The sequence below is a fragment of the Desmodus rotundus genome, chromosome 3, assembly GCF_022682495.2.
Source record: "Desmodus rotundus isolate HL8 chromosome 3, HLdesRot8A.1, whole genome shotgun sequence".
Lineage (NCBI taxonomy): Eukaryota > Metazoa > Chordata > Mammalia > Chiroptera > Phyllostomidae > Desmodus > Desmodus rotundus.
The window spans coordinates 62,631,327-62,883,273 of NC_071389.1; the positions used below are offsets into that span (position 1 = coordinate 62,631,327).

Here is a 251,947-nt window from a genome sequence, read left to right on the forward strand (position 1 = left end):
AACATTAGAGAATTTTAATACAAATGGAAAATCAAATAAATAGAGATGCAGGAAAACAAATGTCAGTTTCAGGCACCACTTGAACTGCTGTCAACTAAATATTAATGAGAAATAAAGTTACAATACTTTTAAAATTGTGAACAATTATTAATACTACAATTTTAGAATTCCTTATAATTTTCAAAGCATGTTCACACTCCTACTTAGAATTATAACTAAAATTGAGAGATGACTTGACCAAATTGATATTCATTTGGCCACTGATTAACAAGATTTAATTGTTTTTACTAGGTGCCAGATGCTAGCTAAGCAATGGAGTGGCGTAACACAAGTATTAATATTTCCTGCCAGTATCTAATTATTATTTTAGGAAAAATGCCTAAGTTGCAAATTATTGTAGCATTGGCATGAACAGTTCTGTGTTTTAAGAACTTGAATTTTTTCGTGGCATTTGGTGGAATAATTCACATCTTGGCATTTGTTGTGAAGTAATAATGAGATACAGACAAGGAATTGTGCATGATGATACTCACTACAGAAAAATTTATAACAGAAAACATGGAAACAGCATAACTATCCAACAATGGAGCAATAATTAATGTATTATAGTGTATTCAGAGATAACAGAATAGTAAGTCCCATTGGTAGTGTGTGAGAATTCTTATTTTACCCCCTCTGTTTAATAGTAGGAATTACCTCATTAAAATCATTGTAGGAAAAAAAGATTAGTTTATTTACATTTTTATATTATTTACATTATTTTATTTACATTTCTTTGCTAATAAATCTGAACATCTTATAAAAGTGTTTATTGGCCATTAGTAATTCTTCTCTTATGAATCGTCTGTGTTTTATCCTTTAGCTTTTTCATCTGATGGACATTCATACTGTATTAATTTGTAAGAGCCCTTTGTACATTGGGTAGGAGAAAGAAAGTACACAAACCTTTGTGTCTATTACACTCCCAAGAGTTATACTTGGTGTTTTATGGTGTTTTCTTACCTTCCCCCTGTCTATTTTCCACCTATCATCTATGCTACTTATTCTCTGTACCTTTCCCCGCCTCTCCCCCTCCCACTCCCCTATTGACAACCCTCCATGTGATCTCCATCTCTATGGTTCTGTTCCTGTTCTAGTTGTTTGCCTAATTTGCTCTTGGTTTTGTTTTAGGCGTGGTTGTTAATAACTGAGTTTGCTGTCATTCTTACTGTTCACATTTTTGATCTTCTTTTTCTTAGGTAACTCCCTTTAACATTTCATATAATAAGGGCTTGGTGATGATGAACTCCTTTAACTTGACCTTATCTGAGAAGCACTTTATCTGCCCTTCCATTCTAAATGATACTTTTGCTGGGTAGAGTAATCTTGGATGTAGGTCCTTGCCTTTCATGACTTGGAATGCTTCCTTCCAGCCCCTTCTTGCCTGTAAGATTTCTTTTGAGAAATCAGCTGATAGTCTTATGGGCACTCCTTTGTAGGTAATTCTCTTTTTCTCTTGCTGCTTTTCAGACTCTCCTTGTCTTTAATCTTGAGTAACTTATGATGTGTCTTGGTGTGTTTCTTCTTGGATCCAACTTCTTTGGGACTCTCTGCTTCCTGGACTTGCATGTCTAGTTCCGTTGCCAGATTGTGGAAGTTTTCCTTCATTATTTGTTCAAATAAGTTTTCAATTTCTCACTCTTCCTGTTCTCTTTCTGGCACCCCTATGATTCAGATGTTGGAACATTTAAAGTTGCCCCAGAGGTTCATAAGCCTCTCCTCATTTTTTTGAATTCTTGTTTCTTCATTCTGTTCCAGTTGGATGTTTATTTCTTCCTTTTGTTCCAAATCTTTGATTTGAGTCCATTTCCTTCCCTTTACTGTTGGTTCCCTGTATATTTTCCTTTATTTCACTTTGCGTAGCCTTTATTTCTTCCTTCATTTTGTGACCATACTCAACCATTTCTGTGAGCATCCTGATCACCAGTGTTTTGAACTCTGCATCTGATTGGTTGGCTATCTTCTTGTTGCTTAGTTCTTTTTCTGGAGTTTTGACCTGTTATTTCATTTGGACCACATTTCTTTGTCTTAGCACACCTGTTATATTGTAAGGGGCAGAGCCTTAGGTATTTGCCAGGGTTAGGGCAACCTACTTCACTGAGTAGTGGCACTGTATGTGGGGGAGGGATCAGAGAGGGAGCAATACTGCTTGCTCAGCTCATGCCCCACTTTCCTGTCACTTCCCTCACTTCCCACAGATTGTGCCCTTTCAGGTGCTGACTCCCAATTGGGTAGTTTTATGTATGTTCTAGGACCCTGTGGGCCTCCCCAATGAATTTTCCTGTGAGATTGGGAGTTTCTGCCCTGCTACAACCCCCGCAGGTTTTTACAACCAGAGGTTTTGAGGTTTTATTTCCCCACGCTGGAACCCTGGGTTGTGTGGTCCATCTTGTTCCCCAGTTGCTCCTCCTGGCTTATCCGCACGCAAATGTGGGAAATCCCGTCCACCAGCCATGCCTATCTCTGCACATCCTACCAGTCTGGATGTATGTTTCTTCTTAACTCCTTGATTGTTAGACTTCCACACAGTTTGATTTTCTGGCAATTCTGGTTGTTATCCTCCATTTGGTCGTGTGAGGAAGCGAAGTGTTTCTATCTACGCCCCCATCTAGGCCAGAATCCCTCCTGAAATTACTATATTTTGCTATTTTAAGAAAAATACTATGAAGCAGTTGGGTCATTGGGAAGTAAGACCCTGCAGATGAAACAAAGGTCCTGGGTGTGAGGAGACCATACAAAACAGAGCCCCATTCCTGATCAGAGGATAAAACGTCTTGGAGAGACTGAGCTCTGTTCATAGGCTGGTCTGCATAGTACACAACTTGCCTCTTTGAATGATCTTTTGAGACCTGGGTATCCTTTGAAGAAACAGCTTTCAAGTCACTGTCTGAGAGGAATCACTATTACACGATCCCTTGTCAACTACCTCCATCCCCTTTTATAGCACCCTGCCTTGGTACACACCGTGGGAGATTAGGGGAAGCAAGTTCTTGGTGTCTCCTCTATGTCATCTCAGAAATAAAGCCCTATCCTAAAGCTTCTTATTGGGTGCGCTAATTTTGATCATCTCATGTGAGTTGGCCCTGGGAGAACATCTTTTCAAATGTCAGTTTGTGCTTAATAGCTATGACTTTAAATTGTATATTTAAAACCTCACAGAAATTGTAATGCCATCTTTGCATATACTTGAAACAATATTAAGTACATCAAGACATGGCATATCTTAAGAAAGTATATAAATAAGCCATTATTTAAAATTAATATCCAGAATATCTTCCTTTATTACATCTATACATATATAGCAACACAATGTAAAACAATGATATACATTATTTAAAACCATGTATTTGGCTCATAATTAGCATAGACTTATAATAAATTCATTTGGATGGTAGCTACAAAAACACAAAGAATGATTCTGGCTTCTTTTGTGTATGTATAAAAAATATTCTAAAAACCAATATAACTTAAACAGAAATCAATCCAGAGCAATGTGAAAATTATGCAGCAAAAAAAGAATGCTAACATCCATCTTGTTTTAAGTTTTAATTGGATAATAAATTATGTTTAAAAAATCTTTACATAAAAATTCTAATACCACCATCCACAAATCATAAACTATTACAACAGATAGTATACATTTTTTACCTAATAATTTTTTAGACTCACAGTAAAAATCTATTGCTTATAGAAAATAAATTCGACAATTTATCCAAACATTGTTACATAAGAAGTTTTAAGAAACTGTAAATAATTCTTAATACTTTCGTTTTGATTCTCTGACTTTTCAAGACAATGCTGTATTTCTTTCAAACATACTTCCTGATGTTGTGCTTTCTAAATAAAAAAAGAAATAAAGATAATCAATAATGACATTCATATTAAAGAATAATCATAATATAAAGTTTGGATATAGAATACTTGGTTACATGATTTTAATTTTTTAAGAGTCCTAGCATCAGATGTGTTTATTAAAACCCAGAATAACTAAAGCACACATGTGGTTGATATTTACTGTGATGTAATTTGTTGTAAGAAACATTCACTTATGCTCAAATTATTACATATTTAATATGATTAACTTAATGGGTTTTATTTAAAACTGTTGTAATTAATTTCCCTCACATTTTAACATAACATTTTAATACTAGTTTTTGCCATTTTTATCTGCCTAAGAATCCCTATTTTATACCATTAAAATTGCTTTTGCTGTTTTAAAAATGGACAGAATTCTAGTTTTTATACTATAAATATTTTGCTTTTAGAAGCACTAATATAAAGAACTCATAATTATAGGTGTTTTTTTATTTGAAGAAAAATTTAAAACCTAATAAATATATATTTTAAATACTCAGTTCATATAAGCGTCCAAGTAGATCTGTGCTACTTGGAAATATTTTAGACGGACAGGCTGCAACTAATACTTAGCTTCCAACCAACATGTAGGCACCTTGAGAAGAAAAACCTTTTATCTCCCACCCATCGGGCACTCAACAACACTGGACACCTTCTGACACGGAGCAATGCTCAGTGCTCCTCAGGTGAAGGAGGGAGGAACGAAGCAATGTGCTAGGCGGGGCTACACAAAGTCACAGAATGAATACAGTGAATCTTTGTGGACCATCCATTTGACTCAATATTTTGGGGGGAAAATACTAATACAAACACGCAGATTGTTAGGTAGAATATAAAATGTGCACCATTCCAGGATAACATGTAAGACTCCGATCTCATTTCAGGCTTCAGGAAGGGTGGCCTGAGTCTGTGCATCCACTCTGCCCCCTGGAACACCTGGGCAGAGAGTCTAAAGAGGCCTGCTTCTGTGGGCGGGGCGCTGTGGGAGACCCCAGGCACATCCACTAGGAGACAGGCTCTCAGGGGGTCCGATTCAACTGCAGCTGACGAGTATATACAAAAATAAACACTGAACTGCGCCCTTGAAGGGACAGGATACGTAAACTCATTTTTCATCAATGTCTAAACCTATGCTTAGAATTCTAGATTTTCACTACTGTAAAAATTATCAGGTTTAATAAAACATCAAATGCAGCATCAAATGGTACTGGGAGCATTATGGCAAAGCCCATCTCAGCTTAGTGTACTCATTTTATTTTTTTCAGAAGCCTTAACTACACAAAAAATATCACATATATTTACAATATCATCAACTCTGATGGTGAGTAAAAAAACAAGCTTAGAAATAAAGAGAAGGCCTGTGCTAAATTCAAAGTGATAAAATTAAACTAATATCGCATGTCAAAAAATGATTCAACTTCTGAACCTTTCAGATTTTCAATTTTTCACACACTTGGGAATGAAAAATTAATTTTCATGGAGTCTCCAGCTCCTGGAAAAAATACAATACCATTATTTTATATGTCATTGTTAAGTAGAGAGTTTTCAAGTAATTTAGTCATGATTAGTGCTAGCTTTCATAGTATCGTATGCCAGTTGGCTACTTCATGAACATTTAGGAAAGGACATTAGGAGACTAATTAAACACAGCCAATTTGGTACTTTCATTTCACGGCTGTGTGGACCAAAGCATCCATCTCATGTGTGGATATAACAATAGTGAATATTTACTTAATGCCAACATAACTTTCTAAAATATAATATTCATTATTCGAGGCAAGTATCAAACTCTAACTCAATAATTGCTTAAATCGTATCTATCTTAAAAAGGAAAAATTCATACAGACAAAAATAAGTAGATCATATCTGTAACTTTCATTAAGTAGCTGTTGTGCAAAAGTAATATGTAGGGAAAGGGCCTGATGAGACTTTGGGGGAAATGTAATAGAAGCTACCAAGAATGAGGATAATAATTCTTTGGCATAATCCTGACATTTATAATTTTTGTGATTTATATTATTTGTTATTTGTAATAGTATCAGTAAAGAAATAGCCCTGATTTCCCTTGCTTTGTACTTGAACTGTTTAAGTAAACTAACAAGGTAAGAATGTTAAATGTTAATTTATTTTTTATAAAAATACATAAGCCATACTAATACTTACACTGTTTATTTTGCAAACAAGTTGATTTTGTTCTTCAATTTTCTTTCTAAGCTCGGTTTCCAGATCTAGTATTTTAATTTGTAAAGCCCTCTCTCTAGATGACATTTTCTCTACTTCTTCAGAAACCTGTAATTTTCATTAAAAGAGTAAAGTAACTAAAAGTACTTTCTTTAAAGTATAATTTAAAGCCCTGACATAGTTATCCTATACCTCAATTTTCCAAACAGATATTAACTGGATGCCAATTTAATTAGGAAATGTTTAAGTTGTTCTATCATAAGGAAGCACATGTAGGATAAGCATCTGCAAAATGACCTAGGGTAGAAGAGGGGTATGCATTTGCACTGCTCTGTGCTTCGGGAGGTGTTTTCTCCAGCACGACATTTTTATATCTTACTGAGACCACTTTCCGTTTTACAGTATTCATATTCCTCATGGTGTCTAGAGCGGTGCTGGAACACAGACTGTTCTCATTCAGTGCTGGTCATAGACTTGGATGGATCAGGCCAGGTGATATCTGTACTTCAGACACACACACAAGAGACTGATTTTTCATTCATTTACTTTCAAAGTGGTCTCAATTTGAGTTCTCATTTATCTCTGACTCTTTATTTAGTAGAAAGTCTAGCTTACCTGTGTTCATCCAAGGATTCAGATACATGGGAGCTATGTTGGGCTGGGGCCCAAACAATGAGAGTGGAGGTAGGAACTAGTTCAGGAACAAGGAGCTAGTGGGAAGGACTGTCCTCTAATCTAACTCCTATGAATTCAATTCTAGGCTATTATAAAGTGATTTACAAAGACGTCCTGTGCACAAATTCTAAGGGTGATTGTGAGTGTGGCATGCTGGCAGAATCTGAAGATGTGGAAGAAAGAGCCCTCAGAACAAACGTCCCCACCCTTGACCATGTCCCTCAGTGTGGACGATGGTGAAAGTGTGGTGACAGCATTCCTCACAGGGCAGGAACTGGAGATCGCCCCTCCGTCTACTGCGGCAGGAGAGAACAGAAAGGACACACACATCTCTGGGGACTCTGAACACTTTCGAGCAGGAACCTGAAAGCATCTAGCATTTCCAAAGCCCACTTAGGCTGAACCCCAGATAAAGTCACTTCTTATTTGCCTCCCAAAGGTTGGTGGTACTGAGAAATCTGGATTATAATTCTACCACTGGCAGTAAATTTTACTATTTAGCTTTTATTCAATGATGTGTCTTTCAGTATCAACTTAAATTGGTTTCCCAGAGTTAAAAAATATATATATGACACTTGCAATATAAGAGCCACATATCAAAGATATCAAATTTTACCTGACACATGTGGAATTGCCACTAATAGGCTGTGGAAAGACCATGGGTGGAGGAGAGTGTAAAGGGAATGATTCAGAATTTGGTATTGGACATGTTAAGTTTGAGATGTCACTGTTAAGTGAAGATGTCAAATAAGTATGCATGAGGCTAGAATTCAGGGGACAGAAAAGTCAGGGGTGGGGATATCCATCTGAGAGCCAGCAGGGAACAGATGATCTTGTTTTAGCATCATTCAGGCCTATGAGGAAACTCATCATCCCCATTTTATGAATTAAGAAACTAAAGTTTAGGGAAGTACCTTGTGCCAGGTCAGGGTATAATGTACCAGAGGTAATTCAAATACAGTTCCTGCGGGACACCAAAGCCCACCTCATGTCCTTTCAAGATCACATTTGCAAATCATATCGTAAATTCACCTCTTCTTCAACATCTTCCCGAATCATTTCTCCTCACCCCCGGGTTGAACGACCTTGCACCCTGCCTCTCCTGTAGCACCTACGTGCTGGATGACACCGGCTTGCTCACCTTACCTCCCTCCTGGGCCACGTGTGCCCTGACAGCTGAGGCCAGGTCTTATTCATCTTTGCATCTCAAGGACTAGTAGAGACACACAGTAAGATATTTATTAAATGCTTACCAAATGGATTTAACTGGAATTTAGTTCTTATATGTATGTATTTATGCAATAATTTTTCCCAAAAGGGAGTTGAGCATTATAACTCACTGGATCCTAGTTGAAGCCATAGTGTTCAATAATTTTCACATTAGCTTTGGTTTTATTTTTTTTAAAGGGAAGTGGAGGGAGAATACTCCTTCAAAGTGTTTTCCATCCCTACCCTTTACCCTGCCACATCATCATTATCTGGTAAAGCAACTCTGGACCAGTAATATATCTGTTTAACTGGAAAAGGCAAAAGTAGGTAAAAAACAAAAATGTAATTGCTCCCTTTACCCTGTCATCAGGATAAAAACAATAACTATAGGTCTGGCAAGATGAGACATTGTCTGTTTAAAAAAAGGACTCTTTGGTAAACTAATTAAAAAGTTTCTAAATAAAGGCCCTCTGTACCTTTTGTCTCCCTCCCTCTAGAGCAGCTTCCAGCTGTCTAGCCAATGCTGTATATTCTGCAGACTTCTGCTTAAACCGGCGATTGCTGTGCTGAAGACATTCTTCTTGGTTCTCCAGCTTCTTCTCAAGCTCTTTATTTTCTGCATCCATCTGTTCTAATTTTCTTTTTACAAAAACATATATTTTAAAATTACAGTGTGTAGAAATGAATGTAAGTAACACCAATTCTAAGTCAATTTAATGCTTACTGTTTAAGGTTTTCACATTTCAACTGAATAAGATAATTTTCTTCTTCCAGAGAAAGCTTTGTCAGAAGATTGTGATTTCCATCAAACTGAATGAGAAAGAATTTTTTCTTAGTTATTTTCGTTATAATCAATTTCTGAAGAAATGTGTAAGTTTTAGAACAATCAGAAAAAACAAGAAGGTAGCCCTGGCTGATATGGCTCAGTGGGTTGGAGCACCATCCCGTGACCGAAAGCTACGGGTTCCATATCCAGTCAGGGCACATTCGTGGGTTGAGGGTTTGATTCCCAGTCCCAGCACCTACGATCCCTGGTCTGGGTGAATATGAGAGGCAACCAACTGATGTTTCTCTCTCACATTGATGTTTCTCTTTCTCTCTCTTCTCTCTCTCTCTCTCCCTTCCCCCTTCCTCTTTCTCTAAAAGCAATGAAAAAAAAATGACCTTGGATGAGGATAAAAACATTTAAAAAAAAACAAGAAGGTATAAATATTATTATTACTCCCATACATAGAGAAATATTACCAAGGGCACCAATACGCCAAGAAATATTGAATTGTTAAAATATAAGTTAAAAAACTATGGTTCCTCATGGAAAATCATCTACTACAAATTTTTCTGAAAGATAGCAATTAAAAGACATGAAAAATGTTTTATTGCAAAAGGACATTAAGTGTGAAGATTTTTAAAACTATAGAATATTTAGGGTTACTCTTATAGTTTTTGATTCACCTAAATAGTGATTAATAATAGAATATCTGTGAAGTTGTAACTATGATTAAAAAACATATTTGTGAAAGCAAATTAAATTAACAAGGAAATCAACAAAAGCTACACTTGCCTATGCCTAGAGAGAATGTGCTTCCCATTGCTTTCAAAGCTATATTTAAATAGTTTCAGAAGCAATGAAATTTCTCATAATTTCAATTAGTAACTTAGGTTACCTATGTAATTTGACATTTTCCTAGAAATCTCTTCTCAAGAATTTAAATTCAGCAAAGTTTTGTTTGCATGTTTTTTAAAACAGGATGTATTTCCAAATTAAAATCCAAACTACATTTGGAAAATAGGAAATCATTTCTAAAAATGATTTGCAAATAAAGAAAAATAGTTGCTACCATCCTTGGACATGCTTCTTTGACAAAAAAAAAAAAGTAATTGATTAAAACATACATTTATTAAGTGCTTCCCATGTGCTGCGCACTGACCTAGAAGATGGGTACATGGTAGCTAACAGGCATCTGTGACTCCTGCTCCAATGAATTAAAGAAGTTTATGTCCAAAAAATTGGAAATAATCCAAATAAAGTTGATGTACAATTCTAATTAAAATAAATTACAATCATTTAGCTTATTCTGACATCAAAAAATATATATGTAAACATGGCATTGCTCCTCCTCTTACGCTATTACAATGTCCTCAACTGTCTAAATATAGATTTGTATGAGTAAACTGAATTAGCAATTCTGGTTACCATTTTTTTACTATAAAATACTAAAAGAATAGCTTGCAAAATAATGTTATAGTATCTGCATAAAACTGGTATCTTATCAACTGATTTAGATGGGAGTAGAATAAATCAACCCCTGACACGAGTGCCCTCAACTGGTGAAATCACTGGTAAGCGTTTCCTTAACACATCAGCAAAAGCGAGAAGGACGGCTGGACACCTGGCCCTGCAGCTCCCTAACGGTGTGGGCCTGGTCTGCACATTTCCCCTTGTAGAGCTGCAGCCTCTCCTGACACTCCTGAAGCCTCCGTTCGGCCGCCGTCAAGGAATCGCGGGTGCGCTCTAACTCCTTCAGATGAGGCTCCATCTGGCCTCTCATCTGAGTTGTAGCATTAGGGAAATAAGGGTAAGGATCAGCATTAATGTTTTACTATCTTAAATACTAGATATGCTTATAATACATATTTTAGATATAATGATTTGAAACAAAAAGATTCCACTAAATATGAATAAATATTAGGCTAGTCTCTGCTAAATAAGAACATAAAACTCAAAGGGGGGCTATACTTTAATTAGTTTTCAAAGAGTCTGTTGAATAAATGAATATAGTAATATTAGCTTGCAGGGAGAATATTTAACCTACTTAGGAAAAGACACTTTTGATTCCTGTCATTTATATCCCAGCGTAGATATTACTAATACAGCTGGTATGGTATTTTCCACTATCCAGCCATCAGTCTGAAGTAACTGTCACTTTTTGTCATTCAACCTGTAACTCAGATATTTCAATTAAAGCAGCCTTGCTGCACTCATCTTAGTTCAAACAAATGGAGTTTACTGTATATTATTTCAAGAGAGCTGATATTATCGGTCCTCAGTAGACTATTTAATTATTAATGTTATTACAAAGTAAATGTCTCTAATTTTATCTATGTTGATTTCTCTGGCTGCTGCAGTTCCTCAGTATGGCACTTATGTAGAGATGTGACAAGAAGCGGCCCTAGATATGCTTGTACTATTCCTTCAGAAAAAATAAGCAGACACATGGCATCAAGGATGTCCACAGGGAGGAAAAGCAGGAGCCAGCCTCTTTCCCTGACAGGAACCACTTAGGGCCGCTATGCGACATCTGGCAGGCCTAACGCAAAAGATACAACTAGGACAAAGCGCACCTCCCCAAACATCCAAGAATCCCTGAGAAAATGAGGGGACTTAAAATAGTGGGAAAATAAACAGAATACTTTCACTTAAAAAAAATGACTTTTCTGGATTAATACCAGTAGGAAACCACTGTGACCTCACAGTACCTGAAAAACTCAGGCTCCTGCTCCATCTGCCTTTCAAAAAGGTTTTTAAAATAGGCTTTTATTTACAGTGCTGCCTAGCAAAAGAGAAGACATTTGCATTGGTAGGTCTCATGAGAAAAAGAGAGCAAGAGACATGCAATGATTTCTTCTCTAGTTCGCTAACAGTAATTCTAAGAAAGTAGTAAGTCACACGTTGATGCGTTATCGATCTATCTCTGTTTAACAGGCAGAATGCCTGCTCTGGCTGACCCCTTCACATTGGTGCCTCACTTGAACTTCTCAGTCCCAATACACTGAGAAAACCCAGAGCCAGCAGCCACCTTATTACACGCAGTTGGAACTGAACTGAACCTCCCATGACCTCTCCAGCCAGGAGCTAGAGTCCTATGTCTTTCACTGCTTCCTTACCAAACATGAAAAGACCCAAAAAGGGATGAGGTTTCATTTAAGAACTTAAAAATATTCACAAAAACATCATAACCTGCCAAACTGGACTTCCTCTCATTCTGTTGCAATAGAGTGAAAAAAAGGAAATGATGGGTTTTTTAAATATTATTTTTCTTCCAACAAAGCATTTAGAAGAGAATATTTACTTTGCTCTTTTGGACACAAAAGACCTACAACCAGAAAAACAAGGTGAGATTAAAAATGAGCGGTATTCAAATTTACATACTTATGGTTGATGAAGCTCAGTGATAACCATTTTTCTGAGCTATGTAAGTCGGCTCTTGAGTAAGAAAAATTAAATGTTTATGCTATTTTCCAAATATTAAAGAAAAAGTGAAAAAACAGTCATACAAACAAACACCATTTCAAGCCTGGAAGAAACATTATTTCCTCAGTAAACAAACTCCTACAAAGATTGAGAACAGATAATTCCTAGTCATTATAGACAAACTAAAATGACTATAATGAAAGATATTTGTATAATATTCATAAAGTATAAAATATAAATCAAATATTATTTAAAATGGCAAACTTACCTTCTCTAATTTTTTATTTTTGTTTTTTGTTATTAGGTTATTTTCACTTAACAAATTTTCACATCTGCTTTTCACCATTTCAGCTGCTTCTTGCAACTTTTGTATCTGAAAATAGAATATATTATTAGAGTAATGTATTATTTTATTGTTAGGATATAACAATAAATAAAAAGCTAAATATTTGAATTTTCAATTTTGAACACATCATTATTTCCCTCTCAATACCTCAGCCAGTTTATCCGATGTTACTCCTTCCTTACATATGGGAATCACTCAATGCTGTCCTCTAACCCACAATCCTTTTATGACTTAACTCTCTTTTCCCATCAATACTCATAGACTCTTCCCTTGAGCTCCGAATGTTAAAAAGATCTTCATGTGCAGGTCAGTGTCACAGAGAATCAGCCTGTGGTTCAAACTAGCTTCCAAACCAATTATTTTACCCTCCAAATCAAAATCTGCTCCAAAGATATCGAACTATACTATATACAAGGCCCAGAGCCTAGAATACGGTAGCTCACCCAAAACATTCCTGCTGAGGGACTAAACCCAAACAACCAGCTGGGAGACCCAGGTGACGTTCTCAGTACAGTGAGCCACAGACCACCACCGCCTCCATTCCCACCCCCGGCCTGGACGACTCACTGGACAGCTCGACTCCATTTTCCCATCTAAGCTACCCACATGCAGCCTCTTCTGACGCACCTGCAACTGTGCTCCCCTTAAGCTTTTACCTTTAGTTCGGTACTCTTCAACTCAATGCAATTGTTCGCTTCTAGTGAGATCTAACTCTTTACTGAGCAGTTCGTTACCCATCATTCATAGACCTGCATAAATCCCATCTTTCTCACCAAGCTTTTTCTTAAATACTACATCTCCAAAACATAAGTTTTTCTATAAATTATCATTGAATACATGTTCTGTTCCATATATATTATCATATGTTCTTTCTAGATATTTCTTGGGAGTAAATCTGATTTATACTTTATTTATTGGGAAAAGGGGAGTATTGGGCTTTAATGGCCCTAGAAAGAAGTCGTTATTCTAAATCAATACCATTAAATATACAGGATGACAAAAAATATAAATAAGATTAACAAGATTATACACAGGTTTATATTACATCTATGTAATTAATTTTAGATGTACTTTTAGGACTATCCAACACATACATAAGCAATGTTTGAATCAGGAATCAGCAGAATCATCTATTTATAAAAGCTTAAGACCTTAAGAAACATTTAGGACATAACATGTTCTATCACAAATAATAGCTTCACCTTTCTTCAGTTCTGTGTATTTAGATCTTAAACAAATACAGTGTTTTAAATTGTCTACCAAATTTAACAAACATTAAAATAAATGCAGTGGTCACCTGAGTTTTATACACTTCAATAAGTGTTTTCTGTTGTTTTTCTACTTCTTGCAGTTCTAAGAGTTCCTTTTCAACAGAAACAACCTCATCCTTCAAAGTAGCAAGTGTCGTCTAGCAAGGAACATATGAATAGATATTACAAATCATTAAAATTCATTTGTACTCCAATGCTATAGGATTATAAAAACATAACTCATTTACCAACAAAGTTAATAATTATTTTTGATTACATGTAATTATCTAAAAAATTTAAGTATTTCAAAAATTAGTAATACTTACAAACAACTTTAAATGGCTTATATAAGTAAGAAATAGTTTTAAAACTTTTAAAATTTAGTGACAAAAAAATGACTTGGAAAATAGACCAGGTTCCTAGTTGGGAAGACGCAAACCAGTTTTTCCCAAATCAATAAAAGTTAATGCAATTTCAACCAAAAGTATAACAGTTGGGGTGGGGGGGTGACAAAATTAACTTAAAATTCATATGGAAAAATAAATAGGAAAGACTAATAAAATTTTGAAAGGAATACTAAGTGGAGAATGTCACTTATTAGATATTTAAATGTATGAAGAACTAAAATTAAGACACTCATATAAGAATACAGAGGTCGACAGAATAGAAAATGAAAAGTAATTAAAATTATATTTAGTATTTGGCAAAGGTTGGATTTTTAAGTCAATGGGGAAAATATGGGTCAGTAAACAATGGCAGTAACACATCGTTTAACTATTAGAAAAAAATAGATTAATTGCCTATACCCAACACTATTTTCATATTTATTAAAAATAAAAAACAGCTATAAAAATTTTCACAGAAAATATTATTGGATATATAGATAGCAAAAACCCCACTAAGCATAAAATCAACAGAAGATACCAAGAACTGTAAGGATCTGAGATTTTACCCTCTAAGTTTACAAGTTAGCTTAGCACAGTTTCATGGATGCCCGCCCAACAGCAGGCACGAGACTTCCAGGTCAGGGACACAGGGCTTTATTACTCCCAGCAACAGCATAGCCAGATATCAGCATTTGTGTTCATCTCTAAGCCCCAGTTCCCACAGGGCAACACAAGGAGGCTGCCAGACAACACCTGTACATACAGTGGACTGCATGACAGAGGAGCAATGCTGAGTTTAGGGAACTCAAATCTCTTATAACAGGCAGTCATCAAGCCTACCCTTTGGTAGAAGGAAACACTGCTATGTTCCAGGCATTTGGAAGCAAGCACTGCTATCTTTCTCTATATATACATCCTTGAAAAGACAGTCTGGGTCCACAGGCAGTCAGTGCCTCTGCTTGCAAGATGTGCAGAAATAGAGAGACTCCCAACAGAAGCCTTGAGGATAAAAATAATATATATGTATACACACATAAATATACATACAATATACACATATGTGTATACATATCCAAAATTTCATAGCTCCCTCAAAAGGTGTAAGAGGCAAGCAAAATTTGAAAAAAAGTAACAAATTATGATAAAAGATAATATCCTTAATATATGGAGTTCTTACATGCTAATTAGGAAAAAGGACATAAAAGATAATGAGTAGGTAACTCAAAAAAGCAGAAATATGTATCATCAATGAATACACAAAAAAATGGTTTTTACTCATTAAAAAAAATGCTCTAGAGATTGGATATTCTTCTAGTAGTGAAAAAAAGACAAAAATTCTCTCCTTCATGGAGCTTACATATTGTATGTATAGAGAGACAAAAATGAGGGGCAGATGGGACCAAAACAAAAACAACGAAGACTAAGAAGTGAAACAGGTCATACATGAGAGCAAGAGAGGAATGAAAAGTCGGGGATGGGCCAGGAGGCCTCCTGAGGAAGGGACTGTTGAACAGCAACAGGAAGTGTGGCTCTAAGGGAAGAAGAGTCCTGCTGAGAAAGGCGATGGCGGGCAACGTCCTGACCAGTCAGGGAGAAACAGCAAGAAGGCCACGTGGCAGAAGGGAAAAAACAAAAGGGAGCATGGGAGATGAGGTGAGAGAAGTAGTGCAAAGCCAGATGGTGTCACGCCCTGTAGATGTTTACTCTATCAGCCAAGATATCACTGGAGGGTTCTGAGTGACATGGTTACATTTTTATAGAAACTACTTTACTGCTACACTGAATGCTTGCTGCAAGGTCAAGGACAGAAGCAAAGAGTTAGCAAGTCAGTGTAATGAGCAGATGATGGTGGCCTGAACCAGGATAATGGCACGGGTGCTGGTGAGAAGTGGTCCAAGCCTGGGTATATTTGAAGTAGATTTGCTGACAGACTGGAAGCAGATGTGAGAGGAAGGAGTCAAGGATGATGCCAAGTAATAGAAAAGGTGACTGCTGTTAAATGGCATGAGGATAGTGTAGGAGAAACTATTCTGAGGAGTGCAGGAGGTCTATTTTGGACAAAACTTTGCAATACTAATTAAATATCCTACTGGCAATTTCAAGTACACAGTAGAATACATGTATGGAATTCGGGGACAAAGCCCAGGCTAGAGATGTAAATGTGTAGATACTCTAAGATGTAGATACTATCAAAAGGCCCAACAGTAGATGAGAATACCTATCAAATCTGAAGAGATTTGTTTTAAATTGCCTAATACTGGAAAAATACAGGAACCCATTTATGGTGTATAATTTAGAACTATATAACACCAACATTAAAAATGGGCTTCCCTTTGACCATGTAATTGCACTCTAGAAATTTATCTGAAGAAAACAGATATGCAAAAAGATTCAAAGAAATTACCCACATTTTTAATTAAAAAAAAGAAAAAAAAATGGAAGTAGTTCAAAATCCCAAAAGTCACATATATGCTAATATAGTAACTTTAGTTATCTATGTTGTGAGCTTACAGGTGATTTTTATTTTTTTCTCATTTTGTGCTTTTCTGATTTTCCAACATTCTATAATAAATAAATAGAATTTTCTAACACTCCAAATAAAATGTTGTTCTTTTCAATAGAGGAGGTCACTGAGCCTTGGAAGCAGTATCAGCTAGCTTCTTTTTTATTTGAAACTTGAAAATCTAAAATGATTCTGAAGTCATTAAAAGTAACAAAACATGACATCTTGGCAATTTTACATTATAAATAAAATATGCCAAACATACCTCAATTTTTTTCTTAAACAAAATCCAGAAAATAATGAATTAAAAGTACATGTTTCTGAGTTATTAACAGAAGAGATAAACTTTAACAATGATTTTATACCTATATAATTTAAAATTAATTCTATTACCATGTAATTAAAAACTAGATTTATAATTAATGAAAAAATCCTTCTAATCCTTTTCCCCTGAAAGATATCGAGGAAATTAAGAAAATAAACACAAAAAATAAAATTCCCTTTTCCTAGATGAAACATTTAAACCATTTATTCAATAAATATTCATTGAGAAATAAGTATATGCCACACCTTCCCTGGGCATCTTCTGCATACAAACATGGGAACTTATAAGGAGGGCTTCATCCTAAATGAGAAGGTTTAGGGAGGGGGAGTAGATTTTGAACTGACCTTTAAAGGAAAGGTAGAATTTAGATACTGAGAAAAATAGCATTCCAAACTGTAAGGCCAGTAAAGCTATAGGAATCGACACAGAACAACATGAACAAATGGCATGAAATGAGTATTCGCATTTGGTTACAGCTCCGGATAACAGTATACTACATTCTCTCATCTCCCTTGCAGCTGTATGAGGTCATATGCCTAAATAAGTAGAAGAGCCTAGTGGTACGAAACTTTCAGCAAGTCTCTCTAAAGGAAAAGGGTTGGAAAATGAAAAGGAGATGATCCATCCTTTTTCCTTCTTTCATCTTGATGCTTGAAACTTGGCTACAATGGCTGGAGCTCCAGCTGCCTTTTTCAATCATGAGGATAAGCTTCACAACCTAAAAATAGCAGAGTAGAGAACTAAAGATAGAGGCTAGGTTATCTGATGCTGTATCAGATTTGAACTGCCAACTCTGGCTTTGTTTTACATCAACAGCTTCTTTTCTGTTTTCTATTTACTGTCCTCCAAAATTAACATTATGAAACTGAGAATGATGCCATTGCTTTTAGTCAGGTCTCATCTGGCTACGTGCATCTCTGATTGAGAACTCAAATTGTTCTCAGGAAATATTAAAGCTTCTTCCCCATCTTTTTTCTGGTATGCGTACAAACCAATCACCCCTTGGATTTGATTACGTTGGAACATTCTTTCTGGTTATGAAGCGGCCAAGAACATACTTTCTGGTTTCATACAGACCATGGCTATGGTTATATCCTATCATACCTAGAAATGATACCTAGAAATAATCTTATGCATTAAAAGTAATTTTGGATTGTTCACTTAGTTAAAATTGGAAAGTAAATACATTTTTTTAGGTTGAGACAAAGAAACAGTTATTCAACTCCTTAAATCTTATTTAATACTGTTGAAAACATGTATCTTTGTACATAACTTTAAAATTTAATCCTATATACAAATGTGTGTGTATATGTGCATGTGTGTGTGTGGAAGTTACCTATTATAATGACACTTTAATACTCTGAGAAACATAACGGACAAAACGATACAACAGCATTGTATTAAACACACTGTTATTCCAAACTACTTGTACTAAGAGGACTAAGTTGTCATTACACAGCACACACACACACACACAGTACCTTTAATTTTGTATTCTCAAGATTCAGGGTTTCACTTTCATGTTCAATTGACTGGAGTTTTCTAAGAATCTCTTCATATGAATTTTTTCCATTGTCCTCCATTTTCTTCAGGTCTTCCAAAAGATTATTGATTTGCCTTTATTAAATAAATGATATATTTTGTAAGGTTATTGAAATTTTCATTCAAATAATAAATACATCGTAAGTGTGTTTCTGAAGTTATTTTGGTAGATACACTGTTTCAGAAGTTAATGGAATTCATAGAACAAGGGAGCTAGGAAGCCATCATCTATATAAAGTACCTGCCTAAGTAACCTTGATTAGAAATAACGACCTATTGATAATGCCAATGAAAAATTACCCAATATTCTTCGCTATTCAATAAAACATTTAAACCATCATCCATAGATATGTCTGTCTGTCTCTCATTCACACACATACAATTTGGGGGCAAGGTTAAATAAAAGGATCAAGTGAGGCATTAATTAATCTTTAAAAGCAAATTATATGTGCTAGTTTTCAATGATAATACTGAAGAAAATATACAGAAAATACAACATTTAAAAGCAAATATTCAGAGTTCATTGTTTATCAATACTATATTTCAAAACATAAAATATATGTATTTTTATAACTGATTTTCTTTGTTATACACTTAAAGCATTTTAAGGAATAATAATTTTGGGGATTTTGAAAGCATTTATGCTTTTCTTATAAACTGTAGTATGATATATTCTTACTTACACATCCTTGTTTAGTAGAGAAATACTACTTCCACTTTAAGACAAAGTTAGTGTTAACATTTACTGCAAATAATAGATGACATATAGTCAAATACCAACTATTAACTTACAAGTTCAAAATTTCAAAATGTGAACACCAATGTACTTTTAATGGGTAATCATTTTTGTTGTATTTTTAGAGTAAGAAAAGTTTACAGAACTGTAAATAGAAAAATATCAAATCATACTGACAACACCTTTACCACATATAATCCAGAAGAAACAAAATACAAACCACTCAAAGGAAAGAACTGAAAACACTTATTACAGAGTAAAAGATTCTAAACTTTTTCTTACTTTTTCATTGTCTCAATCTGAACTTCCAATTCAGTTTTTTCTATTACAATTTTCTCATAATGACTTTTCCAGGCATTGGAAGCTGAAATTGCTTCAGACAACTTGGCTTCCTAAAAAATACATAAAGTACTCATCTTGTAATTTAATAACATTTTGGTTTTATTCAGGCCCCTAATCACAAATATGTTATAAACAAGGAAACATCCTATGAAGCATGAAACTTTTGTTGTAGAAAATTTCAGTGCACAACTCTGAATATAGCAAGATTTTAAAGCAAACTTCAGTAATACCTTTATGTTACTATTATTTTATGAGTACATAGTGGCAGTTCCAACTTAAAACCTTGAGGCTGTTAATGTAATTATTTTCAAACATTTCCTAATCAATGAAGATAATTCCCCACTGACTGAACTTTTCATTTTTCATTCTACATATAGAAGATACTAACAACCACATAAGCATTAGAAGAGGAAGAAGCCCCCTGGTGTACATGGAAACTACCTGCAATTCCATTAACTCCACAGCATTTAATAATGCAACCTTATTTTATAATGATGTCTACCTGCTTTGTAGAGGTCACCCCCACTGGCCTTCAAACACTGTTACTGTTAGCAAAGAGATGAAAATGGTCGTGGTGGCTTATGGACTTTGAATGTGAGCTTCTAAGGTAGAGATTGTTGTTTGTTTTGTTCATTGCTAGGGCCTTGAATATTGCCTTGCATAGAACAGACTGTTAATAAATGTGAAATGAATCTACTCTTTACAAATCCACCTAGTGAGCTGTGTAGCCATTGTCTCCTTCTGCATTCTACAGAAAAACAAATTCACTGGCATGACAACAGTGCCAATAATCATTAATCAGAAGACCCAGAAGTACTGTAGTCCCTCCTTATTCGCAGGGGTTCAATTCGAAGACTCTGAGTAGATGCCTGCAAACACAAACGGTACTGAACCCTATACATACTATGTTTATTGCTATACATACATACCTATGATAAAGTTTAACTTACAAATTAGGCACAGTAAGAGATAAACAACAATAATTAATAATAAGAGAATAATTTTAACAATATACTGTAATAAAAGTTACGTGACTACCCTGACTGGTGTGGCTGAGCGGGTTGGGCATCGCCCTGTGGACTGAAAGGTCGCTGGATCGATCTCCAGTGAGGGCACATGGCTGGGTTGTTGGTCAGGCCCACAATTGGGGACCTGCAAGAGGAACTGATCCATGTTTCTCTTGCACATTGATGTTTCTTTCCCTTTCTTTCCCGTTCCCTTTCCCTCTCTTTAAAAATAAGTAAATAAATCTTTTTTTAAAAAAGTTATTTGACTGTGGTATCTCTCTTTGGTTCTCTCTCAAAATATCTTACTGTACTATACTCATGCTCCCTTCTGGCGATGATGTGAGATGTAAAGTGCCTTACTAAGTCGAGAACTTTCACCTTTTCATTTAAGGAAAGAACTTTATGGCTTCTCTTTGACATACCTGAATTGCCAGCATCACTACTCCTGCATTCTGGGGCCATGACAAAGTGCTTGAACACAAGCACTGCGACACCGTGCCAATCAATGTGATAACCGAGGGCTAAACAAATGACTACACGTCAGGGAGCTTAGACGGTGTGGATATGCTGGACAAGGGATGATTCGTAACCCAGGAGAGGCAGAGCAGGATGGTGCAAGATTTCAGAACAGGTGCAATTTAAAACTTATGAATTGGACATAACAGGCGCGCCAAGACAAAAAAAAAAAAAGGCCCAAATGAAAGAACAGATCAAAGCTCCAGAAAAAATACAACTAAGCAATGAAGAGATAGCCACCCTATCAGATGCACAGTTCAAAACACTGGTAATCAGGAAGCTCACAGAATTGGTTAAATTTGGTCACAAATTAGATGAAAAAATGAAGGCTATGCTAAGAGAAACAAAGGAAAATGTACAGGGAACCAATAGTGATGGGAAGGAAACTGGAACTCAAATCAATGGTGTGGACCAGAAGGAAGAAAGAAACATCCAACCAGAACAGAATGAAGAAACATGAATTTTAAAAAATGAGGAGAGTCTTGGAACCTGTGGGACAACTTTAAACATTTCAACATCTGAATCAGGGGTGCCAGAAGGAGAAGAGGAAGAACAAAAAATTGAAAACTTATTTGAACAAATAATGAAGGAAAACTTCCACAATCTGGCAAAGGAAATAGACTTCCAGGAAGTCCAGGAAACTCAGAGAGTCCCAAAGAAGTTGGATTAAAGGAGGAACACAATAAAGCACATCATAATTACATTACTCAAGATTAAAGATAAGGAGAGAATCTTCAAAGCAGCAAGAGAAAAGGAGACAGTTACCTACAAAGGAGTTCCCATAAGACTGTCAGCTGATTTCTCAAAAGAAACCTTGCAGGCAAGAAGGCTGGAAAGAAGTATTCTAAGTCATGAAAGGCAAGGACCTATACCCAAGATTACTGTATCCAGCAAAGCTTTCATTTAGAATGGAAGGGCAGATTAAGTGCTTCTCAGATAAGGTCAAGTTCAAGGAGTTCATCATCACCAAGCCCTTATTATATGAAATGTTAAAGGGACTTATCTAAGAAAAAGAAGATAAAAAAATATGAACAGTAAGAATGACAGCAAACTCACAGTTATTAACAATCACATCTAAAACAAAAACAAAAGCAAACTAAGCAAACAATTAGAACAGGAACAGAACTACAGAAATGGAGATCACATGGAGGGTTACCAACAGGGGAGTGGGAAGGGGAGAGAGGGGGGAAAGGTACAGAGAATAAGAAGCATAAATGGTAGGTAGAAAATAGACAGGGGGAGGGTAAGGACAGTATAGGAAATGTAGAAGCCAAAGAACTTATACATATGATCCATGGACATGAACTATAGTGGGGAAATGTGGGAGGGAGGGGGTGTGCAGGATTGAGTGGAGTGAAGGGGGGGAAATGGGACAACTGTAATAGCATAATCAATAAATATATTTAAAAAATGAAAAAAAATTATGAATTGTTTATTTCTGGAATTCCCATTTAATATTTATAGACCAGACCACAGTTGACTGAGGGTAATAAACTGTGGAAAGTGAATCCACAGATACGGGGGGACTACTGAAGGAATGGTAACCGTGAAGATTTATTGGGTGCTTCCTCCTTTCCTTCCACCATTCATCTAGTCACTGAACAAATACTTACGGATATCCTACACACAAGACATTTTGTTATTTATATTTTTACATTTACATTTTTGCTATATTGAAGACTAGTATTTTATTTTCAAAGTCTATGTAAAATATATTTTAATTAAAAATATATGTACTACAATGTTTAAGTTGGGTAATTATGTTATAAATTAAGATATTTAGAAATTTTACCTATGAAATAAATGCTATGAAGAAAATTTAAGACATGATATAATTAATTTTTGTGGAACGACTTCAAAAGAAGTGATTAAGGAAAGCACCTCTGAAGAGATGTCAGTTGAAAAGATACCTGGATGATTAAAAGGTAACCACGTAGTGTGAGCCAGAGAAGAACATTACAGCCAAAGGCAACAGCAAACAAAGTCGTGAAACAGCAACATGCATTAGAGGGAGAGAAAGGAGGCCAGTGTTGCAAATGGTAGTTTGGCCACAAACTGTGTTTTGACACATATTTTCTCATTTTTTCTTCTTTCTTCTCCCTACAATCATATGAGATTGGCAGTATTATTACCCCCTATTTTAGAGATAAGAAAAGTCAGCTCAGAGAGGTTAAGTACCTTACTCAGAGTCACCAGGTTAACAAATGGAGGAACCTTCCTATACTATACCTGGGGCCTGGCCTGGCTGATGTGACACTATTTAAATGGGTGAGTCCCAATGATGTTAATGACTTGATTAGTTTTTATCACTCGGGAACATTTTCAGGCATTCAACTAAGTCTACAACCTTCTAGATTTTGAACCTAGCCCTCAATTCTTTTTCTAGTTAAATTCGTCTGAATGTAGGTAGGTTAGACATTAGTCTTAAAATGTTAACACTAGAGCTTATAAAACATTAAGTTGTTTTGTTTACATAAGTGTTTGTGCAAGTCTTCATTTCTAAAGACCTCTAATAATTCTGTAAGTCTTAACGTAAGGTTCTAAGAGGTGGAGTACCAGTGAAACATTAAAAAGGAAATACTTTATTAATTGGTATTTGAATAAATGTAATCATCCATTAGAAACAACAAAGCACTAAGTCTGTTTTCAACTTTGTACTACACACACAGACAACTTTCACATGGTGTATTTACGTCAGCGAATGGTTTTAAATGCATTACAGAGCCTAAACGAATTACTGAGTAAAGTCATATGGCCCAGTAACATAAATCGGCACTCCCCAAACCGGTGGTCCTCAGAACCAGGTCCAAGAGCTGTTTTGTGGGTAAGAGAAGAGGTCTGTGGTTAAGTGAGTGGAGGGAAACTCTGAGTCCAGTGCCCTTCATTACACCACTTTACTTTTACTGAAGGCTCCTCGGGGCCTCTAGCGCGCTAATGTGCACTGCAGATTTCCAAAGGGGAGTGTGCATGAAACGTTCCCGTACACATAGCATATCCCTGCAGTGGAGCTCCCGAGGAAACGCTGAGATAATTCAATATGTAAATTTGACATTTTATGTAATCTTTCAAAATAAAGACTAGAGCAAAAAACTATGAGTAGAGTTTTTCTAGTGTCAGCAATATTAAGAGAAGCATCATGACATTAACTACATAAATTACATAAATAAAATAGTTCAGGAAGAAAAATTGTATGTACTGACCTGATCTTGAATCTGGGAAGTGAGGTTTTCAATGCCTCCGGTAAAATGTTCAAACCTTTGTTTGTAAACTTTAGATGCCTTTTTCAGGGCAATAGTTTTCTGCCTACTCGATTCTTTCATTGCTACAGTCTCATGCTTATTCTTTTTCAATTGCAAGTTCCATTGGTATATCTTGTTCTCTAAGCTCTAAAAAAAAATTAGTAGCAATTAAACTATTTTAGAATTCCAACGTTTATGTAAACATCGCAAAAATATGTAAATAACCTTCTATACGAGGTTAGAGGATTCATCATATGGTTAATAAAAAACAAAACAGTGAAGAAAGGTGATTTCACCAATGTTTATCTGTAACCAGTTATAGAATGCAAATTTAAAATATATAAGTCTAGATAAAACTAATGCTGCTCTTATTATAGATACCAATATGGTGATTATGGTACAAGCATAACTTCCTTGAAACTGCGGTACTTAACTTCATATCTAGACGACGACACATGGTACTAATTACTTCAAATCAAAAAACAATTGTGCTGGAGACAATTCAAACAATAGGTACACAAAGCTCAAAGGAATTAGTAACTTACCAAAAATATGATAACAAATTTATAGATCATGAAGGGCATGGATAAGATAAACATCCATGTATTTACCAAAATGCTAATTTAGGGGAATCAAGGGGCATGTCTTGGCACTTAGAAGAGTCCATCACGGACAGTAAAGGCACTGCTTTACACGGGGAGCAGTGACTTTGTGTGAGTCACTACTCTAAGACCGAACAAGGTCACGTAAAGAAATGACCACTAGATCCCTAAGAGTCAGGTAAAGACATGTTTGAAGGTATGTTTCCGTCCACAGAGTTTAACGGTGTTAAATAGCACGACTGTTTCCTGGACGTGTCTCCTGAGGACATAAGGAGACACAGAAAATTAGGCTCGGTTGATGACAGATATGATTTAGTGTGACTACTCTCACATTTTTTCTAATTATTTTAAGCATTTGTATTTAAAGTATTTGAGTATTAAATATCTAAGAATGTAAAGACATAAGATTTTAATGCTTTTACATTTTTTGCAAGTTGTGTAATACTGAAAAGAATGCAAAATTATTACAGAATTTAGGTTTTAATCTTCCATTCACTGGACAATCATTTTAATTTGAAAAAAATCAAAGAAGTCACGGTAGAAAATGGGGGCTCTATTACTTAACTCTGATAAACAATTTCTGCTTCACAACTTCTACTAAAGCTGATATTTTTACTGTTGTTCAGTTACAGTCATCCCGCCCTTTTCCCCACTGCTCTCCCTCACCCTGGCCCCCCCCCCCAGTCAATCCCCTCACTGTCCTGCCCACGAGTTCTCCATGCACGTTCCCTTGCTTGCCCCTTCCCCTCTTCTCCGTTATCACCAACCCCCGCCCCCCAAACAAGATTTAAAAACTTGATTTCTTTCCAAAGTGATTAGGTAGACTAAAAGAAGAAAAAGATTCTTAAATTGTATTTAAAAATCTATCTTAAACTAAAATATCCAAGAAATGCTTTAGTAAGTCGTTGGGGAAAAACAATTAAGAGCACTGCAGCCAGGCTCCTTCAGAGCAGCACGGACCCAAGAAACACAGCCGTCATTCCCCGCGAGACCACAGGGTGTCATCGTCACACCGTGAATAATTGCTGTACCTTTAAAAATCCTTTTAAACACTAAAGGCAAAGTACATTTTTTTTTTTAAAGATTCCAGTCAAAACTTTCTCACTAGATTGCCAATCCTACACTTAAACACTATTATGGAGTATACTGAAACTATCAAATTATTTTTATAGTTTCAGAATAAATAACCCCTCACAGTCTTCTGCCTAATGAATAGACATATTTAAAGTCAACTGCTTCCTTTTTCACATTCCCAATACATACTGAATATTATAAAAATAACTATTCTCTGTCTTGTAAAATGTGAAAATATTCTAACACTAATTGCTATATTATAAAAATCTAGGAAAAAATGGGTTTAAAGTATCTTTGGGGTAGTTCTCAGAGAATTATAATGGAATAATGTTTATTTTTAAAAGAACCAATATAATGAATTGATTCAGCAATACTAAAAAACTGAGATTAATGTTGCCAAACTGAGTTCCTTGTGTTTTTACTCAAAAATAACAACTTGTTAAACCTAAATTGAAGGATTAAATTCTGTTCCGAAATTACTTAATTCCTTAAATTCCAAAAGTGTGTGTGTAAGGTGGAGTGTAGAAAAAACAGTAACCTAATGAAACTTCTTTTAATAATTTCTAAACAGTTGAATTTTTTAAAGTAATTTGAACTCAACACATCAATATTATACATGAGACTGTCATCGCAAAATCTTGGTATTTTAACCTTATATTCTTTCCTCAAATTATCAGAAACAGAAAAAGTAACTGTTAACTTTTTTAAAAAATCACTGAATATGAGAAAACAATTTCAAAAATTTCCCCAGCTGCTATTTGAGAACATAGAAGCTGTGTAAGATAAATTGTAGTAGATAATTATTTCAGATATTAAATCACACGTATTCTCTTGTACTGACCATGACGAGCAATGAAATAGCAGCTATAGCTCACACGCAATCCCCCAGGACACCGATACAAAGGACACAGGGAGTCTATGGGGGAAAGTGCCTACGAGCTCGTGTAGGGGGACAGAGGACAAAATTTACACCCCCTGTAAGCCTGTTAGAGTCCCTTTGAAGAGCAAAAGCTCACTGGAAGAAAAACACCCCCCAAGTGCACTCATTCGGGAGGGCAAAAGCAAACAAATCTAGCACAGACGGCCTCATCGTGGTAGGGCTTGTCTTTGTACACTTCTCATAACACTGCTTGTTTTCCTTTGGCAAAACTAGTGACGGCAAATCCAAGGATCTAGTATCATATCACAGCAACTGCAAATTCTTACCCCAAGTGGCTGTGAGGCTTACTAAAGAATATTTAAACACTCAGTTTAAACCAAAAATTTCACCTTATTTATACTGCTCAGTATATATATATATCAAGGAGATTACTTGATTATCTAAACGCCGAACCTAGGATAACTGATTTTAAAGTTATTACCATTAGCCCTGGCTGGTGTGGCTCAGTGGAATGGGCAAGGGCTATGAACCAAAGGGTTGCCAGTTCAATTCCCAGTCAGGGCACATGCCTGGGTTGTGGGCCAGGTCCCCAGTGGGGGCCATGTGAGAGGCAACCATGCATTGATGTTTCTCTCCCTCTCTATGTCTCTCCCTTCCCCTCTCTCTAAAAATAAATAAAACCTTAAAAAAAATAACGTTATTACCATTAGTAACAAACACAAAAATAATAAACATTTATTTAATATTTAACTAAATATGTGTGAGTATGTACATTTTTGCATAGATGGACAAAAACTGACTGGGATACTATATGTCAAAATGTATTTTTGAGTTATTTTAATTTTCTCTTTAATATTATACAAATTATCTACAATAAACATAAATTAACTATATAATCGGAAAGGTTTTCCAAGAAACTCAAGCTCTACAAATCTTTCCTAGAGTGGTACTAAAAAGAGATAGATTTTTATATTAGGATTTGGAGGCAAATCTTCAGACAGCCCAGAAATCTTAAGTTTCAGATCTGCCTCAAACCCGAATTTCCCATGGCAATACTTAACGTGAATTCTTTCAAAAACCACCAAATTCCAGAATTAAGGAAAGGCTTTATAGTAGATCCTTAACTTATCACAAACTACAAAAATGGATGAGTATTTATAACCTTTATATATTCTTTTAGTTTATCATTCTCCTCTTCCTTTTTATGGATTTGGAGTTGTAGGCGTTCATGCACTACTTCAACTGATTGTGCAAAACGGTTGGCTTTCAAAGCATTTGCCTAAAACAGAGGAAACAAAAATAAAATGTGTTATTTGATATATTACCTGCATTCAGACATGATCTGAACAGCTGATAAAAAGCAAAATGACACTTCACGTAAACAGTGACACCCGTCTCACCAGGGCAACTGTGTTCTACATAAAGCTATTTGGAACGTTTTCTCCTCCCTCCTTTTATTTAACGGCTCCTGATAATCATCTCTTTTTAAAAATTCCTATCTATGTTCCTACGTAAAATTATGGGTATATCTAAAATGCTGCACCGTACAAATTTACACATAGTTCCTACACATAGTGATTTAAACCAAGTACCCTGACAGAAACACCATCAAAATCTAAATTAAAAAAAAATTGTTTTAAATTAAGATGTGCTATTTGTTACATTATTTGTATATTTGCAAAATATACAAATAATCTAAATTTTGGGGGGGGTCTATTTCTGAGGACATGGGAGCCAGGGTGGAAAGGAGTCAATATTAAGCAAATAGATGAATTCAGCTCAAAATCTGCTTACCTTTTCATTCTGAAACAAACAAGAAAGTTCTTGGATATAGGCCTCCTTTTCAAGCACCTTCTTCTTAAGATCCTTCGGCAGATACGATGTTAGAGTTAGGAACATCATAAACAATGTTGGCTAATTTTACAGCCAAGCAGCATACAAACAAAAAGGTCAGAAGAATAGATACAAAGTGTAAAAAGACTTACAGTATTTTCACTCTCATTATCAGTTAGCTTCTCTAACATGCCGGATAAATCTGTGTCATCGATCTGTGAAAAAATATTGCTACCAGTCAGTGTTCATAACTATATTTCTCTCTATAAAAAAGTAGAAAGTGAAATAAGCATCAATTAAAAAAGGGAAAAGGACTGATGGACATGAACAACTGTGTGGTGATTACTGGGGGGCAGGGGCATAATGGGACTAAATAGTAATGGGAAAAAAATACGATACAGATTAAATTAAAAGATAAATACACTTTAAAAGAGAAATAAGCATCAATTTAATACGAATAACTACACTGCACAGTTCAGATTTTTTAAAATGTTAATAGCAGAAGGATTTTTGCCTAAGTGTTCCAAATCATGTTTTGTCCACAATTCATAAAATTAGTTAATTCACATAATGCCGCAGAAAGTACAAGCCAATGACATAAAAATCACAAAAATCTTGTATTCAGAGAAAGCTCACGGTGCTGTTAGTGAATAGGTAAAAATCATAAACAACCTAATTCTACCAATAAGAATTATTTTTAATCATGGCAAATCAGTAACAGAATTTACATAGACAGAACACAGAAGAATGTTTATTCATTTGAGTGATATACTCCTGTTTGAGGATGTGGAAAAGCTACGGTTTCTTTCACCTAGAAGCACATATGCATGTGCATGTAACGCAAAATCGTATTCACAGTTCAGAGAGGCCCTGGACCTTCGTGAAGCCCTCCAGATGCTCTATAAGGTCTCACAGTAGAACTGCCTGGCATCCGTGTTTTCATTTTTCTGGGTACACACAACTCACAAACGAGTGTTCACAGCAGCTTTATCCATGACAGCCAAACAGGAGAGGCAACCCAAATGGCCATCAAATGCGGAATGGGCAAATAAAAGTGGTATACCATACATAAATACACTCATAAATAAAATATTATTTAGCAATAACAAGGAATGAAGCACTGAGACATACTAAAACATGGATGAAACTTGAAAACATTGTTAAATGAAAGAAAGCAGTTAGGAACAACCACATACTAGATGACTCCATTTATAGAACATGTCCAGAATCAACAAATCCATACAGACAGAAAGTACACGAATAGGCTGAGGGGTGGGCGGGGATGGGAGGTGAACTGCTAAAGGGCATGGAGTTTTTTTGTAGCAATGAAATGCTCTAGAATTGATTGTGGTGACAGCTACACAATTCTGTGGATATACTAAAAATCACTGAATCGTACACTTGAATGGGAGAATTGGATGGTATGTGAATTACATCACCACAAAATTGTTACCAAAAAGAGAATACATGGATGTATAAATATAATGTATACAAGAGCTTAGATTCTATGAGTATTTTATTTTAATTGGCTGAAATGACAACATTATAATAAATAATTGAAGTTTTTGAAGTTTTTTCTATCAAAAACTTCTATAAATAATGATTTATAGAAATTATTATTTCTATAAAAATACATTGCTCTCATGTAGAACTATTTATGAAATATTAAAAGTAGGGGTTAGTTTAATGATTGCCATTTCAAAAAATTCAAGAATTATTTCCATTTTAAATATACCAATATTTTAACTTCTACAGTTTGAAAAATAATATAGCCTTCAACTGAGAAATACCGCTATTAAATTGGTGGTTAATATTCCTTACTTGTTGGTATTCTGGCTTTCTAAGAAGATGTTCTAAAGCTTGTTTTACGCGTTTAAATGTATCTAATTCTTTTGTTAGTATTTCCTTCTGCTTAAAAATCTTCTTCAAATTGGATGGAGAAAGATCAGCCTGACAAAATATAAAAACCGCAGACATATTTAAGACATAGCATTAACACACTCTAAAATATAATGTTATTTATTATCACAGAGTACTTTTTCCTGTGACAAAATCATTCTTTTGTACATAGTAATAGTAAACGCTGCCAAGTTTGTTAATAGTAATAGAATCTGTTACATGGTACATTAAAGTAAAATGAAATCAAAATAAGAGATTAAACCCTAAAGTATTTCAAACATTTATTTTAATAAAACTAATAGAATGCAATCTATTTTTTTGTCATTACCTCAAACTTTAGTACACTGAAATTTTAGATTTCTACTCCACAAAACATTATAGAAAATAGGTATATTTCATCTTTCAGAATATTTTGGTTTTACTACTCTTGAGAAAAGCTGACTCACTAATTCAACTCCAGGTAAGTCAAGCACCAAGGTACACAGTTTCTAGCTGAGCCTCTTATCAAGTGCATGCCTGACACTATCTCTGAGGGAAAGAACTGGAATAAAGAACACCAATAAGCCTGCATTTTTTAATATCAAATACCAGCACGTGCGCATAACTACGTTAAGATATGAAACCTGTTAGTGCAATCTGAGCATTATGCAAGCTGTTCATTTTATTAGATGTTTGCAAGTCAAGTACTCACATTTTCAAAACGAGTTTCTTCAACGGTGTCCTTAAATAATGGTAAGAGTAATTCCACAGAAAAGGTTGCCAACTCAGCTTCCTTAAATGTTGCTTCCAACTCAGTCTTTTCATTTAGGACACCCTGCTTTACACTAATTAGATATGCAGAAACAAAATTTAAGTTAAATCTGTCAAATAAACCAGTTGTATTTTCATGAATATATATAGCACACCTTTAACTAAATATTACAGTTGCCTAAAATGCTCTGCGAAATGTAACTGTAAATTGTCACTGAAAATGTAATGCATTTTTCTATACTACCATATTTTTTCTACATTTACTATAAACAGAAAGACAATTTTTAAAATGGTAGAATATATACAACACAGAGACTACAAACGGCAAGGCTTTCCCTGTGCCATTTGATAATTATTCAACACGTCTTTTCTAGGTGGTAAAGCAATTCGTGGGAGTGTTTGTCTTTTTTTCTTCCCTTCCTTCTCCCTTACTCCAAACCCAAAAGACTGGTCTTTCTAAATCTTATTCCCAAACCCTTTCTTAAAAGTTACTGCTCTTCACAAAATATTCCCCCAGAAGAATGAATAAGCTAAAGAAAAGGATAACAAAAAACTACATCTCTCCGGATATCTAAAAATCCTTCATATTTGGCTTTATAACAATTATCATTTAGAACACTGATAATATTTGCCTTCTTTATTATGTTTTACCTAGACACTACTGTGTATCATTCTAAGACACGTTTTTTTGGGGGGGACACATTTTTGCATCCTGAAATCAGGTGCTTCTCACAATCTTCCTCCACGGCTCAGGAGGAAGCCTGAGCTGTCTGTCCTGCACACGCCCCGGCTTGTAGAAGGAGTGCCCGATGCTTTGCCGAATATCCCAGAGATGGGGTGCAACACTCATTTAACCCCTAGGAAGGGAGGGTCATGGAGAGAGGCTGAAGGAGCTGGTGAGGAGGAATGTTTAGTAACATTCCAGAAGCAAGACTCCAATACAGGCTTGCTGTATATTGTAATTAAGAGCCCAACAACAAGAAATTTTATTTCAGTTAAAGATGCTCCTAAAAAAAATGCCAATTGCCAATATTCTTAATAGCAAGGATAACTTGAGTCAAAAAGTGACTCAGAAGAGTTGGACTTGAGTAGAGAGAAGTTTTGAGAATACCTGAACTCATTTATTATACTTATATTTTATTTTTATATAGGCACATATTTGGAATAAAAATCTGTGTACAATTAATGAGGTTTTTTAATGTTTATAAATAAAATTCCAGTCTGTCTTTAATTGGCAGCTCTTTTCTTTCTTTATGGAATATATATAATGGCTCATCAGCACTTAAAGGCATACTAGAGGCTCTGTCAAAAAGTAGATTGTGTTCTTAGGCACCACTGGCTTAAAGTGATGGGCCTATGAAGATGCTGGCTGTGAATGACAACTGCCCATTATTAAAAACAATAAAAATTAAAAAAAAAAACAAAAAACCATGGGCAGAAAGTCAAGAATGATTATATATGAGCAAACATCTTCATTTTTAACAAAGTAAACTAGAAGTTGGACTATACCATCCATAGTAACAATAACTGCATTTTAAGATTGTCATTTGGGGGAGCAATGAGTCATATAAATAACAAGAATATTCCCCATTCTAAAAAAAGCAAAACATGGCAGGTATTTGTTAAACAGCAATATACCAAGTGACAGAGAATTGGTACTCATTAACTATATATCCAATATTCTATCATTTATATCTTCATTTACCTTAGTTAAAACACTATACAAGTTCTTAATAGGTAAGGTTTTCATTTTCAATTGCTTTCCTTGAGAATCAAAAAAACTAGCCAAATTCTGCTAAATAAGTATATTGTAATCAGATTAAATCAATACATTAATTACTAGACTTGAAGGAGATAGTCTTGAAAAAATGCTGTATTTGATTCAAATAATTTACAATATGGACAAAACATGAAACCCTGAAATCAGAAACTTAGACATCCCCTATTGTTGAGAATACCAGCTGAGACGACTTTCACTGGCATGCCGTGGTACGTGTTCTCTCTCTGATCTACTTTTAAAATGGGAAAACAATTCTTCTGAATGACTTCCATCATTTGCAGGCTCCTCCATAAATCTGGGCGATGAATGACAGGTGGCTTTCACAACAACCTCTCTACACAAGCTGAAAGTCAGGAAATATTTTAGTTATTAAACTTATCATTTCATTAGATTCTTTTTTTATGTCATTACCCTATAATAAAAATCTAAAGATGTATAAACAAGTAATATTTCACAAACTGAAACTCGTAACTGCTACTCATTGTGATACTAATTCAAAACAGTATCCAAACTGCATAGCACATTCAACAGTTGCCAGTTTCCATACACAGTCTCCAAAAGGCCCACTATTTTCTGTATAACCACAGAATATAGAAACCTTTATTAATCTATTTCTTCACGTATTATAATAATATCTTAATCCAGCCAAACTAGAAAATGGACATAAAACACCTGGGTTCACTATAGTGCTCAGTTTCATTAGGTCCGTCCAACAGGAAAGGTATGTTATTTGTGCCTAGAACAGTAGAAATTTAACATACTTTTAAAAGTATTTGACAATAATAGCTACAAAGAAGATAAGTCATTCCTTTAAAATAGACCTTTCGAAATTAGATTTGTTTACTCCCATTTTCCAGCTCTATCTAGGATATTCTTTGGTGACAGTGAGTAGAGAGATGGCATTACTTCTAAGTTTTACTAATCTAATTGCTTTCACTCAAATTTGGAGGTGTCATTTTAAATGTGAATATTTACAAATTTCTTTAAAACTGTTCTAGTTTAAGTAATGCACACTTCAGCAGTCATTAAGGCTGTGTTTTCACAACTCTGATATGTAGTAGTGTGTATTCCTGACTTCATTTTATGTTTATACAAAATCAAATGTTGCATTTAAGATTTTCTGCATTTTTTCAGAGATAGTTACCTCTTTGGCATTTATTTTTATATATCTGGGTTATGAAATACATATATTCAAGAATTTTCATAATTTTGGGTAAATGTAAAATAATAGGTTGAAAGTTATCCACAATATTTAATTAGTGATGCAAAAACCTTCCAAAGTATCTGTAAAAATGTACCTATTTTTATCTGAAGATTCTATGTACCCCACAGGCAAATATTTAGGACGTAGGCCAAAGAAAAGCATGCTCATATTTTGGAAATGCCAGCAACTCGTGTCCAAATGAAACTGCTGACTAATGTACAGATAGTCTAAAATGATCTGATAGAATGCTGCATTCATGCCACAGTCGTTATTAGGGAATAACAATACTTGAGCTATCTACAGTCTAGAAGAATTAAAAATATACAGATACACAAAATCAAGGAGACCAAACCTAAGGGCGAAGAAGAATATGCTCTGGATGAATCACTGCAATCAAGGGAATTATCATCTACGGATCTGTTCGGTTGCAATAGCTTCCCCACTCCGAGAGGAATTGGAATTTATCTTTCAGCCATTCACTTGTTTGAACATTTGTTTCTCTGCATGCTGGAATCTCACGAAAGAATGTCTTATTTATATTTGAATCCTTGCACCTACAAGCCTTGTCAAAGTCGAGTAATAACTGAAGGAGAGGACTTAAGACACAGAGCAGTTAATGATCAGGATGACTACAGACTGTTCTTACTCATCCACACTTTGATTCATCTTTTGGGGGGATCATTAAAAGAAAAATGGTTTCCATCTTTGGAATGAAATTTCAAAAACCAATGTGAGTGCATAGGGAGCTTCAATTTGCAGGGAATATTTTATGAGATAAGATTCGGTCTGGTAGCAAAGTTGTAAAGACATTCTTACTTAGCCTTGTTGTCTCCTGACAGCTACTCACATAATATTCCTAAAAAACTTATCACGAGATAAAATCATACAACCTCTTTCTTCTTCACCACTTATAAAAGTAACTGTGTCTTATCTTAAAGGATAAACAAATAAAAGTAATACAATGTAAAAATAGATTTTAGAATCACTTTGGCCCAACATTCTAAAAGGTTATCTTTATTACTGATTCCTCAAAATGTGAAATAGAGACCTGTATAAATGGAAGTCTCAAAAATTTCCAGAGAAATAGTCAACAATCAATTCTTACAATCTAGAAATATTTTCCAGGATAGAAATTGTCCAGAGGTTCCAAGACACTCCACCACTCTCGTGTTGTGACAATACGATAATCGAAAACACATGGGCAGATGACAATGCAGTAATTTTCTTTAGCATAGAAAGTCCTACCTTATAAAATCATTTTATGGACCAAATGTATTCTTGTATGGAAAAGCAGATGTTTCAAAAGAAAATGTTTTCAATTATGAAGTATATACTGCCAATTGACCAATGTATAAACAATACTTTCGTACAACTTGCTAGTGGTGAAACAAAGACATATTCTGGCACACATATTTAATGATCAAATCCCTCAAGATTAGCGATTCTAAAATATTTTTAATGTTTAGAAGATTAAATTTCCTATACAGAGATGACTTTACCAGTCCCCTACCAAAAGGCATGTACTTGAAGCTTTTTCCAAGAGTGGTCATGGGTTCATGCTGATCCGGCTACACACACTGAACCATGTTCCATTTTGGCCAACGACAAGCATTAGAGGGATGGCTGCTCAGGGACCGCGATGCTGGCCATGGTCAGAGAAAAGAATGATCACGGTCCATGACCTTCCCTAGCACCTAGATTGTTTTAAATAAACTAACCAGCTGCAGACAAATATGTATTTAAAACCAATCTCTTTGATGACAAAAGTGTATTAATCTTGCAGGTTTCAATTATTTGCTGCCTAACATTAACTCTTGGAAAATTAGCTTCCATTGGCTTCAAGGAAAAGCACAAATCTTTTACAGAAAAAATCCACTATGAAATATTCAGCAAGGAACACAAAATAGATACAAGAATCCTGCTCTTCTCTCTCACTATTCTAGACACTAGTCAAAAGATTACTAGCGAAGTAATTGTATGGCTTTTTAGACTCCATAATAAAGAAATGTATAGGAAATTTGAAAATAAGCAAAGAGTAATAACTAACAAAAGGTAGAAAATTGATCTTATTAGTAAAAGCTACTGTAAATGAAAAAAAAACCATTTTCCGATACAATTTAACTTAGATACAGTCATGCAGCACTTAATGATGGAGATATGTTCTAAGAAATGCACTGTTAGGCAATTTCATCATTGTACAAACCTCACAGAATGTACTCACACAAGCCTAGGTGGTGTAGCCCATTGCTCCCAGGCTACAAGCCTGTACAGCATGTAACTGCACAAAAGAACACGAAACTGTATCAAGCACAAAGAAATGATGCAATCTGAGAACACGGCACACAGATGTACGAGACTGCTGCTGGCATGACACAGCGCGCTCTTTTACAGCAAACATTTTTTTGTAAGTAGAAAGAGTACACTCTAAAATAAAAATAAAAAGTGTGGTACAGTGAATACATGATCCAGTAACACAGTCGTTTATTATCATTATGTCATTATCAAGTATTATGTGCTGTAGATAATTGTATGAGTTATACTTTTATGTGGCTGGCAGCACCGGAGGTTTGTTGCGACAGCATCACCACAGACACGTGAGTAAAGTGTTGTGCTCTGACGTTGGGATGGCTATGACATCACTAGGTGACAGAAACTTTTCAATTCCATTATAATCCTATGGGATCAGCATCATTTATGCAGTCCAATGTTGACTGAAATGTCATTATTTGGAGCATGACCGTAAATAACTAGCTAAATCCTCTATCCAATGAATAAAGTAATTTAAACATAAAAGGGTTGCAGATTAGATAAAACGGAAAAAAGCTGACAGCAAGAGTGACTGATTTGTAAACACTGGATTCGTACTTCATGCCCCAGTCTCTCTTCCTTCCCAAAGTATTTCCCTGACTGCTCCCGACCATCAAGAATCCTAAACATCCAGTAGTATTTTCAGCATCACACAGCTTAGAATTTAATTGGTCCACAGCGCTCATATTTTTGTTGTCTTTTAACTTGCCACGAAGTCTGCAGGAGCAAATATCATACCCATCATCCTCTGCCCTCAAAAATGACCACACACAGTGAAGGGCATAGGTTAGGTTCCAATATATGGTTGGTGATCAAATAATTTGTTATTCAAACTGAGACACTTTTGAAAAGAAAAGGACCCCATATAAAGCCCGATTATCTAGAAGATTGGCCCGAAGTTGTTCAGAATATTGTCTAATCCCAAGCAAAGTAAGCACCCTTTACCAGATAAACTTACGGCATTTTCCATCCCTTCGACATGAGGACAATTGTCCTTTATTAATGGAGCACTGACTGACCTCATACACATCATCTCACAAAAATCCTTACCAGGTTGCTATTAATATTAATATTCAAAAGCTACAGATGAAAAAAAAAATAAGTTTTAGAAAAGTTAAATAGCTTGACCAAGATTATAAGTAAGGAAGTGGTAGAACTCAATTTTGAACTAAAAGCCATAAAATACTGAAATGTAAATAAATATAGTAATCTACACAGCAGAAAATAACATACAAATTTGCCTTAATCCAGTCAGGTTTCAACCACACTATTATAAATTCGGTTTATATTTAAAAATAAAAAATGTTCTGTACAAGTAAATAATGAGTAAGATTGAACTCTTTGAAGGTAGAGACTACAAGTCTGAAGAGAATACAGGCAATGAGGGAACCACTAAAACCCAGTGTGCTAAAGGCTGTGACAGGGAACTCATGAGGTACCATGAGAGTGTATAGGAGGATACCTAACACCAACTGACAAGATCCTGGAAGACTTCCTGGAGGAGGTGGAACCTCGGTCAAGTCCTGCAGAACAAGTTTAAGCTTGGCCAAACAGAAGAGCAAAAGGCATTCTAGGTAGAGGGTAACGTACCAGGAAGAGCAAGGAATCATGAGGGAACGTGAATTGCAAAGATGAGACTGGACAGGCTGAAAACACCCAGAGTTTGGTATCTGTATGCCAAACTCAAGAGCTTGAATATTTTCCTACAGGTGAAGACAAACCATTAAATAATTTTAAGTGGGAGAATGACAGATTAGAAGTGCATCTTTAAAGACAAATCAAGTGATATTTTGGGGCATGGACTAGGCATATGAAAGGGAGGAAAACAGAAGCAGTGCAACTAGTTATTAGGATCTCAAAGAGATGACATGTCAACATTGTTTCCTATAAAAATCTTGAAGAAATCAAAGTTGTTTCCACTGGTGATAAAAAAAAAAAAAAAAAAAAAAAAACATGAAGAACACTGAAAGAATCAGAATTAGAATGCCAGACTGGCAAGAGATCAGTACAGAAAGAAGTGATCAAATGTAACACCTCATTTACCCATGACCATCTGAATCAATTGCTCCACATACAAGTTCCAGAAAATGATAGCTTATCCCTTTAAGTACCAAAATTAAGTTAGACCAGATTGAAGAAAATCTTTTAAAAGTATTATTCCTTCCCTTTCAAACACAGCACAAGTAGACTGAATATAAATAAAACCATTCCTTGATGACCCAGATGCAGCATATTAAATGGAAAGAATATTGAGCGAGACTCATCAGTTTTTAGTTCTTATGAGTCACCTGACATGGGCAACCCTTAGCCACAATGGGCCTTGGTTTACAAAACGAGGCTACTCTTTGCCAGCCAAAGCTGTGGTGGGGTTCAAACAAGATGAAGTAGAAGCACAGACAGGCAAGGGTTTTTTGTTTGTTTGTTTTAGGGCCTCATTGGTTCACTCTGTTGGGGCTGCTCTCCCATTAGGTCTTTCCTTTAAATTTTTTCATCCTTTTTAAAAATAATCATCCTGAGTCAACTGCCATTCCTGAAATTACTTGCAGGCCTGAATTATCTGTATAGAACCAATTTTTTAAAACAGTTTTTGAGACCTATTCTTTGCAGAATTATTACAAATCATCTTCAATGTAGTCATAAATTGACTACTATTGAAAATACTAGTAAAGTACTACTAAATCAGAACCCAGGAAAAACAATTACTAACTTACACAAGTATTGTGCCCAGCAGGTGGGTGTTATGCCAACTTCATTGCTATACCCAGCTTCCTGGGTCTCATTCATTTGTACAGACCAAGCACAATGATCAATAGTAATATAAACAGCTATCTTCTCATACCTTTGGAAGTTTGGGATATAAAACAATACCATTAATACACACCAACTGCAAAAGCAGAGGAAAAGGAGAAACAAAAAAATGGACACCTGTTAGAGTCACAAACTTGGCATTTTTATTGTAAGCAGAAAGGAATCAAACTAATTTTAAAAGTAAACAGGGTTCATGTGGTTTGTTCCTTTAACCCTAACTAACCCGGTGGTGCTTAGAACTACTCCAGGTATCTCATTCATTCAAAAACACCTGAAATGTTACTATGCATGAGGTTACAAGGAAACTGTCCCCTCAATAGACTTCATTCTCAACACCAGCCACCATGTGGTTTCTCAGTAAACAAGCAGCACCATTTACTGACCACGGACACTTAAAAGCTGGCACTGACTTCCTTAATCTCTTTTATTAACCACTACTCCAAAGTGGCTATTATTGTCCTCATTTTACAGAAGAGGAAACTGAAGCAAGGACTGTTAAATGACCTGCCCAATGCCACACACCTGAAAGGGTTTCCTATAGACTGGAACCTAGGATCCTGGAGAAGGAATTATTTCCTGAGGCTTCCAGAAGAGTTCCTCACTTTTGGAGCCCCAGGGCCTACTACGGTCTGCTGTATTATACAATGGGCGCTTATAGGCCAGCCGAGTGAGTAAAGCCAGTATTTCGTAGAGAAATACTGTCAGCCAGGCCGGCACGGTCAGGGCTTCGTTGAGAAGCCCACCCAGGCTAATAACTGCTCTGACGCCCCAGGGACTACGCCCTTCCTAGCAGCATCTAAGCCTCGCAGACGTTTCCCAGCCCAGGCAGCCAGTCTCGGGGGAGTGGAGGGTGTGGGCACAAAGGGGGCGGGATGCGGTCGCGCCCAGGATAAACTCGAGCGTCTTTCCTTTCCTGGACCCACCACCGCCATCGCACCCAGGTCCCAAAGGCAGCCCCCGTAAACGCCCCAGCCGTCTTCTAAACCCAAACTTCCCTCTTCCCAAAACGCGCCTACGCCCCCACGGCTGCGTCAGCACGTCGCCGTGACGTTAGTCCGTTGCCGCTCCGCAAAGAGCGGGGTTCGAGGGGGCCGGAAAAGCCGGCGCTCCGCGAACGTTAGTGAAGCCTCGGCCGGCGTACCTGTGGTCTGCAGCCCTGGGTCAGCTAGGAGGGAGCGGGCCGCAGCGGGCCGTGCAGTGGACGAAAGCTAGAAGGAAGGCCAGGGACCTGAGGCGGAAGCAGGCGAATTCCTGGAACTGCCTGCGGGGGAAGAGTGCCCGCTGGGGGGCAAAGGAACCAAAGCGAAGCTAGTAACCAGCAAGTAGCTTCTCTGGCAACCGCCGCCCCGCCCCTTCCGTCTGGCACAGCTGGTGTAGCCAATTGGCTAGGCTCGGAAAACCGGCGTGGGGAGGTGTTGCTATTGGCGGGAGTAAGGGGCGGGGCCTGGGCCTGGCTATCTCAACCTTGCTGCTCTAGTTAAACTTTTTCTCCATGCCTTTTGTTTTGCAGAAGAACTTGTAGTTACCAAAAATCTTACCTGAGCTCAAACAGAAGTGGAAATAAGGCTGATAGATTGCAAATGTTCTGACGCTTGGCCTGGAAGTGCCCTGCTTTTGCCTTTTTTTAAAAAAAAATATGTATTTATTGGTGAGAGAAAGAAACATGGATTTGTCGTTCCACTTAGTTATGCACTCATTGGTCGACTCTTGTATGTTCCATGACTGAGGGTCAAACCTGCAACACCCGGTATCAGGAAAACTGCTCTAACCCAGCCACCTGGCCAGGGCTGCTTTTGTCTTTTAAAGGGGAAAGTTTAAAAAGCCAAGGCACCCACTACTGGAACCACTACTGATTTTAAATGTATGAAATTGTTAACTGGAATCGTTTCCTGTGTCTGTATTTTCTTTGGTTAAATGAGAGAGCCAGAGGGTTATCTCCAATATATCTTTCAGGTCTCATTTATTTGTATTTGTGGTAGAGCCAGCTGGTATGGTTTATATCTCCACAACAAGCGAGGCCAGATTTTATTTGGAAAAGTATAAAACTTTATCCATCACCTCAAAGTCCATGTTAAGGATTGTACACCATCATATTCACAGATAGAAAACTATCCACTGAGCAATATAACTACGGTATACCTAATTATTGGTTTTACTAAAAAATATTTTCCGTGGATGATTTCAGCAATGCTTTCTTCCACCAGTGTGATTGTCTAGTCAAAGGTGAATGAGAATTAAAAGTTCATTCATAATAAACACAACTGTTTCACATATGCAAATAATAAAAAGCACTAGGGACTGGAGATTTAAGTATCTACGCTGTCACTAATGGATCATGACCTCTGGCAAGTCAACTAACATTTTCACAAAAAGAAAAAAGAGAGTTGAAGTTGGGGAAAGATACATAGTTCCAAGGGCTTTTCCAACATTAACCTAGCATCCTAGCTAACCTTGCTAACTTGTCATAATTAGCAAAAATAATTGTAAAAATAAGATTGATCTCATGAAATATACTTATTTTAAATAGGTATTACATGTAACCACCTTTATAAGATATTTAAGAGGAGACATTCAAGAGCAAACATACACAAAATCTCAAAATGATTAGGAGAGATTATCAAATTGACTATTCTAACTGAATTGTCCAGGTAAAGTAAACATGGGATCCCTCATCCTCTAGATCTAGTCTGTTCCTGAAATCTGGTTCCACGGTCAATTTTCAGGAAGATCTCTTATTCTATTGTTATTTAAATGGAAAATAATTCATTCTAGCCCATCTAAATAACCCCAATCAAGAGACCTAGCGGGTTCTTCTTTCCTCACTTGGAATCCAGGAACCATATATGAAATCCAATTATCCTGCTGTGGAGCAAACCGCAGCTGGATCCCAGCTGTTTAAGTCACCGTCTGAGGTGCCATTAACTTTCAAGATACAGCCATGTTTCCTTCAAGCGCAGCCGTGTGAGTGACCCTAGCCAACACCACGATCCAAAGGGATGAAAAGAGAAACAACTTCCACTTTGAAGGGATAAATTAATATGGCCATACCACTGAACCAAGAAAATTCAGAGGTAGCAGAACCCTAAAATTTTCATAGGGTTTATCTCCCATTCTTGGAATTGCATATGTTCTTGCCAATGTGTTCTGGTTTCTTTTAACAAACTTGGTGGTGTGAAACAAATTTTATTCATGATTCTGTGGGTCATAAGTTCAGGAAGGGTTCAGGTAGGTGGATTTTCCCTGCTCCATGTGGCAATAGCTGGGGTCTCTCATCAAGATGCAACTGCTTGCAGAAGATACCACTGCTGTATCCTTATATTTTAAATTCAATATTTTATTCTCTGGACATAAGCATTTCTTTGGCTGACCAAGAAAAAATGAGGCATAAGTATGAAATTTCCTTCTTTAAATATATTATTTTTTGGCTCTGGTTAAAAGGTTTATTAGAGGCTTTAGGAATAAATGTAAGGGATTTAAGTCTCATGGCATAAAGATGCTCTGTGGTCATAAAGAGTATAGACACTCCTTCATTCTTCTATCATTTGGAAATCTAATGTAACTAGAAATTAATTTAAGAGTTAGTTAACCTTTTAAAGAAACCTCAGAAAACGGTGGACTCAAAGTGTCAAATATGAAGAAAAAATATTCTTAAGATACACTGGTACTTTGGAGACAGAAGATCAAAAAGGCAGGGATACAAATATAAAATTGGTATAGTTTTATTATGGTCTAGTATTCATTCTAAGAAAATCTTCAGAAAGATAAAAGGTGAGCTTTGTTGTTTGCTTTTTAAAATTTTATTTTAGGCTAGTCTGTGTTGCAGCATTGTTCAAAAGGTCTTTTCTCCCCTCCGTTATCTAAGCTAAGCACGATCCTTTTGTATAAAAGATAAAATCACCTGGTCAACGTTTTACCTCGGAGGTGAAAGTAATATTAATTTGTTCATCAAAATATCATATAGTTTATATATTAATCCACTTTATATACATGTTTCCAAACATTGGTACTTTTTGGAAATGCCAATGCTATTTCCTGAAGTGCTTTTACCAGTGGTAGCATTTTGGGAAGTAACGGGATACCTAATTAATGATGGCTGATGGAACTGGATTGTCATTCCAGTTCGTCACATAGTGAGAAGTCTGGAGTTAGGCACTCCCCACATTGGCTCAGCTGTCACCGGTGTCATCAGGGACACACGCTCGTCACCCTTTCAGCCCTACTACCTTCGCTTTCTGACTGCCCTCCTCACCTTCCACAACCGCCGCAGAGACTCCCTCAGCCTCTGGCACTCTTTTTAATTTTTCAGGAAGTTAATTTATTATTATTTTTTAATTTTATTGTTATTCAATTACAGTTGTATGCCTTTTCTCCCCATCCCTCCACCCCACCCCAGCTGAACCCACCTCCCTCCCCCACCTCCACCCTCCCCCCTGGTTTTGCCCATGTGTCCTTTCATAAAGGATCCCAACAGCACCACCTCCTCCTCCATCATCTGCCTTCTGCTTGCAGACTACTCCTTAGGTGACTGGCTGGAGTCAGGGTCACGTAGTCATGTCCCAGTACAAGGGAGGCTGGGAAAAATAAGCATCAGACATTTCTGAGCCCTGTCCTAAAACAGGTTCTGCCAGCACGAGAGAGAAAGAGGCTGAGTACTGGGAAGGAAACTAACAGTGCCCAAGCAGGTGCCGCACACACGGGGAAAAGGCCATAATTAATAAGGATTAATATTTATTAAACTCTTACTCTGACCTAGATGCTGTTTCAATCACTACATGAGCTATTTAAACTTTATGCCAGTTTTACAGATAGGCATGGAGATATTTAATAACTTACCAAAGGGGTTTGCAGAGCTGTGATTTCAATCAGGCTGGCCAACTTCAAAGCCCAATCACTTCACCATTTAACTGCTGCTTGTACCTGAATATTATAATACAGGATTAAAGCCGAATACCATTAAAATGTATATTATTCAAAGCAGAAGTGGCAGGAAATTTTAACATAGTCTTAGATTCTGATATTTTACAATTTTATGTGGAGATAAAACATGTATGTGATAGAAAGACATTTAGGATAAATCACGACACAAAAAATAAAATCATTTGTTTATTCTTGGCCGAAAAAACAAAATGCTCCCTAAAAAGATTTTTAATTGTCAGTTCTTCATGATTATTGCTTTTTAAAATACTCTCAGTATTTTTAGAGTACGTACATTTAATCTTGGCTAAAATGTGTCATCCATTGTATAATTTTTGTGTTTAAAATTATTGTATTTTAGTAACCAATTCTAGCATTATATTAAAGAATTGATTGATATTTTTTTCTTTTTCCTACCTATGTGACCCTAAAGAATCCCTACTCAAAAACATCCCATTACTTTCTAATACAGGAAAAATACAAACAGCTGTGTAGTAAAAAAATATATTCTAATAATATTTTTTAAGAATTGCTCCCTAGCCTATTTGGGGGAGAATAGAAAAAAAGGCAGAGGAGAAAGTACTCACATGGGAGACACAAAAAGAACTGGTGAGTAATAAGGTCTAAAGAAAGGAGATCAAAGATGGTCTCAATTTAAGCAGGGCTTTCATCGGAATTTTCGAGTAAGCCACAGCCAAATCTCTTAAAATAATCACAATAGGAGGTTATTCAAGAAAACTGGAATCAAAGTAGATGCTAGAAGCTATGGGATTTGGGAAAAACTTGAAACCTTAGCTATGCCCAGCTAGTTAAATGGAAATTGCAACTTTAGGGAACAGGAACAACATCACAAGAAAAAGAACAGTAGAAGAATAAATATTCTGACTTTGAATTTAGAGGAGAAGACAGAGATGAGCTGGAGTGGCTTTTGAAGCCATCCAGGAAGACGAGTGCCTAAGCCAGAATAGTGTTAAAGAACTCTTATTGGCCAGAATCCTTCCTGGAGAGAACATTTTATAAATGTTTGAGGCTGTGGGGTGGGAAACCGCCTAATCCTCCCACCTTCCTGGTTTAAGGTGGTGCCAGGAATTAGAGGAGCTGGGCGCTGCCTCTGTTTGTGACCAGGCGGGTTTTGGTGGTAGAGGCTGGCTGGTTGGATTTTCTCTTGAAAGTAAGGAAAAGGGAGAAAGAAAGAGATGACCTTTATAACCTACAGATCTCATATTATTTTGATGACATTATTTCTCATTTTATCTTTCTGTTGTCAGCATTATACTAGGCACCTTTGGACAGGCAAAGAAGTATTTATTGATTCCTCTCTTATTAAGCTTATGAGCTGAAGAGTTTTTCTTTCATCTCCACAGCAAAATTATTTAGTGGAGAGGGGAAGGAAACTCCTGGAAAGCTGATGAAGGCTAAATGAAGACAATCCAAACTGTTGTCTGAGCTCTGTACCTCTCCACTGTCTCACCTGCATTCAGCAATAAGCCCCTCACGGGCCCCTGCTCCCACCCCTGGTCTCCTCACAAAAAAAAGAAAAGGTGGGGGACTGAAAGATGGATCATGTCACTCCACTGTGCATGTGACAGGACCTTGATGTCATAGCTCCCTCCAGTCCCAGGACCCTCTCCCCTCTCTGTAGCAGCTCTCAGCGTTGCCTCCTGTGCCGACCCCACTCCAGGCACCCTCCAGCCTCAGGCCCTTCGCACTTGCTCTTCCCTCTTCCTGCACCATTTCTCTCGCAGATGTACTCACACTTCCTTCCCTTACACCAGATACTCTTGTCTCTGAGGCCTATCCCGACCACCAGATATAAAACTCCACTCTCTCATTTCCTCCTTCCCGTTACATGCTTTCTTACTCTCCATAACACTTTCACTAGACATTGTCATATCTGTTTGATTCTTTCTCCCTCCTCTGGGATGTTCACTCCATCAGGACAAAGACATGGCCCATTTCATTCATGCTTATATCCGGCACTTAGAACAGTGCCTGGTATCAAGTAGAAACACAGTTTTACATTTTTAACAGCTTTCTTTAGGTATATTTGACACAATCTAATTTTTGAATGAATAAATGAATAAAAAAGAGAAATAAAGGTTAAGGAAGCAGTCCTCTGTTTGGATTATGTGCATCCTTGGGAATTACTTACTTGAGGCTACATATTGGAGGTCATTAAAACAGTCTTATCATGACTCACATGTAATTAATAAGAAAATAGACTGAATTTGAATCAGTGGTTTTAATAATAGTGATTGTGGCTTTTGAGAATTTAAACCCTACATATCTATGTCACTGTTTTTTAAACTCTGTACTCTGTCGTCGTTTCTTTGCAAAGAATAGACAATGGTGTCACCATAAAATGATAATTCATGCAATATTTTTTTCCGGAGATCTGAAGAAAGTACAGGCCTGCCCCATAAGATAAAAAATATATATTAAAAACTGCTAAGACTGCCACTCTCTGGTATAAGGGCTGCAATCACCAGGCAAACCCCTGGATATCCCCTGGTGGCGCTTCTGATACAGACACTATTCCAACGGTGTGGATCAAGGACCAGCAGCCTCCGCAGCACCTGGAGCTTGGTAAACCTGCAGAATATGGGCCTCCCCTTTAACCTACAGAGTTGAAATCTATATTTGAATAGATGATTCTTAGGTACATTTTGTCTGGAGATCCAGAGCCCCAGGTACCTGAGCCCCAAGAACAGAAGGGGGAGCCCTAATACCCCGATTGCCAGATCTTTCACTGGGGTGCAGTTGCTTTCTGTTTTTTTCCTGGGCCAGTGAGGTTAAATGGAGTATTCCAAGTAGCAGAGGAGAGGAAGGAAACCAGAAGATCTGTTGCCCTTGGCAGGGAGGGGGTGTTTTGGGGGGCAGCAGGGAATTCTGGCAGAGCTCTGGAGCCTCAGAGACATATTGTTGTAGAATTAGAGCAGGAGGAAAAGAGAAGGGGAGACTAGGGAGAACAAAGTAAAAATGCTGTGCTTCTGCTTTCCTTTGTTGTTCTCTGGGTCTCTCTGGTTATTTTTCATCTCTTTAAAAAATTTCCCATACAGTTCTGCCTTCTCTTTCTTTTCTTCTCTGGAAAGTAACAATAGTGATAATGGTAACATCTTACACGCACCTGCTGCTATATACTATCAGGTGCATAACAGATGAGATTTTATAGAAGGCAGTTTTATGCCCATTTTGCAAATGAGGAATGTTCCATATTTTCTTTATTGTTTATCATTAAAAGTAGTTCTTGTTTTCCATTTATTGTGGCAAATTTTGGAGGGTATTTTTCATGCATTGATACAAAGTCATCCGCAGGATTATTGTCACAGTGAGGTGAGAAGGAGGCTTAATAGCAAACACGTGGAGGTAAAAGGCTGCATGGGGAGAATTCAGAAATTAGAAATGAAGTGTAAGAGCTCCATGCTCTGGCATTGTGATGACTCAGCAAACACAGAAGACTTCCCAGACTCTCCTGGACCTTCTACTTCACTCCTTTGCTTTGAAAATGAGTACAGTGGTCCTGCCTTACCCACAGGGACCCCCAGTGGATGTCTAAAACTGCAAAATAGTACTGAACTCTAAATATACCATGTTTTTGTCTATATATAGATGCCTATGATAAAGTTTAATTCATAAATTAGGCACAGTAAGAGATTAACAATGACTAATAATAAATCAGAACAATTATAAAACTATACGATAATAAAAGTTATGTGAATGTGGTCTCTCAAAACACCTTATTGTGCTGTACTCACCTTTTCAATGAAAAGAAGCACTGTATGGCTTCTCTTTGGCATATCCAACTTGCCAGCATCACTCCTCTGGCCATTTGGAGGCCACAATTAAGTAAAATACACATTACCTGAACACACAGTGATACCGTAACAGTCAATTTGAAACCAGGATGGCTTCCTAGTGCCTAAATCATAGGTCATGTATATAGCGTGAATATGCTGAACAAAGGAATGATTTGGGGCCTGCGTAGGGTGGATGGGAACGCCATGAGTTTTTTTCACACTACCCAGAACAGCGCACAATTTAAAACATATTAATGGATTATTTCTGCAATTTTCCATCTAACATTTTCAGACCAAGGTTTACCCCAGGTGACTGAAACCATTTAAAGTGAAGCCGTGGATGAGGGGAGACTACTGTGTAACTTTGAAGAAAATAGGTAAGGAAAGTGGGAAATGTGCCATCTCGGTCCCTGGCAAACGTTTGTTTTGTTTAAATTCCTAGTCCTAAGAATTTGTCTCACTTCTATTTCTATTTATTTCAAAAACTAAAGTGGCCCATAAGTCTCGTAGCCCAGCTACACAGTAGGCTTTGCTCTCTTCTTCTGAGTGAAACTGCCACAAGTGTTGACACGAATGCCTTCATTTCGAGGCATTCGAAAGGTAAAAATCCAGAGCTTTTTTGGACTCCTCAAGGCGGCAAATCTTCTGACTTCTCTGTCACCAATTGCATTTTTTATTCACTTTCATTGTGGGTCTCCAAAGCAGAGTCTATAAAAAAAATACACAGAGCCCTGACTAGTGTGGCTCAGTGGATTGAGTGCCAGCCTGCGAACCAAAGGGTCACTGGTTCAATTCCCAGTCAGGGCACATGCCTGGGTTTCGGGCCAGGTCCCCAGTAGAGGGCATACGAGAGGCAACCACACATTGATGTTTCTCTCCCTCCCTTACCCTCTCTCTAAAAAAATTAATAAATAAAATCTTTTTTTAAAAAATACACAGAGAAGCCTTTGAGGACAGGTTGGACTGTACAGACAAGGAACAAAGATGTCCTTTAGATTCTTTAGTTACTGAAATTGAATAACTTTCATTCTCTTGAAAGCAGATAAAAGCAGAACAGATTCCTGTAGTGTGTATACAACATTGAAGTAAATTCTTGAACATTGTAGTCCCATTTTTTTTCACTTCAGGCATATTTCATTTCTTAGCTATCATAAAATCTATAGACATGAGAAGCGGTATTTTTTAATGAAAGGATAAGTGGTTCTTTCTGTTCTCAAAGTCACACTTTATCAGAAGTGGACACTATTCAGGAATGACTTGAAGTCATCTAGTCAAGTCGGTTTTCTCCTGGAGTGTCAGCCTGGCCAAAGCAGAAGGCAGTAAGAAGAGATTTTCAACAGGCCCATGGCTGACAGCAGAAAAAAACAGTTCTGAAGGTAGGTCAGAACAGAGGTGGGGGGCACAGGCTTTCTGGACTGACTGTGACTCTCCCAAGACATGGTCAGAGAATAGGTCTTGTAAGGGGCAGGTGATGAAAGTGGAATCCACTCAAGTGGCCAGACCTGGGCATTGGGTTCCAGAACCAAGGAAGCAAGAAGCAGAGAGACAGAAATGAATGGCATGCCTGGACTCTCAGCTCAGGGCAGGCAGAGCCTGAGTGGTTTGTTCAGGTTTCAACCCAGATGAAGTGGAACAAGATTGTTCACTTACTTGTGCTCTTTATGAAACTGCATGCTCTCTGTAGCCAACACTCTCTACCCGCACATTCTAGGGGAGTTGTTGTAACTGTCGATAAGAATACGTGAAGGGAGAGCCTGATGGGAGCCCTTAGAGACCCCGCGCTGGTGAACTACTGACACAAGTATGCACGGTGGCAAGAAGAAACTCTTCCCTGCTTCTTGGAGAAAAGCTACTCTCACAGTGCGACTTAGAGCTGAATTTTTAAACGTATTTCTTTGCTGATGGAAATAATGTTTTCTTCAAATCACAAGAGATTGCCATAAGCAAATAAAATGCCAAGGAAAGTTGAAAATAAAGTGCTTTGTTCCACTCACTGAGTCACAGTTACAGGCACAGCCTTTGGAGCTGCCACAGCTCTGCATTTCTGTTCGGTAGACACAGTGCGAGCAAGCAGAAAAAACCCACAGCTGGGAAGGGGCCCCAGAAGACAAGAGAGCTAAACCCACTCCTGGCAGCCAAGTGATGACCAGCGACATTCCATTCTCCCCCACACCCAGCAGAGCACCGGTGACAACCATGCCGTCTGTCAAGAGGGAAACTGTTCTAGAACAAGAGATACCTTCTAGATGGGCTACAATCAAAGTGGGGGCGGGGGGAGTGTTGTCCTACTATAATTTGTGGCTCCTTCAGAAGCTGGCTTTAATTTACTTTTCCTCACTCCGTGTATTCATCCAGCAACTATTTACTGAGAGTTTACTGAGCTAGGGGCAGAGCAGGTGGGATCCGCTCTCTCACATGCCCTTCAGTAGGGAGCAGACCGCCAATTGCACAATATAGGTGTGACCTTGTAACCCCATGCTTCAAAGGAGAGGGATCTGATGCTAGGAAAGCGTGAAAGAGATGATTTGACAGTTAGGGAGCTCAGCTCAGGCTTCAATCCAGAACTTGAATTTGAAGGGAAAGCAGGTGAGAGGCAGTGAGAGACAGCAAGAGAAAAAGACCCCTCAATACCCGTCAATGTTACATCTCTTAAACATTTCACTTCTGGTTTCCTGAGCACATGATATAGCAACAACCAATGGAACTTAAAGTCAGTTGGTCTCACTCTTGGACTGTGACGACACTTGTGCGACCTCGAGTGAGTTACTTAGATTTTTCTGAGCCTTAGTTGTGTCACCCATGAAATAGGCATGCTGAAGCCCATCAAAAAATAAATGTTACTTTCTGCCCCCTTGGCTAACTATCAAAATCTAAGACTCAGTGTTTTCACTGAAAAACAGAAGTAAAAAACTATACCTGCCTCAGGGGACTGACAGTTAAATAGGCTCATTTGTAAACTCTAAAGCATCGTGTAATTGTCAGGTATTATTAATCACTCATAAAATATTTGAGGAGCCTACCCCATGCAAGATTCTGGGACAGGTGCTGGAGAAATGGAAGGTTGACAGAGGCAGAGTTTCACCCTCAGGAGAGAGTTGCTGAAAGAGAAATTCATTCTTTTCCCGGCTCCAGGAAAAAAAAAAAGAAAGAAAGAAAGGGGCAGCAAGGGCAGAGGGAAAGGCCTCTGTGGTCCGCCCCGGCATCCAAGCTCCTGGCACTTGGCCCTCCCTGGGGGATATCTGACACCTTCCCCCCAGCCATTAGCCAAGAGCTTGCCCAGACTATCTGACCCAAGGGCCCTAAGGGCAGGGCTGCAGGGTGGATTTTTAAATCTTCAAAATAACCAGACCAGTGAATCTTACAACAAACAATGACTTACAAAAAAATATGACTTGAGTGAACGAGTCGCGCTGACTGATGGAGAAGGCTGTCAAGGATAAGGAGAGTATAATCACCATAGACTTCTGTGTTTCTCCTGAAAGTAGATCGAACAATCCAGATTCTCTGGTTTCCAGCCCAGCCACCCAGGCCTCTCTCTTTCAAACTCCTTTTGTCTTATTTCCCTCTTCCTTTTGAGAAATATAAAATGAGTATGAGGCAGAAGATTCATTGCCCAACCATGGTTCAGGAGAAAGCTGAGCCACAGAATAGGTAAGTGTGGCATTGCCGAGAGAAAAAGGACTTGTAGTGGCAGGCCTCAGATAGATCCACCCCCGATTTTGCAAAGAAGACACCTCCTTCATCACAAGTTCTAGGACCTCCCAAGTTCGGGAATTAACTATCTGCTTCGCCTTGCCGGCCTGGCACAATGCACCTAGCAGGACCAGTGTGAGTAAACCAGAGGCTTCCCTATAACATGAGCTACAGGGACAATGCGGGAACTGTTTGCAGCCTGAAGATTGTGACCCTCCTGGTGGCCCTAAGTCCAGAACTCCTATTCGTGGGAGCCGAAGTGCAGCTCCAAGACAATGGGTATGATGGATTACTCGTGGCAATCAATCCTCAGGTATCCGAAGATCAGAACCTCATCCCAAACATTAAGGTGAGTGGCAAATAGGAGGTCAAAATTATTATCCTATTAGATCAAGCCTGTCCGATTTTTAAAAAGAGCAGTGTTTCCTAAAGATCGCACCAAAAATTACAATTATGGCCAAGCCAGTGTGTTCACCTAATGCTGTGTCGTCTCAGTTCACAGACTGTTGGTCTCGTCCTCTTTTGTTTTTTGCTGTTGATTACTACTAATGTTAGTGTTTTCGTTTTCCTACGTGACTGTTTTGGGGGGTAGCAACTAGAAAAATAATGCATTGTGGCAACAAAGACCAGGCGTTTGGCTGACGGATAGGCATGATTGTGCTTATGAAAATCGTGTTGTTGGATTCCATCCCAAGGGTGAGAAATCTCAGAGAGAGTGAGAACCTTTCTTTCTACCTGACTGTTCTCTGATTGACTATGTTCACCCAATAATAAGGAAGGTTCACAGCTCTATTACTTAGGCGCCTCCTTTTGGTGATGCTCTTGTGAAATTAGTAGCATTACAAGGTGTGGTCCTGAACGTGCCCCCAGGTGCAGCATGAAAAGGATTTGTTTGGTAAAAGCTTAAAAGCCTTTCACAAAATTGGAAAAATTATACAGGCAAGCCCAGACACATAGTTAGTGTCCTAAACTCTCTTCCAAATAACCATCTAAGTTTATTTATTTTGTTCCTCAGTTTTCTGACATTCTGATGCTGTGTCTAAAAGAAATGGGTTCCTTCAACATCCTTGCATTATTTTTTATTACTACTCTATTCAAGTGTAACCAGAAAACTCAAACATAAAGGATTTGCAATGATAAAATAAGCTTTTCTTTTATTTGGTTATAGGAAATGATAACTGAAGCTTCTTTTTACCTATTCAATGCTACTAAGAGAAGAGTGTTTTTCAGAAATATAAAGATTTTAATACCTGCCACATGGAAAGCTAATAATTACAGCAAAGTAAAACAAGAATCATATGAAAAGGTAAGAATTTGGAGTTTTACCAAATAAGCTTAAATCAAGGGGGAAAAAAAGAAACAACCAAAATATACTGTGTTCAAACCTTAAAAGTGAGAACTTAAGCAAAAATAAATCATATATTAACATGCAAATAATATTATTGGAAAGACTTATTCACAAAATATATAGAGATATAATAAAGAAGTACAAACTATGCACAAAAAAATAAACAAAATACCATTGCCCAGGTTGCCTCTAGAAGATTCTTTCTTTGTAAATTACAGGGTCTTTCCTGAAATTTCTGGTTAAAGACCAAAAACTAGTTTTATCTACTGAGTATGAGCTATAAAGGGAACAATTCCAATCATGACTATTTTTATGTCCCATCCTGTCAGGGCAGTAAACACGCGTGTCCAGACAGAAACGTAAGCCACCCACACATATAAAAATATGACTGTCTTCTCCTGCCAGAGTGTAAATCAGTAACATTTCACCTTACCCCGAGCATAGGACGACTTTCGAGGAGTATGGTGAGAAGAAGGAAGGCAAGGCAGTGAGTGGGTCAGGGTGGCAACTGCTCCCCCTGCCTGTCCTAGCAATGCAGTGGGAGGGTGCAGCCTCCGGTCTCACTCACCTGTGGGAGCAGGGCAGGCGGAGAGCACAAAACTGGAATCTGCAGTGCCTCCGTCTCGGAGAGAGTTTCAGCTGTCGTCTGCTGCTCCAGCAGATGTTTTAACATTAGTAAAGGAATCCCCTTCACATACAGTCTAGGTGCTTTTCAAATTTTTGCTTTTGCACTGTTTCCCCAGGCACATGAGAACTCACAAGAGCCCTTTAATAAAGAATCTCAGTTCCCTATAGCCCTTTGGGCCGCTTGGACATCAGCCCCATTGGTTTTCCAAGCCAGACACGTTGGGGGCTTGTCTCTCCAGGGCAGGTCCCAGGGGTTGGGGTGTTTCGTGTGGAGCTCTTCTCCTGCAGGAAAGCGCCAGCCTGGTGAGATCCCTCCCTATCGTGTGTCACTGCGTTGGAGGTGCATGCGGTTTGGGGGGCAAGAGCTTGTCTCTGCCTCTGCTCCCTGTCTCAGTGTGTCCTCTGATCTTTTCTTCACGGAGGAGCAGTTTGTCTAGTTTACAGATCCTCTCAGCAGGAAATGGTCCATATGTAGCTATAGGTTCTGTGTGTCCAACTCGACGGGAGGAGGTGAGTTCAGCATCTTCCTGTGCCACCACCTTGGACTCCCCCCGCCACCGAAGGTGGCACAACTCAGTGTGATTTGAGAAAATTTTAATCTGGGAATTAGGAGGTCCACTGGAAGCAATGAAGCTCTATGGAAATTTACTACACTCTTAAAATGGAGGTGTTTTTTTATTTAAAATGTCAAATGTTTGAAATTTAGTTGTGAGTGCATTTTGAACTCCACCTACAAGGCATTTCTTTTTTTAAAAATCTCTTTTTAAATGTGAATATAATTTATACAGTAAAATGTACAGATCTTAAGTATATAGCCCAAAGTAATTTAACATGTATATGTTTATGTCATCAGCATCACAGTTGAGATATAGAGTATTACAAGGTATTTATTTTAATTTAGGCAAATGTCATAGTGACTGACTGGTATGGGACACGTGGAGGTGATCCATACACCCTACAATACAGAGGGTGTGGAAAAGAGGGAAAACACATTTATTTCTCACCTGACTTTCTACTAAATGATGACTTAACCACTGGCTATGGATCACGAGGTAAGTGTGATCAATCAAAAACTTGACATTTGCCAGTACTGTTTACAATATCCTGTACTTAGTGAAGAAGAGGATCAGAGAACCTGAAATTTGCCAAAGACTTAACACATGGACAGAAAGATAGGCCACGTGCCCAGGAAGAGATGAGGAGCAAAGCGAGCCAGAAAGAGTCAAGAATCAGATTAATGACCCAGACAGTGAGTTCGGTATGAATTCAGTGAAAGGAGAAAACATTTCAAGCTAAGGATGATCAGAATATGCCCCATGAAGCAAAGGAGCTTCAAAGTTGAATGGCATTTTGATAAAAAGGGAAAGAGGGAAAAAACAGTGGAAATAGTATGAATAAATATATGCCAACAGAAGAATCCAGAGTGAATTTGAGAGATGTGAGTGATAGACCCCATTAATGGGGCAGAGTGACGGCGGGTAGTGAAGCAGTGGGAGAAAATGCCGAAATACACACAAGGGTAAGCGATGGAGAGCTTCGAATGCCCAAACAAGCAAGTCACTGTTGAAGGTGTATAAGCACAGGAACGCCACCAGTAAAGCAGGGTTTTAAGATGATGAACCAGGCTGCGTGGATAACCGGGCTTCCTCAGATCAAAGAGAGAGAAACTGAAACTTTCTATGTTCCAGATGCTGTGCTGTTTACTTTTCAAATGTTATCTTGTTTACTCCTAACAACTCTAAGTGATGAGAGATATTCCAGAAAGGAAAAAGAGAAATAGAGGTCTGAACTGCTGTAGAATGAAGGACAAGGGGGATGTGTATGGGCGGCATTAAGGAAGACCAAGTTCTTGGCAGAAATAGAAGGAACCAACTTAAAGGGGAAATCTGCAACAAGCACGGCCGGCCGAGGCAAATTGATTGTGAGGAGCAGTGAACTATGCTGGTGGAAAAGCTCAGCCTGTGGTTGACTGTGAGTGGCTGCAGTTTGGGAGAGTAGTCAGGGTCTTAGGTTTGAAAACTGGCATTTAGTGGGTAATATCTGACTGAGAAACTGTAGTGAGAAAAAAGCAGCTGGTGGAGGACTAACCATCTCATTCCTAATGTTTTTGTTTTTGATGTTAACATACAGTAGTATCTTTCAAATGATGTTTTCATGAATACCCTCATGAAATATAGATTGTGTTATTCTCTGTATAGTTAGCAGAGATTGGAGCAACACACGCTATAAAATACATTTTACAAGACACTTAAAAAACTTTGTAAGAGTTCTTCCTCATAACTATAAGGTGCTGATAATCTCTGCATAAACACGTAACTTCATCAGGCTCTGGCCAGATAGCTCAGTTGGTTAGAGTGTTGCCCCAATACACCAAGGTGGTGGGTTCGATCCCCAGTCTGGGCACATACAAGAGACAACCAATGAATGCATGGATGGTGGAACAACAAGTCAATGTTTCTCTTTCTTTCTCGTTCCCTTCCTCTCTCCTCTCTCCCTCTAAAATCAATCAATAAATTTTTTTTAAAAAGCAAATAACTTCATCAGCACTTCTAAATTCCATGAGTAGGCACAACCTTTCCCTAAACAGTTTCAGCTTGAGCTGTTGCCCTCCCTTCCTTTGTCCCAAACATTGCACAACATACCCCAGCCTGAGTCAACTTAGCAAACGCTTCCTGGGTTTCCATAACTTTAAAAAAGTCAGGAAAAACAGTGCACTTTGGGAGGGGAGTTAATCTAGAAAGCAGCAAGGAGGAAGAAGTCAGTTTTGATCTGAACATTGAAGGAAATGCAATATTTAGAAAAGTAAAAAAAAAGTTATAAAGGATTTGACGCCAAGGGTGAGGGTTTCCATGAGCTAAGAGTTGGAGATAAATACAGATGTGAAGAGTCGGGATAAAATCAAAAAGAAAGGACCATCCAAGTTAGAGAGGAAGTTCTATGATTTTTTTCTTTCTGCCTCCCTGGCCCCAAGGTTTCAATCATTGTCCTGGATAATAGAGTTAACTACCAAAAAAATAAATAAATAAAAATAAATAAAAAGGCATGCTTGGATAACTCAGGCTGAAGAATAGGAAATTTTATTTGCTTATCTGGTGTCTAAGTTTGTCTGGGCTGCAATAACAGAATGTCATACACTAGGTGGCTTGTAAACAGCAGAAATTTATTTCCCAGTTCTGGAGACTGGAAGTCCAAGTTCAAGGGACTGGCAGATTTGGTGTCTGGTGAGGCCCACTTCCTCCTTTATAAACAGCCATCTTCTCATTGTGTCCTCGCCTGGCAGAAAGAGGGAAGGAGCTCTCTGGAGTCTCTTTTATAAAGTCACTAATCACGTGATGCAGGCTCCACTATCATGACCTAATCACCCCAAAGGCCCCACCTCCTAATACCTTCACATGCGGGGGTAGGATTTCAATATGTGAATTTTACAGATATATTAACAGTCAGTTCATTGCATTTAAATGTGCTTCTCTCCTTCTTCCCCAAATCTTGACGTTATAGACCTATATGAAGCTAACTAGAAGCCTGTTAGGCAGCTTCACTGAGAAAATGGAACTCCTCACTAGTTTCAAATAGATGTGCAAAAAGTAAATCACTGGTTTGCATTTATCGGGCTAAACATACTTCCACTCTGCCTCTTATGATGATAGGGGTTAATGTAGAAGGTGATGAAAATGGGGTGAGGAAGAGGAAAGGAGGAGGAGGGAATTGTACTTCAACCCTTCAGAACGAGCATATATAGTCAAGTAATGTTCCATCGTTACTGATTAGCAAGATCCATCGCTGAGAGTTTGGAAACACAAAACAAAAGCTCTCTGTTCCACAGGCAGAGTGTTTGTCCATGAATGGGCCCATCTCCGCTGGGGTGTGTTTGATGAATATAACAATGAGAAACCTTTCTACATCAATGGGCAAAATCAAATTAAAGTAACAAGGTTAGTCAATTTCTCATGCTAAAACTTCAGTTTATTTTTTTACTCCAAAATTAAGTTTATAATGGCAGCAAAACTCCATTGACAATTTTTAGTTTTATAACATTATTGCATTTTTAAATGCTTATGTTCAAATATCAAAAAGTTATTCTTAGGTACCTCGCTCCTACCACTCTCTTTACCTTGCACCTTCTCCTTCCCTCCAGATAACCATGTTTATTAGTTTCTTGTTTATTTTTTCAGAATTTCTGTAGGGAAATTTTTTAAATGCATGTTTTTCCTCACTCTTTTTAAAATAATTGTATATGGTGTTTCATTGTGTGGATGTAACAAGATTTTTCAATCATTCCCCTATTGTACAAGTGGGTCGTTCCCAATCTTTTACTACCAATAAGACTACAGGTGATAATGCTATATATATATATGCCATTCCTCATGTATGCAGGCAGACCTGTGTTCCTATTAAGTAACTTCTAAGAATTACTGAGCCAAAGGGTATTCTCAGCTATAATTTTGGTAGATATTAACTTATTCCTCTCCTAAAAGTTGTGTTGGTTTTCACTCCCCTCAACAATTTGAGGTTACCTAATTTAGAAAGGAATCCTTTTCAATAACATCATTACGTGGTCATTCTCTTCTTCCTCTGATGTCCAGTGGCAATGATGAGCTGAAAGGAGCACTGACTTAGGGTACCACCTCTCATGTTCTTCCTTGTATCTCCAAAAGTTCAAGTTGATCTCCTGGTAACTTTTGCTTTGACTTTGTTTAGTTGGTTAAGCCCTTGGCAATACAGAACCTCTCATCAAGAAAAAAACTTCTTTAAAATAAAGTGAAGTCCATTTCTAAATTAATGAACTTAATAGTTTTTAAAATGGTTTATGTGTTTCTAGCAAGCTACAATCTTTGCAACTAATTATTATATGAGCTAGTAAAGAAAAACACACAAGTATTTCTAAAATAGATCTAATTTTTCTTTCTATTTTCAGATGTTCATCTGACATCACAGGCATGTTTGTGTGTGAAAAAGGCCCTTGCCCCCAAGAAAACTGTATTATTAGCAAGCTCTTCAAAGAAGGATGCATGTTTATATACAATAGAACTCAAAATACAACGACATCAATAATGTTCATGCAAAGTTTATCTTCTGTAAGTATGGCCTTGGAATGATAAACTCCTACAAGAGTCCATCTCTTCCCGAGATAGACTGACATGTTAAGTCTTTAAACAAAAACAAAAGATTCACTATGTTTTAGAGCTTGGGGGATCTTACAGTTCATCTAGTTTTTACTTTACAGATTAAAAAATAACTAGGGCCCCAAAGATGATTACCAAGAGTAGATTCCTTAGGAAAAGTGATTATTTGCTTTCCAGAGAAGGTGATTTAAGGAGAGCCTTATAAATCTCAAAATACATTGCTCATATGGTAGTGTTCCTGTACGTTTTCATAGGAAAGTGTACTGGGTTAATGAGTGATACAACACGATTGATTCTCTCATTTGAGGTAGCAGACCATTCTTATTTTAATTGCACTTTCTAATTCTCTTTCCCTTGTTTTGCATAGTCTAGAACTTAAAAAGAAAAGTCAGGTGCTACCAAGGGAAACCAACCAATCCTTACATTTGCAGGTTCAGAAACTCAACCTTGTCATCATTCCACACTAATTGGCAAGAGACTGGTGTATAAATCCAGAGCCCCATTTTTAAGAATATGAAGTAAAAAGAGTACTCTGCCATGGGGACCTAATACTTGCCTCCTTAGGTCAGTTCACTTTGTCTCTGAAAGAAGCAGCATGGAAGAGTCAAGTTCTCACAAGAAGCCTGCTCTGAGAGCATGCAGTCAGAAAGGAGGGAGTTAGGTGATACAGAGGCTTAGCGGCGTCAGCCTCCATGACCAGATGGATCTATTCATCTTCACAAAAACCTGAAGGTCAAGTCTGTGAGTCATCTCTGCTCCGTGGAGCTTAAAGCACTGTGGATGCAGGCCTCTGTGAAGTTTGCTCCACAGCTGACAAACTCCCCTTGGATTGACACCTTCTTTTTTTGATAACTTTTTTCTTCCGACTGCTTTCAGTCATGACTAGGAGACATTCCATAAATTTGAAGTGATGTTTCTTATTTCTTGTCTGATCCATTGTGTTTCTAATTTATAGCTTTAATATCTGGAGCCAACCCGTTGTGTATTTCATCACATTGATTGTGATTAGGCACCATCCTTGTGATCCTTTGCAAGACCTACTTATTAATACCCATTCAAATAAGCTTTACAATCTCCTAACCATAGTCATAACACACAAAGGAGTTAAAAACAAGTAACAAAGAAACCCAGTTCTACTCCTGTCTCCACACCCTACCATGAGACTTACGTCCTTAAGCAATTATTAACCCCTTGAAGCTTCAGTTTTCTCTTCTATGAAATCACAGATAGGACTAAGAGATTCTTCTAGTTCTAAGCTCATGGCTCTGTTAACAGGAATATCCATTCCTTGTATGAATATATCCATTGGGAAAATATGCTAACACATTGCTTTAAAATACAAGCCATAACATTAAGAGGGGTTTTGATACAGGTTTAATATTATTAAATGGATTTTGTCTGTATTTCCAAGTAAGGAAAAAGATCAGGAAGTAGATTTAAGTTGGTTTCCTCCTTATCCTGTTCTTAAAGAGATTAATATTTGAACTAGATCAATATACATTGACTGATTAATAAAGGCACAGTGGTCATTAAATATAATTTCAAGAAATAAGCTGACCAAGATAGCATCTCCTAGGGTGTTTTCTTTAACATGATATCAGCTAAGGAAAGCGGGAGACTGTTTTGTTTTGTTAAGATTAAGATGTACATATAGAGTTTGCTCTCTGTTATCCAAGTGCAAATATACTTTGATAGAGCTTGATCTCAGTACCACAAGGGTGGCAGTGTTTCAAGCAAAGGGTGCCAAAGGTTATGTGTAAATCTAATGTCATTCTTGAAGGAAGGAAGGACATGGCTCTTGCACTCCTTATTTCTGATATTTCAGCTCACCTTTCCTTTTACCATCAGTTGCTTGAGCAAGAACAGTATGTCTGGCATGACAAAGAGCCTTTATTTCCTGATAGGCTTTGTTCTTTTTCCAGGTGGTTGAATTCTGTAATGCAAGTACCCACAACCAAGAAGCTCCAAACCTACAGAACCAAATGTGCAGCCTCAGAAGTACGTGGGATGTAATCTCAGACTCCACTGACTTTAATCACAGCTTCCCCAGGAACGGGACTGAGCTTCCGCCTCCCCCCACATTCTCCCTTGTACAGGCTGGGGATAAAGTGGTCTGTTTGGTGCTGGATGTGTCCAGCAAGATGGCAGAGGTAACATTTTCAAGAACAATGGTTGTAAAATACTCATCATTTTTTCAATCAGTTTTTAGTTCTTTCTGTTTTCAGAGACTAAGGGCAGAGGAAGGAGAGGCCAAAGGTTTGGAATAGTCATGAATATCATCTTGTCTTAGGGACAAAAGGAACAAATTCAGAATGTGGCCCAAAAATTGAGATAATGCAGATAAATGAAATACACAGATAATTCCTAATCCTCATTGTTATTACTAATTGCAACATTTTCCAACCAAGATTCTATTCCAAAACTCATACATAACAAAATCTCCTCTCTGGCTGCATTCCACTCACTAGTAAAGATCCTTGGTAGAGGCAAGAGACAGAATTTGCAGCGAATGTGCATATCAATTATGTGTATATTGTCCATGTCACTGTGGACAGAAAACCACATCTGAGTCATCTGGCAATCCAGAAAACTTCAGAAACCCACTCCCCAAAGCTCCAAAACTCTCAGATAGCGGTTGAAGTCTTAATCTCTGAAACCAAGCAGATATGCTGTCAGCCCTAGTTCCTTCACTTACTGTCTGTATAATCAAGAGCACAATAACTTTTCTGAAGCCCAGTTTTCTCATCTATAAAACAGGGATACCTATTAACACCCACTTTCAGCATTGTGACAGAACCAGCTCATGCAAGCTCACAAGAGTCAATTGCTAAATTTCCAGGAAATCTGTGAGCCAATTGTTAAACATAGCCATTACTGAACTATGTAGACTCATAACTAAATAAATATGTTAAAATATTTTAAAATCCTCAAAACTCATCACTTCCTCATTACTTTTCTACTATTTTTTTACTGGTTTCTGTGTCAGCAAATTACAGCCCAATGGGCCATGTTTGCTCCCCTACCCGTTTTTTCCCTAGCCCATAAAGAATGAGTTTACTTTTATAATGGTTTAGGAAAAAATCAAGAAAATAATATTTCTTTACACTTACTCACAGATGAAGTCCCCAACCTAAGATGCCCATTATTATGACAGAGGGTAGTGCCAGGGTATGCACTTCTTACTGCTGCTCTCCACCATAATTCTCTCTGTAATGTTTCCTCTTACCCAAACTGAATTTTAAACTAAGAAGCTACAAACCTAGTATCAAATGGTGCTATAGATATTTGAATTCTGCGTTGGAAAGAAATAGTGAGGATATGTGTTCTTAGAGAGTGGTAATTATGAACAACTTGTTGGGGACAGAATTCCAAACCACTCCCAGAAAAGCATTCATTTTTGAGCCTGCAGTTAATCAACTAATATTCTAGCATTGTGTAGCTCTTTACAACTTAAAAAATTACAATTCAAAATCCTAAAGAATTAGCCGAGATGTTTGCTTATTAGGTTTCTTAGTCATACCTTTGTCTACCAACCAAATGTTGTTACCTTTTTTCCTCTTTGGGACATAGGCTGACAGACTCCTTCGACTGCAGCAAGCAGCAGAATTTTACTTGATGCAGATTGTTGAAATCCATACCTTTGTGGGCATTGTCAGTTTCGACAGCAAAGGAGAGATCAGAGCCCAGCTACACCGGATTAACAACGATGATGACCGCAAGCTGCTGGTTTCATATCTGCCTGTCACTGTGTCAACTGAAGCAGAAACCAGCTTCTGCTCAGGGCTTAAGAGGGGATTTGAGGTACAGTACCTCAAGCCTTGGATCATCATCACTTTCCTTTCCCTCCCTTTTAACCTGAGTTGCTTCTGATGTGGGGCAATCTGTTACATTGTGGTCATAAACAGCCTCAACTATAGGAGAGTAATAATGGATTATCTTTAAGGTCAGGAACCAGATCTTACTCACTACTGTATGCCCTGTAGCTAACACAGTACCTGCCAGGTAATCGTTGCTTGTTGAAGGTATAAGGAAATAAATGACAACAATGGCCCGGGCTGGGAAACTTCAGTGTCACCTGGACCCTTTCTGAAACTGTCCCTTCAATTCTGAAACGATTCCAGCTGTGGCCAATGTTACCCTTGCGTTTTCCAGTCAAAATCAGCATGTCTGGCTCCTGCCTAGAGTCATAGCAGACCTCAAGCATATGAGACTCAAGGCCAGAAGTATATTTCGGGAATGAAAGACTTCATCTAAATTAACATAACTTTGGATTCAATATCTGGGATGCAGCCATCAGTCAAATATCTGGTAGCAAGCAAAACACATCAGATGCCATTGCTGCTGCCTATAGGGAAGCGTTGCTCAACCTTGGCTGCCCACTGAAACCGCCTGGGGTTTAAAAAATTCTCATGCTGAGGCCTCATGCCCAGACAGCCTGTTAATTGATCAGGGGTGTGGCCTGGCCACCAACAGTTTTAAAGTTTCCCATCGGATTCTAAAGTGTAACCACAGTTGAGAACCACAGTTCTAGGGCCCGTACTGGCCACTCACTGGGTTGCTGAGGCCAGATCTCACACAGCGGGGCTCCCTCATATGCTCCGTGAGGGACTCTGTTCCAAACTAGTGGCATATCATGGTGATTGGAACAGAAGGGGTCCCTGTCCACAAGCAAACAGGCAACGGCACGCGGGGCAACAAGTGTCGTCCTGGGGTGGGATGAAGTTGGAATGAAGATGCAAATGGAGCGCAGGGCGCTACAGAGGCTCAGAGAGGCATGTGCCCCACTGCTGGGGAATCTAAGAGTGAATTTTTCTGCTCAGTAAGACAATCTAAATTAGATTTCCTTCCGAATGACTGATACTCCGTGTTCAGGTGGCTGAGAACCTGAACGGAAAAGCCCATGGCTCCGTGATGATACTAGCGACCGGCGGCAAGGATGAGCGTATCAGCAATTGCTTACACACTGCGCTCAGCAGTGGTTCAACCATTCACACCATTGCCCTGGGTTCATCTGCGGACAAAAACCTGGAAGAATTGTCACGTCTTACAGGTAAATAAATTTTTAAAACGTATATTTTAGAGCATTTCTTTTCAATTGGAATATTCAAAGCACAACAGTGAAACCAGGTTATGTCAACAGAATAGATGGCTAAGTTGAAAAAAATAGAAACTGTTTTTCTTAAGGAAAAAAAAACATAAAAAACCGTTGCTATAGTTTGCGTAAATATTGCTGAATATTTTTTACATTTTACTTAGTGGGTGAAAATTATCCACATCCAATGAAAGTATTAGTTTTTAATAATTTCTTTGTTAAACCAGCCTGAGCATATATCATCACGAAGCTGAAAATGTGTTTAAGTTTAAATGCACTAACTTCTATGATAAGGACACATACAATATTGTAAGCTACCTATCTTTTTTTTTTGTTCTAAATGAGGCACAGAATAATTTTATCTTATATTCTTCATATTCAATAAAAATGGGTATGCTGACTGGAAAACGGAAAATTCGGTTTTACTGAATTATTTTTGAAAATAACGTTTTCAGAATGTAAATATAAATATATAGCAATGTAGATCTCAGTTAGCCTAGACTATCCGTTCCTGGATAACTACAAGACTAGTGGATACATAGTCATTGAGTTTGTGCACGGGTGGAATAGCGTTCTAGGCCCTGACATCGCAGCTGTAAATAGAGGAGACAAAACCGCCCCCCCCCACCGTGTGCTGCCCACTGTGGTGGCAAGGGCGCCCAGCAGAGCACATCAAGCACGGCTCCCATTTCCCCCAAACTAACCCTTCTATGCAGAGAAAGTTTGGTGGAAAAGGCCTAGACTTTATTTTTGTATTCTTTTATTCATCTTAATAATTAACATCCAAATCCTGTATTTCAGGAGGTTTAAAGTTCTTTGCTCCAGATAAATCAAACTCCAATAGCATGATTGATGCTTTTGGTAGAATCTTGTCTGGAACTGGAGACATTTTGCAACAACGTATTCAGGTCAGAGTTTCCTCAATGTTATACTTACAGTTGGAGTTGGGGTGGGGAGGGGAGGAAGCAAGGAAAATATGTGAATTGTGTTAACTTCCTCATTCACCTTATTTGAATAGGTAATGACCCTTCTGGCAGTGACAGAGCCAGGCTTCATTTTCACCTGAGTCTGTGATTCCCAGCCCCAGGAGTCATTTTCTGTAAACGCTACTTCAGCTTTTCAAGGTTTATAAGCAGAGCTCTCTCCTTCCTCATGGCTCAGAAGTGGGCTGGGTGGGGGTGCAGTGGGGGTAAGGCCCAGAAGAAAAATAAGAAACTGTGTATTTAAGTTTAGTTCCATAGTAACTTTCCATAAATCGGAATCCATTTTACTTTATCCAAAAGCTTCTTCAAAGCACCTCTTGCATATAAAAAGTATCAACTATTCCATTAAATTCTAAAAATTCCTAAATAGCTCTTTAAAAACCACAATTTACTTGATTTTGTTCACAAAAGCTTCTTCTAATCAAGTCATTTTTTAAAAAGGGCCAAAATTTTTCTTCTAAGTAGTTCAAAGATATTTTGAACATAACTGAACAAAATTTCATTTGCTGTTTCCTCACAGATGGTAAGTGAGCCTGCCAAGTTAATGGCTTCAGGTGAGCAACGAAGTCAGCAAATTAGTCTTAGGAAATTTTTAACACAAAGATTATATGTACACAGCAAAGCTAATAATCATAATTCCATGATTAGAAGTGAGAAAAGGTGAATTATGAATGACAAATACATTGCAGATTAGACCAGCCCCAGCTTTCTGAGCGATCTTTCTACCTTGTGATTTCCTCTTTAATTATGTAAAATAAAAGTAACACAATATGATTTGTATTATTTAAGTTAACCTTATGTTCCCAAACTTGGCCACCTCTCCCCGCTTGGTTTTACACCATTAGCCCACTGGCGGGGGGCGGGGGAGGGGGGGGGGCAGAAACTACATCTAAACCCGGACCAGAGCTCAGGCCCCGGCGCGCAACGCGGTGCAGTGGCCAGCGGTTCACACACCCTCGTTCGACTGACTTTGGAAAATAGTCCACAATCTCTTTGCTGTCACCACCAGCAAAATGTTAAGTGCTTTCCAAGTCTCAGAAATTTTACAAAGTCTTACTCATGTATTCATTTAATAAATACAATTTTTCAAAATTCTTTACAGACTTGCATCCATTGTGACGACACCAGGACTAAATGCTGTTGAAGTGACACTCGTATTAACTCTAGCAAAATATTTTATAGCTGCTGTACTTACATAATACACTGTGTTTGCTTGGGCAATGTACTTCTGTATGAAACATGATTTGTATAAGTATAATACGTCAGAATTAAATGATTTTGATTTTTGACAATTCATTTTTATTTGTCACCAAAGAAAAACATGGAATGATTATGCATCCACTAGACACTTGCAGGTATGTATATGTGTGTATATTCTCTTGAGCAGCTGGAAAGCACGGGTGAGGATGTGAAGCCGCACCAGCAACTGGCAAACACCGTGACTGTGGACAACGGTGTGGGCGATGACACTACCTTTCTAGTCGCGTGGCAGACCAGCGCTGCCCCTGAGATTGCACTGTTGGATCCCAGCGGAAGAAAATACCACACGCATGACTTCGTCATCAACGAAGCTCTGAGGACTGCTCGCCTCTGCATTCCAGGGACTGCCAAGGCAGGTGTCTGGCTTGTTCCTAACGGCAGCGTTTAGTCAAGTGGATGACTTTCAGCCAAATTCCATAATTAAATGCATTGTGTGAAGGAAATCCTATTCTGACATGTCAAAGCTTGACTTTAAATTTATGACAGCATTTGGTGAGTGTTAAAAATTTAAGGGGAACAACTAACATATGTTCATCACTGTGACAGTGAAAGTCAGTATTTATGTAGTAAAAATTATTTTTGCTCACATCCTTCTTTACAAAATCCATATGACATACTTGCCTATACACTTAGAAAAATCCTCTGCTTAGAACTTATAATATGAATACATGCAATACATATGTTTTTGAGCACCTGCTACGTGCCGAGTCTTGTTTTAGCTGCTTTATAATAACTGCCACGATAAGAAGAAGAAGAAGGTGGTACTCAGAGAATATAGAAGGGGCATGCTGGGAAGTGGGGGTGGGCAGGAGAATGATCGCTGGAAGTAAAAATATAAAAATGGAGATACGAAGGATAAAGGGGTAAAGGTGTGAATGACACACGGAGCAGAGTGAACAACACATAGAAAGACTCGGAGGAAAAGAATATGGCTCTTCAGAGACTGCAGGTAATTCAATATGGATGAAGTACTGAGTAGCAAGTTAGGTGGAGATTAGGGGAAGAAAGTGGAGGGAGTGATCAGGCTGGACAGATACACAGGAGCCACGTCAGCAAGGGCTTCGTAGGGAAGTAAAGGGAGTAGGAGTGAGAACCCTAAAGGGAAAGGGAAGCACTGGAGGCTCTAAGCAGGGGTGGATCGAGCAGACCCACACTTGCACTGACTGCATGCAGCCCCTCCTGGCGCTGGTGGCCCTCCCTCCCCCAGACTATGCAGACAGCCTCTGCTCAGCCTCCCTGCCTCTGGGCTCGCATCCTTCCCACCTGCTTGCCGTCTCTATCAGGTGCTCTTTCTGAAGGACAAATCGGATGCGTTTTGGTGGTCTCCGGATAAAATCCATGCGGTTACTCTTACTCTGGCTTCTGCCCAAGCCCATCTCTTAACCGCTCGCCCAAACAACCCGTGCTCTGCTCCTACTTAACTTTTCTCCAAACTCATCATGTTCTTTACACACCTGTTCACAAGGGCCAGAAGCACTTTACCTTCTTCTTGCTGCCTTTGCCTAAGCCCTTAGTCTGGATTAGGTGCCCTACATGAAAGCACTTACTGCACCAAAGAGAAGTTTCTGCTGTAGAGGTTCCTGCCATGTGTCTGTTACAAATGTTATGGTTACAATAGAGATAGACAGATGGTAGATAGATGATAGATAGATAGATGATAGATAGATAGATAGAGATAGAGATAGATAGATGATCTTGATGCTTGAATTATGACTTCACTAGAAAATGGTAAAGAACATGCATCCCAACCAAGAAGGCTGGGTAAGGTATGGTAGCCTCTTACTTTCCACACCAAGCCACAGCCTAACCCATTATTTTTCTCTCTTCTTCCTCCTGCTCAACTGTGTTCCTCCTGTTACTTCCAGGGTTTAAGAAGGAGCAGCAGGAAAGGGGGGGGGAAGAGTATTTATATACAGTTAAATCAAAACAAATTTCTGCTACATTGTAATTTAAGTTTTTTTTTTCTTTTAGACATTAATTTGCAGGTTTCCCCCCATGCAGTCTAGATAGGCAGAAGAGAATGACATTTAGCAATATTTCTATAAATTACTCAGCATAGACATTGTAGAATCCTGACCAATTAAAAAAAGAGTGTACCTTTTCTTCATCCCTAAAAGTGTATGTGGGTTTTGTTGCTTGAGATTCCTGAGTATGTGGAGGGTTTGGGGGAAGTGGAGGAAAGGTAGGATGCTGTTGCCTTTAGTAAAGTGTCTTCCAGTAGATCATAATTATGGGATTGCGCTGTATTCTTCTTTGTTATATAGAAGGAATATAAACATTGAGTCTTCTTTTGGATTAAGGGTCTCAGATTAATATTGGCACAGTACTTAGAAGCTCTGAAACACTTATAATCATCTTCTAAAATATGACTCAAGATGTGTCCTTCCCCACAAATAAGTTCAGGGCATAATTCCCTAAAGAGGTACCTAACAATGTAAGTGGGTTCTGCTGTGAGAGCCACATAAATACTGAATTTGGCTATCCCTTAAGCAATATTACTATTCCTGACACTCTTTTGTAGTTATTTTAGAAAATACAACATAAACAAAACAAGAATAAAAAACCCTAGGAGCTTAGATTTATGCTTTAAAGTTCAGGGTTTATCTTCATACTTGACAAAACAGAAGACCTTTGTTTTGCAGCCTGGGCTCTGGACTTACACGCTGAACAATACCCACCATTCCCTCCAAGCCTTGAAAGTGACAGTGACCTCTCGAGCCTCCCATCCAGCCCAGCCTCCTGCTACTGTGGAAGCCTTTGCAGAAACAGACAGCAAGTCTTTTCCCCATCCCGTGATGGTTTATGCGCATGTGAGAAAGGGGCTTTATCCCATTCTCAACGCTACGGTAACCGCTACTGTTGAGCCAGAGGCTGAAGATCCTGTTACACTGAAACTTTTTGATGATGGAGCAGGTAAAAAGCAATGTCATGTCATTGTTCATGTTCCGTTGTGATGCTGCAGTATCAATATTCAGCTTATCTTTAATATTCTTTCAACTTAACTTTTTTCATCCAATCTTATGAGATTCTGAAATTCACATAGAAACACTGATACACAAAGTAGCTACAGGTCACATCGGACAGCAGACCTCAAAATCTGTATCAGCAGCCCCAAGTTCTGATCTACTAATAACAGCATGTGCCTTCCCTCTGTCGTTTCAAAAATACAATTTTTCAGAGTCTTACATTTGGCAACCCATTAGTAATTTACCATGGCAATTTTGTATGACATTTACAAAACAGAAGGATTTTAGTTCAAGGCTACCTCAGAGGGATACCAGAGAAGTCCCCTTGTTTTTTCTATTGGGATGGATCCAAATGAACTTCCATACTCTTGATTGCTTATCTATACCCACAGCTTTTCCTTTCTTGTACACAGTCCAAAAATGCACTTTGCAGAATGTTCCCACTTCCCCCAAGCCTGCAGGCTGGCCTCGAGGAGAGCAGATAAAGTTATCTTAGGGAAGATCACGTGGATAGACTCAATAGGCTTTAATATTTATTACCTGGAATGATTTTATTTTGATATCTAAATTTATACTCTAATGAAAGAAACAATGAAAAAGATTGTTTAGGCATTAAAGTATAAATTTAGATTTTTCCCCAATATTTAGCACACTTGTATTGTCTAATATTTTTATATTAAAACTGGTATTTATCTGCTAAATAAAGTTAATGAATAAACCATGGCATAGGGAAATTTTCCATTATTATTTCTCAACAAAGGTCGACCTTATTCATCATGAAATCACTAAATACCAAGATTTGATTTCTTTCTAGTACATAAAAGCATTCTCTAAACCTACTATGATCATAGGTTGCTTAGCACTTTTTATTTTAACTAAATATACTCCTACTTTTGTATGTTAAGGAGCAGCCCTGCCTCTGCCACAGGGACTAGGACACTTGGTTTAGTGGAGATACGATGCTGGAGTCAGGGCTGGAGGTGTGGCAGGAGATCAGGGCAAGCTGCCTGCCCGCTGAGGCCAGCTGCGCTTGCACAGTGAAGGGGATCTACACTTGGGCCAAGCTGTACCTCTCTGCTGCCCAGAGTCTAGGTCTTCCTGCCATTCAGGAGCAAGGCACCATGGGTGGAACCAGAGACTGTCAAACTTCAAGTCAGTGAGCCCCTTCTAATCTAGAACAATAGTTCCATGTATGCTTTAATAAAAAAAATTAAATGATTTCACACTTTTCAAAGTCAACTACAAAGATTTTTTTTCATGAGGGGTGTTTTTTTTCTTATCAGGGCTTCAGGGTATTCATAAACCCCTTCAAATTATGTGAAAACAAATATATGTGCATGTATATTTATTTCCCAGGAACAGATCACTTCTATATCAAAAGTGACTATAAACAAGCTTAAGGATGTGCTTGGTTTCTGTGGGAAACTAGTATTAATTTCAATTATGGGAAGGAGAGCTCTGAAGGTCATTATTAAATGCTTTCTTAACACCGAAGCAGGTACAACTCATTCACTTTTAGAAAATAATTTTTTGCATAGGTTAAGGAACCACAGGGAGAAATTTTGGAGCCATTAGATCTTTAAACACCTGATAATATCCAAAATAGTTATGGCCATCATATCATATGCTAAATTGAGAAAAATAAGAGGAGTGAATCTTATTTTTTAGTGATTTAATTGAATATTAATAATCAACTCTGATGACATGTTGACACTGAGTTTTGTTTTGTTTTTATATATACACACAGGTGCTGATGTTATAAAAAATGATGGAATTTACTCGAGGTATTTTTTCTCCTTTGCTGTAAATGGTAGATATAGCTTGAAAGTGCATGTCAATCACTCTCCCAGCATAAGCACCCTAGGCCACTCGATTCCAGGGAGTCATGCTATGTATGTACCAGGTTATATAGCAAATGGTAAGAATCATTAGCACTGTGATTTGAATAACATCATTTAATGTGTGTATAATACAGTTGTGTGTGTATGTGTGTATTCGAGAGAGAGGGGAAGTGAGTGTGTGTGTGTGTGTGCATATTCAAGAGAGAGGCGAATTCTATCCCTCTCTTTTCAGGTGAAAGAGGGGGATGGAATTTCAAACCTCTTTATATTTAAGTCAAGGCATAAGTTGTTGACTATCTCTTCACTCTCCAAAGGTACATGGTAGTAGATTACAATAAGGCAACAGTAATCCCCACAGATTTCTCCTACCTTCATTTCAGTCATTATTTTGACCTCTTTCATGTGATTATTTCATCAGAATTACTAATAGATAAGGAGATTTATTGAGCTTTCACAGTTCCAGCTCCTGCATTTCCTCTGCAGAGGTTTAAGCAAGAGAAAGAGACACAGACTTTCCATTGCTAACACACTTGTTAGCAGTTGAAAGAGGGAAGCAAGTAACCCAAATAATCCACACAAGAAATGAGTGTCTGAGAAAACAGGAGTTTGGATATTACAGTCAACTGAGTGCTTCCTGGAGACGTTATACCTTCCTTCAAAATAAAAGTGCCAAATAAATAGAAGATACACATCTTTTCAACACTATTATTGTAGTTCCTGATAGGAAACAGTGGTAAAAGTATAACAAACAGGAATATGGTACAGTTTTTTATAAAATAATCTCAAAAACATGTCTAAGCATTCTCATTCACAAAACTACGGAATGTTTATGAGTACTTCTCATGTATTTTAGCAGCTATAGCTATTTTTCTCTAAATATAATACTTCATTTCTAAGTAGATATTCCCTCTTTCATTTGTAAATCAAAGATTTTTGAAGGCCTACTAGGTGACAGGCTTCGTCCTAGGAACTTGGGTTACCAGGTAGGTAGAATAAGACTTAATTCCACTCAAGGTGCCTGCAGGTTACTGAATGGTCTGAGTGTCCTTTTAAAATGCATGAGTTTAAAGAATGAAAATACCAGCATCTTGTGCACAGTGAGATTAGAAAAGTAATATTCAACTGTGCTTTTCTCTGTGTATTTCATATGGGCCCTTAATAGCTTAGAGAGAAAAAGTTGGGTTTCCCTAGGCATGCCTGCTGTATGTGACATTCACCCTATGAACCAATTTTCAGGTGATAACCTTGACCACACACTTCACTGAAAAAATGGGAGCTGCTCTGTTTTCACCACCAGATCTCCAGACACTGTCGCACTTCCTCCTCACCTCTCCTCCCCAAAGGCTGATATCCCCACTGAATCTGCTCTGAACCCCATCTGGCCTGCCCATGCTGGGGCCTTCGGAGCTCTGCCTGTGTGTTCCTGCCCCGCTGCCCCCTCTGAGCAGCACTCAAGCATGATTTACTACTTTCCATGTTAAAACACTAATTGTCGGTCCCTCCACAGCTACTGTCCACGTTTCTAGTCCCTGTTGTCTGGTTCCTTGAAATTAATCTAAACCTGCAGACTGGACTTTCTCACCTTCAATTTACTGCTTTGCTCACTACAATCTGATTTCCGTCCAAATCACTCTTCCATCCAAATCTCTCCACTGGGATTGCTCTGGCCCAGTCGCCAATGACCCCCCTACTGTTAAATTCAAAGGACACATTTCAGTCCTCATTTTACCTGACTTGAGCAGTATCTGGCACAACCGATTGATTTCTCCTTTATCATTTCCTGGTTTCTATGACACAGCACTCTCCTGACTACCTCTTATTCTCTGGAATTTTTTGTTGGGCTCTTTTCCAGCATCTCCTTCCTTATTGTTGCCAATTCTCAGAGCTCAGTCTAACCTTCTCACTCTCCCATTTGGAGCCGCACTGCCTGGGTTGGAAACCTAGCCCCGCCCCCCCACCCCTGTTTACTTACTGTGTGACTTTGGGCAAGTTACTTGGCTTCTGTGTACTCTAGTTTCATCATCTGTAAAAATGGGGGCAATAAATTGCACCATCCTCATAGCATTGCTGGGAAAATTAAATATTTGATATACCTGAGATACTTAGAAAAGTGCCTGTCACTTAGTAAGCCAGGCACTCAAAATATGCAATTTATCGTTATAGTTGAAATTCTTATTAGATAACCTCATTAATCCGTGTAGCTATAGCAATGTGACTATATGACTATATGACTATAACTTACAAATCTGTAACTTCAAAATTTTTAAATTCATGTAAAGTCTCAATAGAAGATTAAGATCCATATCTAACAGGATACTTGACATTTCAATTACATGTTGTACAGGAATCACAAACCTTGTAAAACTTACATTTTTAGTCTCCTTCACTTTAGCCTGCTTCTCTCCCAAGTTGTTCATTTTAAAAACCCAGGAGCTGTTTCGCTGTTGTTGTTCACCAGTTTTCCCTTTTGCTATATTCAAATCCACCATCAGCTTTTGCTGATTTCATTTCCAAAATACAGCTCAAGCTGTCTACTTCTCACCTCCTCTCCACTGTTCTCACCCAACCCAAGATGCCATTTCTTTTTATTTTAGAAAGAGGGAGAGAGAGAGAAAATTTTTATTCCACTTGTTTATGCATGCATCGGTTGCTGCTTGTATGTGCCCTGAAAGGGGGTCAAAAATCTGCAGCCTTGATGTATCAGAACTGTGCTCCAATAGAACAAGCACCCGGCCAGGGCACCAAGCCACCAACTTTTGTCCGGACTTTTGGCAATGGCTGTCTCAGTGGCCTCTTCACTTGCTGTGTTTGAATTCATTTTCCACCAAGAATGGCCAAAGTGACCAGGAAAAGGGCAAATGTCATTGTGTAACTGCCCTTCCCCCCACAGCATGTAAGATTAAACTTTAAAACCACTAAAGTGGCCCATAAGGTCTTACATAAACTTCTCTCCTGTCTCATCTCAAACTACTGCACTCCTCACTTTAATTAAGTTTATCCAACTTGGAAAACTCTTCCGCACCTCAGAGTTTTATACAACCTCTTCCCTCTGTCTAGGATATTCTTACCTCCACTCTTTACCTGGGTGACACATGCTCATACTTTAGGAAACTTTTAAACATAGCTTCCTTGATAACACTCCACATTATGTACCTCTGCTATTTTCCTTCATAGCACCCTGCCTTTTTTCCTTCTAACACTTATCACAATTTGTAAATATATGTTTATTGATATGACTATCAATTCCATGAGATACTGTTTTGTCCATGATTACTGGCACAGGATATGCCTGCAAAATACTGAATGAATGAAGGAATTGTGGAATAAATAACTCAGTTATTCTAAAAACATAGTAAAAAAATGTTTTAAAATATCTCTCAATAATTTGTCAAGAACAAGGTATTCAGGAGGTTGTAATTTGTTGCTGAGGCTATTCTCTTCTTGGCTGTCCCAGGTAACATCCAGATGAATGCCCCAAGAAGATCCAAAGGCAGGAGCGAGGAGGAGCAAAAGTGGGGCTTTAGCCGAATAAGCTCGGGGGGCTCCTTTTCCGTGCTGGGAGTTCCAGCTGGCCCCTATCCCGATGTTTTTCCACCATGCAAAATCATTGACCTGGAGGCTGTAACAGTGGGAGAGGAGGTGACTTTATCTTGGACAGCACCTGGAGAAGACTTTGATCAGGGCCAGGGTAGGTTTCTTGGTTTTATTACCTACTTTTCTACAAGGAGGCATTACTAATAATTGCATCAGGTGTTAATTTAATAAAAACAACTTTGGGAGTTTATAACTGACAAAGTGTCAGAAGGTCATCATGAAAAGCTTTGCATTGTTGGTAAGACTTTGTAGCATTGGGTCTAGGAATGAGAGAGTGCCAGCTGCCCCAGGACTGAAGAGGCCCTGGTAAACTGACCAGCGCTAATCAAACAGAAACATTGACTGGAGACCTGAATACCACATGGAACGGTGGTCTTATCAGCAGAAATAGATTCTGTATTACAGAGCACAGACTTCCAAATACTGGAGGTAATTAGTTTTCTGAAAATTGGATACTATTTGTTCAGATTAAGAAGACGGGTTTAAGGCAATAATTTCCATAAGTCATCATGTTAACCTTCATGCCTTTTCCTCTCCCACTCCTGGCCATCATTTTTGTTAGGGAGGCTGGGACCAGTTCCCTGGCATGGGGCTTCCTTACCTTTGCTTGAGTGATCACTGATGAAGTTCCCTTTTAACTTTCCAGCATTCAGGCTTCCACCTACCTCATCTTTTCATGTCTACAGCAATTCAACAAAATAACTTTTCCCAAGGAATAATCTTTCCAACTACTTTGCCATTACCAAAACAAAACAAAACAAAAAAATGTTATCATTGATTACACATTAAAGGGTTTATTTCCTTTTTTAAAAGTATATTTTATTGATTATGCTATTACAGTTGTCCCATTTTTTCTCCCCTTAATCCCCCACCCTGCGTGTCCCTCCCACCAGCATTTCCCCACCTTTAGCTCCTGTCCATGGGTTGTACATATAAGTTCTTTGGTTTCTCCATTTCATATACTATTCTCAACCTCCCCTGGCTATTTTCTACCATTTCTGCTTCTTATTCCCTGTACCTTTTCTCCCATTCTCCCCCCTTCACATCCCCACTGATAACCCTCCATGTGATCTCCATTTCTGTGATTCTTTTTCTGTTCTAGCTGTTTGCTTAGTTTTGGGGGTTTTTTTAGGTTCAGTTGTTGATAGTTGTAAGTTTGTTGTAATTTTACTGTTCTTATTTTTGATCTTCTATTTTTTAGATAAGTCCCTTTAACATTTCATATAATAAGGGCTTGGTGATGATGAACTCCTTTAACTTGACCTTATCTGGGAAGCACTTTATCTGTCCTTCCATTCTAAATGAAAGCTTTGCTGGATAGAGTAATCTTGGTTGTAGGTCCTTGCCTTTCATGACTTGGAATACTTCTTTCCAGCCTCTTCTTGCCTTCAAGGTTTCTTTTGAGAAATCAGCTGACAGTCTTATGGGAACTCCTTTGTAGGTAACTGTCTCCTTTTCTCTTGCTGCTTTTAACATTCTCTCCTTATCTTTAATCTTGGATAATATAATTATGATGTGGCTTGGTGTGTTCCTCCTTGGGTCCAACTTCTTTGGGACTCTCTGGGCTTCCTGGATTTCCTGAAAGTCTATTTCCTTTGCCAGATTGAGGAAGTTCTCCCTCATTACGTTTTCAAATAAATTTTCAATTTCTTGCTCTTCCTGTTCTCCTTCTGGCACCCCTATGATTCAGATGTTGGAATGTTTCGAGTTGTTCTGGACGTTCTTAAGCCTCTCCTCCTTTTTTTGAATTCTTGTTTCTTCATTATGTTCTGGTTGAATGTTTATTTCTTCCTTCTGCTCCAAATCATTGATTTGAGTCCCAGTTTCCTTCCCTTCACTGTTGGTTCCCTTTATTTCACTTTTCATGGCCTTCTGTTTTTTCTCTATTTTGTGACCATAGTCAGCCATTTCTGTGAGCATCCTGATTACCGGTGTTTTGATCTCTGTATCTGATAGGTTAGATATCTCTCTGTCACTTACTTGTTTTTCTGGAGTTTTGAACTATTGTTTCATTTGGGCCATATTTCCTTGTCTCGGCAGACCTGTTACATTGTAAGGGGTGGAGTCTTAGGTGTTCATCAGGATGGAGCAACCCACTTCTCTGCATTGTGGCACTGTATGTGGGGGAGAGGTCAGAGAGGGAACAATGCCACTTACTTGGATCTCGGCTACCTTTCAGTCACTTCCCCCATTACCTACAAGCAAATTGGGCCCTCCTGGTTCTGGTTCCCGGGTTGGAGGGCTTTTGTATGTTCTAGAACCCTGTGGGCCTCTCCAATGAACTCTGCTGTGAGGCTGGGAGTTTCTCCCACCACCACACCCCCACAGATTTTAGGTTTTGAGGCTTTATTTCCCTGCACTAGAATCCTGGGTTGCAAGGTCCTTCTCACTCCCCAGTTGTTACCCCCAGGTTTTCTGCACACAAATGTGGGACCACCACCTGCCACCTTGTCACATATCCTCTCCACCTCAGCTGCCTATCTCAGCCCCTCTTATGAGTCTGGATCAATGTTTCTTCTTTAACTTCTTGGTTGTCAAATTTCCATACAGTTTGATTTTCTGGCAGTTCTGGTTACTTTTTGTTTTTAAATTTATTGTTGTCCTTCTTTTGATAGTGTCAGGAGGCAAAGTGTATCTACCTATGCCTCTATCTTAGCCAGAAGTCTCCACAGTTCTTTTTATAGCTTCTTAAATACAATGATAATTGTGATAGGAGTTGTTCAAAGAAATAAAACACAGAAGAGGAGGAAGGAACTCTACCATGTGCCAAGAATTGGGTACATAAAACTAAGCTCTGTTTTCTGAACTTGAAGTCTGGTAGGGGTGCAAATATATAGATGACTAACTGGATGAAGGGCGTATCAGATGACTAGGGGCGGGAGAAGAGCATTATGGAGGAGGAGTATTATGTACAGTGATATGTTGGTAAATGCTCAACAAGTGGTCTCCTATCCTCCCCAAAAGTCCTGATTTATAGTGTTTGCCAATTTCTGTGGTGTAAATGCCCCCAAAATGGCTGATGTCAAGCTGTCAGTGTAACATCACTCAGTGAAGAATGGGGAGGAGATGTGCATAGCTGGCCTTTGAGCGTCAGTTCAAGCCTGCTCTAGCTCACTGCTGGATTTATGTGCAAGGGCAGTGAGTCACGAAGCAGAACGGTGTCTGGGGCACTCCAGGCTGCTGGAGCTCAAAGACCCAGAGGTGGAGGAAGGTGGAATGGGAACAGGGCTGAGCCTGGAGAGGAGGGAGAAAAGACCATGGAGAGGGCTTTGGCCGAAAGGCTAGAGCTGCACTGATCTGGCACTGACACACTGCCGCTGAGCGCTTAACATGTGGCTGCTCCAAACTGAGATGTGCTCTGGGTGTAAACTGGGCACTGGCCCTCAAAGACTTAGCAAAAAATACATATATATAAATATATATATTATTTATATTTTTATTACAAATATTTTATGTTGACATATTAAAATGATAATATTTTGGATATATTGGGTTAACCATATATTTACAATTAACCATATCTGTTTCTTTTTACTTTGTAAAATGTGACTATAAGAAAATTCCAAACTACATATGTGACTGGCATTATATTTCTGTGAGGTCTGATTAGGCCAGAGAATATGGACAGTATTTAGCAGGCTACAGAGAGTCTTAGAAGAGTCTTAAACAGATGCGGTCTGCTGCCCATAAGCTCCATCCAGTGCTGTGTGGGCTTTGCTGAGGCCAGGCGGGAGGGGAAGCGTGGCGGGCTCCAGCCAGAGTGATGTGGGACTGAATGAAGGCAGGGGAAGTGGGGATGAGGAAGAGGAGAGCAGGCTGTTGGGGTAATGTAGCCAACTGGATGTGGGAGGTGAAGAAAGGGTGGAACCAAGGATGACGCTCAGGTTTCTGGCTTGGGCAGCTGTCTGCATGAGAGCAGTAATAACAGATGAAAGTACCAGAGGGACCGAGGTTGCTCGGGAGAAGGGAATGAGTTCAGTTTTGGATGTGATGAGTCTGAGGTGAAAGGGAACTTGCCAAAGTCCAACAGGCCACTGGGTTCAGGGGTCTGGAATCCTGTTGGCACCATCTTAAGAATATATCCCGTTCAATCTCCTACCACCTATGCTGCCACCACCCTAAACCAAGCCACTATGATTAATATCTTGCCTGGATTATTGCCATAGCCTCCTAGCTGGTCTCTTTGCTGATGCATTTTCCCGCTTTTTCTCAAGTCTCTACCAACAGCCAGAGAAATCATGTTAAAAGCCACATCAGAACATGGCATGTATCCCTCTCAATCTTCTGGTAAATTCCATGGCACCCAAAGTTCATGCCTCTCTGTACACCGACCTAAGGCCCCATGTGACCTGACCTTGCAGCCCTCCAAGCCCCCACTACCTCTCCCTCAGCGCCTGCTCTAACCACACTGGGCTCCTGGCTGGTCCTAGAACTCACCAGGAAGCTGCCTGCCTTGGGGAGCCTTTGCACCTGGTACTCTTCCCTTGAATTTCTGAGGGGCTATCTCCCTCATCTTCTTCAGATCTTTACCCAGCCCTCCCCTTCTCTTTGAAGACTTCTGCTCACCTGGTATAAAATGACACCCTCACTCTCCCCTGTTCTTACTTTTTTCGTTAGCTCTTAACACTATTAATCATGCTGTAAATGTTACTTACGGTATTTATCATGCTTAATGTCTGTCTTCCTCATTAGAGTATAAGCTCTATAAGGCAAAAATAGTGTCTGTTTTCTTCTCTGCTGCGTCCCCTGCACCTGGAATCGCTCCTGGCACATAGTAGACACTGGGCTAATATTTGATGAATGAGGGAATAAACTAGTCTATTAATGGGGTGAGTACCTGAGTCCTAGACACAGACCTGCTTTTGGAACCCCAGCTCTGCCACTCGTCATTGTGACCTGGGGCTGGTTATTTAACTTCTCTGAGTACAAATGTTCTCATCTGTGGAATGGAGAAATTAATATCACCTCCTATGAAAGATTGTTATGAGAATGCATTTAGTCAAGAAGTATTTACGGAACCCCTCCCATGCACCAGGCTCTGTGTTTAATGGGGATTAAATAAGATAATGAACAGAAGACCTTTATGTTGTAAGCTTTCATAAACATTAGCATTTACTGAGTAATAACAGGAAGAGGGGGAGGAGCATTAGGCAGTCAGGACGGAGGGCTGCGTGAGGAAGATCTGGGAGAGGCCGGCTGGCCCAGGGAGAGTGAGCAGAGTGGGAGTGAGGGGAGGAGACCGCTGGTCCTGCTGAGTTCACAGGGACGAAACCCAAGTTCAGCTGGGAAGCAAGCTGGACTTTCAGTCTGGATAGGGGGTGGAAGGGGAATTCTGGTGTCATCACCAGTACACCGGTGCCAGAATCCTAAAGAACTGCAGACACAGACTCTCCCCAAAGGCATGAGTCACTCCTCCCAGGAGGAATGACACTGTGTGGGCCCTGCAAGGAGCTGGGGCTGTGAGAAAAACACAGTAATGTGTCAGGGTCCCACCTACTGCAGACTGAACTAGGCTTGTACTCTAGAGTCCTGTGCCTCCCTCCTTGAAAATCCCATGAAAGAGCCAGAGCCTCAGTCTGGTCACCAGTGGACAATGGCTCTTTGTCACCAGTCAGTAGGTGAGAGCTCTGATGGGGGCAAAGTCTGAGGGGGTCTCTGCCTGTGGGGGTCTCAGATGGCATGGCGATGAGCGTCAAGGCACTAGGGAGTCACAGAGCATGGAGAGCTGGAGGTCCTGCCCTTTCCCGTCGGACCTGGTGTGACTCTGGCCCTTGCTGCCCTGGGTGTGCCTTGTCCCAGTCTTTGTGGTTGATTTTTCTGGAAGACTTCCCAGGTTGCTTCTCAGCTCTGTGACTGGAAGTTTGAAAGATACCCTCACCCCCAAGCCCAAGACAGCAATTATTTCAAAGACAGGACCCCTCCAGCTCTTCAGTGACCAGGAGTTGATTCTCTCAGAAGTCTTTGTGGTGCTACAATGTCCCCAAAGTGATGTAGGGGACTCCACTGCTTTAGAGAACAGATCAGGCCAAGAAGCCAAACCTTCTCCAGTAGTCACTCACTTTTCACCCAAGTAAAATACAAGCCACAACTGCCAAGCTTACTGCACACCTCCCCACTCCGCCCCTCAAAAATGCAATAGTCAAGCTGCAGTTTGCCTGGGTTGATGATCAACCAGTGTGGACCATGGAGGCAACCACTTCAAAGACTTTTTATTTAGAACTAATCATGGACTCAAAAGAAGATGCAAAGACAGTACAAAGAGGTCCTCTGTGCCCTTCAGCCAGCTTCCCCCAGTGGTAACACTGGCGTGTCTACAGAACGATGTCAGAGCCCAAGGGGAGCGACATTAGCACAAAGCCCAGGCCTCATTCAGATTTCACTCCTTTTGCATGTGAGTCTGTGCCGTCTTACCACGTGTGTAAATTGGTGTAACACCCAGCACAATCAAGACACAGAACTGTTCTGTCACCAAAAAGATAGCCCTTGTTTTACACCCCACCCCTAGCCCCTGGCTGCTGTGGAGTCTGGGGTGTTCTAGATGCATTCTAGATGAGCCTGTTGGCAGGTATGTAACTTGCATGTGTCTTCTACGCATCTATGGCATGTCTTTCCATCCTCCTCACAGGGTCTTTTGTAGCATAAAAGGTTTTAGTTTTGATGAAGTACAACTTACCAATTGTTTCTTGTATGGATTGTGCTTTTAGTGTCATTCTTAAGAACTCTTTGCCTTGCCCTACAGCCTAAAGATTTTCCGTTTTATTCTAAAAAACTATCCTTCCTCCATTGAGTATCTTTGCTCCTTTGTCAAAAATCAGTTGCTGTATTTGCTTATGTGGATTTATTTGTGGTTTCACTGTTTTGTGTAATACTACACCATTTTATGTGTGTGTATATGTATACATATATATGTGTGCCATGTGTATATACACATATATACCCACACACGTGTATATATATGAAATGTTAATCCATAAACAGTGTGTTTTTCCATTTATTTACATCTTCCTTGATTTCTTTTTATCAGCATTTTGTAGTTTTCAGTAGACAGGTCCTGTACATGGTTTCCACATGGCCACTGATAATATATAGAAATACAACTGATTTTTTAATGTTGATTTTGTATCCTGTGACCTAGCTAATCTATTAGCTCTGGAGGTTTTTTGTTTTCTTGCTTGTTTTTTTGTTTGTTCACTTTGGACTTGGGGGAGAAGTGTTTTGCTTTTTTGATTTCTTGGGACTTTCAACATAAGTCATTGTGTCATCTGCAAACAAGGATAGTCTTATTTGTTCCTTTCCAATATGTACACCATCATTGGTGGATTATCAACTGTGAGAACCAACCAGGCAAAAAATGTATTTAATCCCAAATATTTTGTTTTCCTGCTCACTTCTAGATTACTTCCCCATGTCTGCTGTGTTCAGGGAACATAGACTCACTCTTACAGTAGATAAAGCAACTATTATTAGGAAAACATCTGGAAATAATAAGATAACACATTGCAAAGCCAAAGAGGGAAGATTTGGGGACTTTCACATCATGCCCACTCGATGAGCAAGAGTCATTAAAGGGTGACTCTGGGTACCATTTGTTCCCTTAGGTGAGGGTCACTCAGGCCTCAGGGCTGACCTTTTCAAAGCTCACCCAAGGAAATGAGCAACTCTTCTCCCAGTTCTGGCCAAGGTCATGGCCTCCTGAAAGCAGGCTGGGGGCAGGGACTGACCCCTGGGTCTGAGGAGATGATGGAAAGTTGAGGAGGGTCTCCCCTCACCCAGGATCCAGATGGGGGTTCAGCGTGCCTGTGAGAGACACCACGGTCTCCTTTGCCTCTGAGTTGAGGCGTGGCTTCTATAGGGTCCGGTGGGACGTGATTTTTGGTTGATTGGAGAGAAGGTAAACAAAATATGCTCTTGTTCCTTGTGGTCATGAGTCTGGGCGGTACAGGAACTGTGTGTCCTTGACACCCCGGAGGCATCTGTGGAGTTGTACAAGCAGTGCTGTGTGGACAAAGGGATTCCGCACAATGAGATCTCTATTTACCCAAACTACTTAGAGTTTTCTCATCTATTTATTTTTCTGATGAAGTGTTGGGCAATTCGTGGCTGGGATACACTGAAATATTATACAGTGTGTGATTCTTAATCAACACACTTGTTAAAGGCGGATGTGGTTAAAGGGGTGAAAACAAAGGGAGTGCAGTTCTCCCGACGCATGCGTGCCTTTGGAGAACCTGACCGAGTCTAAAAGAGTTGATATCTTCATCTGCCTTCTGGGGAGCAAGAGATGAAATACATTTATTAAAGCTAATATCTTGAAAATAGTAAATTGAAAGAAAATGTAAAGGCAAAATACAGTTACTGTTTCTGTGGTCTATACCACGCCTTAATACCACAACTTAATACAGTGGTACCTCGGTACTCATCATTAATTCGTTCAGGAACTCATGACGAGTGCTGAAACCAATGAGTACTGAACGATGAAGCATTTTCTCTCGTGGGGCGGCAGTGTGACTCATTCAAGTTCTAGCAAGTGCGACAAGTCCCAAGCAAGCGCAGAGTGCTGAAACATTTTTTTCTCATCAAAATGCAATGAGTATAGTGGTTGACAAGTTCTGAAGCCCACAAGTACCAAGGTATGACTGTTCTTTTATAGCAGTGTTATTAACAACACTGTTTTAACAGCTTCAAAAATGACCCCACTCATGAAGTAGCCAGGGAAACGTGCCCATCACCTGGAGTTTTGCAAGCGTTTTCATACATCACGTAGGGGGAAGAAAGATGTTAGTCATTCTGAAGAGATTTACATTATCTGTTCACAAAGGGGATGGGAGAACGTGATGCGGGGCTAGTCCTGAAACAGGAGCAGCAGAGCTTGTTATAATATCAAAACCTCAGACTACAATGAGGGGGGAATGGCTGCATGTGTATTAAGCTGTTGTGGCCACTCAGCCTTAACTGATTTCATGACTCAGCAATGGCAAAATGGAGCGATTAGCCATGAGCAGAGCAACTAGTCAGAAGGTATCTGTTTAAATCACAAACATGTGCTTTTATCGCCTCTTTTTTTTTCCAGAAATTATTGTCTAGGAAGGTGTTATCCACACTCTATGGCCAGAATTAGAAACAATGGGAGTATGTCTTTGTCTTTACAATTATTAAAAAATGTAACTATGTATTTTTTTTAAAACCTTGTTAGCAATGAGTGAGCATTTCACATATGTACAAACATATCAGTGTACACCTAGGTACTGGGTCTTTACCATACATAAAATCCTAGAAAAGATGACCAATTACATAGAATGAACAAAACAATACCAGATCACCATTATGTTTAGGAATGTACAACTGACTCTTGAACAACACAGGTTTGTGCTGGGTGGGTTTTTTTCCAATAAATACAGTCAGCATTTCATATCGCAGATTTCACATCCATAGATGCAACCAGTTATGGATAGAAAACCGTACTTTTTGCATTCCCAACTGAGATTTTCCAACCTCAGATTCCCAGCCGCTGATTGCAAATACTGTTTTTTGATCCAAGGTTGGTTGAAACTGTGGATGCGTAGGGCTGACTATAGCTGAGGTTAGGGCGAGTCAACAAAAATATATGGATTTCGGACTATGTGATGGTCAGAGCCCCTGCCCCCCACATTGTTCAAAGGTCACATGTATAGGGACTAGGCATTACAGAAGTGGGTTATTTCCTTGGATTTTGACTAAAAGTCTGAGGTAAAATTACTTAAAACCAAGTACCAAGCATAATCGGTATTGCTGCTATAAAGCTAATTTCCTTTGTGTTTTCTCCAGAAATTAAAGTAAACATATATTACTTCTTAGCCAACTATTATGTGCCCAGCACACTAAGTATTACATATGTAATTTAAGATGGTCATTGTACTCCAAGAATGTACAATCCTGTATTGAGAAAAAAATGGTCAAAAGGCCATTTTACATATAACCCAGTACCATTTTTGTGGTTCAGACTTTGATATGTAAAAAATGTAGAGACCAGTGTGGGTGGCAGAAGAGAGGCCAGGTTCTAATGCCAGGAGCCTGGGCAGAGCCTTTGGGCTGGGGCCAGATCACAAAAAGCACTACTCTCGGACATCCTTCCCTGCCCCATCATCCCTACCTTCCCAACAGCCTTGCTTTCATAATGCTTCCTCTGACATCATCATCTTCTTACACAACCATTGTTCAAAATATCTTCAAAAATTCTTTTTCTTTCCTTCCTGAGTAATATATTATGTGTATTATATTATAGTACATATACTAAATTGATATATCAGTGGATTTCAAAGATTGTTGAGATTATTTTTAATTCTTCTATCTTTTTTTTCCTGAGTGCCTCTTTTGAATGATTTTCATGAACCTGTTTTCAAGTTTCCTGATTCTTTCTTCTGTTACGTCTAAGCCAATCTTAATTGTCTCAAATGAATTTTTTCACTGTAGTTTTTTTCAATGGTAGGATTTCCATTCGCCTCTTTTTAAAAGTTTCCCCGTCTCTTCTCAAATTTTCCATCTCGTCATTCACTACATCCAGTTTTCCTGTAGGCCGATAACGTTGCCATGCTAGTTGTTTTCAAGTCCTTGTCTACTGATTTCAAATCTCAGTCATTTGTGACCATTATCTTTGCTGATGTTTTTCTTGATGATACATCACATTTTCTGCTGCTTTGCATAGCTAGTAATTTTTTGTTATATATTGGACATGTGGCACCAAATTGTAGGCCCTGGAATCTGTTTTATATTTCTGTAGGGTTTTGCAATTTTTCTAGTGGATACCTTAGATCACCTTCACTTTGAGGAGGCTTGATTTTACTTTTGACTAGGGTTTGTCTATTTCAGTTTCTGTCTTTCTCCTAGAGCATATCCCTTAATTCTGGAACACAATCTTTATTCCTACACTGCGGATTTTCTAATGTTCTAGCGAACATCAAAGTATTTATCAAGTTCCTCTAACTTGGCAAGACTCATACTCCAAACTCTGTGTCTCCCCTGTGGTGAGCATTAGTATAAAATTTTGCTCAGTTTTCAGCCTTCTAGCTGTTTCTTTTCCCCTGAGCCCTTGATGTTTCACACACATGTATAACTTAGAGGTCTTCAAATGATTTGAGAGCTCGTTAATACACATACTTTGGGCTTGTCCTTCTCCGGCTCTTCCCCTTTTCAACTAGTCTGGCAATCCCACCCTTGGCCCTCTGACTTCTCAGATCAATAAGACAGTGGATTTTTGTGTCAGAGTCAGTGACAGGTACCAAAGTGGAAAGTGCCCTCAGAGGAAAAGCTCTATGAAAATAAATCATTTCCAGTCTGGTGCTCTGCTTTTAAAGGTTCTCTCTCTTCTGGTTTCTGTCTGTTTTTTATCTGAGTCCAGTGCTTCAATAGTTGTTGTTTTTTTTTTTCTTCTTCTTCTTCCTTCAGAGTTTATACCTGTTACTTGCTGGAGAGTTAGTTCAATAGAAGCCACTCAGCTATTACCAGAATTAAGCTTTGCATTTGATTTAAGTTGCAAATATTTTTGTCACTTAATATTTATGTTTATATTTTGCTTAGGAGGGTTTTTTTCCCCATGCAGAATTTTTTCCTTTATATATTCGAATTTATCAATTTTTTGTTTATGACTTGTAAATTTTGAGTCTTAATTAGAAGAGCCTTTCCCACTTCAATATTATACTGGAATTCATCCATTGTCTCATACTAAATACTCAATATTTTTATTTTCTACATCAAACTTTTTGATCACTTTCAATTTTATCATGAAAAAAAAACCAAGTTTACAGTATGGATCATATTTTTTCCCAGCTTTTTACCCAGTCGTCACAGCACCATTATCAAGAAATCTTCATTTCTCACTATTAATGAATTTTGTTTCTATTATATACTACATTCCTGAATGTATGTTGACCTATTTTTTGTATGTCTATTCATGCATCAGCACTGCAGTTTTTTAGTTATCAAAGAGTTACAGTGTTTTTATATCTGATAAGGTTGGCCTTCTACACTGCTATTTTTTAGACTTTATATGGCCAACCTTGATCACTTAGTTTCCATTTAAACTTTACCATAAGCTTGCAGAAAATACAGCCACTTTTAAGAGAATCACATAAAATTTATAAAATTAGAGGAAAATATCTTTATTATGCTAATCTTACTATTCAGAAAACATAATGTTTTTCCTCTTGTTTAGATTTTAATATGAGTTCTTAGTACGTTAAAGTTTTGTTCATGTACATATTTCTTATGTTCATTCCTAGATATTTTGACTTTTTGCTATATTCTCATTAGTCATTAGTAATAAATTAGGAAACCTATTCAAAGTGACTTAACTTTCCCATTCGTATTTCTAATTTCAGCCAACAGCTATGAAATAAGAATGAGTAAAAGTCTACAGAATATCCAAGATGATTTTAACAATGCCATTTTAGTGAATACATCAAAGCTAAGTCCTCAACAAGCTGGCACCAAGGAGATATTTACATTTTCACCGAAGCTTTTCATAAACGGACCTGAACATCCACTTGACAGAGAGACGCAAGGAAGCCACAGGGTATATGTGGGAATACGAACCACGGACAAGAGTTCCCTAGAATCTGCAGTATCTAACATTGCCCAGGCATCACTGTTTGCTCCCCACAATTCTGCTCCAGTACTTGCCAGAGATCGTCTTATATTGAAAGGAACTTTAACAGCAATGACTTTGATAGGAATCATTTGTGTCACTATAGTTGTAACACATTGCATTTTAAACAAGAAGAAAGCAAGCAGATAGAAGTGAGAATGGAACAAAATTACTATGAACAAATGCAAAGAGGACCTTCCTTAGATATAATACCCATGCCTTTTGCACTTTACAAAAACATACCAATAAAAAAAATTCACATCAAAACTGTTAAAGAGTGCTTCGAATTTTTGCATAATAAAGATCGTATTTTTACATAATAGACAAAAATTCTTTTACAACACAAATTTTGAAGGGAAATTAGAAAATTCTGAAGCTCAGGCAATGGACAAAATTATAAAAATTATTCTCCAAGGTAATGCCTTTAAAGGAAAAACGACAAGGTCAATGTCGAATCAAAGAGTCAAGAAAAGCTTTCTGTATTGAAGAGAACAAATAGCCCCAAGTAGAGAAGAGGAGGTTAGGTCTGAATCGTATAACTGTCTCTATGAAGCAATTGTTTAATTACTTTGATTAATTTTTCATTCTCTTTATCTGTTCAGAACAGATTGTTATGACTAAAGATCAATCTACATTTTTACATATGATGCCTCTATGGTAAAATTCCTTACCTCTAGCCATTTGGCGAACTATATTACAGATCAAACCCCACTGCTAATGCTCAAAGAGATCTTTGTTCACTGTTAGAGTTAACCTTAAAATGTGGGTATTATCCTTTTCCCCTGGCACCGATTTTGTAACAGAAGGATACTGAATTTATTGTTTATAAGTTTCTACTCTCAACAAAGCAGCTTTCCAAGTTATTGTCTTGGGTGTAATTCAGTGTAAATGGTTATAACTCTCATAAAGCTTCAAGTAAGAAATAAAAGACATAGTTCTAAACTAATTTTAAAACATACATAGGCTGTACAGGTTTATTCAATTTCAATCCAAGAAGAGGTCACAGGGTAAAGAGTGACCTTTGGAAATGATTAGCTGATCTGTTTTTTTGTTTAATTAAGACTCTCGGAATCCTTTCTTGATCAAGGGTTATTTATCTACAGGGGTTGGGAGCAAATTGAGAGAGGGAAGCATAGGTCATAAGAAAATAAAAATCATCTTTCACCTAATTTTACTTCTCTTATTTTAGAAAAAGATTATTGAGCAATAGAATTATTTGTTTTGTATATTAAGGGACTGAAAACTGTTGGGTAAATAGAAACAATAATCTGGCTTAGATTTGTTTTACAATCAGGACCAAATAAAAGTGAAAATTAGATTAAATGCTGGGGAAAAGAGGAAATTGTGGCAAATTGGGACAATAAGAAAAAGCAACAGAGAGGGTGAAGACTTAAGTGAAAGTGTCAGAGAAGCACTGGGGAGAGAAACACCAATAAACCCCTCTACTGAGGCTGCCTCCTTGCCGTCCCTACTGCATCCCAGGTCTGGCCTGTGTCATTCTAAGTCCCATCGTACTACATTTTTGCAGAGGGTGCTTTTAAGTGCCCCGCTGACATTCAGTCTGTTGTCCCCCTAATGCCGTGACACCTGCCAACCTGGGAGTTGCTTCTATAGCTTCAATAGGCTGGTAAAATCCTGAGACCGAGTGTGGTAGGTTTTAAGTCCTCAAATGTTTTCCTCATTTTACAGATAGGAAAGTGGAGGCTTGAGTGAGTAACCGAAAGCACTATGCTGCTTAATGGCAGAGCTACAGAGGAGCACAGCCAGGTTCTCATACTACTCCTTCATGCCCATGTTTTTAAGAAAGTGTGAGAAGATGCTGGGGATTATACCTATAAATATTTAACTCTTTCAAAACCAATGAGCAGGAGAACAGGTTTGGCTTTAAGGAGCTAGGTTGGTTTGTTTTCTTTCCCATCTTGTAGGTGCAGAAATGAAAAAAAATGTACTTAAGTGTACAGATTAGTGAATTGGAAGAGGCAAAACTAAGATAAAAAATGCTAAGTAACAAACTGAAGTCTCCTATAGCGGGCGGGGCAGGGAGGGCAGTGGCAGCAAGTGCAGAGGGTGAACAACATTCAGTGGTTGTGAGGGGCTGACGCGTTACAGAACAAAATCAATATGAGGTAAATGTGGAAAGATACTGATTCAGAGGGGAAAGTTAAATTTCAATAGAAGGGAGATGGAGGCAGGAGACAGGAGCGTTGGGGAATGAGTTCGACAGCCTAGGTGCCAAGCAGATTGCAGTTTACGTGTGTGCTCTGGAGGCTCCCAAAGTGCCTTTCCATCTGCGCGTTAGTACCAGAGAGTCACAAAAAATGCCTTATTTGCTTCAGGGTTTGCGTTCTGCTATGATGTAATTATTCCTGGAAGAATCGATCCCTAAATAATAGCATTCATTTAAAACAATGTGACATATCCAACTGCACGAATGGCAGAGCTGCTCATATCAAACTAATCCTTCTGCTGAGAGCAGTTATAATTCCAGAAAAAAATATAAACACACTCTTGGAAGGCACTGGACACCAACAAAAGTAGGTAGAAACTGAAGGAGATACAGCCCTTGAAAAAAGGCAAGCAATCTAGGTGAGAGCCACATTTAATCAGCTTTGCCCCCTAAAGGCTTCCCCAGTTTTCTTGGAGCATCTGGACAAGCGCAAGCAGAATACAGCAGTCTCACTGGGTTGGCAAGTCAGAACTAGGAGTTCTGGGAATCCCAGAAAGCACTTGGAAATCCCAGAAAGGAAGCAACTGCTACAGGGAAATTTCCCAAATCTGTATCTGCTCAATCCTTGGGTGAGTCCTAAGTTGAGAAGGAATTGAATGGAAAACAAGAGATTGGACACTAAAATTGCTGAGCAGAGATTTCAGCAATTGCCCACTTCTGGGGACCAAAAGTTTAAGGTGTAATCCCACTTAAATTGGAGAGCTTGATCAACACCTTGTGTTTCTATAGCATTGAAACTCCAGGAGGGTCATATTAGGGGAAAGAACTATTGTCCCAGTCTAAGACTTATGTCCTAGAACCAAGGGCAGAGCTGAAATAGATGTGCTCTGACAAGGCCTAAAACCACATCTCCACAGAATCAAGATGATTCATCAGTAATTTAACTACGGCTATCGTAGAACTCAGAGGAGGGTACATAATGCAATCTCCATAACATGCCATCTAGTGTATAATAAAAATTTAATAGATGTGCCAACAAGTGGGAAATTATTTAAAAGAATAAAAATTTAAGAGAATAAAAATATGTCAATAGAAGGAGGTTCAAAAATTATCCAGATTTGGAACTTGCAGGTGAGTTTACAATAATTATTATATATGATAAATTACAGGAAAAGGTAAGTCATGAATTGAAGAGAAAATTCAGAAATGATGTGGAAACTCTTTAAAAAGAAACAAATGCAAATCTTAAAATCAAAAAATAGAATATATTTTTAAAACTTGTAATGAATTAACAGCAGACTGATACTCCAGAAGAAAAGATCAAGTGACCTGAAGACAAGGAACTAGAAAGCATCCAAAGCGAAGCATTCATTTTTGAAAATGGAAAAGCCAAAATGACCTGTAGGCTATTGTCAGGCAGTCTAATGTAATGTAAATGAATCCCAGAGGTAAAGGGACACTGGGCATAAAAATATTGAATTGAAACGTTCAAAATTGATTGAAATATCAACCTACAAGTCTAAAAGACTCAGCAAACCTAAGATATGACCTACACAAAGAAAGTGACACCTAGGTGTGTCGTAGGAATAGTGACTGACTGCTCGTCAAAAACAGTTGAGGCCAGAAGACAACGAAGTGACATTTTAGAGGCTAAAACAACCTGTCAACACAGAATTCTCTGTTGAGCAAAAGTATCTTTAAAAATGAAAGCAGATAAATAAAAGTGAAAATTTTCACCAGCAAGAAATTACTAAGGGAATTTCTTTAAGGCAAAGGAAAATCTTGTCTGGTGGAAATATAGTTCTACAGTAGGAAAGGAAAATCACTGGAAATGGTAAGTGGTAGGTAAATATAATAAATTGTTGATTTTTTTACTCAATTCCTTTCAAACACAATTACTGTTTAAAGCAAAAATAAAAACAATGTACTGCAGTATTAATACTATAAAGAAGTAGGATATATGACAATGACAATAAGAACAGAATGGATGGAAATATGCCAAATGGAATTATATTGTTGAAAGGTACTTAAATGTAAGTATTATATAAAATAATATAATAGTAATTCAATACTAGGATAAACTCAGGGTGTATACTGCAGTCCCTTTGGCACTTCTTAATAATAGGGAAGAGTATTAAAAAAGTTAATTAATGTGATAAAATGGAACATTACCCTCAAAACTACATAATTAACACAAAGGAGACAAGACAAGAGCAATAAAGAACAAAAAATACAGGGGAATAACAGAAATCAAATAGCAAGATAGTAGACTAAATCCAGCTAAATTAATAATTATATTAAATATAAATGGATTAAACACTTCAACTAAAAAAGTGATTTTCAGACTTAATATAAAAAGCAAGGCTCAACCATATGGAATTTACTATAGATGCATTTTAAATATAAACACATATAAGTTGAAGGTGAAGAAAAGAAAATTGCATATCATGCAAACACTAAGCATAAGAAAGCAGTATTAGTGTATTTCTATAAAACAAAATAGACCCTGAGAAAGGAGAGGCAAAGAGGGCCATTCCATAATGATAAAAATAATAAATTTATCAAAAACATAACAATCCTCAATGTGCATATACCTACTAATAGAGTTTTAAAATGTCAGAAACAAAAAAAGTCTAAAACTAAAGAGAAATAGACAAAGAGAACAACCGAAGTTGGAGATTGAACTCTCCCATTGTCAGTAATTGTAGAACATCTAGACAGCAAAACTCAGCAGGAATGGAAAATATTTTAACAACATTATCAACCAATTTGACCTTGACATTTATAAAACACTCCATCCAACTAGTGCAGAATACACATCCCTTTTAAGTACTCATGTATCATTTACCAGATTGGATCAGATGCATAAAACACGTCCCCGAATATACAGTCTAGAAACAGACCTGCATGCTTGTGCTCAGTAGGATCTCCACAAAGGCATGTGCAAGTCAGTAGGGAAAGACAACTCAGTGGGTAAAAGAGTTCTTTTTAATAAATAATGTTGGAAAAACAAGACATATACTTGGGAAAACAATTTTACTATAAAATATGAATTCATGGTAGATCGTAAATATAAATATGAATTAAGATATAAACTTCTGTCCTGGCTGGTGTAGCTCAGTGGATTGAGCATGGGCCTGCGAGCCAAAGAGTCACCAGTTCGATTCCCAGTCAGGACACATGCCTGGGTTGCAGGCCAGGTCCCCAGTAGGGGGCATGGGAGAGGCAACTACACATTGATGTTTCTCTTCCTCTCTTTCTACCTCCCTTCCCCTCTCTCTAACAATAAATAAATAAATAAAATCTGTAAAGATATAAACTTCTTTTTTACTTTTTTAAATAGCTTGTTTTCATTGTATTTTTCCATTACCATTTATCCCCCTTATACCCTCTTCCTCCTCTACCCACTGCCTCCCCACTGCAATCACTACACTGTTGTCTGTGCTCTAAAGAATATCAAATAGTATATTCACAGCTATAGTGTAGAAATTTTTCTTAGAAAAGAGGAAATACTAAGCATTAAAAAAATTGGACCGCAGTAAAACTAAATATTTGTGCTCATCAAAGGACAATATTAGTAAATGAAAAAAGCAAGTTACAGAGTGAGAGAAAATATTCACAACATATAAATCTGACAAAGAAGTCATATCCAGAATATATTAAAATATTATAAATCAGTAATAAAAAGACAAAGAGCCCAATAAAAATGGGCAAAAGATATAAAAATCAGAATAGCACTTATCCTACAGCAACAGTGTGCAAGTTGACTAGAAGGGGCTTTCTGGGTGAGTGAAAATGTTGTATGTACCGACTGGGGTGGTTGTTACATGAGTGTATATATTTGTCAGAATCAATTTATTTCTGTGCACTTCATAGGTGCGTTTTATTGTACATAAATTTCACCCCAAGAGGAACTTAATATGAATGAATTTATTGTATCCTTATCCATTAGCAAGATTTATACCAATGGTTCTCAGCCTGGATGATTTTCTCCTCCAAGGGGACATTTGGCAATGTCTGTAGACATTTTTGATGATCACATCTGGGGGCCTTATCTAGTGGGTACAGGCCGGGGATGCTGATAAACATCTCACAATGCACAGTACAGCCCCAACAAAGAATTACTTGGCCAAATATGTCAATAGTGCCAAGACAGAGAAATATTGCTTTATAAAGAGGAAGAGAAAGGGGTCACTCTTAAGGATATTTGATACATGAAATTAAGAAAAAGTGTCCTTAATGAGGGGGACAGGTGTCACAAAACTGAGTCTGATTTAAATGAAGATGAGAAGACAAGAAAGAAGAGAAAAGATATTTTAAATAAAATGAAGATGGTCCATGTTAGAGGACTGAAATCTTAAGGCTGCTAGGAATTCCAACTGATAAAGAAATAAAGAAGGGGAATGGATATAAAGTCGGGTGGATGCTGCATTATGTGTCAAGACCTGTGTTGTGATCTGTGAATGTAAAATACAGGGAGACAGGGAGTACAAGCAGAGGGGAGGTACAGATCATAGAGTGCTTGATGGTAGAGAAGCAATCAAGGACACAGAAACAGATGTTCATATCCATGAAGGTAAGTAGAGCAATTAGAGCTTGTTCCCAAAGATCAAAAGGAACACCTCCCTCTAGAAATAAATCCCTCCTGTACTTAAAATGCCTATCTCTTAGCCGTGAGAGTGTTCCTGGGATGGGCGGGGAGTGACCCAGATAGTGACCAATTTTATTTCCCACTCCCTTTCAGCTACAGGCTGCTGAGTCTTATCAGAATGTTGCTTTCTGGGAACAATTACCTGAAAGCAGTTGCCTCAATTGCACAAGGATAAAGCTATCCAGCACAGTTGGCAATTGCTTTCTATCTCCCTGACTCTGTGAAGTGGAAGCAATATAAGTGAGCAAACATCCAAAAGGAACATTTCTTAAAAGTGACATGACCTTACTTTACACCGATAAGGAAAGAAGCAAGAGCCTGAAGAAGAGAAAAAGAAGAGAGTGAAATGGAAAAGGAAAGAAAAAAAAGATTAGAAATTAAGAGTAGAAAAGATAGGACTACCACTCTGATGTTAATATGTTAGGATTTCAAAATGATGGTCTTTAGTCCAATATTTTTATTTTTATGTATAAATTGATTTCAATTATAAAAGTAATACATTCTATTATAAAAAGTACATATGTTTAAGTAAGATGTAATAAATAAAATAGGTATGAAATAAATAAGCTCACTTATTATTTTACTAATGGACATTTGGTAATTCAGTTTCTTGCTATTATAAAGAAAGCTTTGAGAGACAAATTATATTACCCTTGTACACATAACTGTACGCACTTGTGTGTTTGTCCCTTGTATATGTAATCTTGTGCACCCGTGTGAGTATATCTGTAGGGCAAATTCCTAGGAGTGGAATTGTCCTGTTAAAAGATACACATCCTTAAATCTTGATAAATGTTTTCCTCCAAAACATCTGTACCAACTTCTCTCCCATCAGTAATATATAAATACTCGATTCCTTGTGCACTTAAACAAGAGTGAACTGGGGGGTAGAAGCAGGAGTCGTGTTGAGGTGCTGCATGGCAAATAGCTTAAAATTGACTCTTAAACATCAGTGTCTTTAAACTATAACGTGGTCATTCTTACCTGATGCCAGCTAATGGAAAGTCCCAGCTTCTCCATCTTTGTGGCTTCTCTCCTATCTCTCCCACCAAGGCTGAGGTTTGTGTAAGTGGGAGGAAACTGAAAGTGGAGAAACATTTTGTTTACTGAATGATTTCTATATGTCAGGCACTGTGTTAGCTGAGTTGTATTTGTTCTGTTTTAATTTTTCAGTCTTCAGGATTCCAGTATGCCATAGCTAATATCCTTAAAGGTAGATTTGATATGAGTGGTATTATAGAGATAGAAAAAGCATTTTGTAATAATAACTGTAAAAGAATCCTAAATTTACATGCACCAGAAACAAAGCTTGAAAATATATAAGGCAGCTTCCAGTCAAGATGGTGACATAGGCAGACATGGCCAGCCTCTTCACTCAACCACATTAAATTACAACTGAAATATAGAGCAACCATCACTCAGGAATGTCAGAAGTCGAATTAGATGGAAGTCTGACAACTACAAGATCAAGTTGAATGGAAGCCTGACAACTACAGAGTTAAAAAAACCACATCCATCCAGACTGGTAGGAGGGGCACGGACACAGAACAGGCTGGCCCCACACCCATGTGGATAAAAACTCAGGAGGGATATCTTGGGAGCAATGAGTCCCAGACCCACACCAGGCCCCACAGCCCTGGGTTCCAGTGTCAGTAAGATAAGTCCCCACAACTTCTGGCTGTGAAAACCAGCAAGGACTGAGCCAGAGGGGGAGGCTGCTGGACCCCTAAGCAGTTCCTCTTGGAGAACCCACACATGGACTGACCTACACAGACTCACTCCCTCTGAGCTCCAGCGTGGAAGTGGTAGCTTAAAGGGCATCAGTGATATAGTGGTATACAGGGAGAGACTGAAGTGTCTGGCATCAAGGAGAGCATAGGCCATTGTCCCTTTGCTGAGCCATCTCCCCAGAGTCAGTAGACTGCCATAAATGAGACTCCATCAACTTGGTGAACACTGTGTGACCCACCTTAAAGATCCACACAGGCTCTACCCCACCCAATTTATAGGCCCACCCTAGCTGCTATTCCACAAGAATAGCTGGTCTTGGATCCTAAATCCTATCAAACAAACAACACCTGGCTTCAGTAAGCCCTAGTGGCAGCCAGATTAGAGTCAAGCTTGGCTTTACCTGGGTATCTCCAAGCCCAGCACAAGTAGCAGCCACTTCAGATTGCTTTACAGCTCAGGCAGGGTGCCCCAGGACTGACCTTGGCCTGCACCATCTGGGAAACCACAGGGCCAACGCACCCAGTAGAAAGCTACAGACCATGTTGGAGCACCACCACCCTGCTCCAGCACAGCTGATCCTCCATAGAGGGTGGAGGTTTGTGGTGAGTGGTGACAGCCAGTCCTTATAGCTAACAGGCCTGGGTAAATCCCTCCCATTGATTTTCTGATAGCAACCAACACTCAACTACAAGAGGAGGGTGTACTCAGACCACACAAAGGACTCACCTCCAGTAACCAGCTTGGGTGATAGGGGAAGCTGTGCCACTAAACCCTAAAGACACCTACTACATTAGGCCACACTACCAAGATGCAAAGTCAGTGCAACTCTACCTAATACACAGAAACAAACACAGGGAGGCTGCCAAAATGAGGAAACAAAGAAGCATGGCCCAAATGAAAGAACAGATCATAACTCAAGAAAAAGAGCTAAACAAAGTGGAGATAAGCTATCTATTAGATACAGAGTTCAAAACACTGGCTATAAGAATGCTCAAGGAACTTAGTGAGGACCTCAGCTGCTAAAAAAGATCCAGTCAGAAAAAAAGGACATGCTAATTGAAATTAAGAAAAATTTACAGGGAAACAACAGTAGAATGGATGAAGCCAAGAATCAAATCAATGATTTGGAACATAAGGAAACAAAAAACAACTGCACAGAAAAAGAAGAAAATAGAATGCAAAAAATATGAGGATAGTATAAACAGCTTCTGGGACAATTTCAAGAGGTCCAATATTCACATCATGGGGTGCCACAAGGAAAAGAGAAAGAGCAAGAAATTGGAAATCTATCTGAAAAAAATAGTGAAAGAAAACTTGTCTAATTTGGTGAAGGAAATAGACATGTAAGGCCAGGAAGCGCAGAGAATCCCAATTATGATGGATGCAAAGAGGACCACTCCAAGACACATCATTATTAAAAGGCCACAGGTTAAAGATAAAGAGAGATCCTTAAGAGCAAGAGAAAAGTTATTTACCAGGTGGTTGCCACATGGGAGGGGGTAGGGGGAGAAAGGGTGAAGAGGTGAGGGGATTAAGAAGTACAAACAGGTAGTTACAGAATAGCCATGGGGATGTAAAGTACAATATGGGAAATGGAGTAGCCAAAGAACTTACATGCATGACCCATGGACATGAACAATGGTGGGGGGATTGCCTGAGGGAGTGGGGGGTGCTGGGTGGAGAGGGGCAAAGGATGAAAAATCAGGACAAGTGTAATAGCATAATCAATAAAATATAATTTAAAATAAAAAGAAAATATGTAATTCAAAACTTGATAGAACTATAAAAAAGGGACAAATTCACAATCATAATTGGAGATTTTAACACACCTCTCTCAGTAACTGAAAGAACAAGCAGACAAGAAATTTGCAAGAATGGAGATTTGCATCATATGATTAACCTACTTGCTTAACACATATAGAACACTATTCCTGCCAACTACAGAATACACAATTTTCTCAAAAGCACATGGAATACTTTACCAAAATAAACTGTAAGTTGAGGCAAAAAAAAAAGTCTCAACAAATTTCCAAGGATTTAAATCTTAAAGTATGCTTTCTGAATGTAGGGTAATTAAACTAGAAATCAATAATAGATTAACTAGAGAATCCCCAAATGTCTCAAAATTAAGCAACACACTTCTATATAGCCCAGATGCAACAAAAAAGGGAGAAAGAAAGAAAGAAAGAAAGAAAGAAAGAAAGAAAGAAAGAAAGAAAGAAAGAAAGGAAGAAAGAAAGAAAGAAGAAAGAAAGTCAGAAAATATTTGGAACTAAATGACAATTAAAATATGGTATATCAAAACTTGCATGGTGGGAAGATGGCGGCAACATAGGTGGGAGCGGAATCCACTTCCCCTCAGCGCCAGGGAAATACCTAGCTGATCTGAGGAGCAGAGCGAACAGCCAACAGTACTCCAGCATATACGAAGATTAGAGACCAAAGATAGAGGACATTGAAAGATTTGACGGTAAGAAGAGTGCTCAAGGACAATAAGGTCCCCAGGAACCGGGACCGCGCGGTACAAGGGCTGCAGAGGCGCCAGCCCTGGCGCAGGGGCTGCTGCAGGAGTCCTGGGAGAGGGCCAGGCTGCGCTGTGAGCAGCCAGGTGCTTGATTGGACCAGGGGGGCTTGAAAAGGAGGAATTTCTCAAAAAGAAAAAGAAAATAGAGACACTCAGGGGCTAGTTAGAGAACTCTCGGTGGTGGCCGAGGCCCCTGGCGCCCCTCCCCCCTCCGCCCCTGGACTGTGAACGCCTAACGCGGGATAAGCGGCACCGGCGCTCACCTGAGGTCCGGTCACGCGCGGTCGTGCGCGCGCAGATCAGCGAACGGGGCCCATACATGAAACCCCGGAGGGGCGCCCACACCTGAAACCTCCAAGATCTTTTGGAGCAGAGACTAGCTGCTCCACCCACAGACCCAAAACCTCGGAACCGAGTACCGCGTGATTCGGTCCCAGGGCGGCCCCGCCCACCCGAGAGTCTCAAGCCCCGGGCGGCTGGATCGGCCCCCAAGCGTAGAGCCTCTGCGCGCTCACCAAGCGTAGGGCCGGCTGGATGCGCACTTCCCAAGCACAAAGGGGCTGGCGAGAGTCGTAACACCAAGGCGGCTGAACCAGCAGCTTGCAGCGCGCCAGCCTCCCTAGCCTGGGCAGCTCGAGTGGTCGGCCGGCTGCGCGCTCAGAGCCCAAATATCGTCACAAACCCGAAGCGGCTGGATTCCCCTGCTGCGCGCGCACGCGTCCAGAGCCAAAGCGGCTGGAGCGGCCACTTGAGAGTCCCAAGAACAAAGCTGCTGGATTGGCTGATCAACGGCCTGATTGCCTGCCAGGGACCACACCTACAAAACAGTGAAGAGTGTGACCCAGGAAGGAAGAAAAGTGAAACCAATCCTTCCAACCACCCCCTCCCGTTGCACAGACAGGACAACAGCAGAAATAACCTGAACGGTTTAAAGCCAACAGAAGATTTTTTTTTTCCCCCTTTTTTTTTTTTTTCCTTTTCCTTTCCCCCTGAACTCCTTCTTCCTCTCTCTCTCTTTTTTTTCTTTCATTCCTTCTTCCTCCCATCCTCTACCATTTTTATGTCTTCTTCCTGCCTTCTTTTATCTATTTCTATGTTTTAATTTTTGTTAAAATTCCTTCTTATCTTGCCTCCGATCTTTCTTTTATCCTTCTTCCCTCCTTCCTTCCTTTCCTCCTTTCCTATTTCCTTTTTCCCTCCTTCCCATCTTTGGTTTTTGTTTGTTTGTTTGTTTGTTTGTTTTTTCCTTTTCTTTCTCCCCCCCTTTCTATTTTTCCCACAGGTGCGACAACAAAACCTGGAGTGCTGAAAAGACTAGAGTTAGACCGTGTTAAACACATAAACGTCAGCTCAAGACCAGTGAGCACAGGAGAGTAAGGAGACAGCACCACCGAATCCCATTGGCATTCTACCATAGAAGTTCATATCATAAACCCAGGGATTCAGAACAAAGCAATTTAAGAAGCAGAGGCCAACAAGAAGAGCCTCACAAACAATGGGAAGACAAAGAAACAATTCCCAAATGAAAGGAAAGGAGGAAGTCTCAGAAAGAATACTAACCGAAAAAGAGGCAAGTCAACTATCAGATACTGAGTTCAAAGCAATGGTCATCAGGAAGCTCACTGAGCTCTCTGAGCTCAAAGAGAACTACCAGAAACTACAAGGAAACTACAATGAACTCACTGCAAACTATATCAACATGAAAAAGGAAATAGAAAATATCAACAAGAGCCAAGAGGAAATGAAGAATACAATTTCTGAATTGAAGAACACAGTAGAAGGAATTAAAAGCAGACTTGATGAAGCAGAGGATCGGATCAGCGAGCTGGAGGATAAAGTAGAAAAAAACACCCAGAAGGAGCAAGAAAAGGAAAAGAGGCTCAGAAAGAATGAAGAGCCAATAAGGGAAATGCAGGACAACATGAAACGTAACAATATCCGTATAATAGGAATACCAGAAGGAGAAGAAGAAGAGCAAGGGATAGAAAACCTGTTTGAAAAAGTAATGATGGAAAATTTCCCTAATCTGAGGAGAGAAAAAGTCACCCAAATCCAGGAATCACAGAGAGTCCCAAACAAGAGGAACCCAAAGAGACCCACTGCAAGACACATCATAATTAAAATGGCAAATTTCCAAGACAAAGAGAGGATCTTAAAGGCAGCAAGGGAGAAAAAGGAAGTAACATACAAGGGAGCCCCAATAAGGTTAGCAACTGACTTCTCAATGGAAACGCTCCAAGCCAGAAGAGAATGGCAAAAAATATTCCAAGTAATGAGAACCAGAGGCCTCCAACCAAGACTACTTTACCCAGCAAGGCTCTCAATCAAGATAGAAGACCAAATAAAGAGCTTCCCAGACAAAAGAAGTCTAAAAGAATACAGCTCCACCAAACCAGCTCTGCAAGAGATGCTAAAGGGACTGCTTTAAGGAAAGGAAGGAAAAGAGAAAGACAGAGGAACACAGGTAGGAAATAATGGCAATGAATAACTACCTATCGATAATAACCTTAAATGTAAATGGATTAAATGCTCCAATCAAAAGACATAGAACAGCTGAATGGATAAGAAAACATGACCCACACATATGCTGCCTACAAGAAACCCATCTCAGGACAAAAGACTTACACAGACTGAAAGTGAAGGGCTGGAAACAAATTTTCCAAGCAAACGGACAGGAAAAAAAAGCAGGGGTAGCAATACTCATATCAGACAAAATAGACTTCCAAAGAAGGGCCATAAAGAGAGACCCAGAAGGTCACTTCATAATACTCAAAGGAAGAATCCACCAAGAAGACATAAACATTATAAATATATATGCACCCAACATAGGAGCACCCAAATACATAAAGAAAATCTTGGAGGATTTCAAGAAAGATATTGACAGCAACACAATTATAGTAGGGGATTTTAACACCCCACTATCAAAAATGGACAGGTCTTCCAAACAAAAGATTAACAAAGATATTGTGTCACTTAACAATACCCTAGAGGAAATGGACTTAACTGATATATACAGAGCTTTTCATCCCAAAGAAGCAAAATACACATTCTTTTCAAGTGTCCATGGAACTTTTTCAAAGATAGACCACATGATAGGACACAAAGCAACCCTCAACAAATTCAAGAAAATTGAAATCATATCAAGCATCTTCTCTGACCACAAGGGTCTGAAACTAGAAACCAACCCCAAGGGTAAAAACCCAAAACACTCAAAATCATGGAGACTGAATAGCATGCTATTAAACAATGAATGGGTCAAGAACGAGATTAGGGAAGAAATCAAAAACTTCCTGGAAACAAATGAAAACGAACTCACAACAACCCAAAACCTATGGGACACAGCAAAGGCAGTCCTGAGAGGGAAGTTCATAGCAATACAGGCCTACCTTAAGAAGTTAGAAACAGTTCACACAAACAACCTAACCCTACGCCTACAAGAACTGGAGGAACAACAACAAAGACAGCCCAGAGCAAGCAGAAGGAAGGAAATAACCAAGATCAGAGCAGAACTAAATGACATAGAGACTAAAAGCACAATTGTAAGGATCAATGAATCCAGAAGCTGGTTCTTTGAAAAGATAAACAAAATCGACAAGCCTTTAAGTAGGCTTATCAAGAAGAAAAGAGAAAGGATCCAAATAAACAGAATTAGAAATGAAAGTGGAGAGATTACAACTGATACCACAGAAATACAAAGGATCGTAAGAAATTACTATGAAGACCTATATGCTAAGAAATTTGAAAACCTAGATGAAATGGACACATTTCTAGAAAAATATAATCTTCCAAAACTGACTGAAGAAGAAGCAGAAAACCTGAACAGACCAATATCAGCAAAGGAAATTGAAGCAGTCATCAAGAAACTCCCATCACACAAAAGCCCTGGTCCAGATGGTTTCACAGGAGATTTCTACAAAGCATTTAAGGAAGAACTAACCCCTATCCTTCACAGACTATTTGAAAAAATCCAAACTGATGGAAGACTCCCAAACTCTTTTTATGAAGCCAACATCATCCTAATCCCAAAACCAGATAAAGACACAATGAAGAAAGAAAACTTCAGGCCAATATCGCTGATGAACATAGACGCTAAAATTCTCAACAAAATATTAGCAAACCGCATCCAGCAATATATTAAAAAGATCATCCACCATGACCAAGTGGGATTCATCCCAGGGATGCAAGGAGGGTACAATATTCGCAAATCAATAAACATAATACATCACATCAACAACAGCAAAGACAAAAATCACATGATCATATCAATAGATGCGGAAAAAGCATTCGATAAGATACAGCACCCATTTCTGATAAAAACACTCAGCAAAGTGGGAATAAAGGGAGCAGTCCTCAACATAATTAAGGCCATATATGAGAGACCTACAGCCAACATCACATTCAATGGACAAAAACTTAGAGCTTTCCCACTAAGATCAGGAACAAGACAAGGATGCCCTCTCTCACCACTCCTATTCAACATAGTATTGGAAGTCCTAGCCACAGCAATCAGACAAGAAAAAGCAATAAAAGGCATCCAAATTGGAAAGGAGGAAATGAAACTGTCACTGTTTGCAGACGACATGATAGTGTACATGGAAAACCCTATAGACTCCACTCAAAAACTACTCGACCTAATAAATGAATTTGGCAAAATAGCTGGATACAGAGTCAATACCCAGAAATCAAAGGCATTCCTGTACACCAACAATGAAACTGCAGAAACACAAATCAGGAAAAAAATCCCATTCGATATAGCAACAAGAAAAATAAAGTACCTAGGAATAAACCTAACCAAGGAGGTAAAAGACCTGTACTCAGAAAACTACACAACACTGAAGAAAGAAATTAAGGAAGATACAAACAAATGGAAGCATGTACCATGTTCATGGATTGGAAGAATTAACATCATCAAAATGGCCATACTACCCAAAGCAATTTATAGATTCAATGCAATCCCTATTAGAGTACCCATGACATATTTCACAGATATAGAACAAACATTGCAGAAATTCATATGGAACCATAAACGACCTCGAATAGCAGCAGCAATTTTGAGAAAGAAGGACAAAGCAAGAGGTATCACAATACCTGATATCAAACTGTATTACAAGGCCACGGTAATCAAAACAGCCTGGTACTGGCATAAAAACAGGCTCATAGACCAATGGAACAGAATAGAGAGCCCAGAAATAAACTCAAATCTATACGATCAATTAATATTTGACAAAGGAGGCAGGAGCATAAAATGGAGCAAAAACAGTCTCTTCAACAGATGGTGTTGGGAGATCTGGACAGCTACGTGCAAAAAAATGAAACTCGATCACCAACTTACGCCATACACGAAAATAAACTCAAGATGGATAAAAGACTTAAATATAAGCCGTAACACCATAAAAGTACTTGAGGAAAACATTGGCAGGAAAATCTCAGACATTCCACGCAGCAACATCCTCACAGACACATCCCCTAAAGCAAGGGACATAAAGGAAAGAATAAACAAATGGGACCTCATCAAAATAAAAAGCTTCTGCATGGCTAAAGAAAACAGCACCAAATTACAAAGAGAACCAACAATATGGGAAAGCATATTTGCCAATGATACCTCAGACAAGGGCCTGATCTCCAAAATATATAAAGAACTCACACGACTCCACTCCAGGAAGACAAACAACCCAATTAAAAAATGGGCAAAGGACTTGAACAGACACTTCTCCAAGGAAGACATACAGAAGGCCCAGAGACATATGAAAAGATGCTCAGCATCACTAGCCATCAGAGAGATGCAAATTAAAACCACAATGAGGTATCATCTCACACCAGTCAGAATGGCCAACATAAACAAATCCACAAACAAATGTTGGAGAGGATGCGGAGAAAAGGGAACCCTCGTGCACTGTTGGTGGGAATGCAGACTGGTGAGGCCACTGTGGAAAACAATATGGAATTTCCTCAGAAAACTAAAAATGGAACTGCCCTTTGACCCAGTAATTCCGCTGCTGGGATTATACCCTAAGAACACTGAAACACCAATCCAAAAGAATCTGTGCACCCCAATGTTCATAGCAGCACAATTTACAATAGCCAAGTACTGGAAGCAACCTAAGTGCCCATCAGCAAACGAGTGGATCCAAAAACTATGGTATATTTACACAATGGAATTCTACGCAGCAGAGATAAAGAAGGAGCTTATACCCTTTGCAACAGCATGGATGAAACTGGAGAGCATTATGCTAAGTGAAATAAGCCAGGAAGTGAGGGACAAATACCATATGATCTCACCTTTAACTGGAACATAAGCAATAGAAGGAAAAAGCAAACAAAATATAACCAGAGACATTGAAGTTAAGAACAATGTAACAATAGCCAGGGCGGGCGTGGGGGGTGGGGGCGGGGACAGTGGGTAGAGGGGATTACAGGAACTACTATAAAGGACACATGAACAAATCCAAGGGGGAGGGTGGAGAGGGGGGAGGGAAGTGGGTTCACCTGGGGTGGGGTGAAGGGATGGGGGAAAAGGCATACAACTGTAATTAAATAACAATAAATAAATTGAAAAAAAAAAAACAAAAAAAACTTGCATGGTAAAGCTAGAGCAATGGTCAGGAGGAAATTTGAGGAAGAAGTGTTAACAGTTTTAACTGTTCAGAAGATAGAAAAGGAGGAACCACTTCCCAACTCATATCTGGCAAGGACATTATAAGAAAGCAAAAGTAAGACCAAACTCTCATGAACATAGGTGCAAAAATCCTAAACAAAAGATTATCGGATTTTAAAAAATACTACATGATGAGGTAGATTTTATTCTAGGAATGAAAGGCTGACTTAGTAATGTAAGTCACTACAATACCAGGATAAAGAAAAAAAAATTACACAATCATCTTAAGAGATATGAAAAAAAACATTTGATAAAATTCAATACCTATTCATGATATTTTTTAAAAAATCAAACCTATTAGCAAATTAGGAATAGAAGACTTTCTTGATCTGATAAAAAGTATCTACAAAATATCTCCTGATAATAGCATATTTAATGGTGAAATATTGAATGCTTTTCCACCTGGGATTGAAAACAACAACAAAAAAAGATATTTTCTCCATCTGTATTCAACATTCATAGGAAGTCATAGCCATGTAATAAGGGAAGAAAACAAAATAGAAGATATAAGATTGGAAAAGAAGAAATAAACAAGTTATCCACAAATTACATAATTATAAACATAAAAAATCCAAGAGAATCTACAAAGTACATACTAGAAATAAGTGAATTTAACAAGTTCCCTGAATATAAGGTCAATACATAAAATCTAATATATTTCTATGTACCAGCTATAAAAAATTGGAAAATGAAATTTTATAAAAATACCATTTATGATAGCACCAAAAACACCCCTACAAATAAATCTAAAAAAAGATGCACAAGACCTCTACCATGAAAACTATAAAACATGGTTGAGATCAATTCAATAAAACTTCAAATGAAGAGATAGGCCCCATCCATAGAGTAAAAGACTCAATATTATAGAGGTGTCAATTCTCCCCAAACGGATTCAATGCAATGTTATCCAACCCTGTAGACTTTTTTTGAGAGGAGGGAGAATTTACAAGAAGTTCTAAATTTTATATTGAAATGAAAAAGATCAAAAATAGCCAAAATTTTAGATCCGTTTGGATTTAAAGGATTAAACAAATCTGGAGTGTTTGTGTTGCCAGATATCAAGACTTGCAGGGCAGTGGCTATTGACACGGTAAGACCCCAAGGAAAGGGTAGCGACGTAGACCAATAGAGCAGAGCGGGGACTCCAGAAACAGGCTTGGAGCTTTGTAGTCACAGTGTTTGCAACAAAAGCACAACTGCAGTTCAGCGGGGGGATGTGTTGTCCCTTAATAAATGACCTGGCCCTATTTCTATCCATAAAGGAAAACAAAACAAAGCAAAAATTTTGACTCTTACACAATACACACAAAAAGTAATTTGAGATAGATCACAGACCTAAAAGCGAAAGGTAAAACAATAAAGGTTCTAGTACAGAACACTGTACAGTATCTTTACGAACGTGGGAAAGCTGTCTGAAATATAACCGCAAAAAGACATTACCCATAAAAGAAAAGAGTACATTGAACTCCATTAAAATTAAGAACTTCTGTTCATTCAAGGGCACCATTAAGGCAAACTACAAACTCTGCAAAGATATTTGCAATACATATACCCAACAAAGAACTCAATACTCAGAATGTATAAAAACTACTATAAATCAATAAGATAAAGACATCCTGATTAAAAATTGCACAAAAAGACTTGAACAGGAACTTCACAACAGTGGATATAAAAATGAAATAAGTATATGAAAAGTGTTTAACATTAGTCATAAGGGAAAATGCAAATTAAAACCACAGTATAACACTCACCCTCCAGAGCAGCTAAAATGATAAAGACTGGCTCTACCATGCACTGGTAGAAACACGGAGCAACCAGTACAACCCCTCCGAAAAGTGTTTGGCAGATCAACTGAAGCTAGGCATGTATATAGCACGTATATAGCATTTCCTCTCGGTACCTACCCCACTGAAGTCAATGCCTGCACCTATGGCAGTCTTATTGACAATAGCCTGAGGAGGGAATAATGCACACGTTCATACACAGGAGTTAGTAAATACATTGTGGTATATTTTTACAATGAAATACAATGGAAGAAGAACATACTACTGCTACATAAAACAACATGGCTAAACTTCATACAAAAACAGTTACATGAAAGTAGCCAGACCCAAAAGGACATGCTATATATTTCTGTTTATATGAAGTCCAAAAACAAGTAAAATTAATCTACGTGGCAATGGAGGTCAGCACAGTGATTACCAGTTAGGAGTTTTCACTTGAAGGGAGCAGAAGAGAAACCTGGGATGCTGGAAACATTCCATGTCTTTGGTGAAAGTTGGCCTCTCAGGGTGATAACTCCCTGTTCTTCGAGTTTTTTGTGCATTCTGGCCCACGCGAGCTGCCTCTGATAAAGCCAGACCCCAGGTACCATGGTGCAATGCTTTATGTGAGCCAAAGCCTCCGTGAATCTGCTCAGGCTGGACGTGGGCACCAGAGATTGTTGTGCTGCCACCACAGCCTGCCCACTGGAGGCCATGCTAAACTAGGCCCTCTCCCTGACAAAAAAAAGACAAGCTCTTGGTGCTATGACGTGAGGCGACTGTGGCAGCAGCAACGGCCCTCCACTGAGCAAGCAGCAAAGGCCCAGCAGGGAAGGCCAGGCAAAGCTGGGGAGGCACCTGAACGGGGCCTGTTGTACCAGGTGACTCCTGTTAGCTCCACTGCAGCAGCTACAATCCAACAAGGGTTTAGAGCCCTCAGAAATAAAGGGTTGAGTCCCAGCAAAAGGCAAACAAACAACACAGACCAGCCAAAACGCAGGCTAAAAGAGGGAAATGGTGATGAAGGAGGAGGTAATATATAATGACCTGAGACATGCTGTAGCAGCAGGCCCTACGATTTATTTCAATAACTCTTGCTTTAGGTGTCTCAGGAGATTGCAGTTGGTCACCACTTGGAAAAAGATTCTATGAATGGTTGGACTACTTTCAGGAAAAAAGTGAGACAACTTGTGCTCACACGCACACACAAAAAAAGCAGCAAACTCTACATTACAATATTGGAGCTGGGTATGATGAAAGGGCAAGAGTGGACCTGAGCAGTTTAAGCAATGAGTTGTGTTGAACTCATCTCATTGAACCTTCCCAGGCTTGGCTTCCTCTAATCCACCAGACCCTCGGTCACTTGCTCCGCTTCGGTCACTACACACTCTTTGCACACTTGAATTGTTCCACTACCACAGATCAACCAGGCACCACTTGGAATCCTTGGCTCCTCGTGCACCACAGTGCACGGGATCTCTCTTTACCAGAATTGTTTGAAGGGGCTGGGTGACACAGCCAGGAAATTTAAAGGAGTCAATCACCAGCAGGAGATGAGAAGGAGGTAAACACTTTCCCTTCCTCTCTTTAATGGATTGTCCCAGGGCATGGTTTCTTTGCATAGGCTGTTTGGAGACATCCCAGATGGCAGGGCAGCTGCACAGCAGGTTCACCTGCTGGGTATCCTCATTGTACCACAGTAGCCAGCTTAGAAACACTCATCTTTCACTGCTTCCCAACCTTCCCTTACTCATTTCCCCTTCCCCTCTTTCTCACTGCTCTGGGATTAAACTCTCAAATCATTAACACATAAGCTTGCCTTATGCTTTCTGTGGAACGCAGGAAAGATACATGTGTTTGGGGATTTGAAATATTTTAGAATCTAAAAATGTTAATCAGCCCTTGCTGGTGTGGCTCAGTGAATTGAACGCAAGCCTGTGAACCAAAGGGTCTCTGGTTCGATTCCAAGTCAGGGCACATGCCTGGGCTGCGGGCCAAGTCAGGCCCTCGGTAGGGGTCATGTGAGAGACAGCCACACATTGATGTTTCTCGCTCTCTCTCCTTCTCTTCCCCTCTCTCTAAAAATAAATAAATAAAATTTATTTTAAAAAATAAAAAAATAAAATTTATTTTAAAAAATAAAAATAAAAATGTTATATGTATAATAAATGCATACATTTAGTCACTAAGAATTAAATATGTTATTTTTATACAAAAGCATACTTGGATCATCTGGACAACCACTTTGAGTATATCCTTTCTATTAAATGCTTCATTTTTGATGTGTAAATATTACACTTAAGCAATAAGTATTAACTATTAGCAGTAAGTACACATTTCATTTTTGTGAGCCAATGTCAAAGAAAAGTGGCAGACAAGTTGAAATTTGTGCTTAGCACCATGTGAAGGCCAAGTAAAGCCATGAGGTGATTTCAAGCAATTTGAATACTACGGGAAAGTGGCAAACCTTTTTCAGTTTTTATCGGAGGTTTGGCAAACTTAAAAGAATCTATGCAGTAGCTGGCGGCCCATAATTCATGTTCTGAGAAACATTTCATTTCAGTAAAATAATGTAATGTTGTTCATTTGAATTTTATTGAGCAATAGAGGTGTGATGAGGAAACCCAAAAAAGAGTTTGCTTAGCACAGTGAGATACAAGCTTTTATCTATTATCTCCAATATAAAATATTCAATAGTATCTATGTTTCTGCTAATGCTTTTGGTGCAAGCGGATTGTCTAAGGAAGAGCCAAGAAGTGTTGAGGTTATGTCAGGATCAATGAGGATGAAAATAATGAGCACCTTGTGGGATAATTGGGTATAAGATTTGTACCTAACAAGTGCTGACTGAATACACACAATAGCCAGGCCTCCCCTGGGCAGGCAGGTGATGGAGGGTGGCCTCGTATGGGCCAGCCCCAGGTTGGGCAATCATTTGTAAGAAGTAAATATCTTTCAGAGTCCAAGCCTCATGACACCTGTAAGTCCTTGCATAGAACCGGGTGTGGGTTTCCTGCCCTCTTAGCTAGCATCTGGCAAAGGTGAAGGCACGGCTGGTGATACTTTCAAATTAAATATTTAATGTACACAGAACTTAAGACTAAGATAGTTATTGTTCCTCGTATTGGAGACAAATGAAAAAGCGAAACAATTGGTCAAGGGACTAAAGTCCTATGATAAACCACCTCTGATAACCTGGAGAAACACATGTCTCTATAGTCATATAAATAGGGGTAACGGAAGATGCCACCAAAACCAAGATTTTCCAAAGAGACTAACCACGGGCACAGTAATGGGGCCGTTTAAGAGTTCTGTTTTCATCTTGGTCCTTCACCTTCTGGAAGGGGCCCTGAGTAATTCACTCATTCAGCTGAATAACAATGGCTATGAAGGCATTGTTATTGCAATTGACCCTGATGTGCCAGAAGATGAAACACTCATTCAAGAAATAAAGGTAAGGTTGAAATGGTAATTTTTCATGCTTTAAAAAGATTAAGCAAAAAATTAAGAATAATGTTGTGATAGGGTGAACATGAGCTCTGTAACCCCAGCTGTGTGGTATTGGCAAGTTGTTTTTATGTCTCAGCCTCAGTTTGTAAACCGGAAATAGGAACAGTCAACCATTAGGGTTCTTTTGGGGGATGAGATAGTAAACGCAATGTACTTAACTAAGAGTTCCATACATTGTTGGTGCTTAATAAATGATGTCTACATTTATTGACTGTGGGTGATCCCACTTAAAATCATTCAGTTCTGTACTAAGGCAGAGCCAGGTATATTTGGTAGATGTTGTGAAATGCACAGAGAATAATTCCGTTGCCTGATTTTACCACTGGCTCATGTCAGATTCTCCTTTTTATTCTCCTAATTGTAACCCTCTTCTCTGTGATCCTAATATAGAAGCCCAGGATGCTAACCTCTAACTTAAGAGTAACCCTGACCCTTCAGTGGAAGGAAACCCTGTATTTTACTAGCCGCAAAGCAAGGGATCCTTTCAGGTTGCCGAGTGGCCTCACCTTACTTGTTACTTCTGTGAGGGAAGGACAAACTAGAGAAGACGACGCTTCCTGTCCTGGGCAGAGGTGTCTAACTGTTGTAAGGTGGAGATGTCAGGTACAACAGCAAATAGCTAAGAATAAGGGGGGAAAGCCTTACATTGACCACCCTGGAATTTGGCTGTAGCACATCCAGTGGCAGCATTGTGTAATGAGGAAGAGCATTGGTGTGTAAAATGGGGCAATAACAAATACCTTCCTCATAGAATTGTGTGAGGATTAAGTTTGCCAATGCATGCACATAAGGGAAGCTTGGTGAAGGCTATATGGGAACTCTATCATTTGGGCATGTTTTTTATGTCTAAACTTATCTTAAAATATTTAAAAAAACTTAAAAAGTGCGTGCATAGTGTCTGGTACCTAGCAAGAGCTCAATTAATGGTAGGCGTAATCATCCGTCACCAGTCCCCCTGTTACTCCTTCTCGATGGAAAGAGTTCATTCTTTTTAACCACGCCAAAGTTCGTGAAGGCGAGATCAAAAGTTAATGGTGTTGCCCTGGAGAGTGTGGCTCAGTTGGTTGGAGTGTCATCTCTAAACTGAAAGGTCGAAGTGTCAATTCCGGGTCAAGTCACATGCAGGTTCAGCCCCAGTTGCAGGTTCGGTCCTGGTTGGGGCGCATAGGAGAGGCAACTGATCAATGTTTCTCTCTCACATCAATGTCTCTCCCTCTCTCTCTCTAGAATTAATAAGCATGTCCTCTGGTGAGGATAAAAAAAAAAGTTAATAGTGCAGGAGTCCCAGTGGTTGCCCCCAGTGTTCCTTGCTCTAAGCAGAACCAGGCCCAAAAAGATGGAGTTTGGAGAGCGAACCATCTCTATCACCAAGAGGAGTCCGGGGCTGGAGAACTGCGGTAGTTGCTGGGGGCTGGGTGGGAGTTTATCTGTTTCACCCAAAGACTGTCATTTATTACTGCCATTGGTGAAAGGGAAATTCATTCCTTTTGCAATCTGTCAATAATCAGATACCTTGGGTAAGCTTTTGATTGCCTCTAACCTTAGAAATGGCATCAGCAAAAATGAAAGTGCTACCTGGAGCAACAGACAAGGAAAGTGTGGTGCGGGCAGGAGAATGTAGCCAATACGTTTCTGTCTCTGGTTGGAGAGAGGGGAACCTGCCAGAAGAACTAAATTCCTGATCTCTAATGGCAACACTCATTCATATTTACATGGTGCTTTCGAGTTTTCAGAGTGCTTTTACCTAACTCTTTGGGAGGTTTCCTCCTGAGAAATGTCCTTCTTACTACTATTATTAAATTGGCTTCTATGAGTCCTAAATGCATTGGGTGTGAGATAAGTTGGTTCTCACACATTGTAAAGTCTATGACTATCTAACCACTATGCTGTACAGATGAAACTACTGCAAAATAATATTGAATGTAAACTGTAACTGAAAAAGAAAACAAAATAAAAGAGTTAAGGGTAATAGTGTGTGCAGAGTACCTAACTAAGTAGTTAATAAACATGAGTTCCTCCTTACTGATGTTCTGGACCTGCAGAGTTAAGGACCTTTACTGTGGGCTTCTCTGCCTTTCCTGGCCATCCCTCACTCCATTTTCTGAGGAGAGACTCCCCCGCTGGTGCCCTTGCGGGGACAGAAGCCTTTACATCAGCTCTTAAATACTTGCTTCTGTTCAGGGCATTATGCTAAGTGAAATAAGCCAGTCAGAGAAAGATAAATACGAAATGACTTCACTTCTGTGTGGAATCTAATGAACAAAGTAAGCAACAAAATAGAAAAAGACTCGTAGATACAGAGAACAGACTGAGAGCTGTCAGAGGGGAGGGGGCTGAGAAGCTGGGTGATGTAGGTGAAGGGATTAAGAGAAAAAAAACCTCATAGACATGGACAACAGTATGGTGATTACCAGAGGTAAGGGAGGTGGGGGTAGAACTGTACGCTTGAAACTTACATAATTCTATTGACCAATATCACCACAATACATTCAATTAAAAGAATAGTAGCTTCTGCATGACGGTCCCCAATGCTTCTCTACCTACAAGTTGCATTCGCTGCACCTGCCATGTCACTATGTTGTAGAAACAGAGAGAACACACTCCATAAAGTGAGGAAGTGAGAGTAAGGATGAAGTTCTCTCTCTCTCTCTCTATCAGACACAGACACGTATACACAAAAAAGATACACAGTGGGAGCAGTGTATCTTGGAGGCCTCCTCAACGCCTGCAAGTCTAAGAACCTCCTGTCTTGGCACTTCCGGACAGTTTGCCACTCATCACAGCCGTTTCATTCATTCATGCATTCATGCATTCATTTGTCAATTCATCCAACAAATATTTACAAAGCATCTATGTGATGCCAGCAACCAGAAATCTAGTGGTGAACTACATACCATCCCATCATTAAGGAATTTCCAGCTGATCCTATAAGCTGTCATCCTTGACCTCTCCAGGCCTCAAAAATTTAAATGTCTATTTGGATATGAGGTTGCCTTCTCAAAATCGGGAACAGGTGCAAAAGCAAAGATCCCCTATTAATGTTTCTGTTAAGACATGGAAGACAAGAGCATTTCATGCCAGTTATTTTTCTTCCTGGGAGACACTGAAAATTCATTTCAGTAGCCAAACTGTATTATACTATTCTAACATAGAAAGCTTTATACCTGCTTTTTAACTTTCCTGGTGATCTTGATTCAGTGTTTTTACTTTAAAAATACAACAATGTTAAATCATCCAGTGGTTGGAAGAAAGAGATGCAAATCATCATTAAGAACTTTTTTTAAAACTAGCAAGGCAACTACTATTACTATTTGAAAGGAGGGAACCTGCAGTTCAGAGAGACCAAGTAAATTCCCCAAGTTTATCCCATTAGGAAGAGGCAGAGAGGGATTCACCCCTGCATCAACACGCAAGTACTGCTTCCCCACGTAAAGATGAACCGGCTCTGCTCCTCAGGCCAACCCCACTAGGCACTGGAGTCTAGGCACTCTGTCTGCTCCCGGGAGAAATTCCCTCCTGCAATGGTCCCTTTTTTCTCTTGCAATATCAGAGATTTTGTTTTCCCATCAGCATGTGCATAGGCTATAAGAGATCCCATTTAAAATAACACACACACACACAAAACAAAATTCCCTTGCCCTGAAAAGCCCCTTCCGCTACGACATCCTGTCTCCATCCCCTTGAATTTACAGAAAAACTTGTTGAGCTGTTGTCTATATTCACTGCCTCTACTTCCTCACCTCCCACTCTCCTGAGTTCACTCATATGGAGCTGTTGGATCACCCAAGTTGCCAAATACTATGGTCAGTTCTTATACTTACCTTTCTTTTTTTAAAATTAAATTTATTGGGATGACACTGGTTAATAAGATCATCTAGGTTTCAAGTGTACATTTTTCTATGATACTTCATCTGTATGTTGCATTGTGCGCCCACCACCCAAAGTCAAATCATCTTCCATCACCATATATTTGGCTCCCTTCACCCTTCCTTCCCCACTTCCTTCTTTCTGGTAACCACCATATTGTTATCTGTGTCTATGAGTTTTTGTTTGTTTTTCATTTCTTGGTTGCTCAGCATTTGACATTGATGATCACTCTCTTCTTGAAACACCTCACTCCATGCTTTCTGATTTCCTCCCCGTGCACCAGCTGCTCCTTCTGAGTCTCCTTGGCTGACTCCTCCTGTTCTTGCCACTGAATGCTGGTGGCTCCCAGGTCTCAATCTTTTCCTTGGTCTACACTTAATTTTTTTTAAGATTTTATTTATTTTTAGAGAAAGGGAAAGGGAGGGAGAAAGAAAGGGAGAGGAACATCCATGTGCCAGAGAAATATTGAATAGGTGCCTCTCACACAGGGGGCCTGGCCTGCCACCCAGGCATGTGCCCTGACTGGGAATCTAACCTACAACCTTTTAGTTTGCAGGTTGATGCCCAACCCACTGAGCCACACCTGTCAGAGCTATACTCACTTTTTAGGGCAGTTTTTTAGTCTTAACAGACTTAATGCCCCTTTTAACAATAAATATCTTATAATGCCCTTTCTACTATTTTTATAATGCATCTCAGGAGCATTTATAATTTAACCCTACAGCTCTTTCATTTTAGAGAAATAAGGTTGAGTGTGTTTTGAAAATAAATTATATAACTTTGCCACTTCCTTATACTTTACACTTAGTATTACACTAAAAATAATTACTTACTATCATAACACTTAGCTCCAAAATTACCGCAGTCATATTCATTTTAATTTGATTTTTCTCTCCAGTATTAGTTGGTGTGAAACCTTGATACTTACACTCTCTAATTCTCAGGTTCTTCCTTAAAGGTTTATTGATCCTCAAAGGATCAGATATGATGATACCAATAAATAACATTTCATAAGCATTTGTGCTAAGTAAGCATGCTTCCAAGTGTTTTCTTGACTTCATTTGATTCTCATCTTAGGAGCTAGTCCCCATATTATTTTCCACTTTATAAATGGGATGACTAAGGGTCAGGAGGCCTCAGGGAAACTGCCAGGTAACCCACAATAAGTGCTGGAGCCAGGATTAGTGTCAGACTCTGAAGTCTGCATTGTCCATCATTACACTGTGACACAGACCATGTGGTAAGTGCTCAAAAAAGGTTAGCTACTATTATTTTTAAAATTGTTTATTTATTTATTTTAGAGAGGGGAAGGGAATGAGAAAGAGAGGAAGAGAAACATCAATGTGTGGTTGCCTCTTGCATTCCCCCTACTGGGGACCTGGCCCACAACCCAGGCATGTGCTCTAGACTGGGAGTCGAACTGGCGACCCTTTGATTTGCAGTACGGCACTCAATCCACTGAACCACACCAGCCAGGGCTATTTAGAAAAGGTATTTCTACATCTCCATTCCGAATTTTATAAGTGACCGGTCTTTACTAACTAGTTTTTTTCTAATGTGAAATACAGATATAAATTTAAATGACTGGTAATGTATTCTAGTCATAATTGTGCTTGCTATTTATGTTTTCTTTTCCCCCAGGACATGGTGACACAGGCGTCTCCATATCTGTTTGAAGCTACAGGGAAAAGATTCTATTTCAAAAGTGTTACCATTTTGATTCCTGAAAAATGGAAGACAAAACCGGAGTATGCGAGACCAAAACTCGAGACCTATAAAAACGTGAGAATATCAAACACTGTTTTCAAATTCAATCTCCTTCTCTGATTTAGATAGTTTTCATCAGAGTATTCTAGAACTAAATGAAATTGTTTCAAAATAATCCAGTGTGAATAAGATCAATTCATTTGCTGAAATTTTGTAATGATAAAATCTTTTTCTTAAATTGCAGGCTGATGTTCTAGTTGTTAAACCTAATCCTCCAGGTAACGATGAACCCTATACTGAGCAGATGGGAAACTGTGGCGACAAGGGGGAAAGGATTTATTTCACTCCTGATTTCATAGTAGGAAAAAAGTTGCCTCAATATGGACCACAAGGTATGGGTAGACATGGAACATTCTGCTGTGTTTCTAATCACTTAATAATTTTATATTCAAAGTAGATCAAAATAGCATCATCTTTCTGAATAAGGAAGGACCTATAAACCAAATAAACTGATAGCATACATTTTCACTTAAAATAGGGTTCAGAATAGTACATTCTCGGTTAGAAATTTAATTTTTCATATTCTGTGTAAATGTGTAAGTATACTGTTTTTCATTTTTTTTTAATTATTAGTATCATAAAATAGCTGTAATATAGTTTGTTGAAGTACTATTAGGTTTCTATGGATCTGTTAAAGGGACTGCTGAAGAAATTAAACGCCCTGCCTGCAATTCATATAGTAGCCACCAGATGGTGCAGTCATAGTGTTCTCAGACCTTTCCACGCAAATTGTTAATGGGGATTGTTAACACAGAGATTCTGATTTAGAATCTGCATTTTTAACAAGCTCCTAACTGATGCTGGTGATGCTACTTGACTATCCCAGGTGATACTACTTGAATATGGACCACACTTTGAGTAGCAAAATGAATTTCCTTGCAGTTCAGATCTCAAAAAATAGTAACTAAAGAAAAAAATCTAATTTTCTTTCACAAAAGAAATTCTTTGCCCTGGCTGGTATAGCTCAGTGGATTGAGTGCCAGCCTGCAAACTAAAGGGTCGCTGGTTGATTCCCAGTCCAGAGCACATGCCTGGGTTGAGGGCCAGGTCCTCAGTGGAGGGTGTGTGAGAGGCAACCACACATTGATGTCTCTCTCCCTCTCTCTTTCTCTCCCTTCCTCTCTCTCTAAAAATAAAAGAAATAAAGTCTTTTAAAAAAATAATAAAGAAACTCTTTATCATTCCTATATGAGCTATACAGAACAGTCTTCAGAGAAAATATTAAAAGAAGAAATGGAGTATATATAATATGTATTTTCTAAGTATAATGAAATGTAATTAGTACCAGCTAATTGGGTTAATAACTAGTATAAGGTATCTCTATTATCTTGAAGATATTAAAACCAGCTGGGTTTTTTCACTTAAACAAAGGAGCCTTGGCACCTGCACGCCCTACCCCACCTTCCCTGGAGCAGTTACAGACTTTATCAGAATAAAGGGCCAGACAGAGCTCTTTGTGCTTCTACAACACCCTGATTCTCCTCCATAACAGGAACAGAAAATGCCCGACGTGTGGCTCAATAAATATGTGTTGGATTGATTTACCCAACTGCCCCATCTCACTCCTGAGCCCACTCCAGCCATCCGAGTCACCACATGTGACATCATTCCTTTACGATGCCTCCTTTCTGTGCTGTGGCTCCCCTTCTGCTCCCTCACAATCTCCCCTTCCCTTTCAGAGGCCATCTGTTGTTCCCCGGCACCTACAGAATGAAGTCCAGACCCTCTGTGTGAGACACTGGTGTCTCCTCAGTTGTACCCCTCGCCTAACCCTCCAAATTCAGCCCATCTGAGCTGTACATAAGTCACTAATTCATCTGAATTGAACAAATAGTCACTGAGTGCCTATGAAGGTCTAGGCACTATGTGCCCAGACATGACAACGAAGAAGTCGTGGTGCCTGTCCTCATGGAGACAAGTGTTTGGTGTGGGAGACTGGCGAGTAAGCAGCCATTACAATATAACATAAGTGCCTCAATAGAATGTAACGGAATCGTAAAGGAGGGTTACCTGGCCTAGTCTGGGGATGTTGGAGAAGGCTTCTAGGTGGATACAAGCTTGATTTTGAAAGAAGAGAAGCAATGACCCAGTCAGAGATAGGGAAGGAGTATCCCAAACACAGGAAAAACACACAAAAAGGACAAGAGATGAGAAAGACCCTGGTGTGGTTCTGGAAAGTAAAAGGAGTTCAGAAATTCACTGTGATTATAGTTTTGGAAGTAGGTGGAGAACAGCAAGAAACGTGGCTGCGGAGAGAAGCAGGGCCTGGACCATCAGGGATCTTGCACACCACATTCAGGGGCTGGACTGGACCCTGCATACCACAGGGCAGCCATTGAAGACTGGAGACATGGAGGGCAGCATGGATTGCAGTGAATCAGGAGTACGTGGCAATAAGACTGGAAAGATGAGAATTGCGCAGAGGTGGAATAGGCAGGCCATGAGGTTTAATCAGTTATGAGCCACTGGGGATGCTGCCCCGGCTGCCCTATCACTGTCCCCAGCTCCCACAGCAGCAGACACCGACCTCCGAGTCACTGCACTTGCAACACTAGGGGTTTTAATTATCTGTGTGGGTCATCCCCTGGACCGTATGCCACAGGAAGACAGGGCACTTGTTTCACCTCTGTATAAATCACTTCCTGCCACGTGCTATGTGCCTAGTTAGCACTAGCAAGCCAAAATAAGTAGTTACATTTTTCAGAAATGTTCAGTTGGCATATTAGATTTATCTTTCTAAAAAAATCAAAGCTTTACAAAATTAACATAGTGAAGCAAAATACAAGTTCAGAAGAATTACTTTCTCCCAGTGTGAGAAGGTAATTTTACCATTTTTACTCTAACCAAGTGCTAATATGTTTTCTCACAGGAAGGGTCTTTGTCCATGAATGGGCTCATCTACGATGGGGAGTATTTAATGAGTACAATAATGACCAGAAATTCTACTTATCTCAGGGAAAAAAGGAAGCAGTAAGGTATGGATATTTTGACCTCACTTTCCCAAACTATTTTAAATCACCACCGATTTTTTTCTTGGTCACTTTTTAAATGTCAGTCTTTTGCCTTGTTCTCTTTCATGCTCTCTTAATGCCTCCTGTTTCCGATTTCCACAAAACTACCACTTTTGCTCAGCTTACAGGCGCTTCAATTAGACAAATTCTCTACTTTGCAGCTACAAATCATTTGCCTCTTCTCGTGTGTGTGTGTGTGTGTGTGTGCAACCTCTGAGACCTACAGGTGCTATGTTCAGTGACTCCATCTTCCTGTATCAGAATCAGTAAGATAAACAAACTAATGAGGCTTTTCTAATGCCTTGAGGGCAAAATGTGTGGACTTTGTCAGTATGAATGGGTCTCAGAGGGATTGTGGAATTTACCTGAAAGACCCTCTGAATATTAAAACAAAACAGAAAACTTCTCCCAATTTGAATTAAATTCTGTGTGATGTCAGTAGGAAGCAAACTGAACACTTGGAAATCACTCAGGCTGTCATAGTTTTATGGGTGAGTTCTTGCAACCAACAGTTTCAGTGACTATAAACTGCTTGAGTATAAACACAAAAGATAGGGAACTTCCCAATTCATTTTAAAGGGCTAGCACAATTCAGATACTAAAACCTGACAGATGGCATGAAGAAGAGTTCTGTAGATACAGCTTTCTAAAAAGATTTTAAATAAAAGGACAGCAAGTTACATCTGGCCGAATTAAGGGAATAACAAACACACTAATGTCAAGTAAGACATCTTCCAGAAATCCCAAAAGGCTGTGATGGTAGGTAAGTAATTCATGGAGTATATTGAGTCAAGAAGAAAAGTAGATAATTATTCCAATAGATTTGCAAAAGGAACTTGAAAATCTTGTACACTTATGCCTGAGTTAGAAAACAAGAACCTTTTATAGGTGAGATCATAGGGTATTTGTCTTTCACTGCCTGGCTTATTTCACTTAGCATAATATTCTCCAGTTCCATCCGTGCATTGCAAAGGGTAGAAGTTCTCCTGCGTATTATTACTCCATTGTGTAAATGTACCACAGTTTTTGATCCTTTCATTTACTGATGGGCACTTAGGCTGTTTCCATCACTTGGTTCTTGTAAATTGTGCTGCTATGAACATTGGCGTGCATAGGTTCTTTTGAATTGGTGATTTGGGATTTAATTTTTAAAAATTAAAAGAAAAGAAAACCTGTTTTTAAAGACTAGGAGTTGGTACAACACCCCTCTCCACTTCTGCTTCCAGGTCTGCTTGCCTGATGGCCCTTTAAGACGTGCTCAGTTTTGGCTTGATTACTCTTTATTTGATGCTTATCTCCAAGGGGAGCTGCACTGGGCCTAGAGCTCAGCCTTGGCTTCCCATCCCTCCCACAGCGACATTACTGCTCTCCACTTTTCCCTTTCTCACTACATTCAAACTCTGTCAACTTGGACCACTTCCATTATATTCCGCTCATTGTTGTATCAGACACAAATACACACTAAATGCCTCCCAGAGCCATGCAGACATAGTGTACCAGACCCTTTAGCTGTTCCCTCTGCTCTATATAGTCCACAAGCCAGGGTCCCTTCCCTGATCTGATCATATGTTGGATTGACCTGTCAAATCTCAACCAATGGATGCCATTCCACACCTGGCATTTACCTTTCCCACTTCCCTTTTCCAAGCTTCTGTATAGCTGGACACTGCATATTCCCTCAAGAGAAAAGCTGATTAATACACATTCCTTTCTAGAGATATTCTAGAAATATCTGCATATACAGCAAGTTCTTCCTTCCACAGATAACATTAGCAAATGTGACTAATTACCATATCCTCTTAAAAAGAAGTTTTATTATAACATATTCATAATTTACTAATTATCTTCCAATTAAAATTTTTTGAAGGTCTAGATACAATCAAATAATGATAGTATTGCCCACAATACAAGGTTATTTCCTTAACGTGATACAGAACCTTAATTGAAAACCAAGAGCCTACATCATATTTAATAGGAAAATACTAGATACATTACCAGGAGTAACATAAGGATGGCCACTATTAGCACAGTTATCCAACCTTGTTTAGAACGGGGTAGCCAATGCTGCCTGGCTTGAAACATGAAACTGGGCAGGTTAAAAAAAGAAGAGGCAACTAGAAAGGAAGAGAAAAAAAATTGCTTTTATTCAGATGATATGTGATCCACTTTAAAAACTCAAGGGAGCCCTGGCTGGTGTGGCTCAGTGGATTGAGTGCCAGCCTGCACAAGCAAACAGTCGCCGGTTTGATTCCCAGTTGCAGGCCAGGTCCCTGGTGGGGGGCACCCGAGTGGCAACCACACGTTGTTTCTCTCCCTTTCTTTCTCCTTCCCTTTCCTCTGTCTAAAAATAAATAAGTAAAACCTTAAAAAAAAACTCCAAGAGAATAAATAGGAATTAAAATTGACAGGAGAAGTCAATAAGGTGACCAGATACAAAATGAATATTCAAATTGCCTTACCAAATATTAACAATAACTAGTTTAACAATATAATGGCAAGAATACTCCATTCAAGAAAGCAATTAAAAGTATAATGAAGTGTAAAACCTTCAGAAAAATGGATGTCATATTTGAAGGAAACTATAAAATCCTTCTAAAGGATTTAAAAGAAAATCAATATAAACTGAGCAATTTTCAATTCATGAAAGATTTCAATTCAACCCAAATATATATATTTTTCATAAAACTCCAGTCAAAAGTACATTCATTTTTACCTCACTTTTTAAATTTCAGAATTAATTGAATAGATAGTAGCTATGAATATTTTTGAAAAAGAATAGTAATAAAATTTTACTTACTGAATTTTAAATATACGCAATGTATCTATATTAATTAAAACAATGTCAACTGACAGACACATATATAATAATTTACTATTTATATAATCACTTACTATTTAATACAGCTAGAATTACAGATTCATGAAGAAAAAAGGATTTCTTAAGATATCAAGATAATTTTTAGCTCTGTGGGGAAAAATATTAACAGATATTCTTCCAGTTGGATAGACTCATTAAATATAAAAATCAAAATCATAATGACAACTAGAAGAATATTAATAAGAATCACATTCCTATATGGAGGCCTTTCTATGCATTCAAGAATTGTAAAAAGATATAACTAAAATAATAATAAAAATTTGGCTATAGATTAATTTAATATTCTGTTGCATACAAATCAAATATAAACTAAATAAAAAGGGAAAAAATAGAAAAATTTATTTGCAAAAATTTAAAAAACAGGCTTTTTAAAAGCTTGTAATACATGAACTTTTGAAAACCAGCAGGAAAACCACAACATCATAACAGAGAAATAGACACAGGAGAAAAACAAATACTTCACAAAGGAAGAAATAAAAATGGCCAATAAACAGAAAAGCTCAGACGCACTAGTCATCACAGCGGTACAACTCTGCCCAAGGTGAGGGCCACCGATTGCCAGGCGAGGTGGTGTCAGTGGGTCAGGGTTCCCAACGAAGGCTGTCAGAGACGGCACAGGCACAGCCCTGGGAGGCAATTTGGTGACACAAATCAAATCTCTAAAAATGTTCCTACTTCTTGATCCAGTAATTTTACATTCAAAAATCCCTTTTAAGGGAAATGATAGAATAAGCTCTATCAGCAATCTATAAAATATTCAAACTTTTGGATCTGATCATTTAGTGTGGGACCAATCACGCAGCAAACTTGGAAACAGTCAAAATGGTATGTGAAATTTTTATTAATTCACTGATTTTTAAATAAATAAACTTATTTATTTATTTTTTTTTAGAGAGGGGAAGGGAGGGAGAGGGGAAAAGAAGCGTTGATGGGACTCTGTTGTGGACACTCAATCCACTGAGCCCCGCCAGCCAGGTCTGAAGTTTTATTTTTAGTACTGACAAGTTGGAGACAAATCAAATTAAATAAATTAAGCTAAATTTATTTTATAGTATGAGAACATGTAGTTATTAAAATCACATTTTGAAAGAACATATAAATTATAATGGTGTGTTAAAATTGTAATTATGTCAACATACTAAGTTTCTTAAAAGCACGATGTAAAGTGTTATCTGCCGTGTTGTGCTGCTCCGTAGGGAAGGAAATGCTTCAACATGTCGATGGTAGTTTATTTCTCATTGTGGGACATGCTTGCTTTCTCTTCTTCATACCTTTTTGTAATTTTCCAAGTTCTCTACAGTGTTCATATATTGTCTATATACTAAAAAATAATATGTCAGGAAAAAGCATTCCATTTACAATAGCAACAACACTCAAGCATATAATATAAAGAAAAATCTAAAATACCTATGAACATACAAGAACTATGTAAAAACTGTGTGATGGAAACTAATCAGGAAAAAATGCAGGAAATGTCAGCAAATCTTTTGTGGGAAACAAACGAGGTCTCCCGGTTTTCCAGGAGTGAGGGGCTAGATTAGGAGGTGCCTCGGGACTTTGATCCCTGATCATTCTAACAGCAACCATAAACGACTTGGCTTTTCTGCTGCATAGAAACAAATTCTTATACCATTTTGGGGACCCCTCAGATACTTTCTGGCAAACAGAAATGACTCTGATGAGAATTAAATAATTTTTTCTATTTAAGGATGTATTTGTTTCTAGAACTATGAGAGGAATTCATTCATGGACCAGGTCGTCTGGAGAACTCGACCAGAGTCTAGCCCCTTGAAATGATTACGTTACTTAAACATCCAACCTCAATATATTTTCAGATGTTCAGCAGCTATTACTGGTAAAGCTGAAATAAATAAGTGTCAAGGAGGGAGCTGTGTCAGCAAAGCATGCAAGCTTGACAAAGTAACAGGGCTGTATGAAAAAGGATGTGAGTTTATACCTGATACCCACCAGACAGAGAAGGCTTCTATAATGTTTTCACAAAGTATCAATTCAGTAAGTACCATTTTTTTCTTCACATTTATGAATTTAAATGAATTTAATGAGGTTTTATCCCAGATGCTACAGAAGAGGATCAAATTTTAGGAAATCATCACTGAGCAGCTGATTCTGTGAGACAAGCAGGGAGAACAAAATCAGGGACAAAGTCCTATCTTCCCTTTCTACCTTCTTTAGGTCCATTCCTGCTTCTACATCATCTCCTTCCCACTAGCTTTTAGTTTAAGTGCTTAGAATTTCTTCAAATATCCTTAAAGGCAGACAAGTGAAAATGTCTTAAATAAGAAACTTACCCACGGGGATCAGGTGTTTCTTTTAATTAGTTAATAAGAACATGATCAAGGATCAAGTAGCCTTTAATTTAATTTTCAGATATCTCTTTTCAGCCTGTGTATTTACTTTTGTTTGTTAAGGGAAATTTTCTATCTTTTTAGGAGTGTTCGTGCCCATAGGAAGTCTGTACATAGTTTTAATAGCTTTAAATAGTTTTAAAATATTTCTTAATGGTTTTTTAATGACCAACTGGCCATAAGATAAACTTGATAAATTATCATTATTAATGCTAAGTGTATACATCAGTGAATTTGCACAAACTAAGATTAAATGCATAAGTTAACTGACTTAAGCGAGGATGCTTCTTATCTTTCAGTCTCTTACACAGAATAATGTTTTCCTTTCAGAGTAGAGGGTGAAGTAACTTACAAAAGTTGTTGATAACAATGTGGCACAAGCTCCAAAATGTGATGCACGTGGTCCCCAGGCCCATCCTTCATTCTGGCTTTGCACTCCACTTCCACACTGACTCAGAAATTTCCAAGAGGCTTCCAGATTATATGTTTTAAATTAACCCCACAGTTATATTTGATGCACAATGAAGTTTGGAAACCTCTCCCTGGGGTTTTACACAAAAGTTTTCCAGACTCCTTTTGCTAAAAAGTGGACATGATGATAATATGGAAACACTACCAAACTGATCTAAAAAACGCAAAAAGTGTTTTATAGCTAATGATTATTTTCTAAATTATAGAATCCTAGATATTTAAGATTTTTAATTGAATGATAATACTATAAAGTCATTGAGAGGAGGCCCTCAGTTATACTTACTTTGTATATGATGCCTCCTTTTTTAATCCCCCAAATGCTAGGGATACAAATGCTTAAGGAAGGGGAAGAAACTGTCATTTATTGGCTGTGTTATATTGGCCCTATTGCCTATGTTTTTATGTAATTCTTGCATAGTAACTATTGCCATTTTGTGGATTAAAAAACTGATGTGCCTATTGGTTAAGGTTACTCAAAAAACAACAAACTTATATTGAGCTTTTATTATGTGTCAGACACCAGACTAGGTTTAGAGGAAGCAAAATTTAAAGACAGGTTTTTGCCAGAGATGGACTTACAGCCCCATAAGTGCACTACCCTGTTAAAGCGCCCTTACTGAAGCAGCGAGAGGGCACTGTGAGGCCGCAGGGCTGAGTGGGCATTCTTTGGGGGAAAGGTAGAAAATGATATCATTTTGAAAATGAACTTTTGGCTGAAACGTGAAGGTAAAGTTCACAATACAGAAGAAGGTGGAAAAGGAACTCCTTGACAAAACTGAAATCACGAGCAAAGTCACATCATAGAGGTATAAAACAGGGTGGCAAGGCTACTGGTGGGGGAAATCAAAGACTTGGAATGCACATAATTACGGGAGTAAGAAGGAAGATGCCTCTGGCAGTGGTGGTGTGGACCAATGGGAGGGGAGCAAGGTGGAAAAGCCGGATAGGAGACCACAGTAGTCTGAGGAGGGGCCACGAGGGCTTGGATGGTAGAGAGTTCATTGGAGAAGGAGAAAAGATGATGAACTGGAAAGACAGTGAAATGTACCAATTTTGGTTATTTTGTAGCGGGAAGAAGGTAGGGAAGCTCCCAGTTTCCTGAGTTAGATAACTGGGTGGATAGTGGTGACATCGAGCTACAAAATACATGAGGAGGAGCAGAGTTAGTGGAAAGGTGACAAGGTCCATTATGAACATGTGGAGTTTGAGGAGCCTGTGGGACACTCAGCTAGATTGTGAAGAAAATTGGAATGCAAGGTGTTGGTAAGTGACTGGGAAGTAAGGCCTTGAGTGGGAGGTGAAAGGCCAGAGAGACAAGAGTGTACCAGGAGACAAATGCGGAGGTGCAGGTGTCTTGAAGATAGTGGTGATGGCTCAAATGGCAAATTTGAGAAGTAGGACAGAAGCCAGAAGCAGGTAAATGGGTGCTGTGGAGCTCTAAGGTTTCAACAAGATTGAAAACATGTTTTGACATAGAAAGTCTGAATTATGACTGTGATTTTTCCCAGCAGTGCTCTGCAGTGAGTGTAGGATTGAGCTAAAATTATGGATTAGCAAAGCCGACTAGGGAAGAGGGCCAGGGATTAGCATATTTAAAATAAATTATTAAAGATTTTTTTTAAGATTTTATTTATTTTTTAGAGAGAGGGGAAGGGAAGGAGAAAGAGAGGGAGAGAAACATCAATGTGTGGTTGCCTCTCACACGCCCCCTACTGGGGACATGGCCCAAAACCCAGGCCTGTGCCCTGACTGGGAATCGAACCAGCAACCCTTTGGTTCACAGACCTGTGCTCAATCCACTGAGCTACACCATCTAGGGCCAATTATTAAAGATTTTTAACCAGTAGTTTCCCATTATCTATATCATTTTATTGACAACTTCAGGTGGTCGAATTCTGTACAGAAAAAAATCACAATAAAGAAGCCCCAAACCTGCAAAACCAAAAGTGCAATCTCAGAAGCACATGGGAAGTGATTAGTGATTCTGATGACTTTAAGAAAACCAATCCTATGACGACACAGCCACCGAAACCCACCTTCTCACTGCTGCAGATCGGACAAAGGATCGTGTGTTTAGTCCTCGATAAGTCTGGAAGCATGGCGGTATGTGCAACAAGTCGTGATCCTCTGGACGCAGACCTCACGTTTGCATACAGTATAATCCAGCCCACAACTTGGAGCTCCTGGGAATAAACATAACCCGGAGAGTCAGACGTTACAACACTAACCGCTACTTTATTCAACAAACATTCAACATCGTCTCATTTGTCAGATTAAATTAGCTTTCAATTTATGAGCAACGATCCAGTGAATTACACAGCCTTAACATTTATGCTTCACTGACGATATGTAGGTTCACAGACCCATTACTAAAGCATTGAACTAATATTGAACTAAAGCCTGGTCTAGCTTTATCTTTTAGGGCTATTTTTACAAAGGCCCTAAAATTTTACTCCAAAATACTACTAAATAGGAAGGAGAAAACTTCTCCTGTGGAAGGATATACCTTGAGTAAGCTTGTTGCCATTTACTCTATGTTGAGACAACCACTTCCAAATTCCCTCTAGCCTGTTCTGTGATTAGTCTGACCATCCAAACACAACCTGACTGCTTTTCTTCTGTTTCTGTGTTCAGAACGGTGACCGCCTGAAACGAATGAATCAAGCAGGCAAACTTTTCCTGCTGCAGACGGTTGAGCAAGGGTCCTGGGTTGGGATGGTGATGTTTGACAGTGCTGCCTATGTACAAAGTGAACTCATACAGATCAACGGTGGCACGGAAAGGGACGTGCTCATCGGAAAACTACCCACAGCGACCGGAGGAGGAACATCCATCTGCACTGGACTTCGATCAGCATTTACTGTGAGACAAGTTCCCCTGCTGTAGTTTGCAATGTTTACAATTTGAGTTTGAGATTCCCCTTTTCCAGTGTTTCCATACATGCCTTTTGTCGAGTTGGATTAGGCAACTAAGGGCAGAGCAATAGTTCAAATGATGCAAAGGCAGTGGCCCCCAGAGCTATTGCTTACTATGCTCTTGTGCTTCCCTACATCAGTGCCTGTATGCTCACGTGTGCCTTTGACCTGTAAGGCACTGTGTTGGGCATTAAGAATGCCATGAGAGCCCTGGCTGGTGTGGCTCAGTGGGTTGGAGTGTTGTCCTGTAGACCAGAAGGTAGCAGGTTCGATTCACAGGCAGGGCACATACCCATTGCAGGTTCAATCCCTGAATGGGGCGTGTACCCCAGTTGGGGCGCATACGTGAAGGTAGCGGGCCAATGTTTCTTTCTCGCATCAGTCTCTCTCTCTCTCTCTCTCTCTCTCCTCCTCCTCCTCCTCCTCCTCCTCTTTCTCCTTTCTCTAAAAGTGATGAAAAATGTTCTCTGGTGAGGATTAAAAAAAAAAAAAAAAAGAATACCATGAGGCCCACACCTCCTGTCCCAGAGCTTATAATCTTTTTTTTAATATTGGGGTGATAGTGTACATTAGTCACATAGCCACACAAATAAGTGTATATTCATAAACTATAATGAGGGCTGTGAAGGAAAGTACACAGGGATATAAAAGAGTATCTTCTATAAGAAAAAAAATGAGCTCTGAGTTAAATTTGAAGCTTAACACTCCAAATTTCTGGGCATACAAGGACCTCTTTTGGGGCAAGCAAGTGGTTTATTTATTGAAGCAGGAGGCCTTAGGAGCTGTAACTATAATTATGTGGGGAGTATATCCAAAGATCCCATCTGACCATCCAATCTTGTCATCCCTATACTTAGATATCAATGTCTTGCCATTTTCAATAAAATTAAGTAAAACTTTCTCTATCTAGTATCTGGGGCCTTGTGCTATAATATAGCCCTCACAATATAGCCCTTACCTACCTTTCCAAGCTTAAGTACCAGGGGCTCTCTTTCAGTTATCCGACATTTAAGCAAGTTAGATCACCTGTCCTGGAGAGTGTCTACATCTTTGCCAGGCTAGCCCCCCACTGAGAGTGCTTCTTCCTCCTTCCTGTGTACCTCAAATTGCCCTCAAAAGAACCATCAAACCCTACTTCCTGGCATCTTCCTGATCTTTTTAACTGTTTAGACTCTCTCTTTCTGAATCCTATCACCTTTTTATTTAAAATGTATAGATTTTATGTATATATATAATGTATCTATACATATATATATCTTAAGGCTTCTAGGATTTCCATCTTATTTTCCAATCGTGTGCTTCACACAAGCAAAACTTCTTTAGTGGAAAGTCTTGTCTTTTTACCTCCCAGGCTACTGGCACAATATCATTTATACTGGAGGTTTTCAGTAAATAAAATTGAATTTTTTATTTTTATTTTATTTTTTTATCATTTTTTATTATTGTTTAAATACAGTTGTCCCCATTTTCCCATCACCACAAATAAAATAGAATTATTTGATTGCACCTGATGCTTAATTGCTCCAAATACAGAATACAATATTCTATATTTATTCAGAAGCTATTTGGCCCATGAAACAAAGATCAGGAGGCTGAAAGAGGCTTGCCAGTCTAAGGTCTCAGGGTCTCGCCATGTCTTGGGCGGGTCTGCCCTGTGCCTGCTGTGGGTACAGTGCATCGATGGGGCGGTTCCAGATTCCCCAGCAGCAGCAGAAACACTGAGCTCCTTGTGGGCAGTGGACTCAAACATTATCTCAAATTCAGTCTGCCCCTCTGCCCCTTTCATTCTGCCCTGAAGACAGGTCCCTGAAAGTGGTTTCTATTGTGCACACAGTCAGCTGGAAAGCCCCTTTGCCAAGCGCCTGTGTGCATCTGGGTTCTCTTGCCCCTGCCACTCACTCAAGCTTTGATTAAAGAAGCAAATGAGGGAGGGAAGCTGACAGTGAAATCCCCGACATAGCCTAAACTCCTGCTGTGCAAAACCCTAAGGGAGAAGACTAGTTCCAGATGGCCCGGTGGTGAGAGAAGGTCTGGTTCTGTGTTTTCCACTCAGATGGGTGAGAGAGTATGAGGGATACAATTGGAATTTAAATGCTCCTCGTGTGGGGTGGGAGAAGCTTGTGGGTGACTTCAGGATACTAAAGTAAAAGAGCCTTGAATGCTGAGGCTCTTGGATGCAGTGGCAATCTTGAGAGAGCACTCTCCTCAAGATTCCCCCTGGTCCTTGCTAGAGAACCCTGGTCAGGTCTGTCCTGGGCTCCTGGTAGTTGTGTCTGCTGATGTGTGGCCACTGTACTTTGCTTGTTCTCTCGGCTTGATCAAGATACAGTGGTCCTTTCCTGCTAACTCAGCCCCACCCTGGCTCTCACTGTTAGAGCAGAGCCCTGAGTACACCTACGTCCTCCATCGAGCCCCCAAGGGAGGCTGCACACCCCTCAGCTTCTACAGCGAGATGACCTGTTCTCTTGCCTGCCAGCTCTCAACTCAGTTGTCTTCTCTCTCCCCAGTGGTGTATGTGGGAATGTCTGCATGGTTTCCATGACACATGGCTCTGATGGGGAATCCAAATTAAGCTCTTTCTCTTGCCTCTAAGACCCTGCAGCTTGGTCAGACCAAGGCCATGGCTATGGCTGATAGGCTCCTGGGCTCTGGGGTCATTCACATGGCAAACAGTCACAGTTCTGCCCTTCTTCCTTGTGTGGCTGCACCCTCTCAAAGTTCAAACAGAGCCAAGCCAATGTCGTCTCTGCTGGCAGCTTTCCTTTCAACCTGCTTCAGATGCCTTCCTTTTCTGAGAGTCCAGTTCAGAGAGGGGAGGTTACTTAGGCTTGATTTCTTATTGTCCCTGCTTCTGGGTCTTCCTTCCATTCTTTTTAGGGGAAGAGGGGGCTCTTGCCTTCCTCTTCTTAAATGAATAACACTATTCTTTTATCTAATTTTCCTTTATTATAATCTTATTCAACATTGTCCTCTCTAAATCATATAAACCATGTAGTCTGTGTTTAGCAAGAATTGTTAAAACATAGGTATCAAAGGACCAATAAGAACTGGGATTAATAGGAATAAAATTGTTTGCTTTAATCATAGGGGATATTAAAATTTTTACCAATTCATGTGAGCTTGGTATTGACCAATCTGGACCAATGCCAGACATAAACAGTTGGTGTGGTCAGACTGGTGAATACCATACAAGCTAAAATCTGCTATAGGTCTAACATTCCCCAAATATTATCCCCACTCATTGAGGACAGTTTCTGAAGACCTCTGGGGCCCCTGCAAACCTGTGAAGGAGAGATTATGTAAAGGAAACCTTCTTTCCCTTATCCCGCTTTATAGAGACCTCTCTGGAGCAGGTTAGCCAAGGGAAAAGACCACATCGAGTTTCATGAATGTTTCTCATTTAGAACTGTATCATTTCAAACAGAGAGATATTTGACCATTCCCAGACACTTCTGTTTATTCTCTCTGGGATTCCTCTTGTTCTCTATAAACTCAGTTTTCGCAAACACTTGGGCTGCCCTGAGTCTGATAACTCATGCTTTGAATTATGTCCTTAGCTCATTAGGAAGAAATATCCAACAGATGGGTCTGAAATTGTGCTCCTGACCGATGGGGAGGACCCCACCATAAGCACGTGCTTCAACGAGGTGAAGCAGAGTGGAGCCATCATTCACACAGTCGCTCTGGGGCCCGACGCAGCGAAAGAACTAGAGGAACTGTCAAAAATGACAGGTGAGGGATGACCTACTGAGTCCCACTGTGCTGTCTTTTCCACTGACTGTGAGCGCCAGTGAACTGGGGGATAGGGCAAAGGGGGGCAGGGAGAGATAGGGGTAATCTTATTGGCCAAACCACTGCCTTACCCCCAAACATCCATTAGAACCTACTCCATCATTTATTTTAGGGCCTTGGTTCTAGGATTAGAGCAGTCTGGAAAAGATGGGGCCAGCATGGCACCCCAATGAGGACTTGGGACACTCTTTCCAGGAACTTTATAAGGACTGGAAGGAATCTAATAGGTTAGCCAGGAACCACTCACTTCCAGCTGGCAGCTAGCTGAAGAGACCCAGGAAAGACAGAGGACAAGCCACTCACTACATAACACCATGATACAAGATCTCTGTTGGCAATAGAAAGTACGAGGCACAAAGAAGGGAAGGAGAAAGGTCCAGAAAGATGATATCTGAGCTGGGACTTTTAACAAGGAGTAGCAGGGGGAGAGCAAAGGGTCTGCTACCCCACGTGGAAGGTCACTCTGAAAATGTGGAATACAATGCACTTTCTCTGTAGCACATTAATATATTGTGCTTTTAACTCCCATACACAACAGAGGGGTAAAATAGACTCCATGTGTCCCTGGCTTCTTTAGCAGAATACGTGGGCACAATTTATTTTTATTTCTTTCTTTTACTTAGGGCCAGCATTATGTATATCAAAACTACGCTGAGTTGCTTTCTGAGGCAGCTAAACTGACAGGACTGTCTGCTCCTAATACGAGCTGTCTTAGGCTGTGTTTCCTGGAAGCAGAGACTGAAACAGGGATTTGGATGCATGTGACTTACAGAGGGAGAGGTGTCAGAAGGGAGGCAGAAAAGTAGGATAAGGCAGAGGAAGGAGCCAGGCATGGATAGGACTGAACGCAGAGTCTAGCTGAAGCTTGACTCCAGAGAGGACTCTGGGTCTGGAACTTCATCACAAACGTGGTCTGATTCTAAGGCAAGAGGGCTGGCCTTTTGTACCACTGTGTCCATCAGTCAGTGGCTGTGGACTGTCAGGCTGGGCAGAGGGGAGGGAGTCTGTTATCCCTCTAGCTTGGGTGACCCCTTTTGGTAAGGCAGATCTCTGGAAAGGAGGCAGCTACATGCCATTAGCAGCTAACAGAGCCGCTGAGAAGAGGCGAGCTTGCCTAAAGAAGGGGATCTAGGGAGGGCACCAACAATGGAATCAAAATACTTTCCTTAGGCTTTGGATGCTATTAATAGTTTAAAAGTGCTGTCACATCAACTCTCTTAGTTACACTTGTTATAAATAGCCCAAGACCACTAGTCTTGGTGTGTCTCATTTTTTATTACATATTGTACTCTTCTATGACTGCTCCTTGTCAGCTGTCATTTCTTGCTTTTGTCACATGCATAGCTCTTGTGATTTAGGAGAAAACTCAAAAGTTGCCCTTGTTAGGATTAGGTCTAAAATAAGAGTAAATCAAGAGCTTTAGAATAGGGTTTCATGGATTCTCTCATACGGAAGTGCATAGCTTTTAAAACATGAATTTTATGATATCAGTTCAGGCCTTTCAGAGATTCATGGCTGCTTTGCAGATACTTGAAGGAGCTATGCTGACTGAGATGTTGCTGAAGCTACTATTTAGTAAGGTTAAAAAAGTAGTGTCGACTTCTGAGTTAATCTTGGTACCATTTGATGTTGATCTACTGAGACTTTAATAACACAGTAGAATATTTTATTCTGTGTATTCTGCTACCTTAAGAATGGTGAGAAATGTAAACACTTGCTTTCTACAAAACATCTTCTGATAATGCAATTTGCTTCGTAGGAGGTTTAAAGACATACGCTTCAGATCAGGCTCAGAACAATGGCCTCATTGACGCTTTTGGGTCCCTTTCGTCAGGAAATGGAGCTGTCACCCAGCGTTCCATCCAGGTCAGATTTCTTCCTCCTCAATTTTTTGTGTTCTGAAATGACTCTTGCAAAAAGAGTTATTTAATGGAGAGTTTAATGGTTAAAAGTTTTAAGTTCTACATTCTTCTAATAGTGAAGAAAAATTAAATGGAAGTTTCAGGCTGATATTAAACATTATTCCTAAAATGTAACACTACTCATTTAAAAAGGCAATTATGTTCACTTGTTTGGAAAAAGTACTGACTTCCTCATAAAAAGCAGAACATAAAATATAATGGGTCCAAGAACTCTTTCTTAACATCTGTTAACAAGCACCCACAGCAATATAACTGGCTCAGAATTTTCTTCAGAGTAGGTCATCTCGATACAAATTTTCTGGGACAAGTGTTCAGGGATTACTTGCTTTATGTTTCCATTACCTCAAATCTCTGATACTGGCCAAGATTTTCATATAATGGATGAAAAGTGCTTTGGACTGTGAAAAGCCCGTGCTGTCAGTCCAGACAGCTGGAGCCTTGTCCTGGGTCTGTCATTAGCTCTGTGACCATGGGCACAGACCTTCACTCTTTGGGCCTCAGTTTCTCAGTCAGATATGAACCAGAAAACCTCCATAGGCCCTTCTGATTCTAAAATGTCAAGAAAACCAAATTTTCTTTCAAAAATCACATAACTATTAAAAAATAGGACATTTTTAAATGATCTTCTCTAATAGTTGCAAAACTTACATGATTTTTAATCTAGAGAGAGTAAACAATCAGTACTCATACCTGTGTGAATTGTAACTTTTATTATGAAAGTTTGGATAAGAGTAAAGGAATACATCAAAGCCAAATACTGATAGATTTCAAAACAACAGGCTTTTTGGTCTACGGACATAGCATTTATTCAGTCAAAGAAGAAAGCAATTATACTCATTTGGGTTATCCTAGTTCAAATTTAGAAAGTTAAACTCAAGAGCCTGTTTTGGAAATGGGAGGAATGTGCCTTAGAAAAGTAATTAAACTGATGAAAGGACAAGTTCACAGTCAGGCAATTTCTGGCCATTAGTTTGTGTTTAAGAAACCTAACAGGAAGAGAGATAAAGAGTGTGATTCATTTACCCACCTGCCATAAGAATGAGCCCTAAGAGCCTTTCCCATTCTTTGTATGCAAGATCATAATCTTCCCACGCAGAACAAGAACTAGAAAGTCTGGTTCCGTGACCAGGCCATTATATCTTCTAATAGATTTCAATTTAAGGACAATAAATAATTTTCTTGGCCATAATCCTCAAAGTCACACTTTCTACAAAAGTCTTACTAGCCCTTCCCCACCTCAATCCCTGCTCCTCAGCTCTTTCTACTCCAAACAACAAACCAGCCTTTGACTTACTTATCCTCACAGGGGCTGCAATAACACTCAATCTAACAATTAGTCATTTGCAATTCAAGCAATCCATACAGAGGTGAAAGTAAGTCTCAGTCACTTTACCAGACCGTTAAGGGCTTACAGTCTAGTAAATGAGATGAGCTCCATATACCGGTAGGTATACAGTAAAATACAGTGAATGTCAAAGGACCGACAGAAACAAGGTTCTATGGGAGCTCGCAGGAGGAAGAGGTTACCCTCAGCTGCTGAGATGGACATCAGAGAAAGCTTCATTGATAAAGTGAGTCCTGTAGTGATTTTTGAAGGACAGGTGCAGCATGCACAAAAGGAGATGAGCATACAGACTTCCAAGAAAAGTGAGAGCATGGTAAGGTCATGGGAATCATCTGGGGAAGTGGTCTGGTTCGGGTCTAGGAATCAACACTGTGGAAGCTAAAGCTGGAAAGGTAAGTTAGAATTAGGTCATAATAAGGTGCTAAATACCAAACCAAGGTCTTAGGCACTAAGGGCTTTTAAATGGGGCAACTGAAAGTCGGGGGGCAGAATGGAAGAGACCCTGTGACAGGAGCTGTATTCTCCAGAAGGTAAGGAGTTGTTGTTTCTTAACAGCTTGAGAGTAGGGGCTTAACTCTCCAGAACAGTCAGTGGATGAACGGCACAGTGATTGTGGACAGCACTGTGGGAAACGACACTTTGTTTCTCGTCACGTGGACGGCGCAGCCTCCCCAAATCCTTCTCTGGGATCCCAGCGGACAGAGACAAGATGGCTTTTTAGTGGACACAGACACCAAAGTGGCCTACCTCCAGATCCCAGGCACTGCCAAGGTATGGAGTCAGCTTTTTTCCTTCTCACAATTTCACGAGATAAAGTGGGGTTTTTAAAACTATTTTTTAAAAGATTTTATTTACTTATTTTTAGAGAGGGGACGAGAGGGAGAAAAGGAGGGAGAGAAACATCGATCTACGGTTGCCACTTGAGCACCCCCTACTGGGCACCTGGCCTGCAACCCAGGCGTGTGCCCTGACTGAGAATCAAACTGGCAACCTTTTGGTTTGCAGGCTGGCACTCAATCCACTGAGCCACACCAGCCAGGGCTGACGAGGCAAAGTTTTTATAGAATAATCATAGCTTTTTAAATGTGGGCAGTTGCTAAAAGGAAAGTCAGGACTGAATGAAATAGAAAACAAGACAACATCTCCATCGAGAGGAAATCACTCAGTACTACAGCAAATCAAGAGAAAGGAAATTGGTGTTATTTCCTCCAGGAACTTAAAGGAGAACCTTCAAATTACATAGCAGTCAAGATGCAACATGATCCTTAAAGTTTCAGCATCATGAAAACTATTTCCTATACCTCAGGAACCCATTAATTTGACCCTGCCCTTAAGAAACCAAGGCAATGATAAGAACGGTTTTCAGTTCCTTTCCCCCAACTAGGGTTTTCTTGACAATAAGAGCCATGTAGTTAGTGCGAACATACCGACGTTTCACTTGGCTGAGAGTATTGAAGACCATCTGAGATATGCTTCTAACATGCTTGTTTCAGATAGGCTCCTCCTATAGGTGGCAGTGAAGTCGGTTATGTGCCATGTAGATTCTAACTGGATGTCGATTCTAACTGTCTCCATTTGTTTTGGTCAGGTTGGCGTTTGGAATTATAGTCTACAAGCAAGCTCACAAACCCTGACTTTGACTGTCACCTCCCGTGCATCAAGCGCTACCTTGCCTCCAGTTACAGTGACCTCCAAAATGAACAAAGACACAGGCGAATTCCCTAGCCCTATGGTAGTTTATGCAAAGATTAACCAAGGAGCCTTTCCCATTCTCAGGGCCAGTGTTACAGCCCTGATAGAATCAGTGGAGGGAAAAACAGTTACCTTGGAATTATTGGACAACGGAGCAGGTAACCACCCGTGAAACTGGGAAACACATCTTTCTTTTCCATGAAGCAAACAGGGAAGAGCTGGAGGGCATGACCTGGTGAGGACACTTAGAAGCAGGGAGTCCACAGCACCGGGGGTCTGGTTGGGAGAACTTTCTGCTCCACCCGCCCCCCATTCTTATATTTCAGAATGTTGGAAAACATAAAAAGGGCCCTACCTTTAGCCTCTGCAAAGCCCAAATACATTGGTAGCTCAAGCACAATAGCTCAGAAATTCTAGGGAGTAATCAGAAGGTATTATTCCATACTCTCCAAAAAAATGATACCTGTCTTGCATTAGGGATATATATATATATTGAATATACATATTCATTTTTATCTTCCCCACACACTTTTGAGATATTACTAGCCCTCCACTAAAGCATCGGAGACAGATTCAAGTACAGTTATATGTGACTCCTATATCTATACACACTATCTATATCCCTATCATCTTGTTCCCAAAGTGAGGATCCTGCCCATTATTTCTGTATTTAAGAAGTCAAACAGGGAGAAGGGAAATTCTACATTTCTTTTTTAGGAGGAACTTGACTGCTTACGGTGATGCAAGTAATCTTATTAGAACAAATTTTGTAAATGAATTTCCTTCCTAAATCTACCCTGGGGAGAAGTCATGAATTTAAAAAAAATAATCATATGACATTTTTTCTCCTCAGTAACACACAGCAATTCAATTCAGTGCAACAGATACTTACTGAGTAGTAAACCGTGCTGTGTGGGGTGTACCAGAGACACATAACACGAGCTCTGATTTCAAAAGACGACAACAGTTCAGGAGGATAAGGTGTACACGTATTAAACTATACACACATACACACAGCACACACATACATAATTCTAAAAGAAGTAGACCTCAGGCTTTACATAGTCAAATCCTAAGCTCTCTTGGAGACTATGCTGGATTCTCTTTGCTTTGAAAACTTTTAACCTACCTGTGATTTGGAAATATACAAATGCCTTGTTACCTTTAGGATATTCATTGATTCCTTCATTCCCCTTTCAAGGTGCTGATGCTACTAAGGATGACGGTGTCTATTCAAGGTATTTTTCAGCTTATGATGCAAACGGTAGATACAGTGTAAAAGTACGGGCTCTGGGAGGAGTGAATGCAGCCAGGCGGAGAGTTACACCCCAGCAGAACGGAGCCATGTACATACCTGGCTGGATTGAGGATGGTAAGTAACTGGGATAACACACATCTGACTTGAGTAAAAGGCTTTGGATCAAAAGGAAACCATTTAGCCCCTGGGGAGAATGGTGCAGGACTAAATCAGTGTTTCTCAGCCTTGGCATTATGGCCAAAATTATTCGTTGTGGGGGGTTGGCCTGTGCTTTGTAGGGTGTTTAGCAGCATTTCTGGCCTCTACTCACTAGAAAACAAAACAGCCCTCATAGTCATAACAATCAGAAATGACTCCAGACGTCTTCCACTGTCTTTGCCCCGGGGGGGGGGGGGGTGTGCAAAATAGCCCTCAGTTTAAGACACTAAATTGAATGTATCTTTTGACAGCCTTGGCTCATATTCCAGCCTTCTATCAGATAAATTATTTTAGGTAATCTCCTTGATCCTCATTTTCCTCAGTTGTCAAATAGGGATAATAATGGTTCCTACCTCCCAGAATGGTTATGGGGAATAAATAATTATACCTAACAAACTATTGCTGGTAAACAGTAAGTATTCAACAAATGTTTGTTACTACTTTCATTAAATTTTAAAACTTTTTTAATGACTCTCTTTCCACTGACATAGGCATCTCCATAGAATCAAAAAATAGCAATTTAGATAACAATATCTAAATCAGTATCACCAGAAGCCCACCTTCTTCCTTTCTCCCTCTCTTCTCCTGCTGAGACCAGGGAGAACAGTGGGTGAAACTCACACCAGCCAGCACGCTGAGCCCACATGTGAGCGGTTGGGCAAATTATGCTCTAAGAAACAGGGAGTCCTACACCACTCAATTATGAACACTTGCCCCAGACTAGAGCTGGGACTATAACCAAGACTGAGTCCTGATGGATTCCAGGACTTGTTTTTCATCAAACCACCCCGTCCTGGGCAGGTCTTTTCCTAGCCCTGGGGTGTAGTAAGAATAGCTCCTTCAAGAAGCTTTCCATTCTTCTCTTGACTTGGGTGTATGCTTAGTAAAGGGAGAATTCTGAGATATGTAGTGCCTCTCATCAAGGCTTTAAAAGACACCATTACTTGAAAAACTCCATCAAATATTGTAGCTTATTTTATTCCCGTTTGTCCTTCTTTTTGAATTAGGGGAAAAAGGAGGCTGTCTCTGGCCTACGCTCAGTGTTTTAATTGCATTATTACATTTCATTCTCCTAATTATCCCATTTTACAGATAGAGAAACTGAGGCTACAGAAGTTATTGGTTCACATAACTAATAATGATAGCACCTGGCTTGACATTAGGAAGCGATGAGCCCAAATACCAATAGAGATGGTCCCTATTGGTAAATCTAATACTAACCCTTAGCCTGCTAACATACCTACTTCACGTTTGCCCAAGACCAAACTACTGGGTATGAAGATCAATCTGTCTTTATAGGGTAAAAATGTAAGGGGTGAAGAAGTAGAGCTTATGCGAAAGTCGTATTTGCAATAACTAGGTTTCCATACATTCACTGAGAAAATCAGAAGTCTTTCAAAAGCACAAAATTTTAGAACCCCTAACTTAGAATATTTCATGACAAGTTGCAATCTAATAAAAAGATAAAACACAAACATGGGGAATGAGGAAAATGCACAGAATAAATAACCCAGATAATTCTTAAAGGTCCAGGTGATTAATTACCAAATAAATAGAAAAGATAATGGAACCCACAGCATGGTTTAGGTGGAAGAGATTTCTTGAGGCATCTGGAGGAGGTTTAAAACAGAAGGAATGTTTACACTAACCTTGTGGAAGGGTACGATCAGGATAGGCTAAAAGAGGGAAAGGGAAACAATTCCAGGACAAGTGTCGTGAAAATAAATTATGAAAGTGATTGCACTAAATAAGTGTGAAACAAAGAACTATGATTCTTTCTTTGCTTTTTTCTCTCTGATGCAAACTGGTTTGGGCATGTTTACACCAAATAGTTAAGATGAACGTTGTGTGTGGGAGGAAAGAAAGGGAGGGGAAGAGTAGAAAGAGAGTAATCCAATAATAAGACAGAGGGAAGTATAGCCATTTTGTGCAGCTTACCGTATACTGAGACATATTTTAATGCAGGTGAAGTAAAATGGAATCCACCAAGACCTGAAATTAATAAGGATGACCTTCAAGGCAAGCAAGTGTGTTTCAGCAGAACATCCTCAGGAGGTTCATTTGTGGCCTCCAATGTCCCAAAGGCTCCCATACCCGATCTCTTTCCTCCTTGTCAAATCACTGACCTGAAGGCAAAACTCCAAGGGGACCATCTCATTAATCTGACGTGGACAGCTCCTGGGGACGATTATGACCACGGAAGAGGTGAGCTGAACGTGGTGCGGACCCTGTAAAGGAGGTCAGCAGCCGAGCAGAGGTGTGGAGGGGAGTGAGGTAGGGAAGCGTTTTGTGACACATATGGAAGGCAGGAGGGATCTTGAATGTCCTCTGAAATGAACGAGGACAAAATGGGTAAAGGGGGTCAAATAGAAGATAACAAATGGAAACTAGACTTTCGGTGGTGAGCATGCAATAGATTATATAGGTAGAGAATTATAATGTTGTACACCTGAAATTTATATAATGCTATTAACCAATGTTACCTTAATTTTAGAAATTATTTTTTAAAGATTTTAAAATGAGAGGTTTAGAATCTGAAAAAGTGACCTACTTTAGGTGTAAAAAGGTTCAACCAGGAAAAGGCAACCCTTGTTTTGTTTTTCCCCTGAAATCTTCCCAAAGTGTCCTTTAACAAAGCCCATTTTTGTAAAGACTCCGGGGAAAGTGAGAAGAAAGCAGAGATATCTATGGAGCCGAGCTTTCCTTTGCAAGAAACCCCTCCAGGTCTGGTCTGTGGACTGCAGTGTGGGCATCGCGTGAATACTTGGTAGAGATTTAGAACTTCAGGCCCCATCCCAAACCTACCGAACCAGAATCCGCATTTTAAGATCTCTGGGTGATGTGGGTGCACATTAAAGTTTGAGAAGCACTGGTACCAAAATGCCTCTATAAATAATTATTTTAAAAGAACCTCCTCTCTTAGCCAGGTACTCTGCCCAGAAATACTGACCAAAACTGATCCAGTTTTACATGTATCATTCTGTCGAGATCTTACAGAAACAATCACCCTTCTCTGGGGTCTTTTTTTACTACGGTTCTTCTTTGCCCACTGCCTTGTTAGGAACTGTGGCTCTCAATGCCAGAGTTTAGTAAAAAGGAAAGAACTATTTGTTCAAAAGTTATACAGGTTTAGAGTAATGGCGGAATGTCATAGTTAAATCCCAAAGTCCCTTTAAAACCCCCACAAACGCACACAGTCCTGCCTCCCCTTGCCAGACCAGGCCAGTCATGGGTACCATATCTCAGGAAAATAGAAGTCTGTAGCTCAGCTAGGTTCCTGTTCTTAATCCAAAACTGCATCCTCATGGTGGGCTGGTGGGAGTCCTTCTGCATCCTTTCAAACCGCTAAGAGAGAGCTCCGCATGGCTGCTACATCTTGCTTTCCTGCTTCCTAAGCCACGTGGTCAAGACATCCCCCTCTCTGCTCCCCAAACCAGTGGTTAAGCCCCTACATGGCTGCCACACCTGGGTTTAAATCCCACACAGATCTTCCTATGTAACCCCATTTCTGACGCCTCCCACAATCAGCTACACCTGCCAGCACTCTTGTATTTTTCAGCCTTTCTTGGCTGCCATGGTTAGTCTGGGCAGGCATGGTCCTGCGGCATGGAGCAACCATCTCCAAGCTCTCCTGCAGGGGCTGTAGGCGGCAGCTGCCTCCCAGCTACATCATGGGTCAAAGTCATATATATTTCCCTGGCTCTGAGCAGGCTGTGAAGCTAGCCTGCTGTTACTGATATGCAAAATAACTCTCAATCCCTGTGCTGCTGCTTTTCCTGGCCTCCAAGCTAGGCTTGTGGGGGGCTCTGGGGCCTCTCACCCTATACTCCGTTAAGTCTACAGACTGTTAAGCCTACACCCCATTACAGAGATACACAAACAAGAATATAAAAAGATACTAATGCTTGTAAAAATGAAGCATCAATCACATTTAATCACTGGAACTTTATGGGATGGTAATATAGTTTCTAACTGCCTTTTAAAACTTGAGGATTGCAAGTCATATCCTTTTTTTCTTTCCAGCTTACCGGTATATCATTGGAATAAGCACAAGTATTCTTGATCTCAGAGACAAGTTCAATGAATCGCTTAAAGTGAACACTAATGATCTTACTCCAAAGGAAGCCAACTCTGAGGAAGTCTTCGTGTTTACACCGGAAGGCATCACTTTTGAAAATGGCACGGATCTCTTCATCGCTGTTCAGGCTGTTGATAAGGTCAACCTGACGTCAGAAATCTCCAACATTGCGCGAGTGTCTTTGTTTATTCTCCCACCGACTCCTCCAGAGACACCTGGTCCTTCTCTCCCTTGTCCTGATGTTAATGTCAACAGCACCATTCCTGGCATTCACATCTTAAAAATTATGTGGAAGTGGCTAGGAGAATTGCAGCTGTCAGTAGCCTTGGGTTGAGTTTCCATGAGCTAAATAAATCACCCATCCTCTTGATCATAATATTTTTCTAAAATGTATTTTAGATTACCCGTAGGGAGTGAGTCGATGAAATAAAATGCTAGACAACTGGATACGTGTGTATAAAAACTATCCATTCAGCCTGACTGGTGTGGTTTAGTGGGTTGGACATCGTCCTGCAAACTGAAAGGTCATGGGTTCCATCCCCGGTAGGGGAGCATGCCTGGGTTGCGGGCCAGGTCCCCATGTTCCTCTTGCACATCGGTGTTTCTCTTCTGCTCCCCCTCCCTTCCCCTCTCCCCAAAATTAAATAAATAAAATCTAAAAATAAAAATAAAAGCCATCTTTTCAAATTCAAGAGTTTGATCATCACTTACTTATTAATGCTTCTGAATACTAGAAAGAAGGGGTGCATGCATTGATAAATGGAAGTAAGTTTTAATTCATTTTAAGGAGCTTTCCTGGTTAAAAAGAATATGCAATTTCATATGAAAGATGACAAAATTGCCCAACCAGAGAAAGCAATTTAAATATAAAAGGCATAGCTTGTTATAAAGAAGATTTGAACCAGCATCACCAGGAATATGTATCATTTTCTCTAGATGTGAGCAAGGGTGATGCATTTAGGGAATAGATTACATTATAGAAAGGACACCATGATGAAGGCTCCCTGAGCATAGAAATGTATGTTATGTGCATATTATGAGTCAGTGAGGATTAGAGTCACGGTGGTGGGAGCTGAGGTGGGAAAGGTAGATTCATGTCAGGTGTGAAGAGAAAGTGATTGAGAAGTAAACATGTTTTGTGTCAAGTGCTCTGCTAATGCCCATGTACATTATGGCACGTAATACAATTCAGTCCATTCAACAAACATTCACCAGCTGCCTACTGTATTCCAGGCCTGGGCCAGGTCCAGAGTACAAAAAGATAAGTAAAATCTGGCCTTTTCCTGTAAGCAATAAAAAACTTTGAGGATTTTTTTTTTAATCAGGGGGCAGATATAAGCAGAACTATGCTTGGGAAAGGGGACTTTGTGGACCACATGAAGGACTGAATAAAAGTTGGAGAGACTAGGGCGTGATAAAATAAAGAGGAAGGAGAAGAAAAAGGAAAAAAAGGAGCCAAACAGACTTAGCAATGTGGCAGTCCCCATCAAGAACTAATCACAGACACCATGCCTCCAAGAAAAATTACTCAGATGAAAGGTGTTTCAAATTCTCCGTTTCATTAGCATAATGAGTTTAAGCTGTGGGTGGCTCTGTGGTTGAAAACAAAATAGATTACTTCTACTTAGACCCTAATTTACTTCTTTATTTATAGATCTTCCTTATTTCAAAACAGGATCTGAGGCACCTTAGAGATACATACAATAAACATAATAAAAATTTAAGAAAAAAAGAAGTGGAGTAAATGTGTAATGAAAAGGAAAGAAAAGTTCAGCACATCCAATACTTAATATAATGTTCTGTCCAATCGCTACAGCCATGTGACACATTTCAGTTTGAGTTTCCCAGCCGGCATAACAAAGGAGACAAAACGAGTAACAAGACTAACAGACTAAAATGAAAAACCAGAGGCTCAGGAGGAAACTGGCTTTTTCTAGCTGAGACCCATGTGCAGTTTCATCTACAGATCCTCAATAAACTAGGGTACTGTGATGTTAGGACTGTAGCCCGAGCAACATCCATATAATAATCACAAGTTTAATATAATGTGCTGATCGCAAAATCCTTCATTGTAACCATACTTCACTGCTGTGTTACAATGGAGTGACACCCCAGCATTGCTCAGGAAAGACAATGTAAGGAGCCCTAACAATGTAAGTCTATCAAATAGCTCTTGAGTTTGCTCCAAAGATAACATTTGTAGTGAATGGATTACACGTTTATAACAGTGAGGAACTGTAACCCATCCCAGCATTCTTTTTACATTGTTTCTGCAAGGGCAGACTCTGATTTGTATAGCTTGTAGATACACAGCAGGTTTGTATACGAATCTTAGGAACTAACTTCAAAAGATAGAGACTCCAACTTTCAGGCATCCAATCTTCAGGAGATTTGCTGACCTTTGACAGTAAAACCAGGATGACTAAACCAGGATGACACACACCAGACTGTCACTTGCCTTATCAGAAAGGACTGTGCTCATCTGTACATAGAGAACTTTTCAACCCCCTCCCTTGACCTCTTTGTTCTCTTCCCCTCTTCTTCCTTATGAAAACATCTGCCTGCACTGAGAGGCGGAGATGGGCTTTGAGACGAGAGTCCCCCATCTTCCAGGAGGCCAACACCTGGAAATTAACCACTTTCCTGTACATCAGCACCTGCCTCTCTAGTATTGGCTCTCAAAGCAGCAGGGAGCCCAACTTGCATTTGGTTATGTGTCCTTCAGGCCATTTTCTGTGACTAGTTTTTCTCATTTACAGGTTTATTATAATAATTGAACAGCAGAGAGCTCTGAGGCTGTGAAAACACCAATATCCTAAAATTTTGTGTTGTTCATTGAGGGCACATCCAGGTGCTTTGCCAACCAGACGGACAGAGGGTCAGACTGAAACCTTCTTCTGAAAGTTACAGAACCAGAGTAGAGCACACACCTGACTAGAGGACCATTCACCTGCCCCATGTGGACAAATGCATCTGAGACCCAATCTCACCCCATAGAATATAGCTGCCGTGGGTTTTGCCTTGAAAATTTCTGAGTCACTAACTGAGATGTTTAATTTCCCATTTGGGTCAACTCAATGGAATGCGCCTTGGGATATAACGAGTAACTGCTTAGGGATGTACGATGTTACTTCAGGCAGTGAGACAAATGTCAGCACACAGATAAGACAGAAGGTGGATCACAGCACAGGAGACATTCTTATGTCGTCTGGGTTCTAGGCCAGCTTGTTACACAATGGACACGGCTTGTCATCTGGGATAAAATAAACCAAGGTTTTGCTTCATGCCTTCGTTACCTCCCAATGACCTTATTTCTTTTAGTTGCTGATAGGTCAGTTTAGTGGGTAAATCTGGTGGATAGGTCCTAGGCACTAGGAACTTAAAATTGACAAGTAAAAAGCTTCTCTCCACCCTAGGCTTTCTCTTCTGGAAATACAGCTTTATCCTCTTTCCTTTGAGAATGTCTTCTCTGCCTCTTTACTTAACCAAGACTGAACGTTTATTGGGAGACTCCCTTCCGGAAGAGTCTGCTGCTTCTCCCGATACTTCAAGCTCCCCTTTGCAACTTCCAAATTAGGCCATACTCCTATGGTCTCATGCTTTGTTGGTGTTGTTTTTAAATTTTCTCTACCACTGCTCTATGCCTTCATCCCTCTCCTCACGGCCATCTACCAATCTCACCCAAGATAGGTGCCTGAGTCACAGCACCTCTCCCCTCCCCCTCCTCAATTCTCTGGTGTCAGAATCTTCTTGAATAAGTTTACCAACATCTCAGCCTCAAAATTCATGATATTCACCCCATCCACACTAAACATTAGCACACTATTGGATTGGATCATGCAAATGCCTTTTATAAGTAAAAATGGGAGAATGTTAGCCATTCCACATGGTTTGAGCTAATACTTCCAAGGTCACAGTATAGACGTAGTAATGACCTAAAACAGCCCCACCAATGAAATCTTAAAATCCACTATCTTACTCTGGCCACAACCTCCCCTGAGTGGTTCACTCACTACCCCCCAAACTGGCTGTGTGATTTCGTGATGACTTGTCTTCATCTGATCGCCCCTTTTTACCCTGACAACCATTTCCTCCTCTGTAGAGCCCCTACACATCTCGGTGTGCCATTTCAAGTCCTTCACCTCCCTCATAAACTTGTCTTCCTACTACACCTGTCCAAAGAATCCCTAGCTTTGCATTAAGCATATTGTCTGTGTACTTGAGGCATTCATTTATTCACCAGCAATTTTTTAGGAACCCCTATTATATCGCAATTGCTGTTAGATGCCAAGGATACAATGAGTAAACAAGCCAGGTCACAAGCCTTGGTTTCTGCTCTCAAGGAGTTTGTAGCCAGCTGACCTATAAATAAGCAAGCAGGCAATCAACAATGCATGGTATGTAGGCATTATTTTGGGAGAAGCGTGTGTTTTAAGGGGCCGTGGTTCAGTAGGCTCTTTCACACGTGGTGTCTGCCAGAGGACATGTTGCTTCCACTTTCATGATGTCTGGCTGTGAGTATAAAACAAGGAGGGAAAATCGAGGGAACGAAAAGAAACAAAGCGACTCTAATGAAAACTCCGTCTCTCCAAATACTACCGCATCTCATCTATTGGGCAAAATCTACTACCAGCTGCACTCAGTGATCTAGGGGCTATTCTTTCCATTCACTCGATGATAATGTGGTGATAGCAACATCAGCAAAAGAACGAGAGAGAGAGAATATAAGCATTATGTTTTTTAAATTATACTTGAAAAAACTACCTGACATATGGCCTCAATGGATTCTGCCTACCCCAAATAATTCGACATGGTTTCGGGCTTTTGAGGAAATGGCAAAATGTTTCTAAAGAACATACTTTCCAAGCATGTTTGTCAGAGGGATTCATTAAAAGGAAGAGAGGACACATCAACAAGAGTGTTCAAGGAAGTTTACACTAAATTGTCACAGACCCTCAGAGACGGCCACCTAGGTAAGAACTGCTAAATAATGAGTACAGGAAACTCATTGAATTGCAAAGCCTAAGCAATGCATAGTTACTGTACTTGAGAAAAATCTTTGTAACTCAGTTACTGGCACCCAATATAACAAAATGAAATAGGGTAAGTGGTTCTTAGCCTATTTTAACTGTCATAGAGATAAACTTTTTCTAAATTTCAACAGTAATTCCAAATCCACTAGGAAAAAAAAATAAGAAAAAGCACGTGATTAGCTACAGAGTGGACAGCACAATTCAAACTTCAGAGGGCATACCAAGCTAACTCATGAGGCAGGCACAGGCCGACCACGGCTAATTCCATGCATAGCGTGAGGCTGTGGGCCCTGGGCAGCTCTCTAAGGATCCAGACAACCAGTGTGGAACAATCCCTTAGTGTCTGGGGACGGGGAAGCAGTATACTACCGTTACCACTATCACCCCACCAACTGGGAGAGAGAAAGAGTGATGTAGGAGGGGAGAGAGGTGAGCAGGGTTTCAGGACCCTGGCCGAAAAGAGAGCGGTGTTACATTAGTATCATCGTTATTTGCTATGTAACCTGATATTGCTAATAGCCAACGTTTACGGGGTTTTTACTAACTGCTAGGCACTAAGTATTCACATCCAGGTCCTCTTCTAATATTTGAGGATCCCAGAGGCAAACGTACAAATGGAGATCCACATACCATGTGTCTAAATATACAAAATTATAAATGAGGCTAACAAGCTGTTAAAATGTGTTATCTCCTATCTTGACAAATATACCTTCATAATGACTTGGAAGGCCAGGTTCAAATTCAAAATTCTTGAACCCCTCTCATAGCATGCTGGAACATGGTGGCTGAGGAACAGATGAACCGTGGAGCATCCTCTTCTTCTACCCTCCCCGACTCCAGTCCCCACTCCAGTCATCCTCAGGGGCCTGCTGTGCACGGGCGTGGCCCCTTCAGCCCACAAACCACATCGACAGTTGCCCTTTGTTCATCTCTCCAGCCTGGCAGTTTACACACCGTTGAGCAATGTGCCCCAGGCAGGACTGGCCCACGCAGGCCGCACAAGAATCAGTTACTTATCAGGGAATATCAGGTTTCAGAAGGGGTGGGAGGTTCACACGCTAGTTGAGCACAGTCCCTGGCCCTATGGACTGCTCACTGCATAGAAAGAGGGTAGTGCCAACTCTGGTAGGGCCAGAGGGTAGGGCCTGCCCCATTTGTGTTTCTTAGACTGTCGCTGCCTTTTTTCCACATTCAAACAAAGTTCTTGATCAAACTGAAATCAGAGCCTCTCTGGGCTCACAGGGACCTGCTTACTCAGTCATAAACATGTTCACTTTGCACTCACTTGGAGTCTCACTGAACTCCAAAGCATTGTGGGTCTAACCGAATTCTGTAGTTATCAGATACCATACATGTTATTATAAGCAAATGGAGTGGCAAGAAATGCGTGTATCCCCTCTACTTAAATGCTGGATGCATTATCCCATCAGACTTCACTTACAAACATAAACCCAAGGACAAAATTATTAAGAATTTCAGGACAACTACAGCTGAGCATTAAACCAAGCACAGGACCACATATAACATGGGCCTCATGCCCATGAAGCCAGGCCTGGGAGAGGGGACAACCAGAGCCCTGTAAATGGAAGTCATCTCAGAGTGAAGTCAATTGCCTGCGGTCTGATGTAAGTGGTATTTAAAACAGACTTACTCAAAATCTTGAGACCAACCTCTTTAATGAGTTACCACACTCCCTCTTGAAACAGAAGCCCAGTTGCATGAACTGGGCCAGCACCGTACAAGCTTCAGATTTTCAGGCATTCTTTTTGCCGTAGCCAAGAAGGGCTTCCAGGCTTATTAACTGGCAGGCTGACTCCAGAAACACAGTTGTGATTATACTAATACCATTTATAAAACATTAGCTTGATGAAGAGAAAGAAGGCAAGCAACTTTCCTTAGTAGGAATAATTAGAATACATAGAATATAATATGAAGAACACTAAATTGGAATACTAAATTCTAATACTTTAGAATACTAAATTATTCAATATCTAGTAGTAATAATAAGAATAGGTAATATTTACTTAGCACTTACTATGTGCCAGGTACTGCTCTAAGAGCTTCTGCTATGTCATCTCATGTTTTTTTCCTCACAGACACCCCGTTAGTTTGGTAATAGTATTCTCCACATTTTACAAATGAAGAAGCTGAGGCAAAGAGTGTCTCAACAAACTGAGTGCTGTCACACAGCTAATTAGTGACAAAGTCAGCATTTTTCACCTGGGCGGTCCTGCAACTTTGAACCCCCTCTCTCTAAACGTAAAGCCATCCCTGTGTTAGTGCCAGCTGCTTGAAAGCAGTTGAAACTACACCAACTGGCCAGACAAGATGATCAGTAAATATTTCTAGAATAATAAATAGTTCAGGAAACTGTAGTAGCATTTTAGATTATCTGACATAACTAAAACCTCACATTAATCATTTGTTCTTGCATTTTGGTTTCCAGGAAAGAATTTTCAAGTACTTGCATTATAGACCTAATCTTTTATCATGTCACTAACATTCCACATTCAGGAAATATTTTATACTTAATTTAATTTCATGTGGACTTTCTTCACAGGATGGCCAGGAGCCAGGAAGTAAGGGGAAAACCCTGCTGAATAACAGCACCCTTGCAGGACAGCCAGGAATCAGGGAACAAGGGGAAAACCCTGCTGACTGTTGCGAGGGACTCTGCTCACTGCTACAAGGGACTGTTCTCAGTATAGCTATTAACTTTAGAACTGAGTGCCAATCAAATTCGCTAACAATGTGCAGAGTTTGTTGCCCAGCTTGGTTGCTTGTTTTGTTTTGCTATTTTAATGCTGGATAATATGTGGACCAAATTGGTTAATATAACGTAACTTAGCTGTCTAGTCAGGTTATTTTGTTGCTCTATCTTACTACTGGATTAGATCTTTGTAGAAACTCATATATCAAATATACATACCTGGTAGTGAATCAGTGGTTGTGAATACCAGGTAGTGACAAGGGTTACAGAGGATAATGAACAGATCCTAAGCACTAGAACTGCCTGATTCATTAAATTTCCTCATCTAACGATGAGGTATCTTCCATCCCTAATCCTCTGTGTGCCGTGAGCAATCCCACTGACTGATAACAATGACAACAATAAATCCATGCTACTAAATTTTACAAATATGTAGGACACATTTTTACTTTTCTAACTAATAACGATATCATTAAATGTTAATATTTGTAAAGTGCAATGAGACATATACTCCCATATACTCTCTCATGGACTGAAAGTGGAAACTGTCTTTCTAGAATGGGAGAGCAATGGCAAGAACCATCAATATCTTAGCCCCTTGGCACACCAGTTCATGTCCAGGTAATCACTCATGAGGAAATAACTCAAACTGCCAACAAAGATGTTCATAACAGTATTATCTGAAAGATACCCAAATTAGAAACAATGTCTGACAATAAACTATGATATAGTCGTGTGATAAAATTCTACTCAGGCACTTAAAATGGGATTTATGAAATATCTATTGCATAAGAAAATGCTTTAGAAATACATATTCAAGCTCCGGCCAAGATGGAGGCATAGGTAGAAACTCTTTGCTTCCTCACACAACCAAAAGGAGGATACCAACCAACCTAAAATCAATAAACAACCAGAAGTGCCCCCAAATCAAACTGCATGGAACTCTGACAACCAAGGAATTAAAGAAAGAGTCAAACAGAACAAGCAGACCACTAAGGCAGGTGCACGGAGAGAACCTGCAGTGAGGCAGCGGACCATGCGGGTGGGGCTGGCTGAATGGGAAACTGAGACTCAGAGCAGACTGTGGACTATGGCAGTGGTTGCCACCGTGGGAGAAACTCCTAGTCTCATATGAGGGTTCATAGGAAAGTGGACTAGAGCAAGCAGGCGAATTGCACTGTTCCCTCTCTGGCCCCTCCCCCACAGGCAGTACTGGCAGCACAGCAGGGAGGGCAGCCCTGCCCAGCTGGATACATAGGGCCCCGCCCCCTTACAACTCATCAGCTACGCCAAGACAAAGAAATATGGCCTGAATGAAAGAACACAGCAAAACTCCAGAAAGAGAGCTAAGCAATGAGGAAATAGTCAACCTATCTGGTGAAAAGTTCAAAGCCCTGGTAATCAAAATGCTCACAGAACTGATTGAACTTGGTTACAAAATGAAAGAGCAATGAAAGATACCCAAAGTGAAATAAAGCAAAATATTCAGGGAACCAACAGTAATAGGAAGGAAACCAGGACTCAAATCAACGACTTGGTACAAAAGGAAGAAATAATCATCCAACCAGAACAGAATGAAGAAACAAGAATTCAAAAAATGAAGAGAGACTTAGGAACCTCTGGGACAATTTTAAATGTTCCAATACCCGAATTATAGGGGTGCCAGAAGGAGAAGAACAGCAGCAAGAAATTGAAAACTTATTTGAACAAATAATTAAGGAAAACTTCCCCAATCTGGCAAAGGAAACAGACTTCCAGGAAGTCCAGGAAGCCCAAAGAGTCCCAAAGAAGTTGGACCTAAAGAGGAACCCACCAAGATACACCATCATTAAGTCACCCAAGATTAAAGATAACTGCTTAAAAGCAGTTAAGAGGAAAGGAGACAGTTACCTACAAAGGAGTCCCCATAAGACTATCAGCTGATTTCTCAAAAGAAACCTTGCAGGCAAGAAGGGGCTGGAAAGAAGTATTCAAAGTCATCAAAAGGAAGGACCTACATCCAAGAATACTCTATCCAGCAAAGCTATCCTTTAGAATGTGAGGGCAGATACAGTGCTTCCCAGATAAGGTCAAGTTAAAGGAGTTCATCATCACCAAGCCCTTATTATATGAGATATTAAAGGGACTTATCTAGGAAAAAGAAGAAGATCAAAAACTATGAACAGTAAAATGACAACAAACTCACAACTATCAACAAATGAACTTAAAAAGAAAAAGAAAAACAACGAAAACAAAAACTAAGCAAAAAACTAGAACAGGAACATAATCATAGAAAGGGACATCACATGGAGGGATTTCAGTGGGGAGGGGGAGAGGAGGAATAGGGGGGAAAAGGAATAAGGGGAAAAAGGAATAGGGGTGAATAAGAAGCATAATTGGCAGGCATAAAATAGACAGGAAGAAGTCAAAAATGGTATAGGAAACAGAAAATTCAAAGAACTTATACATACAACCCATGGACATGAACTAAGGGGGAGGCTTGGGGGGTGCGGGGCAGAGAGGGGATAAAAGGGGAAAAATTGGGAAAACTGTAATAGCATAATCAATAAAGTATACTTAAAAAAAGAAATACATATTCACTCACCAATTATGGAACATTGGGCAAGTAGTTTATCTGGCTGTACTATGACTCCTTTATCTGTAGTGGAGGATAAAGGCATCATAGGACTGATGGGAAAATTAATTGGATAAACATAAGCAGAGTGGTTAGAACAGGGCCTGGCACAGGGGAATCACTAAGGCAATATCAGTCATCTCATGACCTCCATCATCTTCATCCTCTTTCCAAAAAAAGTCTTTGAGTAGAACGCTTATATGTTTCCAATTTTTAAATGTTTACAGAAATTAATACACATGGGCTTCTGGTCAAGATGGCAGCATGGGTGGTTGCAGTACTCACATCCTCCCAAACCCCACCAAAATTACAGCTGAGCTACAGGACAACCATCATTCAGAATCACCTGAAATCTAGCTGAACAGAGTCCTACAATTAAGGATATAAGAAGTATCCACAGTGAGACTGGTATGAGGGCCAGAGATGTGGAACAGGCTGGTCTTATACCCATGTGTGGCAGCTAAAAATTGCTATGGATATCTCAGCTTCAGAGGTCCCCCCCTTAGGAGCAAGGGGTCCCAACCCAACACCAGGCCCCCAGCCCAGGGTTCCAGTTCCAGAAAGAGAAGTCCCCATAATTTCTGCCTGTAAAAACCAGCAGGAATTGTGACTGAGTGAGACTGAGGGTTCCTGGAGTCCCAGGTAGTTCCTATTAAAGGGCTCATGCATGAACTTAAACTCATTCGCTCTGAGCTCCAGCTCTGGGGCAGCAGCTCAAAAGGTATCAGGGACATATGGAGAAGAACTGAATTTTCTGTCTTTGGAGTAAAAGTTAGAGATGAAGCTTATTCCCAGACAGAAGTTCTGGCAGAGGCCACAGTCCTTTGCTGAGTCCCCACCCCTCCACACACGCACACAGAAGGGAGGTGGTGTCTAATCTGAGCTTCTATCAACCTGACTCACACTGTTCCCCAGTCCTGATGATTCCCTGAGGTCCCACCACACCCAACTTATGGGCCCAACCAAGCCTTTTCCAGTGGCTTTTTCACAGGGATGGCTTATCTTGGCTCATGCTCTGGACTTTTCTAAATTCTCTCAAAAGTTTACAAACCCAAAACAAGCAGTGTCTTGCCTCAGCTCACCCCACTCCTCTTGCTAAGTGGCCACAGGCCCAGCACTAGAAGCAGCCAGCGCCGGTTCACAGCTTAGCCTCTCTCCAAATCCAGTGTGAGTAGCAGCCATCTGCAGATCTCTCTGTACCTCATGTTGGGTGGCCCTGGGCAGAACACAGGCAGCAAATGATCTTGTCCTGCAACTCTTGGGAGGCCCCAGAGCCAGTGCACTCAGTGGTCAGCTGCAGGCCATGTCAGGGCACCACCCAACAAACTCCACAAGTGACATGCTCAAGAGGAAGGCTCATCAGGTCCCAGAGTGCCACTGAAGTAAGTCCTGCTCTGTGGCATTAACCCCAGCCCAACAGCTCCTCCTCCATAGTCACAGCCAGTCCTTGAAGCCTATAAGCCTGGGGGGTAATTCTCTTGCACTGATGTGCTAATAGCAATCAAGGCTCAACTAAGACAAGAGGGTGCACATGGGGTGGAGCGCCTGGAGTGCCCAGCTCAGGTGACCAGGGATATACCCCTAGGACCTATAGTACACCTACTATATAAGAACACTCTATCAAATGGTTTTATACAGCTCTACCTAATGCACAGAAACAAACACAGGGAAGCAGGCAAAATGAGGAGACAAAGAAACATGTCCCAAATAAAAGAACAGAACAAGCATCCAGAAAAAGAACTAAATAAAATGAAGACAAGCAAGTTAACAGAAGCAGGATTCAAAACACTAGTTATACAGATGCTCAGTGAACTTAGGGAAAGAGTAGATAAACTTAGTGAGAACTTCAGCAAAAAGATAGGAAACATAAAAGCAAACATAGAAAATATAAAAAAGAACCAGTCAGAAATAGAGAATACACTACAGGGAATAAATAGTATGTAGATAAAGCAGAGGATCAAATCAACATTTGAAAGATAAGGAAGCAGAAAACACCCAATCAGAACAGCAAAAATAAAAAAGAATCCTAAAAGAAGAGAATAGCTTAAGGAACCTCTGGGACAACTTCAAGTATACAAGCATTTGCATTATGAGGGTACCGAAAGAAGAGAGAAACCAAGGAACTGAAAACCAGTTTTGAAAACAAAATAATGATGGCGTACTAGGGTTCCCTTTTCTCCATACTCTTGCCAGCATTTGTTGTTTGTTGATTTATTAATAGTAGTCATTCTGGAAGGTATGAGGTGATACCTCATTGTAGTTTTAATTTGCATCTCTCTGGTGATTGGTGACATTAAGCATTTTTTCATGTCTATTGACCATTTGTATATCCTCTTTGGAGAAGTGTTTATTCGCGTCCTTTGCTCATTTTCTAATTGGATTGTTTGTCTTCCTGGTATTGAGTTATATAACTATTTTATATATTTTGGAAATTAATACCTTCTCAGGTTGGCAAGTATGTTCTCACATACAGTGGGCTCCCCTTTTCATTTTGTTGATGCTAACAGGGTGGAGTTTCCTCAGAAAATTAAAAATGGAACTCCCTTTCAGCTCAGTGATCCCACTTCTGGGAATATACCTTAAGAATCCTGAACACCAATCAGAAAGAATATATGCACCCCTGTGTTAATAGCAACATTACTTGCAATAGCCAAGACCTGGAAACAGTCTAAGTGCCCATCAGCAGATGATGGATAAAAAAAGCTGTGGTAGAATACATTTACACAACGGAATACTATTCAGCTGTTTAAAAAAAAGAAGAAGGAAATCTGCTCTGGCTGGTGTGGCTCAGTGGGCTAAGTGCCAACCTGCAAAGCAAAGGGTCACTGGTTTGATTCCTAGTCAGGGCACATGCCTGGGTTGCCGGCCAAGTCCCTAGTAGGGGGTACATGAGAGACAACCACACACTGATGTTTCTTTCCCTTTCTTTCTCTGTCCCTTCCCTCTCTAAAAATAAATAAATAAAATCGTTTTTTAAAAAGCAGCAAGAGAAAGACTCTTAGTTACCTACAAAAGAGCTCCCATAAGACTGTCAACTGGTTTATCAACAGAAACATTTCAGGCCAGAAGGGATTGGCAGGAAATATTCAAAGTGATGAAAAGCAATGATCTACAACCAGGATTACTCTACCCAGCAAAGCTATCATTCAGAATGTAAGAACAGGTAAAGAGCTTCCCGGACAAGAAAAAGCAAAGGAGTTCATCACCACCAAACCAGTATTATAAAAAATGTTAAACAATCTTGAAGAAGATGATGAAGAGGAACAGGTCAAAAACACAAATAATAAAATGGTAATAAATACATATCTATCAACAATTACTTTAAATATAATGGATTAAATGCTCCAATCAAAAGATATATGGTGGCTTGAATGGATAATAAAACAAGACCTTACCTATGCTGTCTACAAGAGACTCACTTTAGAGCAAAACACACACACACAGACTGAAAGTAAGGGTATTGAAAAACATATTTCAGGAAAATGGAAACAAGAATATCCTGAGGTAGCAATGCTGATATCAGACAAGCCAGAGACAAAGAAAGACCCAGCAATTCCACTTCTGGGTATCTATCCAAAGAATAATCCAAGTAAAGAATACTCCAAAGTAAATCCAAAGACATATGCATCCATATGATTGTTGCAGCATTATTTACATTAGCCAAGATAGGGAACCCATAAAAAATGAAATCTTGCCATGTGCAACATGGCTGAACCTAGAGGGTACTGTGCCAAGTGAAATAAATCAGACAGAGAAAGACAAATACCATACAAGTTCATTTACATGTGGAATCTAAAAAACACAACATAAATGAACAAGCAGACCAGCAACAGACTCATGGATGCAGAGAACATTTTGGCAATTGCCAGATTGGAGCGGGTTTGGGGGACTGGGTGAACAAGGTGAAGGGATGAAGCAGTACAGATTGGTAGTTACAGAACAGTCATGGGGATGTACAGTACAGCACAGGGACTACAGTCACTAATATTGTAATAACTGTGTATTATGTCAGATGAGAACTAGATCTTCCAGGGGAGCACTTTATAAATTATAAATGTCTAATCACTGGTTGTACACCTAAAACTAATATAATATGGTACAACTGTAATTGAAAAATAAAATTTATTTTAAAATACCTAAATAAATACAGAGAGAATGTCTTAATAATTCATGAAAGAATATATAATAAGTCATTAAAATTTCCTTCCTTAAACCTCATAATGTCTTCCATTTTCTTACAATAAACATGTACTATTTATAAGCAGTACAAAGATTTTTACATATAAAAAAGGAACAATCTAGTACAAAAGCCAAAGCATGTTGAGAAACAAACAAACAAAAAAAAGCTGATGCCAGAAATCCAAAAGGAAAACCAAAAATGGGCACTTGGAAGACAGAAAAGAGCAAGACATGAGGAGAAGGCAGAATACCCAGCTCTGTGGCACAAGGAGAACATCTCAGCAGTGCCTGGAGGGGCCAATGCACCACACCAGGATGCGTGGAACGCTACACGCCTCTGAGATTAACTAATTTTCAAAAATATTGTATTTGCCTCCAGAGGAGAGGCCAAATGTGGATTTACAGAGTGATGATCCTGCGTTTGCAGCTGAACTACTTCTAATATTACACAGAAGGTGTCAGAGAGGGGCAAACTTAAGACCCTCTCTGACAAGATGAAAGAATGAGCATTTTCCACTCCTTTTCCCCATAACGGATTGCTGTGTGAATGTACTTGGAATTTATTACTAAAAAAGGATTAAAATCTGGCACTTCCCTTCTGTGAAAATATTTATCTACATGAATAGAAATTCATCCTTTTGGACAAAGGTTTGGAACATATGATCCTGGGGCCGCTTGGACAGCCTTCCTGAAGACTTGCCACCTGCACTCACTCTTAAGTCCCATTACTTTCCCAAGTTATCTTCAATACATTCTACTGCATATATTCTCTCTCAGAAATATAGGCATGAAAATAGTTAAGATTAAGTTTTCAAACTAAATGAGTTAGGCTTCAGTTATCTGGAAATTTCAGCAACAGTGTTTTATTCTTGGCTGCTGCCAGACAATCAAGGCTACCATAAACCCATACAAATAAAAACAAGGAATACCAGCCTGGCTGAGGCTGGTTATCCCAGAACAGCCTCTAAAGCAGACTAATGCGTCTGCCGACCGAGGCGTTTTCACCTGGGACCATCTCAGGGTTGAGGAAATCCTCACCCAGATAGTTTCAGAACCTGATGTAAAAGGAAGAAGTTGCCAGCAAAACTGACCTGTGCTGGTTCCTGGATAATCTGTGGTAGAACCAGTTCCTAGTTCTCTCGGGGACCTATTTCCTGGAGGAGAAACATTTCAGGTGCCTCCAGTGTATCTCGGGAGCAAGTGGAAAGAGCATTTGGCTACTTTAGTTTCATTACAATTCAAATGGATAGTTGCTGCTTCGGAAACAGTACAACCACACGTGTTTGGAAAATGAAAGGGAAATGCTTCAACAGACAGACAAGCCATATTCCTCAATATTGCTGTGCCACTAGAATAATCCAGGTCAATGACATTGCAGGTCATATAACAATGACAATCCCAGATAGTGTACTGATATCACCACAGGACCATGTCTTAGGAGTTTTCCTGTTTAACGTCCAACTGCTGAATAAAGACCATCTGGGGAAAACGGAACGAGGGTGGGCCCAAGGAGGAAACTGATCCCTGGTTCAGAAAATGGAGATTTCTAGGAGCCGGGAATTAGTGTTCGGGCTGCGACATAAGAGTAGATGAATTTGTTGTAAAAATGATAGAACAGTAAAGGAAGGTGAAATGTCTATTTCTTTGCATATGTAACAAACATTATCCCAGAGAAAAATAATGAATGACACTTCTCTGTAAAATTTGCTCGAAAAGAACAAATTCCAAAACTGTTCAAAACAATGTGTTTTCTGTTTAAAACACTGAGAATAATCTCATAAACATGACCTTGGAATACTTTCTACTACAACTTAAAATCAGTGCTAATTCTCCAACCTCAGAAGAAGGAGAGAACACTTGTCCCTGGTTAATGTGTCCTGTGCTTGTCAAACTTGAGTGTGTACATGAGTCACATGGGAAGCTAGTTAAAATGCAGAGTCTACTCTCATAGGTTCAGGGACCCAAGATTCCTTTTTTAATTGTTCTATTACAGTTGTCCCAATTTCCCCCCGTTGCTTTCCTCTGCCCCACTCACCATCCCCCTCTCTCACAGTCAATCCCCACCCTGTTGTCCATGTCCATGAGTCATTTATATTTGTTCTTTAACTAGACCCTTCCCCTTCGTTCCTCCCAGGGACCCAGGATTCTTCACTTCTAACAACCTCCAGATAATGCCGGAGGACCTCACTTTGGGTGGCAAGGATTGAGACTGCCCCGGTTCTCATATCTTTGCTACCTGACCCTGCCCTCCTTGTTATCACTGGTTCACCCAGGAGAGCACCCGACTCAGGCAGATCAGAGTGTTCTCTGGGCTGCAGCTGACGCCTCAAAAGGGCCACTTGACTCAGAACAAGCTTATCAGAGGTCTTCTCCAGGGCTTTTGAACCCGAAGTAGGGAAGATGACTAATATGGCAGCAAAAGCAGGTATTGTGAGGCTCAGGACTAGTCTCTGTCCACTTGTTCCTGCTGAAAGAGGTGTGAGATGACGAGGCCAACAGTCCAAGAAATTGGCAAAGACCTGGCTAAATTCACATCCCTAATTTCCCCCATTCCCGCTGAACTTGACATGTAGGGACAACCTCACCTTTGCAGTGCTATGTGAGATTTGCCCAATACTTCAAATAAATAAATAAACAAACAAACAAACAATTTATTTGAGTTGGTTTTCTGTCACATGCAACCAAAGTGCTGACTAAAACACTCATATAATAAAACTAATATTTTAAAAAATAACTTGTTTTGTTTAATTCTCTTTTTTTTTGTACTGAAAAACCCCACTCATTGTAACCTTTATACACAGAACTGATTCCCTAAAGTTTTATTTCTCAGCTATTGGTCTGAGTCTAGTATCATCTAGCACCTGGAGCATAGTATTTGTTGAAGTGGGTCCATTTATTCATCGAGAACGATTTGTACTGTACGGCAGGCATCATGCTGGAGCTGGGACCACATAGTCCCTGCTCTTCCAGTGACTTAGAGTTTAGTCAGGGAGATAGACAAAGTAATTTCATGTGATGTGACACGATGTCATATAATTACAGGAGAATATGTGGGAAAGTATCATGGAAGAGATGGCACCTCAAGTTAGTCTTGAAGGAGACATAGAAAAGGAAGAAGGAAATTCAAGTCAGAAAGGGCCAGAGACAAAGCCATAGAAATCAGACAGAAAGTTTCATTTGGAAATGTGTCAACCATTCTGTATGCCTAAAGCAGGAAATGGAGCACACCGGGGCTGGGTGGGGAGGCAACACGGAAGCAGTTAAGCTGCAAATCAAGACAGAACTTGAATAGGGAGGTGGGTTTGGCTGGGGTGGGGTGGAGGGATGGGGAGAAAATGCAGACAACTGTAACTGAATAACAATAAAAAAATTTTTTTTAAAAGAAAGAACTTGAATAAAAGATCTTGAGCTTTATGGTGTAGGTAGTAGGGAAATGATCATTAAAAAGCTGCAGCAAAACAAGACTGTGCTGTAGAATATGAGTATATTGGGAGGAATCGGGATAGAGACAAGGTGTTATGTAAACACAGAGATTGCTGTTTTTGAGCTAGAAACTATTATGCAAAATTATAATGAGCTAAAATAAAATCTTTCGGACTCAGCTGATCTTTTATTTTTTTATTACTAACTTACACTTTTCTGACATTTTCTCTTACACATAGATAATTTAGGAATTGTAATAACATTACCATTTTCAATGTGTCTGTATTTCTTGTATATTTTCAAAATCTAAGCTGAGAATATGTGTTTTACCAAGTGAGTTGAACCAATTCACATAGGTTTAGTGATGTGTGAGAAATTATTTGTCAACTTTTTCCATATTTTCTATTTTACATTTTTCCTTTTATTTCTTCTGTTCCTCACCTGTTCTAACTTCTGATGAACAGATTAAATTTTACTCTGCTGGATTGAAAATTACACATTATGATTTTCATCTTCTTGTCACTATCTCAACTTATCAAGACCCATTCTTTCATTTATTATTCATTTATTTATGTCCTGTAGTAAGAGAATTCAAACACATCACTATTTGTATTCTTCATATCCCCTTCACTTCCAACAGACATGTTTACCAGGATCTTGTCTCTAACTGGATTCTAACGCCAACCTCCTTCACGTCAATTTTTTCTAGAGTTTAAATTGTGGATTAATAAAATTTTGCTGTATTTGTTCATTGCATCTTTAGACAAGAAATTTTACTGAATTATTTATTTTTCCTATCTGATTGATTTTTTTTTTAAATTTATTTTGCTTCTTGCTACAGATTTTCCTCCAAGAGTGTTTTTAGAGTATGTATTAGGTACTCTAAGGTCTAGAAATTCTGACATTATTTTTACTTTACTCTAATATTTAAGTGATAATTTGAAATACAGGTTTAACTTTTTTCTATCAGCACTTTGACAATATTATTACATTTCTTCTTGCGTGTAGGGCTGAGGAATATTGGCTGGATGCATAGTTGGTCACCATCGGTGTACAGAGGATAACAGAAGTCACGTGTGGGAGTGAGATCACCAACTAGAACATAGAGAAAGAGGAGAGAAGAGAACCAAAAACGAACTCTTGAGAAGAGTCAGCACTTAAATGGGGGATAAAGATAGAGGCATTGTGAACTAGACAGGAAGGGACATCCAGGGATTTATGAAGATGATAAGGAACATGTCATGTAAACCAACAAAAGGGGCAGTTTCAAAAGAGAGGGAATGATTAACATCAAAAATTACAAAGGTCAAGTCAGATTAAATAGTCCAAACTGTTCACTGCGTGAAACACTATATCCAAGTTACTGCATTTTCTTGTTTATGATGAAAAGGTTTGGAGTAGGAAGACATTAGAGAGGCAGATAGAGAGAGAGAGAGAAAGGACAAATGATGTATCATTAAGGCACTGGAGGGAACGGGAGCGTGAATCCAGTTGCATTCTTTTGAATGTGACTGTCCTGTTTTCCCAACACAGTTAATTGAAGAGATTGTCCTTTCCCCATTGTACATTCTTGGCTCCTTTGTTGTAAATAATTTGCTTAGATATGTGTGGGTTTATTTCTGGGCTCTTGACTCTGTTCTAGTGGCCTGTGTGTCTGGTTTTGTGCCAGTACAATACTGTTTTGATTACCATGACTTTAGTACAGTTTCAAATCAGGGAGCATGATACCTCCAGCTCTGTCCTTTCTTGAAAGATCGCTTTGGCTATTTGGGATCTTTTGTTGTCCGACACATATTTTAGAATTATTTGGACCCGTTCTGTGAAATATACCATTGGAATTTTGATGGGATTGCAGTGAGTCTGTAGACTGCTTTGGGGAATACTGACATTTTAACTGTGCTGTCTTCCGATCATAAGCATGGAATGTCTTTGCATTTACTTCTGTCTTCTTCAATTTATTTCATAAGTGACTTAACAGTTTTCAGTGTACAGGTCTTTCACATCTTTGGTTAAGTTTATTTCTAAGTATTTTATTCTTTTGATGCAATGATAAATAGTATTGTTTTTTCAATTTCTATTTTTGATAGTTATTAGTGTATAGCAACACCACAGATTTCTGTTTATTGATTTTGTATCCTGTGACCTTATTGAATTCATTTATTGTTAATTAGTTCTCAGGGTTTTTTGAGCTCATGATTTTTGTGACTCTGACTTCAAATACAAAGGAAACAAAAGCAAAAATAAACAAATGGGACTATATTAAACTAAAATACTTCTGCTCAGTGAAGGAAACCATGATCAAAGCAAAAAGGCAACCCACTGACCATGGCCGGTGTGGCTCAGGTGGTTGGAGTATTTTCCCCTAGAGTGAAATGTCTGGGGTTTGATTCCCTGTCAGGGCACATACCTGGGCTGTGGGTTCAGTCCCTCGTCAGGGCACATTTGAGAGGCAATCTATCAATGTTTCTGCCTCACATCGACGTTGCTGCCTTTCCTTCTCTCCCTCCCTTCCTGTCTCTCTGAAATCAATAAACGTGTCTTCTGGTGAAGATTTAAAAAAAGAAAAGGCAACGTACTGAATGGGAAAAGATATTTGCAAATCATACATTGGATAATGGATTAACATCCAAAATATATTAAAAACTCATACAACTCAACAAGAGCAACAAAACAAACAACTCAGTTAAAAAATGGACAGAGTCTAAACAGACATTTTTCCAAAGAAGACCTACAGATGGCCAAGAGGCACATGGAAATATGTTCAATATCACAAACTATTAGGGAAATGCAAATGAAAACCACAATGAGATATCATTTCACACCTGTCAGAATGGCTACCATCAGAAAGACAAGAAATAAGGAGTGTTGGAGAGGATGTGGAGAAAAGGGAACACTTATAAACAACTGGCGGGACTGTACATTGTTCCAACCACTATAGAAAACACTATGGGGATTCCTCAAAACATTAAGAATTGAACTGTCATATGATCCATCTATTCCACTTCTGGGTATTTATCTGAAAAGAAAAGCGCTAACTTGAAAAGACACCGGCATGCTTATGTTCACTGCAGCATATCTACTTTAGCCCACTATGGAGGCAGCAGCTAAGTGTGCACTGATGGGTGAGTGCATGAAGAAGATGCAATATATGTATGGAACACTACTAAGCATTAGTAGCAATAAAAGCTTACCCTGACTGCTGTGGCTCAGCTGGGCATCTTTTTGCAAAGTGAAAGGCGGCTGGTTTGATTCCTGGTCAGGCCACATGCCTGGGTTGTAGATTCAGCCCCTGGTTGGGATGTGTGCGAGAGGCAGCCAATCAATGTTTCTCTCTCACATAGATGTTTTCTCTCTATCTTTCTCCCTCCCTTCCTCCTCTCTCTACATATAAATAACAAAAATCTTTTTAAAAAGTTTTTAAAGGAATAAAATCTTGCCTTTTGTGTCAACATGAATAGATGTTGAGAGAATAATGCTAAGTGAAGTAAGAAAGAGAAAGGCAGATACTATATGATTTTGCTTATATGTAAAATCTAAAAAAAAAGGAAGTGAACAAAACAAAACAAAAAATAAATTCATAAATACAGTGAATAGATACAGAGAATAGATCAGTGGTTACCAAGGGGAAAGGGGCTGAAGGGTGGGCTAAAGGGAGGAAGGGTCAGTTGTATGGCCATGTATTAGACTTTGGGGGTGACCACTTTGTTATGTACACATATGTTAAATTATATTGTGCACCCAAAACTTATATCATAATTTATGCATATGTATATGTGTATATCAGCTTTCCCTAATCATTATAGGCATATATATATGTATATATATTCATACATACATGTCTTCCACATATATATATAATGGATTCTAGAGATCACTGTGCAGAGATGAATCTGTAAGTCCTTGCTTCTGGAATAAAATCTTTCGGACAAACTTTCTGTTTAAAGCCATTTTGTTCAAAGGATTTTCTCCTTATGGCCCTTTCGGTCCTTCTGATTACATTAGGAGAAATTCTTTATTTTAGGAGTCACGTTGCAATATTTCTATAGCATCTGCTAACTTTACAACTTCTGAAGAAAATGGATACCTTGGACTCAGAGTAAAGCCAGCATAACAGAGAGCAACAGAAGCAACAACCAGGGAGAGGAAAGGGGCTGGCTCAGTGTCCATGAGGAAGAAGCCATGACAAGTGGTCAAACTGGACTAAAAGTCAGATGTCTCTGGTTCAAGATTTGCCACTATCTCACTTACATTCCTAAGACATGTATTCTCATCTAAAACCTCAGTGGTTGAACTAGATGGTTTAGAATTCTAGCACTAAAATTCCATTATGTGGCTATTTGAAACCTCAGCTCCTAAATCCTGAAATCTGGAGGATTTCCGGTATTGAATTTCCTAATATGGGACAAAGGGTACAGGATTTCAGACAAGAGAAATAACAGGCTGAGTTGATCAGGGAAACCTTCATGAAGGAGTAAAATTTAAGTTAGTATTGAAGAATTAGCAGGAATTTGAAAAGTGAGTATGGTCAAGGGCATAAGAGTCAAAAGTAAAAATGATTTTTCACAAAATATGGGTAGACCTCATTGATTAGCGGGAAGATTTATTATAGGTAGTATTGGGAGAGAAAACTGGAAATGATAAATTGACTAGATTGTGATATATTCTGAATAGTAAGTAAAGGATTATGCCAATCTGAATCTCTTGGAGAATTAGAGAAGGGGAAGGTGGTGTTGTATATAAGATAATATGGTGGTGTGCAAAATGAATTGGAGCCAGAACTGTTGGTTAGGAAATCTGTAAGAGGATTGCCAAATTGCATGTTTATGAGACTCCTAAAAATTTAATCTTTACTGTATTTTTTCCATTACCATTTAGTCCCCTTAAACCCCTCTTCCTCCAGCAACCCCCATACTGTTGTCCATGTCCATGAGTTCTTTTTCTTTTTCTCCAATTTCTCCATTCCCAAACCTCCTCCCCCTTAGCTGTCATCCTGCTCCTTAAAAATTGAGGGTTTAGACTGTATAGAGCTTGAGCAGGGCACAGTTCCGCCTTGGAGGTGAGAGAAAACTGAATCACCTCCCACTGCCAATCCCCATGTGGTAAACCTATAAAAAGGTAGATTTCCTTTATTTATGTAAGGCTATATAGCTCTTTGTAATCACAAATCCCTCTTCTTAATGGATTTGAATGTGCAAGTTCAGAAGTAGAAGCAGGAGAGAGCTGAAGTACTTCTTTGTGGAATAAAGAGAAAGTGTTTGGAGTTCCAGGAATTCAGCAATCCTGGAAGAAAGGGGTGAGAAGCAGAGAATGAAGGAAGGGGGGCAGGAAAGTCAGACACTAAGTAGAAAGGAGTGCCGATAAGAGCCCCTTAATAATGGGATTCCCACGAACATACAAAAATGTGATTTTACATTGTTCCCTACTTAATGTATTGAGCTTTCAAAGTGACAAAATAACCATTTCCCTTTCAGACTTTGGATTGATTTGGAAAGAGAGAGGGGTCAAACAGATCATCAAAATATTGGCGATGTCAATAGTGAAGTTGAACTAACAAAATGACTTGACCTGAAGCTACAATTGGGATTTCTGATGCTTCTCTCCCAGTCTAGAACTAAAAAAGATACTCCCTCTACCGCCCCCCCACCATTGCCCAAAACATAGTCTGCAAAGCAGATACTTAGCATGTTACAGACCTATGACTTAAAGGTCCCATGACAGGGCCCTGGCCTAGTGGCTCAGTTAGTTAGGGTGTCGTCCCAACATGCCAAGCTTGTGGCTTCAAGCCCTGGTCAGGGCACTTACAAGAAGCAACCAATGATGCATAAACAAGTGGAGCAACAAATCCACGTCTCTCTCTCTTTTCTCCCCCGCCCCACATCCCTACCTCTCTCTCTGTTTCTGTTTCTCTAAAATCAATAAATTTTTAAAAAGTATTTTTAAGTCCCATGACAAGGGATCTCTGTGTTGCTATAGTAATCAGAAGTCTGACCCTCCCTGGAGAAGTCAGCGTTCAGCTAAATTCTCAGAGTAGAGAAGAATCAGGGATGGAATGCTAAAAAAGAAAAATTTTAAATTAATATCCCATCTTATTCACTTGGTGCACTCATTCTCCCTGTGAAAAAGACAAGGTACATCTCTCATTGATAAATTAACATGGGAAAGTGAGGCAGGACAGTAAGAAACTAGGAAAATTCCTGGGCAAGTGGAAAGAGGAAACTGAGAGAAGAAAATTAAACATGGCCAAATAATTTGAACAACTAACAGTGGATCACAAGGTCTTATCTCCCCTAACCAAGGACACTTGAGAGAAAATTATTTATACCTGTCCTCCCTGACTGGAGAATAAATAGCTTAAATCACCCTGGCTGGAGAAAATAGAGAAGAGAGACCTAATTAATGCCATTTGTGTCAGCTAAACCCAAGGACAGATGACATTAGAGGAACAAATGACAAAAACCCCATTAGAGCCAGCCAGACCCCAAATAAAATTAAAACAGTAAAGCTACCAAAGAATAATCCCAGGCTACCTCTGCTCATTTTGATGCATCAGCATATTAAAAATGCACATGGAAATCTGATGAATGTTCTGCTGAAACCCTGCCCTAATATTCCCACCCACAGAAGAGAGAGAAAACCCTCAAAACAAAGGATATCTGTGCACGCCCATGCTCCTTATCAGGCATGAACTTTTTACTTCCTCCTAAACTCTAAAAGTCCCCGAGAGATTTGTAACCAGGGGAGCCGCAGGCAGTGGCAGTTCATCCCAGGTTTACCTCGCATCCTGTCTCCAAGGCCCCTTTTTCTCCCACTTCCCAGTGAGCTAACAGCAGCCCCGCCTTGGCTCACTTCTTGCCCATAACATTTCTAAGGAGTCAACGCAGAGCACTGCCTAGTCTCTCCCTGTTGCTTCTTCTACCCTAAGTCCTTCCTTTGTTTCACTGTCCTCAGCTTTAATAAACATTCTCTCAAAATCACCTGGACTCGTGTTGTGAAGTCTTTGCTACACAAAGCCAAGAACCCACACACTTCCAGTCTGAGACAGACTCAATCTGGCCTGGTCCCTGTCTGGTTACAATAGGACAAATCTGTTTCTTTTATGTCTCTTGCAAAAGAGTATCGTTTGTTACTTATTCAACTGTAAACACCACCATCCCTTATCACAGCAATAAGATGCCTGTTTGAGACAGAAAGAGATTGGGATGGGAAATTACTAATACAGTAAAGGTAAATTCTCCTAAGATCCTAAATACTCACCCAAACTATTAAAACTCTCTAATGGAAACCGTTACCCACTAGAATCAATTATCAAATAAACTATATTAACTATTTTCCTTTTGGGATTATGATCTGATAATTAAATTTAGCAAAAACTGTATTTTAAAATTGAATAAAGTGAAATAAGCCAGGCGGTGAGGGACAAATACCATATGATCTCACCTTTAACTGGAACATAATCAACAAAAGAAAAAAGCAAACAAAATATAACCAGAGACATTGAAATTAAGAACAATGTAACAATAGCCAGAGGGGAGTAGGGAGGGGATAGTGAGCAGAGGGGATTACAGGAACTACTACTATAAAGGACACAAGGACAAAATCAAGGGGGAGGGTAGAGGTGGGGGAGGGAAGTGGGACTGGCTGGGGTGGGGTGGAGGGATGGGGAGAAAATGCAGACAATTGTAACTGAATAAAAATTTTAAAAATAAATAAATAAAAAGAGTTTTATACATAATAAAAGTTTCATACAGAACTAATTCATAGTAATTATATTTATCAATTTAAATTATATTTATCAATTTATCAATATTGCATATATCAACCTAGAAAATTTATTAAAAAGTAAAACAAAATTAATCCAACTAAACATGAAATTACTGTATGATATTTAAAGACATTGGGAGGAATTAACAAAATAGCTTTACTATTAAATGTTCCAAATTTCCCCAATCTGATGTACAATTAAAAAGGAAATCAAAATTAAAATTAAAATACTAAACTATGTAGCAATCAATGCCAAATACGTCAGTGAAGCAAATAGACTGTCTAGAGTGGAATGCAGTGTATTTAAAACTCATGAGATATGGTGAAGAATCTAATCAATGTACTTGTTTTAGTATTTGTTCCTAAACAACAATAAAATAAATAAAAATAAACTAGCTAGTAACCAACTTGAGAAGCTAGAAAAAGAACTACATTATAAATATAAAAGTAGTCAAAGCAATGACTGATAGAAGATCTTAATGAAATGAGTACTACCAGCAATAATAATCCAAAGCAGCAAAAATAATTTTAGATGCATAATTTCTGGGGCTAGCGAAGGTATAGGAAGAAAACTTTCTCTTACGTTATAATCCCCAAACTGGAAACTAAATACCTATAAATATTCAACAATAAGGAAATGCTTATAACTATTCTATATTATAAAATTTGTATTCACTATTTGAATAAATGAGATGATGTTATACAAACTACCACATATTACATTTCCTAACCTCATGCCTTTACATACCAGCTTAAGGGTTCTTGCCGTGTTCATATACCCGTTCTATGACTTTCTTAATCTTGAAATTACTTCACTTGAAGAAATGTGGTATTTTTATAACAGCAGTATCTTTGAAATCACAGGTTTGATATTTTGGATAATGACTGTGTTTTTTCAAAGGTCCTTTTTGCCCCAGTTCTAGATGAGGAAGAGCAACCCTTTTGAGGACCTCGAGTGAGCCTCTTTGCCTGAGCAGAATCCAGTTCAGGCACTCTTAGCACAGCCCTTCCTAACTGGTGACCAGCCAGCCCCTGCCCAGAATGTCTACCTGAGGTTGGGTTGATGGAAACAGTGGCCCTTGTAGCTGAGCCAACCATCTGGGAATTGGCAAGAGTCAGACTAGTTACAGAGGGCAGTGGCTGAGGGCATTTATAAAGTGGATTAAAAATACAGCAAGAAAAGGAGATGAAATTTAGTCAAGGGCAGACATTTGTCTTCAATTCCAAGAAGGTACTTTCTCACAGTCCATGAAGCATCACTCCTTTCTGTGCCACCAGGAAAAAGTAGAGGACGAATGTTATAAATATTTGTCTCTTTTCAGGGAGCTGCATGTGCCCCATGCTTGCAGGGAGCTTTTTTTAACTCCTCTGGCAACATGGAAGAATCTCCCTTCCAACCTTTAAATCAAGAGGTTCCCAATCATATTGAAGGACTAATAGCACCCCTTCAAAATAATCTAGGCACTGTTCCAAACACTAGAGGAGATCTGAGTCCCCCAGTTCTCTCCAACATTTCAAAGGCCTTGGACAAGCTTCCGTTTAGGGATTTTGATATGTTGTTATTTTAGGTTACAATGATAATCATTCACCGATTCACCCACGAGTCAGTAACAATTTCCTGAGCACCAACTCTATGGGATAGCAGCATGTTTAAAGCCCCAATCCAGAGGTCAGGGAGAGGTAGAGATAAGTGGGAGAGAGGTCAGTGAGGGAACCAGAACAAGACTGCCTAGGATGTATTAATTAAATATACAGTCCCCTCTCCCCTACAGAAAATCACAGTTTCCCTGTGATTGCCAGTGCCAACAGCTCCATCCTACATCTTGTGCAACATATGAATTCTGTGAATGTGCAATTGTTGCCAGTAGAAATCGGGCTCTTCCATGGGGTTGTGAGGAAAACATTCCAATTACCCATGCACAGAAGATCGTGGTATGGCAAGGTTTTTTCAAGTAGAAATCCACCCCTATTTGCAATGTACCATCTCCCTCCATCTTAACTTGGGGAAACATCCAACTGTGTCTTGGTGAAAACAAGGACAAAACAAAAGCCAGTGTCCAGAGTTTCTGCTTCATAATAAAGTTTAATCCTTCAGGTCCCACATAATTTGCTGTGGGCCCACATGGCCATGTGCTCCTTGGTGACAGAGATTGTGTGAATGAACAGGGTGAGTGCAGGTCACGAGAGAGAGAGAGAGAGAGAGAGAGAGAGAGTTTCCTTGTTCCCCTGATATTATATTAACTTGGATTTGGCACAGACCAGGTCCTTTTCCGAAATAACCAATCAAGTTTCCAAGCTTTTGCAAGCTCTTGATAACTAGGGGTTCACAACCCCTAGTTACACTGACAGGCCTCCCTGGTGAAGCACCCGCCATTGTGCCCCCTCCAACAACCTGATACCAGAGGGGAGGGGGAGGAGTGTAAATCTCCTCTGTGGAGAAATGCTGACATCCCCTGGGGTGTGAAGCCACAGCTTCCTGGTGAAGCAAACAGGCTTATGCTCCCCAGTTTATGAAACTCAATGTCCAACTCCCTTTGTTCTCTTTTTTATTAATAATTAGCTAACTATCTATGGTAATATAATTATCCCATAATATCCCTGAAGGAATGGAAGGAGGGTGTGCAGGGTGCCGACTAAAAGGGCAGAGTCTGGGTACATTTGACAGAGCCTCGATCTTGAGGATGTTCCTTGTTCAAAATGCAACACAAGTCTCCTCCTATCTGAACTTTCAATTTAAAGGCATTTTCTGCTATTATATTTTCAGTTCTCTTTTGGGTTTCTGATGAGTACTGGCTATTTTTGCTTTAGGACTAGACATGCTTAATTCATCATCACAACTCCTAAACTGAACCCCTTCCTCTTTGAAAAAAAATCTTGTTGCATTATTTGCCTTGCAGAACAACATAACTTATTATAAAGTAATTAAATCCAGGCATTCTGAGGTAGGAATGCTTGGCACAGACACTGACTCTGTCATTTACTGCTCATGTGGTCTTGGCTAGTTACTGAGAGTCTGTGTGCCTCAGTTCTGCATACTTGACGGAGATAATATTCAGGCTTAACCTGGGGGAGTTGTGGTGAGGATTAAGTGAGAATCTTTGTGCCGGTTAGCACTAAATAAATATTAACTGTTAATATTATTCACTCTGCTTTAACAGGAACCAGAACACTATCAGCCTCTTTTCTTAAAAATTATAGTTAACATTCTACCAGACTTATTTAATATGCTTATATTAAAGCAGATTCTATTCATTCTTTACTGGACAGGAGTTTTAAAAATTTTACTCTAATAACTTTGCCAAATTTACCTTAATTTATCAAAGTATTTAAATTTTTAGTTTATATTTCAAAGACATCTTACCTAATTTGATGTTATTTACATTTAATAATTTTATATTCTCTTCCATTATTTATGCCCTTGGTAAATAATCTAAATAATAATTAAACCGCTTTGTAAAACTGAACATTAGCTTTATTGTTTCTATTCATTTCATTATAAAATTTTATTAATTTTCACATTGTACTCTACAGAAAATACAAAGTATATGTCCATATTTAGGAAATTAACCAAAATTAGAAAATACAGAAAAATCTTCCCAAGTCAAAAATGTGTATTTTATAACAAGTTCTGGTTTTTATTTTTCTGATCACTTTTACAGTACAACAAAGCGGTTGTGTAACTCTTACTTCTATGCAATCTTTGACCCGTAAGCAGCCACACCTGTTGAGTTAAGAGTGTGGATAGATATATATATGGAGAGAGAAGGTGATAGACTAGCCCCTTGAACAAGCCAACACTGAGGCCAGGAACAACTTGAGAGGAACAATGGTGTTATTCAGAAGCTTTGTCCTCCTCTTAGTCCTATACCTGCTGCAGGGGTCCAACACTTCCTTTGTTCAGCTGAATGACAATGGCTATGAAGGCATTGTTATTGCTATAGACCCTGGTGTGTCAGAAAACAGACTACTGATTGAACAAATAAAGGTAAGAAAAAATGGGATTTTCTTCTGTTTGAATTAGAGAGGAGGAAAAAAAGTGAGTAGTTAATAATTATTATGGAAATTTCTGAACGCTCCAGAAAGTTTTCTAGCAGACGTTGCAGTGAACCAATGCTGGCGTGGACAGCCAGAACTGAAGGCTTTATAGGAGGTTCTCCCCTTTTCCATGTAAAATCAAATACAAGGCACAGGGCTTCCCTGATCCTCAGTTTTTTCATCTGCAAATGAGCAATTGAACTTACCTTTCTTTTTTTTAAATTTATTAACTTTGGAGGTCGGGGGAGAGAAAGAGATTTGTTGTTCCACTTATTTATGCATTCATTGGTTATTCTTGTGTGCACCCTGACACAAGGGGATCGAACCCACAGCTTTGGCATACTGTGACAACACTCTAACCTTCTGAGCTACCTGGCCAGGGCTTGGGCTTGTCTGGTGTTTAAACAATTATTGAATGCTTATAGCAGGACATCAGGGAATGAAAAGACTCTTCCCTCATGCAGTGTACATTCTTGTCAGATACAGGTAATAAAAACATGCAAGTGTATAGTAGGACAGTTGGTAGTAAGTTGCTATGGAGTAAAATAAATCAGCAAAAGGGGGTAGGAGGTGTTGTTGGGGCTGGGTTAGCAGTAGGATGGTCAGTGAAAGCCTTACTGTTAATGTGTCCTCTAAGCAGAAACCTAAGACGAGTGAGGGAAGAGCCCACTGAAAATCTGGGGTAGGGAATAGAGGGTGCAGCAACAGGAGGTAATAGTGTTCTTGTTGGAACCAGGGAAACAACTGTAAATGAGAAGGCAGAAGGGTGGGAGAGCTGAAGTTGGAGTGGTAGCAGGGCCCAGATCAGTGGAAAGACTTGGGCTTGTACCCTGAGTGGGACAGGAACCTATGGAAGGATGATGAGCAGAGGAGAGGTGTGCTGTCTCATGCCTGTTCTAGAATCACACTGACTGTAGTGTTGAGGAAACTCAGTAAAGGGCTTCCACATGTCACTAATCCCATATAAGTTCTGCACAGCATAGAGGTGTACAGGGATACCTGGTAGGAAGCTGTTGTTGATGAGAAGTGATGGTAACTAGGAAGAGGGACGTTCCGGTAGAGACCATGCCCTGTGATTCCAAACATATTCTGAAGCTATCACAGACAAATTTGGTGATGGTTTAGATGTACGGGGAGTAGGTGAAAGTAGCAGGGAAAGACAGGAGTCAAAGAAGACTCCCAGGGTTTTGGCCTATCCACTTGGAAAGAGGGAATTATCATCAACTGGGAAGGGGAAGAATTAAGCAATTATTTGGCAGCTGAGATATCAGGAGTAAGAGTGGGACATTTTGAATTTGGAATGCTTATTAGATATTCTCACAATTGGAGATAGGAATCAGAATTCAGAAGGAAAATCTGAGTGGAGATAAACATTGGGGAGTCATCAGTGTGTAGATGAGATTTAACACCATGAGAACAAATGAGGTCATTAGGTAGTGCAGACAGTGAAGAAAGAGGCTCCAGAACTGAACCAAGAACTGTATTTCTAAAGTTTCTTTCAACTGTAACATTCCTGGTAATAAGGATTGGTGTTACAATCTTTGTTTCCCCTGTCCCTGTCATCAACATCTACTATTTCCTTATATTCAGTTCCTCCACTATTGTGTCCTTAGGCTCACTGTTTTAGCCTTCTGTATGGGAGCTGTTATCAAGCAGAAGCCAATAGGCATGACCTGAATTGTGAGCAGTGGTTATGTGGTTGCCATTTATCACTCATTCTGTGTAAACTCCTGCAGCACAGTGATGTTCACGTATTGATACCTTCTGAATGCCAGAGGAAGGTAGAGATCCCTTTTCTAAAGAACAAAGCTTGAACAGCAGTTAATATAGCTGATTCTGAGTGATAGCTTCTCAGTGTCCAGGGACTGTCGATTAGTTTCAAATACGCTGAACTTCAGAAATCAGTATTTGGGAGAATTAATCATAGGGGTAAAAAATTCGCTAAAATGGTCCTCTACTGAAAGTGTAACTAAAAGTTCAATTGTTAGTAAACATTCCCAGCTTACACAAGGTTTCCCGACATTCTCTCAGCCCACTAGAAAGTCCTTGCATTTATAATATCAGACAACCACGTAAAGTACTATCATCCACATTATATAGAAAAGAAAACTGAGATTTGGAGAAATTAAATGATTTTTCAAAGGTTCCCTAGGTAGCACAGTCAGAGGGGAGATCCAGCACATGGGCCTTGAATACTTGCTTACAGGCCAGAGTTTGAGTTAGTACTTGTGCAAGATGACAAAGATCACGCTTTTTTTGTGACTGGTGAACCTACATGTGGACAAAACTTTACTCCTGGGATAATATCTGACCACAGAAATATTTTTGTGATAAATTGACTCATAATTTATGGCCTGACATGTCAATTGTCAACTTTCTTTTTTTTTAGTTTAACAAACATTCATTCCTTTAGTTGGACATATTCTACACACAGATTAGATGGTTTAAGATTTTTAAGTGGAAAGGAATGTAGGTCTTAAGGGGTTTTTGAGTCTGCTCAGTGTTTTTTTTGGTTATCATTTAACCGAGCCTTTTAAGACTCCTTATGGCTGCAGCCTGGCAGAAAGGAAGAACCTTTCTCCCACAGTCAACTCTTTATTTCTGTATTCATGTGTCTTTAATTTGAGATAGTTACTTTTAGAAAGATTGATATTTTAATCTTCTTTGCTCCAACTACAATATTATAGGAATTCTTCGAAATAATTTAGAATGAATATTATAGGACTTCTGCTTGAAAAGCCTGCAGGAACAATTACTGCAGGAGCCACCTTAGTATGCCCCAAGAGACCACAGTCATCTGATACAGGGGTTATGAAATAGCTCCATGACGTGAGAACACACCACTACCCAAGGCTGTCCAAAGGGACATGGAGGCTCCAAAGTAAATAAAGTACCTTGAAGTTGTACACTGTACAACACACACAACTGTACACAGCAACCCTACATTTCCAGTTGATACCATAATTCAAACCATCATACATACCTTTAAAAATTTTTTAGATATGATTGACATATTAATTAGTTTCATGTATACTGTGTAATGATTTGATATTTGTATGTATTAGAAAATAATCAACAAAATAAGTCTAGTTAATATTCATCACCATAATAAAATTTTTGTTGTTTTTTTCTTTTTATTTTTGGTTCCATATATAAGTGAGAATGTACAGTATTTGTCCCCCATCTGAGCTCTTTAACTTAGCAGAATGTCTTCAAGGTCCATCCATGTTGTTAGAAATGGCAGGATTTCCTTCTTTTTCGTGGCTCAATAATATTCCACTGTTTATATATACCACATTTTCTTCATCTAGTTATCCATCTATGGACACTTAGGTTGCTTCCATGTCTTGGCCATTGTAAATAATGCTGCAATGAACATGAGGATACATATATCTTTCCAAATTAGTGTTTTCATTTCCTTTGAATAAATACCTGGTAGTGGAATTGCTATATCAAATGCTAGTTCTATTTTTAATTTTTCAGGAACCTCCATACTGGTTTCCATAGTGACTGCACCAATTCACATTCCCACCAACAGTGCACAAAGGTTTCCTTTTCTCCACATCCTTGCCAACATTTATTATTTCTTGGTAATCCTAACAGGTGTGAAATGATAACTCTTTGTGGTCCTGCTTTGCACTTCCCTGAAGATTAGTGATGTTGTGCACCTTTTTATATATCTGTTGGCCATTTGTATGTCTTCTTCAGAAAAAAATGTCTTTTCAGATCCTCTGCCCACTTTTTAATCAGTTTGTTGTTGTTGTTGCTGTTGCTGTTGTTCTGCTACTATCTTTGCTTTTGGTGTCAAATCTCCCCAAAATCACTGCCACAACAAGGAACTTATGTTTTATTCTAGGAGTTTTATAGTTTCAGGTCTTACATTCAAGTCTTTAACGCATTCGAGTTAGTTTTTGTATATAGTGTAAGAGAGCATCCAGTATCATTCTTCTGCGTGGGTTGGTCTAGTTTTCCCAGCACCATTTATTGAAGAGATGGTCCTTGCCCAACTTTGTCACACATTAATTGATGACATATGTGTAGGTTTATTTCTGGACTTTTGATTCTGTTTCATTGAACTATGTGACTGTTTTTATGCCAGTACCATACTCCTTTGATTACTACTGATGTGCAGTATATTTTCAAATCAGGGAGCATAGTGTCTCCTGCTTTCTTCTTCTTCCTTGAAATTGCTTTGGCTACCTGGGATCCTTTGTAGTTTCATGTAAACTTTAGGATTGTTTGTTCTGTTTCTGTGCAAAATACAATTGGCATTTTGATGGGAATTGAATTGTTTCTGTAGATTACCTTAGCTAGTATGAACATTTTTTAAAAATATTTTGTTGATTATGCTATTACAGATGTCCCAGTTTTTCCCTTTGCCCCCTCTGCTCAGTACCCTCATTCCCTCTAGCAACACCACCCCCCTTTATTTCATGTCCATGGGTCTTGCATACAAGTTTTTTAGTTTCTCCATTTCCTATGCTATTCTTAACATCCTGTCTACTTTGTGCCTACCAATTATGCTTCTTAATCCCTGCATCTTTCCCCCCATTTTCCACTTCCCCCTCCCCACTGATAACCCTCTATGTGATCTCCACATCTATGATTCTGTTCCTGTTCTTCTAGCTTGCTTAGCTTGTTTTTTAGGTTCAGTTCTTGATAGTTGTGCATTTGTTGTCATTTTAATGTTCATAGTTTTGATCTCTTTTTTCTTAAATAAGTCCCTTTAACATTTCATATAATAATGTCTTGGTGATGAGGAACTCTTTTAACTTTATGTTGTCTGGCAAGCACTTTATCTGTCCATCCATTCTAAATGATAGCTTTGCTGGATAGAGTAATCTATGTTGTAGTTCCTTGCTTTTCATCACTTTGAATACATATTGCCAGTCCCTTCTTACCTGCAAAGTTTCTTTTGAGAAATCAGTTGATAAACTTATGGGAACTCCTATGCAGATAACTCTCTGCTTTTCTCTTGCTGCTTTTAAGATTCACCTCTTTATCATTCACCTTTGGCATTTTAATTATGATGTATCTTGGTGTGGTCCTCTTTGGGTCCAACTTGTTTGGGACTCATTTTGTTTGTTGGACTTGTATGTCTATTTCCTTTACCAAATTAGGAAAGTTTTCTTTTGTTATTTTTTCAAATAAGTTTTCAATTTCCTGCTCTTCCTCTTCTCTTTGCGGCATCCCTAGGATTCAAATGTTGGCATGTTTGGAGATGTCCCTGAAGCTCTTTACACTGTCCTTGGTTTTTTTGAATTTTTTCTTCTTGCTGTTCTGGTTGAATGTGTATTTCTTCCTTATGTTCTAAATCATTGATTTGAGTCCTGGCCTCATCCCCTCCACTCTTGGTTCCCTGTAGACTTTTCTTTATCTCACTTAGTGTAACCTTCATTTCTTCCTGTGTCTTTTTTATGTTTTTGCCTTAGTTAATGAGTTTCTGAGCATCCTAATCACCAATGTTTTGAACTCTGCATCTGATAGGTTGGTTATCTCTATTTCATTTAGTTCTGTTTCTAGGGTTTTGTTCTGTTCTTTCATTTGAGCCATATTTTCTTGTCTCCTCAATTTGGCAGCCTCCCTGTGTTTGTTTCTATGTCCCAGGTAGAGCTGCTTTGCCTCCCTGTATTAGTAGTGTGGCCTGTTGTGGAAAAGGCACTTAGAAAGTGTATGGGGCATGGCCTTAGGTAATCACCAGGATGAGGCAACACACTTCACCACTTTGTGGCTCTGTGTGGGGGGAGGGCTTGAAGAGGGGATGATACCACTGCCTGGCTTCTGGAGGTTTGCCCAGTACTTGTTCTATTTCTAGTCACTTCACTTACTCCCCATGTGCAACTAGTGCCCTTCCAGCTGTTGCCCTGGTGCTGAAGCCTGGGGCGGGGTGGAGGGGAGCAACATAGGTTCTAAGTCCATGCAGGCCCTTTAAGTGGAGTCTCCTGAAAATCCTGCAGTTTCTTGTGCTGCCCCAACACCCCGCCCTAGTTTTCATACCCAGAAGTTATGGGGACTTATCTTCCTGGCACCAGACCCCTGGGCTGTGTGGTCTCACCTAGGGCTAGGATTTCTCACTCCCGGGGTACCCCTCCCCATTTTCATCCACGACACATGAATGTGGGACCTCCTGCTCTGCTACCACTGCCCCCTGTGCCACAAGGCATCTCCATGCCTCTCCATCCTTCTCTGAATCTCCCCAACTCTTACCCACCTGGATAAATGTGGCTTCTTTAAATCCTTGGTTGTCAGATTTCCATACAGCTTGATTTTTTGAGGGTTCTGGTTGTTACTTGTTTTGAGGTCTAGTTGTAATTCTTTCTGTGGTTGCACAAGGAAGCAAAGTATATTTATCTACACCTCCTTCTTGACCGGAAGTCTGAACATTTTAATATTATTCTTTAATCCATGAATATGAAATATCTTTCCATTCACTTCTATCTTCTTTAATTTCTTTCATCAATGTCTTATGTTTTAAATGTACAGTAATTTTACCTTCTTACTTAAAATTATTCCTAAGTATTTTATTCTTTTTGAATTGTAAATGGGATTGTTATCTTAATTTCTTTTTTTGATAGTTTGCTACTATCAGAAATGTAACATATTTTATACTGATTTTCTACGCTGCAACTTCACTGAATTCCTTTATAAGCTCTAACAGTTTTGGGGGGGATTCTTTAGGGTTTTCATATATAATATCATGCCATCTTCAAATAGTGACAGTTTTTCTTCTGCCTTTCTGATTTCGATGCATTTTATTTCTATTCTGGCCCAATTGCTCTGGCTTGGCTTCCAATACTGTGCTGAATAAAAGTGGCAAGAGTGGGCATCCTTGTCTTGATCCTGATCATAGGGAAAAATTTTTCGTGTTTTCATCGCTGAGTATGATGAGTCAGGAAAAGGGTGTTGAGAGCTTGCTTGATGTTAGCTGTGGGCTTCTCATAAATGGCCTTTATTATGTTGAGGTATGTTCCTTCTATATCCACTTTTGTTGAAAGTTTTATCATGAAAGAGTGTTGAATTTTGTCAAATGCTTTTTCTGCTTCTAATGAGATGATCATATGATTTTTATCCTTTATTTTGCTAATGTGGTATATCATGTTGTTTAATTTGCAAATGGTAAACCATCCTTGAATCCGTGAAATAAATCCCACTTGACTATGGTGGAAAAGTTTCCCATCTACGTTCATTAGGGATTTTGGCCTGTAATTTTATTTTCTTGGGACATCCTTATCTGGTTTGGTATCAAGATATTGTTGTCCTCATAAAATGAGTTTAGAAGTGTTCCTTCCTCTTCTATTTTGGGGAAGTTTGAAAAGAACTGATATTAATTCTTCTTTCAATGTTTGGTATAATTCACCAGTGAAGCTGTCTGGTCCTGGACTTTTTTGCGGGGGAGGGGTTTATTACTGATTTAATCTCCTTACTAGTGATTGGTCAGTTCAGATTTTCTACTTCTGCATGATTCAGTCTTGGCATATGGTATGTTTTCAGGAATTTTTTCCATTTCTTCTAGGTTGTCCAATTTGTTGGCAATAAATAGTCTCATAATCCTCTGTTTTCTCTGGTATCACTTGTAACATTTCCTGTTTCACTCCTGATTTTATTTAATTCCTCTCCCTTTTCTTCTTGGTGAGTCCAACCAGCACATACATTTTTAGCTCATAGGCACAGAGAAAGCCATCACTTCAAGCAGAAGGTAACAACTCGTTGAGACCTAAACATACCAAAGCAAAAAGGAAAGGAGAGACATCCTTAGGGAACAGATGAAAGTTCTTTCATCTGCTTTAGGCCCGTGATGAAGTAACCTGCACCTACACGGGTGCTCTCAAAGCCCTTTTCCTGACTCTCAGCTAGTTGTCTGGGCCTTCAGTTCTCTGAATTAATGGCTCTCTGTTCTCTTTAGTACATATGAGTCAGCACAATGGTCTGCCTTCAACAGAAAAGAAAAGAGAGTACTGGAATTCCTGGAGAAGGAGAGTCCTATTCTGGGCTTATGCTAGGCCAGGAAGTATCATGGGGGATAAGAGCCTGTCTTGAAGAAAACAGCAATATAAACTGGGATGTTGCCAGCAAGATGAAGAGGTTGACAACATCATCTAGCACCTAGGATCTCTCAATTATTCACTGGGTTTGATCATGCAGATTAAATTACCATAAAACCCTTTCCTCCACCTATTTCCCCCACTAGATAGTAAGGTCTAGGGTGGGTCTACTTCTCTTATTAATCATTGTATTTGAGGGTTCAGAATACTGAACAATATGGGATGACATTGTTTTCACCTTGAGAAGAAAGCAACAAGTTCTGTCTATGATCAAAAAGCTCTACCTCTACTACGAATTTTCCCATCATCCCGCCCCCAGGCTCCAATCCAACATAGCTGCCTCCACTGGGGAATGGGTATGTAATGAAAAACCTCTCCTATGACCCATGCCTACAGAATATTCTAAGCTTGCATCAATTAAGTCTGTTCTCCACTAGATTTATAAAGAGTAGTGCTATCAACCAGTTTTATGACTGTTTATGTATAGAGCATTTTATAACTCATTTTCTGTTTATACCAACTTTAAAAACAGGTAGCAATAGTCCATTTAGGAGATGAGGAAACTAAACTTCAGAGCGTTATATAAACTGGCCAAGATCTATTGGCCAGAAAGTGCTAATGCCACCATTGGACCAAGTAGATGATTTTCAAGTCTATGCTCTTTATCATATTATGAAATTTCTCTTGACACCAAATAGAAACATTTGCCTTTTGATGAAGAATTATACTCAAAACCTTTAAATGTGCGACACTAAACTATAATTTTGGATTGAAAGGTGGCAGAGTTCGAATTCTGAAGCAGAGACTTTGCTCACTAGTCAGTTGCTTTTTCTGTCCACTCTCAATCTGGTAAATGCCTGTGATGAACCTCTGCACACGTAGCTCACTCTCACTTGACCATCCTCACATATTTTTTCATTTTGTAACAGGACATGGTGACCAAAGCTTCTACTTACCTGTTTGAAGCCACAGGGAAAAGACTTCATTTCAAACATGTATCAATATTAATTCCTGATACTTGGAAGGAAAACTCTCTGTACAAGATACCAAAATACGAAAGCTATGAACATGTAAGAGTCAAAAAACTTTTCTTAAAATATTATATTTTCTGTTTCTTCTCCACTGTGCTGTGAATTGTTTCAGAGTTTTCCAATGTAAATGTTATCATTTATATTTCTAATGCTTTAAAAACCTTTTTAAACATTCTCAGGCTGATGTTTTAGTTGCACCACCTACCCTACCAGGTAGAGATGAACCATACACCAAGAAGTTCACAGGTTGTGGAGAAAAAGGAAAAAACATTCATCTCACCCCTGACTTTGTACTTGGAAAAAAACAAAGTGAATATGGACCAACAGGTAGGAATTTAGGTCAACATATAGTTTGTGATGATTCCAGAAAGCAGCTGTGTACCCAGGTTAAGTGTACAAGCCTTAGAGCTCCCCTACTTATCAGCTCCATGCGACCTTCAAGTGAGCTAGCCTCTTTGAGCTTATTTCCTGTCAAATGGTGAGTAGAGGAGTTACCATTTTATAGAATTGTTGTGAATGTTAAATTAGATAATCCATGTAACTGTACTCAGTAGAGTGTCCACAGAGATTTGAACATAGAACAGCAATAATAAGTCTTTTTCTTACAAACCATACTTTTCGGATCTTAATTTTCCAGTTCCATAGCTGGATATTAATCAATCACATGCCACCTTGATGGAAGGCAAATGTATGAAAAGCCGAAAAAAAGCCAGGATGACAGTTCCTGGCCAAGAGAAAACACTCCTGGGCTGTAGTTGCTGATATTATCATTTAACCTATTTGATTGAACCAGATGTGCTTGTCTATTAGTGATCACTTTTACCTATAAAAAATGGCAATTTCATCTTGTTCAATCTAAAAGTTAAGATCATTGGTTCAAATGAACTAAAGCACATTATTTCACATGTTGCTACACAGGAAAACATGCCTGAATCCACATACCCCAAGATTACCTCTCCTTCTTCCATCATCCATTCAATGAGCATTCATTACATCTCTCATTTCTGTCACTCAGGGAGCTCTATTCTCATCATTCATTACCTGAACCTGTTCCCCCTGCCCCAGTCCTGAAAGCTCCATCATCTCATCCCATGCCAATCTTGATTATTCCCCATACTTTAGTCTGACCATGTTTGTTCTCCTTGGCACCTCTAATCTTTTGCTCCCTTATAGCTTTAATTTTGTCCCTACCTAGCATGTCCAACAAAGTATAAATAGCTCAAGTCCCTCACCATTTTTATCCTTACATTTCATTCAACTTGCCAAATCCTCTCCGATGAATTTCCAGCTAGTTTCCATTTATTCCTGTTAATGTTTCCAATATTGTGAAAGAAAAATTACAAAATTAATTGGCATCATTACAAAAACACATTTTTCAGACTTAGTGAAGCCCTCGAAGTTTCCAGCAATATCACACTTGCCTCTTCTCAATTCCCTTTCTCATTCCTCAGCAACTGTTTTAAAAGTTCTACCATATTTTTCAAGATATCTAGTCACTTCATTCAATATCATCAATCAACAGATTCCTTCATTGAGGTAACAGAACCCCTACCTTTTTCTTCTCTGCTTCCAAACTAACTCATGCCAACCTTCACCTAATCTTAATTGAGGAGGATTTTCTCCAATTTTTAAAGATAACATCACCACTTGAGCTCTTGCTCTTTTCTCGTACCCCTCCCCTCAGCCCTATTCCATAGGACAGTTTTCCCCCTCGCTCGTAGACAGAAGTTTTTCCTATAATGTTAATCATGTGTTTGTGAAAAACTCACATTCTGAAAAAACAATGTTCTAACAACAAGACAGCTCTTGAAAAATAAGTAAGAACATAGTCCTCAAAATATATGCAATTTGTAGTAAAATGATAACAACAACAACAACAATAGTTACTGGAAATATCATTTGAACCTCCTGGCATTAGCTCGGGTTGCTGGAGAATGCCATCACAGTAGATATTGAAAGTACACGCGCAAAGAGTGGAATGCTGCTAGAATTGAGAACAGGGCTCGGGGAACTGAGACAATGACATTCCTCATACTTCCAACTTCCCCTTCTCCATGTCTGTTTCCTTGAAGCTTCCCTAATATTAATAAAATAAAAATTCTACTTGGTTTTTCTTCCATCAAGCTCTGGACTTACCTTTATTTTTCCATTTACCCTGAAATTCTTAGATAAAAAAATGTTTTCATCCTGACTCCCTCTCTCTAAGTTCATCCTAGTAAATGAATATATCTTATTCATTTTATATTTCCTAGTGCCTAGTATAGTGTTAAGTATATAATTTATAATAATTATTTTTATATAATTAATGCTTGTATGTCCTAAGTGTTATAAATTAATCACTTCATTTAGGTATCCTCAACATTATATATGATCTATACCAGTGTTTTCAATCTTTCTTTTTCATTATTGATTCCCCTAGAGAACGTTTATAGACATTTTTAACATTTAGTTGAAGTTTTAGTACCACAAATTTTACATATCTGTCCATGTTGTTAGTAGGAGTTGTGGGGGGGCTCTGCCCACAGGGCACCCCTGTCTGTCACGGATGAGAATAACTCTACCAAGACATGATCTGCTTGGGGAGAAAAGGTGGCCAATCTCTCAAAGGAGAAGGACCAAGAGCCTTTTCCTCAATGGGCTTTTATTGGGCTCAATTTGCACTGGAATACAGGTAAAGCTCATCAATCATGATCAGGCAGTAAGGATCAAACAATAGATAACATGCAAAGAACTATGAGAGCTTATTCTGAGTCAGGGTCAGTTAGCTAAAGGGCCGTAAAACTTTGCAAAACAAACTCATTTCATGCTTGGACCCTTATCAGAAAACTGAGGGCATTCTTAGCAAAGCAGGTTTCACAGGGTTTTATGTATTCTTTCTTAGACCTTATTGCACCAGGGAATCCGTCCTTTCCAGCACAGGGCTGCACCCACCTCCAGCATTGTTTCAGGCTTAAGTCAGGCAGGGGAAGTAAGGCAGCCAAGAGATTAGGGGACTTCTTGCAGACAGAATGAGGACTCAGGCTATGTCAAAGTCAAGGGGCGAGGGTCCATCACCCCCTTTTTCTATAGCCCCCCAAATCCTTCCCTGAGGGCCTCTTCATGACCATGCCTGTCTTAGGTCATCCCTCCCTTGAGGAATCTTACCTGTCATTGGCTAACTGGTCAGGTTCGGGGCCAAGCAAGGTAAAGTAAAGTGGGCAGAGGTGGCACCCCTGCCAGAGAGATAAGCTTTGTTTCCTTAGTGGCTTATGTTCTCAAGGTCTCTCACTCAGCCTTAGCCATGGGGGGGTTACAGCTTCTGAAACCAGGCAGGGTAGTTCCCAACAAGGAGTGAACTTTGTAGAACCAAAAACGATTGTAATATCTAAGACTTTTTGTCCCCTGCCCCCAAGAACCAAAACCTAAAGCCCAGTCTATTTCATTCATAGAAAATACATACACACATAATAAATGTTTTGTTGATTTCACATGTTAGAGAATTAAAAGGTAATATATTATATACAATATTATAATTTAAGATAATGCTATATATTTTTTACAAACAAAAATATAAATATTGTCACTTATTTAAAACCCAGATATAATTAGGACATTTCTTAAAGTATGTGAAGGAGAATTTTGTTACTTGAATTGTGATCATGTATTTGGAATATTTTCCCACAGGGAGACTGTTTGTCCATGAGTGGGCCCATCTCCGCTGGGGAGTGTTTGATGAGTACAATGAAGAGGAACCTTACTACAGTGCTTCGTCAAAACGCATTGAAGCAACAAGGCATAACCATTTAATTTTCTTAAATTACTTCAGCTGTAACTTTCTCTTTTCCTTACTTTGATTTATTTGAAATACCATTCATTTTGTCCCAATGTAGATAACAGATGCTATATTACAAAACAGTGTTTTTCTTTTTTGTTTTGTTTTTAGAAAATGTATCTCCAAGTACTAGTTGCCCATTTAAAATACAGATAACTTCAGGAGCATTTGGAAGCCTCTCCACCATGGCTGCCGGAACTCATTTACACTGAAGTTGTGCTCTGTGTAAATGGTTGTACTATATGCTGAGAGATCAAAATGATTTACATTACATAAGAATGAAACAAATTGTTACAAAATAGTGGTAACTGCCAGCTGAGTAAAACAATCAACCAGCTTCAAGGAGCCAACAGGAATTTCTTAGGATTTATAAAATTCATTTTAAAATACCAATCTAACATCACAGTTAATAAAAGGCAATCCCTTCAGTTCTGAGGTCAAGAGAGCAGAATGGGTGGAAGAAATCTATGTAAAACTGTGTGCCATCATTTTAATCAATCTTAGATGCCCCGCTGGGGCTGGGGACTTATTAAAAATGCACAAAGTCAAAGATACATGATTTCAGTGAAGGCCCTTTATCATCTCATAGCACCAGTTTCAGGACTCATATTTTAAAGAATGTTACATCAATTACATTTGTTTACATCATGTTCCCCCCAAATGTCTAGTTTCTACTGCAGAAAATTCATCATGATTGTTAATATAGATAACATTATATTCACTGAGTTTTGGGGTAGTGGGAGCATAGATAGATAGATAGATAGATAGATAGATAGATAGATAGATAGAGATAGATAGATAGATAGATAAATAGATGTAGGAGACTCCCTAAATGACTGAATAAAAGCTAGTCATTGTTTCTTAAATATGAACTGGAAACACATTGAAAAGATGGGATATATTCACATCCCAGCATGTTTGTTATATATCCCATGCAATATGGGCATAATTGCAATTCCATGCAATAAAACATATGTCTAAAATGCCTCCACAATTCTGTACTGTCCTAGGCAGTACCTCAGTCTTTCCTTCAAGCCATATTTCACTTTGGATAAAAATGCTCCTTGACTAATCAAAACACTTGTAGTTGTGCCACGTCAAATCTTTTTGGAGATCTCTTCTTCGAAAACAATCTATGAAGAACAAGCTAAGGTGGTACCAAGAGTAAATAGTTTCACACCTTGCCTTGCCCAGATGCCTGCAAGGCATTTACTACCACAAGGCTACCCGGAGAGCTGTTAGGAAAGGGGAGCCTCCAGCCTCTCGTGTAAGCAGGGCAGCAGCAACTTTAATCTCAGCAGATAACTCAGCTGTTCCGTATGCTGGAGATACCACCTAAAATTTCCCTCTGAAATTTCTTGGAAAACAGCTCTGGTCGAAATCCTTAAACGTTTGCTGTCAAATAAAAATAAAAACCTTGATGTAAGGATCCTTGTGAATAGAGACACACAAGATTTTCAAAATGTTAATGGTTAGGTTGCCTCAAAGACTAACTGTCACCTATTTTCAGGTGTTCCACAGGTATTACTGGTGTGAATAGAGTTTATAAGTGTCAAGGAAACAGCTGTGTACTTAATACATGCAAAATTGATTCTAAGACAAAACTGTTTGAAAAAGATTGTCAATTCTTCCCTAATAAACATCAAACTGAAAAGACATCCATAATGTTTATGCAAGGTGTTGATTCTGTAAGTATGTCATACTTCATATTGCATATTTATAGTCAGAGTACATGTTAACCTGTTTGCAAAGTATCTGTGCAGGTGACCTGAACAATTAGATGTATTGACATAGAATTCTTTGAACATTGACTGGCACATAATAAGCACTCAATTAGTGTTACTTATTATTACTATTATTGAAAATCCACCTTACTATTTATGATATGATTCCTCAATGAATCATATTTTGTTAAATAAGCAGCATATGTGTGGAGCAGATTTTTTATTTTTATCAAGTTTTTAGTCAAATTTTTAATGCATTATATATAAAACTTATTATTTTGATTCTATTAATCTTTTAGGTTGTTGAATTCTGTAATAAAGACAACCATAACGGAGAAGCTCCAAGCCTACAAAATAAAAAGTGTAATTACAGCAGCACCTGGGAGGTCATCAGCAATTCTGAGGACTTAAAAAACTCCACGCCTATGGAGGGATCACCCCCTTCGCCTGTCTTCTCATTGCTGAGGATCAGGGAAAGAACTGTATGCCTAGTTCTTGACAAGTCTGGAAGCATGGGGGTAAGTTCATGGGCCCATTTTTCCTAGTTACAGTGACTAGTGGGCGGGGGCGGGGGGGGGGGGAGTGAATGCCTAAGAACACTCAGAACACTGCCTTCACCTGGATTGTTAAACTGCATGGTGGCTTAAGTCCCATCGTGTCCTGGGATCAGGACCTCAGAACGGACAGTGACTTCTGTAATGAAAAAAGGACGGCAATAGAGTTTAAATTCCTAACCTCAGGGTCTCTTTCTTTTCTTCCAGACAATGGAGGTTTTACTTAGGAGGACTTTTAGGCCCATTAGTAAAGATTCAGTTAGAAGATCAGAACACAGATTGAAATATTGAAGTGTTTTCTCATCTTCCCCCTTTACCTACTGGAAATACTTGACAGACATGAGGATAAAGTGGATTGCCAAATTCCTTTCAGAGTCCATCTTCTTTATCATCTATATAAAGGGACCCTTAACAGTCAGAGATACAAACAAGAAGCATCACCATAAGGGAAATATGGTCAGATTTAGCCACTCATTCCTTCCACTATCATTCGGTAAATGGCACGGTGCTAGGCTCCAGCAATAGAGATCCATACCCTTGAAGTGTTCACAGTTGCATTGCAAAAACTTTCCCTTCTACATTATTTGGTTAATTCATACTCCTCCTTCAAAATTTGGTACAGGCACCCAGCTCCTGCAGGAGAGGGACTGGTCTTCCAGGCTGGGCTAAAGGCCGTGTGCTGGTCTCCCACAATGAACTGTGCAAGCCTCTATTACTGTATATATATTGAAATTATACATTTCTCTCCCACTAGAGGAGGTGCCTCTCTAGTACTTGGAATCATATCCTCTAGGAACCAGTCCTCTAGTACCTGAAACCATGTCTTACTCATCTTTGTCTCCCTTTTGCCTCAAGCAAGATTTACCACATATAGGTGCTCAATAAATACTTATTGAAATAAATGGCCTATGAAAGAGCAGACAGAATGTGATAAGGCACCCAGAAGGATGGCACATCTGAGATAGAACGGAGCATGCTGAAGATCAGAAACAATATATTTGACAAAGGGGATTGTGTGGTTACTGAAAAGGGCAGAGAATAATCCACAATAGCGCAGGGTTTCAGAAAGAGCATCAGTGCTAAACACCTGCACATAGAAATGTTCTAGGAAGTGCCACTGGGGAGAGATGACAGAGGCAGGTTTAAAGGTAAAACAAAGAGGCAGAGAGAGCCCTCGAAGATGGGGATGTAGAAGTATCCCACCATGACCTGGATCTAGGGAGTTCAGAAGGGAATTTGGGCATGTGTTAAGGGGAGGTACTACAGAGAAGTTGGTGTTGAGGGGCTGGAAAAGACAAACATATGAGGAGACTTTCATCCTGGGCATTCACCTAGGTAAGAGGGATGTGAGTCTTAATGGGTTCCCAGAAAACCGATCCCAATTAATCCATTAGTGGAGAAATGGTGGGGAGAGGTTAGGAGCAGAGGAGATAGGAACGGAGCCTCTCAGAATTTAGCTGCAGCTGAAAAAGGTTTTAACTTTGAAATTGTTTAGTCTCCAATGGATGGGGAAATTTCAGTCTCTAGCGGGAATCCTGAGCGTCTGGTTTGATCCTGTGGGACCTAGGAAGTGCTTTCACCTTCATACTGCAGCAGTAATTAGGAAGTCTCTAAGGTGTGAATCATCACCCTGCAATTCCAACCCCACCCCTGAACCTGCACCTGTATTTTGGGAGCTAAGTAGCTAAAAATCACTGCTGGTTAAAAGTCTGTGTTCCTTCCTATATGTTTTCATAATGCACATAACTATATTTTTAAATGTTATCAATTTAAAAATTGCTTTCTTTAATAACACCAACCACTAATAAGAGAAATGACTAATAATACGAAATTCTTAACAGCTTCTGTTTACTTGTTTTATGTAAACTGCTACTAATTTCCTGTCAAAACCACTTGGTTGTTTTTCTTGTCCTTGTTCATTCAGGATCATGATCGCCTACATCGAATGAATCAAGCTGCAAAACTCCTGCTGCACATTATTGGAAATGGAACCTGGATGGGGATGGTGCACTTTGATAGTAGTGCCTACATTAAAAGTCAGCTAATCCAAATAATAAGCACCAAGGAAAGAGAAATGCTCTCGAATCTCTTGCCTACAGTAGCTGATGAGGGAACTTCCATCTGCACTGGAATTCAATTAGCATTTCAGGTGAAATTCTTACTGCTTCTTTGGTTGTTTGGATTTTTTAAAAGATTTTACTTATTTATTTTTAATGAGGGGGAAGGGAGGGAGAAAGGGATGGAGAGAAATGTCGACGTGAGAGAAAACATCAGTTGCCTCTCCTACATGCCCCTACCTATCCCCAACCCACAACCCAGGCGTGTGTGCTGACCAGGAACTGAAACAGCCACCTTTCACTTTGCAGTGCAACACCCCACCAACCAAGTGACATCAGCCAGAGCTCTTCGGTTTGTTATTATTGGGACATTTTTCTGTTACTGCTGCTGCTCATACTTGCTCACTAACTTTAGCTTAACTAATTTACTTGATTTTCTTAATGGATCAGTGAATCAGTGATAAACTGATGGATAAATATAGTACTATAAAAATGCCACTGAGCGTAAGTCCAGTGAAGTCAGGGACATTGGTTTTTTGTGTTTTTCTTTCTTTCTTTGGTTTTTTTCTTTCTTTCTTTGTTTTTTTTCTTTGTGTGTGTGTGGGGGGGTTGTTGGTTTGGTTTGGTTTTTGTTTTTTTTACCTTACAATAGTCAGTGCTCAATAAATGTTAGTTAAATAAATGAGTGTGATTGGGCAGCAAAAGTCATCAACTTTTAAGGCAATGAAACAAGTTATATGGTATGATTGCACCTTGGGCTAATCCTCGTTTTAGTTTCTGTGACATTCAGCTAGGACAATAAGAAGTTTCCCTATTAAAGCAGATGTAGCAGGGACTGTTAGTCATGGGGTAAGGAACACTGTTTAGAACATGAGTTTTGACATCAGAGTACTGACTGCTATTTCCCAGCTATGTGATGTTAGGCAACGTTTTTTTTTTAATTTTTTTAAACATTTAAAATATATTTATTGATTATGCTATTACAGTTGTCCCATTTCCCCCCCTTCACTCCACTCCATCCTGCCCACCCCCTCCCTCCCACATTCCCCCCCTATAGTTCATGTCCATGGCTCATACTTATAAGTTCTTTGGCTTCTACATTTCCTATATTATTCTTACCCTCCCCCTGTCTATTTTCTACCTACCATTTATGCTACTGATTCTCTGTACCTTTCCCCCCCCTCCCCCTCCCACTCCCCTGTTGATAACCCTCCATGTGAGCTCCATTTCTGTGGTTCTGTTCCTGTTCTAGTTGTTTGCTTAGATTGCTTTTGTTTTGTTTTAGGTGTGGTTGTTAATAACTGTGAGTTTGCTGTCATTTTTACTGTTCATATTTTTATCTTCTTTTTCTTAGATAAATCCCTTTAACACTTCATATAATAAGGGCTTGGTGATGATGAACTCCTTGAACTTGACCTTATCTGAGAAGCACTTTATCTGCCCTTCCATTCTAAATGAAAACTTTGCTGGATAGAGCAATCTTGGATGTAGGTCCTTGCCTTTCATGACTTGGGATACTTCTTTCCAGCCCCTTCTTGCCTGTAAGGTCTCTTTTGAGAAATCAGCTGACAGTCTTATGGGAACTCCTTTGTAGGTAACTGTGTCCTTTCCTCTTGCTGCTTCTAAGATTCTCTCCTTATCTTTCATCTTGGGTAATGTAATGATGATGTGCCTTGGTGTGTTCCTCCTTGGGTCCAGCTTCTTTGGGACTCTCTGAGCTTCCTGGACTTCCCAGAAGTCCATTTCCTTTGCCAGATTAGGGAAATTCTCCTTCATTATTTGTTCAAATAAGTTTTCAATTTTTTGGTCTTCCTCTTCTCCTTTTGGCACCCCTATAATTTGGATGTTGGAACGTTTCAAGATGTCCTGGAGGTTCCTAAGCCTCTCCTCATTTTTCCGAATTCTTGTTTCTTCATTCTTTTCTGGTTGGATGTTTCTTTCTTCCTTCTGGTCCACACGGTTGATTGTGAGTCCCAGTTTCCTTCTCATCACTATTGGTTCCCTGTACATTTTCCTTCTTTCCATCTTTGCAAGCTAAGATGCTACCAATTCTTTAAAATCCTCGTTTCTTCTTGTAGCATTTCCTGTTGTTCCCAAAACTATTAAATCTCTCTCACTTATAAATTGTACAACATTTTAGTGTGGCTTTCTAGCATGAAGTCCTAGATTAAAACTCCAATTATCACTTACTAGCTTTGCAGCACTAAGCATGGATTTTCATCTCTGAAGTCATCAATTACCTCGTTGGTACAATGGGGTAATAAAAGCTAGCACATACGGTTTTTCATGTTTTAATTTATTCAAGATATATTTATTGTAGGAAATATGGGGCAAATATGTAATTTATTCAACATATACTTATGTGCCAAGCACAACTTCTCGGAATGTGATTTCAGTAAGGAACTGAAAATACATGAATAAATAAATGAATAAAAACAATAACAGTAGGTTGTGAAGACAGTGTTGTAAGAAAACCAAACAGTGATGAGATAGAGTAACTGGGAAAGCAGGGGCGCTGCCTACTTTAAGTGGAGAGGCCACTGAGACCCTCTCTGAAGGGTAACTGTTAAACTATGATTTGAAGGATGAGAAAGAGCTGTCGGTTCAGGCAGAGAGGAAAGTGCAAAGTCCCTTAAGAAAAGAACTGGATTGTTCTATGAATTGATAAAGCTAGTAGCACTGGAGTTTGACAGATGAGGGGGTGTGAAACATAGTTGGCAGGTAGATAATGGCTACATATTTCAAAGCTTAAAAAATATAAGAGGTTTTTATTTTAAGCACAACAGAAAGTTACTGAAGGGTTTTAAGTATTGGTGATTGATCATCAAAAATCATGTTTTAAGAAGATTAAGAAGACTCTGGTTGCCCTGTATAAAATAAACTGTAGGGAGTAAGAACAGTAGTAGGATAGTGGTCTAGGGACAGATTGGAAGCTTGGACTTGAATTACACATTGTATAAAATACATTTAACACTTACCATATGTTTCAGAAAGTATAGCACTATAACATTGTGTTGTTTCTCTTCAACTACAGAATATATTCTCTTTGCCACTCATGTTATATCTCAGTCCCTCACCTCTATCTCAATAAATGTTTTTTAATTTAATCTTTATTGTATTTTTTCACATTACCTTTTAGTCCTCTTATATTCCACTCCCCCCAGCAATCACCACACTGTTGTTCATGTCCATGATTCCTTTTTCTTTTTTGCTCCATCCCTCCACCCTCTAACCTCCCCACACCCCCACTAGTTGTCATCCTGCTCTCCATCTATGAGTCTGTCTCTGTTTTGATTGTTAGTTCAGTTTGTTCATCAGATTCCACATATGAGTGAAATTACATGGTATTTGTCTTTCTCTGACTGGCTTATTTCACTTAGCATATGTTCTCCAGGTTCATCCATACTGTTGCAAAGGTAAAATTTTCTTCTCTTTTATAGACAAGTAGTATTCCATTGTGCAAATGTCCTATAGCTATTTTATCCTTTCATCTACTGATGAACCCTTGGGACATTTCCATGTCTTGACAATTGTAAATAATGCTGCAATGAACACAGAGGTGCTTATGTTCTTTTGAATCATTGTTTTGGGTTCCTTTGGATATATTCCCATAAGTGGGATCACTGGGTCAAAAGGCAAATCCATTTTTAGTTTTTTGAGGTATCTCCATACTGCTTTCCACAGTGGCTGCACCAGTCTGCATTCCCCCCAATAGTGCAAAAGGGTTCCCCTTTCTCCATATCCTCACCAGCACTTGTTGCTTGTTGATTTATTGATAATAGCCATTCTGACAGGTGTGAGATGGTATCTCTTTGTGGTTTTAACTTGCATTTCTCTGATGATTCAGTAAATATTTTTAAATTTCATTCCATTCTTGCCAGGAATGCAGGAGCCATGTAGTCCTGTTGAATCCCCAGCAGCCAAAACAGTGACTAACACATATTAAGAGCTTAGTGAATAACTAATACAAGAAAGGAAAAGGTGAAGAAAAGAGAAACCTGTTTAATCTTTGGATCTTCATTTTGCAATAAAATGTGTAGGGAGAATGTGATGGCGATGCAGTAAATATACAAATGCATTTACCATTTCTCAGTCTCAGTTGGGGGGGGCTCCACCCACAGGGCCCCCTAGCTGCCAAGGATGAAAATAAGTCTACCAAGACATGATCTGCTTGGGGAGGAAAGGTGGCCAATCTCTCAAAGGAGAAGGGCCAGGAGCCTTTTCCTCAATGGGCTTTTATTGGGTTCAATTTGCACAGGAATACAGGTAAAGCTCATCAATCATGGTCAGGCAGAGGATCAAACAATAGATAACATACAAAGAACTACCAGGGCTTATTCTGAGTCAGGGTCAGTTAGGTAAAGGGCTATTAAACTTTGAGAAACAAACTCATTTCATGCTTGGACCCTTATCAGAAAATTGAGGGCATTCTTAGCAAAGCTGGTTTCACAGGATTTTATGCATTCTTTCTTAGGCCTGATCACCCCAGGGACCCACCTGTTCCTGCCCAGGGCTGCACCACCCTCCAGCATTGTTTAAGGTTAAATCAGGCAGGGGAAGTAAGGCAGCCAAGAGATTAGGAGACTTCTTGCAGACAGAATGAGGACTCAGGCTATGTCAAAGCCAGGGGGCAAGGGTCCATCACCTCCTTTTTCTATAGCCCCTCAAATCCTTCCCTGATGGCCCCTTTGTGACCATGTCTGTTTTAGGTCATCCCTCCCTTGAGGAATCTTACCTGTCATTGGCTAACTGGTCAGGCTCCGGGCCAAGCAGGGTAAAGTAAAGTGGGCAGAGGCAGCACCCCTGCCAGGGAGATAAGCTTTGTCGCTTTAGTGGCTTATGTTCCCAAGGTCTCTCACTCAGCCTTAGCCAAGGGAGTTACAGCTTCTGAAAACAGGCAGGGAGGTTGCCAACAAGTTTGTTAGGGATTTTCACACACCAAACCCTTTTTGCAAGTCTACACACCTCCACTCCAACCCCATGGAAGTCACTGATAAACCTTTTTCCACTTGGCATGCACTGAATTTCTCTAAATGGTATGCCAAGAAGCCACTACCAATTAAACCTGTCAGAGAAGATAAAATATAATTGCTATCCTTTCCATCTTTATCTTTATCCATTTTTACAGCAGCCTAGATTTGGAAATATAAGTGTAAACTGTTTGGCTTTGTAGGAAAGGGCTTTGAGCCACACATAGAATTCCACCTGAATAAACATAATTCATGTATTCTCTGAGCACCACCAACACACTTCGTTTTGCACTTGTTACTTTTAGATATAAAATAAAAGTTACATAACAAGATCCCCAACCTTGACCTGCTTAGTACTTTCTATATCCTTTCTCTATAAGCATACTGAGGGTTCCCTAATTTGAAATCACTAAGATTTTTTAGTGTTCAGGTGGTTTCATAATGCATTTAGCTATCTATGCTGCAGATTTTATATACCGAAGGCTTGTCAGAGCAAGGTCTGGTCAAAGAAATAAGAAATATTTAATGCTACTCTGCAATCACATTTTTAGTGACTGGTTGACCTGATTTCCCCAGACTGAGATGTCATTGTTATTTAACCCAAGTGGGAGGTTCCAAAGCCCTGCTCCCGCATAACTTCACTTGAGCAAATATTCTCTATAGCAGATGGACAGAAAATACAGCCACGTTTAACTTCCCTTAGGGGTTGTTGATTGCAGATTCTATAATTTGAAAATAGAAGTTATCTTTTTTCTGCACATTTTTATTTATTTTCTCTGTACATCTTTTTCTAATTTCCTGTAAATCTACTTCACCTAGGAATATTTTGTAATTATGCTCCAATTAGGTAATTAAAAAAAGGTACCCTCAAATAGATGGATCTGAAATAGTGCTGCTGACCGACGGGGTGGATAGCTCTGCAAAGAATTGTTTGGATGAAGTGTCAAAAAGTGGAGCCATCATTCATTTAATTGCTTTGGGACCATCTGCTGATGCAGCAGTCACAGAGATGAGCCATGTAACAGGTAAAATATGGCCTGTATATTCCAGTCCTTTAACAGCAATGCCTGAGTGTAGAAACTGACAACTTAACTTCTTTTGAGCTCTGAAGGCACTGTACTAGGAGCTAGGGACCAGAGTTAAACCAGACCTGATCTCTGTTTTCCAGGTGCTCAGAGTCAAGCTGGCTAGAGTGACAAATAAATCTATTAATCAGATAGCATAATCAGATACCATTCTTCCACAACAGGGGGACTATATACTAGCAAGCACTATGTGAGCAGAGGAAACCATTAATTCCCCCGGGGTTGTATAAGTCAGGGAAAGAAGGAATGAGAGGCCAGGTGACTTCTGAGCTGGGCCTTAAACAAGACGTCGACTTTCTGGAGGAAAAGGGGTAGAAAAGATGATCAGGTCATGAGTGAAAAAGTCATGTTGGGATGAAGATGCAAGGCACATGGAGGGGTAGTGAGAAATCCAGGAGACCAAAGTTCACTTAGTCTGCAGGAGTAGGGGGGAAATAGGATTAACAGAGGCTCAGGCTGAACAGATCTAAATAACAAAGAAGGTTCTAGATAAACATTTACTCTGGTAGCTATTATCTTAGATACAGAGATCTGTGATAAAAATGGATTACATGTTTTCAGTGCCTTCTTAAATACAGTAGAGAATACACAATTTAAAACTTTATGATATCAATTATTACAGGGTGGGGCAAAGGTAGGTCTACAATTGGGAGTATGTGAAACATAGAATTTATTTCTGTGTTATTATTTACTATTGTATTATTTTCCATATGGACACTGTAAACCTACTTTTGCCCCACCCTGTATATTGAGTTGGCTTCTAATGTTACCGAACACATTACTTGCTTTTTAAATGCTTAGTTGTACATACTCCCGTAGTCTCAAAGTGCTTCCATGGCCCTTGTAAACTTTATTTCTGTCCCAATTAGTCCCCCAAAAGTACTACTTTTGGGGACTTGTCTCCATTGTTTACTGTGTTTCTCTCCCCTCATTACCAGCTATTGTCAGGCTACCTCCCTATAGCAGCTCTTTAACCATCCTAATTTTCTGATTCTGATCCACTGTGGCTGGAAAATCTCAAAGCCAACACTGTTAAGAACTGTATAATAAAGTAAAAATGAGTAATTCTTCAAAGGGACTGTGTGAAGTCTGAGAGATTTAATTTATGGAATTGTAACATCGTTTTTTATATTCTATGATTATTTAATGCATTTCAACCAGCTGAGATTTCTATAAGTGAGGTATAAAGGTAGCTTACACTTTCTGGTTATGACATTTTTAAGTTAACATTTCAGAGTTATTCTTTACCTCTATCTGGTTTGGTTATATTTTAATAATATATACTGAAGCTATTGTTTTGTTTACCATTACCTTAAAATCATTAACTAAATTGTGGTAAGTACTTATTTGCTATAAAGCAGCCTAGTTAATGTATTTACATTTTAGGAGGAAGACATTATGTTTCCTCAGATAACGCCGTGAACAATGGCCTCATTGATGCTTTTGGGGCCCTTGCATCAGGAAACACCGCCATTTCCCAGAAGTCTCTTCAGGTCTGAGTTCCTATTCCTCAGGTTTTTGTCTTTGCATTTAGCCATAAACAAGAAAAATAACTTGGTTGTTTTAAGTTTTGACTTCTCTATATTTCACAAAGTAAATGTTAATTAAATCAAAACTTAAGCGTGAAATAGAAATTATTCTTCAGATATGGCCAAATTAAGTAGTAAAATAGTGAAGTAAGTAGTAAAATAGCAGATATTTTTTCTTTTTCTTTTCACATAGAGTTTGGTTACAGGATAACATCAAAATGTTAAATTTTTCCATTCAAAAATAGACTTTGTCCCATAATATAGCATCCACTTTTCTGTGAATGCTTAAAACAATACCATACTTCTAAGATTTCTCACACTCGTCACTGCTGTGAAATAAATTTAAATTAGATGAATTAATTCAAGAACTTGATTTGGAAATGGAAGAAAAGTATCTTGGAAAGAAATTTGTCTGAAGAAATAGAATGAATAATCATTACATATCTAAAAATTCAGGGTTTCCTTTGATGTCTTTGACCACTCTTTTCACTGGCTTTCTACTTTATTCACCTCTCCTCTCAACTCAACTTTTTTTCATCCATGTTTAAATAACACCCTCATTTTCTGTTACTTAGATTCAAAATTTTTGACTAAACTTGATTCTTTATTCATGGTCCATGTGAAATGACAACACAGTCTATTTCCTTGACAGTGTTTTTCCCCAAATTCTGTTTTTATCCATGTCCATTCCCACCAAGTCTGTCATGTCACCGTATGTGAAGACTCCATCTTCCCATTTATTAGATCACTGCCTACATTAAAACCTGACATGATCACCTAAAAAAACCTATTTTCCTCTAGTCTCCAACAATGAAGAGCACATAAGGATTAGGATTCTATGTGCAGATTGATGCAGAGATCTGGTTTGTAGCTTTACATTGCAAACAGATCAAATAGTGGTCTGGGATCTCGCTTGGCAGTGTATGGAGAATAAACTGAAGAAGAATAAAACTAATTTCTGAGGGTTTCAATCTGGTCATCTTATAAAACAATGCTACTACTGTCTAAAATTGACAAGTAAAGAAGAAAAGTTGATTTTGAAGATATTATTTTGTGTCCTGTTTAAAATTTAGTAATTTTTAGTGGATAGTGGGACATTAAAATGGAATATTCCAAAGAAATTTTAAATATAAGAGCAGGATGTGGAAACTCAGCCATAAGAGACATTTGCATATAGGAAGTACCCAAAGTTTAAAAAATGGACCTCATAAACTGTGTGGAAGGAGAAAAGTTTTGTTCCCCTCACTTAACATGGCAGCCAGAATACAGAGGAGAGGGTGTGTCTCACTCTTTACTCAGTTATTTTTCCCTACTACTATGTAGCCAAAGCCTCCTAACTTTCATACACTTTCCTGATGGAGAGTCTAGAACAGTCACTCACTTTCAGGTTTAACTTGATAACAACACTTTGCCCACTCAAAGACATGTCTACTTAATATAGGACTGAGATTTTTGTCACTGCAATGATGGTTCAATGGAAGACTTCACTCTCTTCTCTCAGCACTGATATGGAGGTATATTTGGTTTAAGACTGGGCTGGAGCAGAAGTGGAATTCCCCATCATTGCCTGAAATCACACATCTATGGAAAGCACCTTCTTGGTCAGTAGACAGTCTGCTGTACTTGACTAACAGCCATCCACAAAGACCCGAAAAACTCTCTTTGAGGCTTCTCTCAGAGAAAGGCTCTAACGTTTGCTTCTCAAGATCCCAACCTTCATAAACATCATTTTGCCCTCTTTGCACTCTTCTTGGACATGTTTATTGTCAAGGGCTACCCACTCTTAAATGTGCGAAAAATTATTTGAAGATTTCACACCAGAAAAATATCCATGAGTGCTTGTCCCAGGATGTGCTAGTCCTGGCTTTACTGAGTCTCTACTCAAATCCCATAGTCACCACCAATAAGTCTTTTCTTTCAGGTCATCAAGAAGTTGGGTAAACTGAGGGTAATTCACACCCACACCCACACACCCTACAGCTAATTCTTCTTTGACTTTTAGCACCCTTTAATGCTCAAGTCTCAGGTGGGTGTTTACAAAACAATTGAGAAAAAATAATATGGCCATGTCTCCAACTGTAAAACACATTCTCCTGTTCTAATGCTTTGATTTTACTCTGTCCTTTCCTCAGACCCTATGTTTCCACACCTTCTACCTAACAACTGTCACAGCCCAATCAGCTTTCAGAAAGATCACAAGCCTAAGGAGGTATGGCCTATATAAGCTTGTTCTCATGTCAGGCCAGAAATTAAGAACTATGTTTAAAAAAAGAATAAAATTACTCTTCTCTCCAGTCATTAATTTTAAAAAATATATTTATACAGCTTGAAAGTAAGGGATTAATGCTCGACAATGATATGTGGATGAATGGAACTGTAATAATTGATAGCACTGTGGGAAAGGACACATTTTTTCTCATCACATGGAAAGAACAGTATCCCATTATTTCTCTCTGGGATCCCACTGGAACATCAATGGGAAATTTCACAGTGGACCACGGCTCCAAAATGGCCTATCTCAGTATTCCAGGAACTGCAAAGGTAAGCAAAGAGCTTTTTGATTCCCATGCAAATCTGTTTCATAGCTTAAAATACATTGTTTAATATCATAAATATGATTCACCTGATATGAGTACCAATACTTGTGTCATCTTCAAAATTAAGATAAAATATAATGTACTTTCTATACTGGTATGGTCCTGAAAATTAGTGGCGTGGGAAAAGGAGGAAAGAACTTATACATTAGGAGGAAGGAAGACAAGGGAAAATGTAGGTAGACTAAGAATGACCTTGAGGAGGCAATGCAGGGAGTCTGAGAAACTTGGTGTGTGGGTAGTCATTCCTTCTTAGCATTACAAGATCATAGAATCTGTGAAGTTTGAGGTCAAAAAATAAGGCCAAAACCAAGGCAAACTTTCTAAAACTTCCTTTCCGCAGCTACGATTTCACAGAGTTTGGACACCATGCATGACAATAGCCAGGATGCCCTGTCCAAATCACCTCAACTCTCATCCTTTTACCTCAAAAACCTCAAAAAAATCTCAAAACCCTGTTTATTCTGTAACACATTTCTAAGATTTATTTTATAGTTGAATAACAGAAATGCAGAAAATACTTGGATCTTGGTTACTTACTATATATTTCCATTGAATTTTTAGGTGGGTGTTTGGACTTATAGTATGCAAGCCAAAATGAACTCAGAAACATTAACTATAACAGTTAATTCTTGGGCAGCAAATCCATCTGTGCCTCCAATCACAGTGAATGCTAAAATGAATAAAGATGCAAACAGCTTCCCCAGCCCAATGATAGTTTATGCAGAAATTATACAAGGGAATATACCCATTCTTGGAGCCAATGTGACTGCATTCATCGAATCAAATGATGGAAAAACAGAAGTTTTAGAACTTTTGGATAATGGTGCAGGTAACTTACAGGGTTTTTTTAAGAATAAGCTTATATTTTCTTAACTCAGGATATGCTATGGGTCCAGTGGCAGTGTGGGGAAGTGAAAGACACCAGGAGAAATGATGCAGATTATGGATGAACAGCAGGCAGGAAATTCAATCTAGGTAAAACTCACAAAGTGATTAGCAAATGTCTTGTACATAATAACACTCAATAAATGTTATTTACCATCATTATTGTTTGTCATCGAGATTATCAATGTCTATCACCAAATGGAAAGGTCTCATTCAAGAAACTAAGGACAGCATCAGGAATTCTGAACAAGTGTTTCTTAGGGGCACATCATGAAGTCTGGCCAGAGAGAGTGAAGCTCAGCAGCCATAAATGGTTAAGTGGTAGAACCTGGGCCCCCAGCAAAAAGGACAGGCAAGAGCAATTCCAAAACTGCAAATATAATCCTGGAAACTGAGGCCCAAGGGCGGGGAGAACTGCCACAGGAGAGGAGGGGACACCACAAGGGCATCAGGAACCGGGTCTGACTGGCAGGAAACAAGACACAGCACTGGCCATGCTGTCTCCATGGTCTCTATGGATGAGTGGTGCCTAAAGCACTTTTTCATAGACTCTGGGTTATCCTGGGAACTGAACCTTCTTTTGAGGGGTCAGTGAGCAAGGGAAAAACCAGTTCGATAGACATCTAAATTATCACAGAATTTCTATCAGTATCATACACAATGTAATTAATCCAGTCAATTTATAATCCTATCATCAGCCAGAGTTGGCCCTATGAAAAACTTAGAAGGAAAAATTATTCTTTGGTTTACCTCAGTGACTTCACCTGATATGACAGCATTTTCCTCAACTCTTCTCTAATTCTTCCTTTTCCCCTACCCCTTCCATGCTATGTTAAAACTTACAGGCATCTTGTGATTTCTCAAGGTTTTACCAGGTGGTCACTCAGCTAACTTGGAATGCCTTTACCTAAGGGTATATTGGTCATTATCAATGACCTGAAGCAGGGGTTTTACACTTCAGCTAACAGAGGAACCGCATGGGGGGCTTGTTATAACACAGGATGCGGGGCCTTTCCCTGGGAAGTCTAAGAAATTTACATTTCTAATACAATCCAGACAGATGCAGATGCTGTGGGTCCACAGACCTCTTTTTAAGAACCTCTGTCTTAGAATGTTAAATGCCCTGAGGAATGTGTTTGCAATTTAACAAATAAATTCAGTACTTGTAGTATCAAGAAATACACTTATGATACAGTTCTCCTAAACTCCCCCAATAGTTTATTCTAATAATACATGGGTCTTTCCACTATCAGACCAGGAAGTTCATGGATCAAAGAGCAAGAGGTGAGGATTAAAAAAAAAAAAAAGAGTAGTAGAAAATGATATCAAAATAAGTAATTTATAGGTGACTATAGTGAGAATTAAATCCTATGCTAATATACTTTTTCTTTAGTGGAGATCCTTCTGAATTGAACAGAGATGACATAACTGTGTTTAGATAAAGTAAGAGCTGCAAACCAACCACTTGGCTGAGAAATCCTAAGAGTACTACAATAATCTGCATATAAGTTGATAAAGTGAAGGTATTTATTATGCACACATCAGTATCAGTGTGTATATTTGCATAATATGTATGTTACAAAACAATATATAATATTATATATGTATTATATGTAAATCTATAGATCATAACTCAAGGATATCAATTTAACAATATACTGGTTGATAGAACATAATGGAAATATTCCCCAAGGGGTCAATCACAAAACAGGGAGCCCAGTCTAGGCAACATGCTTACAAAGGCCATGTGCTTGACTCTAAAAATGAATGCATGTCTCTTTTTCTTTACAATAATAAGTTATTCCTTAATTTCTATAACAAGGTGCTGATACTTTCAAGAATGATGGCGTCTACTCCAGATATTTTACAGCTTATTCAGGAAATGGCAGATATAGCTTAAAAGTATGGGCTCATGGAGGAGGAAGCACCGCCACGCGAAACTTAAGGCATCCACCAAACAGAGCCGCATATATACCAGGCTGGGTAGTGGATGGTGAGTAACCCATGATATCTGAAACCCAGTGCTGGCTGGAATAATCGTGAGTTGATCTGATTAAGGCTTCAAACATTTTACCACTCAAAGTGTAGCTTTTCCCATTTCTGGAATGAAGGTCTCAGTCACAATGGGGTTTGCCTTCTAATTAACCTATGCTGTGGCACAATGTCTGTCATCTAGTAAGCATTCCAAAAATGTCAGCCATTATATTAATTTGGAGCTCCTTACCTATAGCAATAATAACATGCCACATTTTCAACTAAAGGTAAAGGAAACAGGCTAATTTGTTATGTACCTGAGCATAAGCCAGTGTCAGAATTTATCCGTCAGATTACACAAAAGATACATAAACGGGTAAACATTTATTTTGAATATTTTCACTAAGTCAAAAGAAAATATGTATTGAGCAAAGTGGTAATAAGAATTAAGAATGCAATTCTTGTTCATTTTCCCTTGTCTTTTCTCTTATGTTGTGACTTATAGGGGTTTTCTGTTAACAATTGGAATATAACCTGAAGTATTATTCCCTAGCACTTGCAACAGGGAGGAAGAAGAACCTGGCACGAGTGTTTAGAGAGGAACTGGTAGTAATTTCCCCAGGCTTATTCCCAGCCTAAAGAGAATTTGGAAAATAAATTCCTTTATTTTTTTTTAAAAAAAGCATATATTAAATTATATAACATTATTCCCATTCAGGGAAGCCTGGTCATTATCCATTTATATTCCACAATATCCTAGTCAGGAGCTAAAGAAAACAAATTCTCCCACCAAAGGGATGCTTATAACTTTGTTACCAAAGTTAGTAAAATGTTACTGTGAATATATATATTGTGGGGCTAAAGTAGGTTTACAGTTGTTCATATGGGAAATAATAAAATAATTAATAAATACTAAAAGAATAAATTTGTTTCACATACAACTGTAAACTTACTTTTGCCCCACTCTTTGTATATATTATATATACTATATGTAATATATATAATATACACCATATACTATATATTGTATGTAGTATATATGCTATATATACACATATAAAAGGAGAGGACAGGTGGGATGGGGATTAATTTGAAAACACTAATAGGTTTTGCTCATTATAAGCAAGGAAACTTTTAATGCAGGGAAAATTGAAGAGAATCCACCAAGACCTAAAATTGATGAGGATACTCAAACAAACTTGGAGAGTTTCACCAGAACAGCAACTGGAGGTGCATTTGTGGTTTCAAATGTTCCGTCAACTACCTTGCCTGACGTATACCCACCAAGTGAAATCACAGACCTGGAGGCCACACTGGACGGGGCTGTGATCAGGCTGACGTGGACAGCACCAGGAGGCGATTTAGATGATGGAATAGGTAAGGATGAAGTATTACACGGCATTGATTAAGTGGAAGATGCAAAAGCAACAGTAAAAGGGTGGGTGGGAGGAGAACAACTTTTGATTGATAATTCAGTCATATGTTAATTTTGTAATCAGATATTTTTGAATCAATCAAATATGACACATTTTAACTGGTCCCACTTTCAAACAGAGAAGGTAGCAATGGCAAAGTTTAAAAATGATAATTCTGCTTATATTGAAAAATTAGTAAGGCTTTGGATATGAGTATAAACTTGGCATAAGTAAACAACATTTTTGAGGAAAATGAATAAAAAAGGAATTTAACATGGTGTGCTCTAGTTTCTAAACTTCATTTACGTGTTTTTTTTCTCAGTTCAACAGTATATCATAAGAATAAGTGGAAATATCCTGGAACTAAGAGATAATTTTGACAATGCTCTGCAAGTAAACACTGCTGATCTGTCACCAAAGGAGGCCAACTCTCAGGAAAACTTTGCATTTCAACCAGGAAATATCTCAGAAGAAAATGCAACCCACATATTCATTGCCATTCAAAGTGTGGATAGAAGCAATTTGAGATCAAAAGTATCCAACATTGCACAAGTAGCTTTGTTTATTCCTCAGGCAAATCCTGATGATATCCATCCCAATCCGAGTCCTGATGGGAATCATCCTAATTCTGGAATTAACATTTCTTCTTTGGTGTTGTTAGTGGTTGGGTCTGTAGTAATTGTTAGTATTATTTTAAGTGTCACCATTTATATCCTAAACAAGAAAAAAAATTCAAGCAGACCTAGCACAGGGTTTTAGAAAACATCAACAACAAAAGTAAAGAATATTTCTGAATTTTTTAATTCATCCTGTGTGATCATGAAGTCATAAAAATAATTTTAGGAGTTCTAGAAGGGATACTTTAAGTATAAACATCCAGGGGTGTTTGAAAAATTGTAAGTCAGTACTAAACTTTAATCAGTTTATTTACTCATTATTTTATCAGAAAAAGTATTGAATAAAAACCTTTCTGTACATTAATATCAGGTTGTATATTATTTGGTAGAAAAGCTGTCTATTGTAATACTTCAAATTTCATAAAAATGTTAAAAATTGTCTATGTGAATAGTCAAATACAAGTGCAAGAAAGCAAATAAACTCTATTTGAGTAAAAATGAATTTGGTCCTAGAAGTTTTAAGTGTAATTTAATGTTGCTGTATTCACCCAAAGTTTCCAGTTATATACTATTATGTATAATATAAATAAGGTCACGTCCACTGCAATTCATCAACATGGAAGATACTAGCAAAAAAATCAGCTACCACCTGTCAAACCAGTTTCTCTTATTTCAGCTCAATATAATCATATATATTTCAGATAAAAAAGAAAACTAAAATTTTAAAAATATGTAATTATCACTGAGTCTACAAGTCACAACCATAGTAATGAATGAGATCAATTAAAGAGAGAAAGTAGGTTGGGAAGAGCATGTTCACAAGGTCGGCCCTGGCCAGGCCTGCCAAAGACCCTAAGATGCAAACAAAATGAAAGGCAGAGCATGTAACTATGATGGACCTACTATGGTGCCCAGAGAATTTTCATTCATGCAGTAGGTGGACTTAGGAGTCCAAAATTACAAGCGTATGGTTACCTGTTCTTCCAATTAGTGGTCATCTCACTTTGCACAGAGAGTTTTACCACCATAATTCAAGTCCCTGAGGAACCTGAGAGGCACAAAGATCAGCATCCACCATGTGCTTCCTTATCTATTATAACCTTAGCAGGAATTATTTACGGGTTTGGAAGTAAACCAAAATGAAAGCCATATAAACCAAGTCCTGGGGTCACTTTTACCATCTAAACATAGAACAGACTTTTTGACCTGACATAATTAATTTGGTATGATTGGCAGGATTGACAAAAAGGGCCCTGTATTTGAAATTGGAAGTAGTAAAGAAGCAAGAGAAGAGGAAATAAGTAGGAGACCCCCAGTTACTGGTACAGTTGAGCACTCTCATAGCAATCTTTGGAAAACAAGCTGTGCAGTAGGGCATTTGGACACCATGCTGTTGAAGGTCTATTTGCACTTTAGTTCCTGTAGTGGGCTGGCACCTCCTCAGCCAGTGCTAGTGGCTATGGACGCATAGGTGAACGTGGAGAAAATGTAGAAAAGGGGTAAGTGCAGGACACCTGGCCTTTTATTGAGAGGGAAATAAAAGCCTGAAATTCTGTGTTGGCAATGGAAATAATGCACAACAGCTAGATTTTCCTTGTGTCCTCCCCACCCCACCCCCACCCCCACCCCCAGCTCTAGTAAAGCCTGCCAGCCTGGTTATAATTACCCTCCCAGATGCTTTCGTGTAATGCTCATGTGGGTCTCAGTGATGGGTTCTCCCCTCCAGGTCAGGCACTGGTTTAGATCTATTTCCAGGACTGCATCTAGTAGTTAATAGTGAATTAGTAAGATTCAGAAAAATAACTGAATGATTATCATTGTTAGAGTCACTGTTCAAATGACACTCCATGTTCAAAATTAATAAGAATTTCAAGACGGCAACAGCAAAGTATTAAACCGAGTATAGGGACCTTCTAAGCATGGGGTTCTGTACAAATGCATAGATCTCATGCCCACTAAGCCAACCTCTCTCACTATGTCACGGGATCTCTCATTCTTAGGCTGTGAGGTGCTTTTCACTTGCAGGAAAGCCCCTTGCCACCACCCCTCCATTTTCAAGCCCTGCAGTCGCTTGGATGATTCACGCTCATCCTTCAGCTCTCAGATGAGGTGCCGCTTCCCTGGGCAGCATTCCTTGACTCTTCCCGTCCCCCTCTGGTGGGCTTAAATTCCTTTCACTATGCTGCTGGTGGGAATGGGGTGCTTTAACAGGGTCACAGGGAAAGCGTTTTGGGAGACTGACATGTGGGAGGTTGAGGTTATATGGTAAGATTCATCGTAGAAGCAAAATCAAAGGACTGCCCACGGGTTCCCAGTATTCCATCTCCATCCATCCTGCCATGGAAAAAGTTCAGACCTGCCTTCGTCAGTCCCAGAAATAGGGCCTCTGTCTGTGTCTCCGTCCTCATCCAGGTAGCTTGTCTGTGCTTCCAACTATACTCTGGCTGGCTGTGTGCCCAAGCCCACATAGGGTCTGACCTGGGCTCCGGGTGGCTGCTAGGGCCACATGGCTGCTATGGAGAGAAAACACATGAGCAAATGGGATGAGTGTGGTAAGTGTGAGTGAGAGAGAGAAAGGCAGGAGAGAGCTTTGTTAAGCTTGGGTTGTATTATCTTGGGATTGGGAAGAACCAGGTGCCATTTCAAGCTGACCAGTCAACTTCTCAATCTTTCATGGGCTTCTGATGTGTTCACCCCCTAACCAATCTATTTCCTAGACCTTCTGGGGTTCTGTGTCCCTTATCCAATCCAATCCTTTCCCCAGGCTAGATGGACAGGCTTCTGTAGCTGCCATCTTAGTTCCTACTGCACATGCCTTAAAGTAAAACTACGTCCCCCTGCACCATCTTGGCTTCTGCTTGGCATACACCCAGAAAAGGAATGTCCCCTGCTGTTTTTGTTCCTCCCTGGAATGACCCTGCCTGCCTGCCTTGGGTAATTAGGTCCTAAGGATGGAGGATGCCCTGGGAAATGTGCGAAGCTGTAACTTTCTAGTGAAGCAAGCTTATTATCTAATTCAGATCCCAAGTTTATTATGCTTAATAATGTCTGATTCCCTTTGCTGCCTTCCTTTATTAATGTCTAGCTACCTATACTAACAACATGACCTCATTCTTACCTCTGGGGTAACACAAACTTCTGCATTTTAATTGACTATTTACTTCTACTTATCTCCCTCCAGATGGTGAGCTTCTTGAGGGCAGGAGACAATCTCTTATCATCATATCACCAATGCCTATCATATTGCTCAATGAGTATTTGTTAAATGAAAGCATGAAATGTGTCTTCTCCAGAGTATGGGTTGTAAGGAATCAATTCCAGAGCTGACAAAAGCACCACAAAAAAGTACCAGTAACAACCTTACTTTATGAGTTTAAATCACAGGAATATAATATTATACCTCTAGATAGGAATACTGAGTTATCCCATCTAGTGAGGAAAAAATATCTTGAACTATATCCTCATTTTTATTGCAATAACAAAGTTTGGCTTAACATGGCCTCTTAACTAAACTCCCAATTAGCCTTCCTCCTCTATTTAGGTTGATTCAAATTTTATATGAATTTACTTCTGCCTAATATACTTCTCCAATCCCAGTTTCTTCTATGACCTTGTTTACACCTGCACAGGTTTTAGTTTTATCCTTCCAATCAGTTTCAAAAATATCCAGGCCTGACTCATTCAAAAGCAGCTAAACACTTATTTCACACTTGAGAAATGCAGCCGCTCCCTGCCCTGCTGTATCAGCCTGCCGCTCTTCCTGCTCTCCCACAGGAGCATCAACACTGATCCACCCAGCTGCCTGCATTCAAAGACACAAGTCGTTTCTTTTAACTTGAAGTTTCTGTTTCCTCTCCCTGATTTTTCATGGCTGAATCTTTTTCAGATCTGTTTAAATATCACTTCAGCTATCTCTGTCAACCGAGCCTTAAGCAGCAAATCAGAATCCATATCTTTCTTTACAAAATTCTCTTACAGCTTTTAACACTACCTGATATGTTTTAATTTTTAATGGAATGTTAGAATGTTTGTTGTTTATTTTCCCTGCTGAGTATAAGCTCCGTGACAGCAGTGACCTGCTGTTTTTTTTCACCTTATGAACTAAAACTGGTCCTGGTACATAGTAAATTCTCAATTATTAACTGTTGAATGAAGAGATAAGGGAAGAATAAACTGGTTACTTTATGTATGTTCTCTAGTATGAAAACATAAAATCAGGTCAAAGAGAGTTATTTAAAGTATTTTATTACATAACACCTTATCTATATCTTTTCCTACCCCTCCCTAGAGCATAGCACATGCAAACCTTGGCTTCCATCATTTGCTAGATGTTTTCACAAACATATTCATGTAACCAGGATGATTATCAAGACAAGCACATTACCAGCCTCCCAGATATCCCCTTTCTGCTCACTTTCAGTCACTATCTCCCCCAAAGATAAACATTCTATTGAATTCTCATAGAATACTGTTTTAGCTATTTAGGTACCCTATATGAATACAATCATATACTGCATATTTTTATAACTGACTTCATTTACTCAAATATGTATGTGAAATTCATCCATATTGGGGGTAATTGTATTTTGTTGATTCCATTACATACAAGCTTTTTGAATTCAACATTCTATCATTAACATTGAAATATGAATGAATATATACATGCCTCATATATGAATGTAACAGAATTTATATAAAGAAATGTAGAATCTTTCCAATTTTGCACTCTTTTAAAAAATATTCTCTGAGATGGACATTCTTATAGCTAAGTCTTAATTTATATTTTTAACTAATTTGTTACTCTAAAAGTAAATTCTCAGAGCTTCTGGACAATATGGTAACATAAGCAGACATGGCTCACCCCTTCACACAATCACATCAAAATTCAACTAAAATATAGAACAACCATCACTCAGGAACATCAGAAATTTAGTTGAATGGAAATCTGACAACTATGAAATTCAATTGAATGGGAATCTGACAACTTTGGAATTGAAGAAACCACATCCATCCAGACTGGTAAGAGGGGTGCTGACACAAAATGGGCTGACCCCACATGCACATGGATAAAACTTTAGGAGGGATATCCCTGGAGCAAGGAGTCCCAGCCCCACACCGGGCCCTCCAGACCAGGAAACAGTGCCAGGAAGATAAGTCCCCACTTCTGGCTATAAAAATAAGCAGGGATTTAGTGGGTGGAGGAAGCTGCTAGAGTCCTAAGCAGTCCCTCTAGGGAAAGCCACACATGCACTCACCTACTCAGACTGGCTCCCACTGAGCTCCAGCACCAGGATGGTAGCTTAAAGGGCACCGGCAATATATAGGGAGAGACTGAAGTGTCTGGCATCAAGATGAGCAGAGGCCATTGTCCCTTTGCTGAGCCTTACCTACCAGAGAGCTAATAGGCTGGTGCCATATCTTAGACTCCATCAACCTGGCTAACATTGTGTGACCCACCTTAGAGATCCACACAGGCTCTACCTCACCCAATTTATAGGTCCAACCAAGCTGCTTTTCCATAAGAATGGCTGGTCTTGGCTCCTAAATCCTATCAAGCAAGCAACACCTGGCTTCACTACACCCTAGTGGCAGCCAGATTAGAATCACAGCTTGGCTTCACCTGGGAATCTCCAAGCCCAGCACAAGTAGCAGCCATCTCAGATTGCTTTATAGCTCAGGCAGTGTGCCCTGGGCAAAACACAAGTGGGGGATGACCTTGACCTGCACCACCTGGGAAACCCCAGTGCCAGCATGCCCAATGGACAGCTACAGACCACATTGGAGTATCACCACACTGCCCCTGCACAGCTGATCCTCTACAGAGGGCAGAGGTTTGTGGTAAGTGCTCACAGCCAATTCTTGCAGCTGACTGGCCTGGGTAAATCCCTCCCACTGATCTGCCAACAGCAACCAAGGCTCAATACAAGAGGAGGTTATTCAGCTCACAAGAAGGACACACCTAGACTATCCAGCTTGGGTGATAGGGGAGGCATGGCACTGGACCCTACAAAACGCCTACTACATTAGCCCACACTACCAAGACACGGAGTCAAAGTAGCTCTACCTAGTACATAGAAACAAACACAGGGAGGCTGCCAAAATGAGGAAACAAAGAAACATGGCCCAAATGGAAGGACATATCAAAACTCAAAAAAAAAGAGCTAAACGATGTGGAGATAAGCAATCTATCAGGCGCAGAGTTCAAAACACTGGTTATAAGGATGCTCAAGGAACATGGTGAGGACCTCAGCAGCATAAAAAAGACCCAGTCAGAAATGAAGGGCACACTAAATGATATAAAGAACAATTTATAGAGAAACAAAAGTAGAGTGGATGAAGCCGAGAATCAAATCAATGATTTGGAATATAAGGGGAAAAAAAAAAACAACAACCATGAAGAACAAGAAGAAGAAACAAGAATCAAAAAACAAAAAAAAAAAAACAGGATAGTCTAAACAGCCTCTGTGACAACTTTAAGACATCCAACATTCACCTGATAGGGTTGCCACAAGGAGAAAAGAAAGAGGAAGATATTGGAAATCTATCTGAAAGAATAATGAAAGAAAACTTTCCTAATTTGGTGAAGGAAATAGACATGCAAGTCCAGGAAGCACAGAGAGTCCCAGACAAGACTGATGCAAAGAGACCCACTCCAAGACACATCATAATTAAAATGTCAATGGTTAAAGATAAAGAGAGATTCTTAAAAGCATCAAGAAAAAGAAGTTAGTTACCAGATGGGAGGCAGTAAGGGGAGAATGGGTGAAGAGGTGAAGGGATTAAGAAGTAAAAACAGGTAGTTACATAGCAGCCATGGGGATGTAAAGTACAGTATAGGAAATGGAGAAACCAAAGAACTTATATGCATGATCCGTGGACATGAACAATGGTGGGGGGATTGCCTGAAGAAGTGGGAGAAGGGTGGAGTTGGGCAAAAGGGGGGAAATCAGGACAATTGCAATAGCATAATCAATAAAATATCATTTTTCAAAAATGGAACTACCTTATGACCCAGCAATTCTACTTCCATGTATATATGCAAAGAAACCCAAAACACTAATTCAAAAGAATACATGCACCCCTATGTTCATTGCAGTGTTATTTATAAGTCAAGATATGGAATCAACTTATGTGCATATCAATAAACAAGTAGATAAGGAAGTGGTGGTACATATATGCTATGGGGAACCAAAACAAATTTATTTACAAAAATTTCTGTATTTATACTTACATGTTTACACGTCAGTCACCTTCAAAGTACTCTTTATTTGATGCAATATAACTACCAAGACATTTTTTCTACTGCTCAGAACAGTTTTTGAACTCATCAATTTTGATATCTTTTAGTGTTTCTGCCATTTTTTTCACCTCTTCCCCATTGCCAAAACACTCCATTTTGGGAATTTTTTTCATCCAGTGTGGGGGGTGAAAGGCTCAGGGCAACAAAGGGTGAACAGAGAGGATGGGACACAGGGGTCATGCTGTTTTTGGTCAAAAACTGCTGAACACTCAGCACATTGTGGGCAGGTGTGCTCATAAATCACCCATCATGAACTGGGCAAATGTATCGCAAGTCTTTAAAAAAAATTCACTGAAGTTGAGCAGCCTCTCACAATAACGCCAGCTGGTACACTGATGCAGAAGGGTTCCTAGAACACTCACCTAGCAGGGTTAAGCCCGTACTACAAGAGGAAATAATTCCTGTGTTTTTGGGTCCCCCTTGTACAATGGAATATTATTTGGCCATAAAAAAGAGTGCAATCTTACCATTTGCAACAGCATAGATGGTCCTAGAGGGTATCAGGCTAAGTGAAATAAGTCAGTTAGAAAAAGATAAATACCATATGATTTCACTTATATATGGAACCTAAAGAACAAAATTAATGAACCAAAGAGAAAGAGACTTGTAGATACAGAGAACAGACTGAAGGTTGTCAGAGGAGGGTTAGGTGAAAAGATAAAGGTATTAAAAGTTCAAATTGGAAGTTAAAATTGGGAAAGTACAGCATAGGGAAAATAGTCAATAATATTGTACAAACTATGTATGGTGCCAGGTGGGCACGTGATATATTGGGGAATCACTTTGTAAATTATATGATTGTCTAACTACTACGTTGTACATCTGAAACTAATATAAAATTATATTGATTGCCAACTTTAATTGAAAAATATAATTTTTAAAAAGACAAAGAAAAATGCAAACTTAGCAAAAGACAAATGCGCAAAAGACAAATGCACAAAAGATATACACAGGAAAAAATGGACATTTATATTTTCCATTATGTAGTTCTTAACCTATTCAATACTATGTCTAGAATTTTATATCATGAAACATATTATATATCCTTTTAAAATAATTTTTCTAAATAAAAAACTATTGATATCATCTTAGGTTTCTGGGAGCATATAATTCAGGAAATCGTGGAGTATCGCAGGTGAGAGTGTTTAAGGATGGACTGAATATGACCACGCAAGTGTCGTCATCAGAGTGAGGCTGTTGCTGCTCAGTGGCTTTTAGAGACATTGCGTCATAGTAGAAGTTGTCATTGATTCAGTGGGATGAGTATAAAATCTGTTCTGTTGTTACTTTTTACTGTGACCAAAGATCATTCCATGTCTCCCTAAAGAAATAAGAGTTTGTTATTTTCAAGAAAGATAGAAAATTTCAGCTGTGTTTAGGACACATCAGGTTTGAGATACTTATTAGCCATCCCAATAAAGATGTCAAGAAAATATTAGACTACATCAATCTGGAATTTCCAGTGCCTGCACATCAAGTCTGAGAGTCATCGGCCTATGATGGTATTTATACCCACAAGACAGTATGAGATCACATTAGGCAGGGAATATAGATGGATACGACTCCCTAGGTGGGGAGTGCTTTCCAAACTTCTAAGATCAGGCAGAGTAGGAGGAAACAATAAAGGTGTTTGGGAAACACTGACCAGGAAGTCTGAACAGAATCTTAAATATTCTACAAGGTATTTATAGAAAATATTCAAGTGGTTAAGAGGGTAGAATTAAAACAACTTACTTTTTAAATTCTGAGTATTCAATTGCAAATTTGTCTTAAAGAAAATGTTTATAAAATGAAATTTAATGATATTGAGTGTCCACTCCACATCTGACATTATATAGGCAATGGAAGAGTGACATGACTAAGGAAGTTTCTCTCACAATGAAATTTTGTATTTATCCTTCCATTCATTCTATCAAGAAATGCTTAGCAAATGTCTTTAGGCACCTAGCATATGCTTAATTAATATAGATATAACTTCGAACAAGGCAGACATACTCATGAAGTTTGATGGAAAAGACAACATTGAACACACCACTTTAGTGTGTACAGTGTTTTGGGTACTTAAATCAGACAGAACTAACCTAATCCAAAAGTCACAGAAAGTCTCTGGAGAAAGTATAATTGTACCTAAAAGTTAAGCAGTGGGTAGAAATACATTATGAAGATAGAAAGTAGTTTCCAAGGCAAAGAGAAAGTGTGTGCAAAATATTTGACAAAAGAGGCTCAGATCATTGAGAAATAGACTAGTCCAATCAGAATGGGAGCTGAGAGTAAAGAACTAAGTATGTGGGTTTTAGTGTGGTGGGGACCTTGCAAGTCTCACTAAGGATTTTGGACTTGATCACAAAGTGACTGGGAATAACATAATCAGAATTTGTTTTCAGAAGCTCACTATCATAGGAGATTTAATATATAATTAAAATTGTCTGTGGGATCACAGAAAAGGGAAAGATCAACTGATCTGGTAGCCTTCCCAGAGAAGAAACATTTGAATTGGGCTTTGAAGATTGGAAGAGATTCCACCAGGCAGCAAAGGAGAAAGGGCATTCCTAAAAGTGGGAGCAATGGCAAAGACACCAGCATATAAAAAAGAGCTAGGCATTCTGAGGAACAGGAAAAAACCAAGAAGTATTGTGGCAGAAAGTGGAGAGAAGACAGTAGAAAATATGACTAAGAGGCACATCCCTAATATTTATGTATAAATGGAACAATATAGAACAAATACCATATGTTTAAATATTTAAAATTTATAAATTATGCTAACAAACTATTATATAAAATTTGTTCTCTCAAAGAAGTGGAGGCTATAAAGAGTGAAATAAAGGAAAATGTACAGGGAACCAACCGTGATGGGAAGGAAACTGGGACTCAAATCAACAATTTGGACCAGAAGGAAGAAATAAACCTTCAACCAGAACAGAATGAAGAAATAAGAATTCAAAAAAATGAGGAGAAGCAGAGGAACCTCCAGAACAACTTTAAACATTACAACATCTAAATCATAGGGGTGCCAGAAGGAGAATAGGAAGTCAAGAAATGGAACTTATTTGAAAAAATAATGCAGCAGAACTTCCCCAAGCTGGCATAGGAAATAGACTTCCAGGAAGTCCATGAAGCTCAGAGAGTCCCAAAGAAGTTGGACCCAAGGAAGCACACACCAAGACACATCATAATTACATTACCCAAGATTAAAGATAAGCAGAGAATCTTAAAAGCAGCAAGAGAAAAAGAGACAGTTACCTAAAAAAGACTGTCACCTGATTTCTCAAAAGAAACCTTGCAGGCAAGAAAGGGCTGGAAAGAAGCCTTCGAAGTCACGAAAGACAAGGACCTACATCCAAGATTACTCTCTCCAGCAAAGCTTTCATTTAGAATGGAAGGGCAGATAAAGTAATTCCCAGACAAGGTCAAGTTAAAGGAGTTCATCATCACCAAGCCCTTATTATATGAAATATTAAAGGGACTCAGCTAAAAAAAAGAAGATCATAAAAATATAACAGTAAAATGACAACAAACTCACAACTATCAACACCTGAACCTAAAAACAAACTAAGTAAACAACTAGAACAGGAACAGAATCACAGAAATGGAGATCACATGGAGGGTTATCACTGGGGAAGGGGAGGGGGGAAATGGGGAAAAATGTACAGGGAATAAGTAGCATAAATGGTAGGTAGAAAATAGAGAGAGGGAGGGTAAGAATAGTATAGGAAATGTAGAAGCCAAAGAACTTATATGTACAACCCATGGATATGAACTAAAGGGGGGAGGGGAGGGAATGTGAATAGGGGAGGGTGTGTAGGGCAGAGGGGAATGAAGGGGGGAATGGGAAAACTGTAATAGTATAATCAATAAAATATATTTAAAAATATAATAATTACTAGTGTCTGGTATTCCAGCTAGATCAGAAGCAAGTTGAAAAAGGGAGTGATCCAAACCTAATATTATACATACCCCTGCCTAGCAGAGTACCTGATAAATCACAAGTATCCAGGCGCTGAATTTGTTGAATAAATGAATAAATAAATGAACAGATTAATAAAGTAGAATAATGAGGACAATATTCACAAATTCAGAGCATGAATACAGAAGGACACTCTGAAATTGATGGCATAAAGAAGCAAAGAAAGAAGAAAAGCTAATAAAGAAAATTCTGAGAGAGTACCTACATGGAAATTAACCTACCAGTTTACTCTATTGTTGAATTTCAGGACTATGTAACAGTTGGTTAAATCCATTATAATCGCTATAGGTATTAATTATGACATCTAAGAATGATTGCACTGGAGCATCACTGGGTGTGGGAGTTGTAATTATTCATAAGTCTCTGAATCAGTGCACCATATCCATAGGTGAGTTCTTAGCATTTCCTTCTTTGTATCTCACATTACAAAGAATGACATTTGCTTTTAATTGATTTTATGTAACTTTATGAAAAGCATTGTAACTATATAGAAACTGATTTGCTATTATCTCATCACTCATGCACTTCCAGTCTTTTGGGAGGAAGAAGCAGGAGGAAAAGCATAACAAAATCACTTTTAGTAAATATCATTTAAAGAAAGTCGGTTAGAGATTAAGATTTTGGAATGATATGCCTATCATTTGTACTCCTGTTGTCCCCTTCAATTTCAGATACAACTTAAGAATGATTTATTGAAAGATTTTGTCCTTATAATTATCAAAAATAAATAATTAAATTCTGAAAGACCTGTATGGTACTAAACTAATTTTTCATGGCAAAACAGCCAAAAGAACCATAATTTCTTACAATCCTTTGTATTTCTGTAATTTCATAGTAATTTCTTAACACCCTTCGTATTTCTGTGGCATCGGTTGTAACTTCTCTTTCATTTCTGATTTTATTTATTTGGGTCCTCTCTCTCTCTCTCTCTCTCTCTTTTTTGGTGAGTCTGGTTAAAAGTTGTCAATTTGTTTGTCTTTTCAAAGAACAAGCTCCTGGATTTATTGATCCTTTGAATTGTTCTTTTGGTCTCTATGCCATTTAATTCTGCCCTGATCTTGGTTATTTCCTTCCTTCTACTTGCTCTGGGCTTTGTTTGTTGTTGTTCCTCTAGTTCTTTTAGGTATAGAGTTAGGTTGTTTATTTGATATTTTTCTATCTTTTTTAGGTAGGCCTGTATCACTGTGAACTTCCCTCTCAGGACTGCCTTCTCTGTGTCCCATAGGTTTGGGGTCACTTTCATTTGTTTCCAGACACTTTTGGACTTCTTCCTTGATCGCATTATTGACCTATTCATTACTTAATAACATGTTATTCAGTCTCCATATAATTGAATGTTTTTGAGTTTTTTCCTTGAGGTTGGTTTCTAGTTTCAATCCATTGTGATCTGAGCACATAATTGATATGATTTCAATTTTCTTGAATCTGTTGAGGTTTGTTTTGTGTCCTGTCATGTGGTCTATCTTTGAAAATGTTCCAGGTGCTTTTGAAAAGAATGTGTATATTTTGCTGCTTTGGGGTGAAAGGTTCTGTATATGTCAATTAAGTCCATTTGACCTAGAGGGGAGGGTGGAGAGGGGTAATGGTAGAAAGAAGGGGAAGGGACTATACAAAGAACATGTATGAATGACCTCTGGTCATGGACAACAGTGTGGGAATTGACTGTGGAAGAGGGGTGAGATGGGTGGAGGAGGGCAAAGGGGGAAAAGTTGGGACAACTGTAATAGAATAACAATAAACAATTATTTAAAAAAAGAAAATTTCATTATTCAACTTAAATTTGAAACAAGAATTAGAAATTACATTGATTCATACAAATTTATCATAGCAATCCACAATCTCGTGGATCTTCTGCCAACTCCTAGTCTAAAATAGATACTAAAATAAACTACTTTCGCAATAATTTTCAGGGTTGACACTGATTACCTTTTAAGCAATAGTGTACATTGCATATACTTTAAAATATAGACTCTGAAACTGGATGACTTAAGTTCAAATACTCAAAGTGTGATAGACTACAAAGTAATCAATTTCATGCCTCAGTTTCCTGAAGAATGGTCTTCCTCTAAACCTTTTCTGGTCCCCTCCATCATATTGGATCTATTCCCCAACTTTGGGCTCCCTAGCATTGTATTTGTAACTCCCTTTTAGAACTTTTCTTTACCTTGTACTTCTCTCTTTTTTTTTTTTAATTCAAATCTAATTCATGCAATGAGTCTTCAAGTTCTTGGGAGGCAGTGGTTGTATTTTACTCATGTCCATTCTTTAAAGTGCAGAAGCTGGCACATAGAAACACTCATCTATTTTTTCATATGAATTAAAATGCATAAGGAAAAGCAAGGAGTAAATATCACGTGAGGACCTACTTTGTACCAGGCACTTACAGTATTTTCATACGTTAATTTGTTTAACCTTCATAACATTCCTCTCTACTAGGTATTACTGTCTACATATGAGGAAAGTAAGGTCAAAAAATTTAAACTCAGAAAAAATAATCTCTTCCTCCAAGATGTTTACCATTAGCAAGGGAGTTACACTTATTACAAGTGCAATCAGTATGCACTCCTTTCAAGTAGTATGTAATAAGTGGTTCAAAAGAATTCAAAAGAAAGATTAATTCTAGCACGGAAATATTAGAAGACTTTTATGGGTGAGCCACACCTAAACTAGACTGGCAAGAAGAGGATACTGTCAAAGATAGAGATAATCAAAGAGCATTCAAAGAATTTATAGTTTCAGTTCCTCCTCTAGTCTTTTCTGGGCAGGCTCAGCGATCCATCATTCCTTAGCTGAACACTGGAAGACTATATTGAAAGTTGCAAACACACAAAAAAAACGATGAAAGTGTAGGATATAACAAGCAAAAATTTACAATGAGCTTTGTATTCATAATACATAATGCTTAATAATAATGGATATTTAGTGAGTGTTTATCAGGTGCCAGGAGTCTTGTGTGAAGTGCTTTCCATTGATTATCTCATTTAAACACCCATTATTATCCCAATATTACAGAAGAAAATCTAGGCCTAAAAACAGCAACACGACTCTTACCAAGAATCACGTGACTGTGAAGTGACCAAGGCAAGGGTCAGGTTTAGATTCATCTGATTCCAGAGCCAGCTCACTATGCTATGTGTACAACTGTTTCAAGTACGAAACATCGGCAGATTTTGTTCAATCCAAAAGAGAATTTTTAATTGCAGCATGTTTTTCCAAATTACACAAGGACTTAAAACATCCAATGGTATTCGAAAACTGGAATACTCAAATAGTCATCACAAAAGGTAACCAGAAAAGCCATTTTCCCCCTGGTCAGTAGCTGTCCCTGAACACTGGGCTGCTATTGCTTGTATCTAAAGGAAGACTAGAAACTGAATAATGCACTGCCACTCCCACTCCATTTCCTTTATTCTTTTTGTTTTATTTGGTTTTGATTTTTAAACAGGCCCTTTTCATCTGCTCTTTTTTTTTATTGTTGTTCAAATACAGTTTTCTGCCTTTTCCCCCCACCCTAGCTCTCCCCACCTCCCTCCCCCATTTCCACCCTCCCTTGTTATTGTCCATTTGTCCTTTATAATTGTTCCTGTATACAGGAAACCATTCCACACGTGGGAAATGTAGCCCAGCACCTACTCGGAAAAGCCAGTGGGGATCGAGGTCCCACACACAGGACCCACGCCCATGGACAGGTTCTCCTGTGGGGAATCAGGCCTGCATTATACCTAGGACACTATGAGGCTTGCTTTTGCAAAGACTCCCCCACCCTGGATTGAGGCAGCAAGTGTTTACTGCATATCTTCAAAGTAACTTCCTAAAATCTGTGCTAAACCTCCCAAGTATGGAGTGTAGCCAGTTCAACCACTTTTCCCTTTACATTTGCAAATATCCTTCTTCTTTGATGTAATTAGCAACATTCTCTCCTTTGTTTTCTGTAAAAGGTAACCACCCAAAGTGAACCTGTGCATAGTCAATGAGGACCATTCTCAATGTAATGTGCCCAGAAAAGCAATAGAAGCCTGTCAAGGCAAGGGTCTGTGTGCTCTCCTCTTGAGTAGTGGCCGAGCTGTCCCTTTTCCTGCACAGGACTGTGTAGTCTGTGTGAATTTGTCCATTGCAGCCACAACACACAGATCCCATGGGCCAGGATCTGCATCTCCTGTAAAGCCTTCACCCTTTTCCCCCATTATCCCCTCCCCTCTCCCCTCTGATCATCTGCTCTTTCTCCGTGCTTTTCATTTCAATTCTTCATTCTTCCCTAGAGGGCTTTTCCGTAAACAGATTGAGGAGGAAGAGGAAGTTGAGGGGCCATTGCAATGAGGGCAATGTCTACACAGTAAAAATAGCTGCTCCATTCAATGAGTACTTGACACCTAAATTGTTTTAGAAACTGTAACAGATGCGTTCATCATAATCCCCATGGTGATTTAACAACTAAATCTTCAGAATGAGTCAGATAAGGAAGTTCATCTAAATATTTTAGTAATGTATTATATTTATGCAAATATTTCAATCTAGAGTCAAATTCCCAAGTTAAGCAGATACATAAATACTCTCCTTACATTTCCAACAGGTTTAATGTACCACGCAGAAATGGTGCACAGTCTGACTGTTACTCTGTTCCTAGCTTTACATCTCTTGCCTGTAGTGAAAAGTTCAAAGGTAAATTTGAATAATAATGGATATGATGGCATTGTCATTGCAATTAACCCCAGTGTACCAGAAGATGAAAAACTCATTCAAAATATAAAGGTAAGAAAGACAATTTTATTATCTACTTATTTTTATTTCAATATGTATTTTCAGCTCATGTTGATTGTCTAGTCACATATACACGCTCACAGTTACAACTTTCCAAAGTTGCTTTGACTGTTCATAATTGACAGAGTACGTTTCTAAACTGTCAAGATTAATAGTTGCTTAGTTTAAGTATGATTTATTATACATTAACAGTATTAGTCATTCCCCTAATGAATTACTTAAAGGCCAAATTACTAATAGTTTTTTCAACTTGCAAAACTAACAGAAAGACCTTAGAGCTAGTGGACAATATTTTCAAATTTTATCTTTATAGAGTTACTTTCATAATGTTTAAATAACTAACATTTAAGTCCTAGAGGTTCAATATCTTATACATTTTTCAGTTGTTAATTGAAAAAATTGCTAGATTTATTTTGTTATCTTCTCATAGGGAGTGTGTTCATAAAAGGCAAAGTTTTACCAGCAGTAATGGAAACAAAAATACATACATCTCATTGGTTTCAAGTTCCAGTTTTGCCATTTATTGCAGAGCTCAACAAATCATTTCTCTCATTTATACAAGGGTATAATCTCTGTTCTTGACCATCTCATGGAGATATTGGAGGTTCAAGGAAGATAGTACATATTAAAGTGCTACATAGAAATAACAGAAATAAAATGAGGAGGACAAAAACTATGAAACTTTAAGCTCCCAACCCAATTATATGCACCTTCAGTGGATTGATAAGCAATTTACCAACAGGCTCCCAGTCTTAACTACCTTTATATCTCACCCAGCACCCTCACTGCCATCTCAGAACCATAATGCTGAATGCAGGTTTACCATATAAGCTAAAAAAAAAATAGAGTTGCTTTTTGAGTATATGAAAATGAGGAGTTCAAGGACTAAAGAGATATAGTAAAATTCAACATATTTTGCAATTAAGCTTTGCCAAAATAGTTGGGGAAAGCAAACTTGGTTTTGCTGCTTCTTGTATGTATACTCACTTTTATGATGACAAAATTGTTACCACAAGGTATTTTAAATTTCGTCAGGAAATGCTCACCGAAGCTTCTACTTACCTATTTAAAGCAACCAAACGAAGATTTTATTTCAGGAGTGTAAGCATTTTAATTCCAATGACCTGGAAGTCAAAGTCTGAGTACTTAATGCCAAAACAAGAATCATATGACCAGGTAGGATATTTTTCGAGTCCCTAAACTGTTTCTTCCTTCTTCTGTGCTTTTTAAAAATTCATACTCATAATACTTAAGCAATTACTAATCCTACTTTAATAATTAAATTAGTAATATTCCTTGCCTTAATTTAAATAAAAAATTCCTTTTTATATTGCTCTTCAGATCTGTTCTTGACTTGTTTATTCTGACTTTTAGGCAGATGTCATAGTTGCTAACCCTTACCTAAAATATGGAGATGATCCCTACACACTTCAATATGGACAATGTGGAGAAAAAGGACAATACATACATTTTACTCCAAACTTTCTTTTGACTAATAATTTGCCTATGTATGGATCCCGAGGTAAGGATTTCTATTTTATACTTCTATGTTTAGTTACTCTGGAAAAAAATATTACACTGTGATTAAAGGTATTGTAAAAGATTTTTTAAAGAGAAAAATAGGTACTAATTAATACCTTTGTCTGGAAATATACTATTCATGTTCAACTTAATTATATTTATTCTTCAATGAGTGTATAATATTAGTCATTTACTGATACTAGCTCATTTCAACATATTTGGCTTAATGAAAGTTGTCAATTTCTAGAGTTCCTTGACTCAGTTACATCAGGGATATGGAGCAGGGAGACTTAAAACATAAGAAAACTGAATTATAACACTGTAAATATAAATTTATAAGTGGCAACATTCTCTCATAGGCAGAGTATTTGTCCATGAGTGGGCCCATCTCCGATGGGGAGTATTTGACGAGTACAATGTGGACCAGCCATTCTATATTTCCAGCCGCAACGCTATTGAAGCAACAAGGTATTGTTGTACTGAACAAATCTGTCTTTAAAGTTTTTCACCCATGACTTTTCACTTTTTTATACGAGGCAAAGAAAGTCTGTCTCAGTGGCTGAATGCTCAGTTAGTTGCGATATCCAACCTACTCCACTATGTATAGGTCCAGCTACTGGGGATTCAACCTTGGAATCAAGAGCAATCAGAAATTGGGAATCCTTGAAATACAAATAAATGTATTAAAGTGGACTAATGTTATGAAATTTAACATTAGCACAGAATGGAAGTAAATTCTGCAGATAAACAGGAGCTCTTGGGAATCTTTTATGGATACCTAAGTCCCCATTCGCTGCCAGGTACTTGACAATTATCTTACCATAAAGACTGAACGGTTGAATGCACAAGCATTGCCATACAGGGGTTATCTTCATTTACTCTTCAGTCTGGCTCAGTGGTTTTCAAATTGTAAATTGAAATATGCTGTAAATGCAAGACCACACATGATTTTATATGTATGCTATACATGCATATATACACACATCTCTATAGCAATATAGATATAGCATATATACACACACATCTATATAACAATATAGATGTGTGTGTATATATGTTTGTATGTGTGTACCATTCATAGAAATTTAAGAAGGCTTTTGATGCAGACCCTGGCCAACAGGGTCCATGTGTTATGGTTGCAATGGACAAGTTACACAGACTCCTGTGGAGAAAAGGGACTGTATGACCCCTCTCTAAGTGAGAGAGAGGGCCACCACCCCTGCCTGGACAGGCTTTTATTGTTTTTCTAGGTACATTACATCAACGATGGTCCTCACTTACTATGCACAGGTTCACTTTGGGTGGTTACCTTTTACAGAAAACAAAGGAGAAGATGTTGCTAATTACCTCAAAGAAGAAGGATATTTGCAAATGTAAAGGGAAAAGTGGTTGAACTGGCTACACTCCATACTTGGGATGTTTAGCTCAGATTTTAGGAAGTTACTTTAAAGATATGCAGTAAGCACTTGCTGCCCAATCCAGGGTGGGGAGTTTTAGCAAAAGCAGGCCTCATAGTGTCCTAGGTACAATGCAGGCCTGATTCCCCACAGGAGACCCTATCCATGGGCGTGGGTCCTGTGTGCAGGACCTCGATCCCCACTGGCTTTTCCAAGTGGGGGCTGGGTTACATTTCCCACTGCCACGCAGAATGGTCCCCTATAGTTTTAATCATGATGTTGACTCTCCCCTCCCTATGAGGAAGCAACTCCTCTGTATCTCTTACTACATTTAATCTTCACAAAATCCCTCTGAGTTTCTCTTAACATACAGGAATAAGAGAGTTATTGGTCACATTAGTGAGCAATGAGTGCTAATAAATATGAACTGACATCATTGTTCTTTTTGAAACTGGTGATAAATAAGGGTACGACATTGAACCTACTCTCTCAAATGTTTGGTACATGACCAATAGCAATTATCATTGAGGGAAAGATTTTAGGTTGGTGGTCTTTACTCATTATTTCTCTGGCCTTCATTTATAAATGTAATCTAATTTTTTCATCATAGATGTTCAACTCAGATTACGGGGATTAATGTGGTTCAGAAATGCCAGAGAAGGAGCTGTATAACAAGGCCATGCAGACGTGACTCACAGACAGGGCTGTATGAAGCAGAATGTACATTCATCCCAGAAAAATCCCAGACGGCAAGGGAATCCATAATGTTTATGCAAAGTCTCAATTCTGTAAGTGCATTCTTTTACAAGTCTCACAAAGGAACTCTTTGGGAAAAATTGATTAGGGAGCTGGATTTTCTACTATGAAACTGTACACCAGAAGAAAAGAGGGAAATTACTCAATTAACAGCCATTTTCTCCAGCCTGTGTCAGGGAGCATCTGAGAAATATTCCATCCTTTCTTGTTGACCTGTTTCTTTTCTGCAGATGTAGAATTGTGCCCTTCTCATTGGCGTCACATAATTTCTTATAACATTCCTTTCTTCATTTGACTCTGTAGACTTGTGTCTAAAACTACCACCTTACTTTTAATCCTCTCTTCTAAGTGTTAGTCACAATACTTCTGCAAAGTAATTCATTCTGTAGTTTGGGAAAGTCCTCACACTATAGCACACCAACCTATTGCAAATGATGTTCTGAAAACATATATGGTTCTGTCTCTACAGAGCAGACTTAAAGAAAAAACTTCACAGTCACCCAGCAGACCAATTAAAAATTAACAGCATGATAATTCAAGATCCAAAGTTAATTTTGACCAGAAATATCTGGTTTCAATGTATAAAGCTCAGTGCATAAGAACAAGTGCTTTGGAGGCAGATCAATGTGATATCAAAACCCACTCTGTCATCCTCAAGCCTCAAGGTGTCACTGTGCTTGAGCTGCTAAATCTGAGATGTAGTTCTCTCGTCTTTTCAACGGCAGTCATCAGACTCACTTCACAGCATCATTGTAGTTAGGTTTATGAGAGGTAATATAAGTAAAGTATTATCACAGTGCTTAGCACACTGAGTAAAAAGTAAAATTTTAATTTTAAAAATCTATAAAATATTTGGAAAATCGTCAGTTGTTTCTTTCGCTGAATAATAAATCCAATCTAAATTAATGCAAACATTATAGGTACCTAATAAATGTTTCTAAACAGTAAAAATATTTTAAAACATGGAACAGATGAAAGCTATCAAAAACAAGTGAAAATAACGTATATTATTTCTATATCGTAAGACTAACTTCTTTAAAAGAAGCAAATTTTCATATACCAAATCACTAGCAACAACTACTTCCATAAATGGACATTTTTAAAGGTCTATTATTGCCAATAAAATTTTAAATTATTTTGAAGTATAGGGCATTAATGATGAAGGACTTGAGTACAATATAAACATTTTTTTTCCTAAAAGTTTTAATGAAGCGAATTTGATATTAAAGTTGAAATTATTTTGCAGCCTCATAAAGCTCCCCCTCCTGGAAATATTTGAAACATGGTTAAGAAAATTCACTTTAACCTGCTGAATCTGGATCAGCAAAGACCAGCCAAAGAATTCAGCATCCAGAGAGACATCAGATCATGTTACACAAGAGGACAATTGGAATATGGACAGTTTGTGCTAAACCACAAATCCCAAAAGCACTTGACTGTTAGGAAATAACTTGTGCTGCTTACCTGCGAGATACACAGTAATGAAGAAGATCATGTAGCTGAAATAGAAAGGGCAACTAATTACATAAGATATGGCACAGAGATAAATACTGCAGTTTAACCATGCATCTTGTCCAGAATAACACCAACTTCTACTTATCTAATCTAACATGGACGAAATATATTGCATATCATCTATACCTAGAGTATAAGATTTGACCCAGGAGGGATATGATCTGAAATATTGAGTCTTCAATTTTAAGATTCCATTCCCTTAAACTTTATTATCCTCACTTTGTGCCCAGCACTGTGTTAGGAGCTGGAAATACAGAAATAACTAAAGAGATCTGTTCATGAGGAATTTAGGTGAGAGAGGAAGAGATACCAGAAAAGTGTACATGAATCTAAAATAGAAAGAGATACAAACCAAGTGCTATGAGAGTATAGCAAACACCTCCAACTGAAGATGAGAAAATGGTTTCTAAAGATAAGAGGTTTGAGCTGGGATTTGAAAAAAAAAAGTATATGAATTTGCCAAAGCCGAAAGGGAAAAGGTATTCTAGGCAAAGAAACAGGTTTTCAAAAGCAAAGAATGGAAAAATACAGGAACGCCATGCATTACTATACAAGTTGAGTACTGCCCAGACTATTTACTCCATGATCACTAAGATTTTAATATTTATTAACACAGTTTTCAGGTAGATAGCAGTAAAAGAATGAGGGGTACTTTTTTTCTAATTTGCACAAACTTTCCTTCCCTTTTGTCCATTTGGGTTAGCAGAAACCCTTATGAAAGTTTTTCCCATACTCTAAGGAAAGGAAAAAGTTGAGTGTGATACAGCAAAGAATACAAGGTGAGCAAGAAGCAGAAAATGAGTGGAGACTAATCAACCAGAGGGGATGGAGGATGGGGACAACGAGGCTGGGGGTGGGGTGAGCAGGGAAAGGGAAGGTGCAAGCAAAGGAACACAAATAGAGGATTCGTGGGCAGGAATAAGGAGGGAGGATTAACTGTGGGAGTGGGGGGATGGGGTAGGGGTGAGCAATGGGGAAAAAGGCAGGACAACTGTAACTGAACAGCAACAACAAAAAAAGGCAACAAATGAAATTGAAACAAGAAACTGGGATGAAAACTAAGGGGTTCAGATAATATCTTTTCAGATCCAGACTGAAAACGTAATTGGCTTAATTCTTTCAGGAAGATAATCCTACTAACTGTGAAGGATGAAGTGGAGTGAGATAATAGTGGAGGCAGGGAAACCAGCTGGAAGGCCACAGCCAAAAGCTGATAAGAGACCTGAAGACCCTGAATAAAAGCAGTGGCAGTCAGTGGCAGAGGAAAGAGACTAGACCTCATAGGTGTTCATATCAAAAAGACTTGATTGTGAATCACTGCTATGATGGAAATCCATAGTTTTTTCCCCATCCAACACATACAACCCTTTCTGGAAAATGTAAATCAGAACCATATCAGAAGGAAAACAAACTCCTAAAACTTAAAGAAAATGTATTCAAATTTAATAATGTATTTCTAAATCTGAGTTTACAGCTGAAAATTTAGTATTGGGAGGACATTTTAAAAAATGAAATGACACATAAAAGTATTTCTTAGAAGCTGAAGCTTACTACTGCACGGTGAATTCCTCCCTGAATGCTGCACAAGCTTATGGGAGCATTTGTCCAAGTTACCCTATGTTTTAAACTTGTAGGATTCTCAGATCCTATAGCAATGAGACATCATTTGACAGAATTACTGCATAAAATTCACCATTTGCAACTGAAAGAGAAGCTATTGTATTTCCTCATTTTCCCCACATTTTTATAACTTTTATAGGAGTACTATTTTATTTATGTCAGCATTTCCCAGAGTCAGTAACAATCGTGGCTGTTAGAATATCTGTTCTCAAGCTTTTCAATCTTAGTGCTTTTACCTTGCTTCCTCTCCACTAAAGTATACAAAATGGATGTCAGAATGTTAGATTGCAAAATTATTTTTAATTGTCAGGAGATAAAAATCTGTGCAGTATGTATATAACAGCCTACTGCGTATTTGGAAAGAAAGGTAATGCCTTATCAGTCATCATAATATCATCTTCTAATTGATTTTCCGAGGTGACTGAATTTTGTACAGAAGAAACACACAATACAGAAGCTCCAAACCTACAAAACAAAATGTGCGATCACAGGAGCACATGGGATGTCATCAAGGACTCTGAGGATTTTCGGAATGCATCTCCCATGAAAGGAGCAAATTCACCCGCTCGTCCTACCTTTTCTTTGCTCAGATCCAAGCAGCGAGTAGTCTGCTTGGTACTCGATAAATCTGGAAGTATGGCTTCGGTAAGACTTTTATTTGTCAGCTCTCTTAAATTAAGTATTTAAGCTAATAGAAATACAATTTCAAGTTAGACTCACTTTTACTAAGGTAATTAAAAAATATATTTATTAATGTAATCCATTTTATTATAGTAATTTATATACACAAGTGCTGAGATATATTTAAAAAGTGTTATATTAAGGTTATTGAATTATGAATAATGTTTGTTTTTTAATTTTTAGTTCTAATAAACTAGAAATAATATAATTAAATAAAAAATAAAAATTATCCATAATTCCACCATTGAGCATATGTCATTCCAGTCTTTTTCTGATCCATGTATTTCTTTTTGCTCCTCAAAAATATGATTACATTTAATATACTGTTTTATAATATGAAATTTTTACTTACTATACCTTAAACACTTTCCACGGGAAAAAAAATATTCCGTGGCGTAATTTTTAATGATTTTATCTTATGCACATACCATAATTTAGTCAAATAACTCCTCGTTATGAGATATTTTGGAAATTTTCAAATTATTACTGAAAATTATGTTGCAATGAACATTTTTGTATACATTTTTTAAATATTACCTTAGCAGAAATTCCCGAATATAAAACTGTCACATAAAAAGGTATAGATTTTTAAGGCTTTTCCAAGTAGAACATGCCTGACTTCTAAAATTTTTCTTTACTATTACTTATTTTTAGTAAAATGAAGGAATTAAATTCTAAAATACAGTAATCAATTATTATCATGATCTCTGGCCCATAAACAACTTTTTTCACCAATATGACAAGATTTGAGGAGACTCAGCAATTGTTCAAACATCTTTTTCTTTCAGGAAGACCGTCTCTTACGAATGAATCAAGCAGCAGAACTATACTTGATTCAGATCATTGAAATGGGATCATCGGTTGGGATGGTCACATTTGATAGTTTGGCTACAATCCAAAATAATCTTATAAAAATAGCCGATGATAATGCTTACCAAAATATTACTGCAAATTTGCCTCAAGTAGCTGGTGGTGGAACTTCAATTTGCAAGGGACTCAAAGCAGGATTCCAGGTAAAATTTTAACAATGTTTTCCTAAATATCATTTATCATGTAACATCGCTTTTAATCTTGTCCAATCACCTTTGAACAAGGGTCAGCAGCTCACAGGTTTTTCATTTAAATTTTTTTTTTAAAAAAAAGACTCTCCTACATCTGTTGTTTAAAGCTGGAGCCTCTCTGTGTTGCACTGGGAGTGGTTGAGTAAGGGAAGAAAAATCCAGCATCTACATAATCATCATGATTTTATTGAGGAGCTCACCATTTGTTTATCACTCCCACAGTCTGAATCTCTGTGAGTAGAAAATGCTATTGAGAGGATTAGGCAAGGAAAAAAAAGTAATATTTATGTATTATGGGATAAAGAAAACCCAGTTCATTGCGTTATATTGATAGTTAACAATCTCAAAGATGGAGGTAGTTCCTCAAGCAGTACAGTATCAAACCCAAGACACACAGTGGAAGTTTAATGAAGTAAAATTGTGAAATCAAAAACTGGGAGCTACTGAGAGCCTCTGGTCTCATTTAGCCTATATTTAAGCCTATTTTTAAGCCTATTTATTGTTATTCTTTAAGTCACAAAAATAGTAAACTGCTTTCCTTCACTGATCACTTCATTGACTCAGCTAAAACATAGAGATTGTTACTCTTATCCAGAACACTAATTAATCCCATTTCTTACCTTTCTTCATGATGTCTTTCTGTTGTAAAGCATACTAGTTCTAGCAGGCACACAAACTCTGGACCCAGGCAAACCTGGGATTCTGGGTCTATTATTTATTAGCTACATAACCTTGGGCAAGTTACTCAACACAGAAACTCTCAGCTTTCTCAACCAAGGAAATGTGGAGAATAATAGTATCTATCTCATTTAATTGTGAGAATTACAGCTGAGGAAGTAGAGATGGCAGGATTGAGCAAAAGAGGAAAAATTTTTAAAAATTATGAGAATTGTGTAAGGTAAGTGCTCAAGAAAGAATTGCTGTTATTATAATAACTATAATTCTCATTACATATATACTATGTTTATTCACTTCTAAAATATGAACGTACTGGAAATGTGTCATAATGTTTGTACATCTAAGTTCACACATGTTTTTCATCTGTTTTGATATATATCTAATATTTTGACCACAGAGTCTATTGCTGAATAGATTTTATCAAATCACATTCAAAGCTATAAATAACTCTCAATTGCTTATGTAATTAAACCATATAAATATATAAACATTTTACTTACATAATCATTATAATAATAAATAAAATTTATTGAACATACACATTATTAACTATGTTAAATGCTTTACATGCATGATCTTATCTTGCCCTTTCCATTCCTTTTTTACTTGGGTACTATTACTATGCTCACTTTGCACCTAAGGAAACTAAGTTTCGGGGTAGTTAAACATCATTCTCAAGGTCATATAGCCAGTAATTGGCAGACCTAGGATACAAAACCTGGTCTTTCTCACTCCAGAGTCCAAAATGTTAATCACTACACAGAGCTATTTATAGAACTCTATTATGTATCAGAGAGAGAAAGACTGACTAAACACTAGCTATATTCCATTCAGCAAATGGATGAGCCGGAATTTACCCTCAATTTGTTTGACTAAAGATCTTAGTGAATACTCTTGGTAGAAATCAGGAAAAAACAAAAAAAAAATACTAGAAAAATTTATGAATTTCCTTCTTTATAGCAGGTCAATGTTTTTTCCAGCAAATCAGGAGACTCTTCAGTGATCAACTAAAATGCCTAAAAGGAATATGTCACATCACTTAACCTTGCACATCTTGCACATTTGCAAATGCTGTCTAGTTGGCAGCCTTCTTATACTGCCTGGGTCATGTACCTCTGCCCCAAGAGTCTCCTGGGATAATAATAATAGCTAACATCCACTGAGTACTTACTACGAGCTAGGCATTGTTCCAAGTGTTTTATTCTTCCTCTCTTCAGTAGTTTGAGTATATTTGAAAGGAATAGAACTGTTAACACCTTATCTTTGAAAGTCTACAACCATTGTACATTACACTCATTTCCATGCCAGCTCAGCCTGGAATGACAATGAAAAAAAGTTTCTTTTTGCCTACTCAGATGCATTGGCCTAAAGACTTCTCTAAGACTAAAGAAGAAGTTTATTTTTAGTTTGAATTGACTTAGATATGATATTCTGTAATGAATAGTTTGGTTTTTCACTATCAGGCAATTATCCAAAGTAACCAGAGCACTTCTGGTTCAGAAATCATATTGCTAACAGATGGGGAAGATGATCAAATAAGCTCATGCTTTGAAGAGGTGAAGCAAAGTGGGGCAATCATCCACACCATTGCCCTGGGACCTTCTGCTGCCAAAGAACTGGAGACCCTGTCAACTATGACAGGTAAGCCTTTGGAACATAGTTTGAATAGAAAATACACTACATTTCAGTCTCTTCCATTCCAAGGGCTCTTTCTCCTTAAACTATAAAATGGATCAAATTTTTCCTATCCCACAATTTAACCTTTGTTACTTCCTTGTCCTTGTTTTTCAAATTAATATCTTTCCTTTTCAACCCCTCATTTCTCTCCATTTCTACCTATATTGACTTCTAATATTAGTCAACCTTTGTTACCTTGCTTCACTTCACACCACTTTCCACCATTACATCCAAATTGAAACTTCTTTCCAAATGGTTCCTGATGACTTACTCAACTGCAGTTCCCAAATTCTTTCTCAGCATCTGTCCTGCTCCGTCCTACAGTAAAGAGTCAGATAGCCCTATTTCATAGAGGAAGAAATGGAAACCTAGAGAGTACAAGGTTATGGTTGGAGTCCTGATTACCAATTCTTGCCCTCTGCAACCCATTCTTTTCCATCTCCTCACACCTGAGTAATCTCCCTCTGCATTAACTCCTGTGGTATTTATTTTCTGTACTTAGTTATTGCTTGATTTTAATTTGTCATTCTCTAATTGTTTTGGTATGTCTTAGACACGACTAAAATATAAGCTGCTGATTCAAAATATTGTCATAAATTTCACCCTTACAATATTTTTCAATGATTAGATCAGCTTCACCAATGTGGCAGGCACTTGCATTAATGATTGATGTAAAAACAATATTTTTTCCAGCAAAAAAGAGAAAGAACTCATGGACACGGACAACGGTGTGATGACTGCAGGAGGGAAGAGGGTGGTGGAGGTGGAAGAGGGTATAAGGGGGAGAAATGGAGTGAAAAAAAGTAGGATAAAAAATAAACTATTGAAATAAATAAATAAATAGAATTTGGCCCATTCCTTAAATTTTCTTCATTCTAACTTATTTTAAGCAAGGTTTTATTTCTTATAGGATTATATCTTGGTCACTGATGTGCTAAAAGTTCCTAAGGTTCTGGGAAATTCATTTTTTATGTTTAAAATTAAATTTTAAAATATATTTTAAGGTATATTAAAAATATATATTTAAAGTATATTTTAAAGTATACTTTAATCAGAATATGATTTGCCATTTTCAATTAACATACAAAATTAAATAAAATTTCATTTTAGGAGGACTTCAGTTTTTTGCCCATGAAAAGGACATAAATGGCCTCATTGATGTTTTCAGTAGAATTTCATCAAGAACTGGCAGTATCGCTTATCAGGCTATTCAGGTCAGCATCTCAGAAATATTTTGTGCCTTTTCACTTTGTAGTGAATGTCTATCATACTACAAAGTAACTTCTTTCTCTAATAAATAACACTTTTGCCTGAAAACATTTCAGGTATGAAGAAGGAACACATCCTTAATGAATTTGCTGTTATGCATATTCAGCCACTTTTCTTAGAGCCACTTTTTCTTTTGATTCTTCTATTCTTTATAATTATAAACGCCTTTTATTTGCAAACTTTTCTAAAATAATTCTTAGGTATTTTAATTGAAACCTTAAAAATAAATTTAGAATTCCTCTGAACTGACCAAACTTTGAAATTCTAGTAACTATAATAACAAATCAGTTTTATGTGTTTTTTGTTTTATGTAACAGTTGGAAAGCAAAGCCTTGACTGTTACAGGAAGGGAATGGCTAAATGGCACAGTGCCTGTGGATAGTACAATTGGAAATGACACTTTCTTTGTTGTCACTTGGACAATAAAAAAGCCAGAAATTCTTCTCCGAGATCCAAAAGGAAAGAAATATAAAACCTCAGATTTCAAAGAAGATAAACTAAATATTCAATCTGCCCGTCTTCAAATACCAGGTATTGCAGAGGTAAGAATATTCTTTCAGTTTTTTCATGATTTATCAATCATTTTTGAGAAAAAATACAGATAACATTTTATACATTGTCAATATTAAAACAGCAACAGATCATCCGCCATAAAAATGAAGCCAATAAAATAATTAGGGATTCATATCCATATTATTTACTACCTTATAAAATCATGTATTAAAATGGTTGCTATTACTCTGTTAAATTTCTAAATAATTTTACATTCCAAATGGAGTAGGAAAATATTACAAAATCTCTCAAACAGATTTTTTTTCAGACAGGTACTTGGACGTACAGCCTTCTAAACAATCATGTGAACTCTCAACCACTAACGGTGACCGTGACGACTCGAGCAAGAAGCCCCGCCACACTCCCAGTAACGGCAACTGCTCACATGAGTCGAGCAACAGCGCAGTACCCCAGCGCAATGATTGTTTATGCGCGAGTCAGTCAAGGGTTTCTGCCTGTTCTGGGAGCCAACGTAACAGCCACTATAGAATCTGAAGGTGGACATCAAGTAATTTTGGAACTCTGGGACAATGGTGCAGGTAATAAGAATCTGCATCAACTTCCACTGAGCTTAAAATTCTACTTGAGTCGTATCACTTAGAAGTCAATGTTTCCTGTGTATGCTAATGAATTGTCTGTTCGAGTGAACTAAATTTAATTTTAAAGATTTTAAGATGTTTTACTCAGTTACCATGACTAGACATAGACATGAGCACATTTATCTTCTTTAAATTTTATGAATAAGTTTACTTTTCCAGTGGAATTTAATAGTAGAATTTTTCTCTATTTTCATTAGTGTCATTATTTTGCATATCCTTTCTCTAGTTTAGTTACATTTTCCTTATTTTGTTAAGATTTCTTTATGAAATAGTAATAGCTAATACTAATGGAATACTTAATATGAATTGTGCTTTTCCAAAGGGTCAGCAAGTGGCCACACCAGGCTCTGAACCGAAGCAGAGTGATTCCAGGGTTCATGTACTTAAAACACTGTTCTGTACTCTCTCCTAAACTGGTTGTTACCACTAATATTCGTGAGCAGTTGGGATTGCCATTTTCACTCTTTTGAATGGCTAATTATTGCATTTCAATATCAAGGTGCTGATACTATCAAAAATGACGGCATCTACTCAAGATATTTTACAGAATACCGTGAAAATGGTAGATACAGTTTAAAAGTACGTGCCCAGGCAAGAAAAAACACGGCTAGGATAAGTTTAAGGCAACAGAACCAAGCTCTGTATATACCAGGCTACATAGAAAATGGTAAGTGACTTTAAAATAGAAATGTATCCTTTGTTTAAGTAAATTATATGTGTCAACTATTGAAAATATAATGTACTATGGAAAACCTAAGTAATAGTTATAAGATCATCATGTTTCACAACTATGTTTGTGTAATAGACCTAGCATTGGGATATGCTTCCAGCATGTTCTGTTTATATCCCCCTCAGTTCATTTCATTTACTTTGAAAAAAATTTACTGAGCACCTCCTATGTGGGAAGCATTGTGCTAGATGCTAGAGCTACAGAGGTAGTAAATAAGACACCATCCTTGTCCTCAAAGAATTTACCATAAAGTACTAAAGATAGGTTAAAAGACAGTTCTCATTGCATAATGTCTCTCACCAACTTTAACCTGACACAGTAAAACAAGCTTTTTCTCACTGAAAGCTATTGCTTTTTCAATGTCTGCTATCAATCCATATTAATCCTCCACAACTCCAAGGGAGATTACAAGATAAAAATACACATGGCACTATGACAATTCTATGGCAATCTTATACATTGTCAATATTAAAACAGCGACAGGTCATATGGCACTATGACACAGAATATGGCAGTATGTCACAGAATTCCTGTTTTGTTAGGTCAAATTACATGGAACCCCCCCAGACCTGAAGTCAAAGAGGACACAGCAGAAGCTGAAGTAGAAGGCTTCAGCAGACAAACCTCGGGAGAGTCATTTACTGTAACAGGAGTGCCTCCTGCTGGTGATCACGCTCAGGTGTTCCCACCCAGTAAAATTACAGACCTCAAGGCTAACTTTGAAGAAGATCATATTCAACTCTCATGGACTGCCCCTGGCAATGTCCTTGATAAAGGAAGAGGTAAGTTTGATATTACATTTTAAAAATACTAAAAGAAATTCCATTGGCTTTCATTACCTAAGCATTTTCTAATGGCCTATTTATAAATAACATGTGTGGAGGGTCTACTAAGGGCCATTATTCAGCTATTTTTCAGGTGAAAACCGAAGCTCTAAGAGAGTATTAATTGTTCCAAATTTTTTCTATATTTAATAACTTACAAGTCTAACCCACTCTTGTCAGATGCTTTTGGGCCCAACTGCTTCTCACTATATGAACCGTCCTAGAAATTACTTTGAGAAGATTGTTAATAGCTTTCTGTTGCATTCTTTTTTCCCTAACAAGGAAATTTTTTTTTCTAAGTATTTCTGCACTTGTACAATTTCATTCATTCATTGACTCTGAATTTTCAAACATACTAGGTGGCTAGGAAACAATGCCTACTTTCAGCATTTGGTTGAGTGCAGAAGACAATTTATGCAAGTAAACAAATGATTTTACAGAATGTGATGAGATATGTTATTATAAGCACAGAATGGTATGGCAGCACATTGGAAGGCCACAAATTCCTGGTTGTCAGTTAGAACCACAGGGTATATCTTAAAAGGCTTCCCAAGGAGGTCTATCTCTGACCTAAGACTTGAAGAATGAGAGAAGTCAGCCAAGTTAATTGAAGGTTTTCCATGAGGAGAGAGGATCACAGGCAGAAAACAAAAACAACAAAAACACCTCAACTAGTTTGAGAGATTTGGCCATGAAGTTTGAATAAAGTTCAATGCCAAAATATCTCATTCATTCAAGGTTTCTTACAATAAATTGCTCTCATTCCAGAAGTTTAAATCACTTTTTATCTTTGCTTTAAATTTAACTGAGTTTCATTGGTATGTACTGAATGCCTACCACATTGAACTATTGTACTAGACCAGTAGGTTCTCATGAGATAAAGCCGCTCTTGCAATTTTCCCTTAAAGATGGAAAAATGAAAACTACTATATGCATCATCAATATACACAATATCTCAGGGGTTGTCAGTGCTGGAAAGCCACACATTCAGTACTCCTTGTCCTGGGTTACAATAAAGCCCTCATTGTATATTCTCAATAGAAAAGATGCTTTTTAATCTTACATTCCCCACATAGCATTCTTCAAAGCTGTATTTATTTCTTTTTATCATCATTATATACGGAAAAAATCATTCTAAAGCCAAAGAAAATACAGAAAAATCATGAAGAGCTTTTTCTACTGCAGTGTGGAAAACTCATCACACAGCTTCTGAAATACAATATTTTTCTATGTTGTGACCCTTAAATATAAAGCAGAATTTTAAAAAATCTAATACTTCTACTGGAAACATCTAAAATGAAATTACCTGACCAATTGTTTAGTTCTAACTACCATTCAGTCAAGACCAACTCCTCAGTTCAAGATTGGGTTCATAATAAATATCCCTCAGGCTGACTATACAGACTAAAAGAAGGAAGAATGCATTGCATATGGACACCGAGAAAGGAAGAATTTCACTGTGTTGAACCACAAATGCCTAAACTAGGTGAAATCTAATCTTCATTCCTCTGTAACAAATTAGAAGAGGTTGCAGAGGCTGTCAAATACCGCCCTCTAGTATTGAAAAAGTAGGTAGTAACGGTATTCAAAAAAATAAATGAATGTCTATATAAATCAAATAAATTACTTACCATATTTTGCAGTGTATAATGCACACTTTTTTACTCATATTTTTGAGGCAAAAATATGGATGCACATGATACATGGGTAGTACTAATTCTGCATCTATATAAACATTTAATTCTGTTTTTGAAAATTTTTATAAATTTATTTGCACTAAACTGACAATTGCCAGGAAGCAAAAGCTCAACAGATGAGAAAATTCTCCAGAGGATGGCAGTTTTACAGCTCATTTCATACATGAGAATCAAAGGAGGATATGTAAGGGGGAGTACATGAAATTCATTGGTAGAAGATTAGGGAGGTGGGAGAAAGCAAAGTGAGGAGATCTCTGTGACTGGATAAAGAATGAAACGGAGAGACACTTTTACGCTGGTGGGTACCGGGTAGTTAATAATGAGCACTTACAGCACACAGAGTTGGTATGCAGGGGACAGATTACAGTGTGCGGTTCTGGTGTGGTGGGTGTACCCTGAGGGGTCTGGAAAAGGAAAGTACCCTGACACTCCAAAAGTATGTTGTTTTAGATGTCATATATAATTCTCACCACTAGACTAGTAGGCATTCAGTAAATACGTGTTGAATTAATATACTGACTGAATATTTTATAGATAAGAAAATTGAAGGTAAAAAATGGTTAAATAAGTTTTTCTTAGTTACACAGCTAGACAGTAGTAGAATTAAGGTATCAATCAAAGTCTGCCTAACTCCCAAGCACTTAAAATTAGTATACATTCCAGACTCCCTGCCTCCTTTTGCTCTTTATCCTCATCCTTGTCTTCCTGTCTAGTTATCTGCTCTCTTTTTTTCCCCTCCTTTTACTCCATCTCTCAGCTTACTGAGAAATAATACGGATGTGGGGTACTAAATGTCTTTACCATACTTAACATTATTGTGTCCTTTGTTCTAACTTAAAAGAGGATTCAGCCATTCATATTTCTATTCTAAAAAGAAATCTAGATTCTGTTTTTAGTTACATAGTTTTATATAATTTTGAATAAAATTCCTTGTAATTACATAACTAGATAAAAGTTCACGTATTTGTCCTCAAAATAAAGAAGATGGAATAACCAGATAATATTGAGATTTCCATAAGCAAAACCTAGTATACTATACCTTTCTGATAGGGCCCTAAACATAAGGCAGTGTGGTGGCAATATGGCATCTAGTGATTTTAATATACATGAAATGTCTATTTGTTTTCCAGCCAACCGCTACATTATAAAAATAAGCAAGCATCTCCAGAAGCTCCAAGAACATTTTGACAATGCTACATTAGTGAATACTTCTAGTCTGATACCTAAGGAGGCTGGCTCAACAGAAAATTTTGAATTTAAACCAGAACCTTTTAAAGTAGAAAATGGCACCAAGCTCTATATTGCAATTCAAGCCATCAATGAAGCCAATCTCACCTCAAAAATTTCTAATATTGCACAAGCAACCAATCTTATTCCTCCACAGGAGCCCAGTGTCCCTGACCTGGGACCCAAGATTTCTGCAATCAGTTCAGCAATTTTGGGATTCGTTGTGATTTTATCTATATTTTAAATTAGAAATTATATTAAAACTAAAATTTAATGTTATATATGTTTGGTAAACATTTATTTAGAATTTAATTTGCTATCTTGTCTATTATAAAACTCTTTGTGAGATGAAACTGAATGTACATAGGTAAATTTCCTATTACTTGACTCTATTAATACTAATGAGTTGCTAAATGCGTACCAAAATGAGTATGCTATTTCTTATCTTCGAAAAATAAATCTCTTAACTCAATATAAAAGAAGAGGCATATTGTATTTTTAAGAAACATTTTAGAGTATGCTACAAACCCATTTGGTATATGAACAAAACCAATTTATCTGACCTATTTGAAAAATATTTATGTATCCACAATAGAAATAATTTTATGGTAGAATTATTTAGGTCTTATTCTTGGTTCTGAATGAATAATTTATACTTACATAGTCAAAAAAGACTATAAAGATAACTTTTAAAGATAAATAGTCTAAAGAAGTAAGGGTAAAATGTGCTTTTTATCATTAATTAAAAGTGGTATACCAAAGTTTTGACTCTAGGCATGAAATGACTATTACATAGCAAGAATGCTTTTTTGTATAAATTGTGTAACATCACAAGAAGTCCTGTTTACATTCTGAGATCATTATTAGGTCCTCAGAGTATCACCAAGATGCACCATCAGGGCAGGAATTTTTTTCACAGCTGCATCCTCAGCATCTAGAATAGTACTCTATGAGTTGCAGCTATTCAATAAATATTTATTAAATAAAGTAGTGAATATTTTAATACCATCAAAGAAATCAAAATGCCCACAAAACATGATGTGCACATAGTATTATGAGGACTTGATATAAAGAAAACTAACTACTTAATATCAGTGATCTAAATCAACTCAGCATTTCAGGAAATTAATTATATCATGTTAACAGAATTTGTAAACTATCTAATAAAATGTAAACTAAGCTATTAATATAGTAATAGTGTGATTTTTTTCTGAGAGAAACCAAGACTAAGGAACAGAGAATGACAGTTATATTAGAGGAAAATCCTTTGTTTATAAGCAGAAAGATTTCAAAAACTCTTTGAATGTCTGAAAGGAGGAACCTATATATCTGGAAAAATCAGAAACAAAATCATACAACATTAGCAAATCTAATCCAGAATATATAAAAATATACTACTTTTTTTTTTGGCTGGGTGCAGTGAACTTTATTGATAGTGCATGACAAGGCAGGGCTCCCTAAGCCCCTCCCCTCTTCAGGAAATCTAGGATGGAAACTGGAGGTTAGGAGATTCTCAGTGTGTTGGAGGATCGGTTTGGGGTAAGGACTCCCCAGCAGCTGAGGGTCTCTCTTCCCATTGTGGTCCATGGGGCTCTTACTCCTTGGAGGCCATGTGGACCACAAGGTCCACCACCCTGTTGCTGTAGCCAAATTCATTGTCATACCAGGCAATGAGCTTGACAAAGTGGTCATTAAGGGCAATGCCAGCTCCAGCATTGAAGGTGGAGAGTGGGAGTCACTGTTAAAGTCGCAGGAGACAACCTGGTCCTCGGTATAGCCCAGGATGTCCTTGAGGGGGCCCTCTGATGCCTGCTTCACTACCTTCTTGATGTCATCGTATTTGGCAGCTTTCTCCAGGCAGCAGGTCAGATCCACAACTGACACGTTGGGGTGGGGACACGAAAGGCCATGCCAGTGAGCTTCCCGTTCAGCTCAGGGATGACCTTGCCCACAGCCTTGGCAGCACCAGTGGAAGCAGGGATGATGTTCTGGACAGCCCCTCGGCCGTCACACCACAGCTTGCCAGAGGGCCCATCCACGGTCTTCTGGGTGGCAGTGATGGTGTGGACTGTGGTCATGAGTCCCTCCATGATGCCAAAGTTGTCATGGATGACCTTGGCCAGGGGGGCCAAGCAGTTGGTGGTGCAGGAGACATTGCTGACAATCTTCATGGAGTTGTCATACTTGTCATGGTTCATACCCATCACAAACATGGGGCATCTGCAGAAGGGACAGAGATGATGACCCTGTTGGCTCCACCCTTCAAGTGAGCCCCAGTCTTCTGCATGGTGGTGAAGACACCAGTGGACTCCACAACATATTAAGCACCAGCATCACTCCATTTGATGCTGGCGGGATCTCGCTCCTGGAAGATGGAGATGGACTTTCCATTGATGACAAGCTTCCCATTCTCAGCCTTAACCGTGCCTTTGAACTTGCCGTGAGTAGAATCATACTGGAACATGTAGACCATGTAGCTGAGATCAATGAAAGGGACATTGATGGCAACAACGACCACTTTGCCAGAATAAAAGGCAGCCCTGGTGACCAGGCGCCCAATATGGCCAAATCCATTCACTCCGATCTTCACCATCGTGTCTCAGGATTGAGGCTGGCACTGTGCAGGAAGACACGGCTGTCTATTGAACTGGAGGAGCAGAGAGCCAAAATATACTACTTTTTGACCAAGTTGGATTTATCCCAGAAGTCCAAAGATGGTTTAATATTAGAAAATCAGTGTAATTCACCACATTAATAGATAAAAACAAAAATTATATTACCATCCCAATACATGTGTAAAAGTATATAATAATTTAACCATCATTCTTCATTACAAATGAAACCTTTGAAAACTTTATTTACTTGATATTATTAACCTTAGTGTCCAAACATTATCATTTAAAATGAAAAAGAAGTATTAAATCTTCAAGTAGGGATGAGAAATTAGACACCAGAGAAAGAAAATTCTAAATTCCTATGAAGATAAATCACTTAAGAGTCTATAATTCATTTTTAAGCTATTACTGATTTTGAAAGTCTCAAAAGGTCTGAAGATAATTTATTCTCATCTACATGGCCACTGTACTGAGAAGTGAGTGATAGAACTTTGGCAGTCCTGAAGAAAGTAAGATTCCTATGCAATAAGCAAAAAAAGGAATAGAAGATACAATAATTACAAAGAATGAAACAAAACTGCAACTATTTGCAGGTAACATAGAAAATGCAATAGAATTAACAAATAATTAAAACTTTAAAAAAGAGTTCTGACAAAGTTACCAGATACAAGACCAATTTATAAAAATCAGTGGTGCCAGTCTGATATGTAAAGAGCTTCAAAGACATCACTCCCATCCTCACAACAAAGAAAAAAGCTGAATAATTGAAAATCAACAATTCTTTTTAGGTGCATCAGAGAATTAAGGTCACACCACACTCTGCTGCCCCAAGTTAGAGGAACAGGCGAATACAGAGAATCACAGGTTACCAGGACCAAAAGTCTGCCAGTGAAGCTCAAGCTATAAATGATGACTTGCCAGAGGCTCAGTGTGGCTAAGCTTGAGGTTAAAACTCCACGAATAAGGACAAGAATTACAGCAAATTTCAGAAACCATACAAGCAAGAAGAGGGTAGAGTGACATATTTAAAGTGTTGAAAGAAGAACCACCAATTCCTCTGGATTTACATACATCAAAATTGAGAACTTCTGTTCACATAGAAAATCACAGGTGAAATTAACAGTAACAGACCAGAAAAGATATTTGCAATGTTTAAAACCTGCTAAGAAATTAACATATGGCATGTATGAAGAACAGCTGCAAATGAATAAGAAAAAGACAGGAAACCTCAATAGAAAAATAGGCAAAGGATATAAGTGGACAGATCATTTAAAGAGAAGCCCACTGGCAAGTAAGTGTAGAAATCAAAGATGTGCACCAGAATCAGAGAAATGACAATTGCAAGAATATTGAGATACATCTGAACATCAATCAGATTAATAAAAATTAAATATCAGATAATACCAATTGTAGATAAGAAAATAGAGAAATATTATTTCTATCCTGGACTGGCAGAAGTATAACTGAAGCAGTATTATGGAAAATAATTTGATGGTACATAATTAATTCAATATATGTATTATCCCATACCCCAACAATTACACACCTGGGGATAAACATCAGGGAAACCAGTGCACAAATCAAAAAGCAACTTACAAGAAGATATTCATCACAGTGTTATTTTTTAGTTGCAGAAAGCTTAAATGTACTTTAGATCTCCAAAGCTACAGAAATAGGTGAGTAAATGAATGGGTGTCCGTCTGAAATACTATACTACACTTAGAAACAATAAGGGCCATCAAAGAACATGTATAAAGGACACATAGCCAAAGCCAAAGGGGGTACGTCCGAGGGTGGGAGGCGGGTATGTGGGGTGGGGAGACATGGTAGGGGGGAAATGGAGACAACTATACTTGAACAAGAATTTTAAAAATTATAAAAAAATAAATGTTTTGTACCAAAAAAAAGAAACAATACAGTAGATACATATAGAGCAATAAACTAGGTCTTAAACATATAGGGTTGAATGGAAAAGGTTGAAACAAAGTAAGATCTGTAAGACAACAACATTTACACAAATTAATACATAGACACACAAAAAATAACACTTTATTTCACCAAGATACATAACAAACATATTAAAGTAAGAGCCTTTGAGGGCAGGAGAAATGGAACGGGGTTGTGGGTAATAAGAATTAAAATGATACAATAGAGGAGCCACAGACCAATGATGGTAGTGCACCATCAATTGAGGAAAATTATTAATAGAATTCTACACCTGAGTTTCAAGGGAAATGAACAAACTAATAATAAAAACCTAAACCTAATAAAAAAGAAACCCTATAAATGCAATTCACTCTGTCAATAAATTAAAGGAGGAAAATGAGTATCCCAACAGATGCAGAAAAGTCACTTGATAATTCAAGTACCTATTCATGAATTTAAAAAAAAAAAAAAAAAAAACATGTGAGGAACTGGGATTTGACCAGAACTTTCAGGAGCACCTAGACAATTCTGTACCAAGCATCATATTTTATAGGAAACATTAGAAACATTTCCATTAAAGTCAGGAATGCACCAAGATACCTGCTAGCATTGTTAATAACCAATATCACGTTGGAGTCCCTAACCAGTGCAAAGACACAAGATAATGAATAAGTATGAGTGATATAAAGTGACAAAACTGTCATTATTTGAAAACCGTAATCATCTTCATAGAAAATCCTGAAAGATGTAAACAAAACAATGCAAATATGAAATTCAATGTATGAAATTCAATAATGTTTCTATTTATTAGCAAATAAATCAGAAAGTGAAATAAGCCAGGTGGGAAGGGACAAATACCATATGATCTCACCTTTAACTGGAACATAATCAACAGAAGAAAAAACCAAACAAAATATAACCAAAGACACTGAAATTAAGAACAATCTAACAATAGCCAGAGGGGTCAGGGGAGGGACAGTGGGGAGAAGGGTTTCAGGAACTACTATAAAGGACACATGGACAAAACCAAGGGGGAGTGTGGAACCAAGGGAGGGAGGAGGGTTTGGCTGGGGTGGGAGGGAGGAGTGGGGAGAAAATGCAGACAACTGTAATTGAACAACAATAAAATAATTTTAAAAAAAGAAATAGTAATTTTTTAAATATTCATTCACAATAGAAATAAAACTACAAAATACCTAAACAACGTGGTGATTGCTGGGGGCGGGGGGTATAAGGGGACTACATGGTAATGGAAAATAATAAAGATTTAAAAAATAAAATAAAATAACTAACCAAAAATGCGGGAAACTATAAAATATTACAAAAGAACATTTTAAGAGATTAAACTAAATGAAGAAATTCATCACATTCAAGTATTTAAATACTCAATATCAACATTTCAATCCTTTGAATTTTGATTACATATAAATCAAGATAGCTTAATCAAAAAGAATTGAAGACATTAAAAGTTTATGACAAATAGAAATCTGATATTTTCAGATTCAATAAAAACAAGGGAGGGAGAAATAAAAATACCAACAAGTCAACCTCCAAAGTACAAAGAAGAAAAATTGAAAGGTCAATCACATTAAGAAAAGATTCTTAATCTTGAAAGTAGCCAGAGAGGGAACTTCCAGCCAAGATGGAGGCATAGGTAGACACACTGTGCCTCTTCCAAAAGAAGGACAAGAACAATTTAAAAACAAAAAATAACAAGGACTGACAGAAAATCGAACTGTATGGAAGTACGACTACCAACGAGATAAAGAAGAAACATTCATCCAGACTGGTAGGAGGGGCGGAGATGGGCAGCTGGGCAGAAAGGACTCATGGCAAGGCAGTAGCTGGCGGACCCAGTGAGGAGGCAGATTGTGGAGCAGGGTGGGCAAAGCTGCAGCTGGCAGCAAGGCAGCAGTTGGTGGACCAGGTGACAGACTGGGCAACACCGAGTTCCAGTGTGGGGAAATAAAGCCTCAAACTACTGATTGAAAACACCTGCAGGGGTTGAGGCAGCAGCAGGAGAAACTCTCAGCCTCACTGGAGAGGTCCTTGGGGAGACCCACAGGGGCCTAGAATGTACACAAACCCACCCACTCGGGAAGCAGCACCAGAAGGGCCCAATTTGATTGTGAGTAGCAGAGGGAGTGACTGAAATCCAGCAGAGTGTGGAACAAGTGCCATTGCTCCCTCTCCGCCCCTCCCCCACATACAGCGTCACAGCACAGCAACCAGCAGTTACCCCGCTCTGGTGAACACCTAAGGCTCCGCCCCTTTATGTAACAGGTGCGCTGAGACAAAAAAAAAAAAATGGCCCAAATGAAAGAACAGATCAAAGCTCCAGAAAAAATACAACTAAGCAATGAAGAGATAGCCAACCTATCAGATGCACAGTTCAAAACACTGGTAATCTGGAAGCTCACAGAATTGGTTGAATTTGGTTGCAAATTAGATGAAAAAATGAAGGCTATGCTAAGAGAGACAAAGGAAAATGTACAGGGAACCAATAGTGATGGGAAGGAAACTGGAACTCAAATCAACGGCGTAGACCAGAAGGAAGAAACAAACATCCAACCAGAAAAGAATGAAGAAACAAGAATTCAAAAAAATGAGGACAGGCTTAGGAACCTGCAGGACATCTTGAAACATTCCAACACATGAATTATAGGGGTACCATAAGGAGAAGAAGAGGAAGACCAAGAAATTGAAAACTTATTTGGACAAATAATGAAGGAGAACTTCCCTGATCTGGCAAAGGAAATAGACTTCCAGGAAGTCCAGGAAGCTCAGAGAGTCCCAAAGAAGTTGGACCCAAGGAAGCACACACCAAGACACCATAATTACATTACCCAAGATTAAAGATAAGCAGAGAATCTTAAAAGCAGCAAGAGAAAAAGAAACAGCTACCTACAAAACAGTTCCCATAAGACTGTCAGCTGATTTCTAATAGTATTTTTTTTTTAATATATTTATTGATTATGCTATTACAGTTGTCCTATTTCCCGCCCCACTCCACTCCATCCTGCCCACCCCCCTCCCTCCCACATTCCCCCCCTATAGTTCATGTCCATAGGTCATACTTATAAGTTCTTTGGCTTCTACATTTCCTACACTATTTTTACCCTCCCCCTGTCTATTTTCCACCTATCATCTATGCTACTTATTCTCTGTACCTTTCCCCCTCTCTCCCCCTCCCACTCCCTTAATGACAACCCTCATGTTCTAGTTGTTTGCCTAGTTTGCTCTCGTTTTTGTTTTATGTGTGGCCATTAATAACTGTGAGTTTGCTGTCATTTTTACTGTTCCAATTTTTGATCTTCTTTTTCTTAGGTAACTCCCTTTAACATTTCATATAATAAGGGCTTGGTGATGATGAGCTTCTTTAACTTGACCTTATCTGAGAAGCACTTTATCTTCCCTTCCATTCTAAGTGATAGCTTTGCTGGATACAGTAATCTTGGATGTAGGTCCTTGTGTTTAATCTTGGGTAATGTAATTATGATGTGCCTTGGTGTGTTCCTCCTTGGGTCCAGCTTCTTTGGGAGACTCTGAGCTTCCTGGACTTCCCGGAAGTCTATTTCCTTTGCCAGATTAGGGAAGTTCTCCTTCATTATTTGTTCAAATAAGTTTTCAATTTTTTGTTCTTCCTCTTCTCCTTCTGGTACCCCTATAATTCGGATGTGGGAACGTTTCAAGGCGTCCGGAAGGTTCCTAAGCCTCTCCTCATTTTTCCAAGTTCTTGTTTCTTCATTCTTTTCTGTTTGGATGTTTGTTTCTTCCTTCTGGTCCACACCATTGATTTGAGTCCCAGTTTCCTTCTCATCACTATTGGTTCCCTGTACATTTTCCTTTGTTTCTCCTAGCATAGGCTTCATTTTTTCATCTGTTTTTCGAATAGATTCAACCAAGTCTGTGAGCATATTGATAACCAGTGCTTTGAACTGTGCATCCGATAGGTTGGCTATCTCTTCCTCGCTTAGTTGTATTTTTTCTGGAGCTTTGAAGTGTTCTGTCATTTGGGCCATTTTTTTTTTTGTCTTGGCGCGTCTGTTACTTTAAGGGGCGGAGCCGTAGGTGTTCACCAGGGTGGGGTAACGCTGGTCGCTGAGCTGTGGCGCTGTACGAGGGGGAGGGGCCGAGTGGGAGCAATGGCGCCCGCCTCACTCTCCTCCGGATCTCAATCCTTCACTCCGCTACCCACAATCAAACTGGGCCACCCCGGTGCTGGTTCCTGAGTAAGTGGGCCCGTGCACACTCCAGGCCCCTGTGGGTCTCTCCAACAACCTCTCCTGTGAGGCTGGGAGTCTCTCCTGCTGCCGCCCCAACCCCCAGGGTCGCTTTCAATCAGAGGTTTGAGGCTTTATTTCCTGGAGCTGGAGCCCTGGATTACGCGGTCTGCTCCCCGCCGTTCGTCAGGTTTATCTGTGGGCAAATTTGGTGCTGCGGGGTGCTACCCGCTGCTCTGCCTGCCCCACTCTCCGCCACTCTGAGTCCGGCCCTCTGGGTTTATCTGCGCAGATGTGGGGCCGCAGGGTCTGCTAGTGCTCGGACTGCCTGCGCCATTTGTCCCACACTCCGCCAGTCTCAGTCCCGCCACAGCCACTCGAGTCCTCTCCACCCCGGTGCCCGTCTCCGCCCCTCCTACCAGTCTGGATGAATGGCTATTTTCTATTTTCTTGGCGTTGGTCCCCCTTGCTGTTCGACTCTCCGTCAGTTCCGGTCGTGCGAGGAGGCGCAGCGTGTCCACCTACGCCGCCATCTTGGTTCTCCGTCAGCTGATTTCTCAAAAGAAACCTTGCAGGCAAGAAAGAGCTGGAAAGAAGCATTCGAAGTCATGAAAGGCAAGAACCTACATCCAAGATTACTCTCTCCAGCAAAGCTTTCATTTAGAATGGAAGGGCAGATAAAGTAATTCCCAGACAAGGTCAAGTTAAAGGAGTTCATCATCACCAAGCCCTTATTATATGAAATGTTAAAGGGACTCAGCTGAAAAAAAGATTATCAAAAATATAACAGTAAAATGACAACAAACTCACAACTATCAACACCTGAACCTAAAAACAAACTAAGTAAACAACTAGAACAGGAACAGAATCACAGAAATGGAGATCACATGGAGGGTTATCACTGGGGAAGGGGAGGGGGGAAATGGGGAAAAACGTACAGGGAATAAGTAGCATAAATGGTAGGTAGAAAATAGAGAGAGAGAGGGTAAGAATAGTATAGGAAATGTAGAAGCCAAAGAACTTATATGTACAACCCATGGACTTGAACTAAAGGTGGGAGGGGATGGAATGTGAATGGGGGTAGGGTGTGCAAGGCAGAGGGGAATAAAGGGGGGAATGGGAAAACTGTAATAGTATAATCAATAAAATATATTTAAAAATATAATAATTACTAGTGTCTGGGATTCCAGGTAGATCAGAAGCAATTTGAAAAAGGGAGTGATCCAAACCTAATATTATACATACCCTTGCCTAGCAGAGTACCTGATAAATCACAAGTATCCAGTCACTAATTTTCTTGAATAAATGAATAAATAAATGAACAGATTAATAAAGTAGAATAATGAGGACAATATTCACAAATTCAGAGCATGAATACAGAAGGACACTCTGAAATTGATGGCATAAAGAAGCAAAGAAAGAAGAAAAGCTAATAAAATTCTGAGAGAGTACCTACATGGAAATTAACCTACCAGTTTACTGTATCCTTGCATTTCAAGACTATGTAACAATTGGTTCATTCCATCATAATCGCTATAGGTATTATGACATCTAAGAATGATTGCACTGGAGCATCACTGGGTGTGGGGGGTTGTAATTATTCATAAGTCTCTGAATCAGTGCACCATATCCATAGGTGAGTTCTTAGCATTTCCCCCTTTGTATCTCACATTACAAAGAATGACATTTGCTTTTAATTGATTTTATGTAACTCTATGAAAGGCATTGTAACTATATAGAAACTGATTTGCTATTATCTCATCACTCATGCACTTCCAGTCTTTTGGGAGGAAGAAGCAGGAGGAAAAGCATAACAAAATCACTTTTAGTAAATATCATTTAAAGAAAGTCGGTTAGAGATTAAGATTTTGGAATGATATGCCTATCATTTGTACTCCTGTTGTCCCCTTCAATTTCAGATGCAACTTAAGAATGATTTATTGAAAGGTTTTCTGTCCTTATAATTATCAAAAATAAATAATTAAATTCTGAAAGACCTGTATGGTACTAAACTAATTTTTCATGGCAAAACAGCCAAAAGAACCATAATTTCTTACAATCCTTTGTATTTCTGTAATTTCATAGTAATTTCTTAACACCCTTCGTATTTCTGTGGCATCGGTTGTAAGTTCTCTTTCATTTCTGATTTTATTTATTTGGGTCCTCTCTCTCTCTCTCTCTCTCTCTTTTGGTGAGTCTGGTTAAAAGTTGTCAATTTGTTTGTCTTTTCAAAGAACAAGCTCCTGGATTTATTGATCCTTTGAATTGTTCTTTTGGTCTCTATGCCATTTAATTCTGCCCTGATCTTGGTTATTTCCTTCCTTCTACTTGCTCTGGGCTTTGTTTGTTGTTGTTCCTCTAGTTCTTTTAGGTATAGAGTTAGGTTGTTTATTTGATATTTTTCTATCTTTTTTAGGTAGGCCTGTATCACTGTGAACTTCCCTCTCAGGACTGCCTTCTCTGTGTCCCATAGGTTTGGGGTCACTTTCATTTGTTTCCAGACACTTTTGGACTTCTTCCTTGATCGCATTGTTGACCTATTCATTACTTAATAACATGTTATTCAGTCTCCATATAATTGAATGTTTTTGAGTTTTTTCCTTGAGGTTGGTTTCTAGTTTCAATCCATTGTGATCTGAGCACATAATTGATATGATTTCAATTTTCTTGAATCTGTTGAGGTTTGTTTCATGTCCTGTCATGTGGTCTATCTTTGAAAATGTTCCAGGTGCTTTTGAAAAGAATGTGTATATTTTGCTATTTTGGGGTGAAAGGTTCTGTATATGTCAATTAAGTCCATTTGACCTAGAGGGGAGGATGGAGAGGGGTAATAGTAGAAAGAAGGGGAAGGGACTATACAAAGAACATGTATGAATGACCTCTGGTCATGGACAACAGTGTGGGAATTGACTGTGGAAGAGGGGTGAGATGGGTGGAGGAGGGCAAAGGGGGAAAAGTTGGGACAACTGTAATAGAATAACAATAAACAATTATTTAAAAAAAGAAAATTTCATTATTCAACTTAAATTTGAAACAAGAATTAGAAATTACATTGATTCATACAAATTTATCATAGCAATCCACAATCTCATGGATCTTCTGCCAACTCCTAGTCTAAAATAGATACTAAAATAAACTACTTTCGCAATAATTTTCAGGGTTGACACTGATTACCTTTTAAGCAATAGTGTACATTGCATATACTTTAAAATATAGACTCTGAAACTGGATGACTTAAGTTCAAATACTCAAAGTGTGATAGACTACAAAGTAATCAATTTCATGCCTCAGTTTCCTGAAGAATGGTCTTCCTCTAAACCTTTTCTGGGCCCCTCCATCATATTGGATCTATTCCCCAACTTTGGGCTCCCTAGCATTGTATTTGTAACTCCCTTTTAGAACTTTTCTTTACCTTGTACTTCTCTCTTTTTTTTTTAATTCAAATCTAATTCATGCAATGAGTCTTCAAGATCTTGGGAGGCAGTGGTTGTATTTTACTCATGTCCATTCTTTAAAGTGCAGAAGCTGGCACATAGAAACACTCATCTATTTTTTTATTTGAATTAAAATGTATAAGGAAAAGCAAGGAGTAAATATCACGTGAGCCTACATTGTATCAGGCACTTACAGTATTTTCATACGTTAATTTGTTTAACCTTCATAACATTCCTCTCTACTAGGTATTACTGTCTACATATGAGGAAACTGAGGTCAAAAAATTTAAACTCAGAAAAAATAATCTCTTCCTCCAAGATGTTTACCATCTAGCAGGGGAGTTGCACTTATTACAAGTGCAATCAGTATGCACTCCTTTCAAGTAGTATGTAATAAGTGGTTCAAAAGAATTCAAAAGAAAGATTAATTCTAGCACGGAAATTTTAGAAGACTTTTATGGGTGGGCCACACCTAAACTAGACTGGCAAGAAGAGGATACTGTCAATAGATAGAGATAATCAAAGAGCATTCAAAGAATTTATAGTTTCAGTTCCTCCTCTAGTCTTTTCTGGGCAGGCTCAGCGATCCATCATTCCTTAGTTGAACACTGGAAGACTATATTTAAAGTTGCAAACACACAAAAAAAACGATGAAAGTGTAGGATATAACAAGCAAAAATTTACAATGAGCTTTGTATTCATAATACATAATGCTTAATAATAATGGATATTTAGTGAGTGTTTATCAGGTGCCAGGAGTCTTGTGTGAAGTGCTTTCCATTGATTATCTCATTTAAACACCCGTTATTATCCCAATATTACAGAAGAAAATCTAGGCCTAAAAACAGCAACACGACTCTTACCAAGAATCACATGACTGTGAAGTGACCAAGGCAAGGGTCAGGTTTAGATTCATCTCATTCCAGAGCCAGCTCACTATGCTATGTGTACAACTGTTTCAAGTACGAAACATCGGCAGATTTTGTTCAATCCAAAAGAGAATTTTTAATTGCAGCATGTTTTTCCAAATTACACAAGGACTTAAAACATCCAATGGTATTCGAAAACTGGAATACTCAAATAGTCATCACAAAAGGTAACCAGAAAAGCCATTTTCCCCCTGATCAGTAGCTGTCCCTGAACACTGGGCTGCTATTGCTTGTATCTAAAGGAAGACTAGAAACTGAATAATGCACTGCCACTCCCACTCCATTTCCTTTATTCTTTTTGTTTTATTTGGTTTTGATTTTTAAACAGGCCCTTTTTATCTGCTCTTTTTTTTTTTATTGTTGTTCAAGTACAGTTTTCTGCCTTTTCTCCCCACCCTAGCTCTCCCCACCTCCCTCCCCCATTTCCACCCTCCCTTGTTATTGTCCATATGTCCTTTATAATTGTTCCGGTATACAGGAAACCATTCCACACGTGGGAAATGTAGCCCAGCCCCTACTCGGAAAAGCCAGTGGGGATCGAGGTCCCGCACACAGGACCCATGCCCATGGACAGGTTCTCCTGTGGGGAATCAGGCCTGCATTGTACCTAGGACACTATGAGGCTTGCTTTTGCAAAGACTCCCCCACCCTGGATTGGGCAGCAAGTGCTTACTGCATATCTTTAAAGTAACTTCCTAAAATCTGTGCTAAACCTCCCAAGTATGGAGTGTAGCCAGTTCAACCACTTTTCCCTTTACATTTGCAAATATCCTTCTTCTTTGATGTAATTAGCAACATTCTCTCCTTTGTTTTCTGTAAAAGGTAACCACCCAAAGTGAACCTGTGCATAGTCAATGAGGACCATTCTCAATGTAATGTGCCCAGAAAAGCAATAGAAGCCTGTCAAGGCAAGGGTCTGTGTGCTCTCCTCTTGAGTAGTGGCCGAGCTGTCCCTTTTCCTGCACAGGACTGTGTAGTCTGTGTGAATTTGTCCATTGCAGCCACAACACACAGATCCCATGGGCCAGGATCTGCATCTCCTGGAAAGCC

The 251,947-nt window shown here is 38.8% G+C and overlaps 5 protein-coding genes and 1 pseudogene across 17 annotated transcripts; 4 read left to right on the forward strand and 2 right to left on the reverse strand.

The window, feature by feature from the left end:
* Positions 1-3,296: 3,296 nt before the first annotated feature.
* Positions 3,297-95,237, reverse strand: ODF2L (outer dense fiber of sperm tails 2 like). 12 transcript variants are annotated; one of them, XM_053920124.1, is made up of 19 exons: positions 95,140-95,226; positions 48,150-48,899; positions 44,314-44,397; positions 33,340-33,504; positions 31,323-31,455; positions 30,554-30,682; positions 28,885-28,947; positions 28,694-28,765; positions 28,062-28,178; positions 24,305-24,490; positions 19,522-19,631; positions 18,443-18,578; positions 13,795-13,905; positions 12,420-12,524; positions 10,350-10,508; positions 8,684-8,769; positions 8,436-8,598; positions 6,058-6,183; positions 3,297-3,876 (listed from the first exon to the last, which is right to left on the reverse strand). In XM_053920124.1, exons 4-19 carry the CDS (start codon positions 33,450-33,452, stop codon positions 3,748-3,750), a joined length of 1,938 nt encoding a protein of 645 aa, XP_053776099.1. In that variant the 5' UTR covers positions 33,453-33,504; positions 44,314-44,397; positions 48,150-48,899; positions 95,140-95,226; the 3' UTR covers positions 3,297-3,747. The 12 variants fall into 12 exon arrangements, with proteins under 12 accessions (XP_053776099.1, XP_071077049.1, XP_053776101.1 ...); XM_071220948.1 differs by lacking the exons at positions 48,150-48,899; positions 95,140-95,226 and adding exons at positions 41,019-41,098; positions 53,666-53,744; XM_053920126.1 differs by lacking the exon at positions 95,140-95,226 and adding an exon at positions 53,666-53,718.
* CLCA2 (chloride channel accessory 2) lies at positions 51,650-87,894 on the forward strand. 2 transcript variants are annotated; one of them, XM_024565353.4, is made up of 14 exons: positions 51,650-52,233; positions 53,053-53,190; positions 54,761-54,911; positions 57,683-57,791; positions 58,775-58,934; positions 60,905-61,132; positions 62,553-62,783; positions 63,855-64,032; positions 64,876-64,982; positions 66,445-66,669; positions 68,960-69,230; positions 71,031-71,201; positions 74,579-74,812; positions 87,072-87,893. In XM_024565353.4, exons 1-14 carry the CDS (start codon positions 52,048-52,050, stop codon positions 87,485-87,487), a joined length of 2,805 nt encoding a protein of 934 aa, XP_024421121.3. In that variant the 5' UTR covers positions 51,650-52,047; the 3' UTR covers positions 87,488-87,893. The 2 variants fall into 2 exon arrangements, with proteins under 2 accessions (XP_024421121.3, XP_045055377.2); XM_045199442.2 differs by lacking the exon at positions 71,031-71,201 and having other exon boundaries at positions 87,072-87,894.
* Positions 95,238-109,985: 14,748 nt separating the features above from the next.
* Positions 109,986-142,590, forward strand: CLCA1 (chloride channel accessory 1). Its single transcript, XM_024565389.3, has 14 exons — positions 109,986-110,282; positions 115,847-115,987; positions 116,157-116,304; positions 118,842-118,947; positions 123,697-123,874; positions 126,583-126,801; positions 127,333-127,560; positions 131,171-131,345; positions 133,165-133,271; positions 135,228-135,443; positions 136,261-136,522; positions 137,566-137,736; positions 139,786-140,025; positions 141,844-142,590. Exons 1-14 carry the CDS (start codon positions 110,121-110,123, stop codon positions 142,230-142,232), a joined length of 2,742 nt encoding a protein of 913 aa, XP_024421157.3. The 5' UTR covers positions 109,986-110,120; the 3' UTR covers positions 142,233-142,590.
* A 28,789-nt stretch (positions 142,591-171,379) lies between these two features.
* CLCA4 (chloride channel accessory 4) lies at positions 171,380-204,446 on the forward strand. Its single transcript, XM_024565354.4, has 14 exons — positions 171,380-171,603; positions 180,625-180,765; positions 180,906-181,053; positions 184,390-184,498; positions 186,048-186,225; positions 186,561-186,779; positions 188,740-188,964; positions 194,690-194,867; positions 196,314-196,420; positions 198,782-198,997; positions 199,615-199,882; positions 201,761-201,931; positions 203,056-203,289; positions 203,650-204,446. The coding sequence occupies exons 1-14, from the start codon at positions 171,445-171,447 to the stop codon at positions 204,084-204,086; spliced, it is 2,790 nt and encodes a 929-aa protein (XP_024421122.2). The 5' UTR covers positions 171,380-171,444; the 3' UTR covers positions 204,087-204,446.
* A 15,321-nt stretch (positions 204,447-219,767) lies between these two features.
* Positions 219,768-238,252, forward strand: LOC123480259 (calcium-activated chloride channel regulator 1-like). Its single transcript, XM_053919989.1, has 14 exons — positions 219,768-219,957; positions 221,002-221,142; positions 221,341-221,488; positions 221,847-221,955; positions 223,495-223,672; positions 227,193-227,420; positions 228,245-228,469; positions 230,659-230,836; positions 231,983-232,086; positions 232,459-232,683; positions 232,962-233,232; positions 233,792-233,959; positions 234,565-234,804; positions 237,674-238,252. The coding sequence occupies exons 1-14, from the start codon at positions 219,784-219,786 to the stop codon at positions 238,012-238,014; spliced, it is 2,730 nt and encodes a 909-aa protein (XP_053775964.1). The 5' UTR covers positions 219,768-219,783; the 3' UTR covers positions 238,015-238,252.
* Positions 238,253-239,353: 1,101 nt separating this feature from the next.
* Positions 239,354-240,380, reverse strand: LOC112323175 (glyceraldehyde-3-phosphate dehydrogenase-like; annotated as a pseudogene).
* Between the last annotated feature and the right edge of the window lie 11,567 nt (positions 240,381-251,947).

Coding starts and splice junctions, on each gene's coding strand:
- ODF2L (XM_053920120.1), bottom strand. CDS start 36,639: ATGCTGTACAGGCTTGTAGCCTGGGAGCAATGGGCTACACCACCTAGG. Junction 19,632..24,304: donor CTTCCCAGATTCAAGATCAG/GTCAGTACATAC, acceptor TGTATTTTTTAG/GAAGCCAAGTTGTCTGAAGC. Junction 18,579..19,521: donor CAGATTGAGACAATGAAAAA/GTAAGAAAAAGT, acceptor TATTTAATAAAG/GCAAATCAATAATCTTTTGG.
- CLCA2 (XM_024565353.4), top strand. CDS start 52,048: ATGAGCTACAGGGACAATGCGGGAACTGTTTGCAGCCTGAAGATTGTG. Junction 54,912..57,682: donor CACTGGCTATGGATCACGAG/GTAAGTGTGATC, acceptor TCTGTTCCACAG/GCAGAGTGTTTGTCCATGAA. Junction 64,983..66,444: donor TTTTGCAACAACGTATTCAG/GTCAGAGTTTCC, acceptor TCTCTTGAGCAG/CTGGAAAGCACGGGTGAGGA.
- CLCA1 (XM_024565389.3), top strand. CDS start 110,121: ATGGGGCCGTTTAAGAGTTCTGTTTTCATCTTGGTCCTTCACCTTCTG. Junction 131,346..133,164: donor GGAACTGTCAAAAATGACAG/GTGAGGGATGAC, acceptor TTTGCTTCGTAG/GAGGTTTAAAGACATACGCT. Junction 133,272..135,227: donor TCACCCAGCGTTCCATCCAG/GTCAGATTTCTT, acceptor GTTTCTTAACAG/CTTGAGAGTAGGGGCTTAAC.
- CLCA4 (XM_024565354.4), top strand. CDS start 171,445: ATGGTGTTATTCAGAAGCTTTGTCCTCCTCTTAGTCCTATACCTGCTG. Junction 186,780..188,739: donor ACAAGTCTGGAAGCATGGGG/GTAAGTTCATGG, acceptor TTGTTCATTCAG/GATCATGATCGCCTACATCG. Junction 203,290..203,649: donor CGATTTAGATGATGGAATAG/GTAAGGATGAAG, acceptor TTTTTTTCTCAG/TTCAACAGTATATCATAAGA.
- LOC123480259 (XM_053919989.1), top strand. CDS start 219,784: ATGTACCACGCAGAAATGGTGCACAGTCTGACTGTTACTCTGTTCCTA. Junction 221,143..221,340: donor AACAAGAATCATATGACCAG/GTAGGATATTTT, acceptor TCTGACTTTTAG/GCAGATGTCATAGTTGCTAA. Junction 234,805..237,673: donor TGTCCTTGATAAAGGAAGAG/GTAAGTTTGATA, acceptor TTTGTTTTCCAG/CCAACCGCTACATTATAAAA.